We start from the raw sequence: 270,623 nt of genomic DNA on the forward strand, positions 1-270,623 counted from the left end.
CTTGTATACTCATAGCCCACCCCCCATCAATCCATGCCGGTTGATCAAGTTTGATAGTCCTATACCCCCCACCCTAACCTTCCCTTATATTGTAAAGTGATTTTGAGTCCTTGAAAAGCCCTATAAAAATATAATGTATTATTATTATTATTATACTGACAGGTATCAGATCTTGCTGTGTAAAATAATCTTCCTGAGAGGTGTCACTTGTGATGTCTTCTGTGTGGTCTACAGTGAATGTATTCCTGCCAGCCACAGGTGATAAGAATCAAAGGTTCCCATAGGGTCACTTAGGAAATGCATGCGTGTCATTTTTGACCCACTGGGGTAGTAATACAAAACTACAATTTCTTAAAATGTATAACATTTAAATAAAACATTTGAATGGCATGATATCTAAAACATGTTTTTTGGGGAATAGCTGGAATATGAAATGATAAAAAAATGTAATTACAAAGATGCTTCAAGAAAACCACCTCACTGGGTCCAAAAGGACCAACTTTGGATCAATAGAGTATGTATGTATCTATATATCTTGACCCCTGATGTGCGATAACACTGCCTGTAAATATAAAACAATTCAAGCTGTATTTTTCTTTCAATTTATTTACAATCTGTAAACAGTATCAGCTACTTGTATTATTCTATATGATCTCTTTTTGTTTTCTTTTTTGATATACTACTTATTTTTCAGTTTGTACTTATTGGGTTTTTTATTATAAATACCGTGTGCTTAATTTTTTATTTAATATGAAAGTCTAATCGTTTGACTTTATCTGGACTATACTTCTGCTGTACTGTAGCTGTTCATTTTCCCGTTAAGGGTCAAATAAAGGAATTCTTATTCTGATTTACTACAATTCCCTTTAACATTATCCACATTTACTATGCATGGGATGTCAATACCTTCCTACAGTAGCTAACCGGGTAGATTTTGGAATAACTGAGAATGTGTTGTTCTGAATAATTTGAATGCATGATATGGTCATCATACTCTCAAAAAATTAAGAGCAAGTGAAATACTGATTAAAATCTTAACATGCATATCTGCCCCGGCTTTTGTGGGTGAGTGACTTGTCAATATCTATAACACCTATAACATCTATAATATCTATAATATCTATAAATCTTCTTAGCACTTGGCCTTGCAGATTATAAGCACTGCAGGAAGAGAAAGTAGGTAGGGAACACTCGTGATTCTGTCCTCTTCAACTTTAATCAAAAGTACACTGACGTGCTGCAGCCCCCTCCCTCTCTTTCATAATAATGGGCCGCTAAAAATTCAGGAGGCAGGCTCCACATCAATCACTCGCCAGATTTGAGTCCAATGCAATAAATATGTAAATGAGGAGAAGCCAATGTCTCGTAGCTTTGAGATCAGCACAGGGAGGGGGGGGGGGAGGAAAAACTGTATTAATTGCCCATGGCCAGAGGAATCCTATTACTGTGGGCATTGATTATAAAATTGTATGTGTGAATGATTTTCATGCAGAAAGTGGACTACCAAGCCCTAGAGCAAAACAGTGAAGAAAGAGCCAAATTAGCGAATAGGACCACATTCTGCAAGGGACTCAAAGGAAACAGCAACCACAAAAAGGCCAAATCTACATTCAAATAAGACTTAGATTAGAAAATCAAATAGATTTCTACGTCCAATTACAACAAAGCATTATCCAGGTATAATATGTGTCCAATTTTTTTAATGCATTTACTTACATTCAAGACTATTTCTCAAGTTTTACATTTGACCAATCTCAGTTTTTAGGCTTTGAAGCGACCTATAGGAGCATGGGGCAGAGAATATCAATCTTTTATTATTCAATTGCAAAGTCCATTAGCGTGGTGCCCTAATGGACTCTCTCCTGGATGATAGTTGACATGTTTCCACACTACACCCTAAAGGGTGATGAAAAGGTCATAAAAAGTCTTATGGGGAACTTTAATGCTCACTTTCCCAAAACCAATTGAGCAAAATGACATTTAAAGCCTGACATCACACTGCAAACAAAAGCGATTGGTAACATTTTCTATGAAGACCACATTAATACTTTGAGGATTCATGAATTATAATGCATTTGCAATGCTTCATAACCTCACTCATTACCTTACATAATGATTTGTGATGCACTATATCAACAGTCCAAAAACAATAAAGATGTGACTTATTATAAGTGTTCTATGGATTCTCTTGTCTGGTTATAATCTAGATTACAGATGACTGAAGGGGTTTATATTATATTATTTAATAAATGCCTATGCACAACAATCAACTGCACTATGGACTCATACTATGTTATAATAGTCCATGCATTGCCTTTGAGTAGTTCAATGAAGTGGATAATAATGCATGTGTAGTAATGCATGCTTCCTCATATAGTTTTATTTTTCATGGTAAGTAAAGTTCAAGCCATTTTCATGCATTTAAAATAATCTCTGATGCATCATAAGTGAGTATATACGTATGTATAAAACGTCCACCATGGATACACATTTTAAATTGAGCTTTTGTCCCCCCATTGCTCAATTAAAAAACCAAGCAAGATTCTGAAATAATACAGTATGTCACATAGCTTTTATTGTGTACGTTTAAACTCCTTAAGCAGAATCATTTACCTTATAATTCTCTACATTTACGCATCTTTGGTAAATAATCCAACAACTAATCCGACTGCTAAGAACAATGTTGTGTGGTCTAACAATATAGAGATACCTCAAGGCAAATGTCAGTCTTTAGCAGTCAAAGTGTCCCTATAGCCAGAATATGTTAGTCTTTGGATGACTTCATCAACAATACAAATGTTTGATAAACATAAAATATGTACGTACTTTTGGATGCATAAAAATGAATCCCGCTGTAAAACAAAGCTATGCAAATCCCACTTCAGAGGACAGATAACCATTACTGTGCACGGTCTCCAAAACAGTCGCCATAACGACTGGCAGCTAGATTTAAATTGATTTGCTGGCCTCGTATTTGACATGCAAATCTCTCCCTTAATCGTGGCATTTTGTTCAGATAAATAGGGATTAGTTTGATTAACAGCACAGCATTATCTCCCAACATTTAAACACTGGGCTTCAGAGGTAGGCTTTAATTAACAGAAAATGAGACCATTTAAAACAGAAAATATTGTTTTTATTTTTGAGAATGACTATTTCTTAATGCAATTTAATTAGCATAGTTGTGTCCATCATGTCATTATTCAGCTAACATGATATATGTTATATCTCATCACCTTTAACTCTCATTCTTACTCTTCGCAATTCCCCTTGAACGTAATGATGTGGACAAATAAGTGCAGACTAAACGTGAGGTTGATAATAGAAGAAACTCGCGGGAATTTGGGGGTTTTAGCCCTTGCACACACTGGAGAAGGAAAAACCAAACAAGCACAACTGGGCCTCTTTAAAAATAATAAAATAAATCCTATTGGTTTTATGTTCAGGGAACCAACGCAAGGCTAACTTCTTGATTAGTCTCCATCAATGCAGTTTAAGTAATGTTTGCTAAATGCTACAATGCCCAAATGTTTCAGGAAGTGTTTTACCTTTGGACCTTGGGTTACCTTGAGCTTTTTTTGGAAGTCTTCAATAATAATAAATGGGCTATGGAGAAACCACAAACAAGTTTGGGAGTTTGGAAGAAAGATGGACTAGCTCATGGTTTTGGCCTTGATAACAAAGATATCATAAATTGCATGCCTTATGATTAAATGCAACCTCCCATGTGTTTTTCTATTTGTATTATGAAGGGGCTGTTAAGGCTCATAGAGTAGTGTGCATGGGCTTCAATGATAGTAGGTATCAGCTTGTCTGTCCAACATTACTCACAACCTTCAACAGAGTCTTGATTTTCTGACAAAGCGATGAGATGTCAAACCCAAACTGAACCCATAAACGCACCGCTATAGAAATGTAAGGGAGGAGTAATACATCCACATCCATGTGTTCCCGCAGTTTATGGTTTGTGACCCTCCTTGCCTCTCCCCCCCCCCCTCCCCCACTGCTCCACTGATCAGCCTCCTGCTTCACTGCTCGGCGGTTCAATATTCTGCGTTGGTCCTGTCCCCCTTTGTGCTGCTCTCACCTTTCCCTGACTCTAAAATATTCACCCTGTCATCGGCCTCTCCTTCAACGAATACGCTGCATTGTGACTTATCATTTACAATTCTCAAATAAAGTAAACTCACCCGAACACACTGAAAAAACTGAAATGAACGAAACGTATTATGTTAACAAATGTCACATAAAATATTAGTTTAGTTGAAAGCAATACAATTAAGTTGAACCTACTAAAACTGAATGTTATTACTTTCAACTCACCCAATACAAGTATGTGAAATCTGTTGACATAATACATTTAATTGAAGTCAATGTTTCAGCTTTTTCAGTGCAGTATATTAAATGCATTGTTAACTTCCCAATTAAACACCTAAATGCCTCTTATAATAGAACGTTTGTGTCTGCTTTTACCGTTTGAGGAACATTACCGTAACATTTGGATAACTCAAGAGAAAAACACATTCATTTTAAGATATGGCCGCCAGGTACATCAAACTGTGGTTGTGTGTTCTCTTCCTCTACACTACTCAGCAGACAGCAGCCACTTCATAATGTCGACAGCTCACTAACATTGGCAGAGTGATCCGAAAAAGAATGCTGACCCATTGCTCCTGGATTTGGAAGTCCATTGATTAGTGGATTGATCGTGTGGATTTACCAACACTGTAAGTGACTTCAGAGCAGTGCCATGATGAAGTATTTTTGTAGGCCGACCCAGAATAGCATCACAAGGGCTCTCTTGACAAAATGCTATGCAGTTGTTTCATTGGATTTCAGAGTATAGCAGAAACAGATCTGTTTGCTTCCGCTAAGCTAAAGTTAACTAATGATCCGCACGATGACATTTATTAGTCTCATTGAGTCACTTGTTAGCAACCAAGGTTTTTATGACACTTTAGACATGATGATTGGGGTGTTTACTGACGTATTTTTGTCGGAGGAAATAACGTGAACATTTCTGAAGCTTGTGTGAACCACAGAACTTATTTCAGAGCTCGAGCCACAAATACATTAAAGAAAACGCTGACTTGGCGACGAGGAAACTAAATGTGGTCAAATGCTGACTTGTTTATTATAGGACTGATTCCTGAACCACTTAAACAGTAGCTAGCTACTTGATTTTTTAAAATCCCATATCCTCTTGTGAAGATGTTTGCAAAATCAGAGTTTGTTATATCAGGGCTTCCCATTGAGCAATTCCTACTCTCTTCCTACAAAGAGAAATACTCAATGTTTTTAGCAAATGGAAACGTTTTTAGTCAATTGTTTCAAGCATATTTTTTTAATATGAGAAAAGACGTAGCTACTAAATTCAACAATTTCAAGTGGAGCGGTAATTAACACACTTTTTCATCATCAGTTAGATTAATCTAGATAAATAATTTAGTATAAAATATCTTATCACATTTTGGAAAATGTCCATCCCAGTTTGCTCAAACACTAAGCTAAGATGTCCAGCTTTGTCAATCCAAACCTACAAATATTCAGTTTAATATGATAAACTGAGTCTCCATATTTGAGTTGAATACAGCTTTTTATGCCATTGTCACTTTCAAAATAACTTAAACTGTTAATCGATTATCAAAATAACTGGTCAAACATGTTGCCTAAAGAGATCTCCTATGACGCTGAACGCAGTTAATGATGCATAAATAAGAGTTAGGTAATTATAAGTAAGCAAGTAATTGTATATATACTGTATGCACTGCCACTGATTTAATCCAATTCAATAGATGAATGATCATGAAAAGTTACAATACTGTCATCATTTTGGTCTGATTTAAAAAAGATCATGCCAAAAGAATAAGTGCACCTTCAAAAAATCTATTTCATTTTACATTTAAAGAATCAAGAACAAGTACCCCCCTCCCTAAATGATTAACAAATAAAAATGGTCAATATGTGTTTTATTATACAGTGAATGGTCGTAAACATCGGTCTCATGAACTTAATTGGCACAATCAAGTATGTCTCATAAAATAAACATTGCTGCTGCTGGCAGTGTATGAGACCATCAATGTGAATAATTTGACATTTTGATCCATTAAAACCTGTGTGAGTCGAGGCTGTTGGGCTAACTGAGCTGCAAATGACTGTTTTTACTGCAAACACGCTCAGATAATTAAAAGAGGACGCTGCGTCTCACAACTGAAGGTGCATGATGTTGCTGTGCATTAATGTATTAACATGTTCTGTATTTTTTTCAATGAGGACATAGTACAAACTAGCACAGTGAGCGACCACATAAATAGAACGGCTACAAAAGTTTGGTTTGTTTGCATTGAACTGTGTGTCCATCGGTTTTATACAATACTGATATTGAAAGTCCTGAATACTGGAGCTTTAAGTAAACAGTTGACTGTTACAGAAGTCGAAATATTCCATATATAACGTTGGACTAAAGTAAAATCATTTTCTGTTACATATAAAATGTTCAGATTTATAAAGATATCCTTTTGAAGGCAAATATGTGCTGGCGATGAAATAACTTAATACAAAGAAAAGGTAATGCATGATAAATAAACATGAAACAAACAATGTCTCCGTGATCCTGAGAGAGGTATTTGGTTGAATGTATTGAACATCACAATCATATTCTGCTATTAAAAGATACAATCTTGAAATACACAAGAACTCACGGATGGAGCTGTTTGTCAGTACGTATAAGAAATGCTGCAATGCACCTTCACATTAACATTTTAAGGACAACTGTGTCAAATATGTGGCAGAAAAGGTTTTGTAAACATAAGAAAAAACACTTTCTGCAGCATATAAATCTGTTTGTTTATTGCTTGATCAATGAGGCCCAGCACTGTGAATGAACCAATGAGTCAAATTCACATTAAAACAATCTATCGATTGGCTAAACAATACTGACATACAAATATAGAGATTTATAAATAGTTAAATAGAGCTCGCAAGCAAGTAAATAAATAAATACATAGATGAATAAATAACATTTAAACGAAAAAAAGTGTCGATTTGCCTTCAAAGAATCTGAGTTTCGTTTACCAGACAGTGCCTTCGCTCATTTCTGAGGAGGGCTGTGACAGCTGGTTGGTGTACCCGTTGTCACTGAGGGACACAGAGGTGTAGGGCGTGCTGGGGCCACACATCTCACTGGAGATGCTGTGCATGGAGCCCGGCATGTTGGGCTCCGGGCTGGGTGAGTCCGCGGGATGATGGGATACCGTGTCAGAGAAACAGTGCACCTCTCCAGGACAGTGGTGCCCTGGGTGGTGGTGGTCCATCCCTCCTAATGGGGTGCCGGAGGGGATGGAGGAGGGCACGAAGCCCAAGTCTGCTGGAGTTTGAGCATGAGACGGCGGGGGGCCTTGGTAGTACTCGTAATTCCCTCCTTGGCCGTAGTATTCCCCCGGATAATCTGAAAGTCATGTGAATATCGGGATTAGGGATGGAACACATCTGAATTTGAAGGATTTTTTTTAATACATTGTCGAGGACAAAACAAACCTAAGGATGCACATTTCATTATTAATAATGGCACTATTTCACTTCCTAATTTCTTTTATTTCTAAGTATATTGATGTTGCCCTGTTGGAGAAGACTAGGATTTAAGATGTTCATTGCCAGCAACTAGATGTAACTAGTTTGTATAGAATAGCGTAATAAAACCTTTGATTCTTGAATAATTCACATTAAGAAGATTATCAATCCTACATCCCCAAAACATGCATCAAAAAATTCCTGCATGGCCATAGTATTTACCGGGATGTGAATATCTGGATAAGTGCATGTAATATATCAATATTTAAAGGAGAAAATATAAAAACAATTGTAAAAAAATCATCAGAAACTATAGATGATAGAAAATGTAAACCTAAGGACATTTAATTATTTATTATTGCACTGTAGAAATTGTGAGAAATTAGAGATGTACGACTTTGACTTCACAGCATGTGTTTCATTTATTTACTGAAAACTCAACAAGAAATCAGTTGGAAACATTTACTCTGAACATGCTATGTTTCAAAAGTAACACACTGACAATATCCAACTGTTACTGTAGGGGAGAAGGTCAAACATCACAGAAATGGCAATAGGCTGATTGCTAGTATTAAACCACAATGAAGTGAAATGTGTCCTCTAGGGCACTATTTTACCTCCTTATTTACTATTGAAGGAGCCTAGGATTTAAGATGCTCAATGACTACAACATGTACAATTTAGCATATGACAATGAAGCTTTTGAATGTTAAATAATTCAAATTCTAAAAGAAATGTCATGCTGAAATCATGCAGCTTACCTCCATAATAAGAGAAGTGTCCAAGCTCCTCTGCTTCCAGCCTCTCTCCCAGCGCCCTCATCCTCCTCTGGCCGCGGAAGAACACGTGCCTCCGGCCGCCCAGGGAGCTCAGCTGCTTCATCCGCCTCTCCTTGGACCTCCGGTTTTGAAACCAAACCTTTTAGGACAAAACATTTGGTTAAACGAGCACTGTGTGGATGACTTACAGTAGAGAGAAGAACAGACTTATCACAAAAAAACAACAACACATAGCCCTATATTTCGGATATTTGCCTCGTAGGGCCGTGGATGAATGAGAGCAAGAATTCGTGCGTACAAATGTATTATTTCAAAGTTCAAATCGAAATGATAAAAAAGTCATTGTACATCTCAACAATATTACCTTGCACTTCTTGTCACAAAAATAGAAAATGCGGTTGAGGTTAATAACAGATATTAATATGATGGTCGGAAGTTGGAGAGGATAAATGCGAACAAATAAATGCTGGGGATGAGTACTTTTAACGCATTTCGATCAAATGCATTAACAGAGGCGTCAGTCCACGAGGAAATTTCATCAAGGGAGCTTCTTAAAAATGTCCATGGACATGAGTGCTAAGTGAGTCCTGCTTTTAACGGTTTTAGCGCGTGGGGAGTAAAGATTATGGATCAAATTGGTTTGGAAACCATATCTTAAAACAAAACAAAAAACCAGCAGAGCATCAAGGAATAATTCCCTAAGGGTGTCAACAAAAGCCTTTTTCGGTCCATAAATGCTATTAGGGAGTTTTTTGTATTATATTATAATCTACACCCCTGACTTTATTCTCAGCCGTGTTAGTCCTCAAGGCACAATGTATCCTTTTAATGCTGCAGTGCTGACTGACCGATAATAGTGTCCGATAATGGATGTAGATAGCTAATTTAATGCAGAAAATACACTTATTTATTTTCTCCCTTCTGTCTTTTACCTGGATGACTCTCATAGTAAGGTTGGTCTCGTGGGACAGCTGCTCCCGGATGTGTCTGGTGGGTTTCGGCGTGGCCGTGAAAGCCGCTTTCAGGATCTCCAGCTGCTTGGCTTTAATGGTGGTCCGAGGCCCGCGCCGCTTCCCGACAGCGCTCGTTTCGTCATTATCGTTGTTGTCTTTATCGGACACATGTCCCGTCTCAGAGTCCTTCCCGTCGTCCTGCGGGTCCTGGGAGTCCGGAGACAGGCTCGGGTCGCTGCACGTGGTGACTGCAAGGAGGAAAAGATAATGAGCTTTAGAAAAAAATGATCAGGAGAATTTAAATCATAGCAGCAAAACCCTCTAGAAAAGTATTCATTTAGTGGCAGAAATGTGTTTTTAATGTTAAGGAACCATGTCGCCAATAAATGACAAAATACACCAATTATATTTGTACTTAAAAATAGAGAAAGAAATAAAGAATTGGAAATATGCTGATAATCATAATAATAAAAACAACAATTTTAATAGTGACAAAAACCGTTTTTTTTAAATAATAATAATAATACAAATAATACAAATCACAATAATAATAAAAACCTTATAACAGGGACTATAATAATATGAAAAATATTGTTAATACTGCTACTACTCCTAATAATAATAGTAATAATAATAATAATACCTAATTTACCTTTTATTTATAACCAGATTCCGAAAATATATATACAATCATAAAACATAATGAATGCCTATTTTCGAATGGCTTGGTTAACATAATCACCTGAAAGGAGGATGGTGTCTTTTCCATTGTTGTTCTGATAGTCCTCCTTACAAACAAACTTGAATTCGTCCAGGATGTACAGCTCCTCCCCGGTGGACAGCTGTTTGTGGCACATCACACAGGTGAAACAGTTCAGGTGAAACACTTTGCTCTTGGCCCTGCGGACTAGATCACTGGGTAAAATCCCCTGGGCGCACCCGTCACACTTGGTCCCGAATGTCCTGTTGGAGATGGAGGGAGAGAGAGAGAGAGTCAGGGCCAGGGGGCAGGTTCAGATCAGATGCAGGAGATGAGAACTTTTCCTTTGACACGTTTTTTGTATATTGCTAACAACTAACAGCACATGAGTTATTACATAAATCATGAACTGCTGTTTTCTGTAGGCCTACTTATATATATACACTTTAGAAATGAATGACCAATATCTAATAATATAGACATTTGACATCTAAAGTAAAAGTGGATGAAAAGCAATTAAATATGTTTGTAATATAATCTAGTCATGACTACAAGTTCATTATTGCACGTGCAATAAGGGGTAGCTCCGTTAGCATTGCAATGCTGCAGAGGGGTATATTTCCCAACACATCTATAAACTTGTATTCAGATGTTTATATATTCATATTTTGATTGTATATAATGCTATATTTATTCTTGAGGAAAACATACAAAAACACCACCAATACATAAATGAATAAACTACAACACAATTTTCTCACAGTAAAAACAAAGACGGTCTATTTTCTGTCAGAATATGGTCCAGTATTTTGTAATACAGGCCCCTTCAACAATTTAAGAATTATTTTCATTCCCCTAGACTGTCAAATACATGTATTTATTTGTATGGGCTCATAGAAACTATATTTGACAACATTTAGTTTTCCTGTTTTTTCCAAACCCACACACCCATTGCTTACCTAAAGAAGTCGTTCTTACAATACAGTTTCCCTTCTCGTGAAAAACACTTCTCTGTCAAAGTGCATTTGCATTCGCAGCACTGGACACATTTGATGTGCCACGGTCTGTCCAAAACTTTGAGTAAGAACCTATCAAGAATAGGCTTTTCACAGCTGGAACACTGAACCATTGTCCGGAGTTATTCCAGCTCAGTGTGTGGGATATATACTCTCTTCTTTCTCCAACGTCCCCCGACTTGCTTAGGTTTGATGATCCCAGAAATCCAATGTATCCAAAATATATCGGAATAATAATTACATCACCATCCGCGAGATTAAATGCAGCTCTTCTGTTCCAACAATCCAAATGTAGCGAGCGGCTCCAAACGACAGGTTAAAGGTGGAAAAAACAGCATTTCAGAAACAAAATGATAGACTGGAGATCATCGCGGGCCCGTCACGAACATCCGAAGTGTGCGAATTTACGGGGAGAAAAGCAGCCTATACCCAGTGTGCGATATATCCTGAGTGGTGTCTAAAGTAGAGAGAAATAACAATTAAATGCTATCAGTGCGCTAAGCCTTGTCATTTGTGTCCCATTTCCCTGTGATGAGCTCTCAGTCGGAGAGAAAACCGTAATGAGCGCACCTCTTAAAGCTCAGCCTATTGCCTATTAAGAGAGCCGTGACGTCACCGGCAGGAGAAACCTATGAGCGGCGCTTTCAATTCACTCCACAACATGCACTCAGTATTATGTAAAAAATACATCAACATATGCAGTTGTAAAATGTTTAATATAGAAAGAAAAATATATAAGAAAATAAAGAAAATAAGTTGAAATAAAATAATTCCAAAATGCGGAAACTTTGAATGCAGATATATTTTTGAATGAAATAAAAATACATAAAAACAGTCAGATACGTGCCATATGTAAAACCGTGTAGAGAGCAAACATTTTAAATGCTATTTGTATATTATAATATGATACATTAGTTTGTGTTGAAAAGTTGAACACTGAGCATATAGGACTAATATTTGAAACCGTTGAAAGAAAAATATATAGAATAACAATATGTTCATGCGAATATGGTGGAAAACTCAGCAGGGGAATTATATTTTAAGCCTTTTAAAAAAAATAGAATATAATAAAACGTGTTTTCATTTGAAAAGGGTGTTTAAAGATTTTAATAACAACAACTTCAAATAAAGAAATTCACGTTTTGAGCAGAATTTAGTTAAACAATCATTACACATTAAAAAGGGGCCAAGTGAAGTTCATTCCAATATGTCGTATTGAAGATGACACTGAGGAGCAAAAGAAATAATATTAATTTAAAAAAGGACATCTTTACCCTCCATATTCTCAGAACCATTCTCTTTATTTTTTCCCAGTTTTCGCCTCTCAACAACAGCCAGCTGAGGGTCATCGATTATTTCATAGGAATACATTATTCCCTGGTTATGTGTGGGAGAATAAGACTGCATCAGAGGCACAGGAGGAATTATCAGCAGGCCTGTCCCGCAGTTTGGTGAGAGGACAGAGGAACAACCCGAACACAAGCCTTTCTCACGGATTAAAGCTGTGCCCCAGCACTAGTCTTCATCCCGTTTGAAAGGACACGGATCACTAATGGTTATAAGCTGTGGCATAGGCTGTCCCTTCCTGATGTTATCGCAGCGTGTTGGCGCGCTGGGGAGGGAGATAGCGCGCGTCCCCATGCAGGCTCCAGCTCTGTTAGTCCCTGATACCTCACCACAACCCGGCACCATCAAATTCAACGCGAAGAAAGAGTTTGTACAATCTTTCTTCAGGCTAATAAATACATTAGACCACCACCAACACCATATATTTTTTTTTTTTGGCATCATGACTCATGAGTGCAAAATCAGCAAAGTATTGCTCCTACACTCTTTTAGTAGCCTATATCTACAACATATTCCTAGAATAAAGGAAATGTGCAGTGTAAATACTTACACACTGACATTCCTCTGCCAGGTAATGTCTATGTGTTTGGTTCTGTTGGAACTGTGGATATAGCTCCAGGAATTTGTCACAGTAAATAAAAAAAATATTGAAGGAGGATGAAGTTTTTTTATTTTTATTCATTAAAACCTCCTGTCTATACAGTACAAACATTTGCCTGTCACTTATGTCAACATGAAACAATTATAATTTTCTTATATCCTAAAATAGTTTTTAATTCAGAACAATGCATTGTCAGTTGGAGAGAACATTGCAAAACTGAGCTTTATACATAACATTAATAATAATAAATGTATGTAAGCATAAGAGAAAAAACTGTGACAAATGATGTGCTCTTTTTTTCCATCGCTACTCACAATCAACAAACTTCCTTATTTTATTCACACCCACACTGTTGATTAAATAATCTCTTTATGTAAACCGTAAACAATGGAGGTGTGTTAATCCCTAGATTTCCAAACAACAATGTCTCAAGTAACAATGTATGTCCTGACATTTCCAATCTTAATATATCCTGACATGCAATTGTATTGGTAAACTTTCGGATAAATGGATAACAGGCACCAGTATTATACTTTACAAATTCGGATCAAATCTGAAACCTGATTGGTCTTTTCATTGTCACCCACTGTTACATAAGGCAGAGGGGAAAGTAATTATCTCCGCAGTATCCTAAGTGTGAGTCCTGTGGATAAGTGTCTCCTCCTGGATTTGTGTTTCCCCATCAGAGCTGTTGATTAGAAGCCTGTAGCCCAGTGAGCTGGCCCCCTGCACCCCCCAACACACCAGAGGTCTCTGTGCAGCTCTGGAATCTGGCAGGGTGCATGCTGTTTGTTTTGGAATGAAAAAAGCATGTCATTAGTGTTTGTTAATTGCAGCTAATTGGCCCTAACGAGATGAACAGGCCACCCACTGGGACCGTTCATACAAATAATTTGCAGAAAACAAAATTAATTACTAGATGCTAATTAAAGTCAATTAAAGCTGATTAGGTAGTGGTGGAATGGGGAAGTTAAAGATGGGCGGAAAATACCTGGCAACGCACAATGTGACATGACAAATACGTCTGGCAGCAGAGCTCCCCACTGTGAAACAGGATGGCCTTTTCCAATTCGGTCCCTTTGTGCTGATAGGCTTAATCTCACCTCGGGAAAGTGATAGCATAACAACTGCCTAATAGGATGAGGATTGCATTTGGCAAAAGTTCAATCAACAAGACTCATTGGCAGCCTCATTTACTTGCTCCTTCTATATCACTTTCAAATTAAAGATGCAATTGGCTCTCAGTTTAATAGACTTTAATGATCTTCTCTACTGTTTGGTATACGGCCGTTTGGGTTGTGATATTCGAAAAATGGAATATTATAAACTCAGTCTAATTGAGCATCTCAGGTGTGTGTTTAGAAATACATTTAATAAAAGGCTCTTACAAGATACATGCAAAAAAATCTCTTTCAGCATGTGATCTTTTTAAACTGTTCATCTTTTTTTTTTAAATGTAATATAGTTGTAGATTTTTATGTTAAAAAAACCAAGTTTTTGATTATTTCCTAAATTTAACTGGAGTACAAAAACAAAAACCAAGTTTTTGATTATTTCCTAAATTTAACTGGAGTACTTTTACTGTAAACGTACTTCACCTGTTTGGTAGAGGCTCATAATGTGAAAATGTGTAGTGACATGATGAGACATTGTTTTGCTGCTAGGGTCAAAAGAAACTCAGAAAGTCCAAAATAATAACAACTTCCATTCAGAAATATATGTATTGGTTTTCTAGGTTAATCCAATAATAACCCACCTTTAATGTACTGAGAAGTGTTTAGTGTAACCTGGTTAATACACCAGAAGCCCTTCAGTATCAGACTCATAACATGTTATAATCTTCATGATCTGGGCTGGTGTGTGTGTGTTATTGCACCAGTGTCTGTGTCTGGCGTTAAGCACAGTTTAATATCCATTTCTGGCCAAGGAACATACCATCTGCAGTCTTTCTGCTCTGAGTCAACTGACCTCCTGCCTTCATGGTGTTTTAGAGCTGAGAAGTGGAACAGCTTGGCGTGACATTTGCAGTGCTCTGCATTCAACACAGAGCTTTGAACAGCCTGCGCTTCACTGAATTGACATAATGCAGGTAACATATAGAAATGCAATGGGGGAATACAGAGGTACTGTCATACCAACCCAGTCTCACATAAAAAAGTGTAATAGCTACTTTGGTCCACCAAAAACGGTGACATGGATACGTTTTTTCCCCCTCTTCCTTCCCAATGGCCAGTGCCCACTCAAGTAATATTCAAATTTCCCGGCTTAAATACAAAAAAACATGGCAGACACTATTTCTGTGGAAAATGGGACATTTCAGTATAGTTTCGCCATTAAAGTGCTCCTTTTTTTATTACATTTTTAGCAAGACATTTACATTTTACTTTCAGAATCTCTGTTCACTGGTTGTGTAGGATCTAGACATTATTACAGTGTTGCCCCATAAATTGTGAGATGGCTACGTTTTTTCCCATATTCATTTCCAATGGCCAGTGTTTATGTCACATGATCGTCAACTTTCACGGCGTGAAAACAATTCATAGAGTATTGTTTTAAGACAGCAATGTTTAAAAAATGTTTCAAGAGGAAATATTGTGTGGAACTCCCTATCCAGTGCATGAGCCCATACATATGGTAGGTATCAGGAGTGCTAACAACACAACTGAGAAATTAGAGTAATTTTTTGTATTGGTGGCCTTATTAAAAAAACAAGCCATTCAGTGGCTTCTCTTCCTGTCACATCCGTGAATATCTGAGTATCTCTACACATGGCTTGATAACTACCTCTACAAAGGTGCACCAATTTCCTTCATTATATTTCTCACAAGCCAATCAGAGCAGACTGATCAGAGCAGACTGATTTTCCTGGAGGGGCTCTTATAGAGGCAGGCGCTAAAACAGGGTGTTTGAGAAAGAGATTGGATACAAGTATTCTTTTTACTTTAAACTATGTAACTATGTTCATGTAGAAACCCTAAATAAAACTAGGAACCTAAAATTAGCACCATATGTCCCTTTTAATAACTGGTTTCAAGCTGTTTGACAATCTCAACACATGGAGACAGTTTAAAGGTAACACATGTAGACTCTGCAATAAAGCTAGCCCTCCCACACAAAACCACACTATTAAAGCAGGAAAAGCCATCAATGCAGGGCTGACAGCCACACAGAGGGCTGGGTAATCCATATAGACCACCTTTACATTGACCTGCCAAACTATATCATTCACAAACACACATCTCCATCAGTCCAACATCAACACATGATGGTTTTTCACTGGTATCGCTATAACACTGGCTTATCAATAGTGCCACAGAGGGAAAGGGGATACTTTCCACTTAGTATATCCCATAACCCACCAGAGAGAGTAGTCTTTATTAAGTTAATGTGATATAATGATTATTTTATTATCGAATACTAAAACCTTCAAAAACATATTTTTTTATTTGATATAGGGACATACATTTAATAAAGTGCAAACAATGCATTGTATATACAGGTTTCAAAGGTATAGACATAATAGAAGACACCATAGAACAATATTAAAAACCTATTTGTATATTTCATTTATTTATCTGGCTTAAACCAAATATGGGAACGGGAAGCGGACTTGAATCTAAGTCAAAATCTAGATAAATCTAAGATCTAAATCTAAGGAAGCTGGTCAAATAAATAACAAAATGAATAAAAATACATTTTAACACAGCCTAGAAACTTAAACTTAACAGACACACAACCGTAACAAACATAAATTGAAATTCAGAACAATGATGCCTAAGAACAGCAGAAGGTAGGAAAATACTTGATAAAACTCATGTATGTCAGTGTACATAGATTTGGCCTTTTTAAGCCTTGGACTTGCCTTAGTATAACCATTTCCAAAATGAATTCTTAACTCTTTCCAAAGCTGTGCTAAAGCAGTAAGATGGTTACAGGGGGAAAACCCACCCCATATCAGTGGACAGAGAGCGATCTGCCTGAGGGGGCCGTTCAGTGAAAGGGCCCAAGGGACGGAGTGCCCGCGGCCCCCGGTGATGATGTTGATTGATGCAGGCACAATTCAGACACCCCAGACGTTGCAGCAAATTAAAAGGCTATTTTGTAAAGTTGTAAAGGAGCAGAATGGCAAAGAGGAGCGATGAGCTCCCCCCCCCCTCCACCTCCTCCTCTGCTCTGTCACACCATCAGCTTCTGTTTAGTTTCCTCGGTGTCATCGGTCCCTTAGGGAGGAGAGCTATTACAAGCCTTTCATGCTCACTCATACTGCACCGCTGATGCCGCTTGCGCACATATGGGAGTCTGTGTGTGTGTGTGTGTGTGTGTGTGTGTGTGTGTGTGTGTGTGTGTGTGTGTGTGTGTGTGTGTGGGTCTCTGTGTTTGTGCAGAGGTAGAGCAAATATGGATCCATGCACGAGAGAGAGAGACTGTGAGTCAGTAGATGAAAAGTCAACAAGCAAATATTGATGAAGCATCCATGGGGAACTTCTTTTTTTAAAGTTCTTAACTAGCATGAGTGATAGCAGCAGCGACCCCTCCCCCTCCTGTGCATTAGCTCCTTATCTGTACATGATTTACAAATCATTTATCCTCAATTTGAATTTAATTGACCTGGCTGACCTGAGGATGCACCCGTTGCTGGCGGTGTGGGGAGAGGAGATAGAGAGACAGGCGGTGTCAGGCTGGAAGGCAGAGCAGCCTTCGGGGAGGACGACTCGCATGCCAGAGGTCAAACCCGTGTCAAGTGGGGAGTGAGGCCAGCTGAGCTGCCCCGGCCCCTGCATTGTGCTCATCACTGCAGCTGCTGTCAGTTATCAGGAGTGTTTGCAGGAGGAGGCGCAGCGGGCCGGGGGTGGGGGCTGCGTTGATAGAAAGGAGCGTGCTTGTGTGTAACTTTGGGGGAAGTGAAGGGGCAGGGGATTGTTGGAGGTTTGGGGGGCATATGGTCCCAAAGTACCCAAGGAAAAGGGCTCTTTTGCACACAACACATGCCAGGTCTCCCACAAGCAGGTCACCTGCCTCACATCTTCTGGCTGCTCAGAGGAAACATTTGAAATGGTTCTCAATGTGGTCATTTTTTTATTTTACATTTTCATAAAAGTTCTATACAAACAGGAAAGTCAGCAACTGTGCATTTAAGATACTACTTTTTTTTAATAAATATTGCCGAAATAAAGAAAGTTTGACATTATGCTCAAGTCTCAAGCCAACTCAACTATTAAATCCCCTTTTTCTTATGACTCAAAATGAAAGTGTTCGATGAGCATGGATGTGGTCATGGATGAACACAGACAACAAATTGTGGGTGAGTTCAATATTTGGTTTGTACTGGGGAAGAACAGTGATATCGGCATATCATCAGCATCACCGAATTTCCTCCAAGGCTGGCTGATTAGATGACATGATTTGAATAATTGACAACGTAGGTGAAAAACCAAATGTATGCCTTTTGAAAAAATCCTACACTTTCACATGTGGACAGAAATTATATTGTTTTCAAAATTGTGAAAATTGTAAATTTGTCCTGATTTTCCTTATAGCATCACCCAATCCTGTTAAAGAGTTAAATCCGATCCAGGAAATGTGTACATTTTGGAAAGCATTGTAACATCTATCTGCCAGTTGACCATCAATAAACACTAATCATTTTGTAATATTTCAGTATCGTTGAGGAAATGATCAACATAAGGGTTATTGGTAAAAATATTGTGCATCCCTAGTTCATGATAATTATGATTCATATAATAATGACACTAATATAAACACACTAGCTGTATTAATAGAAAAGATGGAGATTGAAGATGATAAACTAAATTAGATCGTATCAGTACACACAATACATGTATTTGAAAAACTACAATATTGTAGCTCCCTCTGCTTGCTATGTGGTTACTATCATCTCCTATTGCTACTGTGATCTCAGTCAGGGGTGATGTATTTCAAGCTGGAGTGCAGCGTCTTGATTCTCAGCCCCAGGTGAGGCATAATCAGCCCTGCTGCAGTAGGGTCACGACTCCTTGCTGGAATGGTTTCACTGGCCTATAGCAGCTTATCACTCGCTCCCACTCTGCCCAGCCCCTCTTCTGAATACTGACAACGAGGAGGGGGAGCCCACTGTATGAATCGATCCAAGCTCACACAGATATGTCCCGCTAAGAGGTCACCGAGGCTGGGTAATATGTACACTGCCGAGTCCATAGGAAAATATTAGCCAAGCGGCTTAACAGAGAGGGAGAGAGGGGGACACTGCATGCATGAGAGGATGTATGTGTCAGACATCCCAGTCTGCCTCCCCTGGTGCATCTGTCAGTCTCTGATCTCTGAGTTGTATGCAAGCAGGGGAGTCATAGCTGCTGCCTTAGAATAAGGCTGCAGGAGTGCCGCAGACAGGCTGTGTCCTGATGCCGCCGCCCACCCTTGTCTTTTCAGCTGGGCCTTCTCATACTCAGCCTTTCATTCCAGCAGCTCTTTGGGACCCGGCTTTTCCCAATGCACTAAACAGATGGGCGTCTCACAAAGGGCTGTGCTTCTTGGCAAGCTGGTGTCCTACATGGCTGATTACACCTAAATACCAAAGCCAGAATTGATACAGTGGCTCGTGGTCAGTTGTGCAATGGGGTTACAGGGCAGACAGAGAAAAAAAAAAAAAAAAAGATAATGTTTGTATTGTTGTCATATATTCATTAATACTGCTACCTTAGAAAGATGAAGGGGATTTGGGGCTGCTGGAGGACTTACAACTTTACATCATTATTTATATTTAATCTTTTTCACTTTTTACCATTTTACAAAACATTAAAAGCTTTTTTGACCGATGTGTCACCTTTTTTTATCTTCAACTTGGCTTTGGTTTATCGTGCACAGCTGGAATTGGGTTGAAACAGTTGTGGTTTAGTGAGTCTTTTTTTGTAGCTTTACCTTTCTTTTCACCATTTGTCATCTCTGTGATTAAATGGAGTGACAGATTGACAGAAATGGGAAAAATATGGCAACCATTTCATGTGGATGAAGGATTAAAATCTAACTTCCGCTATCAGTACTGTTTCTTCAAATTCAGAGAGCAATTCAACGCTACTTTGTTCCACCATCATTAGTGGAAACAGATCCCTCCTGACCATGTGTGTAAGGTAATAAAACTGTGGTTTTATTGTTGGAGCCACTGAACAACAACAACAACCAGATCTCTTGTTATTGTTAGCAACATGGCTACTGCTAGCAGCCTTTTGACTTTCAAAAGCAACAACTGTTAGAATCCCAAATGATAGTAAGAGTAAAAACCATGTTAGTATTAATAATTAGTGAGAAGTTGTGTATCGTATTGATCTAGCTCAGTAGTTAGAGCTTTTTTAAAACTCTACCTCGTCTCCTTTGCATCCTCTGTAGACAAAGCCTTTTTGCTGTGTAGAATTTCCACAGATAGCGTTGCTTTTGTTCCACTACTCGAGGAGAGTTAATGTGAGCAATTGTTTTTAGTTGTATGCTGTTTGTTGAGTTGCCTTTTAGTAAAATCTTCTCTGGTATGCAATGATGCTGTTATTGTGAAATGGAGACGATGACCAAGACGCAGACAGAATTCCATTTTAAAACAAAACAGGTCTAAACTAAACAATTCATTCATTGGAGTGCATGGATTGTATGTAGAATCCATGCACTCAAAATTGTCTTTATACTTAAAGGGCCCATGTCATGCTTTTCTGGTTATTACTCGTCCCCTTGTGTGTTATGAAGGTTTTTATGCATGTAAACGGTTTGTCACAAACCCTCAAAGTACACCCTGTAGGGAGTAAAACTCTAACACAGTCTATGCTGCCCCAAAACGCCTCGTTGGAGATTTCTCATGTTCCATTGTTTACTTCCTGGGTTCTGTGACGTGTGAATACCCAGAGGCCACACCCTCTGCCAGCATCTCACGAAACAAAGCTTCACAAACCTTTCAGCGATTCATGCCAGATATGTACAGTGTGGGGCTGAAGAACGATGCTGTTCCTACTTTGTTTGGACCAGCGGGAGATTCGGGTACACAACCTGTAAGTATTCATTGTTGTTTTTGTATTTAATGATGTTTAAAACAAACAAGGTATCTACCACGACTGTTTAAATGGGTAAACGTTTTTCGGGCTGTTAAGTTGGGATCGTGGAGAAATGCTCTCCGCAGACCCATTCTCACAGCGTTATAAACCTTTTTCTTACTCAATATCAAGCCACACTTATTGTTTTTACTTCGGCTGTGAGTGTTTGTGTGTGCTCAGGATGAGTTTCGCTTGTTCTCGCTGTATCGCCGACCCGGAACCCTGTCCGCTCCTCGCAGCAACGAGCCTCGCAACTTCCCGAGTAATCAGAGTACACTGGGCTCACAGGGGCGGGGGGGCAGGAGCTCCAACAAGCCGTTTAGGACAGAGAGTGAATACACATACTTTACAGAGATGCTGTATGAGAAACCAATGTGAGTTTGGAACATTGCACAATATAAATCTATTTTAGTATACCTCAACAATGGAATTATGATCACTAGAAATGGCCATAACATGGGACCTTTAAAATGTATATAGTTATTTGCTCATTAAATACATATAGGCACACAAATATACACACAAGTGCTCTTTCCCCAGTGAGCTGCTAGCAGAGTTTATTTCTCAAATCCAGTGTTTCCCCTCTTGATATGATGCCCCTTCTAACTGACAGGAGTGTAGCCTGTGTGTGTGTGTGTGTGTGTGTGTGTGTGTGTGTGTGTGTGTGTGTGTGTGTGTGTGTGTGTGTGTGTGTGTGTGTGTGTGTGTGTGTGTGTGTGTGTGTGTGTGTGTGTGTGTGTGTGTGTGTGTGTGTGTGTGTTTGTACATCCCCATGTCCATTGTGTATGTGCACACAAGATAAAGAGGGACAGAGAGAATTGGGAGCGAGTACATGCCTGTAGCCAGACTATCCACATTTTTAATCAACATAAAAAACACAAACCAACAATCCGGGCTTCTTCTTCTTATCAGCAGCCGTGTCCTTTCCTTCCTCTCAGACTGCCCTCCCATCCCTGTCTGGCCTCCCAGATATGCTAATCACTTTGTAAGAATATCCTGTTGGATAATTACCATACATTACCCTGTGCTCATCTCCCGATTAATCCTTCATGTGCATAATCGCATTTGGGCTTCTTTTCCAGCCCAATGTTAAAGGTGAAACGTGGGTAAATACAATTTATACCGGTCGCACGTTATAGTATGGAATGTGTTAGCAGCCCTTACCTCCAGGATATTGTCTGCAGACTGAGATGGCTGAATGAAGAGGATTATCTCTTCAAACATTAACTGTCCAGACTGCTGGATCTTAGAGAGTTGTAATACCATCACCGGAGGCGGTTTTCAATGATGGATCCTGGCATTACCCTTTGTTACGTGATGGTTTTACATTCATTTGAATAGTTGTATTGGTGTCTTACAGTAAACCGGTGGCACGAAATACGTAATTATAGCATGAATTAAGCTTCTTTTTTGACTTCTATTTCAGCACTATCCATTTACAAATTCCCATAATTGAGTTGCCTTTAAAAAATTTTTAAATGAATGGATGTGGATCTAGCACACAACCAAGAACACGCAGCATAGTAATCCTCTGCTCTTTAAAAACATTTTAATGTTTTATTCTACATTTCCAAGAAGCTATAGTTTGCATGAAATAACCAATTCCAAATTAATACACAGACTGCCGTAGGGTACGAAATTCTGTGTTATTCCAATTTTCATGCATTCACAGAAATACATTTCTGAATAAACTTGTTGGGGTCATAACAAGTTTAAGACATGCTATTTTCCAAATCACTTATAGACATTAAAATGCGTTCACAAAAAATAAATGTGTCTGGTTGGCAGACTGATCAATGCATTCTCTTCACATGATGCTACACCTGGAACCCTCCATTTATTGATAGCCCCTCCCCTATTCTTATATCTCATTTGAATATATTGAGTGAGCCATCTGTAAGCCATTTATCTACATCAAAAAGCCGTTAGAATTGCCGTCTCCTCCCCCTGGCCCTGCCTCCAGCCCGGTCGGCACATACAAATCAACACATGCATGTTTGCTGGTGACTCTAGAACAGCTGAAAATGTATGTGTGTTGATTAAGAGGAAAAGGTGCTTGGTATTTTTATTGTTGTTACTATCAGGAAATGTACAGCCAAATCCGGGTCCACCTGGTAGTTTTAGTCAAATAGCTACTCCTGCTGATTTTAGTTCTAGATCGGGGTTAGGTTTAATTCATTTAAATGTGCGCAGTCTGTTACCTAAATTAGATTTTGTCCGTATTTGGGCGAGTTCAACTGATGCTGATGTCATTGTCTTATCAGAAACGTGGCTAGACAAATCGATCTTGGCCTCTGACATTTACATAAATGGTTACAATGTATATCGCACTGACCGTCCTAAAAAAGGTGGTGGCGTTGCCATTTATGTCAAAAATAAGTTTTGTGTAACAAAAATGGTTTCCAAATCTGTTAGTAAACAACTAGAATTTTTAGCTGTGAATGTCGAAGTAACAAAGGGTCAACAGGTCATGGTGGTGGGTTGCTACAGGGCCCCCTCGGCTGTCAAGGACTCCTTATCTTCATTGGCAAAACTGTTATCTCAACTTTCCTACAAGGAAATAGTGCTGCTTGGTGATTTTAATTGGGATTGGTTAACTTCTGTGTCAGAGGATTTTAAAAACCTGTGTACCTCTTTGAACATTACTCAGATTATAGACAGTCCTACTCGCCCAAATATTAAGTCCCCAAATAAATCCTCCTTAATTGATCTAATTTTAACAAATGTTCCATATAAATACTCATCTGTGGGAGTATTTGCTAATGATGTGAGTGACCACTGTGTTGTAGCCACAATTAGGGACACTAAGGTCCAAAAAGTTAAACCACGCATCATCACAAAGAGAGATAAAAAACACTTAGTGGAGCAGGGTTTTTTACATGATCTGTTTGATTTTGATTGGGGAAAAATCGATCTGTGTGCTGATGTAGAAACTGCATGGTCTTATTTTTATCTTGGTTTTATAAAAATTATAGATAAACATGCACCTCTGCGTAAATTTAGAGTGAAGGGACGAAACAATCCCTGGTTTTCTGCTGAAATGTCCAGTCTCCTTCATGAGAGAAACAATGCCTGGGCAAAGGCTAGGAAATCAGGCTCAGAGGTAGAATGGCTACGCTTTAGGCAGCTAAGGAATAGCTTTACTTCAAATGTCAAAAGTGCTAAGTCAAAGTACTATTTGTCAGTTACCACAGAAAACCTGAATAATCCTAGTAAATTTTGGAAAGCCATAAAATCGATTTCCACTGGTGATATCCCAAATGAGCTACCTCCGTACCTCACCACAGCATCTGGCATTATATCAGACAGGGCCACCATGCTAAATTGCTTTAATAAGCATTTTGTCTCTTGTGGCTCTCTGTTTGATTCTGTCACTGACTGTGCTTCTGCTTCTGTGAACGCTCCAGTCCTTGACTCTGAACAATGTGGTCTGGAAAACCCTTTCAGTTTTACTCCTTTAACTGTTGGTATTGTCCATGAAGCTTTATCCAAGTTAGATCCTAAGAAACCGGCTGGCCCGGACAACGTAGAACCTTTCTTTTTAAAGATAGCTGCAGATTTTATTGCTCCACCTCTTACTTCTCTTTTTAACCTCTCCCTCAGCACAAATACAATTCCTAAAGTATGGAAGTCTGCTTATGTCCTGCCTCTACTGAAAGGAGGGGAGGCAACTATTTTAAATAACTATAGGCCAATCTCTAAATTGTCAGTTTTGGCTAAGGTGCTCGAACGACTTGTGAGTGAACAAGTAAAGGAGTTTTTATGTATAAATGATATCCTGTCTAAACATCAGTCAGGCTTCAGGAAGAAACATAGCACCATCACTGCAACAATGAAAGTGGTAAATGATATTACTAGTATGCTAGATAATAAACAGAGTTGTGCAGCTCTGTTTATTGACCTTTCCAAAGCGTTTGACACCGTTGATCATCGTGTCTTAAAACAGAGGCTACTCAGTACTGGCATATCCAGCCATGCAGTGGGGTGGTTTGTGAACTACCTCTCTGAAAGGTCCCAATGTGTTCACTTTGATGGGCTGTCTTCTGAGTGGTTAAACATTGCTAATGGTGTTCCTCAAGGTTCTGTTTTAGGTCCACTTTTATTCTCCATATATATCAACAGTTTAGGTGAAAATGTGGATGAAGCTACTTTACATTTTTATGCGGACGATACCGTGATGTACTGTGCAGGTCCCTCCATTCAGGAGGCTGGTGTTAAATTACAGGCTGTTTTTAACATTATTCAGACTCAGCTCTCTGAACTAAAGCTTCTTTTAAATGTGGATAAAACCAAGATAATGCTCTTTTCAAAAGCTAAAAAGTCACCAGAGCCTGTTTTAGATATTGTATCAACGCAAGGAACAAAACTTGAAGTTGTTGCCTGTTACAAATACCTTGGTATCTTGCTTGATGACTGTCTCTCTTTTAAACTTCATGTCAATAACCTGCTTAAAAAACTGAGGGTTAGGCTAGGTTTCTTTTTCAGGAATAAGTCCTGTTTCTCGCTTGAGGCCAGGAAAAGGCTAGTCACTGTGACCTTTTTACCTGTGCTGGACTATGGTGATCTGCTGTATATGAATGCACCTGCCAACTACCTAAGCAAACTAGATGCTGCGTATCATAGTGCTCTGAGATTTGTCACTAACTGTAAAGCACTTACTCATCACTGTACATTGTATACCAAGGCAGGTTTACCATCACTCACTGTACGGAGGCTCAGTCACTGGTACACTTTTATCTATAAAGCTATGTTGGGCAAACTCCCGTATTATATCTGTTCATTGATAAAGCAGAAAGTTGCAAGCAGCTATTGTCTGCGATCACAGGATATAGTCTTGTTAGATGTGCCAAGAGTAAGGACTGTCTTAGGTAAGACAGCTTTTATGTGCGCAGCTCCACTTGCTTGGAACAGTCTACAGGCAAAATTGAAATTGAGCATTTTTATTTCTTTGAATGTATTTAAGGCATGTCTAAATGAAATGCTTTCTGACACTCTGGGTATTTGTAAATGTTGAATATGTAAATATGATATCCTCTGTTGTTTGTATGTTGTTTTTATGTTTCATGTGGAACTAAATGATGCAGGTCTCCCTTGTAAATGAGATCGATGATCTCAAGGGACTAATCTGTCTAAATAAAGGTTTGAAATGAAAATGAAATGCATGCATATGTTGCTGCAAGCAAGCACACACATGCTCACATGGACGAAATACAAATGATTAGTCTGACAAGCCTCAAAAGCGTTGATGTATCTCATTGTCATATTTTCACAACTAGGAATAATTTGCACTGCTTTATTTTCATCAGCGTACCTTCAAATATGTCAGGGTCAGCGTTAGCATTCTTCATGGACACATAGGAACTTGTTTTAATATGATCCTCCTGACAACTGATGCCTACGTCTCTGTCTGAAGACCTTTCCACAAAGACCCGCCGTGGTGGTTGCACACATGACCCCTTGCGAAGGAAACACAAAAGCACTATTACAAGAGTAATGACCAAATTTAACACTTTGCCTCAGCACACCTGGGTTCCAGACAAGGACCGTATATTTCCTGTGACAGTCCCACCATCTCTGCAGAGCGCAGCGAACCAGAACTGAACTGGCAGGGTCAATATCCCTGGAGAGAGAGGAGTACTCTGAAGAAATAGTGTGTTTGTGGGTTCTCATTTGTGGCTGCATAAAGGCCCAGAGGGCAGCGAGGAGGACATCGAAACAGAGCTCTCTGTTAATTGTTACAACTCTGGAATGAGGGACTGGACAGCAGTGAGGAAGTGTGTGGCTAGCATTGGCTTAAAATGGGAGTTCTTTCTGCAAAAAGAGTCAACAATGCCAGACACTTTCAGATGTTAGGCCTTTAATTTATAGTCACATATAAAAAATACAACTTTTATGTTTTAAGCTGTAACATTTCATTGTAAAGTAAATGTTTATTGGCACAATGTAATGGCTATTGAATAGACCAATGACCTAATGCTACTAAAGATTCGATTTACAGCACAAAATAAACAAGTTAACAATTGCACAACCAAAACAAGAAGATTATAGTCATTTTTGTCTGTTTACCTGGTAACTATTGGTAGCTATCGGTAGCTATCGGTAGCTATTGGTAGCTCTCCCCGGTAGAGAACCGCAGTGACGCGTCCTAAAACCCGCAAGTAAACTCCTTCCGGTTTCTTCGTCAAAAACCAATGCAATTTCTCCATAGGATTTTGGAAAATAGCTGGAAATAAGGTCTGTGGTTGACACACATTTAAGAGACGGATTACGTTTTGCTCAGCCGGATAATATCCACATGTCGACCCTACTTTTATAATTTTTTAATCTTAAATCTAGTCGCCAGAAGAAAAATTCTAACGTTATGCTTCAACATCACGCCGACTTAAGATCCATATTCAAAACTAAAGATTCTAAATTGTACAAGTTGAACTGTTTGTTTTAACAGTTTGCAAGAGCGCAGGTACTTGCTTTCAAGCAGAACAGGGAAAACAAACTTAGCGGGAGTGTTTACGTGTTCGGTGTAATGACGTAAAACGGCCTCGACAACTTCTGTAGTCCTATTCAGCCACATGTTAACAACCATCGTTTTTCAGACACGTAAACTCTCCAAAAATCACCAGTGGGGTCACTGCTGATGTATTTAATGTCGTAGAACAAAACGTGATCTGTCTCTTCAATCTGTGTCAAACAAAGACCTCATTTCCAGATATTTTCCAAAATCCTATGGAGAAATCCCATTGCTTTTTGTCGAAGGAACCGGCAGTGGTAAAAATGCTAACTTACTTCCGGGTTTTAGGACGCGTCACTGCGGTTCTCTATGGAGATACAATGTAAGTGAAGTACCATCCCAGTGCGGAATTGGTGGACACTGGTAAATCTGAAGTAACTGTCGAAAAGCGAAATGCAGTGTGTCCTGTGTAGAGTTGCTTACTATTTTCCAATATTTTGACTTCAAATGCTAATTTGCATCATGTGGACGTCATCGCACAATATTTGCATGAAGCTTAGTGGTTTTCACAGTTGCAGCGATGAAGACAGTACATATAATAGTCTATCTGAATATATTTGTGTTCCTTTTCCCCCAATGTTTTGAATAAGTCAATCTAAATGTGTTGCCAATATACAAAGAAAAATAAAGCAATCCAGTTGTGACAGCGGCGTCAACAATCCTACCAATTAACACCTTAGGGGAGTTGTCTAATGCAATTCAACATGCAAAAATGGCCAGAGTGGTAGAGTTAGATAATAAAACCTTTTTCTTAAAAAATATATCAGAGCAGGATAATCGTCTGCTGAGGTTAGGGAGCAGCAGTGGCTTTAATAGCCAACAAGGCCTCAGGCAGGGCCAGAAGTCTTCATTTAGACGCAATGCTAATAGGTTAATCTGTTTTCTCTCAGCACACCCTAGGGGTTTATTATGTCCACAAAATACTCTTTTCAACAAATTAGTTAATCGGTCACACAATAGGGAGGGACAAGGATGGACATATATATTTTGTGTTTACTATAATATAAAAAATATGGTGTACTTTAATAAACACCTTTGCTTATCAACTTGTTACTGTCCCTATTTGCTGTGAAACATTATTTTGTATGAATCTGCCCAGTTTTAAAAAACAAATATAAAAACAGAAATCCATTGAGATCACAGCATGCAAAAGCTTTTAAAAATATATATCAGCAAGATTTGTGAATCTAAACTGATTTGCATCACAATATAGTATTCATGTCACAATTGGTCACCCTCTGAGCTGCCAGTGCCAGAGTCAGCAAGGAGGTGGGTGGTAAGACTTGGGGGAGCGCACAGAGAAAAGTGCTAATGGATTGACACATTTGAGTGTCTGCCAAACCCAATGCCTCTTCACTGAGACATATGCTGAAAACAAATCACATCTCTAACATAGCTGGGGCACACTCACTGCTCTTTACTCAAACCTCCCACAGTTTTCTGGCTTTACCCCACCCACCAAACACCTTGCCGTGCCAATAAAACACCTATAGGAGATGGAAGGGGGCAGGACTGGGACGACCTGGAATAACACATTATAGGTTCCAGTTCCTTAGCCATACCACATACGCATTTTACACATCTCTCGAAATGTAAATTAGAAAAAGAAAGAAGAAGAAATACAGCATTTAAAAGAAAATTCATCACAACCACTATTGGTTCATTCAACCTTACTTTTATGTCAGATATATTCGTTTAAGATAAGAATTTTCCGAATACATTTTTATTTATGTTTACACGTAGGTTCCTGTGTGGATTAAAACAACAATTAATGTGCTTCAAAGAAATGTACAGGTAGGCGTAATTATTTCCCTTGGGCAGAGCCAAGCTAGCTCTTCTTTCCTGATTTCCAAGCTTTATGCTAAGCTAAGCTAAAACCCCAATTTCCTTTCCTTATGCTTAGCTAAGCTAACCAGCCGCTGTCCCATGTAATATATAAAGATATGTGAGTGGTATTCATTACCTTGTTGGTCTTGGCAAGAAGGCAAATAAATAGGCCTATTTTCCAAAATGATGAACTGTTGCTTTAAATTAAGGTTATTTTAACCAGTGGAACTTTAAATGATGACACATTATCTGGTTATTCACAAAACAACTCACAACCATGTGCATTGACCCAACATTAATAGTGTTAAAAGTGTCCTTAAAATGATGTGTCTTCATAATGTTATTAGTGTTTTTATTAACTAATAAAACCATATCTGTTTCCAAGTGGTTTTTAAATAGCTTCAAAAGAAGGGCAATTTTCTGAACCCACAAATGGACTCTTCAGTTTGTCTGTCAAACTCTATCACCAATTGTAGAGAAACACAATTTCCTTTGGAAAGCAACAATTAAATAAATAGTTGATCTTATTGCAAATCCTACTGATTTCCAATCCTTATTGATCATATGCTGTATCTGTCACTACTTCACTTGGTTACATTGCCATGCCAACTATTTGTCCAAACAGCCTCATCAATGCAGATGTTGCATTTGTCATGTCAATAAAGCTATTTGCAAGCAATTGATCAGTAGCGACATCCCGGATCCCACAAGGGGTTGAGTCCGAATTAAGGAGGGAATGACCAGTGGAAGGAGTGATTGACTGATTCGTCACCACTGACCCCAGATAATATCACAGGACCTGCATGAGCTCTTGTCAGTGCATTGCCTTGCTATCGCACACCTATTTGCTCCTCTCTCTGGAGATAGTGAGCGATAGAAGAAGCCATGACACTGTACTCTCCCATCAGGAGTTGTCAAAGATCAGCATCAAACCCCAGGGGAGAAAGTAGGGCCTCCTTAGAGAAACCGGTGTCTGAATATTTCAGAGTGGATTCTCTCTTTGGCCTTTCCCCCAAAAACATAGGACTTTGGACTATGCCCTTTTCTGATCCAGGCTGGCAATCACTGCATTCATGCTTACCTAGAATGCTTTTGGGTTATTCCCACCTTGGGATAGAAGGAAGACGTATCTGTCAGTTGAACAAAGCGTTGCTTCTTCTTTTTTTTTTTAAGAAGAGGGAAAATCAATGGTTATCTCCAGTTTGTGGAGACACAATCAATTCTGTGTGGGTCTTATCCTCTCAATGGAGATGAGGGAACAAGAACAGAATATGGTCATTTCAGGGTCACTGCAGACTTTGGGAGATGGCCTCTGGTCGAGGTGTTTGTGTTGGATCCTGAGTGTTGTGTGTTGAGTATTGATTTCTTTCATTCTCTGTTGTCTGCACGAACCTGGCCTCCTTCACACAGGGAGGAGGCAAATCACCCCTTCATGGCTGCTCAATTTTCTGTCTCTATAGGTACTGTGAGGAGACCACAGCACGCCTTATTGTACATTTTCTCTCCGCCAGTGCTTAATAATGTTCCAAAACACATGAAAAATTATAATTCTGTGGCTTTTTCATTTTGAAGAGGTCATAAATCTGAAAGGAATAATGCTTTTGCTGACCCCAATGCCCCCTCAACACTGAACACAATGTTCATGTTGTATGGCTTTGCACACCAACCCAAATCTTCTGGAACAACATAATCACTGTCGTCTCACACATCCAGGGTCACTGCAAAACATTTTACCCTTCCCCTGCCTTTAAAGGAGACCTTATATCCATTGGTTATCTTCACAAATAGCACACAACTATACTTATGACGTTGAAAAATGCTGACAAAATATTGCTCTAGTGGAAATACAGACACTAAACTTTAAAAAGAATCAATTTGTTGCCAGGATTTCTCTCACAAATCACTTAATTTAACAAAAAAAACTCCCGCTAAATCCAATCACCATCCTAATAACTCAGAATCTGCCTCATACATTGCACATTGGTGAAAGTGTTTGGATTCACATTTAAAGAGACTGTCTGTGATTTTATTCTAACCAATACTATGAACAAGCAAGCAAAGCCTGGTGCTTGGTGTTGGTGTGGTAGTTTGATTTAGATCTGTTTAACTGCAGTTTTGAAATTTCCGACAAACTGAGAAATCAAAATCAAAAATCTAACTGATGATTTAACCCTCCTGTTGTCTTCGGGTCCAATCTGACCGATGTACTACTTTCATCAATCATAACCTTTTTGTTTAACATTTGATTTAAGGCTTTATGATATCCTTCACAGTAGACATTTGAACATATCAAATTGCTGATCACCACTTTCATTGGATTTTGGATGATTTAGTCAACTTTGTAACACCCATGGTGTTCCCGGTCAAAAATGACCGCCATAAAGAAAAGGAATTAGTAACCATCCGGATCAGATCAAACACACACACAAACACCCCCCCCCCCCACACACACACACACACAAATAAAGATGTGTCCCCCCCCTTATGTGCCCATCCCCCCATGTGAATCAAACCTGGCACACACAAACACACACAGAACAATTTGATACATTTCCCGCTCTTATGTGCCCATCCCCCCACATGGATCAGACCTGGCACACGCAATACATGTTCAGTGACTGTTCTTTGTATATTTACTGCAGTTTATCATGTATACCAGTAGTCTGATACAATATTTACAGTTTGAAAGGGTGTTAAATTAAATTTGGTGATGATTAATGGTTTTTGTGTTAATGTAATAGCAGTTTAAACAGGACCGGTCAAATTTGACCGCAAACACCAAAGTAAGGGGGGGATCCCTCACCTGGATTAAGCCCAGGTGAGGGCAATGAGTTCATTAGGCAGTAAAACAGACAGGGATTGGCTGGGAGGAAACAATTTGAAAATGAGAGTAGCTGATTGGCTGGGAAGGACTAACGAGGCTGATTCAGAGCAGGTGTGTAGATGAGCCAAAGAGGGAAAGGCAGCAAAACAACAGAAGTGGAAAAAACTTAAAAAGCAAAGTCTACAACTCAGTAAAGTCTTAACAATACGTCTAAATCAAGCTGGATACAAAGCCAGCCACTGGCGAATAATGAAATACATTTGTTTCCAATTCAAAAGAACACTAAATCAACAGTATGAAAAATTATAATTTTGTTCCAATAAAATGTTATAATACAATCAACGTCAGTGAAGGATCAGTCAGTACATGAAGCATTTATACAAATGAGGCACGGTAAAAGATCATTCAAATGAAAGAAAATAACAAATGAAATGATTATAAGTATAAACCCCTCCTTACCAACACAAACAAATAATAATTCACCTGGGATGACTTGTTTGCTATAAGATTATCCTCCTGATTTCTAATAATCCCCTAAAATAATATTTAAATCTATTCCCACCCCGGGGATTAGGCTGCTTTATTCCACTGCATCTGTTGTGTACCTCCTGTGATTTGATACACCTTTGCTTGCCTGCAACCAAAAACTCTTCCCGTCATACATTTTCTTTCTTTTTGAACCCCAGATAATCCATGATTGGCATGGAATCATCCTTTGATGTGTTACATCATGTGAGCAAAGCCTCAAAGTCATTGTTTTTGGATAGATTAGTCTTATTCTTCATGTAAATCGCTTCTTTGTTGCAGTGCATCCACTAATACACTCCGTCTCTGTCTATTGATGTAGGCCGCGGTTCACATCTTTCTGGGCGATGCAAATACATTGACAGGCAATGCATCATATCACACAGGAGGGCTTTGCATCAGACAAGTTTGCTGTCTTGTGACCTTTGCTTCCACATCATCTCCTCCCTGAGACACACAACGACTACTTGTCCAGGATTAGATACAACCATTGTCTTCACCACAGTTGAAAAGTCATTTGAAGGGAAAATCTATTTTCTACGTGTGGCAGACGCACTGACCCCCTTTACACCTTGCATTTAAATGTGTCTCTTTTTAAGATGGTTGAACCTTATCACATTTACACTTGGTATACTAGTATGTGTCTTCTGTTTCTACATTCAGATCTGATTGAGAACCGATCGCAGTGTCCAGATCTAATAGCAGAACATCATGTCCTCCTCTCTTTTGCGTGAGAACCAGAGAAGAATGGTGTTTTATGAAGCTGCCTGTAATTTGCGCCGCCACAGAAGACAATCTGGGTGTGGGAACGCGGTCAAGAATGTAAGGAAAGGATAGATGACAGAAAAAAAACTAGTTAAACCTACTTATATCTGTTATCCTTTAATTACTGACTCCCTTTGACGTTTTCCAGAAAAGACAGACATATTTTAGCCTACAGTATATAGTCTGTCCACAATGCTTTTTGGAGATTTACACATGTTTGTTCATGTGGTAAACACCGTTTCATTGCAATCAGATCACCCAAAAAGCATTTAATGCAAGGTAAAAAGGGGTACCAAGTCAAGTTCTATGAGATCTTTCACACTCCGTCATAATTAAGTTCAGCACTTAAATCTTTGTTTCTTCAGCAAAGAACATAATGTTCTTGGCTTGGTTGCATCTATGTTGTTTACTTATTAAAACGTAAGGCTATTGAAGAGACCGAAGTGAGAAGAACGACTTTCGGAAAATGGTACCATTCAGGGATATTTTTTAAGTAAAATTGGCTTTGAAGGAAGTATGCGCTCCTTGAGTACCATTATAGATTTAAGTATAGGTTATGAGGTATACTTGTTAAGTGCGGTGGACAAGGTTTTTTTTACACGTATACATTGTTTACATCCATTTGTTCTATGAAGGTTTTTTTTGTGATTGGACTAACACTAAACACAAAGCTTGATTTTACGAGTGGTTAGCACAGACTTCAGAATAAATCAAACTGTAGAGGATGAACAGCCTTAATGGGCTGAGGGATGTTGTATGGAAAGATGGAACATGAGAACTGGGACCATCTGTCAGTACTTGTGATGAATGGAAAATGGACCTCTCTTTTCCATCCTCAGCGCTCCAGTATTCTCCACCACCTTGGATGACATTTCTCTTATCAGTCATGTTTTGCACATTTGTGGCAAATTAGTCCATCAGACATTGCTAGCACCTGTCCGTCAGACAAAGGGGGGAGCCTGATGTCTCACGGACAGGTGAGTGACAAGGACGGGCATGAGGGAGAAAACCAACCAGAGGCGGTGGTGCGAAAGAAATGAGGAGAGTAGAAAAGAGCGAAGGATGAGAAAAGCCAGCGACTGGTGAATTCCCTGGGGTGAAGCAGTATCAGTCAATCTGGGGGCTAATTCATGTCAGAGTGTGCCAGCTCCTTCAGAGGCCAGCAGAAGGTTGATAAAATTCAAGTGGAAATGAAGTTTGGCTGCACAAGTGGATAGATAAAAGACCGGTGACAATGATGAGGATGTTCTTTCTTTCAGTAGTATCTCTTTGCCCTTGGACTAATTCTTGCCTTCACTCCAATTTCTTTTATGTTTCAAAGAGCAATCCTAAACATTATTTTTCCATTTTAAATCGAAAAATAAGTATGTATCTGAAGAGAGTAACCAAACCAATTGTACATATAAAGAGTCAGTTTAAGGGTCTTAATACTGCTTATATGATAACAATTGTCTCAAGTCACATCACTTGAGTCTTCATCGCATGGTCTGAAGAATACAAGCATGACAATTAAAAGAAAATTGAGAATGTGGAGTTTACCAGACCTGTAGCTCGCTCCTGATCCTTGCTTGAGGCTTAAAGGTACAAACTGCTACTAGCTTAACACACCTGGATCTCTGACAAAACTCGGGCAGTTGAGTTGCATTGTGGGTAATGTGGTTGGCAGGTTTTAACCTATGGTTAAGGAAGAAAAAATGCATGGAATGAACAAATGTGTTATATCTGGTTCCGTTTCATCAATTCTCATAGTTTTTTTCACAGTTTTTCTCCCTTTTTTCAGAAAAGCAATGAATTATTTCAAAATTGCATTGTAAGAAATCATGTATACATCTTCCTAAAGAGGATAGGCCAGATTTCAGAAGACAACAGTATATGCTTATTACAAGTATATTAACTCTTACTTACTAAACATGTTTTATTTTTTCTTTATATTTTCACTCTCAGAATCCCCCAGTATTCCGAAATGAAACTGAAACATCTGAGAAATCCTAAAAGCTTTCCGGTGCCCCAACAAGGTCTTACATTCTTCTTTTTACAGATAATATAAAAAAATATCCCTATTTAGTCATTTGACATATTTATGTAATTTAGCATGTACTACAATGTATTCATGTCCTGTTCCAGTGATCAATGCATGGTTTCATAAAATGATATCTTTTAAATGTCTATTTTCTATAAAGATTTAATATAGGGAGAGAAAATAAAACATAGGCAGGGGCAGGTGAGAGAGACCAGATGGTGAGGTCGGAGCTCTGTGTCGAGTGCATAATGTGCCCTTGGGCCAGAGGAAGCGATGTCTAAATTAATATGATTTGTCCACCTTTGATATTTAAGAGGATTATACCTTATGTTCCAACACAGGGTTGTGAATAGCCTAGGATGAAAAGTGACACAGAGCGGAATAGAATTAGCGCTCCTGGAGGACTTCTTCATTCATTGTTAACTTCTTGCCTAATCCTTATTAGGATGTACAGGTCTGAGGGTGCTGGTCGGGGCTATGGGGACATGTGCCCCCATTGTGTGTCTGGTGGTTAATCATGCTGTCATGGCAGGGGGAGGGGACCGCAAATGGGAAAAGAGTGAGGGATCAAGAAAGTGCATAAAGGCCCCCTGCTTTTTATGGGTGTTACCCAGTCTGGCTGAGCTCTGATCCTCCTCTATGGCTTTAAGTACCAAGCACAGAGCACAGGCACTGACTCCCAGCATGTGCACATGAGGTATATCACACATACGAACCTGCAAATTGCATGTTGGTCTATTGTGGAAAAACAGCAAGTGCTTTTAGAACATAAGCACTATTGGATTTATAAAACACATGTTATTCATCAGTACCATCAAACATTGGATTTTGGGCCCTGTCTGAACAGATCGTGCTGCTGATAATCTTTAATATACACTTTCTCAGTCTTTATATCAGCGTCATTATATACATTTCTCACTTATTCCTATTTTGTTTTACAATTGTGCTTGCGTGTGTGAATGAGTTTGTATTTAGCTGTTTTCTCATTTGAACTCCAGGGATATCCCGGGAATAAGGCCTTACGTTTCCTTTTGACATGTAGCACACAACAAGAGATTGTCCTGGTCGGAAGTGTTCATTGTTACAGAATACTGCATTGGTTTAGGTGAGGGTTAGCGCCTCAATCGATTAGCATGATCACAAGATGACATACAACGCAACCTTGCCATTCCTTGTATTTGTCTTACAATTTCAACTATTGCCTCTCATGCCCAAACACACCTAGCTGTTTATTGATTGTTGATCAAAATCGAGCATTTAGGAATCATTGTTTGCTTCTTTTTTTCAATGTTTGTATCACAACAAGGGCTTGTATATTTGCAGTTATATTTTTCCCTTTTTGAATACCAACTTCTGCTGTTGAGTTGCTTCTTATGCAGGCGCAGAACCTACATTTTAGTTGGCCATTGTCTTTAGTTTTTGCGGTGAGTTCAAATGTGACGTACTGTATTACATTACATTACATTACATTACATTACATTTAGCTGACACTTTTATCCAAAGCGACTTAAATAAGTGCATTCAACCAGGAAGATAAAAACTTGAAGAAAACAGAATCATATAAGTACATCAGGTTTCATAGAGCCAAAACATTTCAAGTGCTACTCAACTGGCTTTAGATAAGCCAGCCCTTTATTAGTATTTAAGTGCTTTGTTAGAAATTATTTGTTAGTAATTCTATTGCTCGAAGTGGAGTCGAAAGAGATGTGTTTTCTGTCTGTGCCGGAAGATGTGTAGGCTTTCTGCTGTCCTGATTTCAATGGGGAGCTCATTCCACCATTTTGGAGCCAGGATAGCGGGATAGTCAGAGGAGACGTGGAACAGTCGGCTATGTTGTTACTAGTTATTTCATGTCTGTTTGTTGTGTCTGGGCGGACAAAAGTCCCCGAATCACTTTGTCTCCCCAGTAACACTTTTACGTTTGCGTGTTTATCTGACGAATGACAGAATTGTAATTGACAGGCACACTCGCTTGCTTCAAACTCTCTTCAAATGGCTTTTTTCACCTTTGGGCTCAATCAAAGCCAGACTATGTTCAAAGAAGCTGGCAGGGTCAAGTCCGTTTGATGTCAGGTCTGAAATTATTCAGGCATTTGCGTTCTCATTTACAACTAGTAATGTCTAGATCATTTCAGGGTGGCAGTGCTTGTTTTTGCATGTTTGCCTTCTTTCCTAAGAAAAGCCTCCTGCTCCCCTGCTGATTTCCATGACCTGTTTCCTGGGCCTCTCAGAAAGGATCATCACCATGGAAACACACTGTGGCAGTCCATTGCTTTTAACTGTCCAGACTACATCATAAATGTGTTAAGACACTGTTGCTATTGTTACATTGCTTTTCATAGAAGAATTGCTCTCTACCTAATGACAGCACAGCTCATATGAATCAGTGTGTTGTGAATTGTTGGGAGTGTTTTTGGGAGAATTACATGTACTGATTCATTTTGTGCCCTCTGCCCCAATCCTCTTTCGACCTATCAGTATCTCTGATGAGAGTAAGCTTTATTTCACTTACACAGATCATTAATCTTGGAGAAAACACAGATGTAAGGGGTGATTCTTTTCAGATTGTTCCGCTCCAGTCAATTAACCCTGAGTGGGATGCCCACACTTCGACTTACTGCTACTATAGCCCTTTTTCCCTTCAGAAACTGTCACATTCAATACGATGCACCTTGTTCCTTTATATATCACTTACAAATGTTTGTCTATATGAAAGAAATTGCTGTTCATTGATTGATTGATCAGTTCAGCATTCAATACCATTGTGCCCTCCAAGCTGGTCATCAAGCTCAGAGACCTCCGGCTCAACAGCGCCCTCTGTGACTGGATCCTGAACTTCCTGACGGGCAGACCCCAGGCAGTGCGGGTGGGAAACATCACATCCTCCACCCTGATCCTCAACACCGGAGCCCCTCAAGGCTGCGTGCTCAGCCCTCTCCTCTACTCCCTGTTCACTCACGACTGCGTGGCCACACACAGCTCCAACACCATCGTGAAGTTTGCTGACGACACGACCGTCATCGGCCAGATCACAGACGGTGACGAGACGGCGTACAGAGAGGAGGTTGGAAACCTGACATCTTGGTGCCAGGATAACAACCTCCATCTCAACGTCAGCAAAACAAAGGAGCTCATTGTGGATTACAGGAAGCAGCAGAGAGAGGGACACGCCCCCATCGCCATCAATGGGACTACGGTGGAGAGAGTCAGCAGCTTCAGGTTCCTCGGTGTCCACATCACTGAGGACCTGACATGGACTCTTCACACCACCGCCATCACCAAAAAAGCTCGACAGCGGCTCTTCTTCCTCCGCAGGCTGAGGAGGTTCAACATGGACTCCAGGATACTCTGCAACTTCTACAGGTGCACCATAGAGAACATCCTGACCTTCTACAGGTGACCATAGAGAGTATCCTGACCTTCTACAGGTGACCATAGAGAGCATCCTGACCTTCTACAGGTGACCATAGAGAGTATCCTGACCTTCTACAGGTGACCATAGAGAGCATCCTGACCTTCTACAGGTGCACCATAGAGAGTATCCTGACCTTCTACAGGTGACCATAGAGAGCATCCTGACCTTCTACAGGTGCACCATAGAGAGTATCCTGACCTTCTACAGGTGACCATAGAGAGTATCCTGACCTTCTACAGGTGACCATAGAGAGTATCCTGACCTTCTACAGGTGACCATAGAGAGTATCCTGACTGGCTGCATCACGGCCTGGTACGGCAGCTGCACCGCCCTCAATCGTAAGGCTTTACAAAGCATGGTGAAAGCTGCAGAGAACATCACCAGGACGGAGCTGCCATCCATGGAGGACCTTTACTCCCAGCGGCTCAGGAAGAAGTCCCTCCGGATTATAAAAGACCCCCATCACCCCAGCCACAAACTGTTCAGTCTGCTGCCGTCTGGCAGGCGTTACCGCAGCATACGGACTAAAACAACCAGATTCAGAGACAGTTTCATCCCACAGGCAATAAGACTGTTAAACACCTGAACTGTTGTAACAACATCCATAACATTCATCTGCTACTTAGTAATTATTTATCTATTTATCTAAAATATCATTCCAATAGCTTGCATATAGACTCTTATTGCACTATTTCACTTTTTTAAAACTATTTTTCTTTTTGTATTTTCTTTTTAATATTTACTTGCACTATATTTTTCTGTTCTTCTGTATTATTGTGTTGCACTGTTGGAGAAGCCTGTGACCAAAGATTTTCATCGAAATAACTACTCTGTAGCTATGTTCGTATGACAAATAAAGAACCTTGAACCTTGAACCTTTTTGGATTTTTGGATTGCTAAGTAGTGAGCAACTTATTTTGTTTCCGACTTAGGGTTAGGGTTTCCAACCTCTACATCTTCTGCTCCATTGAGTGGCGGATTACAACCATGGGTGCAACATGGCCTTAAGTGTCAACTTTCGACTAAGCTCCAAACTAGTTGATGGAAACGCACCTAATTAAAATTTCTGTGGAAGCTTGGGCTTTGTCATCTTTGACCGTGTCAAAGAACATTAACATTAGGCTGCAAAAAATAACCTTCAAGATCCATTGACAAGGCCAGAAGCTGCTGAGAATCTTCATTTTCTGGAGCATTTAAAATGAGCAGAATTAGCTTTTCAGTTCAATGTTCTCATTTAATTTTATATAGCCAAAAAGTCTGTAACAAAAATTCCCATTGGCTAGAGATAAGGGTTAATAACTCTGTTTTTTATTTGTTTATCACCTTCTTTTTTTATATTATTATATATTATTTTAAATGTATACTACTATATACTTCTATAAATATGAAAAATCCAACCCCTTTGAATATAAGAAATCTTTGTTTTGTTCTTATGTTTCCTTTTTTTAACATAAAAAATACTTTGGTTTTATACTGATTCACTTTCAGGTAAATGACAGTTTTGTACAACCCTATCAACATTATGCATATCCGAGTGTCTTTCATGGAGAGTATGTACTGTAAAATAGCATAATATGCAGTAACATCGATATCAGGACATTTTCAGCATCGAAATGAATCGAATAGGACTTGTACATTCACAACAATGCAGCAGCAACATATTTATATATCTCCCTGCCCTCCTGTGTTAATGTAAAACAGCATTGTCCAAAGCTAACCCTGTCATTGTGTATCATGTGTTGTCTTCTCAGATAAGAAAAACTGGGTAAGGTTATTTGTATTCATCACCCCCACTCTCCCAAACACCAACGTGCCTCCATCTAATGCCACAGTGCACTGCTCTGACCCCAGCATGCACACAGAGACACCGAGGCTACACTATCATGTAAATGAAGTCAGGCTCTTTTTAAAGTGCCTTTGGGAGATCACTGGTTTATCAGAAACATGCCTGCCAGAGCAGCTCAGTATTGTCCATTCACATCAGTGCACAGAGAGCGTGTTGGAGTCATAGTCACAGTCCAAAGGTCAACATCAATACTGATGCAAACGGAGCCCTGCACACAAGAAGGAACTGAATTCAGGCCGTTACCTATTGTGGCTGTTATGCTTAAAAAGGTCTTCTCCTATATAAGGATGAGAGGACATAGGTAACCTTTCAAATACTGCATGTTTATTATGTTCACTGAAAAAACTGAAGCATTGACTTTAATTAAATGTATTTTGTCAACACATTTCATATGACTGAATTAGGTCAGTTGAAAGCAATAATATTAAGTTAAACCTAATATTTTGTATTTAAACTTCACATTATTGCTTTCAACTAACACAGTTATGTGAATTATGTTGACCTAATACATTTAATTAAATGCAACGTCTCAATTGTTTCAGTGTACTCTTAGGTTCCCATTTGACATGTCTCTACCAAAATACCAAATTTTGAAATGCTAATAGTGTTGGGAAATACCTTACAGTTCATATACGTAGTATTGGAAGAAAAAACTAATTGATTTGGAAAACAAATCAACACTAGATTATTTATGGATTTGAATGCAGTTTAATATCTGTACTGCCCTAATATACCAAACAGTGCATGACATTGACAGCAACGCACCCTCTCGGTTATTCTTACGCCTGCAGAGCTCCCCATCAAAACGTAATTAAATTATGAAGTGATACACATCGGGCCCGTCACGCTTGTTTGTTTATCCATTATTAGAGGCAGAGAGCCTCCATCCTGTGAATAAGAAACAGGGCTGACTCAATGCTGCATTTGCCTCACAAGGGCAGACAAATTATTATTAGAATGCTGGTTTTATAAACTGGTGTGAATGGAAATGGCCCAATAATAAGAAGTTAAGTGAGTGTGTTTTTGTACAAAGCAGGTTGTGTTTCTGGTACCAGCCAGGAGGGACAAGTTGTGTGATATTTAAAGTCAATCTACAAAAATATCAACCCACTAAATGAAACAACAAGCACTTTCCTCAACTTATATCATTATATAAGCACTCAGCAAATATTGTTTTGTTAAAATACATGGTAATAACAAACTGACCCATGATGAACAAGAGGCAAACAACAATCCATTTTCTTGTTGATGGCTTTTGTTCACATGCTTGTCTACTGCCTTTGTCCAGAGCGAAGCACTCGCCCTACTTTCCGTTATCCCTCACAACATTTGAGACATGTTATGCTTTGAGGGTTCAATTTAACATTTGTCGTTGAGCGACAATTCAGCCATTTCCTTTCTCCCAACAACTGAAACAAGTTATAATGAGAGATGTTGTGGTTCCCATTTAATATACTGTATTTCACAAAAATAAATGGCATAATTGTGGTTGTTAGAGCAAATTATGACACTTGTGGGTAAACGTTCAGTAAACTCCCATTAGAGGTTAGGAGGCTTTCTGCGCGCTGTAAGAGAGCACAGAGAGCAGGTGGAGAGGCAACAGGCTCCATCCACCACAATCTGCCATAATAACCCCCCCCTCCACCCCCCCCCCCCCTCCCATCTCCCATTCTCCTGTATGATTGAAGGACAATTTCAGAACTAAGATGGTCCACTTAACTTTTAATCTCTTTGAGGTACATTGTTTGTGTTTAACCTTTTAATACAGAAATATACATGTTATTTTATTTACACTCATAAATAACCAAGCTCATATTTTGCTTCATACGATGACTTGTGAGTATTTACCATAAATGTTGCCACGCTGTTCACTTTGCTATGCATTTAGTATTTTCTGTTAGTAACTGAATTCTTCCTTCAATGGCCACTTGATAAAAATGTCTAAAGGTTCACCAAGCAGCAATTGAAGGACAAGTCAGACATGTTGGGAAATATGGTTGTTTACTTTCTATTGTAGGACTATTGAGAGGGTTAATACATATATTACTTTTGTAAAATATTTTAAATATAAAGCTACCCTCAGCAGCCAGCTAGATTTTCTTAAAAAAAACTGGAAACAGGTAATTTGTCTGTCCAAGGATAATCATTTTTAAGGTATCCTCACTTTTTACCATATTGTATCTGGCTTTTGCAACAGTTTTTGCAACAGTGCCTAAAACTCGTATTCTCACTAATAGCACAAGTGACACTACTGGTAGCACAAGTAGTCTTATTGTAAAAAGGCCAATGAGAAAATTATATTAATTCTCACTTGATTACTAACCCCAGTGAACGTTTTCCGAATGAGTGTATGCTAGTTTAAAGTCATTGTGATTAGCATGTTGTTAATTGTTTAACAAATAGTCCCTTTTAGAGTAATATGGATGATACAGGTACTGTATGATTTTAGGGCCTGATTAGTGAAAGGTTGCCAGCACAGTGTATCCAGTCTGGGTGTAGTCTGTTTTTTTAGTCTAGTCTAGTTTAGTTAGTCTTGTTTAGTTGTTTTAACGCCACCCTTCTGCTGGCTCCTGCTTCTTTGTACTAAGCTAAATGAACTGGATGCTATCGATTCCTATTTGGCATACACACCTGAGAAAAGAAGAATCCTCTCATCCAACACTAGGCAAGAGAGCGATTAAGCGTTTTTTCTAAAATGTTAATATTCCCTTTTCACCATCCAGTAAGGGATATGTTCTGTGTGGATCCTCGTGCTGTTCAGTTTCTCCTTAATTAAGAGTAAGGGCTCTTCATTTAAAGAGTCTTCTATTTTCGTGGTCACTCCTCTCAGATATGGTACAATTAGGACAATTACACAAGTAAAGTGGCACTCTGTCCTCAGTGAGAAAAAGTGTGGCATGTGACCCTCTGGCAGATTACCGTCTACACTTATACAGCCCTAATTAGACTGGAGTGTGTGGCTCGTTGAGGTTATGAACTCTCGCTGGACTTCTGATGCCCTGGTATTAGATGTGATAATGATCCACTTACGCCTGACACAGAAACCCCTCGTCTTTATCATCACACTAAATGAATGTGTGAATGTAAACATTGAGATACATATTCAAAGTGATGCTACTTCTGCTTTCACTGGTGAATTGATGATACTATAAAGAGTAGCAATTATTTATTATTTTGAGGAATAACACTACATTTCAGTGTTTGTTATATTGCATGTTTTTGATAAAATATTATTGTAGTGCTGTCTAAATGGTGCATTTACAACATTTAAAGTCCTGGTAAAGCAAACATAAATATGTGTTAATAACCACACAGGAAAATGTGTTATTAACCACACAGCCACATTTGGATAATTTAGAAATATTGGCTATTAGGCCTTCACAAAATTGGGTTTAGAAGTTGTAAACTGCAGAAAAATATCTTTAACACAAAAATGGTTAGAAAAGTTTGACTGTATAACTTTACAATTCAGTACAACATACAGTTCATAGTCATTGTCACCAAAACGTTTTTATATATATGTAATATGTGTAGAAACAAATCTCTGATTGTATTTAACTGAGACCTTAATGCATTCAATCATTCTGTTGTCACTGTATAGGCCTGTCTGGCATTTTAAGCCATGCCGCAGCTTTCCAGTTTTAGTATTCCAACATCATTGATCTCCAGCCTTGACTTCAAGTCTCTCTGTTCCAGTGTCTCGGAATGTAACATCTCTTTACCCAGCATGTTGTGACAGTGCTGTGTGTGTGTCTGTTTTCCCCACACACAACATCGCTCAGAAAATATTGCGATGAAGTGACTTGTTAAAAAAAAAACAATCTGCATTGTCAATGTTTCAAGACAAACATGCAGTATCTTCCTCGGATTACATTTTTTATTGACAAATGGAGGCTGCTGTTTGTCTGTTTGTAAAACTAAAAGCCAACGTTGACTTATTTCATCTTGCATACTTAACAAAGGTATACATATTTAATTAAAACCATCATATTTTGCCAAACTTAACCAAGTTTAAACTACTTATCAATTAACAAAGATAAAAAAGAAAATCATTTGTAATTGAGAATACACTTTTGTTTAATGGCAATGTCATTTTTAGCAGTCAGGGTTGCAGTGTGATAGGGTAAGTGGCCACTATCATTTTATCCTTATGCTGGACATGCATCATTTCATAATAAAGTATATTTGTTCTGTATTACACACTTTAATGTTTATCAGAGTATTAACAATTGCCTTAAAAGAAAATACCTCACAAAGCATCTATCAACCACATTTCATTTCTGATCATTTCAGTGAGATGAAAGCGCTGATTTCATTGCCCCACTCTACTCAGTGACTTGTATTCATTATCATTTAAATATTAGACAAAAGGCGGCTGACAAAACTCTGTGCTCATGCACTTAAGCAGTATGCTCCTCAGCAGCTTAGTGAGAGAGTGTGACAGCTGGCATTGAAACATGGGTTTAAAGGACTCCTGCTTAACATTAGCTCAGTCTGATAGCAGATGTAAGGTTACACTTTGAGTCATGCACTATTTACAGTAACTTACACATTAAAACGAAAATAAAATCTCTCTATTTAATCCTCCATTATGCCGTATGGTCTTAAAGGCGAAATACATTTGCCAATCAGATCAGACTGGGATTTTTCCGAGTGTTTCTTAAAGAGACAGGCACTAAAACAGAGCCTTTCAGACAGGTTACTAAAGGAATATTCAGACAAACAGTAGGGGGAAATCATGTTTCTTACCTTTAATCATGTAAACATCTCAAGTAGAAACCCAAAACACAAATATGAGCCGAGAAAATAGCAGAAGAATGTCACCTTTAATTACCTTTATTGGATGGTTTTAATTGAAGAGGACAATTGGTGACTACGCTTGTAATAAGTGCATATAATTGCAAGCTTGTTTATGAATATCACGCTGGTCTCCTTTACCTGTCACTACACTCCTCAAAGTAATTCACTCTCCTGTTATGACAATATTTATAGCAAGTGATCTCATAACTCTGCTAATTATAAAGCAAAGGAGCCTAATTAGCCTATCTTGGGAAAGCTGTGTGGAGATCTAGGCTGTGAAACCAAAGGCCAAAAAGGCACTTTGAGTGAAGGATCTTTGGTGCTCATGTTTTATCATTAGGAAAAATAGAGTCCATTATCAAACGCCGAGAACACCGCAATTAACCCTCCAATCATTTATTTAGGCTCTATCTGTATGGGCTTCATACAGTACTTAACCTCCATATATGTAGTTAAGCCTGGGCACCATTAACCAGGCTTGTCAGGAGTGTAATGTAGCTCATCGTCTAGGCTTCCACTTCTTCACAGTCCTCATATCACCATAAGTTAAATTAATAATCTTCGATTCAAATAGTTGTACCAGCGTGATCATGAACCAACAATCTGTCCAAGTCTCAATGAAACCATTCATCCGTTGTCCATAGCAGTTTATCCTGCGCGGTGTAGTGGGGGGCGGGGGGAGACATTCACCATGACCTTTTAGAAATAGTAGAGGTTTTATAACAATATTTCCCAACAGGATAAGCTTATGTCACATTATTGGCTTCATATAATTAAATGGTTCTATAATACACACTATGAGAGGCAAATACAGGTATAATATCACAAAGTATTTCATTTCCGTAATGTATGCATTTTAGCACCAATAATATTACATTAAGTGTGTGTGTACTGTGTGTAAGGTAAAAAAGAACCTTGGAAAGGAAATAACTTTTCCAGCCTGCATTAAAATAATACAGTCATTAAGGCATGGGGAATCAATAAGCTGAGTCAAGTAGTAGACATTGTTTCTCAAATGTACAGGGTTATAATCTTGTCATAATGCATATTCAAGGTTCCTTGTAGCAAATGTCAGCAACTAGGCAATTCAAACAACTTTTCATTTAATATTAAAGCAATTACACACATTTCTAAAGAAACTCATTATATAAGGATATTTGAATACAATAACAAATAAGAATAGTTGAATAGGATAACATTAAAACATAACACCCCTGTTAGGCATTATACATGAAATGTTTGGCATGTATGATAATAAAGATAAGACATCTTTATTGACAAAAAACAGCAAAGGAAATAGCAACACTTCGTTCACAGTACACTGCATATTTGTGAGATATTAATGTATTTATAATAAAACATTTTGGTTAAATAAATAAAAAAATCCCATTCTCTCAACGTAATTTTCCTTCAGCTCTCTCTCATATATCTTCAGCCGCAATTGAAACATAAAATGACTAATTATAGTATAATTTGAAAATGCATTTGCTGGTAAGTGATTAATCAAGACACTTGTAAAATGTAGTACCGTGGTGCCCCCTGGTTAACATATTAAAGAATATATTAAATTTTAATGTTTAATTATAAAAAGATCTCAAATTAAATATTGATGACTTTTAATGATTCAGGTAGTGATTTTATTCCTATTTGTAGTTTGTGTGCTGCTTTCATAGCATTCATTTGTGTTGATGATTACAGTTTTTTAATATCTGAGATACTATAATATTTTTTCCTGGTACGAACAGGGTTCTTAAATAATAATTATGTTTTCCAACTACACTACAAATGCATTATTCTTTGTTGTCTTATATAATCCTCGCCTCAAATTGGCCACAGTCCAGGTTTTCATACTAATGCTTGAAATGTAAAGCACTTGACAAATGAACTTGACCTTGAAACTAACAACGGAGATATTAATGTTTAAATACCTGATTAGCTAAGTCAGAGTTAAACTGATCGGTCCACATTTTTGTTCATCATCACCTTCTGTAAGGTACTGTCAACCTTGACCTTGTTAACGGTTTTGGTGAGAAGTTTACGGGGCCAACAGAGGCAACTGCCCAAACACTTAGGAGAAACGCGCTGCATTTTCAAAAACAATATAAATATGAAATCGCCAATGTGCCAAAACTATGCAAATTAAGAAAAATCTTCACCAACTTGACTAAAAGCGCTGCATAAACAAATCGCGGCGGATAAAAAAACACTGCAATGAGCTCAAAACACAAAGAAAACAGGGACACTAAAAAGTGATAGCTGAGACCAGAGCGCTTGTTGACCTCTGGGGATTATAAAGTTGGCCAAGTGTCACTGGGAATGAACCTAAAATCGAAGTTTTATTGGCTTATTTTAACATTGGGCTCGCTTAATTCCTTACAACATTATTGCAGATCTGCTCTAAGAAAGCCAGTCAGTTCAAATATACAGAAAAACACCTACACTCACAGTTATTGTAACAGTTGGCCACCTTTGAAATCCCTGAAAGTCATCAAGCTTTCCTGTCCTCGTTTGTAGTGTCCCCGTTGTGTTTTGAGCTTCTTGCAGCGTTTCTTAGAATTGCAGCATTTTGTTTATTCAGCACTTTTAGTAAATATGTTCTAAATGCTTTGCATGTGTTGTCAAAATGTTCCTTCATTTGCATGTCTTTTGGCACATTTGTATTTCTCATCATTTTTCATACTGTCGCACGTTCCTCCTAACGGAAGTGTTTTGGGCCGTTGTAATGCGTTTGCCCCTGTTGGCCACCGTAGAAGTTAGAAGAGAAATTAAAAGAACATTTCCTTTTCGCTTTTTTCGATATGCAGCCATTTCATTCGGGGCCTGGATTCTGGGGTGCACCTCCAGCGTCATATTAAGTGCAAACCTTCATATATGGTAGCTACCTGAAAAAATAAAATCCAGAGCACTTGCACAAGATAATTGCTTTTTTCTTTATCTCTCTTTTTTTGACGAGTCTCTCGGTGGCTCCAACAGCAGTTCAAAAGAAATGGCTGTGCACAAGCTCTGCAAACGGAGTCTTGTTTACCCCTCTTTGTATCTCATGCATCTAAATTAAGCTGTGTGAAAACAAACTTTACCTGGCATCCCGCAAATTTCAAATCAGTAATGTTTGATAATGATTATGCATCACTGTGCTGAGCAGAAATGTGGAAAGGAGGAGCGAGGGGGAGACTGAGATCAATATAAACAGCACATTCTTCCCCTCGGTGGCGGAAAGGGGATCTATTATGGAGAAATCATGATTTATGTCAACGGTAGGAGGGATGTCAGGTTGAGCAAGGGATGGAGGTACGAGCCAATAATGATAAATGCCCCCCATTCACGTGCCCACCCAGCCCCCCATTGCTCTTCTATGTGACCAGAGGTGAAGCTCTTCAGCCTTTCCTCCATTCCTCCTCTGGTTCTCTTTGGCATTTGCACACACCTTCATCGAGCTTCTCTTGTTATCCACGCCTTTTAGATATAGTCCCCTCTTCTTCTCTGTTTAGCCTGTCTGTTGTTGTCGGTTCCGTATGATCTGTCTATATGGAGACCAGTGCTTCTGCTCATGATGGATTCCAATGATCCAGCGCTTTAGGGAACAAGGAGCGAGGCAGTCACCTTTAAGCTGTGGCGGAGCAATCTGTCTCTGTCAGACATCCCCCATACATGCAACATGGGCCAGACAGTGAACAAGAGGAAGAGGAGGGAATGAAGAAGAGAAATGGCCCGGATAGTGTACAGGAGAAGAAAGAATATAGCAGTGGGGTAAGAAGTATTCAGATACATTACTTAGGTGAAATACCTCTACCTGCTGTAACAATGCTCTGTAACAAGCACAAATCCTCCAAATGTAATATACAAATTGAATCATTAAAATCTACTTCTGATGTGATGGAAATGCAATGTGTGTACTGGGAAACAAGTAAGCTGGAGGCTGGCAAACTAAAGGTTTATTTAAAGAGGACATATTATACTCATTTCCAGGTTCATATTTGTATGTAGTGTCTCTACTGTGACATGACTCCATGCTTTAATGTTCAAAAAGCTCTTTATTTTTCTCATACTGCCTGTGCTGCTGCACCTCTTTTCACCCTCTGTCTGAAACCAGAGCCCAGTCTGCTCTAATTGGTTAGCTGGCTGGCTCTGTTGTTATTGGTCAGCCGCTTAGAGATGTCCCGCCCCTTACCCTATCACCTACAACGTGTAGCCAATAGAAGCATGAGTGTTACATAGTGATGTCATTACGTTACTGAAGTATACAAAGAAGTCCAATGGATGCATTTCACGCAAGGGGGAGGGGGTGGGAGAGATACTCCTTTGGGCGTAAACTTTGTAATTTTAGTCTTTAGCAGACTATTAACATGCAAAAACTATCAACAACTATAACATACTACAGGGAAGGGACAACCCAACAAAGCACAATAAGGCTTGTTTAAAAGTAAGCAGTCAGTGTACTTTACTCCTCTCGGTGTTATACTATCATATACCATTATTTTACTCATGCGTAAATATGAAAGCATGATTCTACTCTTGTGGTCGGTTGAAGGAGAGAGTTCTTTTTTTACTATTTTATGTATAACACTGCCACTTTTCTGGAGATCATTTTCTCTTTTGATCCATTGTTGATCTATGATTGTTCAGTTTGTTAAAATAGAGAAAGATTGTAAAAGATTGTGCCAAAACTTCCCAGGTTACCGATTACTACTAATATTTAAAAAGAAAAGTGAATACCCTTTATATTTGTAAAGCCTTAACCAAAAAGGATAAATGTGAAAAATTACTAAAACTATCAAAATAGTTGCCAATTCATGATTTCTATCATTGTTTCAGTTGTATTTTATTTGTCATTTATAAGTAAATGTACTTAGTTACATTCCAATACTGCAAACTAGATGGAGAAGAATTACAATAGCAGTGATTTGATTAATATACTGCTTGGGTTAAAAACATATATTTATATTGGAGGTTATTATTTAATAACTAAATTAAATAACATGAACATTTTAATGTCACTTGTATTGTATTACTCACTACACAGCATCAGCTGTAATGTTATTAGTGGTCTGAATGTCGGTCTGCAATATAAATAGTTTGTAGAGATGCCATTACAAATTTGAGGGGTGGATAAGAAACATTTTGGATGGCGTAAATGAAGCTTGACATTTCTAAGTTTGTAATGATTTCATTTTAGTTTGATGAGTATTGAGTTGTGCATCAATATAATCTGACACAAATGACAGCTTCATTCATGAATCAAGCACACAGAATCAATAGGAATTAGCATTAACCTAAGCACAGTGTTATCATTTATTAACAAATATTATCAATAGTGTGTTACACTGGAATGCTTTTCTTTTGTATGAGGTATTTAATATGTATTGAAAATGATGCCAAAGAATCAGAATCAAACAGGTTTACACATACCAGGAATTTACTTTGATGTATAATGGATAATTCATAAATACAGTAAAATTTATTTATCTATAAAAAGGGATGAAATACAAATAAAACAATGTCTAAAAAAATTAAATAAAAAATGTTTACTAGAATATAAATACACAAAATAAGTAAATAAGAATACGATAAATTATACAAAAAAAGAAAAGATGTGCTGTATCTCAGTAAAATGTCTGTTCAGTATAATTGGTTATTTATTGTTGTGAAAATCCTTTTAAATTTGCAGCTGGTAATGGTGTGGCTTACTGTATGTAATGACATTTATACTATAGGTATCTTAAATGATTATAATTCCTCATAATCTATTAGTTGATTCGTCTATTATTTATTAATTATATCAACCTGCAAAGTAACTAAAGCAGACAGAAAAAAATACCATATTTGCCTCCGATATGTAGAGGAGTAGAATATTAAGCATGAAATGGAAATACGTACACAAATCATAAGTTCATCAAAATTGCACTTCAGTACAGTACTTGAGTAAATGTCCTTAGTTACTTTCCACCACTGTGTGCATATATGTACAAAATAATACATTGTACGAATGTTCTAAGTTATATTTCCGGCTAAAGTCCAAAGCAGGACAGGTCAGTGATCAGCAGGACTGAGTGTAAGTGTGTGTGAGTGATTGTCTTTCTGTGTTAGACATGTGATCGACCAGACTGACATAGACCCAGCTCCTTCGTACCAATGTCCAAATAAGCAGGTAAAGTCAATCAATGAACAAAAGCATTGTTGTATCTTAAAGCCACGCTTGTGCTTCAGCAAAATAACTTATCTAGCACACGGTCGGCGAGTATCTGTTGTGGGTGTGTGATGGGATATTTTTCACTGTGTGGTAATAGGAGTCCAAGAGGCACCTAGTGTGTAATTGACGGAGACAGATAGCAGTCAGATGTGATTAGTTCCGGCTAGGCAAGCAGTCCATCGGTGGCCTGGCTCACAGAAGAGAACAGACAAGCAGCAGTGGTAGCTGCTTAGAGACAGGGCAGACTGGTATTGCATTACGCATCTTCCATATTTTATAAAAGGACTTTATTTACTCATATTACAGTTTCGTAATCTCTAAATTATGCATAAAGGACAGCTATTGAAACTCCAGACGCAAAACCTCAGCATAAGTCTCCAAAACTCTAAACAAATGTTCTGCGTTGCTCCCAATTTACAACTCATCTGACACCTTTGCACAGTGTTCTCTTAAAAAAAAGTCACATACTTTTTCTTCTCACTTTTAGTTTGAACCGCAGCTTCCCTTATGAAGAATGCACTTTTGCATGCAGTATGCATACAATTGGGACATATGTATACCTTTTGCAAAGGATTCTGGGTCAGAAGGTCCAGAAAACCATACAGTCTTGCATGCAGCAAAATGCGACAGGACGCTGTAGGACATCCTGGTATTTTTGACATACTGCCTATGACATATTATGTATTAATACGTGTACGCTTAATCAAACCCAGACTACAACATTTCATTAGGCTATCATATATACAGTACACCGCATAGACTAGTATAAATATTCTATGTATATACTATAAAGTGCCTCAGATTGAGAATTTACACCTGCCAAAAAGTCATATACAGTAGGTAAATATATTCTAATCTCAATTAGACTTTTTGCCTGGTTAAATACAGTAATATATGCAGGTTTATCGGAAAAAAAGAAATGTGTATGGACTTTGGTAGCAGGTGTGTAGCTTGAGTTTATGCTTAAATGTATTGTGTATACCACAATGCATACAACGGTTTCTGCACCTAAGACCACATGCAGTAGGAGATCATTTTGACTCAACATCAGCTGTTTTTACACTTGACATTAGTTTGCACCTGCACATTTTCAGTATGGTAAATACCAGCTGTATGATTTGTATTGACTTTAGCAGTTTGACCTCCCACAACACCTTCTTGAATATGCAAATCATCTTTTTCCATATTTAGATAACCAAATTTGAGTTTTCACAACTATGAATTTACATATAAAAATGCTGCAGTTGATTGGCAAACAATGGCAATAAAATCTATTTAACATGCCGAGGTGCATGAGTAAATATGACAGCCCGACCGCCCGCTCCCTCTCCATATTTACTGTGAGGTGCACAGACAGAAACCTCCCTGCGCTTAAGCTTCCGGCAAACAGGATTGTCTGCTGCAGATTTACATGTAGGATGGATCAACTACGATTTTCAAATGCAATCTTAAAAAATCCATTGGTGAATTACCTTTAAAATAATAGGAAAACAAATCAAAGAATGTTTATTTTCTCAATTTTTCTCTTCAAACTAAATGTAAAATGTTCTCACTCTTTTCTGGGCTTTATGCTAAAAAACAGCAGTAGAAAATCAAGTAACACCACCAAATAGATAACTCAGCAGCCTACACTGAAAAAAATGAAATGTTGACTTTAATTAAATGTATTATGTCAAACTAATTTCACATAAGGTTAGTTGAAAGCCATAATATTAAGTTGAACCTATACATTTTACTTTTATTTAAACATAATACATTTAATTTGATTTCAGTTTTTTCGGCATACTGGTCCCTGCTTCCGAGGACTGGTTCAAATCTATCCGGAACCATTTCAGGTGTCCTTCATTTCCACGTCTATCCAATAAAGGCACTGGTGGGACAACATTGTTTTCTAAAAATAAAAATAAAAGGTTAAGCTGCTTCCCATTTTCAAAAATCCTTTATTAGTCAAACAGTGTCCAATTTGATGGATGCTTAACGCTATTCCATACCTTTTTAGCAATGCATATTACCTTGTTTTGATTTTAATGATAGCACACAAAAAAAACCTAAACGTTGACTTTATACATAATACAATGAATTAAAGTCAACGTTTCAGTTTTTTCAGAGCATAATATATCTAGCTAGTTTTAGGATAACGCTAAACAATTCATTTTTTTTAGAATACAGGTAAATAGAGGTAATATAGTGTGGAAAATGAGAGTTGTAAGTCTCATGTGCAGGTGTAGGCTGAACAATAGCAGATGCAGTGGTGCACAAACAGCTGACAGAATGTCTCTGCTGAGCGGGGAACATGATCTAAATACTAATCAAACATCATTTACAGCTGGCTTTATTTGACGCTCCTGAGACTGTCCCATTCCGCTCCTTCGCCATGGTAACCAGGGATTCATTTCAGAGGTGTCATGCTGCATTATCATCTCCCCGGCTCATCCACTCCCCTCCGCCCTCTGGCTCGCTCGCTTTTGTCCCCCCTCTGTTCAGACCCTTCAATCTGAAACCTGCCCAGCATCCTGGAAGGAAAACATCTCCTATCTTGCTCGAGCTCAGATAATACACCGGTGTGATCTCTCTGCCTTACACACTGGCACACACAAACACACACACACACACACACACACACACACACACACACACACACACACACACACACACACACACACACACACACACACACACACACACACACGCGCACACACACACACACACACACACACACACACACACACACACACACACACACACACACACACACACACACACACAGGCACACACACAACTGCAGACACTTGCAGGCTCACATGCATACAGAGTAGTAGTTAAAAAACACAATTGCGTGAGCAGCTGCACATATCCAACATATTTAAACATACTACACATTTATAATATAATAATAATTTGTATCCTATAAAGTTGATACAGTTATAGAAAATATCTATTAAATCGATGACATTTATATAACAGCGTTATTGGTAGACATGACGTGACATTGGGCATAGGGCATCGCTTCACGCTTTTTCATTTTTGGTTTCTGTTTTTACAGCTCTGGTCATCTCTTTGACCCACAAAGGCATGCATTGAACAAGGTAGAATTATGAGGGGATTATATTATTATATTATCGCTTTCAACTAACCTATTACAGTTATATGAAATTGGTTGACATAATACATTTAACTAAAGTCAAGTTTTCAGTGTTGAATGATAATAGCGTGATAACATTGTAATGGGTGCTTTGTCGCACATTCTCATCTCCTATACACCTAATGTTGTTCATGCCTCTCACATTTCTCCTCCAAGCTTCTGTTCTGGGGCAACAAAGACATTCCTACTGTGTCATTTTCCCAGTTCAACAACTTCCTGCTTTATTCATCTTCAGAATCATTTATCCACCCTTTAAATAGATTAATCATCAACTCGAAATGCTACCTTTTTAATCTTATAATCATCCTGGCTATTTGTATTTGCCAATAATCACTCCCACTTTCTTGTAAAAGAACCAGAAGTGTGTTCCCCTAGCTGCATCCGACCAGCCAAAACATCTCTGGCAGGCTGTTACTGGATGTGTTTTGCAGGAGGAGGTAGAGAGGACGATAGAAGCCATGTTATGCCAAATGGGATATAAATGTAAAAAAAAGACGTAGAAAATCTTTCCCTTGCACACCTATTTAGAAAAAGTACAGCCTCATCAAAAACCTTTCTTACGTGTATTTCATTTTTTAAAAAGGCTCAAAAACTCTGAACAAAACATCCAAACAAAGCTTATTAAAACCTCCGAGACGCAACACTGTGAAATTGCTACATATAATTTCAAACTGTTTAGTAGTAACATATCAACACCCCAAGAATCCTAACCGTACTATAGAATCTTTTTGGTATTCTAAATCTGTTTAGTGAACACATTCATATTTAAAAGAAAGAGTATAGATTTGAATGGTTTTGTTTCAATGTTGTAAATACCCAACTAGGCTTCAATAGGAGGCACTTTTCACACAAAAGGTACAACCACTGAGTTATTATGTAATGTCATACTTCATCTTCATATGACAACAAACCTTTTACAGTATATACACTGTATGTGCACATATATACAGACCAAAGCATCAGAAGGGGGAAGACATTTGATTGACATGACTTTCAATGTGGTGGTAGGTGGCAGACGGGCTGGTTTGAGTGTTGCTGAAAAGTCTGTGAAACGTGTGAATTCAATTAATATTTAAGATACATACACTAACACAGGATTGAGTCAGACATGCCTTATAATCTATGAGCGTTTTGAAAATGACAGTGGGGATATTTGGAAGTGCTAAGTACCGAAAGAAATCCCCAAAAAACTAAATAATTCTGATAAATAAATGTTTTAAGATTCATCAGACTCATGCTAAAGACAGTGTTTTTTATTTAAATAAAATCAATGCTTGCTTAGAGGAGTAAAATCAGTCATAATTGTCTTGTCCTATGACAAATATAATACATCTAGTTTACAATGTCATTCTCTCATTTGGACACAATCATTTTCCCTTTTCACAGTACTTCAGAATGTCCAGTAGTCTCTTCCCTTATGAGGAAATGTTTTTCCTCATAAGACCAGCTGTTCCAGGCATGGATCCAGAGGTTGGAGATGGAGATCATTCCAGCACTTCTTTGTTTGCATGAGTCTCAGTGATCTGAGGGCATTGGGGAAGCCCTGACCCCCTACAAATTCTGGAGAGGGAGATTTGGCATCTTGCCACATCAAGCAACACTAGGGGCGTGCGGAGGGGCTTACCCTTTGTTTTGTGCAAAATGGCTTCCTGAGGCTGCAGTTTGTAATAACAAAGACAGTGAGCCCTGTCTGTGCGATATGACACGGCTGCCTGCCTCATCAGACACCCCCTCCCCGGGGGCCGTAACGAATACAGTAGAGTAGCATACTGGAGAATTTTCTTACAAGAGCAATGAAGGGATAGAAAAGGAAGAAATACATTATTCCATATTGAGGGATTGAAGAGAGAAATCCTTTTTCAGTTGACTTTCACCCTTGGACACAATGTTAGACATAATTCCAATGTTGAAACTGGAATTACCCATTAAAGAATTATTCTTATGGTTTTATGTTGTATTTCTACGTACACATTAGCCCTCAGTCAATTTAACGCAATTGTCAAGCAAAGCTAATTGAAGTTTCTAATGTCTGTAATTCCTAAAACCGTCTGTGTTTATGATTATACCTATTAAAAATATGTAGTGCAGCAGGAAGAAGCTAATTGCATGGAAATTGTTGAATTAACTGTCATGAAAAAGCCACTCAGGTGTACCAATAAGAGAACAGAGGTGTAAAATATAAAGCACACATACTTCACTTCTTATAAGGGCACCAGACAAGCTATATATAGTAGCTATAAAAAAGAAAGAAATATGATGGCCCTTATTCTGTGGGTCTATGTGACAAAAGTTCAGGATTGTGAGGGTCGTAACCTCCATGGAGCAGCCATGCAACCATCGTCCCTCCTGCACCTTCCTTAAATGAGAGGCAGCTTGAAAGTGTCCAGGCTCCATTACTGAGTTAATATTTCTGCTGCTTTACTGTTTTAATGGCACATTAATCAGATTAATAGTAAGGAGGGGGAGCTTTCCTGTCACTCTCTCTAAGAACACAGAAGAGCAAAAAGAAGCCTCAGGGTGAACCATCAAAGCACTGATAAATCTGATTAAACCTCAAATGTAAGACCCAAACAGACAGAAAGGAAACGTTTATTTTTTCACAAAATAAGAAGGATAAAGAATGATGAAGATGTTGATGCTGGTGGAAGTGGAAGGAGCTATTGCTAATATTTACGACAAGCTAGTGTATCCTTCTTCTATAATTATTTTCATGCGTGTTTGTTCACCAAAAAGAAAAAGCATTAATTAAATGTATTATATCGTCAGATTTCATATAGCTGCATTAGGTTAGTTGAAAGCAATAATATTAGGTTTAAATAATAAATATTAGGTTTAACTTAATATTATTGCTTATAATAACCTGATACAGTTCTTTGAAATTTGTCGACATAATACATTCAATTTCAGTCAGCATTTGAGTTTGTTCAGTGTTTCAGGGAATATAATGCTCCTAAAACCTGATGAATGCAACACTAGCCCTGTTTAAATGGGTCATTACATTAAACTATGTCTCATAATACGCATCCCACAGCTCCGCGGTGAGCGTACTGTACGCCCTGGGGCCGCCGACACAGAGAGGGAGGTCTAATGGTCTGCAGTATTAGTGGCTTAATTGCCATATCCTGGTCTCCATTGGATTGCGAGCAGGGCGTTTTAGATTAATTGTGAACCATCCTCTCCTGTAACCCCCCCCCCCCCCCCCCCCTCATTCACACCAAGCTACCCGGCCCACCAGAAGTGCATGGTGGGAGTATTTAGTGTTGGAGATGGTCTTCATGATGCACTTGAGGAAGCTGACCCCCTTTGGACAAGGATGTTGGTAATATACTGCCACCTACTGTCACACTAAAAAAAACTAAACCCTGTATTATATAAACGAAGCAATGGATTCCCAATCCCAATGCTCCCCCTAGCCCTAACCCTAACCCTAAACCACACTGAAAAATCTGAAAAAGTTGACTTCAAATAAATAAATGTCAACAGATTCCACATAACTGTATTAGGTTATTTGAAAGCAATAATATTAATATTTTGTATTTGTGTTAAAATATAATATTAAAGGTGGGGTAGGTAATTTTGGAGAAACCAGCGCGAGTGCGCTAGAATTTAAAATACTCAGCCGGAAAAAATCTGCCACTTCCTTACAGAGCCCCTCCTCCAACACACATGAACGCGCACATGACCAATGAGGGCACGAGATAAGTTTGTGCACAGATGGAAGGCTGACAGGCAGGTAGGCCATCCAGTTATTTTAGCCGGGCCGGTTAAAATGTTTGGTCATGCTTTTTACAGTACTACGGCTTCCACAGATGACATTTTTTAATGGATTTTTTGTCAAAGCACTGAAGATATTCATTGCTATCGGGATGTTAAGAGCATTCCATGGAATATAACAAAAAGTGTATCTCGAGCCGGTTTCTCCAGCTTACCTACCCCACCTTTAACTTAATATTATTGGTTCCAACTAACTTAATACAGTGATGTGAAATCTGTTGACATAATACATTTAATTAAAGTCAACGGTTCAGTTTTTTCAGCATAGCGCTAATAAAAGTAATTTTTAACATTTGTCAGTATTTCACTTTTATTTACATCTTTAGGAATTTTACTTCCCAATGGTTCCTGTTATTAAAACTATTCACTTTACAATACATATTCACAACATCATAGGTTGTTTTCTTTAGGGCTGCATTTGCCTGTTAAGCCCGATTCCCCCGCGGGTGGGGGAAAAATTGCAACATCTGCAAGAAACCGCGTCTGAGGGCTTCTTAACATTTAAAAACCTATTAATGTTCATACCCACTTAACGGGAAGAAACTCAGCTTTCAGACAATATTAACAATTTTTAGCAAAACGAAACATAAGGGTAATAACAAAGGCTCTGAATTAGCCCTGAGCGAATAAATGCTAACACACTTAGCACAGAACTCACGTTAAAATACCCTTATTACTTATCGTATCTGCACAAACAAGATATCGAGTAGCAAGCTGAGATTGCACAGATTCGACAGGTATTAGTATCATTACTGACCGATCCGAACTCGCGACATGAGAAGCTAACAAAGACATCACACCACGTTGCATTAGGTAGCCAACACGGCAACACCTTTGTTGTTTTCTGATCAAAAGTTGTCTTCAATGGCATTAAAACTATAAAAACGCTGCTGAAGGTGAATCCGTAGGTTAATCCAATGTGTCTGTGTCTCTTTGAAATTATTTCTGATAATCCATCAGCAATAAACCTAGTTTTCAGTTTTCAGATTTCAGAGCGTAAGATTTTTCTTTAGGCAAACTGCGTGCGCATAGTTCTCATTTCTCAATGTTAACGTGTTTGTGTATTTGGAAATTTCCCTTTTATTCTATTGGCTCTAACGGTTCAAAAGAGATGTCAATCATCAAAATCAACCAATGGGTTCCAGAGAAACGGCATATACACCCAAATCCACCCAAATGACCCCATGTGTTTTTTTTGGTTGCTAAACCCTTCTAAAAAGGTGAAATGTCACTTGTTTTGCATCAATCATCAAAACAGGGTACTTATGTTATAGTTTGGATTCCTAAAGCTTTTAGTCTACCATCCCATCATTCAAGGATGGTTTTCACCAGCGCCATATAGATAGAAGAGTTACGACAACGGAAGTCCAAAAACGGTTATCGCCACGTGGTTCATGTAGACGAGGATCGTTCCCGGAAGTTCATGGCGGGCAATGTGAATGCATTGATAACAGGAGATAGAACTACGATTTTTGGTAATTATTAGTGAATAGAGGTTTCGATTTGCAATATTTATTCAACAAATCGATTAGATGTATTTACATCAATATGTTTTAAAAAATAAAATAGAATTTGCTAATATTAAGTAATAATATTAGGATTAGTGTGAACAAGTAGTTTACATGTTAGGCTAACAGCGCCTTTGTTAAAGAGCCTGTTGCTGTTTATTTATAGCTTTGAATTCTTTAAAACCAATATTATCTTCTTAAACTTGTATGGTAGTCAGGAGCATCACTTTCTAATGTTTATTGATATATTTAGAGGGAGGGGATCTAAAGGAATGCTTCAAAATTCAGATTAGATTAATTTCTACCATTTTCTTAAATTCATGGTAGTTTCAGTAATCCCATGGTAATTGAGGACACAAGTTATCTAAATGACTAATGTCATCTTTATGGCTTTCAGAAAAGACAGGAGACCGACAGGTGACTATCAAAGGACTAGCAGCAGCAGCAGCATGATGATGATGATGATGATGATGATGTTAAATGTGTTGTTTTAGGAACATCCATTGCAAATACATGGGATTCAATAAACATTGAATAGCATATCATGCAGTTTGTCTGTGCCTTTTCCTCCGTGTTGTCCTGGTTTGCTGTGCTGCCTCCTAGTCGCCACCATGGTTTGCTGTGCTGCCTGGGGATGCTCAAATTGCTCCGAGAAAGGAGTACGAATGTACGGCTTCCCCACTGACACAGAGTGGAGGAAAAAATGGCTGGCTCAAGTCAGCAGGAGCAATTTCACGACCAACAGCAAAAACATATGTGAGGTAATTATATACAAACACTGCATTTGCACTTTTTCACAAAACGAAAACCACACCATTGGGAAAGCTTAATGTTTTGTTTAATACAAAAAAACAGGGAAAGGCTTGAAAAACACTGAGAGTTGAGACTCAGGGTGCAGGGTGAGGGTCTCAGTGCAGGTATTCAGGCTCCATTGAATCCCCCTCTGGTTCTTGTGCTGAAAGAGGGAGTAACAGACAGGAGAAAGGGTTATACACACCTATATAGCACACCTATTGGATGGGAAATTGCCTTGGGGAGATAAGATGTGGTCTTTGTTCCCAACTGAAGTTATGGAACTTTATTATTTGTGAGTTTAACAAAGTATGACAAATGGCATTAGTAACAGATGTGATATGAATTTCTATAAAGCTGTCTCACATTCTTGGTCATATTTTATATACAGTATGTAATGAGTATAACATGTCCAGTAAGTATAAAGTGTTTCCTAATACCGTGTATTCAACCACTATGGAATATGTATGTGGGCAGACAAAACTGAGTTGTTCTGTGTGTGAAGTAACCTCAAGTCACTCCGCAGGCACATTTTGATGCAGACCAGTTTGTCAAGACAAAAAAGGGCAAGACTAGGCTGAGAGCAGAGGCTATACCCACCATCTTCGTGCATCGCCCTGTGGTCAAAAAGAGAAGGGCCCCTGCACCACGATTCACCCCGGGACCTGTATCTACAAAGCCCATAGCTCATGATCACAGCTATAGTGTGAAAGGTGACACAGGTATAATAAGTATGAATTCTTAGTAACAAAAGTAATATTTCTTATTTTTAAGTGGTATAATATTTTAAATGTTCGAAAATGTACAGTGCCATGTCTTCTACTTACATTAGTCTCAAAGATTGAGGGAAGAAGGGATGAGGAGACTGAGAGAAAGGAAAGTGAGGGTGAAGAAAGAGAGGACATGGCTAGTGAGGAGAGACAGGGAGGGTTGACACCACCCACTCAGCCAGCAGCCAGTCGGCATACGAGGGAACCAGCAGCCAGTCAGCATACGAGGGAACCAGCACCCAGTCAGCATACAAGGGAACCAGCAGCCAGTCAGCATACAAGGGAACCGGCAGCCGGTCAAACACATCTATTAAAAAAATTAAAGAGAAAATTAAAGAGCCAAGAAGGAATCACCAAAAAAGCAAAGGCTGCACTAAGAAAAATCAGGAAGGAAAATGCAGCTCTCAAGAAAACAATGAAAATTAGGAACAAGAAATATAAGAAAAACCTTTTCAAAAGACCAACTTAAGGCATTAGGCAGACTCACCACAAAGGGGATGAAATGGAGCAATGAGACAATTAAGAAGGCTTTAAAAATTTGCTTTGCGTGCAGACCAACGGGTTACAAAACTCCAGGAATTGCAGATTCCCCTTCCAGGAATAAGGACACTGCAAAGAAGGATGCAATGTGTTAAGTTTGGGCCTGGTGTGTAACAGCTAACATCACTGCCCCTCCACCCGTAACATCACTGCCCCTCCACCTGCCAACATCACTGCCCTCCACCTGCCAGCACCCAGCCAGAGGAGCGCAAACAACAAAAACAGGCAAGGTGTCCCGTCATGTACCTGGAAGTTTGGGCTGGCAAAATGGAGTAAGAGAGGGACTTGAAAAACCTTGGTGGCTCTCTACTCATGTTGTTACAGTTGTCTTGGTTACAGCTCTCAAGTCTTTTTTTGTTGCCATTTCCACATCTTTAGAAAATATGAAATAAAAAATTGAAGTGAAATCAACCTCTTCTCTGGAGAACAAACTTTGATTTCTCTGTCTTGTGAGTTTGCAGTCTTGCAGTTTTGCTCCTCCACCTGTAACATCACTGCCCCTCCACCTGCCATACAGTAGGTTACTAACAAGATTACTTATATAATACAGTGATAGAATACATGTTTAGTATGCTTACTTATATAAAACAGTAGTATTAAACTTACCTTGTGTTTTCACTCTCACTTAAGTCCCTCTCCCTTTGCCATCAATCCAAAATCAGCTGAGCTGCAACATTATACAGACAGGTAATAATCAACATAATCACAAGGACACAATATGGCTCTGCTAAAAACACTCACTCTTACACGCACCAAAGTTATATCTATCTAATATTTAACTCCCTCCACCCCCGCATACAATCCCGTTTAGAAGCCCCTCTTCTCTAATTCAACAACATTGGACGAAATGACATTAAGAGAACGGAATTTACAATTAAAAGGCTGTTCAACTTGTGTTGCTAACTTGATCCGGTATCCTAGCTTTATCTGTTATCTGTAAACGTTCCCTAAATCTACTAATTTAGGGATAATCCACTGACATCCTTTAATACACATGTTAATTTGAATCAGATGTACTGATAATATCCGCAATATAAATCTTTAAACTTCTTCTTACCTTTAAAAGTCTGTCACGAACGGTCTATTATGCTGCAACTCTACAGCTCTGCTAGCCTTGGCGCTAACTTCCGGGGAACGATTGAGAGGCTCCACGATCCGCCATTGCTGTAAAAAAGTGATCCATTGGAGTGAACGGAGATGACGTAACTCTCAGTCTATATGACGCTGGTTTTCACTATAAGTAATGGTTTATTTTTGGACGGACACTATAATTTACATTTTTTTACTATGTTCAATCTGAATTTAATTTAAAATAAAAAGATCTATATTGATTCTGACTTTTCTACATCCAACTCACAGGTTTATCATTACTTTGAGAACAAAGATGATTAATTTACCCCTTTTAGAAGGGAAAATATTGTCATTTGTTCTGGGAATGTCCTTTTCGGGGCCTGAAAAACAGGCTTGGGGCTTAACAGGTTAGAAGCTATTTGTTGTTCAATGTATTTGATATTTCGGATTGTATACATCATTATTACCTGGTCTTACCCATTTCAAAAGTAAAGTGATGTGATATCTGTTCTTTTATCGACACATTTTAAAGAAAAAGTTGTAATTTTTTATTCCTCATACTAGAACTGAATCAGATCCAGCCTTCATTAAATGGTTTGTAATTTGAATCTCAAACAACACGCATAAAAAGGGTGTAAACTACATCAGCTAAACCTTGGTGCAATCATTGTTTTATTTGTTATCATACCCCTTCTCAATTGCATTCTTCCTCTCTGTGATAGCAAACATTAAGTCAGTGTGTTGGTGATTAACATGTGAACAAAGAGAACAGGCTGACACATGAGCAGATCCTCACTTGTGGTCCCTTTTCCTCAACCTTCACTGACTGCACGGGGAAATTTACATTTTAATGGCTCAGGCTGCTTGGTGCCCCCTGCCTCAGAGTGAAAGCTCAGCTGAAAGCGCGGGTGACTGCTCCCAGGGACAGACCAGCTCCACACAAACACAAAAGCTGGAGTAACGAAAAGCTGGACTTGGTTGTAAACGATTTTGTAACAGATATAAAATAGCAGAATGCATTACTAACCCTCCCTAACCCTAGCCCAACCAGGAAGCCTGTCTTTACTAAAGAAAATGTTGGCAGGTTGGCATTGTGACCTGTACTACCATAAATAAGGTAGGATGTGGATTATCACTTCTCTACGTAACTATGACCTGCACTGTGTACCATTGTTAGAAATTGTAACTTTAGTCTTTAATAACATGGCAGCAATTCATAATTGTGCTCATGATCCTGCATCTAAAGCAAGATGTATAAAACATATAGATATAAACATGTGATCCTACAATTCAAATCCAGAGGGGTTTTCTTTTAAATCTATAGACATCTTCTTGTGTCCCGCTACTGTGGATCTATGTAAACTGTAAACTCTGTCAACTTGGTGCTGTTTCTTTGTCAAATTAAACAAATTATTTTGTATTCTTTCATATTTAAAGGAACATAAGGAGCTGCTGTTTCTCCTATGGAGCCCTGTTCTATTGTCTCACAGTGTCTGGAGTCTCAAGTTTGAAACGTTTAAAATAGACTAACTTCAGTACAGTCTAAATGTGTTTGCCCAAACCATTTATGTTCCTTTCTTTTTGGTCCATGTCTCATTTAACTTTCAATTCTTTGTTTTTGTGAATTGGGTGAAAAAGTCAAGGGTTACGGTTAAGGTCAGGCTTCTCAAAATCTTAAGAGTGAATATAAGTTCTGAAAAAATGTCAGGACTACAAAAATAAATAGAAAGTGAGTATTGTATACATTGTAAATTGAATGAGTAAGACAGTACAAGCATAACAAAGGCATGATAAATAGTCTGCACCTTATTCCTTACCCTGTCCTTCTTGTTATCATGCTGCCATCTAGGGGTAAATAGCTGTGTTGCAGTTTGTGTGTGGTGCCTCCTACCATATTAAAATGCAGTCTACAATAACATGGCATGTGCTCATGACCCTGCGTCTAAAGCCAGATGTATAGAAAATGGTATGTCAAACAAATATCTGGCAGATTATTAATCATTAATTCCACTTTTTACATTCAGGTTTATTAATGGCTGAGGTAAAGCTTGTTATAATCTGCCGAAAGTGCTAACCAATGAATAACACTCATAATTATCTCAATGAGTCCATGACAATACTTTAAACAACAATTTATTGTATTAATAATCAGAGTATTATAGATACTTGAAGGTAATCTGGTTCCTGGGTGTGGTTGCACCAGCTGTGATGCTGAAAGAAATACTTTTTAACGACATTAAAAACCCTGTTACATGGGGATCTATGTTGTGCACTGTACTTTATAGGTTGCAATGCAGGATTTAATCTGATGTTGCATGCATCAGTAAGCCCGTCATTACTTTCTGTTATCCCAACATTTGCCTTTATCTCCATAAATGCTGAGATGCAACCACATTTTGGAACACACACAAATGGACAAATTGCTACTTATCCTTTGAGGCAGACTTTACAGTTTGACATAAAACAAACTAATGCATAGCTGATGTGAGAATCCTCTGAGGCTGTCTGCAGTTGGAACAACACATCAGCTCGCATAGGGAAATATCCAGCATAATTTCCCCTTGTTTTCTAGAAGTGACACTGCATGATGGAAAGGACCGAGCATAACGTGGAGTGCTAAGAATGTCAGGCCTACAAAATAACAGTTAAACAAAAAATATCAATTTTCTTACAAACATTTTCACACGTGATTTTCAGGTTATAGTCAGTCGTGAGGCACTCGTATTGGACAGGCAGTTTATTTACAAATAGCAGACCCATACACACGAAGAAAAGAAAGTAATGATGTCAAATTTCCAAAGAATATGGATAATTGGATATTGGTTTCCAACAGATCTCAACAATCAACGCATCGTTTCCCCTCAGTCTCTAATTGTTACTGCATTAGGGCGTGAAAAAGTAATCAAAAAACATACAATCACCAACGGTCGTCACCTGTTTACTTTATAAAAATATCACCATGGTGGTTCACAGATTCACAGATTAGACCGTGGACAGAGAAACATATTTACAGTAGTACACACGAAAGGGGAAAAATGGAAATAAATGATTTTGGAACAAAAAGGTTGGCGGAAAAAATATGAGCAGTGTAGAGAGGGTCCCAAAAGGCAAAGCTTGAGCAATTCTTTCTTAAAGGTCTCTAAATTGACACCTTTATTCTTTTTCATTTGCCCTGTATAGACCAGACAAATTAACAAGTTAAAAAGGAGACAGAGTTATATAGTTGTACACATTGTGATTAACATATCAAAACAAACGTACATTCTCTATTTTCAATCATGTCATTCTTATTTGACATACATGCCATGTGACTGTGAGATTAGATAGAAACACAACTCTGAAGTGCTGGCAATTTTAAATTAAATAAATAATGTTTTTGAATTTTCTTACACATTTAATGAACTTAAATTATAAAACATACACAATAAATGAACTCGACAAAAACAGAAATTATGATATTTTTACAAGATATATTGCGCGACCTGTTACACATCAGGATATATCTGATCCTGTTTCGACTATACTTTTTGCCAATTATAGCTTATTTTTTCTAAATGTGTATGTCTGTTACGATTTTATTTGATCAGTTTAATAAACAAGATAATTACAAAACATATACCGTAAAGTAAAGTGATGCTTTATACTTTTAAGTAGCGTGCACCATTCAATATTGTCCGTGACCATGGTTCCCATTTATTCAATTTAATTCTATGTTAAATGTCTCATCTGTTTGGAAGTATCTCATGCGGACAAGTTTTACATGTTCTTTTTAGTGTTTTATTTATGTAACCTTTATATAGGGAGACAACGGCTCCTTTGACAAAGGTCTCAATTTGGACGGATCCCAGGTTAAATGTTATACATACAATATTTTAACAATTTCAAAATGTATTATATCTAGAAAGCCAATGTTTCTATGGATGGTAACCTTGCTCTTCAGAGCAAAGAATTTAAGACATTTGGATATTTTTTTTAAAGTTCATAGTGCACAATTTATCATTTTCATAATTAAGAAAAAAAAACTTTGAATGCGGTATATGGACTGAAACGGTTGTATCTCTATACATGTGAAGTAGATGCCTCAATCACACCTTGTTTCAAGATAACACAACAATATCTTTATTGAAATGTAGAATGACAGAGATGCAATGGGGGAAAAAAGTGGGGGAAATACAATTTAAAAAAAGTCAGATATATAATGTTAGAGTTTTCATTATTTTCCGAGTTATTAAACCCTTCAAATATTTTATCCATTAGTCTTGGAATACATTTTTTAAATTTTAATTAAAGGTCCCATGTTATGGCCATTTCTACTGATCTTCCATTGTCGAGGTATACTAAAATAGATTTATATTGCGCAATTTTCCAAACTCACATTTGTTTTTCATACAGCATCTCTGAATAGTATGTGTATTCACTCTCTGTCCTAAATGGCTTGTTGGAGCTCCTGAGTGATTGGTTGATTTTGTGTACAAATGCCATTTGAAGCTCTGCTGTAAAACCACATCACAATGTGTGGAAGGTTATTAAAGGTTTTACAAACAACATGATGTAAGTGTCGGATGACAGTGAGTGAGATGAGCTTCTAACATCAGAAGATCTCACCTCAAAGTTCTTCAGCAGTACGGCCAAAGTGAACAAACTGGGTTTAGTATCTAGAATGAGACTGCCAGGTCTGAAGGAGCGTGGGAAAAACACAAGAGGAAGCAATTGAGACCGCATATAAAAACAATAACAAAACGAAAGATAACTTAAATCCATATATTCACTTTTCCCATAATGTAGCACTTATAATAACCATCAAAAGGTAATACAATAATTCATTAAACATATGATAATAGTAACACATTTTAACGTTCTTGTTTTTAAAATAAAAAATCAAATAAAACATGTGTGCAGACTAACAAATGTACACACCTTTACAGCATGCAACATAAAACACTTTATATGACAGGGGTAGGATATGAAATGTGAATGATGCACTGCAACTTTACTATGTGGATGAAATATGGAAATCCAAGATGCAAAACAACAGAATGAGGTCACAAACGTTTTTACTGATGATGACAGGCTAGGTGGAGGGCGCCCTCTGCTGGTGAACCATGAGATGAGGACACGATGAGAGCCAGATGGGACAGGATCAGGACAGCACACTGGTATTCTGTGAATCCACGTCTTGCATGCTCATGACATCTGTACTTACTCCGCTCTCATACACAGGGTTGTCGAAAGCTGACTCTTCGGTCATGTTGTTGTACGGCGGCAGGGATGTCGGCATTCTGATGGTCTTCCCTTGGATCCTGAGTAAAGAGTAAAGAGTAGAGAAGCAGGAACATCCTGTAAAAGCCCGGAAGGATTGACAATGAAATAAATGTTGTTAAAAGTTGCGACTTACTTTGCAAAGTAGACATAAATCCCGAGAACAACCACCAGGATGATTGCAGTCGGGATAAAAACTGCAAGGGCAATATTGGTTCCATCCATGCTGTAATCCACATTTACAACTAGAAAGAGGGGGGGAAGACAATTATAGGTATTATTTCTGTGAAATATGCACAAAACAAACATAATTATACTGCAATTTTGTATACGTGACTCACCATCTAGCCTGCGTTCATTCACAAATTTGGTTGAGGCTGCAACAAACACACAAATGCAGTTTTTTCAGTATTTGCATCAAAATCACAGTGCATATGTTATATAACATGAAGAAATCCGTCCTTGCATTCACAAACAACCACAGAAGAAGCTTGTATAGTCATATTTTCCCCCAAATGAGACAGTTGTTAAATAATTGAACATTTGCTACCATGTGAGGTAGGACTGTCTGTTCTTTTACAAATGTAATTCACTATATTGATATATTGTGATATGTAAAGAAAATGTGAAAAAAGCCTAAGTGATGTTATCAGTACAATTAATCTTTAAGTTGTTTATTCTTTGTTTTGTATCTATTTTATGGGAAATTAATCACTCTGCAAATTGTATGTGTGGTGTTTGGGGGCGGAAGACAGGAACAGATGGACATAATTGAAGAGGTGTTGTTTTTTTTTTTATACATGTATTATTAACAAGATGTCTTTTTTTTTTTTAAATCGCAGTTATCTTCAATAAGTGAGTGCAGGGTTTACCTCTGCAGGCAGGGGGGGTGCTGTTCCACTGTGATGGGTGTCCGGGGATGCAGTAGATGGAGCCGTGGCCCTGCAGCTCGTAGCCCGAGTGGCAGGAGAAGCTCAGCGTCTCTCCTGCTTGGTAGAAGGCCTTCTCAGAGCTCTGCTCACTGGTGGAGGCGGCACCGGGGTTCCTGCATGGCTCGTACTTCTCAGCTGAGAGGACGAAAGATCATGTTGTAAGAACATTGTTATGCACCTTCTTCAACAGTACACTGACAAAATCAACCGAAACATAAACGTGCAAGATAGACCTTTAGTTTGAACTCTACGCATGTCAGAATACTTTTGTGCTTTTTCTTTTTTTGTCTTTAAAAATTGTATCAGTAATAAAAACCTGCCTATTATTACAGAAGTGCACAAGGATTTAAGGATCCTTGTTGAACTTTTAAAAGGTCTCATATTAAGAAAACCAGTATAATCCAATTAATTGTTGTTTGAAGTGTTCAAATTCTTTACTTAAAAAAATGATAATTCATGTTTAGGACTTTCTTTCCTAATCATTTTGTACCTCAAACAGTTGTTTTATTTTTTAGAGATGCAGTATATTGAAAGTTAATCATATGTTTTCAATGTAAAATCTTAATCTAAACAAAAAAGTAAATAGTAAAAATAAATTATTTCCCTTTGTTATATTTCACACAGGCTCCGCCCTCTACTGGACTCTATGGGTACTACTCTTAACCATTCTATGCGAGCATTCATATACTGAGTTGCATAAACGTAGCCGGCCAATCAGGGCGAGCCTACCTGAATGCGCGCGCAGGCACACAGTATATAAGGTGGCCACGCCTCCTGATCCTGTTATCCTTTGTCTCTTCAGCGAGCGAGCAACAACTGATGCAGAGAAAGTAAAGACGTTTGAAAGAAGAAGAAAGAAGTTATCATACCTTCACGGAGTCGCCACTTCTAGGGACCCGGGCCGGACCTTTGTGCCCTGGCTTAGCAGCGGGTGCTGATCCCCACCACCTCTGCTTCGAGTGTTTGGGGGACCAGAATATGGCTGAGGCGGTGCCATTCACGTTTGCCATTCCAGCGGGGTGGATGGCTCCGTTTGCCGGGGAGGAGGATGACGAGAACTTCTCGTTGTTGGGCACTTCCGGTCCGGCGTCCATGGAAGTCCACCGCCAGGTCTGTCCACCACCAAGTCTGTCCGCCAGGACTTCCCGCTGGTGATGGCCATGGCGGCGGAGCGTGGCAGCCCATCTGCTCCCATCAGGCACCAGAGTGACAGTGCGGCTGCAAACAAACACGGGTGTGTTGGGCGTCTCGCCCCCACCTCACCGGATCAGAGTGATTATTTGGCCTCAGCATCGGCCAAATTAATAGCTTGGTCTAGGTGTGGCCGCCGCTGCTGCTTGCTGTGTGATGTCCCTGGGGGATCACTCCGCATGGCACTTTCCAAAAAAACATCCCCCCCTCAGTGGAGGGCAACCTCCGGTACTTGGGGTCCCCAAAACATCTGCGGAGGGGAACTCCACTGGGGCGAGTGACCTCCTACATCACGGTGTTCACGCCCAGTTCGGGAGAGCGGAGGTGGACCTGCCCTGTGGTTTTCCATGGCTCGACAAGCGGTGCTTGGGGGTGGACGCGTTTGCACACAAGTCATGGCCAAGAAAGCTGCTCTACGCTTTTCCACCGCTGCGTCTCATTCTCCCCCTCCTGGAGAGGGTGAGACGGGAACATCTTTCAGTCATCCTATTGGCCCCAGGTCGGTGTTTGGCGCCATGGTATGCACAGGTGACGCAGATGATGGTGGGCCAACCTTTGGCGGTGCCTCAGGTCTTGGGAGCACCGTCTCAGGAGGCAGGTGCAATGGGGGCGTTACCCACTCTGGGCCAACCTCTCCAGGCTTGGCTCCTGAGAGGGACAGGCTGAGACAGGGGGGATTGTCTGACGAGGTTATTCAGACTATCCAAGTAGCAAGAGCGGAATCCACCACAGCCTGTTACAGGCCAAAGTGGTTGGGATTCCAGCGATGGTGTGAAGAAAGGAGTCTAGAGCCTATGTCTTGTAAGCTGGGCTCTATTCTGTCCTCCTTACAGTTACTGGTGGACAGGGGGCTTGCTTATTCCACAATTAAAGTATATAAGCAGCCATTTCGTCCTGCCATGAGGGATTTGGCGGCAGGTCAGCCTTCAGTCAGCCGCTTATGGCGCGGTTTTTGCAGGGGGTCAGGAGGCAGCACCCAGTAGTGCACGTTTCATCCCCGCAGTGGGACCTGCCGTTGGTGCTCGAGGCTCTGGTCACAGAACCATTTGAGCCTCTGGAGATCTCCTCCCTGAAGGCTCTGTCATTGAAAGCAGCTATGCTGCTTGCCTTGACTTCAGCCAAAAGAGTGTCCGAGCTGACCGCTCTGTCGGTGCACCCGAGTTGCCTTTTGATCCGGGGTGACCGTAGCGGGGCGACACTCAGACCGACCCCTCCTTTCTTCCCCAAAACCTAGGGAGTTCATTCAGGTCGAGGGTTATACAGTTGAACGGCTTTAGTCTTCCAGCCCATATTGGAGCAAGGGAGGCTAAATTACACCTCCTCTGCCTGGTGCATGCGCTGGCATGATATGTAGAGCGCACGGCTTCCATTAGGCGCACCGAACAGCTGTTTGTGTGCTTTGGGGGGGGTGTGGCCGGTAAAGCTCTGTCCAAGAAGCGTCTGAGAGGATGGCTCTGCGAGTGCATCTCACATGCCTATGGACAGGCGGGGAGGGCCTTCACGGGGTATGGCCGTGTCATCAGCCTTGTTCAACGGCGTGAGTGTGGAGGACATATGCATGACGGCGTCTTGGTCTACGCTAGGCCCCTTTATAAGGTCTTATCTCTTGGACATGTCTGACTCCTTCTCATCCTCTGTGCTTGCTGGGGCAGCACACGACTGGTGAGAGGGGGTGGGGCTGTGGGTCAGTAGGCATCTGACCCCCCCCCCCCGGGAAATAGCACGCTTATGTTTTCCCATGCGCCTTAGGGACCCGGGAAACGTAGTATGCTATACACCCCATACAGGATTGGAGGACGCTCCTCGCCTTCCTCACTATTTTCCATGCACACTCCACGAGGTAAGCGTGTCAGGGGCAGTGTGATGGGTCGATGTTGTTGAACGCAGGGTGTTTATCCATCAGGGCTCCCCCACTGTGCTCATGGAGTCCAGTAAAGGGCTTAGCCTGTGTGAAATATAATGGTGGGTTACATATTGTAACCCTGGTTATATAAGCAAAGGCGGAGCCCTCTACCTAGGGGCCCCGTCTTTCCTATGCCGCTCGCTGAAGAGGGTGAAGGATAACAGGATCAGGAGGTGTGGCCGCCTTATATACTGTGTGCCTGCGCGCGCATTCAGGTAGGCTCGCCCTGATTGGCCGACTACGTTTATGCAACTCAGTATGTGAATGCTCGCATAGCATGGTTAAGGGCAGTACCCATAGAGTCCAGTAGAGGGCTCCGCCTGTGCTTATATAACCAGGGTTACAACATGTAACCCACCGTTATCTAGTTTAAAGCAGCATTAAATGGAAATACTCAACTAAAGTACTTCAAAATTGCACTTGCAATACTTACATGTATGTACTAACTGCCTTTTCAATAGTAAATTGTTTAAATCATGTATTCATAGGGATGTAACGATATATCGAATATCGCGATAAATAAATGTCTCAATACCGTCGTGAGACTGACAACATTTTTTTTTAAAAAAACCTTTATTCAACCAGATGGTCCCATTGAGATCATCGATCTCTTTTTCAAGGGGGACCTGTCCAACATGGCAGCAAGTAGGTTACAACATGAACATAAAACAACAGATAACACAAAAGGACATCGTATTTACAGGGCTACAGTACATGTTTACCCATGGCCAAAGCATATCTCTCTGTCCCAGCAACATCAGTACCAAGCAAGAGAGTTTTTTCCACAGCAGGGGATATTGTAAACTCCCAAACATCCCAGCTTCTACCTGGAAATGTGGACATGCTCATATTCCTAAAAGATAACCTTGATGATGCTGAGTGAGTGAGTTAGTGAGTTAGAGTTGAGTTACTTGAAAAACTAAAGTGAAACTTGATTTATTCTATTGCAGGGTCTGATTGTTATATTGTTGACACTTTAAAATACTACTATCCTACTAAAATGCTGTACAAATCAGATTTATTATTTAATAAAGAAAAAAAAATTCACATTTATTTTCTTTATTTTTCAGTATCGCGATAAATATCGTACTGTGAGTTTTTGGTATCGTTACATCCCTATGTATTCAAAGCCTGACAGAATCTGCGTGTTGAGTTATCTTGTTTCCATGTGTGTTTTCTGACTCATGGCTTACGGGTGCACTTGGGCAGCCTCTCGTTCCACTTGGGTGTGGCTGAGTCTCGGTTGTAGCAGGTGAGCAGGCTGCTGCCGGACAGGATGTAGCCTTTATTACAGACGAACTGCACTGTTGATCCAACGATGAAACGGTTCCCTGCGATCACCTTATGACTGTGCTCCACATTCCCTGGGTCCTGACACGTCAAAACTGGTGCAGCACAAACACAAAAGAAATAGATTATTAGTTGGCAGTTGTAGTAAAATAGAAAACATTTGTACTTTATGCCCGCAAGATAATAAAGAACTGTTTATGATTTTTTAAGAGTAAACTGTTTCTTTTGCACTCTAATAACATTGTTATTCTCAAGACTGACAGTTAAAAAAATTAATAAAATGTAGGGATTGTTATTTTTATTTATATTCAACAAATGTTTCCCTGTCAAAACCCACATTACCCACAAGTATACTAAACCACAGACAGTTTGCTTGGAGATTTATAAGTAATGTTTGTAGCAGTGGTGTAAAGTAACTAAGTATTTACTCAAGTACTGTCTGTACTTAAGTACAATTTTGAGGTACTTGTACTTTACTTGAGTATTTCCATGTTATGCTTCTTTGTACTTTTACTCCACTACAAGTATTTAATACCTTTAGTTACTTTATTTGGATTAATGATGTGAAATGTAATCAACACTTAAATCAGACTTTAGTTACACCTGGAGTAAATTCACAAGCTACCCTGCAGTATACAAAGTCATTAAAACTAGCTGTAACCTTACCAGCTTTGTTAATGATCAATAATTATAAAACATATCATATATATTAATCTGAAATGGACCATCTGCAGAAAAAGTACTTTTACTGTTGGTACTTTAAGTAAATGTTGATGCTAATACTTTTGTGCTTTTACTTGATTAACATTTTGAATGCAGGAATTTGACTTGTAACAGAGTATTCCTACACTCTGGTACTTCTATTTTTACTCATGTACAATATCTAAGTACTTCTCCCACCTCTGGTTAGTAGCAGCTAATATAGCATCTAAACATTGGATACAATATGAAATGGGGAGTGGGCAAGCAGCAACCTTGGGTGTGAAAAACCTGAATTATTTCTAATGACCAGCAGGGGGTGCATCGCTGGTTGGAAAAGAAGTCTGATTGTATAGAGGTCTATGAGAAAATAATGCTACTTTTTACTTGATTTTTTACCTCAGTACACATGTTCCTATTAAGCTCCAAGAATATCTGCTTATAGCAAAAAGACTATAGGAAAGATTATAGGGGTTTAAAAATGGTTGCCAGGTGCCAACATTGGCCTAAACCAAAGAGACTAAAGTAAATAGTTAAAATCTGTCATGGCTACTGGTATGAAAGTGATACTCCGGACAATGTGTGCAGACCAGATTATCAGGATATTTTTACCTGAATTCATCAGGCTTATGATAACCAAACCAAAGGATTCTGGTTTTGTTTTACCCTCACTACTCTTCCAATGTGAGCAAATGTGAGCAAATAGAGAACAGTTTACCTTCCTGACATTTGGGCACATCTCCGCTCCACGTGAGGTCCCACTGGCACATGAGGATCTCCGAGCCTACCAGCTCAAACCCAGGGTAGCACTGGTAGGTGATGACGGTGCCGTGGATGAGGTCAGGGTGGGATGTGCTCTTCCAGCCGTTGGTGATCTCCGGCAGCTCGGAGCAGGTGTCGTTCCTCGCCACCTCTGTGGATGTTGTAGTAGATGTCAAAGGTGGGAAGTAGTGGAGTACAAAAACGTTGTTACTGTGCTTAAGTACATTTTTCTGGTACCAGTACTTTACGGTCTGCTGACTCTGTTGACTCCTTTAAAACTCATTTAAAGACATTCCTGTTTGGGCAGGCGCTTTTGTAACCGGTGTGCTTGGGTTTATTCTATTTTATACTATGTTTTCATTTTGTTTTCATTGTGTTTTATTGTGTTTTGATTGTGTTTTGGTGATTTTATGACTTCTTAACACGTGGCTTGTGTGGTCATTATCATTGTACAATTCCTACAGTATGATGATGTTTTATTGTTTTGTCAAGCACTTTGTGATTTTGTCTGTGAAAAGCGCTTTATAAATAAACTTACTTACTTTAATCCACTACTTATTTTTCTGACAACTTTTTAACACAAATACCTGTATTTTCTACTTCTTAAATTTTTCTAAACAGGTTTGTTACTTTAGTTTGAATCTGTGTTTGGTGGCATGATCATTATTATTTAGAGTCATTGCGTGTCTATTGATTTGAATACGATCCGTATATCCATCATTTCCTGGTCTTCTCTAAAGAAGAAGGACCAATGAAAACTTTGTCATGTTGCTGTTGTTCAGCATGGAAACATTCATTAGCTAACAATGACATTATTGTTCTATTCATATAAATGGAGGTCAGTTACTCTTTAAAACAGCTGCTAGTTATGGGTACTTTTTACTTAAATACATTTTGAAGCCCATACTTCTTTACTTTTACTTGAGAAAATAAGTTTAGTCAGTACTTCTACTTTTACCAGAGTATTTTTAAGCACGAGTATCTGTACTTCTACTTGAGTAAAGGATGTGGTTACTTTTGCCATCTCTGGTAGATGTGTTGGTAGAAAAGATGCAAGAAAGAGTGGGAAATAGCTGATTACAGAAATCTCTATGCAGACACAATGAGAAAAAAAACAATGGTACTGGGAACATTTCTTTATGTGTTCTTATTTCTTTAGTAAAAGGACAACTATTGAGGTTCCTTCGTGGAAATCCTAGCATTGATATACAAAAATGTCCTCTGCAGGGGAAGGGAATATAAATGCGAGACTGTCTGTGTGCACTATAAAGCAGCAGATGGGGAGGACAATGTAAATAGGGGCTTGTGATGTGTGCTTGGAGGAACACAGCATGTGGTTTGGCAGCAGTCAATCTGCGCCTCCCTAACTGCCGCATGCTGCGCTTAGAAAACAAGACATAGCAAAACCAGCTGATGTTGAAGTGTACCCTCGTATTTTTATTCTGTTTTTGTTGTTGTCTCATCCTGTGCACCTTGGATAAGCCAGAAGACATCGGCAAATCAAAAGAAAGACAGGAAAGAAAAAGGAACAAATCAAGAAAATGTTATAATTCGTTACCTGCTGGGTAAGGAGAATTTCACATTTCACGCTTATTAGTACCATTTTTGTGGGTTTCTAGTGTCTCTTCTAATGGGAATAGTACAGTTAATGTCTATCATCATTTAATTGTAAGTTTAACTGCTTTGTACTTCATTAAACTGGAACAAAGAATCTATTTATTTTTCTCAAAATAAATCCCAATTTGATCAAATATAGAGAAGAACTGTTCTTACCAAAGAAGTGGACCACAAAGCCGTTGTTGTAGCCATAGATGTTGGTGGCAGGGTCGGACTGAAATTGAATGGTGACATCCGCCATGGAGGTATAGAGCTTGAAGTGTGGCTTTGTACCACTGTATTGTCCCAGGATGTTGGCTGTCAGGTCGTCTCCATCATAGAAGGTCAGCAGGTCATTCTTACCAATATGGAGACTGCAACAGACATCAGAAACGGGTTAATAAACATTTCATGTTCACAATGCATTCCTAAGTCCTTAATTCACATTGTACAGTGATAGTTTGTTATAGTGATGTTTAGACTGTATTGATGTGTATCTGATTAAGGATTATATTTTTGCATTATAAGTGACCCAAATAAGAACTAATAAATTCCAATTCGATGTGATCTGTGCTGATTTGTGCCAATAATATGAATGAAGCTATTGAAAAAAAAGACTTCTAAAGATATTCATATAACGTAGAAAAAAACACATAAATCCAATTAAATTAAATGTATCTTACATGTCCAGCATAGTACTAAAATGCTGTATTAATTTGGAGCCACTTAGTCATATCACATTGAAGCTATTGAAAAAAAACAAGACTTTTGGGTAGAGCTTTAACAGTTAGGTGACTGATTACCATCTCAGTGTTGAAAGCAAAAGCTGACACAGCGTTGTCAGCAGGACTTGGGAAATATTAAATCAGTTTATATTGGATGAATCTGATGTGAAGTAAACACTAAATAATGAATGATGTATTGCTCTTCGCCCCACATAGGTCTCATGAATATGTGCCAAAGTGTAAATCTGCAATAATATTATATTTTAATAATGGCACAATGCTAGCACTAATTTTGAATTTATGAATCAACTCCCACCCGCACAAACTCTCAATTTATATTTGCTGTATGCGAATAAGTCACCAATCAAACTATTTTCAGTAAAGCAGTATTCTTTAAAAATGGTAACTAACCCCCAAGTTTATCTCTTTACAATTTGCACAATCTGGATTAACACAAATTCAAAGTGATTATGCCTGAAGATCACATTTCCCGCTCTTCTCTCAGCTAGTACTGATCGGAAGCTTATTTACAAATGCTGTCTCCATAACTCTTTGTCATTGATAAACTTTAAAGGACCTATCATGCTATTTTTAGGCAATAGCATAGGTCTCAGATATATATATAAAAAAAAATGTCTATGAAGTGTTTTGCTCAAAATACCAAACAGATCACCCATTCTAGCCATGCCTCATATCGCTCTATTTCACTTCCTGTTTCAAAAGTGCTGATTTTATTTATAAAGCTTTAAAAATAAAAAATGTGATAAAAAAGAGGGGCGGAGCTTATAAGGAAGATTCTACCGGCTGATACTGCGGTGATGAAACGCCATATCATGGATTATCAAGGATTCTTTCGGAAACAGTATGGAGCTCAAAGGCTTTCTCTCTTGCCGGTTATACCACAAGGTGAGTTCCTTTTTATTTCCTGCTTCTTCAAACAAATGCTCTCTCTAGTACAGCTTAGCTCTGAGTGTTAGCGATGCTACGGATCCCTGGAGGGTTCATAGAGAGAAAATAAAATAAAACAAGGCCACGTTTTATTAATTTGTGTGCACGAGATGTCATTCGTGGCCTCAATTTAAATAAAACAAGGCCACGCTTTATTAATTTGTGCGCACGATATACTTTCTCGTTCGCACTACATAATTTCTCGTTCGCACGAGATACTTTCTCGTTCGCACAAGAAAGTTACCGGTGCACCAAGTAGGGAGTGGAGCGCATAGAAATGGAGATTGAAGAGAGATCAGGCTTTGCCAAGAAAGCTTTCAAACAAACTAAAAACTTAAAATAAGAAACAAAGGAGTGAAAATCATTTGGTAAGAAACATGCCTGCAAAGATTATTTACATGTAATCAATAGGTCAGAAGGAGAACATGCCAGAACCTCATGTAGTGAAATATTTAAGAATCAATGTAAACATGTGCGAGCATATGAACTGTATGACTGAGACGTCTGCAACTTAATACAATAATGTGTTCTTATCACTGTATAATATCTCAAAAACAAATAGCACAAGCAACATGTTTTTTAAAGTACTAAATGCCTGTTTCTTTTGTCCTCTCAATTAATGTATTGCTTGGTATTGAACACACAAAGAAACCAAAACACTTTCTTTTGAAATCAAATGTTACTCTCCATACCTGTATTCTTTGTGATACTACCCTCTGATTTTTCTGTTTTGTGTGTGTCGGTTCTAAAAACACATGGACATGTATTTTTGGCCTAATGAGTAACCTGTCTAAGAACTCTATGTCTATGTTCATGTTGATTGTAGTGTAAGCGCACTGATCTGGAGCACCTGTCTGACACACTATATGTTTATGTCACTGAGAGGGGTAGGGTTTCTTATTTTTCCCTTAATTTTGTGCTGAATCACTGACAGGCGATAAAGGGCCTCCAGATTGAGGCTGCTTTCTTTTCTGGCAGATTGACTTTTAGAACCCATGAGACTAACCCAGAGAACATTGGAACCAATACAAAACTAGGAGCCTTTGACAGGGTCATTTGTTGTGTGATTGAAACAGTTTTATGACAATGGAAGGAAACAAAAGACTTGAGTCTGTTTACCTCTCCTCAATCTCTTATTCACAACCTCCCCCACAATATTTCAACATTACTGCTGAGTAAAAACCAGCATGCAAGTCAAATGCATCCACTTCATCTTTAATCACCCAGACTGGGAACAAATCCTACCTTTTAACGTTTACTGTCGAAACCTACCAACTATGTATATGATTGGACAAACAAGATATTTAAATATTTAAGACAAAAACATAACCAGACTGGCTGATCCACTGCCTGCCTGTTCAATGTGCTGGTACTGAAACAAAAAGTCAAAGCCAAAACTGAATTCCAGCTCCTGACAGACACATAGGAGATGCCAGCTGAATGAATGGCAGTGAAATGAGGTGCTGAGTGACAATACTCCCACTGGTTAGTTGGACGGCTATGGGCACAATTTACACCTCCAGGTTCTCCCAACAATCACCAACTGTGTTATACATGACAGGTATAATATGCCAGTTTCCATTTCCAAGTGGGCATGAAAACACTTTATGCTTATATGCAGAAATTGTCATAATAAAGCATGGGTAGTCCAGAAAGGAAGGCCACATTGTTTGCATTTTTAACTCTTATCATATTTTACACCTTCATTGTATTCAAGCTTTATCCTTGACCATCTGCTCATTTAAACAAGGCTTCTATCTATGTATTTGCCCTTATCTCCTCTAAAAGGCATCCCTGCATTTAGACTACCCTAGAAGTCAGGCAGTCTTAAACGGTTGTATTAACTGAATTCTCTGCATTTAACTTCCTTTGTTGCTACATACCGTACATGTTCTCCAGAAACTTTTCAAGTGGATCTTCATTCCTCACGTAATTTATTCTATTTTGATTCAAATTGGTATATCTTATCAATGACACAATCTGTATGTTTTAACTTGTTGGACTACTCTGTGGTCATGAGAGCTCAATAGCATTTCTACTTGTTTGTTTGTAGCCTTTATTTACAGTAACCAGGTGAAAATCCCATTGAGATCAACGATCTCTTTTTCAAGGAGACCTGCAGCACATTGGTTACACATAAAAACAAGAGAGAACAAAAAGGACATCAATACAACATAATTACAGGGGTATACATTAGCAACCTATTCACAATGACAGATATCTAATAACATTTAATCTATCCGAGCTTTAAAATGATGCAAGGGAACCAAAATGCTCAGTTTGAAAAAACATTTGCATAGTGTTCCAAGCTAGAGGAGCAGCACACATAAAAGCTTTAGTACCTAAAACAGTCCTAGCACTTGGCACATGTAATAAAAACACATCCTGGTATCTCAGGCAATAGCTTGCCACTCTCTGTGGGATCAAAGAGCATATATAAGTTGGTACTTTACCCAGCATGGCTTTATAGATAAACATGTACCAATGACTGAGCCTACTTAACAACAACCATTCACGAAAACACAACGTTTTTTTAGCATTTCGAAGCAAAGTACATTTTACAATAACTTCAAAAACTGATGACATTCTTTGAAGGGGTTAAAGTTCTCAGAGGAAAACACAGAGAACACCCAAAGTGGATGATACTGTTGAAGCGAACCGTCAATCTGTCAATCACGTCTTAAAGCATTCTCTGCCTGATCTTCAATTGTATTCTTACAGAACCATATTCATCAAAATGAACTTGATTACTTATACATCAAGTGAGAAGTAGGGGTGATTTTATTTTAGACTTTTATACAATTGGACTTATTTTTCCCTGTGTTGGATTTGAGAGAGAATGCAGGTTTAACACACATCTGCATTTGATTCACGTTTCAAACCCAGAGGTATTCGTTTGGAAAAAATGTACTATAATGCAGTTCATTCCTATCGGACATCAACAACAAGAACTTTGATCTGATGTTGGACAAGATACGAGGCCAACTCAGCAGCCATTTCTAAAGACATCTGATAATAGTCAGCGGTATTGGCATATCGCTTGCACACTTCACAATCTGTGACCTTTCCTCCTGTCTGGGTTCCTAAGCCTCCCCAATTGCTCTGACTTATCGACAGTGCTGCAGTCAACCTTGGTTTTAAATGTTCCCACTGACCCCATCCATCTGCTCCACTGACTGCTTGAAGTGCACTTGAAATGGTGACAACACAAAAGAATGCCAAAGTGCCTTCAGTCCAGACTGAGACAGCACTCTGAAACCCAAATGTCATCCCACCTGGCTTCCTAATGCTTTCCTCCTCCATACAGGAAAGCAGTCACTTCCTGTCCTCTGTTGCGAGCTGATAATCTACCAAATAAATATTTTCACCCCTTTCCATATGTGTTCCTTAGTTTATTTTCCATTTTGCAGTAGCATTAATGTTTATCACTCTGCTGTCGAGGTAATATAAAGTTTTACCACTTTAATACATACGTATAATTTATTGGTTTGTTCTTGAAGATAAATAAATGGAAGTGTAGCTGTGGTGATAGTCACTCTTCTTATAAAGGTTAAAAATAAAAGCGTTAACCCATCAGGCACTTTAAATCAGTATTGGCTTTTGGCACAACCTTAACCCTAACCCTCAAATTTGTTATACCCCCAGCTGAATTAATTTGAGTCTTGTTTACTGAGCCCTTGAACTACTTGAAACTAAAGTGATGACAACATGGTGTGAGAGAGTACGACTTGCTTTTAACATGGTCAATGCAGCTGGAAAGGATTCATTGGGTCCATTTCAAAACAATTTCAAGGCAATACTTTAGAGTTGTCCTATACTATTAAATGTCTCCTTCATCGACGGGAAGTTCCAAGGGTTTTGAAAGAGGACCTTTAAAGAATTCCCAAAAAGCTCCTCTGCATACCAATGGCACCGGCTCGATTCTGCAGATGAGGGGATGACAGATGTTTTTTTTACAAGCCTCTAGGCGTTTTTTCACCTTCACTGACCTGTCAAGCCAAGTCTGAAGAACCCGACAAATATCTAGTAACTCTAACAGAAAGTAAATTGCTTTTAATGTCACACTTTCAAAAGACAACTTTCTAAATCCATTCATATGGATTTGACATTTAATTTGTTCTGCTCTGTAAAAAAAAAAGGTTCTTTCTTAAAATGAAAAAGACCATTTATTTCCAAGGCACCTTATCCAGCACTAGTAGGGATTGCAATGGGGTGCAACGCTTAGAGTCTCAACAAGAGGGCACCATAAACCCGCTATGTCCAATTTAAAACGTCTCATGCTCAGTAAACTGACAACAACATTACCACGGTAAAACAGACTTTTCCCCACTGTGCTGAAATATGTTACACATTTCTAGATACAATACTCTGAATGCTAGAAATCCACATGTGAATGGTTAACCTTGTTGTATTCCACAGGTGGGGGATATCAGCTGTAACCTCTCGTCTCCCGCTCCGTGCTAATTAGCACAGAGCCAGCCCTCCTGTTTGGCCTAAATTAATTAATCAGTTCTCATTATGCACAGTGATCCACTGTAATTGCCAGCACAAGCACAGTGATGAATGATAATACAGAAAACATTCTCATTAATGTGTAAAAGTGTGTGCCCACACTTATAATGAGACAGCTCTCATCCACAAGAGCCTTTTGTCACATGTGTGCACACAAACACACAAACTATGTGTTGAACTAGCCTTTATGAATGCAGTTCTCAAGATGAGCAGACCAGACATGAGGGTAATGGGAGGGTCTGCGGGGACCACGCAAGCTGTGTGTTTATACTGCCACGAAGGCCATGCATGACCAACCTTGAGATAAACCAGAGCCGGCCACAGCGTCATTAAATTGCAGCCAGCGGCCTCATGCGGCCTCATGCGGCTCAAGATTAAAACAAATATTAGGCTAGTGCAATTTAAAAAGAGATCCCTGAGTGAAAATCAGTTTACCTCAAATCAAACTTGTTTACTTCTGTATGAGGGGGGGGAAAAAATCCTCTGATCCTTTTTACCCTGTAGGTGCACATGGTTGTTTGACTTTCAACCAATTTTAATCATTGAGTCTTAATCTCAGAGTAAAGAACAGGGAGGCAAGCAGGGTCACACACAAACCCCTGTGTGGTATTTTGTTGTTGTGTATTATTGGCATCCTTGGTATCCTCCTCCCTTCCACCAAACATTATTTGGAGTCTATTGAGGGTTTTTTATAAGACTTAATTTAGCCATATCTAGAAAGAAAAAAAAGTATGCAATATAATGTTCCTTGCCTTATATACACTGAACAAAAATATAAACGCAACACCTTTGTTTTTGCTCCCATTTTTCATGAGATGAACTCAAAGATCTAAAACATTTTCCACATACCAAAATAACCATTTCTCTCAAATATTGTTCACAAATCTGAAAAAATCTGTGATAGTGAGCACTTCTCCTTTGCCGAGATAATCCATCCCACCTCACAGGTGTGGCATATCAAGATGCTGATTAGACAGCATGATTATTGCACAGGTGTGCCTTAGGCTGGCCACAATAAAAGGCCACTCTGAAACGTGCATTTTTGCTTTATTGGGGGGGTCTGGGGGGGTCCGAAAACCAGTCAGTATCTGGTGTGAGGGTTAGCATTAGGGTTAGGGTTAGGGTTAGGCTAATGTTGTGAATCGAGTGGCCCATGGTGGTGGTGGGGTTATGGTATGGGCAGGCGTATGTTATGGACGACGAATACAGGCCACTCGATTCACAACATTACCCTAACCCTAACCCTAACCCTAACCCTCACACCAGATACTGACTGGTTTTCGGACCCCCCCAGACCCCCCCAATAAAGCAAAACTGCACGTTTCAGAGTGGCCTTTTATTGTGGCCAGCCTTAGGCACACCTGTGCAATAATCATGCTGTCTAATCAGCATCTTGATATACCACACCTGTGAGGTGGGATGGATTATCTCGGCAAAGGAGAAGTGCTCACTATCACAGATTTTTTCAGATTTGTGAACAATATTTGAGAGAAATGGTTATTTTGTGTATGTAGAAAATGTTTTAGATCTTTGAAAAATGGGAGCAAAAACAAAAGTGTTGCGTTTATATTTTTGTTCAGTGTATGTTGTCCAAATTCTACTATTTGAATTCTTTTTTTAAGGAAAATGCTACCACGCATATATAGTACAGGAGTTATCTCCCGCTGATACTGGTCATGCACAATAATTGTTGTGAACTGTTCGCACTTTACTCTGATCTCTGTCCGGATTGTGTGCCGTTCACCACCGGAACAGGAATTATTATCTTTTTCTTGTTTTTTAGTAGGCAATGGTTTGTATAATACTACAACAAGCTGATACAGTACTTTGCTCTTAACAACTTGTGAGCCCAGCACAAATTAGAATGTCCATCTGGTCCAATTATTAAAAATAATGTATAGCATAATTTGCTACATGCTCATGACCTAATTCATTTAAATGTATTTATTCATGTTTAAAAGAAAATTATTTGGGCTCCTGTCCACAAATAGATTTTCATTTTGTGTTCACTTAATTGGGAAACTTATATTAAGTGTTTTCCTTTCCTGAAGAGAAACTAGGAAATTCTAAAAAATAAAAATAATATATATTAGGTTTTCTTTTTCTACATGCTCTACCACTGTGGATTAAAATCGATATGCTCAGCATCGAAACCTGATGGCATGACTAAACCTTGCAAATCCATCAAATCATAATGAAAGCATAAATAAATAGAGGAATTAAGAAATTGTACACATAACCATTGTGTGCTTGCATTGATGACCACCATGGCCACTAGCTAACAATAGCCTCTGAGATTTATCAGTGACTCTATTTTCCTCTGACCTCAGGCAGTATTCCCGCTGGTTTAATTTGAACCTATCTGCTCTTGCTTGTGTGCAAGTGCTTCAGGCAACAACACGAATCAATTAAACTGTGCTATACGGTAGGCATGCTGGAGTAAATATTATGGAGAATTGCAAACGGATGAATCCACATAAGATAAAGGCACAGACATGCACAAACATGCACAAATAGTTTTGCTTTTAAAGAGACATTTACAATATAATGTGTTTACTTAAGAGCAATTACTCGGATGAGAAAGTATATCAAGGGACATTCATGTAAAGTAAGAGTGATGGATGGAGGAGAAACAGGTTTTCCTGTGCCTATATTTTGACATCTGTGCGCATACGTGTTGAATGTGTGTTGAATTGCAGTTGGGAGGGCTGTATAAGTGGCTCAGAGTAGTTTACTGCCAGAGCATATTTATTTCAAAGCCAACTCTGAGACACACACCAGGGAAGTGGGAGCAGGCAGGCTTACTGGCTAATCTGGTCAGAGAGCGGGCTGGAAGCTACACAGAATTCTTAATGTAGCGGAGGAAAAAAATGAAATCTAATTAGTGACTGCAGACACAGAAACACTTCCCCATTACGTGTTGTAATATGTGCCTCTGCGAGTGAAATTAAAGATGAGAAAAAAAGTGAGTTTGTGTCCAGAGTGTTTAACAACTCCTGGTCGATCCGGTGTCCTCTCTGACCTCCCTGTGTGATTTGTAGTCTTACACCTGAGTGCGGTTTCTTACACTTGGATGTCCAGCATGATCCTCTTGTCCTCTTCCACGTGGATGCCCCAGATGCAGTCCTGACCCTTGTCGTAGGCCTCGGGCCAATTAGGAGACAGCACCACGCCGGCAGAGTCCGTGATCTCCCCGCTGCACACAGCTGCAACACACAACCCCTCAGGTTCACACTGAGACACAACTGGAAAAAGGATTTCATCACACAGAAACCTTTGATTAAAATGTAACATGATTTGGAAAGCAAAGTAAATATCAAATTGTTAGGTTAGAAACTAGCACTTTCTATGAAGCTCATGCACTAAACATACTTGTTAAGACATTAAAATGTGTTTATAGCACTGTATAACTGTCCAAAATAAACACATACAAATATAAAAGGCTTTATGATTATAACTATTTTAAAACATTTTATAATGACGTATCATTTCAAAAATCTTAACACTTAATAATTGCTGGTCATTCACAAAAAAAGTTTAATCTCAGTGTAATATGAATTCATAATTGTTATACATTATAAACATTTCATTATGCATTCCATTTAAGAGTAAGTGGTGTTGCTTTTAATTTTAATTTCATGAGCTTGTATATGTTGGATATTTTATTCACTTTCTTTAACAAACTGTGACCATTTATAGTGACCTAATCACATTGTATTGCATTATTACAGTGAATATAATTCATGTTATGTTAAATATCTGTTTATAAGTGCTTATAACTATAAATATACAGCTAAGTAGATTATAATGCACTCCAAGTATGTATAAAATGCACTATAGGCATGGCTAGAATATTGCAGGTTTAAAGTATGTTAAATGAATGTGACTTTAAAGAATGGAACCATGCTTTACACGCTTAATAAAAGGCATCTGAAATCGAGGGTGCAGACTCCTTGACGTGAACCTTGTAAAACTGCATACTAGCAACAAAGTGCTTGATGACCATGACCCACAGGAGCAGACATTAAATGTACTCATATCTAGCTTTCCAGGAGAGCTTTTCAATTTCCCTGTGTTGCAGAAGGCAACAAAGGCCAAGAGTGAGGTCAGTGTGTGTGTGTGTGTGTGCGTGCGTGTGTGCGTGCGTGCGTGTGTGTGTGTGTGTGTGAGAGAGAAACAGGAGAAGGGAAAGTGCTCAGGGGTAGCTATTAAGTCTGGTGCGTACAGTATATGCAGTGTGGTATTTTTCATTCTAGGCCATCTATTGTATTCCTTTTTAATCTTAAGCACTTCTAGAGTCCGCCCTGGAAGCGCATATATCAACGTTAATCATTGTAGCAATTTTAAGGGGAAATTTTTCATGGATCAGAGAAAAGCAGCTTATACAGATACAGTTAACTTCCAGTGGTCTTTAATATTTCAAGAAAAAGTATTCCCTAGCTGCTGCATTGATCAAGCAGACAATGAAAGCTGGGGGTCTACAGGTCAGTCATATCTGCCTCTGAATTCCGTTCCATTGGAAGCACATTTTTTGAAAATATTTCTTTTATCGCACAATTACTCAAGCAGATGAAATCGGGTGACCCACCTCGACATGCTGGCTCCGTCTCATTCCACTGTGGGTTTTGTGCGTCCACACACTCGATCACTACCGAGCCTTGCTCCAGCGTGTAGCCGGGGTCGCACGAGAACTCCACCACTGCACCCAGACCGTAGGCGGAGTCGCTGCCGCTGAAGTTCCCGTACTTCACAAAGGGCTCATAGCACATGCCTTTCGCAAAAGCTGTGGACAAAAAAAATCAAATACCTGGTATCAAACATAACAAACAAGATTTTGATTTGTCAGGATTTGTTATATATTTCATTACTTTGTGGATTTTAACCGAATGTACATGCTTTGTATCAATGCTTTTGTGGAAGAAAACTAGGAAAATCAATGAAGATATAAAAAAAAAAAACATAAACAAAGAATGGGTTACTATTTGCAAACAGCAGGATAAACCTGCCTTCATATCTGACGGCTGCTCCAGTGGAGGTCAATGTCCCGTCTGTGGTGAACTCTATAAACAGGTAACGTCCGGTACTGAGCACACCCTCATTGGGCAAATACTCAACCTTGTAGGAGTCGTACACTGGGGGGGAGTCTATGTTGTTGCCATTCTTAATCAGCAGCCTGAGAAACACACACACACAGAGAAGGAAAACAGTTTAAAATGGATTTAACTGAGCCTTGAAAGGTAAAAGAATCACAAAAAAAGAGAAGTTACAAGCTCTCTGAGAGCTGCTCACTCTTCCAGTTGTGGCTGTAATAACTTTGTGATAACTTTCTCCCCCGCTCGGTAATGAAGTGAATGGCCATGTGTGACGATAGCCATGTGGATCAGTAGTTACTGGAGACAAATGTAATGCGATTGCTGTTTCCTTCCCCTCACCACCCCTGTGCAGTCCCTTCAATTCATCCGCTTGATAGAACACTGTTAAAGGATTATAATGATAGAAAGCCCTTTCAAATTCATCTGTTGTTCCCTAAAGATTTTGGTTATTTATAGCCATTGGTGTAACCGCAGCCCTACAGATATTGAGTTTAAAGCTCAGTGCCATCTATAAGCTGAGGACACAAACATTCAAACTGTACACACTGTGATTGATTCAATGTGTGTACACCACCTGTCATCATCCTCTGCCAGAGCCACCTTCTCAAAGTGGATGTGGAGCCGCTGGCCTTCAGGGGCCTCAAGGACCCAGTGGCACGTCAGGTTGTTGCTGTAGTTGCCAGGGAAACCGGGAGAGACGATACGACCATAGGTAGCGTTTTTAATCATCCCCCCACAGGATGCTGTATGAGAAGAAAGAGGGAGAAGACAAAGAGTTGGAGGGACAAGATGAGAAAAGTATTGACACCATCGATGGCGGGGGAGGGGGGTTTGGAGAAAAGTACTAGTCTGAGCTTTGATTGCATCAATATCCAGCGGACTGTAGCTGGACTACACTAGGCGGCTCACCTGGGTCTCAGAGTGTGTGCCTGTGTGTGATGTACTTGTAAAGAGAACAGCAGAACAGCAGCAGAAACACTATCAGTCCGGAGCAGCTGCAGGCAGGCAGAAGGAGAAAGGCTGGAACTGGCAGATGAGTCTTTACCAGCAGGAGAAGGATAGTCATGCAGCCCAGTTCTAATTACAGCAGCCAGGTCCAATGGCCTTGTTTTGCATCCATTTCCAAAGACTAGCTCTGTGGGCTGCTAATCACATGCAAACACACTAATTTGCCCTCACAGTGAAACTAATCAACGCAGTAGTAGACAATCAAGTGAAAGGCTTTGTTAATCAAAATCACCTGGATTCTGGAGGAAAGCTTACAATAAAGCTCAAATGTTTAAGTTTGGTCATTTATTGTCAAGAAGTTTATTTTAAAGCATTTGGACAAATGCAATTCCATGTACTTCTGTATAGCTTTGGTGCAATCTTTGAAACCATAAGTTAATTATGCTAAACTCAATACGCTACCCACACAACTTTACCAGCAAAACATTATACATCTCTTGCAAAAGCAAAGAAATATTACAAAATACTTTTTTTTATATGGGTGTTTGCCTCAACTCCCCCAAATTGACATGAAAGCACTGACAAATATGAATATACTGTAGTCAACTTCATTAAAACGTTATTAACGTGCCTACACTCAGTAATTCACAATTTCTACGCATGACGACACACTTTGTCCGTGTTTGGTTCTCTCGCCGCACAGTGAAGCATTCCCGCATTGACGTCACTTCCGGCTTCCCCCAAAACTTCAAAATGAGTCGAAGGAATTTCCCCGCGATGTTCGAAATTATTGATATTTATCAGAACGGTATCGCACCTTCTTTTTTAAACTAACGGTTCGAGATGACTAGTAGTCCAATATTTCATTGCACAACAGTTGTTGGGGTGCTGTCACAGGCTCTTTAACCACACATACGTGCACTAAAGCACTTGCTTTATTGTGTGCAGGGCATAACAATTTGAAATAGATTTGTTATACATGCAAAGCTGTGTGTTCTGAGTATAACTCACTCTCAAAACAAATAAGGAGTGTTATTATTCTTCTCAAAATGTTCTTAATCTCCTAAAGTAAATGATTGTGCAATCTTTGTTGGCACAGCCATTAGAGACTTCATCCACATCCTACAGGTAATGGTTTGGGTTTGTGGAAATGCGAATGGAAAAATAGTGCCGCAATGTGGAGACCAATGCTTCTAGTTTTCCTAGAAGTGTGTCATTTAATTGCAAACTGAGTGCAAAGCAAAAATACATTCATTCAATTTGGCAGGTGTAAATGGTTCACGGATAGTGCTCAAAGACTCTCTGAGCAGTCAGCGTTCAGAAAAAAAGGACCAACAGTTCTAGAAATGTAGCTCTGTATATGTATACCACACTGTCCCAAATGTGTGTCTAACCAGTTTGTCTTACCCACACATCGGGGCTCCTTTCCACTCCAGTAAGGCGTGGTTGCATTGCGGCAGGTGAGCATTTTGGGGCCTTGCAGCTTGTAGCCGGTGAAGCAGCTGAAGTAGGCTTCTCCTCCAGCGTGGAGGTGCGTCACAGAAACTTCTCCTCCGGCAGGCTCTTTGGGGAACGCACAGCTTAGCACAAAGGCTGCAGAAGAAAGAGTCATAAAAGTAGAGAAGAAGAGAAAAGGCAAATAAGAATTAATAAAATACAATGAGAAAATGTTTTCCTGTGATATATTTTGCATCTTGTGGCCCATAATGGACCTAAAAAGCCTCTAAAACAAACCAATTACATTTTGATAGGCAATTCATATACCAATAATGGAGGAGAGGGTACATTCGGTTGATTATTTTGCTAATTACATGTCAATATTATGTATTTATTAGACAGTTTTCATACATTTTGGGCGTAACATGCTGCAGATTGGACAGCCCATATAATGTTGGACTAACACGCTATCGCTAAAATACAATTGAATTATATCAAACTTTAATTATTTTTGATTACTTTTAGCTCTGCCAGAAAACTGAACTTCATGTATGTTTTGATGATGAAACACACATCAAGAGTCCCACCTAACATTTATGAAAATATTAAATATATTTTGCCGGCATCTTGGGGCATGAGGGAGATTTTCAATAAAAATGATAAAAACTAAGATTTGTAATATATATTCCTAGGATTCAATGTTTTATTCTCAACAAAAGTCAAATTCTGGCCTAAACAAACAGCCAACAATGTTAACAGACATAACCCCCTATCCTACATTGTGTTACCGCTGCTGTTGTGCTGCATTGTTTTCCGTGTTGTCTCTTCACCCATACAGTACACATTTAGATATATTTGTGAAAAAAAAAAAAGTTTTACCATTCCTATATGCCTGACCATCACACACACCCCTATAAACACACACACAATTAGGTTTATAACCATCCTTCAACTGTGTTTATTATCACCCCCAGCTCCTAATTAATTGCAGTTTACAGGTTCATGCAGTATGCCAATGTTCACAGACAACAATGCAGCACTACAGTAATCAACACCACCGTGAAGAGACACTGCAAACACTTTTGACAAATGGAAATGCTGCTGATCAGTGGAACATCATAGGCCTGTAATGTGATAGCTAGAAGAAAAATTGCCTCTGTTGTGGTTGTCAAAGAGTCGCGAATCCAGCAGGGTAAGATCGATGTTCCTGGACTTGTTTTGCATTGTGATCCTGTCCTGGTTTTTAAATAAATGGTGTAGGATGAGATGGAGTTCACTTAGATAATGGAGTAAGCTAACCAAGTCTGTAATGGAAGCTATTAAACAGCCTTCTCGTCCTGTCTTAACAGCCACACTGTTCTACCTCATTAGTATAGGCACTTTAATGACCAGACTAAAACTTTTAAACTCACGGAAACTGTGTGAACAACAAAACAAGCACCATAATTGGACCCACTAAAGCCTGTGTTACATCACAGTGTTATTGTGCCCTGGGAAAATTGCAAAAAGCTTTTAAAAGCTGCAACTTTAGTCTAACTTTGCAAGTTCCATGTTCCAACTGAACATAGTGTACGCAAGCCATCATTAGAGTATTTATAGGGAGGAAAAAAAACCCTAATAGGGCAAGCTGAAAAACCTGTATGCTCTAATATTGTACTTACAATCTTAAAAGCCATTATGATGATAATTGAGAATGGGCTATGTCAGGGGTGTCAAACTCAAGGCCCGTTAATATAATACATTATTTTATATATATTCAATATGTATATATGTATTATATAGTCTTAAAATTACAACCGGCCCTTTGAGTGCAACCATAATGCTGATGTGGCCCGTGATGAATTTGAGTTTGACTCCCCTGGGCTATGTAGTGTAAATACATGAATCTACCTATGCTATAATGATTAAGGTTATACGTTGTGAAGATGTGGACTACTGGAAATTAAAAGAATCCCTATTAGGTTTTATGGGGTTTACCCTTTCCTGTGGTGTGTTTTATACGCTTTTGTGCATGTAAATAGTCTACAAAGGCGAAAATCCCAAAGTTCCCTTCAGAGGAATTTTCTCTCTAACACTATATATTACTGCAAAATGCGCCTTTATAAGCATGAACGAAAGTCCTACAATTGCAACATCAGTATCCAAATTGTAAGCTGGTAACCCTAACCCTAACCCTTGTAAGCTGGTTTATCACTGGGTATTTGCTATGGTGCATAACACGAACATAGCAAAAGAAAAGATTCAAATTAAATAATGCATCTAAATATTAAATGATAGAAAAGAAAGTACAATTCAATTATGAAAAAATTCCATAGTGCTGTGCTTGTGAGAAGAATATCAACAACTAGACACTGACATAATCCATGTCAGTGGTGATCCATGGCCAATGAGGATGAAAAAAACATGTTTACCAAGGATTTAAAAAGTCACATCAAACATGATTTTTGGCTTGGTGGTTTAGAACATGGTTGACCAAATCTGAATTACCATGATAAAGTAAGCACCAACTGTTTTGATGGAGCTTCCATGGTAAAACGACTGAGCATCCAACAATTAGGGCTTGATCAGCAGCCACATGAAAAAAGATAAATCTGAAACGTGAATACACAAGTTATTGAGCCGTTTCCGCTCTACATCCTGAACTCCTCCCTTCGATGCAATGCACTTCCGTTTTGGCGGACTGGGTTTGTTTTGCTAGCTAGCTCCGTTGTGCCGACAAAGCACTGATATCGCAGAGACAAAGAGGATATAACAATTACAACATGAAGAAAAGTGGTTGCAATCACTCGAGAAAGCACCTGAACGAGTGGTTAGATAGAGAGTGCTACGACCACAAACCAGCACCCAGCACCCAGCCATGTTGTTCATTAAATACAGATAAACACAACAAATACTGCATGCATTGTATTTTTTAATATTATATATGAATATTTTCATAGTGATGTAATTGTGTGGGCTGCTTTTATATTTTAATTTGTAATACCTGTTAGGATTAAACATGTGATCTTTCTTGTTGAAGCCATTTCTTTAGTTTCCTCTCAACAATTAATTAATTCAGTGTTATTTATGTACAGTATGAGCTTAATATGAATGATGAACTGTGTTAAAAGAAATTGTAGCACTCTAAGGAACATATGAAATGCAATAATGCAATAACAGTGCAATAATGAAATTAAATTACATCAAACTTTATTTTCACTCAAACAGTACAGGCACATATGATATATTGCACAGCATAAAGAGATCATGTAAATTGTGCATTATGTAAACAACAGACAACTGTTGGCTCCTGTGGGCATGACCTAAATAAGGCAGTTTATTTTGGTTTTAAAATGCTGAGATATTTACTGCAGAACTGTAACCTTCCCTCAACAAAATCGTCAACAATTTTCGGGAGCATGTGGGCAAAGTAGAATGTGCGCAGCCTTATGATATGCCTTCAGACTGTCCATTGCTTTTCCATCTATTGCCATGGATTGAACGAAGTAGGAGCAAATTTTGCTGTACGTTATGCTGGGCCACGTCGTCATGTTATCCTCCCAGTTTTGCACTGAATTCGGGTGGGGGAGAGTAACGCCATCTCCAGTCAAAGAAGTAGAATCGTGTTCCCAAGCTAGCATCACTGTTAGCATCGAAATCGCTGTGTTTACACCAGTGCCCGTCTGACTGTTTACACCGGTTTACACCGACAGACGCTGTGCAAAAGACTTCCGGCGGAAATGAAGTGCATTTGTGTAGGGTTATGGCGCTACCCGTGGTTTGGCGCGTAAACTTGTCTATACTTTAATATATTTGGTTTCTGAGGTCTTTACATGCGCTGATGCAGAGCTATTGGAGGTTAAACAGCACCAAAAAAAGATGAAACACTTAGCAGCAGTTTGGATTTGGAGTACTTTCATTCCTTCTGGTCATTTAAAGATGAAAACAACCATTTAGTGATGTTTCTACCCTTACCTTGAAGCTAAATTGGATACTTTTAATGTTATTTTATCCATCTTTGAACCTTACCTAAAGGGAAAAAAGCCCTAAACACATAAAAGCTTGTAAAGCAGCCCATCCTCTAGTATTTTTTACACTCACTTTTTTTTTTCTCTTACAAGAGTCACTGGGTTCCACCATAATAAAAGAGGTCTTTCTTTTTGCGCTAAATCAGTGAGCCACAGGGACGAGGTACGCTGCCCCCGGGTCATCCATTCAATTCACAGTTTATCACTAGCTCCAATGAACCTAGTTATTGCCATTATCATAGCAGCATTTACATCCCTATTGAGCATGCAGCGGGAGAGCCAGAGGCAACAATTGTAGAGCCAATTCCTGAAGTATTAAATTACGTGCGGTCCCCGTTCCCGTAGATGTGGTGCTGGGCCATAAAGTCTGATTGTTTTGCCATTTCGAATAATAGATTCACCGTGCAGACAGCCAGGAAGATTAGCTGGTACTCTGGGGCCACAGGAAACATATGGGTCTTTGGTTATTGTTTCCTTTTAGAGGAGAGGATAAAGTCACATTGGAAATATGCAGGTAAACCTTCCGTTTTATAGCGTGACTGGTATGAACCATAGACATCATTCTCGAGATGAAGAAAGGTATTATGGGTCAAAATAAGGAGACAATGGTGACATTAAAGTCTGACACCATCTAACTGTCTCACATTCATCCCTTATAAGTTCTTTTAAAATAGGTATCCAAAGAAAGAAGAAGACATGGGCAAAAATAGGAGCAAGCTTTTGGGATTTAAATGGCACGGTTTGAAGTGAGAATTGTTCAAATGAGGTTTTATGTGTGGCTTGTCATAATCAATACATATTCATCAGGCATCAGAACATTGGGTAAATGATTTTTTTCAGTCTATTTTTGTCATTTCTCGATGCTTGTTCAAAAAGTTCAAGTCCCCAGTGTGTTTTCTTTCTTTCTCTCTGTGCAACGGCAATGGAATTTACCTATTTTTTAATATAACACATTTCTGTTTATATTGCTTATATCTGGAATTCAAATTGTTTTGTTGTTGTCACAAATATGGAGTTCTGAATGTGTATTTCGGATCCAATAATTATTTATTGTTTCTCTAACCCTCAGTCTAAAGTTGCTCAACTTCCGAAAATCATTTACATAGAAAGTAAACGCTCGCACACTCCACACAATAATGAGCCTTATTCTACTGTTTGCAGTTTTCATTTGCCAAATTGAGAACGCTGCTGCTCAACCAATAATGGACAACCATTGTTGACTAGGGCACAATAGATGAGGTGGAGAAGGCAGTTAAACTAAGTAATCCACCGCGTTTGGACAAACAAATAAAATGCAAGTCAATTTAGGGCTAATAGACTGCTGCACTGTTGTATTCCAAGCCTGAATCCCTCCAGGTAAAGAGCTGGAAAGAGATCAAACTTGGCAAGGCGAGGGCAGTTGATAATGAAATAGTGTGACAGAAAACAGAGCATGAATAATGAATGTAATGTCGATTTTTATTATGTTTAATGCCAGTGTGTTTGGAGAATATTATCCGCCATGTGTTACAACAACAATTTGGGAGTAAAATGGGTTTTCCAAAAGGAGAGAAAATCCTGTGCTATTTTGCAGTCATCTCCAGTCAGCTGTTTTGCTGGAGATGCAGTTATCAGGTGACTTATTTTCACTGTATCCAAGCCCCATGTTCTGGCTGTGCACCAAAGCATTACATTTAATAGAAAGATCAATAGTGTTGTCTCTGGGAAAGTGATTCAGTTGTAGAAAGCCAGAGCATAGTCCTGCCATGATATGGCCTATTGATATTCATGTGGTTGGGTTAAAAACTTGATTTTAATGGTCATTTACTCAATAAAGGCTATTAAAGAGAAATAACTTTGGACCAGAGGCTGCATCTCATTATTGCTACTGAGAAGTTGTGGCGAATCGGTGGACCGCTGCCATTGGCCGAGCTCCACCGGCCAACCCAGCTTATTAGTTCCAGTCAATCAATAACCCCTGTAAAGCATCACAGCCATTGGCAATGCCATCGATATATGATGTACTTGACAAAATCCTGCAGTGACAATGATATGATGGCAATTCAATGACTAAAGGAGTTGAATTCCATCATCATTTTAATTCCATTTAAAATGAAGGACCAATTGGGAGTATAATTTGCCTTGGGTTGTCCACATTTGCATGCAAGTACCGACAATGCTCATGAATAGAAATGAGTTATGTTTTTAATTAAATGACAGCATTTTTGTACTCCTCTGTGAAGAAAGTCTGAATATAGCTTTTATTGGTTTACCGATAATTAGTTTGATCATTTGGTCTGCTAGGGAATAATTCTCCTAGACTCCTAGATATCTAACCTTTTTGCCCTTTGAGGTGTATGACCAACCCTGAGGTCTGTTATCTCCTTTAAGGAAATGGGCTGCTTCAGCCATAATGTTGTTGTTCCCATTCTATGACCGGGCCACTCTAGGTCACAGATGGTTTATTGTTGTGGGTACACTGGGACACTTCCTTTTCAGTGTTTGTGGACTCCAAGGTGTGAAATCTTCGAGGCCATAAGTGTCAGACGCAAGTCACTCAGTGTTCCCAGCTGTTTAGGCTATCTTCTATATATGATGATTACTCTCTGTGAACCAGTTAAAAGATCTAGCAAGAGAGAGGCGCTCCAGAATTGATGTGGCAACTCTCCTGGGCAGTCAGAACCTCTGGCTGCTGTGACTTGTGATGTGAATCCTCCGGCCGATACTCGTAATAAACCATCAGTGTTTGACATCAAAGCTCCAACTCTCCTCGTGTCTCTCTGAGTCCTGACTCTCCATTGCTACAGAAGTTTCCCTTACAGGTGCCAATACTTTAAGATGAAGTAGTCTGTCAACATGCTTGCATCAATAATTGCAATAAATGATCCTTATAAAGAGGCATCATTTTAAAAAGTATATATACAGTGGGGCAAAAAAGTATTTAGTGAGCCACCAATTGTGCAAGTTCTCCCACTTAAAAAGATGAGAGAGGCCTGTATTTTTCATCCTAGGTATACCTCAACTATGAGAGACAAAATCAAAAAAAAAAATCTAAAAATCACATTGTCTGATTTTTAAAGAATTTATTTGCAAATGATGGTGGAAAATAAGTATTTGGTCACCTACAAACAAACAAGATTTCTGGCTCTCACAGACCTGTAACTTCTTCTTCAAGAGCCTCCTCTGTCCTCCACTTGTTAACTGTATTAATGGCACCTGTTTGAACTCGTTATCAGTATAAAAGACACCTGTCCACAACCTCAAACAGTCACACTCCAAACTCCACTATGGCCAAGACCAAAGAGCTATCAAAGGACACCAGAAACCAAATTGTAGACCTGCACCAGGCTGGGAAGACTGAATCTGCAATAGGTAAGCAGCTTGGTGTGAAGACATCAACTGTGGGAGCAATTATTAGAAAATGGAAGACATACAAGACCACTGATAATCTCCCTCGATCTGGGGCTCCACGCAAGATCTCACCCCGTGGGGTCAAAATGATCACAAGAACGGTGAGCAAAAATCCCAGAACCACATGGTGGGACCTAGTCAATGACCTGCAGAGAGCTGGGACCAAAGTAACAAAGGCTACCATCAGTAACACACTACGCCGCCAGGGACTCAAATCCTGCAGTGCAAGACGTGTCCCCCTGCTTAAGCCAGTACATGTCCAGGCCCGTCTGAAGTTTCCTAGAGAGCATTTAGATGATCCAGAAGAGGATTGGGAGAATGCAACCAACAATGCAAAAAAATCAATTTTGTTGCCAATCCTTGACACATCCAAGACTGCTAAAAAAAAAAAGAGCCAGTCAATCAGATGAAACCAAAATAGAACTTTTTGGTAAAAACTCAACTAGACGTGTTACGAGGAGAAAGAATGCTGAGTTGCATCCAAAGAACACCATACCTACTGTGAAACATGGGGGTGGAAACATCATGCTTTGGGGCTGTTTGTCTGCAAAGGGACCAGGACGACTGATCCGTGTAAAGGAAAGAATGAATGGGGCCATGTATCGTGAGATTTTGAGTGACAACCTCCTTCCATCAGCAAGGGCATTGAAGATGAAACGTGGCTGGGTCTTTCAGCATGAAAATGATCCCAAACACACCGCCTGGGCAACGAAGGAGTGGCTTCGTAAGAAGCATTTCAAGGTCCTGGAGTGGCCTAGCCGTCTCCAGATCTCAATCCCATAGAACATCTTTGGAGAGAGTTGAAAGTCCGTGTTGCCCAGCGACAGCCCCAAAACATCACTGCTCTAGAGGAGATCTGCATGCAGGAATGGGCCAAAAATACCAGCAACAGTGTGTCAAAACCTTGTGAAGACTTACAGAAAACATTTGACCTCTGTCATTGCCAACAAAGGGTATATAACAAAGTATTGAGATGAACTTTTGTTATTGACCAAATACTTATTTTCCACCATAATTTGCAAATAAATTCTTTAAAAATCAGACAATGACATTTTCTGGATTTGTTTTTAATCATTTTGTCTCTCATAGTTGAGGTATACCTACGAGGAAAATTACAGGCCTCTCTCATGTTTTTAAGTGGGAGAACTTGCACAATTGGTGGCTGACTAAATACTTTTTTGCCCCACTGTATATTGCCTCAACCCACTGTTAATTGTGTCACAAAATAAAACTGTGTCATATAGTGAAGATTAAGCCAGGCCTGAATGCCATTAACAATTGTTGACAATAATAAATGATCAACCCAGTGTGAATAACATCACTGTTTATTTTGTTGTTCTCTGGGGAAATGAAATAAAGATAAAAAAGTAAATACATAGAAGCACTTGTCTGCATATTTACCCCCAAGAAATACATGTGATACAATTATTCTCGTTGTGTGCTGATATATAATGAAAAGTTATTGCAAGTAATCGTCCAACTGATCTGAACAAAATAACAGTTGCAGAAACATGTTATTCAATTATAAAATGTTACCTTTATATTTTAAGGTAGTAATGTAACAAATCGGTAGCACGCAACAAGACAGGCCAATAATCTTCACGTTTGTTTGTTAGAAAAACATGATTTAATACAGCAAATATTCCTGCATGTCTTTGTTTGATATTCGCAAATATTATAAGGTTTGCAAGAGTTCATGTGTGTATTTTTTTACTTTTTGTGTCCTTTGGGTGTGTTTCCTATAAAAGCCATTTCAAACACAACAGTCACATTACACTATATTTACATAACACAGTTTTTATGTGAAACATAATTTATGTTGTATGCATGGTTTGTTGTTAGATTCATGCACCGTTGGTTGTTTTCTTGTTCAAATGCTGTAGCTGCAGAAGATATCTCTGTGGACATTGTTGTTGAATACAAAGAATGCTTCATGTAGATGAGAATCTGAAGAAAAGATAATGTAATAATGAATAAGGATGTACAAGGAAAGTGCTATGCTTCCCTCCTTTCCAACAGTCCTACTTGGGACTCCATGCATATAAACAGTAAAACACCCCTATAATCATGTTCCGAATGTTAGGCCCACTGTTGGTGTTATAGTGTGTAGAGGCATCCATCAATCTGCCATGGCAGGCCGAGCCAGCGCTGGAACAGATATTAATTACCCGGAGCTCAGATCCATCTCTGCACAGTTCTGTCCCCTTCTCCACGCTTGTCCAATCACATTTCTCACAGCCTATTATACAGACAAGGTGATACTCTGCTCACCAAGGGGAGAGGAGCACAAATTGAAATATCTTCTGCGTATCCAATATGTCTACTCTTCCAGAAAATCTGCTCATTGCATTTCTTCTCATTACTGTATTGAAATTGTTATCAACTTTGAAGGCGATTGATTGGTGGAACATCACACATTTGCCTGCAGGCCACCATTGCTGACAACACACGGTTATAGGATCAGAATTATTCAAATGAAAAAGTGCTGAGGAATATACAGTAGACACAATTATTTAAAGGTTGTATGTTAAGTTAAAGGGAAATATGGTATTTTTTTTATAAAATAATTAATTTTGAAATTCATTAAAAGTATTGAAAAGTGCATCAAATCAAATCAAGTTTTATTTATATAGCACATTTATAAACAATTTTTGGTCAAGCCAAAGTGCTGTACATATAATAAAAATAGCCTACAGTAGAGACACTTTACAGCTAATACAACAGCACAGATTGTTCAGAATAGGACTCCGGCAGCAAACTCCAAGTCGGAAAACGTCAACTTATTTCTCTTTAATATCCAGCAAGGGGTGACCAAAGGGAGTCTTGATATATGTAAATCTATGAAATAATGATCAGCATTACCTAATTAAACATGTTCCTATTGAGTTCATAGTCTCAATTGATAGTTTCAAGTCTTTTTTAATACAGAAGGACTTTTATTCTGTAAATTATGGTCACATTTAAAGTAATTTACATGAACAAATCAGTTTTTGACAGGTTGCGACCATGGTGATGTCTGGTTTGGGAGATATCGCTGTTTTTGTCTTAGAACTCTACCTCATTCATAGTGTGTTTCTGGTTAATTGAAGATAATAATACTGTTTTAGTTGCCTTTAAATGTATTGTTTATAATTTAGTCTTTAATCACTAAGTCCCACACTCTACAAAAGTGGGGATAGCCAAAAACACAAAACATGTGGCTTCAAAAGCACATAATATATATTTCAATAGTTCAACAATAGACAAGCTTTAATTTAAGTTAATCAGATATGGTGAACTTGATGTGAATTGTTTTGCGGCTCTGTTTGAATTCTGTGTTGTAATGTACTGACAGCTGATATTTCAGGAGCAAACATTTAGCATGTTAACCAAAACTTTGGCTCTTGTATCATTATCTCAAGTGATTATGAACCTGCACACATGCATTTACAATAGTCTAGTTGTGTGCCTTCTCTTGATTTTGAGCTTATTCTAGATATGATGTTTGCATCGGACATATGGAACCACTCAATAATTCATGTTCCTTAAGAAGTGTTGTGAGCAAATGCAGCATCATGGGTCTCATTTTCAAAATGAAGGGCATCGGCACTCTGTATAGTATCACAAAGTCTTCCTGGAGAGCCTTTTTGGCATTAGCTGCATACTACTATTAAAACATTATGTATTGTCTTATGCTTTTGGGCAATTAAGTACAGGTGTTTCTGTTGTGGCCAACGGGCCGGTCATAACAATATTAACACCCATATGTTTATTTTGGATGTTTCCTTTCCACTTTCCAACATAATCGCCCAAAACAACATTTTTGCTTGTTTTGCTACTCTTGACAATTCCAAAGAAAGGCACACGGTATTTTCATCAATAAACCTGGTAAACACTACATGTAATTCTGCTGAGTATGTCAAGAGAAGGAGAAACGCATTAGAACTGACAGCGTAATATATTTCCTCCATTTGTAACCATGTGTCCCCATCTATGCACCACCCTGTATGATCAGCACTGACCTCTCACTGTCATCATTTCAGCCTGACCACACAGCAATATTCACACGTCCAACAGCGAAAGGCTGATTTATCTCACGTCAGCGGCACTGTTTTGATGGTCGCTTTCATTTTCGAGCTGATGAAAGTGCCACAGTAATGTGGTGGAATGAATGTTTTGTCCACCAGCATCCACCATGAACTCAAATCGATGGGGCATGTAATTGCTGGCCACTTTATTTGATTGCTAAGATAAACAGACATTGTTGCGGACATGGGAGATCAGTGTCACACACGAAACAAAAGACAGAGGGGATGGATTTATGGGCCATAATATTCACCCAAAACATACGGTAACCATATCTGCTGTCGATTCTGGCGCACAATCTTCTCTTGCAGTCACTATTTGATCTCATTTGATTTCATCTCATTTATGTGTATCATCAGCACTCACAAAACATTTGAATGTGTTGATATCAATGGTAAAGCTATCTTCTCTTCTGTCATAGAGTTCAGACTAAGTGGCAATCTCCTGGTCGGAAAAATGAAGCAACTCCAATGGTTGCAAATAGATCAATTATATAGAAGTCTGTGACAGAATGACCCTTACTTCTCAGTCGATTTATTGCCTTTGTTTATATTTTCCTATTAAGTTTATGGTCTCAATCGCTAGTTTCAAGTCTTTGTCAATACAGCATGATTTCCTTTGAGTAAATAATGGTCCCATTAAGAGTAAAGTAGAAGATAAAGTAGGATATGCATTAGGGCGTTGGTGCTGTATGTGTTACTGTTATTTTTCAGTTTGGTCACATATTGCATGTATTTAAAAAGGACATCATTTCTGTAAACTGGGTTAAGCGCAGTTCAAGGCAATTGTTATCGGTCTAAAAGAATACAAGAAGAGCGTTTTTCACCTACATCAAAATGAAAATGGGTTCAGCCAGAGAAAAAGCCTATCCAAGATGGTACTGACTCACCTTGGTAATGGAGCAGGAGTAACATGGAGTTGCGCTGTTGGTCACCACGAAATCTGATGGAGATTTGGTTGCTCCAGCTGCGGAGAACGAGGCCTCTCATCAACACCGACTCATTGGCAAGGATGAAGGGTTCCCGGCCACCCGTGTCCTCCACTGTCACCTGCTCCCCCTCCAACACACTCACATTCAGCACCTGAAAAAAAAAAAGAGACATCGGATTACATTCTTGTCTTTATCGCTGTACCTTTGTGTCACATATGCTATCATGCAAGAAAACGGTTCATGGCTGACTTATTGCAAAGGGGTCTTTGAAGAGTCACGGTTTGCACAAAGGTAATAGGCTGTGCATTGTATTTCTAGCACTGTAAGAATGAGCACATTTATTTCCACCCAGTCTATGAAAAAAAACTAAAAGAACATTTCATACACTTTTAACTCCATCATTGAACCCAAAAATCCCATTGCACACAAACATGGTGACTAACTGTTGACTTACGAGGTCTCAGTTCACACCAGATGGGATCTTAATTTAGCACCCCCGCTTTTTATCCCATTTAAAGCCAGGTTTAGTCTAATGATGATGTTGCTCTGAAAAATGGGTCACCTGCTGTGTTACTTTGCTCAGTTGTCTACCGAAGCAGTAGCACAGGGATCTGTTTGGTTTAGTCATTTCTTTGTTAACCTGCTCCGGGATTGTAGACACGTTCTTGAGTAATTGTAGAATCTGTCTGGGTCATTCCACTCATGATTGATTCATCCCCTTTCGGTGTTCGCCTTGTGCCTGTAAGCCACTCTGACAGCAGTGCTTTATGTCTTCAACAGGTTTGAACAGCATCTGCAGCTAAATCTGGTGAAGGAACCTCGGGAGGATTTTACGTTGTTAAACTGTCTGGATAATGGAGCACTGACATATTTTGGAGCAGCATTTGATTCATTCCCCAACAGAACGATAAGAGGCATGTTAATCCAGCAGAAGGTCATGGTCATTATGCATTATAAATATAGAAAGAAACGTTCACCTTCACTTGAGTTGGCACAATAGTTTGTTCTGACTCGCTTCTTTCAAGATGCATGGAAATATATTACCTTGTGTTTGCATGGCACTCTTGAATAACGATATAGGCCCCAAGCATGTTTTTCAGGTTTCAGGCTCGAAAATGACATTCCCAGAACAAATGACCATATCTTCCCTTCTAAAAGGGTTAAATTAATAATCTTTTTTCTCAAAGCAATGATAAACCTGTGAGTTGGATGTAGAAGAGTCAGAATCAATATTGATTAGGGGTGTAACGGTTCACAAACATTTCGGTTCGGTACGTACCTCGGTTTTTTGGTCACGGTTCGGTTCGGTACGTTTTCGGTACAGCAGAATTTTTTTTTAACACAACAAAACATATATATAAATTGTTTTATTATTATTAAACTGTGAATAATGTATTCACTCAAATAAATACAAAATATAATATAATAAACATTAAGGTGCAGCATTTCGATGAACTGAAATAATCTGTATTTGAACTTTACTGTACTAGTACTCACAAAACATAAACTATTAGTTTTGGGGTTTTAATTATTATTAAACTGAATATTCACTCAAATAAATTCAAAATATAATAAAATAAACATTAAGGTGCAGCATTTCGATGAACTGAAATAATCTGTATTTGAACTGTACTGTACTAGTACCTAAGCAGCCAGTTTGACATGAGTTGCTTGTCATTGTATTTTCATGTTTTTTTAAAGAAAAATGAACTTGTCCACATTGCTTGCCGAAAGGGCAGATCTGCTGGCACTAACAATGTCTCCTGCTGTGGAGAACACCCTCTCGCCAGGGACAGAGGTAGCAGATACAGCCAGGTAGCGCTTTGCTAACATGGCAACATAAGGATATTTGGCGTTTGTAATAGCTTTGGCTCGGTCTGAACTTTTTGCGAATGGTGGAGGCTTAAATGCTATTGGGAGTTGGGTTTGCACTTCAGTCTTTTTTCTTTTGGTACCGGCAAGCCCGCCTTCCATCAGGCCCTGGGGCTGATAGGTTTTGTAGGCCCCCTATTTAAACAACAAATCAAAGTCATTTATAGCCTCGGCAGGCTCTGTGATCACACACACACACACACACACACACACACACACACACACACACACACACACACACACACACACACACACACACACACACACACACACACACACACACACACACACACACACACACACACACACACACACACACACACACACACACACACACACACACACACACACACACACACACACACACACACACACACAAATTGAGCACCGTGAACAGTAACATATGGTCTCAATGGCCAGGTATCAGTAGATGAGAATGATCATTATCTCCGGTGGATTAACACAAACCTAGTTATGTAAAACGATGCACAACACATTTAGACCTGCAGGCTACTGGGAATCAATGAATAGTGCAGCATTGCCTTACCTCTTTAGCAGTGCTTACGAAAAAGCCTTTATGATGTTCTTAAAATCCATCTCACGAAGAATGTCATGCTCAATTGACATCAGTGTTAGGTTTCCTTTTCCAAGCGCCACTCTCAAACTTTTTCTTCTCCGAAATTGTCTCCTAAACAACCTTCATCTGTCACTCAATCACTCGCAATTTGAATAAGTCACATATGAAACATATTCTCATTCTGATTGGCTGTTAAGTGGCACTGACTGTTACGAAGTCATATTTTTTGAGAAAAATCTCTGGAATCCATCGATCTGATTGATTAGCGGAGCAAATGATCAAAATAGTATGGAGGGAAGATATTTTCGTTTGGATTACTGGTCTGGGGGAAGCTCACGAGTGTGTGTGTGTGTGTGTGTGTGTGTGTGTGTGTGTGTGTGTGTGTGTGTGTGTGTGTGTGTGTGTGTGTGTGTGTGTGTGTGTGTGTGTGTGTGTGTGTGTGTGTGTGTGTGTGTGTGTGTGTGTGTGTGTACGTGTGTATTTTTGCGTTTGTGTGTATTGTGTTTGTTTCCCGGGGAAAACCCTCACGAGAAACACCGGCTGTTGTTATGCCTGCTGTGACGTCAAGTTACTCCGCTCTCCGCTTGTAATGATGCCGTTACAAGCTTCAAAGTTGTATTCATCATCTGAATTTGCCGAAACAAGTTTAATATTCTGAAAGCCAAGACTTTGTTTATTTGAAATCAGATGAAAACAAACTGTAACGGACCCTGCCGTGTTATCTATGATTATTACTGTATATGCCTTACATTCATAATTTCAGCGGAGGGAGGGGGAGCGGCGCTGTGGAACAGCAGAGTGGTGAGGGAGAGCTGTCTTCTCCCCTTTACAAGCTTCAAAAATGTATTTATCGTGGGATTTTGGAAATAAAAGTTTCATATTCTGAAAGCCAAGACTTTGTTTATTTAAAATAAAACACCCGAAATAAAAATAAAAAGATTTAAATCTTTTTTTTTTTTTGGCTCATGATAGGCCCCCGATCTCTGGAGGCCCCTGGGCTTCAGCCCAGGTCAGCCCGTGCATTAAGGCGGCCCTGGGTACCGGTGATATTCAAGTTCGGGTGATGCCTTTTCAGTGTGCAGGTTTGATGTATTGCCAGCCGCATAACCAATTTTAGTTGAACAATGCCGACAAACAGCTTTGGTTCGGTCCACATGTCTTTGTCCCTCATCCTTGTAAGGAACTGCGAAACCAAAATGTTCCCAAACCGGAGACTTCAATGATGCTGGAGGATTTTCGAGCTCAACTTTATCTGCGTTCGCCATTTCGACAGTTCCTCAAATTACTGACTACATTTGAACGCATCCCTCTGACCAGCTCTCATAGTATGCCTCACATCTAATGAAATGACTTGTTCGCTCTATGACGCGTTGAACCCAATGTGAGCAAATTACTCTGAATGCTGCGACGCAGCACCTGAGATTACTTCCAAAAAGCTGTTCACGTTCTCAATTTTTTACGTTTAACATTATATTCGTTCGGTACACTTCGGTACACACGTGTACCGAACCGAAGGGCCCGTACCGAATAATTCCGGTACGGGTACGTGTACCGTTACACCCCTGTGTCACTAGTTTACTAGTGACTCCTCTAAGGCTTAAGCCTGTTATTGTTGCACTAAAGTGTGCAAAAACACTACCCGCCCCCCAGAAACACACTTTGATAAAGACAAGCAGCGTCTGAGTTATGAAAGTAAAACAAATGCATACGTTTTCTTAAACTTGCATTCTTTCTCATGACCAGCAGGAGGCGACTACACAGGTTGCAGGAACAAATCTGAATGTATAGAAGTCTATAAGATAATGATACTGCTTTATGTAAGGTATTACCTCAGTAAATATATTTTTAAATACAATATTGAGCTTAAAAACTAGTTTAAAGTCCACCTTAATTGAGTATGATGATCATTTTGTAAACTATGGTGCCATTTGTAGTGAAAAATATCCTAAAGCAAGGAATGCTTAATTAAAATGGCTTCCTTGTGATTGATAGGTCAAATCCAAGATGTTATTCAGGTCTTGGTGCTGTTTTGTTTTTTGTCTGAGAACATTAATCATTTTAAATTGTGTTTTCAATTCATGAATGTTATTTGTTAACAGTTTTGAAGCCATGAGTTTAACTTTTTGGGCAATTATCGTCTTGATTTGAGGCTGTTGCAATCTTTGAATTTGTGCAACCAGAAATGACACGAGAGGCTGGAGCTAAGTACAATTGAATACTAAACAAGGCATTTTTAGGAGTCAAAAATTTCTTGAAAAGCCAAAACCAAGATGATGATTGCCAAAAAAGTTAAACTCATGGCTTCAAAACTGTAATCTTCAAACCAATGGGTGGGTGACATCACAATTACTACCTCCACCTCTGATAAACCGTTTATGGTTAAAGATGACTTAACCTCAAAACAAATGGAAATCAAATAACTTAATATTGAGATTGGCCAAATAACTTAATATCAACAAATAGCTTAATGTTTTGGGCCTTTGCTACTAAAAAGAGAGGAGGCAACAGCTGCCCAATCTGATGATTTGGAGTGGAGCCAGCTCCTGTCTTGAATTAGTGCACGATCAAAGCCAAATCAGCTATATCTCAAGCTCTCAGTAAAATACATAACGTGTTCTAAAAGCTAATGCTGTCACTGGTGGTGGGCTTAGTTTCTGAGGTATGCCATGAGGCAGAAAAAGTGTTGCCGGCCCTCCATAGGCTGCTGTCCCTGAGGTAATATGTGTGCAGGAGTTTTAGTGCAACAGCCTGGAAAAGCTGAGACAGTGGGCAGGGTGCACGACGGCAGCAGGAAAATGAATTTGGCCGGGTTGGCTGTCACTCAAAGTCAAAGGAGAGCTGGCAATGAGTGCAGAGGCTAATGGACACTCTGAGACTGAGTTTAGAGGTGACTTCATCCTGAATAATCTGTGAGCTCAGCCACTTTGATTGATTTGATTTTTATCACAAGCAGAATTGAACACAAGTCTAGGAGGTTTCAGCCAAAGTGAAAAAAGAGACAAACACTACATAAAAATAGACAAATATTTGCTTGTGTGTTTCAAATTCACCTGTGCATGTTTAAAATGCAAACGCTGTGCATCTTAGCTTAAATTGGTAATTTGTTGCAGTAACCTTTAACAACATAAAGGCATGCCACAGGATTTTAGAATCCCCCGTTTCTCTCTTTCTCAAGGGCATCGCCAATGACAAAGCCTTAGGCACAGTTCTCTTTTTCTTTTATTCCATTACTGCCTCTCTGTCTCTGAGTTATTATGGAGGGCTTGGGTGTTTTACAAATCAGGTTACTTCAGCGACTTGCGTATCTTATAACTTCATTTTCACCCCCACAGCACAGCACAGTAATTCTCCTTCAATGAAACATCCATTCTCATATATTCAAGGTATGAGATGATAGCGTTGACAATGTGGAATTGCAATATTGCTAACAATGGATGTAACTTGATTGTCTGAAAAATGTAGACATCCATGGAGGCACAAACTGATTGTGATTGATTGTTGCATTGCAGTCTTGCATAAAGAAGCGTAAATGTTGATATATATCTTATCAATTCATTATTATTTTTCACCCAAACAAATGTACACTTGCAAGGTTGAATATTTCGAAAGTGGGTTAGTTTAATTGGGAATTCAAATGAAGTAAAAAAAAAAATAGAGCCTATAATTTCCTTCATCTCTGAAATGTATTCTTAAATTATTATTCAAATGTGTGTTTCCTTTGTCTCCACCATTGTGTAAAGCTGGTTGGAGATGATGAATGGCTAGTCGATGAGAAACTCAAAAATGCATAATTTAAGCATATTTCCAAAAAGAAAAAAGCAGACTATATATCAAAATGACCTTCTTCCTTAAGCAGTCGGTGGAACTGATGGAAAGTATATTTTTCTTGCTCAATCCACTCTCCCTATACCCAATCCAAGTCAATCTTTTTGCCTGTTCTAATAATCAGATACTAGATATCTCAACATACATAAAATGAAAATAAATCTGATCTTGCCATTTCTACCAGCCATTGTATCCATTAATATTTAGCTTTTTTAAACTCCAAAAAATAATTGTTGTATCCTGTTTTTTTAAATAACCGTCTCCAACAGATATAAACATACATACTGTACTAGCCACGTATGCTCTCTGTTGTGCATTGAATCAAAAATGCACAGCTGAATTATTAAATCACTTTGCTCCACGCCACGTCCACACAGCAGCTTTGAAAAAATCTTGAAAATCTTGGAGGTCGGTGTGTCTGAAAGCTTGGGGATTCTTTGCGAGCAACGCGACCAACCAATCACATGAATCTCCCGCCCCGACATACAAAGCAATAGCAATGTTAAAACGAAGTAAACTGGATATAAACTCCCCAAACAGGCGAAAACCTACCAGTTTCACCCACTGTCTCTGCCACCTCCCTCCATGCCTGGTTTCTCCGGTTTGTATCCCGGTAAATAGAACTGGTCGTAAAGAACCGGGTGATTTGCTACCGTAATTTCTCGTTTGGAATATGAGGAAATGAACTGCGGTATGTCTCTCCCAGTTTACACGTGGTTTGATTGGCTAGCGCTTGTACTGTCAGATTTGCACAAACGGGATTTGATTGGCTGACGCTTCCAGCTCAGCTTCAAAAGTTGAACATTGCTCAACTTTTGAATCCTGAAAATCCTGAAAATCCTGGAAATCTTTGCTTTGCTTCCCCACAATGCAGTTCGGCGAAAAGCGAGGCAAAGTGACGTAACCCCCATTCAAAGTCAATGGGCAGAGAAGCGTTGTAAGCGTTGTAAGATGTTAAAGCTGCTGTGTGGACGTACCACTGTACATAACCAATTTATATGAATTCAAAAATATAATGTTATTTAAAATGTTCTCTTTGATGCTTTGGTCCTTTCTTTGTTCTTTTCCAGAAAGTAGAGATAGCGACAAAGGAAACTCTCTAGAGAATAAAGTATTTCATTCTTAATTTCAGTGAAAAAGTTCCTATATTTCATTTTACTTTGATTGTGATTGTCCTTCATGCTAAATTAACCAAAAGTTATCAGTAAACATCACATAGGTGTGTATGGCATTGTTTTCTTTCCAGGGCCGTATTCACCATATACATTGGGGGGGGGGGGGGGGGGGGACATCCCCCCCAATATTCAGATACACTCAAAATGTCCCCACCAATAAATAGCAAAAAAAAAAAAATTAATTAAAATAAAATTGCTATTCTATGAATTCTTTATTTTTGTTTAATTGTATACTTGAAAATCTATATTTTCTGTTATTGTGAACTTCACCAAAATGATATTTCTTTTCATATGTAAATTGGTTCCTTATTTTGTACCCGGGGGTGTATTTCGCTGTTGCACGTCTGAGTCCACCTTCAGTTAGCTTGATGCTCCAAGCAGGTCAGTCGTGTTTTAATTTGCCCTCCATCAGTTCTGGTATCTTTTCTAGTTAGCCCTAAAGTAATCTATATTATTTTATTTCGTAATGGTAATGTTAATGAACCCTCCGGTTTAGCTTCTTTCTGTAAGTAACTTGTAGTTCTGATGTTAAAACCGAACTTTTCAGGAATAGTAGCTAACTAGCTGTGGGCTAGCTGGTTTCAGTTGTTAGCCAGGGTTTGGCGGGCTAGTGTCAGCTATGTGGAAAATGACGATGTCGTTTTGGATGTAATCCAATAGATATTTATTCATGTGGATTATTTCTATTTTATTTTGTAATTTGTAGGGTGTGGAAAGATTTAAAACGTTGATGTGTGACACCTATGGAATACCAAAGGTGCCAGAATTAATTAATTAATAAATACTCTACAATTATTATGAAATAGTATTTCATAATTGTCAGAAGCATTTAAAAGATACTCACACGCAGGAGGTTTGCAGTGTGCATCATAGCTTGTGCTGGGTTTAGAACGCTCAGAATTGCTAATAAACATGTTTAATGATCTTATATCCAGCGCTGCTGACCCGTATTCATCGCATCAGCAACTGCAGATCGCAGAGGTCAAGCTGTAAGCATGAGCAAGAGGAAGGGTGGCAGTGACATTAGACAGTTTTTTGGGCAGCCTCAGAAAAGAAAAAAAGTAAGTTAAGAGCAGTGAGAAAGTGAGTATTGTTACCAGTCAGATAGCTTGTTTACTGATAATATTTCTTCCATGTTCACTCTGGTGTGTTCAGAGTAAAGAGAGAGAGGGAGAAAGAGAATGTGAGCATGGCGACCAGACAGGGAGAGTGTGCGCTGGTGACATGGAGGTAAGTCAGAAAGGAGCTATATTGATGGTTAAGACAGAATAATGACAACATAGCAGTCTAATGTTAATGTACAGACTCCTGTGTCCCCCCATGTATAATGTGTATCAACAGTCTTTCTAGTCAATAATTTACTTATATTTCTTCCATGTTCACTCTGGTGTGTTTAGAGTAAAGAGAGAGAGGGAGAGAGAGAATGTGAGCATGGCGACCAGACAGGGAGAGTGTGCGCTGGTGACATGGAGGTAAGCCAAAAGGAGCTATATTAATGGTTAAGACAGAATAATGTCAACATAGCAGTCTAAATGTTAAAGGGGACCTATCATGCAAAATGCACCTTTGTACGTCTTTTAAACATGAATATGTGTCCCCGGTGCGTCAGGGAACTCACCAAGAGTCAGAAAACACAACCCTCTCTATTTTTCTCCATGCCCAAATCTCTAAAAAAGGGGCTGCAACGGATCTGAAAAAAACGGATCCAGATTGAGCACCGTCCTGACGTCGCTACGGCTATTGGGCCAACTCCACCAATCAGGAGGAGACAGCCACTTGCTTTGCCTTTCTAAAGCGCTGGAGAAGCTGTAGAAGCTGTAGTACATTTAAAAGGCCAAAAATATGGTGCTGTTCTCATTGAATCCAAAATGTCAGGCTCAGTGTTGATTTGAGCGAAATGAGGAATGGCTAAAATGCATGATCTGTTTTTTTTGTTTTGTTTTTTAAAGTATAAATATGCCTTATATAGGTATGGTCCTACACTATATTATTCAAATATATCATGATAGGTCCACTTTAATGTACAGACTCCTGTGTCCCCCCATATGTATAATGTGTATCAACAGTCTTTCTAGTCAATAGTTTACTGATATTTCTTCCATGTTCACTCTGGTGTGTTCAGAGTAAAGAGAGAGACGGAGAGAGAGAATGTGAGCATGTCGACCAGACAGGGAGAGTGTGCGCTGGTGACATGGAGGTAAGTCAGAAAGGAGCTATATTGATGGTTAAGACAGAATAATGACAACATAGCAGTCTAATGTTAATGTTAATTTAAGATGAGATCTTCCTCATATGTATTTCAGATAATACCATCAAGCAGGGAGAGTGAGTTTGACAATGAGAGAGAGAGCAGCCAGGCAGGCGAAAATGAAGGTACAGTAAAGGAAGGGGAGGAGATTGGACTTTGCCCAAATCATCCAAATGTGAAAGTCATACCCAGTCAAACCCTATCAAATAGAATACTCTACTTTACGGAGAAGTGGTTTGAAGATCATACATGGCTCCATTACAGCCCCTCTGTAAAAGGGGTCCTCTGTTTCTATTGTGCTAAATACTTTGCAGCACAATAGTCTAAGCTTGCGTCAAAAGCAGATTCAGCGTTTGTGAAGACTGGTTATAACAATTGGAAGAAGGCACTGGAGAAATGTAGTGTGCATAAACACAGCCAGTGTCACAAATTAGCTGTGATGACTAGGATTCAGGAGCCAGAGCCTGCTAATGTGCAACTTTCATGTGTGCTTGAAAGACGGCAGCAACAAGCAAGAAGAAATCTGATGAAGATTGTTGAGGGTGTGAGGTACTTGGCGCGGCAAGGTCTGGCTTTTCGAGGCGATCAGAAGGAGAGTGGGAATTTAAGCCAGCTTCTAAAGTACAAGGTAACGGGTGATGCAGAACAATTGACTATATCTTCGCTTCTAAAAATGGTTAAATGAATAATATTTTTTCTCAAAGCAATGATAAACCTGTGAGTTGGATGTAGAAAAAGTCAGAATCAATATAGATGTTTTTAAAGTAAATTCAGTTTGAACTTAGTAAAAAAATGTAAATGATAGTGTCCGTGCAAAAAATAAACCATCAATTATTTTGAAAACCACCCTTGAATGATGGGATGGTAGACTAAAAGCTTTAGGAATCCAAACTATAACATATAATAAGTACCCTGTATCAAGATTGATGCAAAACAAGTATTTCCAAGGCACACCTTTATATGATCATTATAGTTATACAAAATAAGAGAATAACAGAATAACAGGTATGAAATCATTCCAACTCATACTACAGTTTAAAAAGGGAGTGATTTGTAAAATATGCATAAAGAAAAAGTAAATCTGTTCAGTTCTGTTTCACATGGGTGTTGTTGAGAAGTATCAATAGATTTAGTCCCTAATGTTGCTCTCAAAGTGCACCAGATTGATGCTTTTAACACCCACCGTCAAATTGTCCCACCCACATTGAGGATGCTTCTCAGTTTCGTGACTATTGTTGTGTTTTGCCCCCACGGGCAGGGGCATGGGGTTTAACAGGTTTTAAAGTATCCAATGTGGGCGACTGTGGCTGCGAGGGAGTGGGTTCGATCCCAGCCCATGCAGTCAACATGTCGATGTATCCTTGGGCAATATACTTAACCCTGAGTTGCTCCCGATGGCATGGCCAACGGTGTGTGAATGTGTATGAATGTTAGGTCCTAGAGTAAGGTACACTGCTCTGTATGGATGGGTGAATGACATGTAGTATGTAAAGCGCTTTGAGGGGTCTTAAAGACTGGATAAAGCTCTATATAAGTACAGTCCATTTAGTGATTTTTTATGTATTTTCCTTTAGAATGGCAGGAAATTAGTATTCAAATTTGTATTGAATTTTTGGTCCCCCCCAATGTTGACTCCATGAATACGGCCCTGGTTCTTTCTAATGCATGGTACGCACTTTGATATTGCAACAACAGATATGATCATATCCGGCTAGACAGGTAGTTGGTCTTTCACCTCTAGGTTTACATACACCAGGGATGCTCATGAAGGACAGGTGAGCAGATGGTGGACAGTGAGCACTCGGAGTGATAGATAGTTTGTCCCCACAGGGCCCTATCATCTGTCATCCACCCTGGGACCTGTCAGTGCAGCCAGCAACAGCTGTCCTGCCTCAATTATGAATCATTGGCCATGTCAGGAGAAATCACACTACCTTATCCTCACCAGTGCTGGAGCCAAATCCCCAGAGGGCCTCTTTCTTTCAGTCTATCACTCACACACACATACATACATACATACACACACACAGAAACGCGTGCATGTTCCTCTGGACTGTAATGAGAGCGGGCTTAATGTAACTCCGAGCTGGAACCTTGCCTCAGCAGACATATTTGTGAGACCGGGGATTTGGCTGACCAAGCACACTTCTGCAGCAACCACAACATTATCAGAGGATGCCATCTAAACACTGTGCTGTTCCATTTTCAAAAATTGTGTTGAGAGAGATTATGTATTTGTCTGGGTTTTCTTTTATCCAGGTTATTAAAATAAACTAAATGATACAATCGTTAAATGTCTTTAAGTGCTCTTTCAAATACCAATAATCTACCTTTAAGCATACATCTTTCCATTCAATATAATATTTCATGAGCACCATCAAACTGAGAGGACTAAAGGGGGGAGGGTCATCTCTCTCCTGTAGTCACTGTCGCTCCAATCAAACCACTATAATGAACAAACCAAACTGCAAGGCCAAGAATACAGCTGACAGGCCACCGCAGCTCTCTGAATACAAAAGGTGGGGAGAAATCTCAAAAATAAAGGTTTGAAAGGATATTAATATTTGCAGAAGTGAACCTTGATCTTGCTGTTTTTACCGGGATGTGTTTTAAAGCAGGGAGCTTCCAGGGTGCTGCAGTGTATGAGAGTGAACAGTGAGCAGAGGGGGAGTTTCATCTTATCGCATTCAAACAGAAAGCAAAGCATGGCTTTCATCTGTTACTATTGAATCAATTCTCATATATCTGACCATCCACATTACCAAGAGTAGAGGGAAAACTATAGTTTGACCATGTTTGGTCGATGTGTAAAATGTTGCCCGAATTTTAAAATGTATATCTGTGTGTTAACCCTCCGGTATCACTGTGGACGTTTTTGTCCATATGGGTCATTTTTCACTTTTCATTTTGCAATAACTTTGGTTGTGTTGGTGCAAATGGCCTGATTTTTTGTAACAAGGCTATTTTCTCGATCTATTTTGGAATTCCAATTTCAATTTTTCAAATCGGTCTTTAATTCACTGTGTAACAAATCGACTACGCAAATTAGTCATTCGAGACAAAAATGTCCACTGCAAAAACTAATCTAAAATGACAACAGATTAATAATTTTTTTAAATCCACCAAAATAAATGTTGTTGTTAATCTTTAACATATCCAAGACTGTGATAAAAAAAAAAAAAAAAGCCGTCCCCCCCAACATTCATTATATGGAAAACAACTGCCTTTTTTTGCATGTTTTTCATAGAAAACGCAAATTCATGTTTTCAAACTGGCAGTTCAAGGGTTAAAATCCTGAACATAATTTAACATTTGGTATTTTTGGTCAGGACTGAAGTTGATTGAAAGATTTAACCCCAAAAAGTTTTAAAAAATATTAATCTGTTGTCATTTTAGAGCAGTTTTTGGAAGTGGACATTTTTGTCCCGAATGACTAATATGTAACTTTTTTGTTCAATCTGATTTTGTGCAAAAACTAATAATGCAAAAAAATCTATTTTGCTGCTAATCTTTGACATATGCAAGACTGTGATAAAAAAAAAAAGCCGACCCCTCCAACATTTATTATATGGAAAATAACTGCCTTTTTGTGCATGTTTTTCATAGAAAACGCAAATTCATGTTTTCAAACTGGCAGTTCAAGGGTTAAAATCCTGAACATAATTTAACATTTGGTATTTTTGATCAGGACTGAAGTTGATTGAAACATTTAACCCCAAAAAGTTTGAAAAAATATGAATCTGTTGTCATTTTAGAGCAGTTTTTGGAAGTGGACATTTTTGTCCCGAATGACTAATATGTAACTTTTTTGTTCAATCTGATTTTGTGCAAAAACTAATAATGCAAAAAAATCCATTTGCTTCTAATCTTTGACATATCCAATACTGTTATAAAAAAAAAGAGCCAGTCACCAGATATGTATTTTTTGGAAAATAACTAATTTTCTCTGTTTTCATCATGAAAAAAAGCAGCGGTTTCATGTATTCAAAATGGCATTTAAAGGGTTAAAATCCTGAAAATGATTACATTTTTGTTATTTTCTATTAGGGCAGAAGTTGCTTTAAAGATTGAACCCAAAAAAGTTGTGAAAAAAACCTTTTAATATAATGTTTTTATCAAAGTCTTTTGCAGTGGACATTTTTGTCTCGAATGACTAATTTGCGTAGTCCAATCGAATGATACTGAAGGGTTAAGTGTATTACTTTTCTAAAAACTTACATCAGAACAGTGTATTGGACAAGTACTGTCTTTGATGTAAATTCCATTGAAATATACAAATGCAATTGTCTGAAGTATGGAGCTATTTCAGGGTCATAAGTTTTGATCATTCAAAAAAATACAATACAATACAAGTTCAAGTTTTCATCCTGAACTTTGAAAAATACAATGATGTATTCAAAATAAAATAAGTATTTTAAATCATTTTTCAGGTTGAATATTATTTTTGATTCAGTTCATCAATTCTTTTGAATAAAATATTTATTTTCAGATTTCAATTTTATACATATTTTGATATTTGAATCCTTATTTTTTTCAGTTGCAGATGTTTCGTTTTCAGATTCAAAACAATTATTTTTTCAGTTTCAAATCTTGTTCTTTCAGGTTTCACATTGCTTTTCACCTTCAGATCGTTTTTCACTTTCAGATCTTTTTTTTTCGCTTTCAAACTTTTGGCCCTGATGTTGCTTGGGGGGGGCGGGGCGGGGCTTACCAAAGAGTAGTTGGGCATCCTGAGTGACAGGCCTCCCTCTATCATGTTGCCTTCATGGAGTTTAGTAATAGGTAGCGCGGGATATATAACTCAATACTTTCTATACACAATACTCCCGTGATTGGTGGTAAACAAAACATACCAGCGTCAAAGTTCCCTAAAGTGAGCTGTTGAGCATCGTAGTTGGCAACAATCAAGTTATAAGAGCAATAAACTGTGCTAGAATGTGAAATTACCATAGTGTGGTGACCACCTATTTATACACTGGGTTCATAATTCAAACTGGGAACTACAGTGGCGGCTATTGTTCCCGCACGGACATGTTATGTGTTGCCTATATATGGTGTGTGCCCTCTTGGCTCTTTCTCTTTTCGACCCGGGCTGCGGCCCGACAACATGTCCTATTCTGCTCTCTATTAAAGTACCCTTTCACATCTCCATTGCACCGCCTCCGACTCCATGTCCTCGGCACTACACTGGTGACCCTGATACGTCTTGGGAAGTTTCCGGGACGGAGCCGAACACGGCAAAAGGAACTCAAGTTCCTTTCTCGAAATGCTGGGGTTTGATTGGAGACGTCCGTGGCTGCCACCGGCACGCGGACTGAGGCTCGATGCGTGCTCCGCAGAAGGCTGGGGACGTTGCTCGCCGTTCCCGCATCGGCTTTCTATACAACGGGAGGACGATGCACGACCTGCTGGGTCGACCAGCAACCCCATTGCTACCTCGTGGGTTTGTTCTTCGGGGCGTGCGGCTGCACATCCCGGCTGCTAACCACGTGGGGCTAACGACGGCTAGCAGCCACCCATGGCTGCCAGTTAGCGGCTAACCACGTGGGGCTAACGACGGCTAGCAGCTATCCATGGCTGCTAGCTGGCGGCTAACGGCTAGTGCTAACGGCTAGTGCTAACGGCTATTGCTAACGGCTAGTGCTAACGGCTATCAGCCCTTTTGAGTTTTCTGGTGCCGGAGAGGAGGTTCGACCAGCCGGTTGAACTCATGTAAAGGACACTCTCACCTTTTTCACCACATCGACGGCGGTTCCAGACACCACTCACGTTTTCATGGATGCCTGGGTGGTGCACTCCTGGACCCCGTCTCGCCTCAACAGTTCCGGACGTCGCCCATGCTCCATCGGCCCATGGGTGGCGCGCTCCGGGACCCTGTCTGGCCTCTCGTCTGTCCACGGCTCCTTCCTCCCGGGATACTGCTCCTGCCTCCTCGGGTTACCTCAAGGCTTGCTGAGGACTTCGTGCCCGCCGCCGCGGCACTTCTGCCTGCGGCCGGGTTGCTCTGCTGCTTCCCGGGGGCGCCTCAGCGCCTGCTGAGGACTTCATGCCCGCCGCCGCGGCACGTCTGCCTGCAGCCGGGTTGCTCTCCTGCTTCCCGGGGACGCCTTAGCGCCTGCTGAGGACTTCATGCCCGCCGCCGCGGCAAGTCTGCCTGCGGCCGGGTTGCTCTCCTGCTTCCCGGGGACGCCTCAGCGCCTGCTGAGGACTTCATGCCCGCCGCCGCGGCACGTCTGCCTGCGGCACGTCTGCCTGCGGCACGTCTGCCTGCGGCCGGGTTGCGCTTTTTCCTGTTGGGTTCTCCGCGACACCTACTGGGGCCCCCTTACGACGGCCCGCCCCCGGTGGGGGTTCCCTCGCCCTTGTTAGGGCCCCTACCCTCTCCTCTCCATGGCCCGGTCCTCACCTGCGACCCCACCCTCCTCGGCCCTTGTGGTGCTTCCTAGACGGACGTGGGGATATATTTTTTTGCCATGTTTGAATTCTGGGGAGGCTTGTGTGGTGACCACCTATTTATACACTGGGTTCATAATTCAAACTGGGAACTACAGTGGCGGCTATTGTTCCCGCACGGACATGTTATGTGTTGCCCATATATGGTGTGTGCCCTCTTGGCTCTTTCTCTTGTCGACCCGGGCTGCGACCCGACAACATGTCCTATTCTGCTCTCTATTAAAGTACCCTTTCACATCTCCATTGCACCGCCTCCGACTCCATGTCCTCGGCACTACAATAGACTGTATATATAAAGGAAATTACGTATCCGCAATCAAGCGTTGTCCTTCCCCACTTCCACGTAGCTCCATGAACGCAGCATAGTATTGGCTTGGTTTTTGCTATCAGAATCAGAATACCTTTATTAGTCCCACAGGGGATACATTTACATTGTAAATCTACTAGGGGCTGTGCTGGTTGTATAGTCTGACCGCTGCAGGAAGGAAGAACCTGCGGTATCTCTCCGTGAGACAGCGGGGGATGTGCGTCAGGTCCATCAGAACAACCTGCTGGCTCGTTGCGGATACGTAATTTCACATTCTAGCACAGTTTATTGCGCTTATACCTTGATTGTTGCCAACTACGATGCTCAACAGCTAGCTTAACGGAACTTTGAAGCTGGTATCAGTTGTGTAACATCCATGAAGGCAACATGACAGAGGGAGGCCTGTCACTCAGGATGCCAAACTATAAATATTATAATATTCCTATATATAGTATTGGTAATAAGTGGTCTTCGTAATCTTTGTTCCTGAAGTGATGTAGTAGCAAATCATTTTATAATCTATGTTTGAATCGAATATTACAAGACTGTTTTAATTTAAAGGGGCCATATTACACTTTTTCTTGTTTTCCCTTTCCTTTCCTCGGATTTTCCTAGGTTTTTGTGGTCCCCCCCCCTGCCTGAAACGCCTCCATTGTAGTCCATTGTTTACTTCCGCTACATAGTGACATCACTATGACACTGTGCTTCTATTGGCCAATCAGAGCAGATCGGGGTCTCATTTACGACAGAGGGTGAAAAGAGGTGCTGCAACACAGGCAGTATAAGAAAAATAAAACACTTTTTGAACAATAAAGCATATAAACATGTCACAGTAGAGACACATAATACAATTGTGAACATTTACATGAGAGGGCCCCTTTATTAATTTCAACAATATGATCAAGCTCTAGTCTAGATGTTACTCATCTAAAGTGTTTTTCAGCTGCCAACGTACTGTGTATTTGTAGTAGTTTTAGAAAAGTAGAAGCCACAGAGTGTAAACAGCGTAAACACAATCAGTCCATATTGATTTGAAAGAGGAACAGCCAATGGGGAAACAGCAACACCCTCAGGGACTTTTTTTTTTCCGGGTTTGGTCTTAACTAAATGAGCTCAAGGCAAAAATATCTGTACCATGCAGTTAGGGTCTTGCTTTCAACTTAAAAATAAATAAGAAATAGAGAGGGCAAGGAAAACATTTCTCCTGGTGCTTTGAGGTAAACGATCTGTCAAACTAATTAGCCTTTTTAAACATGGCATGTAATCTTTATTCACTCACTTATTCATGTTTTCCATAAGCACACAGAATGAGTTAACTGTCCGCAGAGACTGGCTCTCGCTGATAATTTGCTGTTGGAAACATCTGGTGGTGCTCTGCCATAGACATTTACACTGACTCACAGGAGTCATTGCTGATGCAGAAATGAGCAGTATGTAATCAAAATGATTCCACTATACATGGAAATGAAATGCCCCTGCTGCTGGGGGCAATAAATCAACACCCATTGGACTCTGCTGCAGTGTCATCTTTACTATGGCTTATGCAGAGGAGTACACTGCTTGTGTACCCACTTTAATTCACCGCCGTATCTAAGGCTCACATTTGAATAATCTTGGTACACCTCACACGGTTGGTGTTTCTGTGTATCTCCTGATAAATTCATACAAAAAGAGAATCCATCCAATGTTCATTATATGGAAAATGTAATCTTAATTGAACATTCACCTCTATATAAAACAGCCAAGGCCATTTCTTGTTTGCCCTGCTGTCAAAACAATGGACCCTTATCAATCAGCGAAGGCAGAATGTTAATGAGAATGTGCCGGAGCTGGTGGCTAAATACAATACTCGCTTCAACTCACTGGCCCTCCAGGAGCTACGTTCTCTTAGATTTCGAATTCCAAACCAAAAAATATGAGAAATCATTCCCCAACACACTTTATAAACCATCCACAACTGCTCTACATGTTGTCAATGCGTAATCCCACCGGATCATTCATTGAAAGCTAATTTATATTTCGCATAGGTAACACCCTCTTAACACTAAGGGCACAAAAACAATAGCACATGACCAATAATTGTAGAAATACCACTAATGTAATCAGTAAGAAGATCGTCAGCAGTAGTAATGTTGGGTTACTGTTAAGTAAGCAGAGTGTCAGTAATGGTGTTCCCGGTAAATCAAAACGCAAATAAGAGCAGTATGTAAGCTGAACGCAATATCATCCAATGTTTTTTTATATACCTTATATTCAACAGTTGAGCAATAGCTTTTATTTAGTCCACAATTCAAATTATCTTTATAATGACTCTAAAACATACCATACAAATTCATAACTGAAAAATCATGCATATTTTAAAATCCTTGAATCTAAGTCTTGTGTTCCCTTGCATTGGATAAGCAATTTGTAGTGTGAAAACTACATTTTTCTAAGTACAGACAACATTTTAAAAATGTAGGATACAAACAACATTAAAAGGCAATTTCTTCTTATATGGCTTGTCACATTTGTCACATTTGTATATAACATTTATGCTCCTGAGACCCTCAAGACTCCAAAGTGACCATCTTCTCAAAGAACATTGTGCTACCCTCCAGTAAAGCAGCCTTAACACCCTCAGCATTTGAAACAGTCTCTTGCTCTCTGATCAATCAGCCTCTGAGGCGCCTCCTGGGCCTTGACATCCCCGTTTATTTGCTGCAGTGTGCATAGATTTAAATACATGCATTGCTAATTACTCTTCATTCTTCATGTTACTCCTCTGGCATGCATCTTAACTCTCTGAGCCTCATCATGACACTGAGAGAGTCGGAGAGTTTTCTGGCAGACAGAGTTTTTTCTCTTCGTGACAGCTAGCTGGGTGGAGGAGCAATTAGTGTCACCTGAAAGCATTCCTCCCAGGATGACTAGGCCCCATGAAAACTCATCTCCGAAAAGCCCTGACACCCTAAAAAGCTCATCAAGATCAAACTGGCCTTCTTTACGTCCTGCCTGACTCCCCCAAGGCACAACGTGATGAAGGCTTCCCTCTGCCTCATCTCATATTGGTTAAAGGCAGAAAGCTCGTCTTGGCCTCCATTACTCAGTCAGGCTCAGTTTCTCCGCGACACATCTGCCACGTGGTGCCTTGTTTGTGCTGCTAGGAAACTACAAAACATGCACCACCTTGTTAGAAACCCACTTTTTGCATATCAGAGGAGACGGATGGAGGATTATAGGATCCATTGTATTACCAGGGGTGAAATATTGGCAATGAAAGTGTTGGTCAGAAATGTCATAAGACCTTTGATGAGAACTCTAGCAGTCAGTGAACACCAACAAAAGCAATGTAATTCCTTCCCCAATCAGTTACACTCAGCATGGGTCAATGCCATGTGTATTTGGCTTCTTTTGTAAGAAATACTGGAATTAAAATGAGCGGGCAAGGATCAATACAGCAATTCACCCAGCAAAGAAAGGAGGCTGAGTGTCAAGTATTTCTGCTGCTTATTAACATGACTATTGATTGGAGTCAGAGGAGCGTGGTCATGGAGGCAGCATCAAATACCGATCGTTAACCTTCAAGTCGGGGCAGGCCATTAACAATTGGCATGCTCTGTAACATCTCACTCCTTAAAGGGGCCTTCCACTGGCCAGCCACCTCGACTTTACTTTATCCCCGGCTTAGAATAAAACTCATTAGCACATGCAGCCTCGACCTCATTAGAGTTTTTGGTTGTTAAGTTTTCTTTAGTTTTGTTTGTTTGAAACAATATTCACTCATTTGAGGATGAATAACTTGGAGGCCATTAATTCCCCGAATGAGATTCAAGGCGTTAGTTTGTTTCTATATTCAATTAAAGCTTATAAACATCAAAGCAAAATATGGGTTTCTTTTCACTTGATCCTCACTTACATCAATAAGAAAAATAATTTAGCTACAAAAGTGTAAAGTAAATGTGTCTGACCCTTCACCCTTCAGCATCTGTACGATATAATCCAAACTTCATACTAACTCAATTTTAAATTCCACTCCGGCACATTTTGTTCTGAGGAAAAATAATATTTGCAGTATGCATGGTGCCGATCACAGGCTAGGTGGACAAATCCACTGTTGACAAATTAGATGCTAACTACAGCGTCCTTAGTTGAAAGTAGCCTTGTTTAATGTTTGGAAAAAATCAACATGCACAGCTTATAATGAATGTGATGACGAGCAACCAATCACAGCCGGAATATATCTTTCCTGTCTTCCGTAAAATCAGTCTTCGGATTGCTTTAGTGCAGGGCCAAATGTACCATCACAGGGCTAAAGATCTGTGCAATTTTTCCACATGATCAAATTATCATCTGGAGATGAGTATCAGTGTCCGACGCATGCACATACACTCACATAGACCAATTAACAACCGTCTTTGGGCAATCGGAAAAGTGCTGTATGAATATCATGTATTATAATATAATAAAGGTTAATCTTCATCTTAAAAACACGGAGCTGAGCAGGACAGAGGGGACACACATCTCCACAGTTACATCACTTTCAAAACTAGCCACAACTGTGCGTGTGTACATCCAGGAATGCATACATCATAGGTGCGCTCCGGTACTTATACAAATGGCACTACACCCCTGTGTAAACTTAACTGTGTCAAATCTGTGGCCATTTACAAAGTGCAATATAAGTCCACTTAATGCAGGATGGAGGGAAGGAGAGAGGTCAAACTAACACATGGCTTTCAACTAGGAGACGGTTCTGTCTTGTAAGAAAACTAAATTCAACAAATTAGACCTTTCTTTTGTGGCATGACTTATGTATTCAACTAATGGAAGTTACTTATCTGTTTGTTTCTTCAGAACACGAAAGGTTATTTGAACAGACAGCATGGACTAAACAAGCAGAAACACTATTTCCTGTTAATGTGGAAGTTTACATTATGGATGTAATAAGAAGAAACGGTGTATTTTCAAATATACTTCCGTATTTACAGGAAAGACACAAGGTATTTTATCATACATTTTGAACAATCTATACCTTTAATACGGAAGTTTATATACAAATAGTTTGCATCTAATCAATTGAAAATGTACCTTTCCTGTGAATACTAAAGTATGTTTTGAAAAGATGCTATGCATATAACAAGAGGGATCAAATTAACAGGCCACCGTTACAAAAACTGGCACCAAAGGGCTACCTCATCGTCATGTTTCAAAGTGTGTAGGGCAATGGACAAAGCCGTCAGTATTTGATCAGTTGTGATGTGTTTGTCCTTTTCATTTGTTCACAGGTTCTCCACAAGAACTGAATCTGACTGAGACAAATAGGAAAACTGATAAATGAGAGCCAGAAGGAAATAGAAAAATGAGGATGCAAGATAGAAATAGAAAAAATGAGGGTGCACGAGTTGGGAGAGGAATGGAGAAGAGTGAAAAAAGACATATACAATATTGACCTCACAAATCTCTCCCTCCATGTTTTTGAATGATGCTGCTTTGAAGCTCTCAGAAAATGGAACTCTCCCCCAATCAGCCTTTTGTGGCGGTGGGAGAAATTGGACATGTCTGCGCTCACAACCCTTGAAATGTATCAACCACTCTCAGTCCTCCCCACACAATACATTCTATTTTAGCATCGATGCGGGGATGTGGCCACCATGAAACAGAGGTGGAACTACCTGTGCTGAGCCTCACATGGAAACTACTTGAGACCCAGGCTGGTAGATCAGTGAGCGGAGGAGACGGTGAAATCCGAATGGGACAGATGGCCTGGAGAGAGCTGATAGCTAGCTAATCCAGCAGTTTTATTTGATTAAATAAAAAAAAGATTGTAAGTACTTTAATGCCCCGGCCCAGTTCTGTAAAACCTCCATCTGTCCTCTACTAAAACCTTATTGCAGAAGTGACAGTCGAGAGGAGGAGGAGAGAGATTTAGAGGAAATAAATAAGACGTGTTTAAGATTTCGCCAAGTCCCTGGTAAGAAATTTGTATTTAAAGATCTTGTCAAACCTGCTAAAAACTACACCAAACATGCATTAATAATAATTCCTCACACGCAAACTAACTTAAGAGAGGGTGTGCTTGCTCCTCTATATATTTCTTAATTTTAACCTGCCTAAACCATATTTAAATGTCATCCCAGCTAGCGGGGAACATTCTCACAACTTTGGCTAACGTTACCCACAGGTTCTAATAATGTTTTAAAGAAACGTTTTAATCTGATGTTCAAATAACCTTTATAGGATGTTTATTATTTCAAATAATGTTCCTATAAGGTTTAAAGTTAACTAAGAGATAACGTTTTAACTGCAACATTCAGAGGATGTTTTGAGGATTTTATTAAGGCCTGAGATGACAGAAAGTTTTTTATAAAACGTTCCTTTAATGTGATATGATAACAAAAGAAGAACATTTTCAAAGCAACATTCAGAAAATGTTTTCAGGATGTTATTGAGGCCTGAGATGACAGAACGTTTTTTATAAAATGTTCCTTTAATGTGAAATGTTAACAAAGGTGGAACGTTTTGCCTGCAACATTCTAAGGATGTTATTGGACGTTGTTGATTTAACACAGTACAGATGTTCTTTTATAAAACATTCCCTCAATGTTACATGATAACAAAAGAGGAACTTTTTCAAAGCAACATTTGGATAAAGTTTTCAGGAGGTTATTCTTTTTTTATAAAACGTTCCTGTGATGGCAAATATTAACACGGTCATGGTCAACGTCCAGCAAACAATGTGGGCTTCGTAAATAATTGGACAGCCTTCTGGGGAAAACCTGGTCTGATTAAGAGAGACGGCATTCATCCTACTTTGGAAGGTGCAAATCTCATTTCGGCAAACATTTCAGGGCTTTGTGGACTTAATCCAGGGGTGGGGAACCTTTTTCCTCTCAAGGGCCATTTCAATTTTTACAACATCCTCCGAGGGCCGTACAAATTATTGACCTCTGCTTAAAAATACTAAAATCACAGCCATCATCATTTCACCTTTCTTTCATGCTGTGCAAAGAAGAAGCAACCTCTTAATCCAGATATTTTACCATGACACGGTTGTGGCATGACCACCAAAACAGAAAGATATGGACAAAAGATGTGTGCAAATGTATTTAGTTTCCTATCCATGTGAACAGGATTTAAGTGTGGGGGGGGGGGGACCTAACCTCCTCTAGGGGGATCGGGGGGCATGCTCCCCCGGGGAGATTTGTTTTTAAAATGTTGAAGTTAAAAACATCAATCTGGTGCACTTTGAGAGCAACATGAAGAGATCTATGGATACATCTCTCAACACCCATATGAAACAGAACTGTAAGCAGATTTCTTTTTCTTTACGGATATTTTACAAATCACTCTCCTTTCAAACTGTATTCTTGTTTATTAATAACAACTTTTTTTTTTACTGTCATATAGTATGTTATACCTGTTTACTTTATTCTCTTATTTTTGTATAACTATAATGATCGTATAAAGATGTGCCTTTACCTCACTGGTTGTAGAAAAAGCTTGTTATATTCGTTAGCATAGCTAGCTAACCAGATGCTAATAACAACAAAGTTATTGACTGTATGATCAGTATGACAGATGAACAGATCGCCACTGGGCTTACAACTAAAGACACAGCCACGCAAAAACTGCTGCATGTGCTTATGGGTACTGCAATTTGTGAAAGTTCCGGAGCGACGTTCTGGTGCTCTCCGGCAGAACTGCACCCCTGTAAGACGAGATATATACCACGTGATGACCAGGTGATGACACGTTAGGCTCGTGTTGTGTTCAAGGACCCTGACCTTGGCCAGGAAAAACAGGCACTCGCTTGTTTAATTTTTTGGGGGTCTAGATTTCTTTAATTGTTTTCTTTTTTGCGTGTGTTTATAAATTACCTCGAGGGCCGCACCAATTGGTCTCGCGGGCCGTATACGGCCCCCCGGGGGCCGGAGGTTCCCCACCCCTGAGACAAACTGGAGTTGAGACCAGGAGGCGGAGTCGCAGTCTTACACGCTTCTCTGCGCTCTCTCCTAGGCAGTCATCCATAAGAATCCCGAACCCAATAAAATACCCAATATTAACGGTGTGTGTGTCTGCCCAAGGACAATTAAGGTAAAACCTAATAGAGGTGTCATACATAATAACCTAATAAAAGTAAATGTAACAACTATTACAGTGCATCAAAACAGGAAGATTAAATGTGGTCTCTTAAACATAAAATCTCTAGCATCTAAAGCAATATTGGTAAATGATTTAATATCAGATTATAATATTGATATATGCTGTCTCACTGAAACTTGGTTGAGACATGAAGAATATGTCAGCATAAATGAGGCCACTCCACCCAGCCATATCAATACTCATACTGCCCGAGGCACGGGCCGAGGAGGTGGAGTTGCAGCAATCTTTGACTCAAGTTTACTTATCAATACTAAACAAAAATTAAATTATACCTCCTTTGAAAGCCTCGTTTTTAGTCTTACGCATCCGACCTGGAAAACTTTGCAGCCAATCTTATTTGTTACAGTGTACCGTGCACCAGGTCCTTATTCAGAATTCTTATCAGAATTCTCTTGAGTTTTTATCAGCTTTGGTACTACTAGATACTAGATTTGAGGGCTCTGAACAAATACCTAAAAAGATACAAATTCAGAATGCTCACTCACACATCTCTGCTGCGTCTCGTGTGACTGGTTTACATCAGTCGACCTGAAAGATGCGTATTTCCACATCCCAGTATATTACCCACACAGGAAATATCTGAGGTTCGCATTTCAGGGTGTCTGTTACGAATACAGAGTACTTCCCTTCGGTCTGTCTCTCAGTCCAAGAGTGTTTGTACGATGTACGGAAGCCGCAATAGCCCCGTTAAGACAACAGGGTATTCGCCGGGTAACCTACCTAGACGACTGGCTGCTTCTCGCACAGTCGGAACAGGAGGCTATTACGCAGACAAATGTCCTCGTAAAGCAGCTGCTCAATCTAGGTTTCATAATAAACACAGAAGATAGCATGTTGTGCCCGGCACAGACTGTACTCTTCCTGGGTTTACACCTGAACTCGGTGCCCTTTACCGCCTGTCAGCGGAAAGAGTGAAAGCTTTCAGAGCTTGTCTCGCTCATTTCCAGCTGCGCAAACATGTTCTTTTCAGATCATGCCTGCGGTTACTGGGGCTCATGGCCTCAGCCATCCTGGTCGTATGACTGGGACGCTTACACATGAGGGAGTTTCAGCGCTGGGTAGCCGCTCTAAAACTAAACCCCGCGCGTCATGGCGCGCGGAGAGTGATGGTTACTGTGAAATGCGTAATGGCACTGCGCCACTGGCTGCACCCGACTTTTCTAGTACGGGGCGTGCCTATGGGTGCTGTTCTTTCACGGAAGGTGGTCACCACCGACGCATGTCTGACAGGCTGGGGAGGTATTTACGAAGGTCGTCCGGTGAGGGGTCTCTGGAGCAGAGACCTCCAGCGGGCGCACATAAATTACCTGGAGCTTTTAGCGGTGTTCCTCACCCTAAAACGCTTTCTGCCTTTTCACAGAGGACACCATGTCCTCGTGAGGACGGACAATACGACCACAATATCGTATATAAACCGACAAGGGGGTTTGCACTCTCCAGTTACACATGCTGGCATGCAAACTGATCTTGTGGAGCTGCGGCCGTCTCCTCTCTCTGAGAGCGACGCACGTACCGGCTGTAATGAACCTCGGGGCAGACCTGCTGTCCAGAGGTGTACCACTATATGCAGACTGGACTCTACATCCAATGGTTGTGAGTCAGCTGTGGGTGCGTTACGGCCGAGCCGCGGTAAATCTGTTCGCATCAAAAGAAAATGCTCACTGTCAGCTTTTCTTTTCAATGCGCGATCAAAACGCACCATTAGGCGTGGATGCGCTCGCGCACATTTGGCCTCCGGTCCTCCTGTACGCGTTTCCACCCCTGGCGCTGATTCCCCCAACTCTGGCCAGAGTGAGGGAACAGCGCCACACAATGATCCTGATAGCTCCGCACTGGCCTGCAATGTACTGGCTGGCGGAGATCTATCAGCTGCTGTGCGGTCAGCCGTGGCAGCTCCCCCTACGCAGAGACATACTGTCTCAGGCGGGGGGGACGATCTTTCACCCACACCCGGAGCGCATGGCCCTATGGGCCGGGCCCGTGAGTGGTACAATCTGGATACAGTGGGTCTCCCGCAGAAGGTGATAAACACTATTCAGAGTGCAAGAGCTTCCTCCACCAGGTCTCTTTATGAATGTAAGTGGAGGGTGTTTGAGGAATGGGGCCTTCAAAAAGGGCACACCTCTTTTCAATGCCCTGTGGGAGTGATTTTATCATTTCTACAGGACCTAATTGAAAAACACAGAGCTTTCTCCACGATCAAAGTCTACCTGGCTGCTATTGCTGCATGACATGTGGGCTTTGAGGGTAAGACGGCTAGCCAACATCCTTTGGTCTGCCGTTTTATGAAGGGAGCTCGCAGGCTCCTTCCTGTTTCCAGGTCACTGGTGCCCTTATGGGACTTGACAGTGGTTTTAGATGGGCTCACTCGAACCCCATTTGAACCCCTGGAAGAAGCTGACATGAAGCACCTGTCACTCAAGACAGTGCTGTTACTGGCCCTGGCATCCGCCAAGCGAGTCACTGACATTCATACGCTATCTGTACATCCTTCATGCACTCAGTTCGCCCCAGGGCAAACGAGAGTGTTGCTGAAGCCCAACCCTGCCTTTATACCTAAGGTGGTTGGTTCATGTACCCCAATTGACATTGAGGCATTTCTTCTGCCGCTGTGTCCCTCCGGGGAACAGCAGCCGAATTTGCTATGTCCAGTCCGTGCTTTACGCACTTATATGGACAGATCAAAAGAGTTTCGTCATAATGACCAACTCTTTGTGTCCTGGGCTAACCCTCAGAAGCGCAAGCCTGTTACTAAGCAACGGCTCTCTCACTGGATTGTGGAGGCAATTGCTTTGGCTTACGCAAGTCAGGGTCTGCAGGCACCTTCGGGTTTGCGTGCTCATTCGACTCGTGGTCTGGCTACATCCTGGGCTTTGTTCAAGGCTGTCTCCATCCAAGACATTTGTGCAGCAGCGAGCTGGTCCTCGCCGCTCACTTTTGTCCGCTTTTACAGGCTTGACGTCTCTGCTCCCAGTGTGGCCCGAGCAGTGCTGGGCACCCTGTTGAGTCAGAGCTCTACCTGTTAAGTTCTGGTTGGTTTGGTGATTTTCGAGATAAGCGCGTCTGGCAATACGGGAGCTACAATATCCCATAGTGAGACATCGAACGGAGTGTTATGAATGAGAACTATAGGTTACTTACGTAACCCCAGTTCTCAGAGTAGCATGAAGTGAGATGTCTCACCAGATGGCCCTCATTGCTATGGTAAAGCGAGAAGAGGTGCTTATTTTGAATGACGCATGCGACGTAGCGCAAGCTACTTATAGGGGGTGGATTCCTTGACGCTGACGTCAAGATCACCTGCCAATCAGGATTGGCGTAATGAGATTGATGCTTCTGTTTGCTCCGCGGATGAGGCTGTTTGCTCCGCGGATGAGGCGCATCCCATAGTGAGACATCTCACTTCATGTTACTCTGAGAACTGGGGTTACGTAAGTAACCTATAGTTTTATTTTGTTTCCCAGAATGTTCTTCTGAATGGTAGGATAACGTTCTTCAAAAACATTCTTGAAATGTTTGGTGATAACCTTCTTAAGATGTTTTTGATAATCTTCGTAAGATGTTTTTGATTGAACATTGTGAGAACATTATGCCCTACTGTTCTTAAAACGTTTTCAGCGGGACGTTTTATTTTAGTTCCCAGAATGTTCTTCTGAAAGGTAGGATAACGTTCTCTAAAAACATTATTTACATTTTTGGTGATACATTTCTTAAGATGTATGAGCGCATTGAGACAATGAATAGGACGTATAAAAACGAATTTGCATGCAAATATTCACTCACATGCACTTATAATCACACTAAGGTATGTAGGCCCACAGTATTCATAATATCGTATGTGTAAAATATCAGAAAATAATCACACTTTTTTTCTGACTATAAAGGTTGTGTCTCGTATGTAGGTTCTAACTGCTAGATAAGCTGTCTGGCCGTGTGTGGTTTGTGAGGGCTGCGTATAAACAGTGTCCGCTGTTTATGCATATTGGATAAAAATCGTTATTGCACACTTTAGATTTGAGACCGACAGACATATAGAAGAACGGACCGACTGTCACTGCCCGTCCCTGAAACCCCTGTTAGTGTTTTTATGTGTTTATTTCTACTGTGTGTCTCTCTCTCTGCCTGCTGGTCTGCTCTACACGGCTGGGAGCAATCTCCAATCAACCACACCTGCAACCTGCTCATCAGCCACACTATGAAAGCCTGCAGCCTGCACTCATTCCCTGCCGGATTGTTGCCATGAACGGTTTGTTGCGTGCCGCTTTAGCTTTTTGCCAGCATATTCTTTGACAACTTTGTCTGCTTTTGCCTCACACTCATTTGTATGTCTCTCCCAGGAGGAATCCAAGGCCTTCCACACCCCCAAGACCAGGCAGGCCTCTCTACCCACCCTGGAACAACTGTTTCCCACTGCTGCCATAACCAACCTCCACTCCCAGCTCCCCTTTTCTAATAAACCAATGTTACTTTCACCAGCTGATTCCGAGTCTGATTCTGGGTCCCCTCCACTACATGTGACACAGACAGTGACTTGTGCTGGCTGCTGGTCGCATTTGAAAATAAAGACTTCTGATAAATTGGAATGATAAAGCACGTTATTCTACTCTAAAATAATAACATTCTGGCAATAATAACATTCTGGCAACATAAAAAAATCTAACTTGCAACTGAAAACGTTTTAAGAATAGTAGAGCATAATGTTCGAACAATGTTATCAAAAACATCTTAAGAAGGTTATCACCAAACATTTTAAGAATGTTTTTAGAGAAACGTTATCCTACCTTTCAGAAGAACATTCTGGTAACCAAAAGAAAACTTCCCGCTGAAAACATTCCTAGAACAGTGAATGGTAACATTCTCATAATGTTTTTAGAACCAAACATTTCTGGCTGGGATAACTGAGTAAAGTAAGCCTTCCTTCATAATACAGGCTTTAAAGTTTAAAGTGATTCAACTTAATATAACATAACAATAAAAAAAAGAAAAGCTAAATGACTAATGTTTAATCTTAAGGTAATACTATTGAAGACAATAATAATCACATTTAAATCTTTTATATCACTTACTGAGTGAATTAACTCAATCATGATTGTTGTTTAACATATTTGTAACCCCTTTTTTAATACATATTCAGCATGTACTATTAGTTTATGGGCCTAAGGTCGGCGCCACATTAGCCTTCTTATATTTGTGCAATTATTTTGCAAATAAATTGTAATGCAGACAGGATCAGCAGATGGGGCAATGCATTATCTGCCGTTAGTTGTGTCAGAGGGGTTGAACAGTCAGGCCGAGGGCAGTAAACTATCCTGATACGTGTTTTATCCTCCCTCCCCTGCAAACTGCCAGGCTGCTGAAAGGACTATTGACTTACCGCAGGAAAGGTCTGATCTTGCTTATTATCCCACACCAATCTATCTGATGTGTTTAACGCTTGTGGAAATCAGAAGGAGTGCTCTGTGTCTGACATAAACGGGTAGTCCAAATCAACATAAATATTTATTATGCGGTGACCTCATCCATCCTTCAGTGTTTTTCTTTCCCCTAATTTCCCGTTCCTTGCCCTTGCAAACTACTGGTCTGTCTGCTATGATGATGAATACCTTCCATAAAAGAGGCCGGCTGCCAAAACAAGAACATTCACTTCAGTCATAATGTCCCTCTTACGGCTCCTCTAGAGTGTGGAGCATGCGCATGTTCCCTGTGTTAAAGCCGGCACATTAAATGGTGTCAAAACCTAGCTGATCAAAGTGCTGATTTGTGGTAATAGAATTTTTGTGGTAATTGATGATCCAACCCAGGAATTGTCAAGGGAGGGTCTTTAATCCCTCAGAAGATTGTTATGTGACGGTGAAAAAAACCCTCAAAAAGGTGGAAGTAATCAGTTTAGTTGCTATTGACTTAATTTCGTCTGTCCTTTCTTATTGGATATTAGAATTTAAGGATTAGTATTTTCAATTAGGCGACATGCGTGAAACATGATTAAAAGCAGGGCTGTGAAAAGCTATAATTGAAATATGTTGCATATTTTCAGTTTTTTTAAATAAATAGCTAAATTGCTACAACAAGTTATAATTTATAGAACACATTTTCATCTATGTATCACTTAAAAAATACATTTAAAAGAAAAAAATACAAATCTGTTTGATGTATTACCTTCATCATCTAGAGAGCCTTATCTATTATCCATGGGAATTTCTTACTTCTACTTTAATCAACTGAATCACAAATCAATAAAAAAAGATATTACTTACAAATGTATATTTTGAAATAATACCAAATTGAACTACGACAAATTCCACTTATATGTTACTTGTTTTACCTTTAACGTGTCACCTTTCGAAGGTTTTCTGCTATTTATGTTAAGAAATTATTACATTGAATACTTTTCATTTAACAAGCTGTTGCAAGCATTATTTATACAGAAACTGTATAAGTTGTACAAGTCACTTGTAAAAAACTAAACAATTGAAAGAAAACCTCTGTTCATTGGTACAGTAATCGAGTCAAAAATAGTAGATACTTAAAACTTTAGGATTGTAAATTCTACCTTGTCTGTGTATTTCAGCATGTGTGTATGCTCACATGTCTTAGATAAGGGGAATCAATTGAGACAACATCTAAATGTGGGTTTATTTCCCCCTGAAAATGAATAAGGAGGTGGTAAATTGTTTGAAATGTGAGGTATATACTGTACTGCTTGCATAATACTTTCAGTGCACACTGCTCCTATGCAAGTCTACTTCTTCACCTTGTTTATTTCACCATAACCTTTGGGATTTGGATAGCCTCCAGGCAGAGGAGCTTCACACAACCCTGATGAGAGGGTATGACACACACTTGACTTAAAATTCTATCTTTGCATCTTCGTTCTCCAGAAACAGACACCATGGCTCCTCATTCTCTTCAGCCGTGCCAAGTGCTTGTCTGTATTGTTTTCCATCAGATCACTATCAGTCTAGCTGTAGGAGGGAGTGAGACTGTGGCCCCATCTGTTCACATGGTGGTGCTGAAACACATGGCATCCTCCTCTTAGTCTATCACGGGTGTTAGATGAGTGAGGATAACATTTCTATAAATTCCCTGCTAGCCTTGTTTTTTTATTGAGTCTCCAAATGAACAGGGAAAAGCATGTGAAAGTTAAAATGTAAAATGTGTGTGTGTGTGTGTGTGTGTGTGTGTGTGTGTGTGTGTGTGTGTGTGTGTGTGTGTGTGTGTGTGTGTGTGTGTGTGTGTGTGTGTGTGTGTGTGTGTGTGTGTGTGTGTGTGTGTGTGTGTGTGTGTGTGTGTGTGTGTGTGTGTGTGTGTGTGTGTGTGTGTGTGTGTGTGTGTGTGTGTGTGTGTGTGTGTGTGTGTGTGTGTGTGTGTAACACTCATGTTCTTCACTTACATTACCCAGAGGAAGCTTTCGGAGGAAAAACACACTCTCAAACATATACTCTGTCAAGACTTATCTTAGCCCTCCAGAGGCAGCAAGACAAAGCCCACACATTTTAAAGTCTCCTGGTAAATTAGGTGTTTGAGAAATTGCAAAAGCCCAGACAGACACACAGACACACACACACACACACACACACACACACACACACACACACACACACACACACACACACACACACACACACACACACACACACACACACACACACACACACACACACACACACACACACTCACTCACTCACTCACTCACTCACTCACTCACTCACTCACTCACTCACTCACTCACTCACTCACTGACAGTTAATTTTTATAACCTTTTGTGAGGAGACTTAGCGAGCAAACATTTCAACTTGAGATGGACCCCATCTCTTTTGCCCCCATCCGCCCACTCACAGCAATTTGTTGCCTGTCTATCTTCAGCAACCCACACAAGACCAGTGAATATTGTAAGAGCTAAACCAAAATATGTCACAGCTCCACAGTGGCTACATGGACAAAAAATGTGCAACATTATTTTACTTTCAGGCATTTGTCAACCAACTCTGCAGTTCTGTGCTATAAAGCTATATGGAGCTTTACAGCATATTTCAGATCATTTGGTTTTATGGCCTGCAGTTTAGTGTTGGGTTCAGTCTCATGGGTCTCATCATTTTCAAGGGAAAACCTCTGATAAACACATTGTACACTACCTGCCCAGCATGAACAGATTTGTGAACATATAAGAGCGGAAAGCCATAGTATATGGTATGTTTTCGATGTGGGTCATAAGGAGTATCACAACTTCTACATTTTACTCTTTGGTGTACTGTGACTTTTTATTTTGCAGCTACACATTTCACAATCTCCTGGCTCTGTTTTATCCCCTCAAGTTCTTTGGGCGATTCATTAAAAAAATTGTTAAAGCCGTTAAAAAAACCTAACTGAAAGGAAAGTAACTATTGGTCTAACATGGGTCAGGTTGCCACAAACACAAGGCTACATAATAATAATAACAAATTATATTTTTATAGCGCTTTTCTCTGACTCAAAGACGCTTTACAGTGTGAGGGACGGTAGACAAACAAGGACAGGCAAAAACAAACAAAAACAAAAAACAAAAAACAATGTATGCTAATGTTGCTTGTTGGTTTAAAATACAACTCTTAACTTGTCATGTCAACTTAGAAAGTCTACTTATGTCAATAAAGTATTCACAGTGCCCAAAAACATCTATTACTGTGGGGTTTAAGTGTGCAGTTTGAACCGAACCACTTCATCAGAGGTTGTATATGTTATTTTTATGAGAAATCTTAATCGCTACCACTCACCTGAACCTCAATGCCGTATCCCAGGTAGACCGTCACTAGGTAGTTACACTCCACTCCAGAGTCAAGTTGCTGCAGGATTTCGATGTTACCCTCGGGGTCAGTGAAATTCAGGCTGCATGGCTCTGTGGGAGACAGAATAAGACAAGTGATTCTATTTTTCCCGGACCACTGCTCCATCTGACAGCCCACCTGTGTCACCATGGCCCCCGTAACCCTTTAACTATTTCTGCAGATTTCCTCTCAGACACTGCTCATCTGCGCCGTCAGCCCTCTGCGGCCAAGGGAGAGGACAGGCAGGACACATCAGGGAAAGTCTGATTGTTTCTGACACTTGAGCGACTCCGTTATCCCTGGTGGAGAGATGAATAGTAGTGTGCAGCATGCCAAATGAACGGCAGCCATGTTGTCGACCTGATGCTTAATTTTCCTGTCCTCTGGGAAGGATGTGTTAAATCTACTCGCAACTTGAATTTCTATCAAGGCAAAAGCTATATTTGGCAGCTGCTGATATTCATTTCACAAGTCTATGAATGGCCAGTAACACTTTGTATGAACGCTACATTTATATTGGATTATGAGGGCATGAATAGTGACCTAAACTCTCATGAACACATGCTTTCTGATGCATATGAAACATACATGTGACCTATAATGTAATACAACTTCTGAATGCTCTTGACTATTGAAATTGTCTGAATGATGAAGCTTATGCATCATGTGTGTTTTCTACGTGTATAATAATACATGCCTCAAGATAATGTTTCATCCTTGGTGGATACAAATGATTATGAAAGTGTAATGCATTTAGAAGAACCTAAGCTTCATCATAATTGATTCATCTGTTTGTTGCATTTTACATCAAATGTATTTATGACCAGTGGCGTTTTTTATATGTACAAAAGTGGTGGGGCACAAAACACGTAGATGTTTATAAGCTTCTGCAGTGACGTGCAGTGAGGTTCATGGCTGGTGGGGCACTGGCACTGACCTTTCAGGTTTGCAAATATTCTATTTTGACCTAAATCAAAATATTCTATTATTTTCAAAAGCTTTTTTAGTCTGATGCTTCGATTAATTTTAAACGACAGTTCAACAAAAGGATACCCAAAAAATGTAATTTTATCATTTACATATTGGATTGTTCTCTCTTAGGAAGATCCAATTTTCAATAACATTTTGGTCTTACCTTGACTTGAAGATGAAGTCCATTTGCCTATCCTTCTGGACAAAAATCTCTATTACTTTTTTGTAAAAGTCCTCCTTATCTTCCTCTAGTTTCAAAAGTCGAATCATAAATCTAAACGATAGATTTATGATCGATAGATTTATGATTAGAACATTATAAAAGTAGGGTAGACATGTGGATATTATCCGGCTGAACAAAACGTGAATTTATCGAACAGGTTTGTTTTCCACAGACCTTATTTCGAGCTATTTTCTAATCTCATTGCTTTTTTGACGAGGGAACCCCTGCACAACTCTCTCGTCTCCTCTTCACACACTACACTTTTCGCGGCACATGTACTTACAGCCAATCAGCTCTGAATGATGTGAGATGACGTTGATGCCAGCACTATGCCCCTATGGTGATTATTTTTTTGCCACACACATTGAGAAGAAAAAGACTGAGCATGCGCAGTGTAGTATTTTACAGTACGCATTTACAGTATATTATTTCAAATAATTAACTTTATTTGACACATACAGTAATAAAGAATGGTACTGCATGGACTATTTAAGCATAATATTATAGTATACAGTTGATTGTTGAGAATGAGTAGTCATAATGTATTATAAATCAGTCAGTCTATAGTTAATAATTAAGAGCATTTATAATACATATATAAATTATAAATACATTATTATTCATAAATAAAGGGGGGGATCTATATAAGGTTTATGACTATGCATCAAAAAGCGTTGGTGTGTGCTCATTAGTGTAGTCATGAAAAACAAGATACATTATAATCCATGATAAAAGTCCTCATAAGGCACTATAGACGTGGTCTTCAAAGACAATGTTACCGTATGTTCTGCTCCTAAAATCTTTGAATGCAAGAGAAAAAAAAAACTACCTGCTGTCTGCATGGTTGTGATGGTTGTGATGATGGTGGTGGCGGAACCTTCCTCTCGTGTGGTTAGATTGGGCGGTGGAAGATCAGGTCTCAGTTTGTCTTTCAGTGCTGTCAACCTAGCCTCGCCTTTCTCCATCCTCATCGAAGAGGGTGCCATGGTGGCCTCTACGGGAGAACTTTGAGGCCCCTGCCTGGAAGAGGAAGCCGCTGGGTTGTCTGTGACTGAACCTCTATTAATTGCTGTCACATGAGTTGTGAGGGAGTCTGTCGTTCGCTCCACCTTGTCGGCCCAGGTTGTCTTTGAGGACTTCTTTTGAGGCAGAGACATGGGCCATGGCCTTGGCGTTGTGGGAGAAAAAGTGGTCAGTGGGGAGGTGGCAGCCACAGTGGAAGTAGTGGCAATGTCTGAGAAGGCCGGGGCATCCTCGTGCGGCACCACCTGAGTGACGGGGTCTGAATCTGAGCCTGGCAGGGTGGAATATGCAGCCACAGAGCCATCACTACTAAAAAAGTGCTGGTCCCCCTGGAAGTCCCTGGTAAGGAGCTGCCCAGGAAGCAGCAGGCCCTCCAGGGACGGCTGGTGGTTGGGTACGTTCATGGGTGAGGGGGTGGTGACAGAGTGGACTTCGCTTTCTGTGTCCTGCGTTGGAGAGTCCCTGTCTGGGTCCAATGTCCTCTTACTGATGCCGTAGATTTCCATTGGAGCTAGAGAGTCGAAGAAAAGAGAAAATTGATATGTGTTAAGCCAGTGGTTTTCAAAGTGTGAGGTGCGCCTCCCTGGGGGGCCCCAGAGAGCTTTAGGGGAGGCGCAGCGTGAAAAAAAGATTAGTAAACTGTCACTTGCACACTTTTGGCTGTCTGTGGAGACCGAGTTCCCCCAACTCACCAAAAAGGCTGTAAAAGTGCTCATTCCCTTCACCTCCAACTACCTGTGTGAGTGCGGGTTTTCCGCATAGACTTTGATAAAAAGCAAGTATCGGTCAAGGTTGCAGCCAGAGGATGAACTGCGTTTTTTCCTGTCTACATTGCATCCCCGCCAGAGTCCTGCACGGGTCTGATTTTCAAGACCCGCTCCCACCATGTACCCACGACGTGCAATATCGAACCCGCCCCGCCACCCGCACATATTGCCAATTAGTTCTGCAAACAGACCCCACCCGTCGGCACAAGATCAGCAAACCGACCCGAACCCGCATATCCTATGAGCAGTAAAAACATGCAATTATTAACACTCACAGTTGCGTATTTGGGTCGAAAAGTGTGGGATGTTGGTTATTTTCTCCATCTAGGATGACACCAAAAGCCTTCCAGACGTTGGATTTCGCTCTTGAGGAAGAGTTCTTTACAATGGAACGGAAACAGACGTAGGAAAGATCCTCAGCTCGCTGATTGGATGTTGTAGCCGCAATGCACGTTTTTAAAGATATTACTGATTTTCTTTGAATATAAGAATGTAAATACTGAGTTTAGAGAATAGTCAAGGGATTTGGGTGATGGGAGACACATCTATGGAAGCACAATTTCAATAGTTTACCATTAAATGACGGATATACTTTTCTGTCTGTGATGTTTTACAAATCAGATATTAATATGTAGAAGTAAAACATGAGACATAGTATAGCAATATCCTGTCAAATTAAAAACATGAATAAAACTAAATATCTTCAGATGTTATAAATACATACGTGTCCTATACTAATAATACAAAGTTATTACTAGTATGCTGTGTGTACCTTGTGTGCACCGCCTAGTGGTTAAAGCACGTTATTGAATTTTTTTTGTTGAATAATGTTATTTTTGTTGAATAATGTTATTTGATGAAAAAAACCTTAAGAGCACATACTTTCATAGGGGGAAAGTAGAAGGTCAATGATAGAAATATAGAATATAAAAAATCAAGAAGATACTGTAAGTGATATATACAATAAAACAGTTTAGTGCTGGATGTACAAAGATATTAATATGTGGATGTGCAAAACAGACAAACAAATTAACCTTTAACACATTCAAGAATACTTTAGATTAAGGTCTTCTTTAAAATAAGAAAAAAGCTTTGGGGTATCTATCTACAGATAAATATTAAGCCTGACAAAGTACTTAACGTCTAATATATTGCTTTGCTACTATGTGGAAGCACTTATTTTAACTGTTATTATACACATTAATTATACTCTTATGTATGTAGATAGTATAAGAAATGTGCAGAATATGACAGTTTAATGCTGGAGGTATACACACATATTGATAGATGTCTTGTAATGCACAGTTGAGGAACCTGTGACCCAAGTTTTTCATTCATTGCATAACTACACTGTAGTTGTGTATATGATATGTCAATAAACCTTTGAAAATCTTGAAATCTTGAAAGGGATGTACAAAATCTAGAGGTACTTACGTAACCCCAGTAACATGTAGTGAGATGTCTAACTATGGGATGCGCCTCATCGCGGAGCAAACAGAAGCATCAATCTCATTACGCCAATCCTGATTGGCTGGTGATCTTGACGTCAGCGTCAGGGAATCCACCCCCTATAAGTGGCGTGCGCTACGTCGCATGCGTCATTCAAAATAAGCACCTCTTCTCGCTTCACCATAGCAAGGAGGGCCGTCTGGTGAGAAATCTCACTACATGTTACTCTGAGAACTGGGGTTACGTAAGTAACCTATAGTTCTCATTCATAACACTCCGTTCGATGTCTCACTATGGGATATTGTAGCTCTCATATTGCCAGACGAGCTTATCTCGAAATTCAGCAAACCAACCAGAACTTAACAGGTAGAGCTCTGACTCAACAAGGTGCCCAGCACTGCTCGGGCCACACTAGGAGCAGAGACGTCTAGCCTGTAAAAGCGGACAAAAGTGAGCGGCGAGGACCAGCTCGCTGCTGCACAAATGTCTTGGATGGAAACACCCTTGAACAAAGCCCAGGGTGTAGCCAGACCACGAGTCGAATGAGCACGCAGACCCGAAGGTGCCTGCAAACCCTGACTCGTATAGGCCAAAGCAATTGCCTCCACAATCCAGTGGGAGAGCCGTTGCTTAGTAACGGGCTTGCCCTTCTGAGGGTTAGCCCAGGACACAAAGAGTTAGTCATCATGACGAAACTCTTTTGATCTGTCCATATAAGTGCGTAAAGCACGAACTGGACACAGCAAATTCGGCTGCTGTTCCCCGGAGGGACACAGCGGCGGAGGAAATGCATCAATGTCAATTGGGGTACATGAACCAACCACCTTAGGTATAAAGGCAGGGTTGGGCTTCAGCAACACTCTCGTTTGCCCTGGGGCGAACTGAGTGCATGAAGGATGTACAAATAGCGCATGAATGTCACTAACTCGCTTGGTGGATGCCAGGGCCAGTAACAGCACTGTCTTGAGTGACAGGTGCTTCATGTCAGCTTCTTCCAGGGGTTCAAATGGGGTTAGAGTGAGCCCATCTAAAACCACTGTCAAGTCCCATAAGGGCACTAGTAACCTGGAAACAGGGAGGAGCCTGCGAGCTCTCTTCATAAAACGCCAGAGCAAAGGATGTTGGCTGGCCGTCTTACCCTCAAAGCCCACATGGCATGCAGCGATACTAGCCAGGTAGACTTTGATCGTGGAGAAAGCTCTGTGTTTTTCAATTAGGTCCTGTAGAAATGATAAAATCACTCCGACAGGGCATTGAAAAGAGGTGTTCCCTTTTTGAAGGCACCATTCCTCAAACACCCTCCACTTACAGTCATAGAGAGACCTGGTGGAGGAAGCTCTCGCACTCTGAATAGTGTTTATCACCTTCCGCGGGAGACCCACTGTATTCAGATTGTACCACTCACGGGCCCGGCCCATAGGGCCATGCGCTCCGGGTGTGGGTGAAAGATCATCCCCCCCGCCTGAGACAGTATGTCTCTGCGTAGGGGGAAATGCCACGACTGACCGCACAGCAGCTGATAGATCTCCGCCAGCCAGTACATTGCAGGCCAGTGTGGAGCTATCAGGATCATTGTGTGGCACTGTTCCCTCACTCTGGCCAGAGTTGGGGGTATCAGAGCCAGGGGTGGAAACGCGTACAGGAGGACTGGAGGCCAAACGTGCGCGAGCGCGTCCACGCCTAATGGTGCGTTTTGATCGCGCATTGAAAAGAAAAGCTGAGAGTGAGCATCTTATTTTGATGCAAACAGATCTACCGCGGCTTGGCCGTAACGCACCCACAGCTGGCTCACAACCATTGGATGTAGAGTGCAGTCTGCATATAGTGGTACACCTCTGGACAGCAGGTCTGCCCCGAGGTTCATTACACCTGGTACGTGCGTCGCTCTCAGAGAGAGGAGACGGCCGCAGCTCCACAAGATCAGTTTGCGTGCCAGCATGTGTAACTGGAGAGAGCGCAAACCCCCTTGTCGGTTTATATACGACATTGTGGTCGTATTGTCCATCCTCACGAGGACATCGTGTCCTCTGAGAAAAGGCAGAAAGCGTTTTAGGGTCAGGAACACAGCTAAAAGCTCCAGGTAATTTATGTGCGCCCGCTGGAGATCCCTGCTCCAGAGACCCTTCACCGGACAACCTTCGTAAATACCTCCCCAGCCTGTCAGACATGCGTCGGTGGTGACCACCTTCCGTGAAAGGACAGCACCCATAGGCACGCCCCGTACTAGAAAAGTCGGGTGCAGCCAGTGGCGCAGTGTCATTACGCATTCCACAGTAACCTTCACTCTCCGCGCGGGGCTTAGTTTTAGAGCGGCTACCCAGCGCTGAAACTCCCTCATGTGTAAGCGTCCCAGTCGTACGACCAGGATGGCTGACGCCATGAGCCCCAGTAACCGCAGGCATGATCTGAAGAGAACATGTTTGCGCAGCTGGAAATGAGCCAGACAAGCTCTGAAAGCTTTCACTCTTTCCACTGACAGGCGGGCTGTAAAGGGCACCGAGTTCAGGTGTAAACCCAGGAAGAGTACAGTCTGTGCTGGGCACAACATGCTCTTCTCTGTGTTTATTATGAAACCCAGGTTGAACAGGTGCTTTATGAGGACATTTGTCTGCGTAAAAGCCTCCTGTTCCGACTGTGTGAGAAGCAGCCAGTCGTCTAGGTAGGTTGCCAGGCGAATACCCTATTGTCTTAACGGGGCTATCGCAGCTTCCGTACATCGTACAAACACTCTTGGACTGAGAGACAGCCTGAAGGGAAGTACTCTGTATTCGTAACAGATCCCCTGAAATGCGAACCTCAGATATTTCCTGTGTGGATAATATACTGGGATGTGGAAATACGCATCTTTCAGGTCGACTGATGTAAACCAGTCGTTTTGTCGCACGAGACGCAGCAGAGATGTGTGAGTGAGCATTCTGAATTTGTATCTTTTTAGATATTTTTTCAGAGCCCTCAAATCTAGTATTGGTCGAATTCCGTTCCCTCCCCGTTTGGGAACGAGGAAAAAAATGGAATAAAAGCCGCTCTGACTCTGCTCGGCGGGTATTATAGATATAGCCTTATTTTCTAGAAGTGAGAGAATCTCTCTCTCTAGAATATGGGCTGACTCTCCATGGGCTTGTGAATACAGAATGCCCGAGGAGCGAAGGGGGGTGACAGCGAATTGGAGTCTGTAGCCCCGTGTTACTGTCTTGAAAACCCAAGCAGATGTTGTGAGCATCTTCCACTGTTTGCTCCTTAGAGCCAGCGGAGATGTCACGTCTCTTACCCTCTGAGTCTCTGTTTGTTGTGTTATGGGGCCCTCTAGTGTCTAAACACGGTGGTACCCCATTTCGACAATCCCCACCGACACTGCGCATGCGCGTGACGTTGGTGGCTTTACAACCCCAGTCGCCACTGTGACCTCTGCTTTTCGGTATTTTGAACCGAGCAGGGTTCGAGGTAGCTTGGGCGAAGGACTGCCACTGTGGAGGCAGCGGCTGGACCCTTCGAGGGAGACAGAGGTGGAGGGCCTCGTCCTCCTTCTTTTTCGACTCGCATCTCTTCTGCATGGAGACGAGAGCGGAGCCGAAAATCCCCTCGGGAACGATGGGCATGTCCAGCACATCCTCCTTTTCCCGGTCTGGGAGGTTGATGAGGTTGATCCATCTAGCTCTTTCCTGCACCAACTTGATTTCCATTGCCTTGCCCGTGGCCTGGACGGCGCAACGTTGAACGCGGAGACAGATGTCCGTGATCGCGGCTATCTCGTCCAGAACGGCCAGTCCAGGCTTGCTTGAAAGATCCTTGCAGAGCTCCGCTTGGTATGCGGTTAGCAGCGAGGAAACGTTCAAAGCCCTGGCAGACAACGCTGCGGCTCTTTAGGACCGTTCAGTCATGGTCGACTGGAATCGGTCCGCCTTCGTCGGCAGCGTGGGGTTCCTGCTTGGTGTCGGAGCCAGCCTCGGTAGGCTGCCACCAGCGGTTCCATAGGCGGTATGCGGAGCAGGCCGAGCCTCTCCATACCGTCACAGTCTAGGGAGGAGGCACCCTGGATTGGGGCCGTGTTGCTGAAGGGCCGGTCTCTCCACAAGACCGACACCTCATCCAACATCTCCGGGAAGACCGGAAGGAGTTGCCTCTTTGTCCTCGTTGCTTGGGGGAAATGTCTCCCCTCGTAACGGGACCTGGAGGTCTCCTTGGCCATTTCGGGCCATGGGATGTCTAGCCTGGATGCGGCACGCTGACACACGGCCTGCAGGTTCATGCTCAGACAGAGCGAAGCTGGTGTGCTATCGCCCGGGAGAGCAGCCAATGCTCCCGGTTTTGCAGCCTGAGCCGATGACACGAAGATATCATCTTCTTGCTCATCCGAGTCGGACAGGAGGAACTCAGAGGCATCCTCTTCGTCCTCCATATATTCCAACTCCAGGACATCCTCCGCGGGCGAAACCATGGTGAGGTCCAGCCAGGAGCCCCAGCTTGGTATAGCGTGTGGCTCCGCTCTCGCGTCTCTTGCCGCCACCGGGTCCCAGCGTGACACGGCGCGGGACTCCGGTTCTGCAGCTGCCACTTCTGATGAGCTCCAGACCGACACAGTGCGGGGCTCAATCTCTGCGGCGGACGCCCCCGTGTCTTGATTGCCAGCCGGCAAATCAGTGGACATGAGGGGGTCCTGTCCCGACAAGCTAGCTTGGCGTGCTAACCGTCGGCGGAGGCTCTTGATGGTGAAGCGGGCACAATGCCCGCACGAGCCGGGGTTGTCAATAGCCTCCTGGGCGTTTTCCAGCCCGAGGCAGGACAAGCAGACCTGGTGTGAGTCTGTGCCTGATATTTTCAACCCGCAGCCGCAGAGCCGAGCCTCCGAGTCCCTGACTCCTCTGGTGTGAGGGAGAGAGGCGTCCATCTTGTTCGCCGTGGTGACGGCGTGGAGAGGACCCGCTCGTAACAGGTATGTTGCCGAGAATTTTTTTTTCAACCTGTCGTTAATCCGGAGAAAAGCGACGGTGTAGATTTTGTTTTATTCTCAAAGAATATTAACTGGTGTGTTAATATCTTTATCTTCTTCTCCTCTGGTGTGAGAGAGAAAAAGAAAAAACGTCCACGCTACCGTGGTGTCGGTAGTGAGGGAAGCTAGCAACAGGTGTGTTGCTAGCTTGAAAAAATCTAATCTTACCTTTATTTCTGAAGAAAAAACGGCGAGGTCGATTTGCAATACTAACTGGTGTGTTAACCAAAAGTTAGCTTTGGGTTCAGTCTGTGGACAGTTAAGCTAGCCCGGCTACGATCTATCGAGATGTGCTCTGAAGCGAGAAGAGGTGTTTGAATGACGCATGCGACGTAGCGCAAGCTACTTATAGGGGGTGGATACCCTGACGCTGACGTCAAGATCACCAGCCAATCAGGATTGGCATAATGAGATTGATGCTTCTGTTTGCTCCGCGATAGTGAGACATCGAACGGAGTGTTATGAATGAGAACAATTATATACAGTTTTGAATTAACTATTAGTAGAGAATAACGATTAATGAATATACTTTATAGAGATCTGCAGATAAATGTTTAGTCTTCTCAATCACCAACTATCAAATATCTCTCCTGATTTTTGGCACTTGACAATCACCTTTCCCTGAATTTTACTCAGGTGTAACTAAAGTCTGCTTTAAGGGTTGTTTATATTTCACATCATTAATCAGAATCTGCAAAGTAACTACAATAAATGTAGTGGAGTAAAAATACCAGGTTAACCTCTGCATTGTAGTGGAGTAGAATTACAAAGTAACAATGAGCTGTCATGTGGGTATATATTAATGCTGCCCTTTATGGATACAAGCGATTTTCACCCATTTAGTAAGTACATGTTTTAAATTTGTACACACCAATTTGTTTCCTATCGCCTAAACCTCCAGGGCTGTACAAAGTTTAATACTGTCAACTTCTAATTTTGGGAAAAACGAAAACGTCTTTTAAAACTACAATTCTAAGTAGAGACGTGCCATAGAGCAGTGGTTCTCAACTGGTGGGTTATGGCTAGAAAGGATCCGTATTGTGTAAATATGACGTCACGTTCTCGTTGTAACTCTCGTTGGAGCGGCTCGGAAACACACCTACAGCAGTAACATGATGCAACATACACATTAATGCAGCAGTAATATTAATAGAGAAACATCAGACATAATAGTAAAACACTGCAAGGGAACATTTTTATTGCACCAGGAACTATCTTGGGACTTTTACTGCGACAACGTTGACTTGCCTGTGAATAAAAAATAAACCATAGTGTTGGTGATCTACAGTGTTGTCATTCTTCTTTGAACAGCAAGACCGCTAACACCCTATTTCAACAATCACACTCCCTGTCATTGACATAATTAATAGATGGTTTAGCTTCTCACCATCATTTGCTGTGGCCCACTGATGTTAACGATCGTAACTGAAAGGCTGCCTGCCAAACGTAAACATTCAGCCACGTGACTTGCAAACTATCGCGAGAGTTTTACACTAGACGGATCCTTTCTAGCCATAACCCAACTGGTGGGTCGCAACCATACTTGCCAACCTTTAGCCCTCATAAATCGGGAGCATTTCAAAAGGCAAAATTGGGGGGGGGGGGGGCATATGTGTGGGCTGGACCTGTATTTTACAGGAAAGGAGTGAGCAGAGGGTGGAGTAGTTGTCGATTCCTGTTCAGTTTTCTGTGACTATCTGCCTCACCCTCTCAGACTTTGAGTTGCGCGCGCTACTAAAGAGCCGTGTTACCATGGAAACCAAACAATGGTGTCGCTGTATTAAAGTCCGAGTGGAAACAGTCGTGTGTAAATGTGATTTTGGCAGAAATCGGGAGAAATGCGGGAGAAATATGACCCCGGGAGGAAACCGGGAGAGGGCAATGAAATCGGGAGGGTTGACAAGTATGATCGCAACCATAGACTGTATATATAAATGGACGTAGGGTCCGTGACGTCACCCATAGGATTCTGCAGAGTTGCCGAGAAGCCCTTAGTAGGCGGAGTCGGCCACTAACGGCTCGATACTGACGTCAGAGTTCAACTCCCGCCTACTCCAGCCTGCTCCAAATAAGGGCAAAGAGGCGGAGCCGAGGCGGGACCTGCTGCCACCGAGCTGAAAGTTCCAGAGCTAGCTGAAGCTACCAAGCTAAGCTAACATGCTCCCCATCTGTCTGCACACTGCCGTGGCATTTTACGTTTCTAAGGTAAGCGGACATGAAACTATTCAGCAAAACTATAAATAATAATCTAAGTTATTGAGTTTTTAGCATAATACTTCAGAATCTTAAAATCCCTTAACGTTTATATGCAATTGTGCTAAATTCAACACTGGAATCAAGCAAATATGTTTGCATGACATTAGTTATTTATATTTTGATATCACTCAATTATACGTTTAATACATTTAAGTCAAGCTAAGGTACATGTGATGGTAGCTAGTTTGTGCTCTTACCTGTGAGGCCTCCTCCAAACAGCATAATAACCAGACTGTATCATTAAAACTAAGTATCAGTTCTAGATCCTTGAATTTAGACAAACAATTCAAAAGACAACATGTATTTAAAGACCAATATTTATTTGAATGTGCCTCTTAACCTGATACATTAGTTATACAGTAATAGTATTGACAATCTAAAAAAATTGAGCAACTCAACAGTCAACTTTATGTTTCTTATTGTCTAAAGCATTTGTTATTTTCATTTTCCCCCTCTCATATTCATTGTGGACGGATTGAGACAGCGTGGTGTCCAGAAAGCTGCAGAGACTTCAGGGAGAAACCTCCGTGTGATGGACGTCCTGTCTGTTGGTTTGGAGAGGACTGATGGAGGAGCCAATGCTGGGCAAAGCTGATACCAAATGCACAGGCCTAGTCTGTCACTTTATTTGACTAAATGTTTTTACTTATACATTTAATAGGTTTACACCTTCTGTCCATATGTGCTTTTTATTTCAAACATGTTTGATTAACTTTTGGTTCACATTTCAATAAATTGTATTTGTATTTGCACTCCTTTTGTCCATTATTCTTACTGAAAATGTTAGATTACACATTCACATCTGACTGAAGATTGGCCCCATTTATTTGTGACGTTGCAAACTCTGCGGTACAAGGCACAAGTGATGTGAAGCTCATAAGGCGAGGCAAATATAAATAATCAGCGGATGGAGTGTAGATGTGGAAATAGGTGCATTCGATCAGCTGACTGTTTTTACAATAAAAGTAGTTTCTTAGTGTACTGGTCTTAAAATCTCATAGCATCAGCTTTTAATGTTCCTCTTGGATGTTCTTCTTGACCCTCAGAGAAGGAGAAAATGTGTCTTTCAGGCATGTCCTTTCCTAACAAAAATTACAGGAAACATAAAACATATTATTGCAGAACAAGTGTGTTATTTATGAAAGCGGTGTGTTTGTGTGTTTAGGGGCTGTAGATATAATTATTTTGTAATTGTAATGTTTTTTTTTTATTTCAACAGTGAGCTACAAAGACAATCAGATTATGAATGAAAAGTATGAAGTTCATCAACATTGAAATATATGTTATTATCAAAATAATATTTAACTGTTATCAAAACGTAGTGCAACTGTAGAAGCTTGCTCTGTTGTCTCAGTGAAAGAATAACTTTTACCACGTTTTTTACAGACAATATTGTGAGATAAATAGTAGCAGTTCTCACTATGTGTTAAATATCTTTGCCTTCAATACATTAAATTAGAAAGCTGACAAAATCGTAATATTTGTTCAAATCTAAATGTAACTTTTTGCACAGAAAAAACCCTCAACTTCACTGGTGTGTAGGTGATCTAGTATTGTTTAATGGAATTTATATCAGTGTATTAAAGTCAATACTTCATTTATTTAAACCAATATCTTTCTTGATTCTTTGTACATTATGAAAAAAATAGTATTTGTACCTGTGCTGAAGTTCACTGCTGTGAGGAGTCCAGTTCTGTCTATCTCTGGTCCAGCCTGTCTGCATCACCTGGACACCTTAAACAAACGGATATATATGTAAAGTACCATGTGTACAAACAGTATTGATTCTCTTCTGTTGAAGATGTTGGATTGTGTATTGTCCGAGTCAGGGTCCTTTTTATTCTACTGTAACTTTGGAAGTTGTGTTACCAATGCTTACTGTTTATTTGATACCCATTTGGTAATGCAATTCATAAAAAAAACAAGATTTGGGTTTGTTCTTCAGATGACTGTGATGTTAACGTGTAAGCTCAATAATGAACTCCAGCTCAACCAACCATATTGTAATATCTAAGTAATCATCTTGAAATATGACATTAATAATTTTAATATAGACACATCTTATTGTGAGGTTGATTTCACATACACTACTTCGACATTAGCTTGTCTACATACTTGAGCATAGCCAATTCAAATTAACCTTAGCGATGCATACAGTTCCTACCTAAATAATAATCATCTCTCTAAGTTACAAGGATGACCTTATTTTATCAACCTCAAACAGAAGCCGTTTGTTGTAAAGTATTATCCCAATTGTCTATTTCATTTTAACCTTTATAAATATAGTCTATGATTTTAACTTGGAGGCTACTATTAGCATTGTTAGCACCGATGTAGCTGCCACTCGCTTACACGCTAACCCAAGCCGTAATATTAATTACGTAGCTGATTAAAATCATTAACACATAAATAAGTACTCGAATTTCACTTACCGCAACACCGCATTCATGCACCGTCTGTTTCAACCGCAGAGCAAGTCACAATAGTCCGATATATAAGCATGAAGAACAAACAAACACGACCGGGGGCAAGTTGTGTTCCCTGGATGAGCTGAACAGGCAGAGTGCCTGTAGCTTCACGGAGCAGCTAGCAGAGACAAAAGAAGCTAACAGCAGCAGTCACTTCACAGAGCCGTCACTCAATGTGACCACGCCCTAATTTATGCAAAAACGTTAAGACCTAATATAAATAAAAGGGTCGTGTTAGAAAACAATTCACTCACAGATCCATAATCATGAAGGTGGAATCTAACTATATTCATAATAATATTTATTGCATCCATGGGTAGAAACATGTTTTTTTCTGCTGTAAAGTTGGGCCTTTTAACATGGGGGTCTATGGAAATTGCTCCTTTCTGCAGTCAGTCCCTATCGGCCAATATATGAACTGCAGTGTGTGCCACTTCCGTATTGGCGTCCCGGGTCTTCCACAGAGTTTGCCGCTTGGTCGCAACCCACGTTTCGAGTGGGTCACAGATGTGAGTGAAGAAAAAACAAATCTTTTTTTTTTTTTTAAAGTCAAACTTTTATTTGGAATGCCCGATTTCCTAACGCTGTGCATGCAGCAGGCGTTGGGCTGGAAGTACCGGAGACCATAAACGGTTTTGAAAACTTCTGTCACGTAGTGATCATCTTCTCAATAAAACATCTTTGCTGATGTTTTTTCGAGTCTTCTGGCCAATCAGAATCAAGATTGTTGCCGGAAGTCCCCACGGAGAATAACTACGGAAGAACTATTCTTTATAAATCCATGGTGTCACTACCCGATCTGCAGCTCTGCCCGATCTGCAGTGCGCATGTGCGAGATGGTCCGCCATATTGGACAACTCCGGACGGCAACCCAAGTAGGACACTTGACACAGTGGCTTTTGGCAAAGCTCAAAAAGAAAACTCGAGAGAGATGAGTTATTGTTATTACAACGTGACTTCACTATTATTTAACAACTCTTTTTATTGGGTTATTTTATTTGGGGTTAAGTACATTGTCAGAATAAGTGAGAAATGAATGTAACTTCTGTTAGACAGCCATATGCCATACATTTTTGCATACATTCACAGTAAATATTTATTCAGTATGATGCATGTCTAACAGAAGTTAAATCAATTTCTCACTTATTCTGACAATGTACTTAACCCCAAATAAAAGAACCCAATAAAAAGAGTTGTTAAATAATAGTGAAGTCACGTTGTAATAACAATGAGTCATCTCTCTCTCTCTCTCTTTATTTTTCAGCTTTGCCAGAAGCCACTGTGTCAAGTGCCCTTCTTGGGTTGCCGTCCGGAATTGTCCAATGTGGCGGACCACCTCGCACATGCGCACTGCAGATCAGGCAGAGCTGCAGATCGGGTAGTGACAAAGCCTCCAGGAAGTGCGCCGGACTCAGATGAAAATATTAGTGGTGGCCAAACGGCGTTACTACACTTCCGTTTGGTTGCCAGGCCCGGAAACACTTTTTCCCATTGACTTACATGGGGAAAGATTGGTCTGTAAATCGTTGGATAGATTTTTTTTAACTAAATAAACTACCCAGTATGAACACTTGTATAGCCCTTATTAAAAACATTTGTTCCTTAAGTTGTAAAAATTTGCTAATAACGTTATTCTAAGAGTTATTTCCCTCTGCATTATGAACGTGCATCTAACCCACGGGACCGCGCCGCCCGGCACGTTCATGTTACGTGTTCAGCATGGTCCCGACCAATCAGACCACACTGTGCTCATAGGGAGGGTGGGGGCTGGAGCTATTGGAGCAGCTACAACGAGCCGTTAAAGGCAGAAAGTGAAATTCAGTGAATACACGTAGTTTACAGAGATGCTGTATGAGAAACCAATGTGAGTTGCGTTTATCTTTACCCATGGATGCACAATAAGAACGGACCCATATCGTCTTACTGCCATCCCAAGGAGCTGTAATAATGGATATATAGCACATGTCTGCTGTAATTCATTATTTTACTACATGGGCTGTATGATTAAATCTTGTACCGTAAATGTTGTATTAAATAAAGTTAATATTACTGACGTTATTAACGTCCCTGTAGCTTCATATTGCACTAAGAAGCTTATTGCACTGTATATATATATATATATATATATATATATATATATATATATATATATATATATATATATATATATATATATATACAGTGCAATAATTATTTCATGCTAAATGAAGCTCTGTTGCTTGGATATCACAAGATCCTGTTACAGCGTAATATAAGTACATAACGATTGATGTGCACATTAGCATAATTACTAGCTAGCCGCTAGCTGCTAACTGCCGCCTCGTTAATATCAAATCCATCATAATAACAAATCATTACCATGCTGTCATGAACGCGCGGTTCTGTTACGTGTACGCAAATTGACGTGCTTGATGTGAACGAGCATTTTAGTTAAAGTTGCGCATGCGCTATCAGCGCACATACGGGTACTTCTTAGGCATGACGGGTAATCTGTGACGTTTCGCTCTCTCAAAAGTTGGGCCATTTTATCATCATGCGCCAATGAGCAACTTTCATAGGAATGAATGAGGCCCCGCCTCCCATGCTGTATCCAGTTCTTATTATACATCCATGGCGCCAATGAGCAACTCTCATAGGAATTAATGAGGCCCCGCCTTCCACGCTGTATCCAGTTCTTATTATACATCCATGGTACAACTTCAGATAAAAATTAACACGTAATGAAATATGATCCCCAGTTTGACGATTGACAGGTCACAGAAGAATAGGAGCTATCTACCCTACCCACAATTTAAAGTCATTCACACAAACTATCTCCTCTTTGCTCTTCTCTCTGTGAGGAGCAGCAAGTTCAGCTGTCAGGGATATATGCACTGTACTTCACTTTAATATAATTAAAACCATTTTTTGTTGAATAGATTTGAGTGGTACGAAATTTCGGGTCGCGATCCATTGACAAAGGGAAAAGCTGGTCCCGAGGCCTGACCAGTTGAGAACCACTGCCATACGGCCCGTCTACACTACAGGCATCAAAAAATGCTTTCAACGCTTCGCCCATTCACTTGAATGGGGTGACGTCGAAGATTTTTAATCTTCGCCGAACTGCATTGTGGGGAGCATGGCATGGCTTTGCAAGCATCACGAGCATCTATCGGCATCAAAAGTTGAAAAATGTTCAACTTTTGAGGCTCGATGCTTGGCATCAGCCAATCAAATCCCGTTTATGCAAATCCCGCCATCGCAAGCGCAGCCAATCAAACCGCGTGCAAGCTGGGAGAGCCAGACCACAGTTAATTTCCTCATATTCCAAACGAGATATTACGGTAGCAAATCACCCGGTTCTTTAGGACCAGAACTATTTACCGGGATACAAACCGGAGGAACCAGGCATGGAGGGAGGTGGCAGAGACAGTGGGTGAAACTGGTAGGTTTTTTGCCTGTTTGGAGAGTTTATATCCAGTTTACTTAGTTTTAACATTGCTATTGCTTTGTATGTCGGGGGCGGGAGATTCATGTGATTGGTTGTTGGTCGCGTTGCTCGCAAAAAATCGCCAAGCTGCAGACACGCCCAGCTTCAAGATTTTTTCGTTCCATTTCAGAGAGCTTGACGCTCGGCGTAACCTTGGCTCACTGCCACTCCAACATCCAATCTCAGAGCTTGAAGATTAATCACGGGGTTTGTCGCAAAGCGGACAGGTGTCGTCACAACAATAGCTGGGGATTGTGGGTAGTGTAGTCTCTTTGGCGCTCCACATTTCAGAGAAAACAAGTTTTTTCTCAGAATTTAAGGAGAAAAACACAAAAGCATTTAAACCTATCAATGTGGTTTAATTAACAAAGATAATCTGGTGTTTTTGAGTTGATGAGTAGTGGCGATATCACTGTCAAATCAATCGACATTAAGGAGAATACTTACTTCCGAGTGTACAATTCTCCGTTGTCCAATGGGAATGGACACTCACATTGCCTTTAAGAGCTGCCGACATAAATGGATGAGGTGCTTCCAGGAGCGTCAAATACCGCCGCCGATGGGAATACATTACGTCCGTTTATGAAGCTAAAGGAGCCTCGGCGCGTCCCAACTGCATGCCACGGGACCCTGACCAAGCGTCGCTCCTGGACGCTTAGGGAGTGAGAGTGTGTTGACAATGCTGTGTTCTCCGCTAGAGAGCTTCACCTCAGCCATTTCGAATGTGGCGCGCTCAGCAGCAGATTGATGCGGTGCAGAGGTTATGATTATGCGCGGTCCCGCGGGGGAGAGGTCTGAGGAATCTTCAAACATCAAATGTAATTATTATTATTTAAATATATTTATTATGCAACACCTGCGACCCGACATGCATCTTCTTTGTTTTATCCAGAACCGAACCCGGGTTTTTTTGTTGTTGAAAAAATAGCACCTTCGGATCACTTTTTTTGCGGGCCACCCGTCGGGTACCCGACCTGATGCAGGACTCTGATCCCCGCATCATCCGCATGTGCGCATCAAAGACGCAGACTCATTGTTCCCACTAAAATAGGGGTGACTGAGTGTAATAAGGAGGCAAAGTTGACGTTCAGTGTGTTGCCGGGAGCTTATAAGGATTTATCCACGATGTTGAACATTTAAAAAAAATAAAATAAAATGTTTAAAACATAAAAATTAAAAAGGTTTTTAAAAGTTATTGTTTAATGTTTTAAGGAGGTGACGCTACTCAGCCAAGTCAGTCAGTAATTTCAAATGGCGTGCTCAAAAAAGAGAAAGGTAGACAGCGAAAACAGAGCATTTAATGACAATTTCTCTGACTGGACCTCTTTGAAATGCAATTGCATACCCCTGCATTATAGCAACAACAACAATAATAATAATAATAATAATAATAATAATAATAATAATAATAGCAATAATAATTGGGAGGGGGGCGCGGCTGTTCTTATGTTCTCTGAGGGGAGGCTCACCTTCCCACACTTTGAAAACCCCTGTGTTAAGCCATATTATTGCAGTTCAGTAGGCTTTAAAGGGAACACACAGTACACAAAGTGGTTCGTCTTTTTGACGGTTTCATTATAGAATAATCAAGACGGCCTGGCTATCAAAAAATCCTAATGAGGTTAGAGTCTGTCCTCTTTTTCTTAATTCCTAAATACGTTTTTTTTTTTTTCATTTAAACCAGTTCATTATCCAGTGTGTGTCTGCGTGCAGCTTTAGGGGGAGGGGGGCACTGGCATAGTAAGTATAATCCCTTATACTATGCATTATAAAAGCTTAAATAATATATATAGTCCAGTGGTTTGACATATGTAGGTCAAGTAACAGACAGTGTGATTGTTTTACATAGTGTATGTTCAGTCCTCAGATATTCTCTTTCAACGCCACACTCCATTTCATTGAAATACCATAAAGAACATTCCTTTAAGATTGTAAGATGACAGTGGTGAGTAGCAGCTTGCAGAAAGCCAGTTTGTTATCAAAGACATATTCCACAATCACACCCGCAGGCAATGGAATCTGAGCGAATAAACACTATGTAGAAATAGTCTGGTTACTTGTAAGATAATTTTTTTTTAAAACACATCTTTTACTAAGGCATTCTACAGTAGACTAGTATTCTCTCTTTTTCTCTGACCTCACCGCACTCAAACAGTGCGGGCATTGTGAGAAAGGCACTTAACCAGGGAAAGGAAAGACTACCTCCCTTAAAACAGTACACTTGATACATTATTGTTATATAGTCACAAAAGACATTCTGACAAAAGTTTCTACGTGGAAGATTTTTGTTGGCATTACACTGGTAAATGTTATGTAAAAAAGATTATCCGCAGGGACTTTAGTCATTTGGAAAGTTACCGTTTATTACATTTTTTGTCAGTCATAATCAAAATTCCAAAGTATAACCACCAGTGGGAATAAATCACATCAAAATTGGTTGTTTATAAAAGAAACAAGGAAACAAAGGTGTGCATGGTCATTATCAGGAAAGAAAGAATAACTCTGGATTTCGAGATTTTTTGAATTATTTAGAACAAATGGGCTAAATTAGGGCTATTTAAGTGATCATAGTTGGAGTTGTATTTACATATAAAAACACAATCTGCATATTAACAGATGTCTCGATTAGAGAAAGTATTTCTTAAAAAGAAAGTGACTAACCAAATTTAGAGGGAGATTACAACCCAATATAATTCTCATTATCCACTCACATTTATGCCAGTTTAAACATCAGCTTATCTTTTAGGCAGATGCTATTTGCACCCGGGTGTCTATAGTCAACAATGCTATTTTCACCCGGGTACAAATAGACACTTTGTATCTTTTAACAGCTCAAGAAGAAAATGAATGGCCAATAACTTCATACAGTCTAGGTCTTTTTTGTAACAAACATGATTACTCAGCAAGTCTAAAGTGCCATATTTACCCCATTATCCATTACAGTCTCCTCACTTACAGTTGAAAAAATGAATGGATGTTTAATTCCCAACACTGCAAAACCTCGAGACAGCGTAAACATTAGCAAAGATGAATGTCTGTACGTTCTTAGTGGCTTTTACGGGACAGCTACCATGAAATGATCAAATGTTTTCCGGCTGGATGATAGTTATACATACTCAGATGACAACAAAGACTTTTCCCCTCATTTATAAGCCTATAGAGGGAATAGTTTTCTTCAGTTTTTCAATATAGTGCTGAATGGCTGTTTTAGTGTGTTGGCCGGATTTGTTTCTAGTTTGTTATGATAAAGGTAAGATATAAATAAAACAAAAAACATCCATTGCAATTTCAATGTTTTCTTGACGGTGGCATAAGCTCACTAAAAAGGATCTTCATCTGACTGTTAACGTTTTTATTTTGGCATCAATGTAATCTCCATCTTTCTCTTTTTCCATCTAATGTCATCTAAACATAGAACGGTATGTCTTTTTCTTTTGTGTGACGTAAAAAAGGCAGCTGAGATAAGTGTGAAAAACACAGAGGGGGTTAATATAATCCTCTTATTTGTACATGAAACAATGCCGGCTGCTTTGACACCTGACTGTAATTAGCTTGAATCCATCTGTGTTAATGAGGCACAAAAGATGCGAGCACACGTTTCCTGCTTATAGATGAAAGGATGTTGACACTGGCTGCAAAAGAGTGAGATATCTTCAGAAGGAGGGTTTCTATTAGCTGCATGAGGATGAAGGCTGGAAGTCAAAACAGATGAATGATTCAATCAGAGATGGTCTTTTAACCCATATCGTTAAATATGGGTGAAACCACATAATACCATGTTCTTTTTATGGTGAGTGTCACAGTCATTTTAGACTTGATCGGTATTTTTTGATTAAATTATAAGCTGGCATTGTCTACAATTGACTGGCTCATTTTGTGTGTATTGATTACATGCGGCAGTTGTTTTTCTTGCATGTGAAACAGATCTGATTGCCAGGAGACAAACGTTCACCCTGAAAGTGTGTCCTTGTTGTTATCGATTGAATAAAGGTTTAGGAAACATATATTTAAGATTTAATTGAGGAATAGTGTCTGAATTAATGTGCTAAATTAACTGCGCCACAGAAGGAGCTCTGCTTAGCTTGTAAATATTCCAAAGTAGTTGTAAGCCGCCATAGCATTTTGCTGACGCAGAGTAGTTTGAACACCATCCAGCACACTAATAAAAGTTTGATCAGGCTATTCAAGAGGAAGTGTAAACAATTGTATTACAAAGCCTCTTCCCGGCTGACAGAATTGACACATGGTTTTACAATATCCAGCCAGACGCGACAACATCACATTTATCTTTCCTGGCGACAGAAGCAATTCAAAGACCTTTTGATGTTCTAAGATTGAGGAGGAACATTTCCTTGTAGCCTTATTCTGTCACAACAAGATCTCTGAAAGCTGCACTATAAAGGCAAGCTAAGCATATTTGACATGTCATACAACCAGCGAGAATAAAGGGAGGTCTTCATGATTGATTGAAGTTTATAAGGCTGGCACCCCCTCCTCATTATTGCAAAGTATAGGGGAAGTTCAAACATACTATGGTAAAGCTGGGGAATTGCTGCAGCGCTGGTAATTGGAGCTTCTTTTTCTTATCTGTGGTAGTCTCTGTCTATTTCTCTATCTGTGTTGGTCAGCTGTTGACCATCCAGTTCCTGCCCTTCAGTCAGAATATTGAGTGGAAGTGGAGAGAGTGAGAATGGAGAAGTGGGTTAAACCAGAGTTTCTCATACACAGATCAATACGGGATCAATGTGTTCCAGGTTGGAGACCTCACTGCGGCTATTAAAGACGAGTGAGTGCTGCTACGAACTCTTCTAATTTCTCAACCTTAATTGGGTGTTCGCATTCATTAGTTGCAATTTCTAAAGGAAATGTGTCATATTTATAGACATATGGTAGTCACTAATTACTTATCCTTTCTGTAAATGATGTAAAATATCTATTGAAGTGCTGGAAATTCTGGCATGTTAAAGATTACATTTCATTTTGTAGTAACATAAGCATGGCATCTTTAAAATGCAATGAAGTTGGAAGAATGGGTAGTAATCGTTGAACAAATACAATTATTTTCAAATGTCAATTTGCTAAGAAAGTAGGGTCATTTTAGCAAATAAAAAAGTACATTTTGAAAACACAGCATCTTGAGGAATAAATGAATCTATTAAATATTATTTGTAAAGCTCCTTCTTGTAGAGGTTAGGACTATTCTGTGTGCTTTGCAGATGAATGACAAGGACATTGCAACAAGTATGAATGTAAACAGCTTTCCATATCAAATTATAAAACGATTATAAAAAGATAGCAAACACAATTGCAATTGTTTTAACAGGCAGGCAATAAACAGTCATTAACAATTGAGAAATACAATCAGTAAAATACCTAATGAATATATTCACCAACAATAATCTGCAGCAATACTGGCCTGAAAAACTGCTGTTGCGTCATCATGTTTTTGCAAAATAAATAAAAAACAAATGTCAGCCCGTGTTAAGTGTTTGACAGCCTATAACTTATGTACATTTCAACTTGCGACAAACAGGCAGATCACTGAAGTAGCAAGAAACAACAAAGCAGTTTTATAACAGCTATTTTCATGCTGTTATTTGTTTAGCAAAACGCTGGAATTATGTTCATCTGATTTGCTACTCTGCATTGCTGTCAAATGGACACAAATGACAGCCTTTTCCAGAGTCTGATTCTCTATATAAAAACACAGGCAGGTTTCTGAACTTTTTCCAGCCATAGTCTGAAAATCTAAACTTACTGCCAGCCAATTTAAATGAATTGTGCTTGAAGGACTCCAATCAGGTACATTAGACATACTGTATGCTAGTGTAACCAGGCTACTACAATTGATCTGGATGGGCTCTGTCAGGTCCACAGAATGGGTGTCATGCTGTCAGATGTATCTATTCACACATCAAGTCACAGGCAACTGCCCATTTCTTTTTCTTTTTTTGCTGTAGCATTTACAGCATTCACAGGTGAATTATAACTTAGCTCAACTTAATTTATTGCACTAGATTCAACAGCTAAAACAAGATGCCATGCCAAGAGGTTTTGCGTTAAGTGCATTACATCACTTAATGTAGGTTGTTAATTACTGAGAGCTACGTCATAAATTAAAGGTGGTAATTAGCGTGACAGAATGAGATTACAGTGATCTTATTCTGAGCAGTGTCACAAAGACAAAAAAATACTTTCTATAGTCTTTGGGGAAATGTACTTAATGAAATGTTTCTTCCAAATGCACATTTATTAAAGCAGATGTAGGGCATGTGAGTGTCTCAGAGATGCTCACCTGCTCCAAAGGAACCAAACATGTCCTTATGCCTCGTCAAATAAATCATTACAACAAGCAAAGTGGTTCATGGAAGACATATCTGCAGTCCTATGTCTAATCTCTACTGTTTAGAATATGATAAACAGTGTCCAGCCATCCTGTGCATGTGTATGTGCAGGATCTGACGCATGATTCTTCCTTAGATTCCATGGCAAGCTCTCAGCCTACACGGACAAAGATGACAGAGTGAGCAATCATAAGGGGATCCTTCTCAAGACAGCAACACACAGCCTCTCTCTTGCGTTGCATATCAATGGAGTCATCAGTGAACACTCAGTGCATGGAGAGAGCACTAATAAGATGGGACAGGCCACACTTGGGGCAGGATGCTGATTGACATCAATCTCCTCATATCCAGGGGCTTTATTTCCTTATTATTAGCGAGAGCCACTAGACAAGCAAATCAATAAGACGCTTCCTCTGGGCTCGGATACGAAGCCTTCAGATCACTCTACAGGACTCCTTTGAGGGTCCTTAGAGGAGCTTTTATTTATTTATTTTCTGTTGCAACCACTGGCTCTTTATCTTGGATGGTTGGTAACTACGCATACATTTCCACAACCATTGGCAGCCACAGTTTTTATTTATAGAAAGCTGAAATTTGGCACGGATTAAATATGTTTTTTGAGGAGATGTGTTTGTGAAAGCATAAACACTTGGTTGAATGCATGAACAAAGTTTCAGCTATTGTAGCATTTGAACTGGCTTTTGTTTAATTTTATAATATATTACAGACTAGACCTTTCACATGATACAATTTTCACTACATTATTATTGTGGAAAACAATTCTGTCACAACATCTATATATATATATCTAAATAATGCTTTTGGTCACAATGTGTATTTAACAATTGTTTTGTGCCTTTTGTCTCGTTTTTGGCAAATTAATTGCACCTAAAACATGATATTAAAGAGGTAGAGGAATAATTGTGTGTTACTTAATAATAATTTGTCCTGGTAATTTAACAACACCTATGTAACACACAAGTGAGCTACGCCAACCCACGTCATGAATTGTTTCTGAAGTAAAACATTTCATCTTAGTGGCTTTCGCTGTGTTTCCTGCAGCATGTGCAGACTTGTTTGCATGAAGCCATAAGGAAAGACTATAGGAAATAATGAGGTGAAACTGATAAATGATTCCATTAGTTAGCTTAATGAATTGATGATTTAATTTGGTTTGTGGGTGGGACAAGCGCATGGATGGGGAAATGAATAATGATAAAATAAATAAATAGCAGGAAGAAAATAAATACAATAAAATTAAGAGAGCACTGGCTGAGAGAGAGAAAAAAAAGCTTTTTAACAAATCACACGGGTTAAAACCAGAACGGTGCATTCATGACGATGCCGAGATTTCGAATTTCTGAGCGTTACATTTTCCTTTTACTGTCTGGTGTTTGAGTCGTGAGGATACCAGCATATTGAAATGAGACACAATCTCACCCTCCATCTGCCCTTTGACTTCATCGAGCGGAACCATAACTTTTCCTTTTCATTTATTACGGCCTGTCTGTGTTCCGGTTCATTGAGCATTGTCCTCCAGACAGGCTTTAAACAAACTGTGTCTTAATGGTGCAAGGAAGCTCGTAAGACCTGACCTTTAAGCTGGAGCAGAACAAAAACATCTACCCAGCCCCTTCATTTGCATGAAATCTACTGTAAAGCACTCAAGCTGCAGGGGGTAAATGGGCCAACCTTAAACAAATCTGAACTCCATGGTGAAGGGTTGAATGCAGTATAATTGGCAATCATTCCTTTTAAAATCTATCATTTTGTTAGCTGAATCAATTTGCATTTCCTGTGCCACAGTATTCTGCCTTGGTCTTTGCATTTTCTGCTTTTCACTCTTTAGGGGTTTTTGTTTTTGCTACCAGAGAACTAAGGAATTAATGTGTGCAATGTGCATGTCTTGTTGTAGGAATGCCTGGTATTAAAATCACATCATATTCTGTAATCAAGGTAGAGTCTGTCTTACATAGAAGCCAAATCCTTGTTTTATTTCAATTTACCAATGTGCTGCATCCTAGAAAATAGCGGCAGAAATGTCTGTTTTCACACTTCATTTCCTCCCATTAGAGTCATTTATCTTTTCATTTCTTCTCATTTACTCCATGGTGGAGTCAATTAAGAATAGAGCTGTGGGTGAAATAAGACATTCATCTTTCAAATCTGTAGTGGATTACTATACTGTGAGCAAGATGTGTTTTAACAGTAGTTGTGAGGAAGTAGAAATTCTAGATAACTAACCTTTTTTGAGAGTACCTGTATTACTTGGTATTATCAGATCCCAGGGATGTCGTCATTACATATAACACATCGTATTATCAGCAAGTGTATCATATATAAAGGTTATTTATTTATTCGTAAGCCCAAAATGGCCAAAGTTCAAACACTTTATATCCAATTTTTATCACATTATAAACAGCTAATTTAATTTATTTCCTCAAGATCATTAAAAACACTACTTTGGTCCTATTCATGTCATTTTATCCAGAAAACCGATGTTGCAAATATATATTTCTCTCGATCTTGAACTAACAACATGTTTTTGAGATAATGACATACACAACTTGAGACATTTGAGATCAAATCAACGTTTCATAAAATAAACTAAATAGGCTTCAATCCATGTCTCATGTTAACTGAGAAAATAATGTTTTTCATGATAATGACATGAATAATTTGCAATCTCGAGAATGCAAATTAATGAACTGTTATCATGGAAAAAAACACGGAAAATTAAATCATGGCCGGTATTGCTATGTTATTTTTTGGTAAATTACATAAACAACTTGTATATGGGTTTTTCTTATTGTGATGTCTGGTCTTAATGAAGCAATTTCCTTTCTGCCAATACATATACACACATCATCTCCCGTGGGAGACAGTGAACCTAACAACAGTTTCTAGAGAACAACATGTTATGTTCACATTTGTCTATACAGTTATGCTGATATTGAGGAGTATTCTCTGAGGGTGAAGTTTGTACATGTGTCTCTCCGCCCGACAACAAAGACATAAGTGGTAAATTTAAAAGCAACTTGATTGATGTCACACTTTCCGTTCCCCTTTGAATCATTCCCTAGCCCCATAACAATAACATCAGCTCAAGGAAAATACTACTAAAGGACCACACAGGCGATTTACAACCTTATCTGTGTACTTGGCATAGACTGACATGCCTATGTGCGTCATTACACTTGTCAATACTCTATGTCTTGGGGAGGCTCCTGTTATAACACCGAATCAGTCACAGACCATACGCAGAACAAAGAACAACTCATTTCAAACTCAAGAACCCCCTCATGTTCTTTCTCAGACAGAATCTCTAGAAGAAACGGAAACTAGGAAAATTGATATGCCAGCAAGATGCATGGAGGACTGTTGTCCTTTTTTCATGTTTGGAAGACAAATAGTGCGGTGTGCTTTTTGTGTTGATAAAGCTGACTTGAAAGGAAATACTGTTAATGGTTTGTGCAAGCATGGCAGTACTTGGCCACAGAGATGAGGTTAAAGTGGGTTAGGTGGGCTTTGTTTGGCACCCTGCTATTTTCACTGCTGTTTTAGTTTGCTTTTGTTGCAGCAGAATAGAAAAAGGAGAAAGAAGAAAAGCTCATTGAATAAGAATACAAAGAGGCCCTTGTTATTTACCTCCGCCATGAATGGTTATGTTTCGGCTCGGTTTGTTTGTGTTTGTCTGTCAGCAAGGTTTGAGGAAAAACTACTGGCCTTATTTTCGTGAAACCTGGTGGAACGTTTGCAATTCAAAACCTTGGAATATTTTGGAATGGCAGATACAGAAACTGAATTCACTTTTTTGCATTCATGGGCCATGAAGAATTAGCTGACAGAGTCATTCCAGAATTGGAGGAAATGTTCTGTCGCACCAATGGAATTTCAAATAATTCATGCCTAAAATGCTCAAACATGCACTCGTTGTGCTAAATGTACTTGACCTTTGACAAAAGTAGCATTACATTCTGAAGCTTGCATTCATTTCTGAGGTTGAAGCTAAGATTAGCATTGATTTGCAACCCTGTTTAGAATAAGATGGTTGAACTGCAGTTACAGGGAGGCATTTCCTGCAGTTCAAATTATTATCTTTAGTAAAATGAAAAGCTAATGTGTTTCAAATGTATTACTGTATTTTTCCAGAATATGAATTGCCTTTTTTTATAGCCTACAGATAGCCTTAGCATGTTAATTCTTAACAATTAACTCAAAATCAACACAACTAGTTTGATCAAGAGGCAAATAGATATTTTATGAATTGATTTCTACAGAGTTCTAGCGCACCATTGAGCGCTGTTGAGAAGAAACAAATAAAACATCTAATAAAAAGTGTACCTTGGATTCCTGATCTGGCCAAATCCATTATGTTTTTGGTTTACTACCTGTTTTTCTCAAATAAATAACAGAAAATTATCAAATAAAGGGTTGATTTTTTCTAAATTTTCCTTCAATGGTGAAATGACCCAAAAACTTGGAACTTTGTAGCATCCACGTTGGTTCCACATTACGACTTAAAGCACAAGAACACAACTTCACAACTCCAGAAATGAGGCCATGTGAATGCAGTATTGACCTTGGCCACTCTAGTTTTTTAAAGATTTAAAATAATGACTTCAAGGTAGATCAAATGTATCAAGTAATAAGGGAGCTCACTTTACCTTAGGCCAAATATCCAAATAGCTTCCAATTCCCGAAAAAACATCCCAACTAAAATCTATTTTCTCAGTCTTACACCGTGGGAGTGTTCTCCTGCAGAGTCACCTTCCTTTGAAACGGGCCTCCTGGCATTCACAGCGAGACTGTGTCTATTAAAGTCCAGACTCTGTACCGTTTACTTTGTACTTTCTCACCTAACCCGTCATTCCATTTGCTTCCTCCTTTATTGTATGACATACAGTACAGTAGCAGTCCTTTGATTTGTTGCGGCCTGGTGCATTCACACACACAGCTGGATAGCACACTGATACACAGGCACATGTATCAAGCCCTGTTTTAACACTGTAGTTCCCTTGTAAATCAAACCCATACTAACATTTAGCATCTAAATGTTGTTTAACAGCATATTATTTTGTCAGGGGAAAAAAAGTGGACAAAGCAAACATTAAAATGGTCATGCTGTGTCTGTTTCAGGATTATGGTGGGCTTCTTTTTTGTAAAAATCATGCTGAACATTTGATGTAATCACATTGTGATTTTGCATCTGGACAGTGCTGCTAATTTACTGCAAAGAAGAGCTTGTAGTATAGGATGTTAGATATTGTATTTCATCAATGATTTCTGATGTGGACCATCAGACAGAAGCAAAAATCAATAGTTTGCAGGAAATGTCCTTTTGAATTCCATCTACAAAAGGTTTTTCCTTCACTTTTTCACGCTCTAAAACGTCGATGTTAATGTCTATGGATGGGAAGGAAAAGGTGATTATTGTAATAGCGCTGTACAGCAGAGTAGAAGCGATTGTATTCAAGTGTAAGCTTTGACCTTTAAGTATTTACAGAATTGGTTCAAAGGGGGTGGTGGAGAACGCTCTCAGACAAAAATCACTTTGGCACTTACATCTCCCAGAATCTGAAGTATTTTATGTACACTCCGACTCAAAAAGAAGAATCTCCAGTAAGGACAGACCAACACACTGCATGTAAAGGCCCCCCCTCCTGCCTGAAAAGCCTACATTGACTCCTCGGTTTACTTTAGTAACATGATGGCCTCACTATGTGACACATTGTGATATGCTGAGGAGCAGGACGTTTTTCCACACATCTCTAAGCGGTTGACCAATCAGTACAGCGTTGGCCAACTAGCCAATCAGAACAGACTTTGCTCTAGTTTCAGACGGAGGGTGAAAAAAGGTGCTGCAGCACAGGCAGCATGAGAAAAATAAAGAGCTTTTTGAACATTAAAGCATTGAAACATGTCAGTAGAGGAACAAAGTACAAATATGAACTGAGTAATGACCAAAATATAACCCTTTAACTTCCCAGTTATGACACATCATCTTAATATTAAATTAGCTAAATGTTAATTTGCATACATATGCAGAAGACAGATAAATAGAACATTGGATAAAGCCAGGTTTCAAATTGTTGATTAATTGAGTTTACATATCAAATTGAAAGGTTTCTATTTTCAAAACTCAGAAAATGCTTTCGACATGTTTTCACCACCTTTTTATGAATAGTAATGTTCCAAAAATCCCACAGTGAATGATACTGTATTGAATAGATGAGAGTAACAAATGCGTCACTTCCGGGCAAAAATAACGGCTCCGCCCACTTTTGGGGGAAAACAATGCTGTCAGTTGAACGGCGGTCAATACAAATTCTGAAGTTTTTGCCAATCCGATCAGAAATGTAAGAAAACAGGAGATTTTTGGATCTTCAAAGAGCCCGATTCCAATGGCCAGACAGGCAAACAATTGCATTAAGCCATTAGAAATCGACGATCGGGCTCGATATATGCTTAAATATAGCAGGAGGCTATTTATTTTCATAGATGAGAGTAACATCTACGTCACTTTACGGCCCCGCCCACTTTTGGGGGAAACAAAGGCTGTCATTTGAATGGCGATCGAGCGTGAAGGGCCTAAAGCCAAATAGATCTTCCGTTACTGTCCTTTCTTCTTAGAGGAAGTACAGAAACACGTAACTCTGGATTTGTTTTAATGTTTGAGGTGCAATAAACGACACAGCAGCTTTTTGGCGTGATAAAACTATTATGTTCCGCCTCACTCATGAGAGTAACAGCTGGATAAATTACAGCCTCGCCTACTGATTTTAATTTAACCATATATCAAGACCGATTGTCGATTACCAATGATCGAATGTAATTGTTTGCCTGACTGGCATTCGTAATCGAGCTCTTTGAAGATCCAAAAATCCACGGTTTTCAAAAAAATTTGATCGGATGGGCATTGACGTAGGTGTTACTCTCATCTCATAGATAGATAGATAATATAAGCTGGCTCTAAGTATGAAAAATCTAAAGCTTTGTCTAATGTTTGGTTGATAAAGGACACATTTATAGACCAGATGGACACATTTTATTGAAATAATTACCCAAATGGTTTTTTTTTCGGTTTTTTTTCACTAGCCTGAATGACATCATATTATGGAAGCACAATAGCCTGTCAAAACTCTCAAAATGTACTAATGCAAGATATGGTGGGGAGCTTTATTCAAAGAGAAATGTTTGTAATTTTGCAGATGAGAGTAACATCTACGTCACTTCCGGGCAAAAATTACGGCCCCGCCCACTTTTTGGGGAAAACAACGCTGTCATTTGAATGGCGGTCAATACAAATTCTGAAGTTTTTGCCCATCCGATAAATATTTTTTGAAAACCGTGAATTTTTGGATCTTCAGAGAGCTCGATTACGATGGCCAGTGAGGCAAACAATTACATTCGATCATTGGTAATCGACAATCGGTCTTGATATATGGTTAAATTAAAATCAGTAGGCGAGGCTGTAATATCTCCAGCTGTTACTCTCATGACTGAGGCGGAACACAATAGTTTTATCATGCCAAAAAGCTGCTGTGTCATTTATTGCACCACAAACATTAAAACAAATCCAGAGTTACGTGTTTCTCTGCTTCCTTTAAGAAGAAAGGGGATTAACGGAAGATCTCTGTGGCTTCAGGCTCGATCGCCGTTCAAATGACAGCCGTTGTTTCCCCCAAAAGTGGGCGGGGCCGTAAAGTGACGTAGATGTTACTCTCATCTATGAAAATAAATAGCCTCCTGCTATATTTAACCATATATCGAGCCCGATCGTCTATTTCTAATGGCTTAATGCAATTGTTTGCCTGTCTGGCCATTGGAATCGGGCTCTTTGAAGATCCAAAAATCTCCGGTTTTCTTACATTTCTGATCGGATTGGCAAAAACTTCAGAATTTGTATTGACCGCCGTTCAACTGACAGCATTGTTTTCCCCCAAAAGTGTGCGGAGCCGTTATTTTTGCCCGGAAGTGACGCAATTGTTACTCTCATCTAGATTACAGCACATTTGTCATATTCCAAATGCATAAAATCTGAAGGCGTTTTTCTAAAAACATCCTGAAAAGAAAGGAACAGAATATAAAACACACACCATAATAAGCTAAATCCTGGGGGGACGGACGAGAGAGAGCGAGAGAAATATGTCTTGGATCAGAAGCAATTTAATATGCTGGCTGCATGTAATGTTGAAATTAGTTTTATTCGTTTTGGCAGGGGGATGCCAGAGAGCAAAGCCAGGTGAGGGCCTGTGAGTACACAAGTCTGAAAACATAAACGCTGTAAACCAAAACACAAGCTGCCTATTGGGAGGTGAGGGAAAACAATATTAACACTGACAGTGATGGATGAAGCTCTTTCCTGTAGAGGTCTGATAGATACAGGGCCCTTTCGAGCTGAGAGGCACCATGTTCTAGTAAAAGGTGCTTTCCATGTGAGTTTCGCATACAAAGGTAAACCTGCATTTGTAAGGAAGAAGTGCACAATATACATTTGCATAAAGATAGACAGGCTTTTTTTTCATTTATATTTGCCAGCTAGACTGTAACCGCACAGCACCGCTTGCATTGCATATAAACAGCTAATATGTTTGTATTCTATGTTGCCTTAATCAGCCTTATTGCTTTAGTCACAAGCAATCAGTTTGCACATTACATTACATGTCACTTGTTAGACACTTTTATCCAAAGTGACGTACATACATTCAATACTGTGGACAATCCCCACAGGAGCAATTTGGGGTGAAGTGTCTTGCCCAGGGACACAACGACATGCTGACTGCAGTGGGACTCAAACTTGCTACCCCCTGATTTGAAGTCCAGCACACTATCCATTGAGCCACAGCCTCCTCTATCTGGAATATGAGTTGCTGTTTCCCAATATCTATCTCTTCCTGATATTACATTTTAATTGTAATAAATACTTACAAAAACAAACATGCTTGTGTTATTTTTTCCTTTAAGTTATCATTTTGGAATATCAGTAGAACTCAAAATAAAATAAAGCAGCATGTCCATGTAGCTAGAAACAGCAATGCTTGATGACAGCCAGAAAACAAAATTGGTACCATTGGTCTTCCTAAAGTCAATAAGGTAGTGCCATTCAACTTCATTATTTAAACATTATTTTAAACATCCTATTTTAAACATCCTGCAGGGGGCGACTCCATGAGTTGCAAAACGTAGTCCAATTGCATAGAAGTCTATGAGAAAACGACCCGAGTTTTCACTGTATTTATTTCTCCAGTAAAAAAAATCTCTCAACTTTATGTTCTTTATTTCTTAATTCTAGTCATATTTGATAAATCATGATGTTAATAAAAAAAAAATCATGGTCCCAATCAGAGTCAAATAGATGATGAAGCAAGGAATGCTTTAGGGCCTGGCTAACCTGTGATTGACAAGTCGCTACCACATGTGGTCGAATGTGGATGTTTTTTTTCAATACAAAACTCTGGCCCTTTTTTAATTGTAACATATCTGTCTAAAAAATAAAGCAGATAAGAGACAGATGTATAGGTCATATGGATCTATGATGACTTATATGTTCTGTTTTATTATGCACACTTTTTTTTTCTTTTTTTTCCTCCGAATAGTTCTTCCAGTCGGTGCTTAAATAAGTGCAAATCGAAGGCTCTTGCAGCTTAATGCTTTAATAAACTTGAACTGAGAACAGTGCAGTCGCGCATGATTGAGAGACTGCAAATAGTCTGCCTTGATCTTATTTAAACTTCTCACAGAAAAGAAGGGCCCTCTGCCTGATGGTGTGGGAGCAGGTTATTATGAGGGGCTTTAAATTACCACAGCAGGTAATTGGAGAACATCAGTAGAACCAATAAAGTGGAAGCACTGGCAGATGGTAAAAACAAAAGCCAGATGATGAACAAGTCTCTTGGCAGGTAGCTGTTATTCTTTGAAAAAGCAACTTTACATTAGCATTGCTGAGTTCTAAAATCCCCCAAAACCCCTAACTATACACAAAAGTTGCAAATATGTTTTTCATTGGTGCCTGTGTAATGAAAAGAATCATCACAGTTTGTAAACTTTTTATTTATTTATTTATTTCTGTGCTTTATAGCTTCACCAAAATTGGATTTCAAGCCTGGCTACTCTAAGAGGATCTACAAACACATGTGGTGCAAGAACAAATCTGTGTGGAAGAGCAAAAAAGATATAAGAGTGAAAATTAAAGTGGTTTAGCCTGAATGCATTTAAGGGCCTGGAAAATAAACGTTAGTGCCCAGTCATTCATCCTTCTCACATACTGTTAATATTCCATTTTAATGGTTTGCCTGTTTCAAGTCAGCGGAAATCTTGAGGCATTCATCAGTAGGTGCTCCACTTTTACTCGGTGTCATGCAGCTAATCTGTTGTGTGGGTAGCATTACATTGTCTGATCATTCATCCACTTCTATTAATTAGAGATCCTTGCAAGCGATGACTAAACAATTTCAAACAATACTGTACTAAGAGACAACACCAAGGCAATTATTGAATTGTGTTAATCCTTCATCCATTAATTATCTGTAAAAAAACAGTAAACCTATGTATATAACGCTTTACTTTTGTATTTATACATTTAAAATCGTACGTTTCACTCGGAACATTTTAACATAAGATAAACTATTAAAGGACTAAATAAACAAAAAAATTCAGTTGGACCTCTGCTCAATACTGATTGGTGCTCACAGGTACGTGACATCATCTTTTTGCATCTGAGCAAACAAAGCACCAAGACAAAAAAACACCTACAGAAATCTCAGAAAATACATTTTAGGGGCCTTTAAGACCTATCTAATTGGTTTCAACTGTGGTTACTAGTGGCAATGGCAAGGGCGTTTAAGGTTGGACAAAACATGTATTTACCACTATGAGCGCAGAACAGATCTTTGGTGCTGATTTATCAAAAACAACAACATTAGGCTCAGAGTAAACATTGCGTAAAATAGTTTTAAAGGTCACTAATGAAACATGCACCAGCTTTGTTTACACATATCCACATCATTTCAATGGAATGGCTATCTAGACCCTCCAGAAAAACGCGGGCAAGAATCCTTGATTATGCGGGCTAAAATCCTTGATTATGCGGGCTAAAGTCCTTGATTATGCGGGCTAAAATCCTTGATTATGCGATTAAACATGCGGGGTTTTTATGTGATTTTATGCGGTGAAATTGCGGGAAGTTGCGAAATATAAGGAAAGTTGCGAAAAATAATAGATTTTTTTTTAAATATTGGGCTGTCTTATTTATTCTCTCTCACACACAACCTGCCACTAACGTTAAATCCCTTTCCTATTCAATTAAACACATTCAATGTTTATTTATTGTCAAAGCAATTGGGCTATTTTAATCACACCCTCTCTCTCTCTCTCTCTCTCTCTCTCACACACACACACACACACACACACACACACACACACACACACACACACACACACACACACACACACACACACTTCTCCGCCTCATTCTGTTTTCATTTACTCGTTCGTTACCTGACCAGGTTCAATCTTGTAGGCTACTCACTTCGTTTCTTCGAAAGGGATTTGGAGGTTGATGCCTCGGTGAACGTGAGTTGTTTGGCTTTCTTGTCCGCAGCAGCAGAAAGCATTTTTGAATATTTGAATGAATCAAAGTGGGTCGTCCCCGTCGATTTTCTCTTATGCTCCAAGACACAGTTGCACGGGGTGCAGAATAGTTTCCCCCCACTTTCGTGAAAGACATCGGGGTAGGCCTACTGCTTTGCCCGGTCTTTAGCAGAAATGTTCGTCAGTAAATGAGATGGATCAGATTTTTTCATCTTGGTGTTTTCTCTCTCGTGTGAGTTCCACACCTTCACTCTACGGTGTTGTTTACCTTCTGTGATGCGCGAGCTGATGACGTCGCGTCATCATCATCACTACTTCACGTCAAGACAAGTTAACTTTTTTTTCCCTCAACTTTGTGTGGAAAAATGCGGGGATTATGCTGCCTTTTGATAAATATGCAGCCTTTTAAAAATCTGCGCCATTTTGCTGATTATTCGGTAAATTCTGCGATCGCAGAATCGCGTTTTTCTGGAGGGTCTATATAACTTTAAAATATCTGCAAATCATGTGTAGTATAAAGTCCCATTTACATGGGAACGCAAACGAAACGCAAACGGACCGAATTCGATGTCAAAAAAGTCTTCCGTCCACACGGATACGGCTCAATAAACGTGTCCCTTCACACGAGGCCGCTCGACCAGCTGGAGACGCTGTAGTAGCCTACATATGCCGGGCCTGTAAGTGGCGCTGTAGTTCCACCATAAAATACACCAAAAGACCCCCAAGCATGGTTGCCATGGTTGCCTGGTTGCCCTTCTGTTTATTCTCCGCGGTGGATTTAGCAACATGAAGTTCATGTAGTTTTCTATGTCCACTTGTTGCTGATGGTTGTGGTAGAGGAGCTGTAGATTTTGCACTAACATCTGTAGCTTGGTCAGTAGCAGTAGCAGTAGCTACTGACCGTGCTACAGCAGTGAGCAGCAGAGGTGGGGAGAGGCGGGGCTAAGGCTTCATCGTTATCAGGAAAATGATCGTACAGGACGTACACACGGAGCCGTTTGGCCCCTCAGAGCGTTCCGCCCGCAGATCTATCCACCTTGGGACCCGTTATCGTTTTAGGGGTCCGTTTCCGCGGTTCCATTACGGCCTCGTGTGAACGAACGGGCTATACAAAAGAGAAAAGTAGCGGATACAAGAGGTTTCGTTCCCGTGTAAACAGCACCTAAATCCCTAACATAATCAGCACTTCATCGAGCTCCAAGGAAAATAAGTGTTTTCCTAACCAAATATGGCATCGACCTATTTTTCATATTTAACTCTTTACCATAGCCTAAGACTGTAGCTTGCTTTAGTTTATACCCAATTTCACAAAATCTAGGAACATTTATTTCAGATTCACTTGACAAAGAAAATGAATAAAGCCCTTAATACTTGTATCGCTCTGTCTAATTGCTCATGCAGTCTATCAAGTACTACTAATATGTAGATAGATTTATGCAGAAGGTGCAATCCCTCTTTTTTACAAAATAGCAATGACTATTTCCACTCTGAAACTTGTCTTTTGATGCAAATCTGCTGCATCTTATTTCCATGTGAGGCACTATTATTGACCAGATGCAATCTGGAGTGATCTGAAAGAAAGCTAGGAGGAGAATTAATTGATAGGTGAGCAGTGACACATACTGAGCTGAGAGTCGGGGAATGCTTCTCTAATTTCTCCTCTTTCATGTCTCCTTTGTATGCTCCCTTTCAACCCTGTTGAGTATCGTAGCGTGGCTCCGCAAGGTCTTTATAGACAGCAGGTGGTCACAACACCCACGCCAGCACTAACCCGTGTGCTGTCGCAGACATACATCAAAGCTGATACTCACATCTAGAGGTGTTTGTTTATCCCCTAGCAGAAAGATAGGCATTGAACAGACCTTGATTTTAAGCTTGCTGGAAACATTAGTTCTCTGCAGCTATAAACACACAAGTCCTACTTTCAACCCCGGCACTGTGATCATCTGTGCTGTGTTTTTGTTCTGCTGCAAAATCAAACGGCACTGTAGTGCATAGCAAGAGGGTATGATTTGCCAAAGAAATCCATGTAATCTCTTTTTGTCAGCTAGCCTTTTGTGGATTTCATATGCTCCATCAGTTCACACTTGTTTTGGTTCTGGCAATTGGTCCAAAAAAGAACATTTAAACAAGAAACAACCAAAACATGGATAACAAGTAAAGTTATCCGAAATCATACGCCAAAATATAAAATATTTGTTTATCATTTATTATTTTCTTAATTACAAGGCAGTTATATGAACGTGCTAGAGAATGCAGGACTAAGAGGACTAACATTCAGTAAAGGTTCAATACCCATTGCAGGGTTGCAGGGGGTAATGTGTGGGTAAATTATCTAAGCAGCTATAATGCAATTTGTCAGCATTTTATCATATGTCTTTGTTAAAATGTTCTTACTTTGGCGATGTTTCTGATAAATGGCTACATTAAGATCAGAGTTGAAAATCCTTCATATATTGACACAATGTGATTTTGTTTTCTTTCACTAGTTAGCAAACACTTTTCTTCTTACTATTTTCAGCATTTTTGCTATCAAACATAAAAGTACAATTAAAACAAGTTATCTTCTTACAAATGTTTGATAATTTCATAAGCATTTTAAGAACTGGGGCTGCCTGGCAAAACAGAGATATATAGTAGTTTATCATCAGCATAACAGTGATCTTTGACATAATGGAGATAATAAGATATTATAATGTTTAATGTTTGACCTCTTTTTCTATTGTTTGCTGGTGACTATAGTCAGAGTTGATCAACAGTAATTATTTGTATTTTAAGCAGAGTTTAAGCTCTGAAATATGTGACTGATGCATCCCATGGAAGCTCACAGCCATATGACAAGAATATGCAATGCATTTTCAGCCTTTCTGTTCCCATTAAAAGTTCAACAGAAAAGTTCAGACAGTAGCAAGTCATAAACAAATCTTGAAATTACTTCATGGCCACATTTAACAATGAAAAAGCTTATCAGCACTGATCTGTATCCTCTGGCAGGCTACACAAACATGACCCAAAAACTTCTCTCTTATCTGTTTTCAAAGTGATGTGGACTGACAGAAGTATCAACCATGAAGCAGGGTGAATAATTCAGTGTATTTTTTTAAAGGACACAAAGAGTAGGGGAGTGACAACTTGTCAGCGGGAGATAAACTGGGCGGATGAATGACAGACGGAGAAAATAAAAGCGTGCCAGCGGTGAACCACTGCTATCTACTTTCCTAAAGCGTCCTTTTATTTGTGTTTATCAGTTCAACTTTCCTATTTTTTTCTCTTTTTATTTTGAGTCTCAAAAGGAACACACAGATCTTTTTCCAGTAGATTTTTTCCACTTCCTGTATGTCACATAGGAGCTAAAGCTGAGTTCAAAAGGGGGCATAGGGAGAGAGGTGAAGAGCTATTTAATGGTAACTAGCATTGGCTGCTTATGCCTTTGGCCACTATGTGACTCACTTTAGCTCCCCTCAAAGAGCACTCTGACCAAGTGTGTCCAACACGGCAGCCATGCTGAAGAGGGCTGAAGGGGAGTCACACGGACAAGACAGGAGGAAAAGGGTGCAGAGCGGAACTAAGGGAGCGGCCAGGAGGCAGGTTCTGCTCTGATTTGACAGTTTATGGTCAGTGCATTTATCACAAATGTCATCTTTAATCACTGCTGAGTTGTACCACATAGCCCACATTATGAAATTGTATAGGAAAGGTCTGAATATAGGCACCAGTGAAATGTACGTATTTTACACTATTTTGTTATCAAAAGCAATGTATCAGCCAGCCGGAAAACCAGTGACTTTCAATATACTAGTTACATGAGTACTATAATATAAACATATTTATTTAGTGTTCTTAGTGTAGTAAGAAAAGTTCTGTGCAATCCATGTAACAGAAAACCTTATTTTCAAAACCCTATTATACAAGTATATGTTATGTGGTGATTTGTTCGGGATCAAGCCACATGTATAAGGATGTTTTAAAGAGGACATATTATGCTCATTTTCAAGTTCATATTTGTATTTCGTGCTTCTCCTGTGACATAATTACAGGTTTTAATGTTAACAAGCAATGCTTTATTTTACTCTTTTCAACGTCTGTCTGAAACCAGAGCCCAGTCTGCTCTGATTGGTTAGCTGGCCGGCTCTGGTCTGATGGGTCAACTGGTTAGAGATGTGTAGGAAATGTCCATAACCTTAGCATATCAGATGCAATGTGTTGGAAAGCTAGCCAATCCCAGAACAAGTAAATAGTGACGTCATTATGTAACTGAAGTAAACAAAGTAGTCCAATTGTGGCTTTAAGTAGTGGGAGAGAAACTCCCTCTGATGTGAACTTACAAACTTGCAGACCATAAGACACAACAGGAAAGGGACAACTCATAAACACCAAATCAATTATTTAAGTATCATTTATATATATTTTAATATATATATTTTATTTTTTTCAATGTTCAAATAAGGCCTCATATCTGAATCTGCGTTGCTGTGTCCCTGGCTTAATAAAAGCACAAATGTGTGACGCATAAGAGTTTTTTTCTGCCGTCACTACACTGATGGTTTTCTATCAATGACTTAAACTTCAGAAGCAGCTTAACTTTTCTCTAACGGCCTGCATATTCCCTTACTGTGCGCTCTAAGCCATATATTATGTTCTCTTGCACTTTATATGTCGTAGCTGCTATATTGTTCTGCCAGGTGGTAAATGCTTGTTTAAGCTGCTCATGCTCTTTCTGCATATCATGTATTCATTTTTGCTATGCATAAAAATTTCATGTTCTTAAATGTTGTATGTGAGGGACTAGGGATGGAAATGAGCTAAAATCTAAAATCCGGCATATTTACATTTTGAAGCATTCATTTTTTTTAAATGTTCATCAATTTGCATTGTCCCTCTTCAAATAAACGATTAAATGAAAAATAAATGAAAACTTTACTCCCTGACCTTAGGATTTGAAAGGGCAAAGAAAATCACTTTTTCCATATTGGATTTAGATGTTTTTTTGTTAATCCATAAACAGATTAAGTTGGATATTTCTGTTATGAGACATTCTATGTTCACAATATGCTGCCTTTCTTAGAGATTGCACTTAAAGCCCAGTGGGAAACAATACAGTACATGTTTTATAAAGATCTAAATGATCCCTGGCATGAAATGAAGCACATTAGTACACATGGTGCCAATTACGTGTGGCAGTTACGACATTGCTCTTAAAATGACAATAACATTGTACTTTGCAATTCTTTTTCCGAGCCAATATATAGATATTGGGAAAATCATTTTCATACTCTTATGAACTGGATCACCGGCTGTATGCTTGCGATATGGTCATTTAGAGGCCTTAAAATGTATAATACCAAAATCTGGCACAAAATACAATGTATTTTCTAGTATCAGTCCTACATGTATGTTTGCCATTGAGTAGGGGAGCAAACGCTTACTGCAAGTATATCTGGTGAATGTGTACATTTGCTGATAAATCTGAGCAGTCGTCACAGTGGTGCAAGGTTAAGCGGTCTGTAGCAGCACCGTGGAAAATACAACCCCGGTTTAATCCCTTAAATCCTGGCAGATCTACCAGCACAGGGGAAAAACATTCCAGCCAGCATTACTGGAAACAGATACTATGTGATACACATTGTCCCATTGTTAAATGTTTGATTAGCTCGGCCTCCTGTGAAAAGAGCTTTTCCATTCGGTCACCTGATATTTTTCCCTTCTTTGGCAGGGATAAATTAAATAGACACATAATTGCAACTATCATTTAAACAGAAAATATCGTAAAATATACCTCACTATGTGCACCAACTAATGATTTGTGAAATAAGGCAACCCAGTAAGTTTTTTGTGGGCTGCCTGAATTAGAAAAGATGGGATTTAACAAGACATTCAGATGTTCCCTTCCTATGTCACATACAGGCTCATTAGAATATGCTGCAGACTATCTGAGTATCTCCATCCATGGCTTGAGAACTATAATTGCATTTTTTTTCTCACAAGCCAATCAGAGCAGACTGGACATTCTCAAGAGGGGTTCTTAAAGAGACTGGCGCAACAACAAAGCGTTTCAGACAAAAGAGAGTATGCATGTATTTTCAGACAGAACAAAAGAGAAAAGAGTGTTTTTCTACTTTGAAATAGAAACAACAAATACAACCTTGAACCTGTATAAGAGCTTTATTTGTGCACGTTTTCAGATTGCCCCTATATTTAATATTTTGGAGATAAGAATACATTTCCAGTGTATACTTTCACTAAATTCAAAGGATTTTGATGTGGTTGCAAAATTGCATTGCATGTTTTTGAAAAAAGAAAATGCAGCCAGTTTTCAATAAGGCCAGAGGGCATAGTGGCACCAGCAAGCTGTGACTTAAATACTGAAATTAGAGAGTCACTATTTAGAGCTTGTTACAGCATCACTTGTCGTATCTACAAAGTCGGCCAGCTGCCTCACATTGTTCCAGCTACCTCTGTCCCGGAGGCAGGTGAATAAGCAAGCAGTCCAACACATCAGTGTGTCAGTGCTGCGAGCCGTGCCAACCACAAGGTTAAAAGACGGCAACCTTTATGTGCGGCTGTTCACAAAGAGGTTATGATAATCCTGATCTTAACTCAACATGAAAGGGTTGTTATTTTCATTTTGAAGCAACATATCACCATAGTTGCATTGCTTCTCCTGAGGAAAATACTAATTCAGAGATTAGTGAACCTTGCCAACCTTATTTTAGTATTCTGGACTCAAAACACAAACACACATTACTCTCCCCCTCAGGCAATGTTTGGAGGTAGATGTTTTTGAAAACATGTGCGTGCAAATGTGCCACATTGACTTCAAGCATAATGAATCCACAGCAAAGTTAACTAAACCTAAAGTCCACTGGGTTCCCATTCATTAATCAATCCTGTGTCGAGTTGAATAATAAAATAACAATTTATTTATTTGCACCAATACACTAAAGATATTTTCTCTTGTAAAAATATTTCTCATTAAGAGTTGTTTTTTCCCCCGATTGGGATTAATTAAACCTACTGTGGAACTGTTCTCGGGGCATCTTCTTGACCATTTTAAGATTTTTTGTGGCAATTTTCCAAACCAGAGAAACAGCCACTGCACTGCACAGTCGATGCTCTCTGCCATTCTGTATCTATCAAGCTTAGCGTCAATGGTGCTGATGGCCGACTCCCTAAATCGAGGTCTGTGGATGAGGGACGTGTCGGAAAGTGCCAGACTGGCAATCAACTACTTGTGAGAAAGTTCACCCAGGGAGCACAAGCTAGAATTGGGATATTTAACATACTATAAAAACAACACTTGCCTAACACTTACAAATGTAAGATTGACATGCTCTCCTCCTTAAACAAATATGTATTATGAGATGATGTATACTGTGTAGCTAGGCTGTCTCTTTTATACTCTTTAGTATGCAGGTTTGGTATACAGCAGTAGCCATGACCTGCAGACCTGGCCTGTAAAAGTGTTCCTCTTATCAGCTGTGAATTTATGTCAGCATGTGTAGCGCAACAGCTACATTTGCAGATAAAACCATCTATCTATCGGTGCCCGATGGCTGAGGACAGAGAGTTTAGGTCATGTTGCTGTTGTCGTAAAGAGATAACTGATGGAGCGATGACCCTACGACGTCATAGGGATTGGCAGAGTTTTATGGGCTAGAAAAGGTCACTGGAGCCATAAACAACATCAGCTGCCCAGTGAGCGGGGCAAGGTTGTTGATTAAAACTCCAGAGTTTCTCTCGTAACTTCCCATGGATACCTGAAAAAGAAACTCATCGACCAATCGAGCCATTTTATAACTCAGACACACACGGTGGTTGAATAAAGTGATAAAGCAATTAAAAATGTGAAAGTAGCGAAAATACAGCAAGAAAAAAAAGACAGGAAGGAAAGCACTATTTCATACCGTCTGAAATACAGTCGGTTGAACAGCTTGTGAACAGGGTAGATTAGCGTCATCAAAGATCTTTCAAAGTGCAGACTGCTGAGCTTCACTGAGTTGGCAGCATTGCCATCTGACAGATTTAGATAAGGAACTGATTGCTTTACAGTACTTCTATGTCTGTTATTCCTGTGAATGTTGTCATGTTGAGGACATGGGGGAAACCAATGTGGGTCACATCTTCATTTTAGATATCAATGTGTGACTAATTGAAATAAAAATGTCTGTCCGAAAAGATTTGATTCCCCGTTCAGTTATGGAGGGCAACATTGTGTGGATTTATCTTGGCAAACATAGAGGTAAGAAACAACAGATGGAATACTTTTATCCATGTCACCCATGAACACAATTGTTTGCAGGTAACACCATGTTGTACTTTACCGTGAGTCTGTAAAGATAGACATTACAGTGACAATAAAAGTCAAGGTCTTTGTTACAAGCGGAGTAGTGTTGAACGTCGAGCTAAGTGTCTTTATCACATGAGGACACATTTTCCCCTGAGATGACCTTAATGATGATGGATTGATAGAGAACATCCATAGATCACAATAGCCTTTTGCCCCAGTGTGGTGATGTCCAAATAGAAGGAGTAACGAGTTTGGTTGTGAAAATGATAAATGTTAAAGCTGTTAGTGAGACATTGAGAACAGACATTTGCATTGACTTTGCATAATGCTGATGCTGCACAGAGATGCACAATGCATTTCGTTCCATTTGTGATTGAGTGCAATTGTCAGGCTATGAGCTGGAGTGTCATAAAATACATGTTTATTGAGCAAGGCATCCAGTCTCAGACAGGCGTAGATTGGGGGATCAGTTATGCTGTAGACAGCAACAGCAGATGGTTATGTGACTCATTCAAAAGAGAGCGATTCACAACAAATCTGAAAAATATTGACTTTATAAATAGATAAACCCATATCTTGCCACAATCAGAACTTTTAAATGTGTTAAAATGTGTATAAAAACCTAATCATGGTTTGAAATAAAGAGTCAGTAGTGTCTGGGCTGAGAATGTATATAAATCCATAACACAATAATAGTATACTGTCACATTTTGTTGCTTTATTCTGGTCTATTGATGATCTCTGAGATATGCCACCGAAATATGGCTGTCATTGGCAATCTGTAGTTTTGTTTTCTCAAAAAGGCTCTTTGTTCTTCATGCTTATCATCCACTTAAGTGCGGAGGAGTGCTGTTATCAGGCCTGTGTATTGTAATTGATTAAAACTATTGAGAGGGACAAAAGGACAAAGGGAGTTAGTAAGACAGACAGTGAGCGATGTTTGGAGGAGATGATGGCAAGAGAAGCCCTGGCCATCCAGCAGAATTTTAATTACTGCAGGCAGCAGCACTTCTCACAGACTAATCTCCTCCACAGTAGGATTTATAGGCATTACTGATTCTGACAAAGTGATCGCTCAGGGAGAGATAAAACATTACAAAATAAAGCATGAAAATTGATATGAATAACACTTCATCCTCAAGGCAAGGTTGTTTTAATATTTGTCTCACTGAACTCAATTGCCTGTTAACAAATCGCTATGGATTCTCACATGAATTCGTAAAAACAAGGCTTTTGTTTGTTTGTTTGTGTTGTAGAGGCTTAATGAATATATTTGATTACATTGAGAAAAATTGCACTACACTGACATTTAATAATCAAGCTCTTTTGTTCCAAACAAACTTGACTTTCAGTGTGACTTTCCTCTGCAGCAAGGTTAATGCCAAGCTGACGTGAGTGTGAAGTAGTAATGATGAATTCTACACAAGCTGTGATTTCTTACGCCTGTGGTTAGGACATCCACCTCACCCCCTCCTCTCCATCCCTCTTTCCCCTTCCTGACATTTCTATTATTAAGAAACAGCAACTCTGGGGTAGCATGCTACTCTTGCCGCACTATATCCCCTCCAACTTAATCCTCCTGGCATTCACTAGCCGGCTCTCCTTCCTCACACACGCCAAACTATTTAATATTTAATCCACTTTAGATGGGATTACCACGCTACGGGTTAGTTGAACATTTTGGCAAGGGGACGGCCTTATTAATGGTTATGATGCATGGCGATGTTTATCTTATTTCCCTTTGGCTATGAAATGGAAAGTCAGTTGATTGTGCTTGTTGAGGGTGAACAGGGATTGATGAGGGGTCTAAATCTGCAGAGAGAGTTCCTAATGAACAAATAAATCAAGTATCTCTCTAAAATTGAGCCACTGTCTCATCACCTGGATGGTAAAGTCACACCACATCAGACTTGCTAAAGAAGATGATCAAGGGCACTAATTGAATTGCAGTAAACACACATGCAGTGCCGAATGCCTCACCACCCACACAACCGGAGCTATCACCTCAGTGGGAAGAGAGTTTAATTTCACAGCCTCAAGACAATTTCACAGCCCGCCATCTCCATATGTTAATCTACAGAAATGTAATTTCTGTTATTAGTGACAGTCCTTCGACCACATGCTCAACCACGCACCATTCCAAGACTCAGATATACCCAGAATGAACACATAAATGCACGACATTTAAGTGTGAGAAATTCATAATGGATTTATTCAGCTGGTGTATTTTTTAAATGAAACGCTTATAACTTTTGACAGTCAGTTTCAAAATGGTTCTCTGCATAGCAAAAGTATACTGTGACTGCTTTGAGCAAATATGTGGGATTGTGTAACATACTGCAGAACTCATCAAGCAGAGCACATCATTCCTAGTATTTGTCTTTTCAGAAGAACTTATCCATTGAAGCAAAACTCTTAGGTACTTTCCATATATATGCATTGTTGAGATGTTTCCTTTCATTTAAGTCGTTTGTCTGCAGGGAGTCTTGCTGCCAATCTCGCAGATATGGAGTATTGGGATCATTACTGCAAAAACTCCCAAAAGGATACCATCTTGTGTGATCAAAATAAAAGCAGGGGCCCCTCTGGAGGCATGTCTGTCTAAGAATAGAAACAAAAACATCAGCAGAATAAATCTTGTGAAATTAACACGGTGATAGGAAACCATTATAACTGGTTTCAAAGCACTACACAGTCAAACATCCTAATATGTCTACCCCTGTGGTACCTGCAGGAAACCTGAACATTGCCAGCAGAATATATTAGGGCAAAGTCATGTTTTGCACAAACAAACCCTCGGGTTATTTTCTCTAAAATCTATTGAATTGCTTTCATGTTACTCCAGGTCATTGTATTGTGCCACTTTGCATTCTGCCTCTCAGGAATGTAGGAGTTTGCAATATTCCCAGCTTAAATTTCCACTCCCAGACATCACAGCGTTTTATTGCACACTAACCCTAACGCCAAATTTACCAAAAAAACAATGACAAACTGGTGTGTACACACTTTTGAACGCTCGGCACTGCGGCCTCCACCATTATAGGCTTAGTGTTCATTTGTAATGTTTTCCCTTATAACTTTATTACAGAGAAGATGACTTTCATTGCAGCCTACTGATCACATTGATGACATATTGCATCATCAATTTGCTTGATGAACAGGTTTTTATTTGAAATTGAGTTTTGATAAATATGGGCAAATATCCAGTATTTTTAACTGTCTTGGTGTTGTTTAAGGTTTCTCATATACAATATGCACTTCTAGAGTTGTGTGATGTAAGACAACAGCTTCTTCATAAAAGTTGTTGTAGATGGATTTGCCCAAAATATACAAGTGGGACCTATGACTTTGGATGGTGTTCCATTTGAATTATTCTATGAGGAGGTTGCTACTGTAGATTTTATAATTCTGAGTTGTCTGGAACAACGCATACGTACTTCAAACTGCAGTGCAGTGATATATTCACTGTGGTGTAATTAAAAGCAGAAAAAAAGCACTAATACAGTACATAGCTCAAGCTACTGAAGAATGATCTAGATATAAAAATAACACTGACTTAATATGATTTTTTTTCACAGGGAAGATACTTTAACTCTTCCGATGTACTAACCAAAGTTGTACAAGTTTGTCCATGTTCATGCAATAACTGTAGGCACAAGAGATTTTTTTCACTTCACCTGACACGACCTCGAAGTTATGAAGTGGGAGGTAAGAATCTTTGCAGAATAAGCTGATGCTATTTACCTATGTGCTTTAAGGCTTCAAGATACCAGGTTTGGCATATTCTCCCTATCCCACAACTTACAATTTAAGGTTTTTGAGTTGGTTGCAGTAATGTGTAACAGGGAAGGCGAGATGATTAGGTATTTGCTAGGCTTCATAGGGTACACTGGTCACTGGTCACACTTTTTGAATGTGGTTTAGAAAAAAGTTTCATGTGGAATTGGAAACCCGTAGGAGAGGGATTTAGATGTCGCCAACCGGCCAATGGGATTATTGTGAACTGCGTGAGAGCTCAGCACACCAGCATGAAATATGAGATTTGTAATGTAGAGATGTGGACTCAAAACAAGACATTTGTGAATGCCCACTGGCCTCCTTTCCTGAGCTCACATATGATAAGCGGCAACTGTCATGTCTTGAGCCGCCGAGTTGGTGCGTGACACGGCCTCATCTGGCCAAGGTAACGGGCCATGACATTTTCACCCCCCTCTCGCCAAGAGGATCCTTCTTCTATCTTCTCTCTCCAAAGCCCCCGTGGCCTGTGAGCACCGTCAGCATGCGGCAGTCAGCTGAGCCTGATTGAATTAACTGACACAAAATGGATTCTACTTACTCAACCTGCCGGCCGGATCCTGAACGCATCACCAAAAGGCTTTGAAACCAGGCAATGCGGGCGTGTGTCTCATACAAGCTTTCACTAGGATATAAGGATGCAGTGGCTCAGACAGCCATTAGGATAAACACATTCTCAGTGCGACACCGAACTCAACTGGGGAGAGTGTAAAATATAACAACCCTCAACCGTGGCATGAGTTCTCAGAGAAGGTTTCTTGTTTCTATTTGGCATTAAAGGCAGGTTGTTTGAAGTAAATGTACGCGTTTCCTAGCAATGGGGCGGTTGAAGCCTGTCGGGTTAGGAAAGCAGGCTTATGAGTGGAGGTTGATTGGAAAGCCTGAGCTGTGGAAATTAATTAAAAGCTCTTTCCTGTGGTTGCAGCAGGCAAGCCCTCAAGCATTAGTGAACCTCATTTCATGAATTGCATATAACCCCCCCATTTCCTTACAACTTTTACCCCAAGGGTGTAAATGAATGTGAGCTTTAAGTCAACACACCTGGTAAAATAAAATGAAAACTTCCTCTGGAATCTACAGCAACATCCACCATCAGCGTAATAAATATGATGCTGGGGTGCCTGGAGGAGAAGTACACTGTGATCAAAATACTCAAGAGCACTAATGGATGTTTAGACCAGTGTTGTTGATCAATTCGGTGCACTCAAGGCCAGGGAGCGAAAAACACATTCATTTTCAGGGTTGCTTAAAGCCAGATTTTCCACTTACACGTTCGTTATATGATTCATATGCTATGCATATACCATTTATATTTGATAAAAGAAAGAGATTGTCAGGCCTCTGCAAGAGAGGTTTCTTTTGTTGGATTATACATGTGAAAATCTACTGTATGGAGAGACCCTATCGCACTCCCTGTTTGAGGATCACTGACCTAGAAGTGGTAGCTGTATGTTACCAGACACACCAATCACTTTTTCTTCACTTAATTAAGTGTTGCAGCCTCCACAATGAGACATACAGTCGAGAAACCAACATTTGGAACAACCGTGGAAGATGGGTGTGGGTTTAGCCTCAGGGATTGACTCATTGATTCTCTACAGCCCTTAGGCTGGCTTTGAGAGCCACGAGCCAGGTTTCTAGGGCTCTCATTACCGACGCGTACATGTAAAGCTGTTCACTGCTGCCTGAAGCTGTCTGTGCAAGAACCCTAAATTGAGCGCTGCAGTGAGGATGATGGATAGCCTTGTCGGGGATACAGATGGTTCCTGCAGGAGGTCCGACTCCCCTTTGGGACAAATCAGCTGGGCTGATAGGACCACATGTTGACAGCCTGAACCTCTTTGCAGTGTAACATAAGTCACCACAGAGCCATCTATAACTTCCTGGAGACCATGTACATCTCTAACATGCTGCTGTAGTACCACAAAATCAATAAAGCAGTGGAGTGTAACACTAACAGCTCGACATGTGTCAGCCAATCCTAGCATAGTCATGTGATGTGAGATCCCTGGTGAAAACTATCATCCCAACCAAACTTTCTCTACTGTGCCATACTAATACATAACTATAAAGTGAGTTTAAGTAAAAGTATTATAAAGCATGTCAGCAATATGAAATAAAATGAAAGATAATCTATTATTTGACATGTTAGCATTTGAACTCAAATGGGCATCAGTCACTTTCTGTGACGTCCAGGTCCATAATGCATTATCCTACTGATAATACAGTGCACTCTGCCTATAGCACTGTATACTATAATGTGTGTGTTATGATGTAACAATAACTACCAAAGTGGTAATACATTATATCTTTTTTAAGTAATACATATATAATATATAACACATTACAAGCAGGTAATAATGTAAGTCTCTATCGGTGGTCAATGTTTGCTTTAAGTGAAGTGAAATAAAGCAGTATTTAATATATAATTAATTATAAAATGCCAGTCAGTGAAAAGATACAACTTTGAAATGCTTTATATTGTGTTTTGATTATTTTTTTAAAGGTTTATATATATGTGCTTTTTTAATATATTTAAACAGTGTTATAAATTATAGTATATTCACAATGTATTATATGGGTGTCATACTGTAAGTGTATCCAACAAAGCATATAAGCAACACTGGGAATAACAATAATTGTAAAACAACTTATTGTTGATAATACGTTTTCATATTGTATGTCATAGAATAATCAAAACCATACATTATTTGGTCATGATAGGCTAACAATCTCGCACTGCTTCCTTAGAATGAATGTATGTCCGACTTCAGGAGAACTACTGAATGTGCCGCATGCTCACAGTGCAGGGTAGAAAAAAAAAAAAATACAACTAAGCAAGTGCTGTAGGAATATCTGTCCTGTATGTCACTTTGATGAAGAGAGCAGCAGGGTGCTGCATAATGGAGTGCACTAGGAGTGTGAGTGAGGGCTCAAAGGTCACATGTCTTTGTGTCCTGCCCTTTGAATATAGGCCTTGGCCTCCTGCTCCCACTGGCCCTGGCCCTCTTGTCGGTACACAGGTATAGCTAATCAGAGACGGTGGCATTGGGTCTATGCAGCCAGCCCTGAATAAACCATGCCGCAAAATAAATGTAATCAAGAGGGGGCATCTGCGGCTGTCTCGGGCTGCCGGTACCTGCACTCCAGCTATTCTCCACATGTGTCCTCTTACTAATGACAAGCCTAAAAGGAGGCAGAGGGCAACCTCTTTTCATAATCAAAGTGTTTTTTATTCATGACATGTCTATTAATTAGTTTGGAATAGTCTGCACCATGTGCTCAGGAGAATTTAAATTGGCTGAAGAGGATTTGCCCTTTCCCTGTTGAGCCAATGATTTCCTGGCAAGTGTTTGTAACCAGGGAGGGACAAAGAGGGGGAGAGGAAGAGACAAGGAGATAGAAAGGGGGGTTGTTTGTGTGTGTGTGTGTGTGTGTGTGTGTGTGTGTGTGTGTGTGTGTGTGTGTGTGTGTGTGTGTGTGTGTGTGTGTGTGTGTGTGTGTGTGTGTGTGTGTGTGTGTGTGTGTGTGTGTGTGTGTGTGTGTGTGTGTGTGTGTGTGTGTGTGTGTGTGTGTGTGTGTGCGTGCGTGCGTGCGTGCGTGCGTGCGTGTGTGTGTGTGTGTGTGTGTGTGTGTGTGTGTGTGTGTGTGTGTGTGTGTGTGTGTGTGTGTGTGTGTGTGTGTGTGTGTGTGTGTGTGTGTGTGTCTTTCTCCGTGAGTGACTCATAGAGCCTATAAATCACTAGGGGCATCTAAACTCAAACTGGCTGTAGTGTTTGTTCTGTTTCAATGTATTTAAGCTAGGTGTGTTTATTTGTGAGAAGACACACAAACACAGTTGGATCCATAAGGCAATGTAACAACGATATACAATGCATACAACGCATTATAAACATACTTAAAATGCGTTATAATGTTCATCTAGTGCTGGGGTTACGAGCACAAGCAGCTTTCGTTATGCTTAACACAATAGCTATAACACATCGGATATATTTGTATAATTAATAAGTTAAAATATCTTAAATCTTCTTAATGTACATTAACTCACTGACATTTTAAATTAACTAATACATATCTTAGCACTTAAAGTGACTTATAACCAGCTGTGCACTGTATTTTATCTGTTTATACTTCAGGAATTTCTTACGTAAAAAATATTAAGATGTATTATGAATTAAGATACACAATGATCCTCAGAGAAATAAATGACCATTAATTATGAAGAAATACAGTGTAATAAGCAGATTTTAACGTATTTAAAGTACCGGTATGTTGAAAATGCATTATATAAATGGGAGAAAGACTAACTTTACTGAGATATCAATTACATAAATAAATAATTCATTACCTTCAATAAATAATACATTATGTATTGTTTATACATATGACAATTGGGTTACATATCACCAATGAAAAAAAAAGTCTGTGAAAGGTGAGAGTATGCTTAGGTGGATTAAGGAGAGGAAAACAAATGTAATTTTCTACATAAATGGTTTTATATAATAATACAATAAAAATAGAATGGATCGTTAAATGAGGAACAACACCTTCAATTTTGAGAGAAAACTACTAGCGTGACTTAGAAAGTGAACTTTCTTCTCCTATGGCTCATTCTCTATCCTCACAGCGTAAAAGAAAACAAGTTATTAACATCTGTTTTTGTCTCCTGTCATTAAAGCCATAGCCTACTTCAATTTCTTTTGAACTTCTAAGAAAATAGACCCGAACACAATAGCTTTGGTTATCTTCTTCCATTCAAACCGCAAATCAATAACACTGCATCATTTAAAAAAACATAACAATGGAACCTCATAAGCGACCTGTCTCTGGTACGGTTAACAAACAGGCGTGCAGTATTGACACTTGTCAAGACATAATCAGAAGTGATGTTTTAGTCATGGTGAAGAGTGTAACAGGCAAATTGTTCGCTAATTCTCATTTCACACTCTCGATGTGAAATCATCCAGGCACACAGAGCACCGGTTCCTATGCATGCACAATGGTCTGGCTCACCGCGTAACACCAAATTATCTTTCCCCTGACTTAATTATTCATTAGGCAAACATAATTAATTTAAGAAGCTTCTCTCACAGGAAGTGTTTCAAATAAAGGCCAGAAGGACAGCTTTTTCTGCTTAAGCATTAACTGAACACAGAGCGCAGCCAAGAACCTGCAAGGGTCTGAATGCTTTATGGAATATAGTCTCAACCTGTGCCAACTGGGTTTTTGTCATTGCGGAAAAGTTGAATAAAAATGCACTGCAATGTTTTCGTGCTTCCACTGATACAGCTAAATACATTCAAGTTCACCCTCTTAAACTGTCTGTGTTTTAATCCACAATAACATTAGCTAAAAACAAACTCCACTGCTAGACACACTTTTGATAACACTATGTTTTCCTAGTCCTTCCAATCCACACATCATTTGGCTGGCCCTATTTTGTCTCACAAACAGATTGGACCGTGGTGCTTTTGTGTTCGAAGCTCAGGCAGAAAGATTTTTTTCTGCGTCTCTTCTCAGCCGATCCATCTCCCCTCCTACACATTCACCAAACCCTAATTACACACACTGAGTACACAGGCACACACGCACAAACTTTGCCCTCCTTTATCTTCCCTTATTTCGCTCAATCTCCCCCCGACTCTAACGAAAGCATCTCGAGGAGAAGGCACAGGCTCTGATCTATCTTCTACGTGATTCCGGGCTTTCAGATCAAGGGGGGGGGGGGGTTGTCTTCAAGCTCACAAAATCCTCAGAAGGCCCGAGACAAAGAGCAAACCCACTGAAGTGCCTTTCAAGATCCATTTGCGTAGTGGCAGAGCTGTCGTGTTCCTGCATTGACCCTTTTCTGTTGTACCCCGTTGTGCCACTCCATTCCCAACAATCATTAAAGTTTTCTTTTTGAGGTGTATTATTATTTTTATTATTATTATTCCACTTTGTTTTTCAGCTTTGATGAACTGTCTCAATTTAAGGACTGAGGTTCCCATTTTTTAATTCTCTGCTTTCGCTGTATTTCAAGTAAAATGTATTTGTGGGATTACTTACTGCGTGCAAACAATCCTCACCCATATTACCATAGAAACAACCAGATGTTGTTCCCAGAAGATCTATTAAACACTTCTATTCTGAGGATCCATTCACAAGTCAATGAAAAGGGTGAATATGACACCTCCGAGATTCTTCTGTAAGTGTGTGTCTTGATCAATAATTGTCCCGGACTGTTTTTGGTCTAAAACAATTTCTAAAGAAAGAAGTCTTTTGATAGCTGTTATCGTCAATCTTCCATGTCTGCTTTAGTTTTAGTTTTAATTAACAGCTGAAAATGTTAATCAAATACTAAGGTCCTTTATCAATAATAGGCTAGACGACTGCATGCATGTTTAGCTTCTAGAGAAAGTTAATCAATATAGGATTTACAGCTCGCTTACATATTGTGTTTGAATAAGAAAGAGAAAAACACAAGTCGTCTGTTGATATACGTACTTCGCCATAAAATAGAATGAAATAGGCTGTTTATTACAGTGGACGACCAGTGAAGACGCGTAACATCGGCCCAAAACTCTTACATGAGGAGAAACGCGCTGCACTTTCAATAATGATGCAAATATAAAAACACAAATGTGACTAAACACATGCAAATTAAGAAAACATTCACCAACTTAAAGAAACATGTGAAGCGTTAATTTAAAACGCTGCTTAAACGAAATGCTGCAAATAAAAAGTGATGCGCTGGGACTGGAGTGCTTGTTGACATCAGGGGATTATAACTAACTCCATTCACATTTTCTTTTTTCATTTGCAAATGTTGTTTAACTGCAGCACGTATCTCTTTATGGAAGGGTTTCATTGAGTTGAAGTCAATGAGAACAAAATCTATTCCTGTAATAAGGTCATGATACTTCAGTTTCAAATACAAATGCAACAATAATATTCTATGACTTATTATGCAGATAATATATTATTTATCCTTTTAATATTTGCTATGGTAATTGTTAGAGTTTTTATATTCTAATAATTTTGACTTGTGGCCATGTTATCTCTGTAGATAGCCCCTAGGGGCACATTACTGGGACTAAAAGCCTTCAGAATCAGAACACCTTTATTTGTCCCACAGAGGGGACATTTACATTGTTACAGCAAAAGGGAAGATAGAGGAAAACAAAGAAAACATTATTAGAAAGGGCATGTACATAATATAGAGGAAACTACTCAGCGGTGAGTAGGAACTGCTGTAACAAGGCTGCCACTCGAGCGACGCAGGGATCAGTTTGATCTTCGAATGCCTCCTCTTATTTATTTTTATAATCAGTTTGGACAGGCTGGATTGTGCTGTGAAATTATATGTGAGTTTGCAAATCCCATTGGATTAAAGTGCAAGTCCAGTAGTGTGAAACTTTTCTCTTATCTCTACTTTCATTTACCGTTAAGTGCAGTAAATATGAAGAGCCTGTAGTTAAGTTTGTCCGGAGTTGAAAATGAAGGACAGAGCATGCTTGTTAATTGCAAAGGGATGGGGAGAAAGAGAGTGCACATACAGGCAATGAAACGGAAGGCTGCAGAATAAAGTGACTCTGAAACCACAGCAGACATTTAATCCAATTTTCTTGGAGCTGTGTAGAAATCACATCGTGGTTTGTCCCCTATAAAAGCCATAGGAATAGCTATATGCCATCCAAATGGGCTATCCCAAAACACCAAAGGCAGAATTGAGCTAGTATCTAACAAGAGAAAAACAGATTCACAAAAAGTATATTGCAGCCAGAGGAAAGAAGAAGAAATCTACTTGCCAGAGTTAAAAAAAGACGGTTGACTTTAGCCAGATTACAATCTAAATGAAGGCCAAGCTCAAATGTTAACCGCATTTTTGCAATATGACAACATATTATGTATGTTGTAATACAACATTGTCGTTTTCTGTATTGTTGTGAGGAAAGTTATATCACATATTTGTGGAGTAATGACGTTACAATTATATCTGCCTCTTTGGACATTGAAGTAATTTGATTTATGTACATCATCATTGTTGGCTTAATCTGTGTCCACTGTACTGGAAAAACTTCTTTGCAATATTTCACTATTTCTTTAGAATTAATGATCTTCAAAAACATACCTTAGCAATAGTAAAGTCATCTCTTGCAGTTTTGAATCCCACCATTTTGGTATTTTAGAATCAAACCAATCCCAATATCTTGTCTAAAACTAATATCCTGGCAGAACAGATATCTCTGTTATAATAAAATATCTCAGACACAGACCTTCAAATCCGATAACGCTCCCTGGAAGTCAAACCATGCTTCATCTTGTTTTTTGTATTCTCTCCACGCTGCTGAAACATTAAACACACCATAGGCTGACTCTCACTACTTAAACTATGTTACTGCCTCCTCCCTCCTGTCTCCGCATTATACCTTTCATCACTACCTCTGCATGTGCATCCACATGCAGAGCCGGGTTCCTGGAGCGGGGCCAGGGAGCGTCCCTACAGCCTCTCAGCAGAAACAGCTTTGTCAAACTCAGTTAGCCGCCTCCGAGGAGGAAACACCTCTTTTCACAGTAATACTCCAACTATTCACATCATGCCCCTGCCTGTGCCTGCGCCACCTCATCAATCCACACAGCATCAAAGGTAAACAGCCTCTCGCCTTCCAAACAGAGGCCCGTGCTGCTTTGTTGACACAGTGTATGTGCAAAGCGCCTGCACAGTGTGAGCAACTCACAGGACAGTCTGAGCTTCATTTACAGAAGGTAATTGCACTGGAGCCAAGTGGTGCACTACTGTGATGAGATTTTTCTCCACAGCCTTCCTAGAAGAATTAGTTTACTCGCCAGATGAGACTATTTGGAAAAGGACGTATGATAAGTAAACACAAGTTAGTCACCTTCAACCAGGAAAGGTCACCGACATAGACATCCTGTTTAATCTATCCATGAAATGACATGACATTTGTCCGCTCAGGATCTTTTGAGATGCTCCAAAAGAACACTGATGAATATTAATATTCTCAGGCTTTTGAGCCCTGCTGGATCCCGTTTGCTCTTGTGGTTTTGTTAAGGCACTCTAGATAAAAGCATCGACCAAGTGGTGTATCTAATGTTTTCCCTAATACAAATAGAAAGGGAGAAGATTCCCCGCTACTTTGCTTTCATTTTCTACCCCTATCTCTGTAACTCTGCTCTCACTTTCGCACCCGCCATGTCAAATTGTTTATAACCTGCTCCCTTTGTTGAGCCGAGGCACAATCCTTGCCGTGAAAACACAGGATATACCCTCACAGCTGTGATCATATTGGAGATGTTCAACTCCCCTCGATGGGAAATCTGCAACTTTAATCCTATACAAGATCCCTCAGTTGTGCTATAAATTCAGTGAGGAAGAAATCTGAAACGCATTTTGAAAAACCACCTGACGCCAAGAAAATCTGCATCACACAGCGGGCTGAGATAATGAGAGACAGTCAGGGTGTTCTGAGGATTGTAACCGAGTCATTGTTTCAACAGCTGTCCTCACGCGTTGCAAATTCATTCATTTTGTCCTCGTGAAAAAAAACAGGATGTAGCAGATCATTTCAGTCACAGCGCACTAAGAGAAATAGAGAAGAACTGAATAAGTGGGGGAGTGGTTTATAGCAGAACGGCCACTTGCGTAAAGAAAATTGACCCTAGGTGATGTTGCAAGCAAAGAATGTTCTGCTTTTCCAAAAGCTGCTTCCTGATAAACATCTGGGTTTTTCGTTCGTGCCGTATACGTTCCTCTAAAAGCAACCGGAGATGTGTTGTAAGGGAAAGAAGAGAACACTGGAGGCCAGCTTAGAGCTCATCTCTTATAAAGGATAAGTATTGAGCGTTTTCTCTGGTTCTATTCAGGCCTCCTCTTGAAACTAGTAATGAAACAAATATGCACTCTATTAAGGGCAGACACATGGAATCTATTGTTCTATAAGGCCAGAGAGAGAATAATCAGTTCTTTGAAACAGGCGGGTTTCAAGGCAGCAAGGCATGGCGCAGTGCCTCCCAGCGACTTGGATCTGAGTTCCTCTTTGTAGATTCTGCCCTAGAGCATGCTGGGATAGAAGGAGATTATGATCTTATTGTTGTAGAATTAGCCTGTTACAGCCCATGATGTTCTTGCCCTGCTGCAGTAAAAAGACTGACCTGTGTTGGACCCAAAAATGATGGCCTGTCCACTCCAGCTGAACCATAGGTTAGTTCAGTGGTTCCCAACCTGGGGGGCGCCAAAGATCGCAGGGCCTCAGATGATTTGAGGCCAAATATCATATTTAGACTTTTTTTTTTTTTTTACATAATTGGAAGGAAATACATGATTGTCGCTAAAGGCCTTGTCTCTACATTACAATAAAATATAAAAAATAAAATTGATTGATTAATTTTAATAAAAATTCAAGTTAGTAGCTAATAAAGGCATAAAAAGACAGAAATGTGTCATTTTTTCTTTAATAGAAATGTTTGCCCATAAAGTGTCCAAACCAGGCTTTTCTGGATAAGCGCATTTTTAAAACATAGTCATTGTCCATGCCGGTTTCAGTTGGATTATTTGTCACAGTTGCTCCGATCAGATCGGTCTCCTCCATTTTGTAGATTATTTATGACTTTTGAATCCACATAAACACATCGGCAACATCCGGTTTACTTTGAGCATGTGTTTTAAAGAGTTAATCCCTTTGTGAATCGTTTCCACTTCTGCGCCGTCCTTTAATTTCTTCATACAGCGGGAATCCAAATGAATTAATCCTGAGTCCAATAACCAAGTCACTCCAATAGTGCTCCTTAATTACACTTTCATCCTCCTTTAACAAAATACTTCACATTCATCTAGTTTGTGACAGTAGTTGTAGCATTGTTGAGACTTTTAAACTTGAATTACCCCCTGCCCTTGTGTGTGTGGGGGGGTGGGGGGTGGCGCAACTTCCAACAGAAGTCATTTGGGGGGGCTATTGGGAAAAAAGGTTGGGAACCCCTGGGTTAGTTGATTGTTGTCATAATAGGAAATGATGGTTTCAGATGAAGTGTTTATCATCATCAGTTTACCTCACGTATGTGAATCAGTGATGTATCCACCCGTTAGACCTCCATCACCTTTAGTACATTGATGCATGTTAAGATTTATTATCAGCGAACAGAATAATTGATGGTTTAGTGGCACACATTTCCATCAAAGGTTAAACAGATAGCGTTGGGACATCTGTGCTTGTATTCATTTTCCTCTTCTTCTGATTATATCTCTATATATATGTGTACTTATATTAGGAATACAAAAGTCAGTTCACGGTTATAATTCAGGGATTCATTTACCATTTTGGTGGGCATTTAAAATCTATGTAGCAGTTAAACTACTTGGTGGTTGAAATGTACGACCTCCTATTGGAAAAAAGAGAATGGAACGCCACTCAGTTGGGGTTAGGGTTACTTGTAAACTTGAGGCCTATGCAGAAACAGTTGTCTGACTTCTGACACACAACTATTGAACTGCATGTTGTTTATGGGAACCATTAACACAGGTAAAATACATTATTTTTGTTGTATTTAATTAACTCCAGGCTAGCTGTTAAACAAGTGGCAGGCCATCATTGTTTGATACTTGTAGTCATTTCCCTTTTCCTGATTTAAAGATCTCCTATCATTTTTCGGCATATATTATGGGTATCAGATATATAAAAAAATATATCTACTGTATGATATGTTTTGCTCAAAATACCAAACAGATAATGCATTGTTGACATCCCTCATATCCCTCTATTTCAGCTCTGTTAGAGAATGGCTGATTCTCTGCTGACCCCGCCCCCTTTTGAGCACACAGGGACACTTGTCCCTTTCACTATGGGCTCAGAACAGTCTCATAATACACACATGCACACAGAAGGATTCACACTTGTATTTCATGATCCGCAAAAAGATTCACACTTGTATTTCCGGATCCACACTTGTGTTTTCCAATGCACACACAAATGTGTTCCGTTTCATATACATGTAAATAAAATCCAAACACAGAAAAAACCTTTACATGTGTATTTTTGATCCACACATATTTGTTTTCCTTCCTGTGCACGGATCGGTGTGCATTCGTGTGTGGGTTTTTTGAGACTCCCCTGAGGGTCAGCCGATTCGTACTTGTAATTTCTCTCATCTATAGCCAATCAGATGTCTCCTCAATTCTAAGCCAATCACATGAGCGCGCCCCCACGAGGGTAGATTTCTTGCGTTCATGACGTAGCGCTTCATGTACGCATTTTCACGCAGTCCGGAGCTGACAGGTCCATGGAGCCTGCCTGCAGGCTAATCTCAGGACACCTCCACTCTCGAACATTGCCACTTTCCGAACAGGAAATGCACGTAAATACAAGCCTTTATATTATTAAGGTACAGCGTCACTTTCTGAACCATTAATGAATGCTTGTGTGCACACAAAAACGGCAGGCAAAACCGTTTTAAATGTGTGTTTCCTGTATGGCGAATACAGCTGCTTTATTTATGTCCGTATGAAGTTGTTGTGAGTGTGGAGGGAGCAGCTACAGGTTAGCTTAGCCTAATCGATCAGTGCACTACGAAGCCAGTGCTAGACAGTGAACTGTCAACGGGGGGAGCCCCGCCGGTCATTATCGGCCGATATTCACTCTAATTAGTTTGATCGATGCTCCCTATAAAGGCCGACCAGGAGAGCTGGATCTGATCGATATGGACATAAATGCGAGTGAAGTATAACCGGACGCGAGAGAGAGATCAGCTGCTGAGTCTGACGGAGACACGCAGCTCTGCATGATCACCTGATGCTCCGCCCTCTGTTTAGCGAGCTGACCGGACTGCGCAAAATGCGTATATGAAGTGTCATGAACGCAAGAAATCTACCCCTCGTGGGGGCGCGCTCATGTGATTGGCTTAGACTGGAGGAGACATCTGATTGGCTATAGATGAGAGAAATTACAAGTACGAATCGGCTGACCGTCAGGGGAGTCTCAAAAAACCCACACACGAATGCACAGCGATCCGTGCACAGGAAGCGGTTTGTGTTTGCAGGTTCAGAGGTTTTAAACGGAAAACAAATATGTGTGGATAAAAAATACATATGTAAAACTTTTTTCTGTATTTGGATTTTATTTACATGTATATGAAACGGAACACATTTGTGTGTGCATTGAAAAACACAAGTGTGGATCCGGAAATACAAGTTTGAATCCTTCTGTGTGCATGTGTGTATTATGAGACTGTTCTGAGCCCATATTTCACACCAACGCGGTTCCCGTTGTAGCTCCGTGCTAGAGCTTTTCTGATTCGGAACCGGTTTTTCCTTTCAGCCCCCGTTTTGTTCCCACCCCTCAGAGCGTCACCGTTTACGTCGCTGATTTTCTCCCCAACGGCGTCGGGTCAATGATCGTGTTGCTTTTAATCATACGAAGCCAGATTAAATTAAATAACTACTTCTCTACCCTTGTACTTTTCTCATCCAGGCCTGAGGAACTTCCCCATGCTCAGTGCGCCTTGTTGACAGGAGGGCTACGCACATGCAATGTCTAACAGGTCTTCTTTTTGAAGCCAGTCAAACCATTGGAGTCACTGTCCATTATTTGGAGAGAATGTTAAAAGGCGGTTCCACATTGGCTTCACTTTCTTTCCCGAGGGTGTGACCTATCTGATACCTATTGAAATATTTCAGATGTATGGCTGTTTATTATTTCCTAAAGTGGAAATCTAAAGAGCGGTGGAATGAAAAAAAGACTTACATTATGTCCCTGTCAAAGGTTTGGCTTAACAATCTTTTCAGGAAAATACTAAACATCCCACCCCCATCTTTTTGACCCACTATGAAGAAATGTCAGAATTGCATAGACCAGCTCTTTACACTAAAAGCTTTAGTCCGGCAATCAATGACGTGGTCTAGCAGAGCTCCAGCTGTTCCCTGCTAAGTAATCCATTCTTAAGGGCGAATATTCTTTTTAAAGGCTGCTCACGGCTTTGACAGATGAGAACGGCCACAATGAGCCGGCTCTCCATCACCCGGAGAGAAGCCCAAGTAGGGGACTGCCTCATAACTGACAGACAATTGCCCGGCCACCCGGCAGGTGCCTGGACTGACAATGTTCGATATTTTGAAGATGGCGGTCGATGTTGGAACCTCTACATGATACACAAGGTCCCCTGGGACATCATTTCAATACATCTCTCTACAGAGCACGAAGCTCAGGGTTACCTCGCGTCTCTACTGTCTGGTCTCTAAGTCCTCAGCTGTAAGAAATGATGGGAAATGGATGTGAAACTTTGATTTGAGATGATACCTCCACTCCACTGGTAATCAGCTTGCCATAGAAAGCATTTGTGCTTAAAACCAGAACATATGTTGAGTGAAAAACGGAGAAGCGGCAGCTATAAACGCAACGTGTTTTTCCCTAGCATGCTTTAAACTTTCGTCGCTTATGTTTGTCTTTGACTATTTCCACTTACTCATGGAGCTACTATCCCCTCCCTCCATCCATCCACAACAGTGTTATCTTTCCCCACTACTTATAATATGTTTACTCATCCTGATGAATTCAATTACATCTTTTCAGAGGAAATTACTGCGGGGGTGGCTCAGCCTGCCAGAGGTCAGCACTAACTGTGAATACTAAAACTACTCCCCCAAACACATTACACAGCCTATTACCTGCTGCTTTTCACCCGGCACTCTCAGACCCTACATAAGCCTTCCCACGGCCACAGATGAAATGCTTTCTAGATGGGATGTGGCGTGGAGAAGAGGGGAAGAGAGCAGGAGCTGTCCCTAGGCCTAATCGTTCCAGAGAGCCATCCCCTCTGCAGCCGCAAAACACGCCAGTCCTGATTAGAGAGGTGTGTACACGGCCAGGCGGAGCGTGAAAGGTGCCGAAAAGAGGCTCGGCCTAGGGGGAGGGAAACCGTGCCGACTTTTTTTCCAGAAGAAGACTGTGGGATCGATAAGGCGCCAAGCCAAAGACAAAGCAGGTAGAAGAAAGGCAACAACGCACCGCCTTGACAAAGTGTGACACGTAGCTTCAGTCAGGGCCGGTCCATTTTGGTGCCCTAGTTGAGATTATGATGTGGTGCCCCCCCCCCCCATCCAAGCGATACACAATATAATATATAAAGAATAAATGAAAAATATCTACAAAAGACCAATACACTATAACAACTGAAACGTATTGACATATTGGTTATATACATAAAGAAGGTTTCAAATGTATTCAGTATTGTATGAACATGTTTTAATTGGGGGGTGGACGTCACATCCTCTAGGGCGTTCCGGGTTATGCTCCCCCCTGGAAAGATTTTTTTTAACATTTTAAAGTAAAATGCTTTAATCTGGTGCACTTTGAGCAGAATTACTAGAGACCAGATCCAGGGGGTGCAACTCTAAAACACCCATATGAAAAAGATCGGTTTACATTTCAATAATCAAATAAGTACATGAACATAACCAATAACCTAACATACCCAATAACAAATAAATGTAATGCATTTTATTTTTGTTGTTCATTTATATCTTATTTTACCTAGTTAACATTTATTTATTCATGCATTTTATTTTATATCTCCAGTTTTAAACGATATTTTTGGTTTACTGTCCTATAGCAGTGTTTTTCAAATTGGGGGCCCCGACCTCCCGGGGGGCCGCCAGGGGGGTCACGCAAAATTTGAGGGAAAGGGGAATTGTTTTCTTTTTTTAAACCTACATTTTTTTTTTTAAATGTTATTAATAACTGCATATCTATCAATCTATGTGTCCTTTGACGCCAATCTTTTTAAATATTTGTTATTTATTAATATTTTTGTTTTTTGTTTTTAAATCACACGACCGCCCTTCAAGCCAATCAGAATCGAGCTGCCGCTATCTGCTCAGCTTTTGGTCCAAGTGAGAGCTAGTGAAATTTTCGTTTGGGAACCCCTGCTAGAGTATACTTTGGAATTATTTCAAACCTGTTTTTATTTATCCTAATAATTATAAAGGAGTGCCTTGGAAATATTTGTTTTCATAAATTGTGACCAAACCGTTTGAGATCCACTGAGACAACTTAGACTAAAGTGAACTATCAAACACTCAAGAGTCATTTACCTCACTGAGCTGTTATCAGCCTCAATCCAACAACAATCCGTGGTACCAATGCGTGCCCTCTCTCTCTCTCTCTTGCTCGCTCGGAGGCTCGCTCGCACTTTGGCTGTGAGCTGCGGGCGCCTGATAAGCCAACATCCCCCACTTTCATCACTTACAGCGCCCACCGTACAGGGCAAATGAAAAATGTAACCGGGGTGAAAAAGGGTGTTACATTTACTTAATTATGAATCTTATTGCATCAAGGCTGAAAATTAGGATGAGCCAAACAGTCGAAAATGTTTTTTTCCCTCCCAGAACTATCAGCGCAGCGCCCCCCCCCCCAATATCTGGCGCCCTAGGCAACCGCCTATGTCACCTATGCCAAAGACCGGCCCTGGCTTCAGTGAGGGTTTTGCTAGAGGGGTGTTTGGAATACATTAAAAGGTTAAAACCTGCAAAATAAATCACAGGCTGTTGGAGAACAGCACTCACATAATTATCCAAACACAATAACCGATTTCATGTCCATCCAAAACTGTCAAAGTGAATAAACAAAATTCTATTTTTGTTTTGCTCCTCTCTTGTGTATTACTGTTCTACTCTAGACTGGGACCAAATCCTTCAGGACTTCCTTCTTCTGTGAGTGCAACCTGCATTTTAAACATTGTAATCAAAGCTATCATGCTCGTTTATTTGTGGAACGCCAAAAATCGTCATCGAAGTCGATAATTGATTAATTGTGCAGCCCTACGATATGGTACAAAACTCTGTTATTGAGTCTTTGAACTCTGAATATGAAGATCTTTTCTAAATCCTGCTGCTTTTGCAAATAAATAATAGTATGCATAAATATACATAATGCTAAAAAGGGCATTGTGGAGGTGAAAAATGAAAAAGCCTATTTACATGTTCTCTATGCTGGAGGAAATAATAAGTTTCACTAATTAGTTTTACACCAGAACAAGGGCAGTAATATATTCAACTGCTTTGAGGGCAAATGAATGCCAACCAAATGCCGACTCATGTCTGATTCTAAAATGCAAAATGTGTCATTAAACAGCGAGGAGGAAGAAGAACCTGACCAAGAAGCTGGTAAAAAAGAAATATATATTTCTTTATTCATACAACGTAGCTGGTTGCCCTAATTTTTAAAGCTGATGCTGCATTTGTACCACAGTGAGGAGAAAATTAAACCATGTGTCCACTTTATGTTCTGCACATTTGAATTTGAATACTGAGCTGTAGATACAGCTGAAGCACAGCCTGAATAGTAAGAACACCAGGCTCTATTAGAATAGGGTAAAACCAGCTGATGGAGAACCGCTTCAAGAAAAACAGCAACACAATTCAAAAAGATCCTTGCAAAAATAACTCATTTTCCTTTGACAAATAAAGCTCTGAACTATTGAAAAAAGACAATATATGAGACATGACTCAAATTAGGATGCATAGAACATTTCCCCACAGAGCGAGAGAGGCATTTGCACATGAAGAGTTGAAAATGAGTTGCATTCAGCCAAGCTGTGAGCTCCACCTAGGAGGCAGTGAAAGAGAGCGAGGCAGGCACAGAGAGGGCTGAGGCAGGCAGGCGCCAAGCCTTGAAGAGGGGCATTTTGGCATAATGACTCTCATTTACCATTGACAGGCCTTGGGAAAGTTAAACTAATTATGACAGCACACAGATGCTCAATAGCCCTTGATGAAGTTAATCACTGGCAATCCAACAAACAGGTGTTGAATGATTTCAGTAACCACCCCTGGAACTATAGGATGTTCAGATCTTTCTAGCGCTTCACAAAACGCAACAATCCAGCCCAGATGATGATGTCTTGGTTCCATGGTCCTGGCACAATTTCATGTGCAATATTTCCAATGCTGGGAAACAGAAAACGTACTAGTGTTTTAAGCAAGACAAACAGGAAGATTGGTAACTCTTTTTATATGACACTTCTGTCTATGATTCTTTATAAACATACCTATGTGTTGCTTAGCACTCGTATGGCCATATTGCTTCACAACAACACTTATAACACATTATAAAGCATTTTATAATGACTTATAAGGCCAAGTATTATATAACTCGCTTTATTTTAACAAGGATCATTGTATTTTATAATTCCCAGGGTTGTAACATATTATAATCTATTTATAATGCATTATAATCACTGTTTTAATGCATTGGTCATTAGGAACAACCTGAAATCTATGTTGTATAAGCATATGTAATACATAAAAAAAGGGTTATAAGTCATTATAAATGGTTGGCTTTCAGTCAAATGTAAGCAGTTTACGCTTTATGATCATACAAATTCAATCGTTAATATCAGCATGTGACCAGAAATAATGAAGAAATGTGATACATATGATGATAACTCACTACACACACTCAAGTATTATTATACTGCATTATAGTCACCAAAATAAAGTGTTAAGAGTAAGTACTATTTAGTTAAATGAGCACACACAAAATACTTTTTCGAAAATAGTATCACTGTGGCAGCAGGTGTAATAACACACAGCTTTACTATTAGATTGAATATGCACCTCTTCTAATAATAACCTTATGTCAATACCACAGCAGCATCATAGAGTTTCAGAAACAAATGGTAAAATAGTTGTTTCTCTACAATCCAACTGGCAATATGTCACAATAATGAACAACATTTGTCGGATGTTGTAAATCTAAGTGTTACAGGATTCACAATACAACTTCCCGAACCCAACAGCGGCGTGTCAAGGAGCGCCCTGTCACCACGAGGAGATCACAACTCTTTTTAATGAGCTTTAGGACACATAAAGCATTCCTTTCTCCTGCTCCCCTATCACTACAGATCATTGCTAACAGGCGGAGATAATGTGTTAGCGTAAAGATAATAAGCTCCGCTGAATGTCATTCAATTGTGCAAAACTTCCCAGTGCCGCACCGAGGCCAACAAAAACTCTCCACACTGAACGGATGCGTGATTAACTTTTAATTATCTGTCAGGATTTTATCATACGTATTCATTTGAATGCAAAATTCAATTATTATTGAGTTACTTAGAGAACTAGAGAATGCAATTCCTGAAGAAATTGCTAGTGGGAATGCTTTATGCTGAAATATAATGTGTAAGAAGAAAGTGAATAATCAGGAATATTTGGATGACTGAATGGTTTCCATATGAATGAATATTAAGTTAAAAAGTAGCATGAAACTCCAAATGTATAAATAATGTTAAAGATGTAAGGCTTTGAATGTAGAATGTTATTCGTAGGAAAAGTTGAAAATGCAAAAATAACTGGTGAAATAGTAACATTTGGCAAATTTTATTTTCAAAAACCAGAACAAATCAATTACTACAAATTATATTCGGTAGAAACACGAGTGAAAATCTGTCAAACAATACATGAAAAAAACTATATAAAACTGTTTGAATCAATTACTAACAAATATATTCTGTAAAACCACAAAGTGAAAAGGTGAACAAAAATAAAGTAATTTTTGTGAAAGAACAAGTGATAAAAACAACTATATACAGAAACTATTGTTCATTTGATGCTTTAAAGTTCAACTGTTTAGGGAGAGATTAAGTTAGCTAGCAGCCTAGCAGCCTAGCAGCGTTAGCGCAATGCTAACGGGCTAAGACTGGATACGCTGCTAAGAAGCTGTTTCCTTCAATGTGTAAATTAATATCAGTTATCACGCCAGTAACCAGTCTATGAACAAACTCAAACGGTGTGTTACACTTTGAAAAATAGTTAATTTGACACTTTAAAGTTCAACTGTTTAGGGAGAGATTAACTTAGCTAGCAGCCTAGCAGCGTTAGCGCAATGCTAACGGGCTAACGCAACGCTGCTAGCTGTTAGCCCGTTAGCGCAATGCTAACGGGCTAAGACTGGATACGCTAAGAAGCTGTTTCCTTTAATGTGTAAATTAATATCGGTTCTCAAGCCAATAAACAGTCTATGAACAAACTCAAACGGTGTGTTATACTTTTAAAAAGAGTTCATTTGACACTTTAAACTTCAGGTGTTTATGGATACATGAACTTACCTAGCAGTAATCAGAGCAGAATAAATCTCCCGAGCTTGGTGTGACGCATCTGCTAATATTGATGAGTTCAAGGACACTCAGAAATGCTAAAGTTACGTTAAAGGTTTCCATTGTTCTGGATGAGAGATAAACCTCTTACATGTGAAAAGTTTTGTGGAAGAACCGTAACAGATATCTGTGAAATTTCAAAACATGAAGCATGTCAAAGAAGTTGAGTATCTGAAGTGTAATTTTTGTGTACTTTCGGGTTAATAATGTGGCCTTTTTGGCAGTTTAACTAAAGGTGTGCGGCTGCTGCTGTGGGGAAATATCTGCCTGAAATTACAATGGGCTTTAATGGAGACATGTTGAACGTTTTTGTCACTTCATGCCCTCAAAAGGCACTTTGTTTAATTATTTTTTTGCTTAATTATTTGTCATTTTTCAAGCTACGGGATGTATTCCTACGTTTGTCATGAAAAATTATGTCTCAGGAATGTAGGGTTTGGGAATTATGGCAGTTTTAAAAAAAAATATATGAAGGCAAATTTCAAACTGTCCTCCACTCTAACTCTGACATCACGCACTCTGCCTTAACGAGCTGCGCAATGTTAAAGTTCAAATGTTAAAAATGTGATGAATTATGGGGTGTATCTCTGGAATTATGAAAGTTATGAATGAGAAAAGTAATAGCCATCGATTCCCGACCGAGCTGAACGTTTTGATGTTTGAAAGGAGTTTCTGCGATGTTCAATGCTGGAGAAGAAGCGCGGCAAAATAAGTCGGCAGAATAATAAACTTTTTGTGCGTAGAAGAACAGTTAATTTAGTGGGAATGCTGTTAACACCATTCCCACTAAATTAATTGGAAACAAGCCATTATATTAAGACAATGCTTTTGTGTAGGAACTGGAAAGATGTATGTTGCTTTACCAGTTTTGACATAATATTTCATTTGACCCAGTGCTCTAAAGTAAAAGCAGTTACAGTATGATAACATTATTTGAGTGTACATTTGATTGATACATTTTCTGAGAAGTTCAAGCTGTTGCCTTCAGGTTGTCTGTCCAAGTAAATGCTCCTAATGAGTTCTGTCACTATGTCGCTCAGGGAATCACATTGAGTTAATTAAAGGCCTGTAGCATTATCGCGCTAAGTGTGACTTGTTGCAATTTGGTAATCATATCCCCGAAACACTTGCTGGTTGCTGTGCATTGGCAGCTCCGTTCATCACAATTCACACCAAAACATCAGGATGACTTCATTTCAATTCTCATGGAGAGAGCACTCTTTTTAATTTAATTAGATTTACTATTAAAGGATGCATGTATTTGTTTGACTTTTTACATATTGATGTAATTGGAATGCCCAAGCCTTTTTTTGTTATGTTAGAAAATCATTCAAAGTCTGCACAGCTACTGTGTCACTTTTCCATTTTCACATTACATGCGTAAAGGCTGGAGCACAGGCAAAGAAAAGACGCCTCATTAAAAACAAGGGACAGGTTTAGGAGCTTGAGTGTGTTGAGTTGTGTGTGGATGCCAATGGTCTGCAAACGCTAAAATCCCCCCGCCTGAAATGCCTCTTTTGAAGTCGTAGGTTTACCTCCACGACATAGTGACATCACTATGTAACACTCATATAACACGTCCTTTAATTGGATAGCACTCCAACACATTGGACATGATAGGCTAAGGAGTGGGACATCTCTAAGTGGTTGACTAATCACAACAGAGCTGGCCAGCTAACCAATCAGAGCAGACTGGGCTCTGGTTTCACACGGAGGGTGAAAAGAGTTACTGCAAACACAGGCAGGGTGAGAAAAATGCAGAGCTTTCTGAACATTAAAGCATGGAGACATGTCCCAGTAGAAGCTCAGAATAGAAATCCTAACCTGAAAATCAGCATAATAGGGCCTCTGTAAAGGTGCACACGGATAACTGAGAGGTTAAGATCAGAATTATAATTATTCTCCTTCTCATTAATGGGAAAACAAATTAAAGGCATAGAGGGCTTGACCAATGGATTGGAAAAGCGACATCATCCATCATGAACTTTATGCCTACAGTCCTGTGATTCCATTTTCTAATCAGGGGGTAATTACTTATTGCACGCTCTTGTCATTTGAATGTTTTGCTGTCTCTTTGATGCTCATCATATGAAAGAAATAGCTGATTGTAAAATCAGGCAGGCTTTTCTAATAAAGATCTGTAAAAAGTATTTAAACATTTGTTTTGCATATTTTCCTGACATTGACAAGGAATGAAAAGTTAGTATCGCCTATACATACTTAAAATACAACAATAAGCAATTAACACACGTTTTCGGGCTGGATGTTACGTGATATACAGCGAAGATACTGAACAGGATATTGTTTTAAAATATCATAACAATTCCTGAATAGTTAATTAAAGGTGCATTTCACATACTATATATAATCAAAATAATAGAAATTAAACTATGTCACAAATGATGCATTGATGTACTGGACGTGCAAATACAGAGTATAAGAAGCAATGCACCTTGGATAGAATCTGAAAAATATGAGTTGTGTTATTTTAATGACCCTAACAAAAAATATGATGCAGATTTTTGACTGAAAATGTCACTGTCTTTAGAAATTACTTTTATTTTGCAGACTACAGATGGAGAAATAAGGTCACAGTTCCAAGAGTTTTGCAATATGTCCCTAGTTCCTGTGCTCGACAATGAAACGGATGGGTGTTTGTATTCCCTGTTCGCTAACAGACTGGGAAGTGAGTCCACAACAACAGGCTGTGCCACAAATGAGGGATTAAGACCTCCTCTCAAGAAAACCCCAAAGGGTTTCTGTGCGTGTCTAGTCAACAGAATGAAAACTTCTGACAGTGGCAAAACATCAAAACCACGAGAATCAAAAATTGAAATGGCCAGCCTTGGAGAATTTGCTAAGACGGGAACATTTGCTGGCTAAGCAACGGCACAGAATTGACTAATGGAAGCAGTCAAATTGTGTTTTTGCTCTAAAAATAGTGCGCTGTGCTTTTTTCTTCTCCCTGGGGTTTTGAGAGGTGCAGGTGTGTTCTGGGGATGTGTGCAATTGTGACTCTGAAAACACTCAAAAATGCACACACCATATAAGCTCTGCTGCACAGTCTGTGTTCACTTAGAGCACTTAATCAAACAGTTTAGCAATATATAACGTCTTCGGGGGGGCTCTAAGACAAAAAACTGGATTTGCAATTTGTTCTTGATAAGTTGAGAATGTATATTATAAGGGATGCACCGACTTCAGCCCAGATGCTTTGTTGACAGTGTAAAAGATTATTTCAGGCACTGGTCCAGAATTGGTTTTGGACTGACTGAGATGTGATGACTGAAACAACAGCCCAAGCTATTTGAATTCATTCTCACAATCATTGCATTTTTTAGTATGCACTTGTCCTTCTATAAATGTGTTCATTTTAACAGAAAAACAGCTAACTTTGAATGAAAAGTTTTATCAAAAGACAATGTAGGAAATAATTCAGTTGACTTTATTTAATACAAATAGTATAGGTCTATTTGACAATAATACGTGATTCATGGACTAACTGAGGATGTTAAGTGTATTCTGTCCTTCATAGAAAAAGCTTCAGATAATATAAATGATTACTACCTGTTCAAAATGTAATACTGATCAGATAATAAAGTGCAGATAAATATTATTTTAGTCTTTAGACGCTACACTGGCTGCACATCGCTTGATATTGTGTGATGGCCAATAGATAATGGTTGGTATTTGAAAATGTATATAATTCCTATTTTTTAAATGTTAATAAAGTGTTATTATACAAGGAACATGCAGAAATATACAATAATCCCAAAAAGGAAAGATTTAGTTATTAGCTAATGTCAAAACACTTAAAACCTTTGTTTATACGAAATGAATATTGAGGAGGTCATAATGTGATGCCAAATGGCCTATATACTGACATGTCTAAATTGACTGCATTTTATGTATTTCAAATTATAATGCAAAACTTCTGATTGGCTTTTAATTCAATGAGAGGCAGAGAATATAATAACCTACCCCACAGACATGCACTTTAAGTACAAACGCTGCCCTGACCCTCTTCATATCTTTGTGTTTTATCTGCAGAATAGGCTTTCTGTTCTATAAAAGCATGTATAACTACATGATCTAGTGTCATACATTGAACTAGAGATGTCTATTTTCACAGGTAGTTTTAAAGCATTTCATTAAAATAATAAAGCAAAATGCTCTATGAAAGCCAAAGTATGGTGAAGTGTTTTGATGAAAAATGTATGAACATTGGAAAAGACAGAGCTTTGTGCTAACAAAAGTGATGTCAAGTTCAGCGTTATGGAATCATTGAAATCATCCATTTTTACTTTCTACACCTTAACCTTTACTCCCATCCAGTAAGCAAAAACTACAGGTTCATTGAATATAACAAAAATGTAAAATATATTTTTATTTGATCTTCCATGAGAAGCAGGTAATTATCGGCTGTTTTAAATCCATCTTGTGTATCCTTATTTCATTTGTTTTCATCCTTTGTATTTCCATTCTGCACACTGCACAGAATGTATTTGCATGTTTAGAGGCAGTCTATGTCCAACTGCCTTAAAAAGCAATATATAGATCCTCACTGAAAGGGAGGGGGGGTATAGTAAAACTGTGCAGACAAGCGGAAACACAGGTAGACCAACACAATGCATAGTTTGAATGATAAAGAGAAGCGGGTGCACAATAGAGGAATAATTAGGACAAGGCTGCTGAGCATGAATCCGTAGCCCGCTTCCCACAAGCACTCAACCGTGTCAAACAGCTTGGTCAATAATCTTCAGCAATTCCTGAGGATTAGAGTCTTATTACTGAGCACCGGCTGTCACACGGACCTCCGTGCCCAAAACAAGTCAAGTCTTCCTGACTGTTTACTCCAGCGTGGGTGTTTCATATAAATACAGTTGAATATGGTTCAGAGTGTTTCATTTGTCTCATAAAGTTTTATTTTGGTTATTTAATGTAATGCTATATCTGGATCCAAGTGTATGTGCAGTTAAAGCAATCTCCTGGGGTTATGTTAGTGGTGATTAACAGTAAACCCTTATGTAACCAACTCATATTAAAGCTACTTGAAGGTCTTTTAAATATATATTTAAGATATGTTGTAGTGAAAGTGGCAGTCTGTTTAATGTGATGTAGCAGAACATTATTTAAATAGGTTGTATCTACAGTATTATGTTCGGAATTAAGATAAAGATGATTAATGTTAGGGATTTGAGCATATACATTTTTATTTCTGTACTAATATTGAAACACCAATAATGTCCCGGGACAATTTGACCCAAACATTACCAAAGGATCCAACATGTTTACATAATTGAAGGGTCAGAAACACAATAAAATGATTAAATATTTATAGTATATCCAACTTGTGTCTGTGGCAATATTCCAGGGTTTAAGAAATGGTATATTGTATATATTGTATAAACACACAAAGAGGTAACCAGGGCCAGGCAAACAATTCAGAAAACTTGAAGCTCATGTATCAACAACAAGATCCAGACTGCAAAACTCTTGGCACAATCCAATTGTTTTTACTCCAATGGAAATTGTAAAATAACAATGCCTGATTGGAGGATTGCCTCTTAAGAAGTAGCCGTTTGGAATGTGGGCAGATAATTAATGGGAGTATCTGCAACTTTTTACCCAGCAATGTTGCTAGTATTTTCGTTAGCTTGATTACGATTTTAGCTCAAAGATCAAGTAGTTCATTCTGTGCTGTACCATGCACACTTGTAGATCTGACATACTGTAGCGAAGTGAACCCGGTGCCGTTGCCCTGCACTCAGCTTCGCCTCGTATAGTTTGACAGGAGGAACAATCCCCACAAAGTACGGCTACACACAAGTTCTTACCTTGTCCATGTATTTTCACCACGGCAGCAGAAGCGAGAACCAAAACCCAGAAGAGGGTCTTCAATTGACAGCCTTGTCTCGCGCACATGTCTACTAAAGTCGGGGTCGCTGTTCCTCTTCGCTACAGAACACGTCCTTGTGTTGGGAAAAAATACTTCCAGGGCTCTAAAAAAAACAATCGAGAAATGCGCAAAACACAAAGAGAGCCGCGCGGGTCGCACTTCTTCTACACACTAACCGGAGTGGAGACAGAGGAGAATAATCAAGTGAAATGCGGTGGATCTTTTTAATTTGGACGCTCAGTGAGCGGATTCCAGAGAGTGTGAGAAGGCACATGGAGAGTAGAGGCTTCAGCACCGCGGACAGCTCCTAGCGTCCGCTCAAGGAACAGCCTCCAGTCCGAATCCTGAGCTCTGTGGATTTCCTTTGATTCCCTCCACATTGTTTGGGTTGTTTTCTAAAAACAGTCATCTTTTAAATATTTTTAACACATTTAATATTTTTATACCAAGCATATGTAATCCAATTTTTCCATCAACATAGCTGTCACAACAACTGACTCTTAACTCCTCCCTTTAAGAACCTCAATAGACTTCCACAGAAAACCCTCTTTAACTGTGCAATTATTCTTTCATAATATTTTGAATAATATTTATTTTTGTAATAAAATGTATTATTCAGTTTTTTTATATTATTGTGTTATCTGTTATTTATCATCATTTGTATTGCATATTTTACTTTACCTTCTTGTGTTCTATATACATAAGATTATTCTATTTTATTTAGATGTTATCATTTTATAGCATAGTTGTCTTTAACTTATCGTTATAAATACTTTTTGATATAGTTTATTGTAAAATTATTCTGGTTGAACATGAATATGGCACACTCAGCGTTCGAGAATACTTATTTTAAATCCTTAAAAGAAATAAGACTTTAATTGAAGACTCTGTTTGAAAAAATTGCAGTTCAAATGTCCTCTAGCTCCTTCATCATTAACTTGCACTGCTTTTCATTTCTTATCCTACATTTAGCATTCACCATGTGTTTAGCCCTCATGAGTCAGGACTACGGTGGCCCTGCCTGAAGTGCAAGTCAAAACAGCATTTCAGGAAACACCACAGCATTTCACTAACACCACAGCATTTCACTAAACACTACAGCATTTCACAAAACGCCACAGCATTTCAAGCGTCATTCATGTTTCTGAAATGCAGTGGTGTTTTCTGAAATGCTGTGGTGTTTTGTGAAATACTGTTTTGACTTGCACTTCAGGCCACCGTACAGGACGGTTAGACCCATTCCCAGTTAGGCTCAGACCCTGCTGTGCATGACGAACCCTGAGGTGAGACGGTCCTCAGGTGCTGGAAATAATCATACCACGCTCTGAGTCTCTTGGGTCACTTTCTTTTTTTACCCTTTCCTGGGTTCAGTTTATGTCTCAGGGCTGTATCTATTTGCCAGTGATGTGTCTGCCCAGTGCTTGCAGGAGAATGGTACTTTAATGAATAAAGTGGGCAGCCTAAATTGGATTCTGCGGGTAAAGAATATCGAGAAAATACAGTATTTGGTCTCTGTAGCAGCCAGAGCTAAAGCTGTGACAAGGACATAACATATAATGAAAGAAATCCAAGAGAAAAGACCTAGTTAGTATCATGTGCTGGCAGAGAGTCACTGAACTGAAGCATGAGGAGGACACCTGACTCATCCCAGCTGCATGCTGAGTGGATGACCTTTGACCTCCCTTTAGAGTCCGAGCAAGTGAAAGATCAATACAGTATTACATCATTGTTCTTCTCGTTAATCAGAGTAAGGTAAGTCATTATAAATTCTCTTAGACAGCAAAATAGTTGGTACGAACCATGATGTTGTGTGTTTCTTTGCTTTTTGAATATATATTGACAATAGAGTTAAAAAACCAAATTAGAATAAAGTCAAAATATTGACAATAAAGTTCAAATGTATAGGGGAAAGTGTACTTATTGGATAAAGTGAAAGCATAACTATATTCCTCACCCAAAATTAAATAAAATGTCTCCAATATGTATACATATATAAAACAGTATTCAGTCTTAATATGTCAAAAGCAATTATTATTATTAAATGGTATGATAAGTATGTTGAAATATGCTCTGCCCAAAGTATTTATAGATAGGATCTACCATCATTACATCATATTTAGTTATCTAGGTCAAACTAGCCTGTTATATGAAAACATGTTGAATACAGCCAGTAAAATAATTGCTACTGTATGTGCCTGAATTCTGTACACTTCTACATACTGTAAGTGATGCAGGAACATTAATGGGTGAGTTTCAGAAATGGTTCACAGGAAGTAACAAGCAACAAAACATGTGATATTTCAGGATGGTTTTGTGTCACCCGCACAAAAGAAGAAACATCAGGTTGACGTGCATTCACAGGCAGGCTGTTGTGCGAGGAAAGAGCAAAACAGAATCAAAATAAAAGCAATTAGAAGGCGAGAATAGAGATGTGGGCTAGCTGTGGGGAATAAAAGCGCTATAAGAGACCCACAGTCAGTCAACACTAAAACATTGTGTGTAAGCAGATGCTATTTCAAAACAAGACCACTCGGGCTAAAAATAAAAGGTGGTTGTATGTACACCTGTTCTCTGAGGTCTACACATGCATTATCGCACTGTAAGCCATAAGTGTGATGTGTTATTGTCAGGAAGGATGAATCTTCCCACCTCTCTGTCACACCTCTGGCACTTAGACTCAACTGCTTCTTTGATATTTCATTCATTGTTGTCGTTGTTGCACAAGGAGTACTTTCCCAGTCTCCTTAATACTTCTGCTTTTTTATTTTTCATGTTGACTTTGCTTCCGGGTTCTATTTGACTTTGTCTCACTTTGTCTTCCTCTATCACTGCACCAACATCTCCTCTCCCCTTTCCTTCTAAATGTATCTCCTCGTCGTCGTCGTCGTCGTCCCCCCCCCCCCCCCACATCCCCAAGCGGGGGACACTCTGTGCATCTCTCCCTTCTGGTCTGACTCAGAAAAGGGCTCTAATAGTGTAACTTTCCCTTTGGTGAAGCTCGGCGGAGCTATAAAGCAGCTCTGAGGTCTAGCTGGCAGCCAGATGGTTTCAGCAGAGCTCTCATTCTGCTAATGGGAAGGGGGGCAGAGCAGTTAATGAAATGACCAATGTACAAAGGTAATGAGGCACACATCGACTGCAAGCCTTAACATGCATTAAAGTAATCTGAGATGGCAGGATTATGTAAAAAAAAAACATCTTACGATGACTGTTCATTAGATGGCTAAGGACTGACTGATTATTCCGCGGCCTGTTCGGCTAACAAACACACTCCCACTGACTCAGAGCTGTCTGTGATATTCAGATTGAATGGCTTGGCTAAGTGCTTCATCAAAGCAAGGATTGTGTGCCAAATGCTATCAATGAGTCTCTGCCCACGTAACATTACAACCTACAAATTACAGCACACATTACACTCAGTGACGGCAACACTATCACAGTCACAGGACTCACAAATGCATGCGGAGCTAATCATCATGCATTACATTCACAGTGCGGAACTGTGACCCCTTTCAGCAAACAATCGCAATTAGAGTAGTAGCCCAAAATCTGTTCACTGTTATTTACTGCTATTTGTCTTGCGTTAGGCCATGTCGATCAGTCTGCAGCTGCTACAGGGGAGGAGATGTTTGATATTTAGGGCTTGAAACTAGGGATGATACAAGAGTATGTTGGGGACAATAACAAAAACATGAATCAGTAAATGTTCTTGCCTGATGCTGCAGCTTAAGGATTCCATCAGACAGAAAGTGTCAGACAGAGCATGTTTTTAGTATCCTTGGGTTGCTTTATGTTATTTATTGTGTTTAATGAAGGGGGGGACATCAGCTTTTTTTTCCCTCCCAATGTGTCTGGGTTTCTGCAGTTGCATGAAATAAATCAGCTCAGAGCGAAAAAATACCTAACTTCATGACCAATTTTCTTCCATTGCTCAATAAGATGATTTGAGAGGCGGGATATCTGTATGGTTTTACCAACAATACTGTAGCTAGCATGATCTGAACAGAAATTGGGAAATTTTAAGATTTTTGGAAAATTATTTTCATTACTTTAAACTTTAGTATTAACTATGAAAAACCATGAACTAGCGTTAGCACTCATTTGGTTGTTGCCTAGCAACAATTAGTTTTCGAGAAACAGCTAACTCTGTCTGAACTGGGAAAAAAGGCAGCAGGTGTTCCCCCCCACTTTCAACCAGCAACACATCTTCTTTCTGTGCCTTGTCCTTCTCTGACTTTTCCCTCCTAAAGTTTGTGTGTATTTCTTCTTTTTTAAGAATGATGTTTCACTAAAGTGCAACCAGCAGTCCTGATGATTTAACTACAGTCATCATTCAGAAAAGGATGATCATAGAAAAACAGAACAGCAAGAGTTATTGTTCATTTTGTCTGCACAACACTGTTGAGAAATATCTCTATTGATTTCCTCCTCTATTGAGTTTCTTTTTGACTGCTGCAACAAAACAAACAACATTCAAAGACATAATGAAGAAATTATTCTCAAAAGTAAAATAATAGTTTATTTAATATATTTTTCATATACACATAGGACCATAATGTATTTTTGATAGTTTTAAGCGTTTTTGAAAGTGTTGATATGATTTTAACAAATGTTTTGAAGTTGTGTCAATGTCTCTTATCTAGTTATTTTCATTTAACCACAAGCACAAGGCTTCTTTCACAGAGTGGTGCCAAACTGTATTGCCCATGAAATAGATAAGACAAAGCTGAAAGAAATATGCATGGTGTGTATATAATGTTATCAATTGCCTTACTAATTTGGTTTTTGACACGTGTTATCTGTAATCTGACACTCTTTTTTCCAAATCTGTAAAACTTGAAAGGCAGGCTAACACAACACCATAACAATGTTGGCTTATTCTGTTCACTCTTACGCTTCTCACCTCTACTGGAACTGACATTTCAAGGTTAAAACACTTTTCTTCACGCCTTTTACATATTTAATAGGCAACATTGGCAAAGTCACGATATTGCCCGATGAGGCCAGTAACCAAATGACTTATGCTCAGAAGCCAAAGATGATGTGTTTGTCACCCTTTAATGGATTATAAAAAAAATTATAATGCATTACAGACATGGACGTCATAAAAAGCGTTGCAATTTTTTCACATTTGAATATACCTGTTTCAAGTGTTTCTATATCGGCATTAGGATCAAGACAATCAATGAATAGTTATTCATAAATGAAATGTGTTCTATAAAATATAAAGATTTCAGAACACAAACAGCCAAGAATACATTGTTCGCTTATTTCTGTGATCAGTTTATACAAGTGACATGTATGTACTATTGCCCTAACTCCTGTTTGCTGCCTGAAACGTTGACTTAGTCTGCAACACTTGAAATGCTCCTCAATTGGCAAACATCTATAAGAGGAGAATATCAGCAGCAGATCTCATGAGTTGTCATGTTTCCAGTTGTGTGTCTAACAGCCACTGTGAAGAGCTACAGATATATTGCATTTGTGTTTCCTGTAATGTATTGTTTATTCTTGTGCGTGCTATCGACTCAATGTCCTGGAACAATGACCCAATTTCCCTATAAATATTTTTTTCTAAACTTGCCCATGCCTGTGTGGCATAAATAGATCCGTGCAGTTTGTTGCATCGTACTGTCTCCCCCCCCCCCCCCCCCCCCATCCTTTTGTTGTGCACTTCCTCCTGGTGGAGCCCAGTTAATTGCACACGCCTCATTATCATGTATTGGAATAGAGCTCTGAGGCAGTCTTCAGCGCAGTAGACAATTTTTCAAAGCTCTCCGTTCACGTCCATTTCCTGCAGGAGAAAAATAAAAAGGGAGGGGGGGGGGGGGTGATTACAAGCACCACCTGACCTTCGGCCTACAATTAGGAATTTATCCAAATGCTTGGTGGATTTGTAACTGCTGTGTGCACGAGACAGGAAAACATTACTCGTTGCTGCCCAATGTCTTCCCTCTGTGACAAACACAGAGCACTTCTATGGTTGTAATGCTCAGTCCCAACAGTGGGAATAAAGTAGATGTGACCCCATAGACTGAGCAGCAGCTGCTAACCCCCTGATCATCGTTTCTTCTTCTTCTATCCGACAGCGGAGTCTGCCCAGTCATGCGGGGCCCTGCCAATACATTCAGCAGACGATGGTAATGAGCCCGAAAAAGGATTCCCTAAACTCAGCGCTGTCGCTTTGATGACTGCGAAATTAACACTGTTCTCGAAATTCTAGACACCTGCTGTAATAACATTCAAGAAAGAAGTCTGCTGTAGAACAGGTACAGGGAAATTAACGTAACCCTTCTTGTCAAATGTAATTAAAACTATAGTGGCCTCAATAAGGCGCCATGAATGTTTTAAGAGGATGCAATTATTGCTGCAGTTAGAAACTCTGTTTTACCCATGTGCCTTTGCAGAGGCGTAGGATAAGATGGAGCTTTCTGTCCGTGAGTGTAATAGACTATTCGTGGAGAAGGGTTTGTATACTACCAAGCATCTTTTTACACAGCAACACACACTGCCACCATGCAAGATGTCATGACAGGAACACACACAAATTAACATTTTTCACACTTTCCTTTCATGCATTTTGTGCCGCGACGTTCCACATCTCTGTTCACGATTCCTCCTCTTCCGCTCTGTGTGCACCCCTCCCTCTCCTTGACCTTCTCTTTTCATTAGTCAGAGTGTGTCTCATGCCCCTGAGCATGCTGATAGTGCAATGCTCCAAGGCTGCATTTATCAAGATGATAAAGCACTCTCAGACAACAGCCAAGTATCTCAAGGCTAGTGGCGGTACCTGACAAGTGACAACAAGTCACACAAACAGATCCTCCTCCACGCGCTGTCTCCCCCCTCCCCCCTCCGTATACCCTGCCTTGTTGGTCACAGGTTGTTGCCTTATGTCACACGAGCCCCTAATGAGATGTTAAGTGCGGATGAAGGCGGGTGACTGCACAAGACAACAGATCTGCCCCCCTCCCACGTCTGCACACACACTGGCTCTTCGTCACACAGCACACTGATATTCTCTGAGCTGCAGTTCAGCGACATCCTATAACACAGTGGTGGAAAGTAACTAAGTAGATTTATAAAATACTGTACTTAAGTACAATTTTGATTAATTAAAACTAGCTGTACCTTTACCAGTTTTGATAACACTATAATGATCAATCATTATAATACATATCATATATATTATTCTGAAATGGGTATGGCTACATAACGAGTAGCCTACTTTTACTTTTGGTGCTCTTAGTATATTTTGATGCCAATACTTTTTCTACTTTTACTTGAGTAACATTTGGATTACAGGATGTGTTACTTGTAACAGAGCATTTCTACACTCTTCTTACTTTTACTCAAGTACAAAGTATGAGTACTTCCTCCATATCTGCTGTTACACCACGCAGGCCTGTAAAGTCACTGGAATTGAAAGGCGTGCTACTTTAATCTCTGCTCAATTCAATGGCTGTGTTCCCCTCTCAGCCAATGTATAGTGTTGGTCCACAACGCAAACGTATTAGTTTAACAAATCTGCATCTAAAATTGTGGCATAGATACGTTATTTTCCCCTGTGCAATTCCAGTCTCACATCTCACATCACATCGTCATAAACAAATACCGGAAACAGACCGAAAACATTTTTTTAAAATAAAATAATACTTTATTCCGAGTGTGCTTGCTTTTCTCTTTGAAAGTCATCACATAACGGCATTGTAATACACGGTTCGGTTGCATTAAATATTACATATCTGCCGTAGTTCTCTATTTATAGAGCCCTGATGAGAAGACTTCTAGACAAACATGAGGAACTGCCGCCAACTCTGAAAACGTGACGTGGATCATAAATATATCAGCAATTAAACAACATGTTACATTTCTTTTCACACAATATGTCTCCTTGCAGTATCAACACTAATTCGGCTGACTTTTATATTTGATCCAATTGGTAGATAGGCTGTATTTACACCATAAAGGTGCACAGCTGATATAAAGGGACACCTAGTGGTTAAAGCATGTTATTGAATTGAATTATTTGTATTATTAGATATTAATAGGATCCCTATAAAGTATATTCATTACTCGTCGTTATTCTCTACTAATAGTTAATTAAAGACTGTATATAATGACTATTTTGCACCTCCCTTTCAAGATTTCAAGATTTTCTAAGGTTTATTGACATATCATGTTCACAAACGGTGTAGTTATGCAATGAATGAAAAACTTGGTTCCTCAATAGTGCATTACAAGACATCTATCAATATTTGTGCATACCTCCAGCAATGTTAACTATGTTGAAGCACTTATTTTAACTGATATTATACATATGTATTATACTCTTATAAGATGTATGTAGATATTTCATCTCCGACCTTGTCAGGTATTGAACAAGCAATAAATAAAGAACACAGAATTATTCAATATAAAACACAGAATTTGTGTGATTATATTAAATGATTTACAAATAAACACCACTGCATATTTACAACTGTTACACATGCTGATGTAACGCAAATGTTTCCAACTTGGGATCAATAAAGTATATCTTATTTTAAGATGATCGATGGCTACTGCCATTTGCAAAATGTGCCTCTGAACCTTGACAAGTGCATGTTTCAGGCTTATCAATGAACAACAGGAGGGGTCACAGACATAAGAGCAGCTGTTAAATAAAGCTCTTCTGATCTTAGCTGTCATGTAGGTATATATTAATGCTGCCCATTATGGGCACAAGCAATTTTCACCCATTTATTAATGATATGTTTTAAATTTGAGTGTGAGTTTGACGGATCAGCTTTTTACTCTCGCAAGGATCCTGGAGGGGGCCTGGGAGTACGCTTATCCAGTCTACATGTGTTTTGTAGACTTGGAGAAGGCGTATGACCGGGTTCCCAGGGAGTCACTGTGGGAGGTGCTGCGGGAGTATGGGGTGAGGGGGTCTCTACTCAGGGCCATCCAATCTCTGTACTCCCAAAGCGAGAGCTGTGTCCGGGTCCTCGGCAGTAAGTCGGACCCATTTCAGGTGAGGGTTGGCCTCCGCCAGGGCTGCGCTTTGTCACCAATCCTGTTTGTAATATACATGGATCGGATTTCGAGGCGTAGTCGTGGGGGAGGGGGTCTGCAGTTCGGAGGACTAAGGATTGCACCACTGCTTTTTGCAGATGATGTGGTTCTCATGGCTTCATCGGTCTGCGACCTTCAGCACTCACTGGATCGGTTCGCAACCGAGTGTGAAGCGGCTGGGATGAGGATCAGCACCTCCAAATCTAAGGCCATGGTTCTCAGCAGGAAACCGATGGACCGATGGGAATGAGTCCTTACCCCAAGTGAAGGAGTTCAAGTATCTCGGGGTCTTGTTCTCGAGTGAGGGAACAATGGAGCGTGAGATGGGTCGGAGAATCGGAGCAGCGGGAGCGGTACTGCAGTCGCTTTACCGCACCGTTGTGACGAAAAGTGAGCTGAGCCAGAAGGCAAAGCTCTCGGTCTACCACGCCATTTTCGTTCCTACCCTCACCTATGGTCATGAAGGATGGGTCATGACCGAAAGAACGAGATCGCGGGTACAAGCGGCCGAGATGGGTTTTCTCCGCAGGGTGGCTGGTGTCTCCCTTAGGGATAGGGTGAGAAGTTCGGTAATCCGGGAGGGACTCGGAGTTGAACCGCTCCTCCTTCGCGTCGAAAGGAGCCAGTTGAGGTGGTTCGGGCACCTAGTTAGGATGCCACCTGGGCGCCTCCCTAGGGAGGTGTTCCAGGCACGTCTAGCTGGGAAGAGACCAAGGGGTAGACCTAGGACCAGATGGAGGGATTATATCTCTTCGCTGGCCTGGGAGCGCCTTGGGATCCCCCAGTCAGAGCTGGTTGATGTGGCCAGGGAAAAGAAAGTTTGGGGCTCTCTGCTGGAACTGCTACCTCCGCGACCCGACCACGGATAAGCGGGAGAAGATGGATGGATGGAATTTGAGTGTTTCCTATCCCCTAAACCTCCAGGGATGTACACAGTTTCATACTGGCAACTTCTTATCATGGGAAATACGAAAACTTCTTTTAAAACTACAACTCCCAGTGGAGACGTGCCATAGATAGAGAACATGTTGCGAAACACAATAGCCAGCATGTGTAGTTCTGGGGACGACAATTTTAGATGCAGATTTTGTTAAACTAATACGTTTGCGCTTTGGACCAACACTATACATTGACGGGGAAGGGGGTAGCAATAAAGATAACACCATTAAACAGTTACACAACATAACATAAATAATATCGATAGCAGCGTCCCTAGCAACCACCTTGGTAACAATGAAAACGTTGTATGGACACAATTTCCTGAAGTAATCTTCGTAATAACTAACAAACTAAAGATCATGTACATCCACTGCACACATAATCTGAAAAAACTACTCATATTTCTCTCATCAAATGACATCAAAACGCATTTTAATGGCCAAACTAACTTTAGAATAGGCATTTTCCACCGAGAATAAAACGAAGTTCGGCCATGGTTTTTTTTCTGCACGGAGAAATTTGAAGATCACGTGACATAGACGCCAGCCATTGGAAATGAATGGGGGAAAAAAACGTAGGGATCTTAGAATTTCAGAGGCGTTTTTGTAGAAATACTACGTCCCAAGTTGTGGACCAACGTAGTTATTACACGTTTTTTTATGAGACTGGGTTGATCAGCCTTGGGAAAGCTTGGCTCAGCTCTCACACTGACAGGGAAGTTCTGTTATTCTCTTCAAAACGTATTAGCGATTGCTCTAATGGGAGGCAGTGGGACACTTTGACAATGCTTTTTGATGGTTTCTTTTTTCCTTTCTTCTATTCTATTCTAGTCACCATTAAATTACTTTCAGGCGTCATTTTTCTATGAAAACACAATTAGAACAGAGAAGTACATTGTTCACAGAGTCTTTTAATGAAAAGGCTCAAAAGGCAATTTTTGTTCCTTATGTGCTTCTAGCTCTGCCTTTCTCTAACAACACACACACACACACACACACACACACACACACACACACACACACACACACACACACACACACACACACACACACACACACACACACACACACACACACACACACACACACACACACACACACACACACACACACACACACACACACACACACACACACACACACACACACACACACACACACACACACACACACATGTACACACACACATGTACACACACATTTAACTGACAGTTTGACTTCAGCTTATCAATGCGAAGAGGAAATAATAGTATATATTTATTTAGTCAATCAACATTGTTGTTGACAAGTATGCAAGAAATCCCTTCTTGTGCAAAATTAATATTGATGTTTTTTTTCAATTTGAGCTGCAACAATTTCTCATAAATTATTTTGATAATCAATTAATTGTTTACAAAAATAATGCATTCATAAAATGTTTTTCAACCTCTAAAATGATAGCATTTATTTTAATTTTTTCCTCTCATATTAACCTGAATATATGTATGTTTTGGACTGACAAACAACACGTTTAAAGGCGTCATTTTAGATATTGGGAAACCTTTTTTCATTATTTTCTGACATTTAGACTAAAAGATTAATCAATTAATCGGGTAAAAATAATCTTCAAAGTAAGGAAACATAAAGATATTCTTAGGTTGCAGCCCTAGTTTCTATTTTAAAAATTGTAATCAAGTAAACAAAGGCATTTCTACCAAAAAGGAACACATACGAACCCCAGAAGAACAATCCTGAATGCTATAATAACAGCCATCTGCAGTAAGTGCTGTGAAAGGGAAGTGCGAGGAGTTTCAGGAGTCCTCTGCATGTCTTGCTGTAGAAGCAGAGGAGGGCATACTGCTGAAGGGGGGGAAGGGGGGGGGGGGGGGGGGGGGGGGAAGATGACTGCACCGACGTAATAGAGGACCTCTTTGAAGTGTTTCTGAAGGACCAAATGTCAAGGAGGAGGACAGATGGTCATGCTGTTACATTTTCCATCCTCTCCTCAAGCTGCTAGGACAACAAACCATTTGAAAATGTTTTGCAGTGTGAGTTACGGCTGTGTATCAAACATCATTTAGGATTCTTTTTTTATTAAAAGGGGCCTGTTTTGCTTTTGGGGGTTTTCCCTTTCCTGTAGTGCGTTATATCGAGAGAGCATTTCTCCGTGATCCTAACTCGTCTATTACCAACGTTCAGGGAGCTCTATGCAAGTCAATGGGGACTCCCTGTCCAAGGGATCCTGGTGTGTGAGGTGCTCGCGGATTGGTCCATTTGGGCCAATCCGGTCATTTGTTGTTGATTTGTGTATTCACACGTCACAGAAACCAGGAAGAAAAGAATGGAAAATGAGAAATCTCCAACGAGGCGTTCTGGGGCAGCATAGACAGGTCTTTTCTGTGATATAGTTTTACTCCCTACAGGGTGTACTTTGAGGGTTTTTGACTCTGCAGACCGTTTACATGCATAAAAACCCTTTATGGGCCCTTTAAATACAAAATGTAAAATTATTTTTGTATTGAAATTATTATGGTATCATATTTCTAGGACTCTGAAAAAGGGTTTTATTTCTGTAGCGTTGTCACATTTCATACTTTGACTTCCATACATCTGGATTAGTCCCATACATATATACGTGAGCGCCTTTCAAATAAGGAATGATATTAAATTCCCCCATAAATGCCAAATATTAAATATAAATAACCATAAACCTATGATTGGAACTGTATATTCAGTGTTTCCTATTTTAACACATCACCCCCCCCCCCCCCCCTCCTTTATCCACACACTCTCTGCTCCCCGTCTGTCATAGCCTTTTTTCTCATAAGGTTGTTCAGTATTCCAGATCGTATCTCTCTGTAGATGCTTAACTCTCACCTTTGTCAGTACTGCTGCATGTGAACTATCTGCGGAATCAAAGACTACAAAACCTCTCAAGAGCCCCACAGCTATATCTCAAGGTTGGTGACCATTGCAGTGTTTTCTTTATATTTTCAGCTTTTTTTACACCAGTATATTTTCCCTGTTTTATCACTGTTGACACTGCAAACTTCACAATATGAACTCTCTGATAAGTAGCCTTTGTGACACCTCAGTAGAAAATATCTCATTCTGCATGGTCGGGTTGTGAACCTGCCATTGCCGGCTGCATTTCTTTTCTTTATGCTTCCTTTAATGTTCTTTCACTGTGTGGGGACTTGGATTCTTAATGGTCTCCTTATGTTAGGCTCTATAGCAGTCAACTTGAGCAGAGCTTTCATTTGTGGTTGTTGCTTCGGGTTGGCTTCCATTGGGGTCCTTCCTTTCCTATTTTCATGACAGTAACATTCACAACACCAGTGAGTAAACATTAATAAAATAAAGCCTTTCTTACAATTGCAGGATCAGATTAAAACCTGAGATAAGAAAAGTAATGCAACAAAGTTTGGCATAATGCAATATCCAGATACTCTGTATTGAGCCTTTGTGTGTCACATGTCAACACCTGAATGTAGATGTCTTATGCAACACACAAGGATGAAAATGTCACATTTGATTTGATGTATCTTGTGCACAAACTTTGCTTGCTCTTCAGCCTAAAAGACAGGACATAATGATTGTGATTGTCTGTTTTCCTCCAGAATAAAATACTGTCTCATTGATGACAAACAGTCAATTAGCACCATTTTGACACCAGGCATGACCTTTGCAGTGATTGGTTTATTTTAGGTTCTGTGTTGTTGATTTCCTCAGAGGTTTGTGTCTCCTTGCTAGATTTATGACACTTAGTGAATGATTAGTGTCTGTTTTCCTATAGGCACATGAGTCTAAGTGTGAAACCACTCTTTCGATGTTGTTTCCTTACGTAAGGTAATTAACAACGAGCGATAAATCCTTTTTTAATCCTTTTTCAACTGTGCCGTTAATAACACTTGAGTTTTTCATTGTCATATCTACAATGTAGCTACCGTACATAAGACAATAAAGCCATTGAATCTTTGAACATCCACTAGCTAGCTAGTTAGCTTAGCTTTGTTCCAAGCACGTTACCTTCAGCGGGAAACCAAAATTCACGTTGCTTATGCGACTTTCTTTTATGTTTTCATAGTCCCACACTTACACAGTTGTGTGACCTTTTGAGACTTATCTTCTAGCAAATGTGTGTTCATCCCTGCCATGTGCTAGCAATTTCCAGTGAGTCTGGAGTCCCGATCCCCTGTAGCGCTGCTATGTCCAACATGATCCCTTTCCTTTTGCTCCAGAGAAAGATATTTTTATCCTGGGAATCTCCCACTCTGCCACAACTTTACATGTCTTATTTACAACGTGTGCAACAATGTGCTTCACTACCAGTAAGATATAAGGAAATACACCCTCAATGTGTGTCTTTATGATCAGTTGATTTGCTTCGTTTTTTATTTATTTATGTTTTATAGTTTTTTCCTTTTTAATATACATTTCATATTTAATATTTTATTTTCCATATATATTATTATTATTTTTATTTTATTTATGTTGGAACAGGCATGCAGGTTATTTTTTTATTTGGTTATTATTGCACTTGTAATTTGGGCTGACATTCTTAACATTTCTTAATGTTGTTCACTACTGGTGGTGGTCCCTTCATTGCCTTGTGCACACATCACTGAAGTATTGAAGCTAAACTATCAAACATCATATATTTATAATTCAAGGCACAATACAAACCGGATCAGAAATGATATATTTCCTCACTGTTACATTTTTATTTTCATAGAGGGACTTCTGTTTTCTATTTTGTGTGCCCTTGAGCAAACCTTCATAATCAGTCCCTCCAGAAATGCAGTAAAAAAAAACATGCTTTTTATATGAAACTCCCAGATGGGATTATTAATGAATCTCAGTGTCGCTAAAAGACAGCATGGTTCTATAAATCTTCCTCTAAAAATATAACGCTTTCAAAGGGAAAACCTGCTGCTCCTCTAGTGTGAGTTGTGTGAGTTGTGCCTGTATCTACTGCAGCTGGTGGTGCCTGCTGAGGTCGTGACCCCTGAAGGTTGACTTTGCCCTCTCTGAATGGCCTCAGCTGTGGAGGGATGATCAGTGCAGTTTGGCCAGAAAATGCTGCTTACGAAAAACTGCTCTGCTCCGGCTTAGCCTCATTTCTGCTGGAAGGGCAGAAGCTTATGTAGACCTGACCTTAGTGGACTTTAGCAAGATTCATCATGAAGAATCTATGAAGATTTGATGTAACCTGCTCTCAAACAAGGAATAAAAGAAAATAATTTGTAGCAACAGGATTTATGCCTTTAATTAAAGAGCAATAAAGCACCCAACTATACTGTTTTAGTGCAGCGTGGGTCATGCTTGCTGGATTATTTCTTATTCTTCGTCAAATGCTTTGTCATGTTATATGTTGCTGCTAAGGCTGTTATTGATTAAATCTCTACAAAGCTCTTCGCAACACTAATCCACCATCAGCCTAACAAACAAATCACAGAAACGTAGTCATGTGGCAACCTCCGAATAATCCAATTCCCACGCATTTGTATGCACATAAACATATTTGCTAGTACAAAATAAATAGTTAGTCAGCATATATCTATAATAAGTGCATACTAGCCTGAGGCTGCTGAATATATTCCTTATCGACAACTACAGAAATACTGTATAAGACGAACTTGTTTATCTGTTTGCCATGCAACTTAACAAAATAGGTATGCGTGCTAAGGACATTGAAATCCTATGCGTGAACAGCGAACTCTGCCACTTACAATGTCAATGATGTACTATATATAAGTATATACCTTGCGTGGGTACTGCAGACAAACATATATTGTGTGGAAATAGTGCTAATATGGCAATCCAACAGTAGAGAGTCCTGGATGCAAACCTTTCATTTCCATGATTTAATATGGCCAGTGAAGATGAAAGATTTAAAAACAACAATGTTGTGTTAGGTATGCGAATGACGAGAGGTTCAGAGGTAATACATTTGTACTTTATCATGAAGAGTTAAGAATTTCTACATTAAATGAAAAGTCTGTTTAAAGTACAGAAATGTTTTTGATGCACTGACTGCATAATTTAATGTTTATGTCATTTTCTTTCTTATGAATTAGCTTCTTTTGTTTGTAAATCTTGGATACAGAAAGTAGTGTTATTGAAATGTCTGTTGCTCTCAGATTTTTGTTCTAAATAATGGTGTGGTGAGTCTTTTGGTACGGTGGTAAAGTGTGTTTTGAGCCTTTTACAGTGTTTTTTTGGTAAATGTATTTTTGTCAGGTTGCTGAATGTTTTCTAAATGCTGGGCATGTGTTGTCAATTTGGTGAAGAAGTTTGCATGTGTTTTGTCACATTTGTGTTTATATGTGCATGGTTTCTGAAGCTGCAGTGCATTACTCTTAATGGAAATGTTTTTGGCCATCGGCCAACGTATGTTAGGGGCGGCTTATCATTTATGCATAACACAATAATAATCCAAATCGATCAAATGTGAGTTTTTGAGAGACTGAAAGTGTGCTGCATTAAAGATGCATCAAATACAATGAGGTTCTGACAGATTTCCACCTAAAGTTAAAACTGTGATGAGAAATTAAAATGCTGATAGAATAGAAACATGTGTTCTGAATCCTGCTTTATGAAAACCAATGCAGAGAAATCATTGAAGGGTGAAAGAGTGGCTTTTTGAGTCTGACGCTCAACACCGGGTGGCTGTGCACGGTGCAGACAGAAGCTGAGAGGTGAGCGGGATGAGGGGGAATAAAGTGACCTGGGGGGTTAGAGGAGAAGGTGGGGGGGGGGTGATAATAAGGAATCCATGTGACTGACTCAGAGTGATGGGCTTACCTGGCCATGAATATTTCAGACGGCAGTGAGGTGTGTTATTACAGCTCAGAGGGAGCACTCACAACATGGGGCAGGACATGTGCCATCCCCAGATAGCACTAAGCGCACACACACAAACAAAGCGTTTTTTCCAGCAGAATTCACAAAAAACACCTTTCAAATTGCTCATTCACGCTGAATACGAGAATAGCAAAAATGTTTTCATCAACAAACTAACAACAGCATCTTCCACTGACATGCTCCCTGGAATCGATCATCAGCGAATCAATAAGCAAGGAGAGGTTTACACGTTATCCGAGGACTAGCTGGGAGTAAAATAAATCCATGTGCAGCATTTTACTTGCGTTGGTACAGTCCCATATGCCAAGAAGACGATTAAATAAATATTCTGTTTACATGGACAGAGTGCCCAAGGGGTCTGCAAACTAGTACAGCAAAGCAGCTTTACTCAGCCAGCTAACAATTCAGAGCCTCTGGCCATTCTCGTATACTCCCTCCATTATTTCAGCAGCTCCTCTCAGGCCACCATCCCTTCTGCGAAACAGTGATGAGACTGTCGTGGGGAGCTATGGTGAGGAGGCATATGCTTGTTCTGAGTACCCTGAAAACAGCTGAGAAATGTACTTTGAATGTGTCTAGGATAGTGGGAGTATTATTGTATATGTGTAGGCCTCATATCAAATGCCCACAGCTTAAATACCAAACAGCATAGATGTGGATGGAGCTTATGGAAAGCATTCAATTCTGGCCGAGGTTTTCTTATCTGAAGTCGGTATCATGAGTATATGAGTTATTTATTATTAGTTATTTAGCTTTAATTTAAAGCATGAAACAAAAATATATAATTAAAATGAAAACATGATAATGATAAATTATTCAACATGCAGTAACCTCAAAGTTACATTTCTGTCCAGGTGAAATTGATCAGCGGCTTTTTTTTTTGTATTTCTCATGCATATTACTAATTGGCATAGATTATATGAATATAGAGCAGTTAAACAGATAGCTTCACAATTAGCTGAATCACTTTTTCAAAATACAGGATTATTGGTCTACTGGGCACAGGCCCAAAAGGCACAAGGTTTCACATGCCTCCTTTGCCCTTACCCACAAAATGACACTCAGAGAGACACTTGTGAACCAGGAGGGGACCACAAAGTCACTTGAAAAGACTCTAAACACAATAAGACTCCAAGAAAGCAAAACAGAGACCCACAGAAACTACAATAAAAGGGGCAAACAATGATAACAAAAGAATATAATAATTAGAATGAGACACAAATATGAACACAAAGAGTCACAAAATGACTTCAAAGAGACACAAATCCACTAAAAGAGGCTAAACAACTATAAAGTGTTTGATTCACGCTTTCCAAATCACTGTAACAAATGGCATGACTGTACTTTGTATATCAGTGATTCACAATAACACATTACAGTACATGGCAATATAAAATACAATTCACTGTACTTCAAATTTGGATATATTTTTCAACAATATGGTGCTCTTTACAATATTGTCTGTATCGCAAATAGACCATTAAGCCACAGCTTAGGTGTGGTGTCATTACATGTGTAAATATTTAAAAGGCCTGAGAATAAACTGTAAGCTATTAATGCCAATTATAGAGTAACATGTGTGGTAGATAAGAAAATGAACGCTGCAAGGAGACTATTAACTTATTTGAACACGTATGTATAGGAATGATTCTTTCCCAATAATTGTTATCCACATGATCAACCGATGGATAACCATGTTATCCATCGGTTGATCATGTTGATGGTTTCCAACATTCTAGGATAACAAATTCATAAACAATTCCTCCTGATGGGGACTTCCAACACCTTCCAACGTGGACAAAGCCCCAAGCAGAGAACAGCCAGTCTTATGCATTATACATCATCCTTTGGTTATTCATCATGAAGGACGCGCATTAACCTGTGCGCTACCCAGAGAGCACCATTAATATTCAGCATATATCCGTTTGAACAGATCCAAAAATAAACGGTGCGACTTGAACATGCGGTAATTAAGACGAGTTTTCCTGCAGCCGCAGATATTCTCACTAAAGGAGGACATTCAGTCTGCTATAAATGCACTGCATTTGCATGTGTCACCGTTACCTGTCACCTATCACCTTCCATTGTGATGAGTTCTACTGGGATTTGATTGTTATATTGATGTAGTTGGTGTGGACAATGTATATATTTACCTAGAAATAGGTCAATATGACTATATACTGTATATTATGAGACAAGCTGAGAAAATCAGTTAAAAGTATCTCAATCATATCAGTGCCAAAACATTTTTTAAAACATTTTTAAATATTAAAATATATTTTTTGTTTTCCTTGTATAAATAGTCAAGAAAATATTTGTTAGCACCCAGAATTATCTATCATAATGTTTTTGAGTGATTATGACTAAAGATTAGTACATTTATTAAGCATGTATGTTGTATTTCAGGCAGCTTTACACATTGTTAAAGTGTACAAATAATAATGTTTATTTTCATATACAGTAAATAGCTTGGTAAGTGCTGATAAAGAATGCCAAACATGTGGGGTAAAAACATTTTGAAAAAAAAAAACGAATGTGTATCGAAATGTGTATCAAACATAGCAAATATGTGTTTATGTTAATTAAAAACACAACTTTAAATAATTCACACTTTACAGCCTGATTTGTGGAACCATGACCCTCTGTTGGAGCAGTGTCGGGTCATTTGCTGTTTGATGGCTTTGGATGTTATTTGTTTTGGGATTAAAGTAGACAGTGTGCAGTCAGTCCACATTTCATCATGTAGTGCATTTACGCAGTCAGCCGTGTCTCACTCGGACAAGAAGCGATACTAGTGCAGATGTTAAATCAGCAGATCATTCCAAACCGATACTGCTCTAGCAGCTATTTGTGTTCTAGAAATATGTATGGCCCTGGAAAGTCAAAACTCAATATTATACCCAGCCAGTTTAATTATTCACTGCATTTCAGGAGGAGCAACATGATAGTGAGGTTCCTGCCAGTGCAACAGAATTGGAGAAAAGTTAATGAAGCTCACCTTTGTGGTGGGAACACAATTCCCCGGTTTATTCAGTGAGTAAATAATGCTGGCAGACGCGGAACTCGTGGTTTGAGACTGGGGAGAGATCCTCAGAGGAAGCTGCGTGCTAGCTTGAATAGCACCTGTAAAATAGCCAAGCAGGTGTACAATCAACCAGTGTGGAGTGCTCTCCTAGAGCACATTTTTACACCTGCCAGAATGTAATTTTGGCGGAGCAGCAGGATGCCTTCCACTTTAAACACAAATCACAGTGGCTTTGTGTGTGTGTGTGTGTGTGTGTGTGTGTGTGTGTGTGTGTGTGTGTGTGTGTGTGTGTGTGTGTGTGTGTGTGTGTGTGTGTGTGTGTGTGTGTGTGTGTGTGTGTGTGTGTGTGTGTGTGTGTGTGTGTGTGTGTATCCTTTCATTCCCTTTTCTCCTATCAACAAAGCTAACATCCTACATATGCCAGTTTAGCTTGAAGCCGCACAGTTTTTACATTCAAAACAATAATGTTTCATCCAAACAAAGTTTGATAGAATATCATGTTATTGTAATTCGACTTAGACTCAGTCAAGTTTATTTGTGTGAATGGAGAACTTTGAACACTGGGAATTGAAGACAGACAGAATCCCCACAGATAGCAAATATTCATGTTGTTTAACTGTTGGTGGACAGTACTGTCCATCAGCATACAAATGATCCACATCACCAAAACTCCACGTTAAAGGAGGAGACACAGGATGAGCAAAGTTTTGAAGATGCATCATAATGTCCAAACCATTCTAATGCAGAATATAAAACAGATGTTGAAATATTTCACAGGAGAAGTGAAAATTGTGAGCACCTGGTTGCACACAGACAAATATCAGGGGATTAAGTACAATGGGGAGTTTATCCTCTTGGCACCATGAACGTCTGTACAAAGAGTCATGGGAATATCCAGATATTGTAGTTGTTGAAATGTTTCAATAACATAAAAAAATGCCAACCTGCTGGATAAAGAAGTCAGGGTTCACCTATAGGTTAAAAAAAAAAACCTATAGGATGTATCCTCTGGGAACAATGAATATCTGCACTTTTTCCAGGGATTACAGACCAAATGTGACCTGCTCTATCGAAATCACTCGGATGTTGGATTTTGGGGTTTTGGTTGATTTTAAACACATCTTAAACTGCCATATTCAGACACTCTGATCGGTGCCGCTCCCCCTTCCTTTCTTCTCCTTCCTTCCTCCCTGAAATAATTAATGACTGGCTGATAGTAACACAGCAGGGTCCTAACCCTCATCCTAACCACCCAACCCATGTCTGAGTAAAAAAAAAACAATCTTCCTTCTGATGCTACTAGCTTAAAATGATTGAGCCAAATCATTGCGATAGATTGATCTCAATGAACACTGAACTGCTGACTACTGAACATTATGAGACAAACAGCCTGCTAAGAAGGTTTGTTATAGGCCAATAATGATTTTGGTCCCAAGCATGGTCCTAAGGTGGGAAAACAGGTCCTATTCTTATATTAAGCCTTGAGCCCCCTCTTTATATGTCGTTGGTTAAAAAATTGTCTACAAACTTTAAATGCCTTTTTCTAACCCTTGATAACAGTCATTTCTTTTATGTGACTTACTTTCCTGAATAAAAACATTAAATATATCATTGGCAAGCTACAAATCTCCTCTTCCCAACAGTGATACTGGGTCGATGTGAATGATTTTGATTGAGCATGTCACAAATGGCTCCTTTCCAGTCATCAGGGAAGGAGCCGAAAAGATGGCAATGGCCAGAAAACAAGATGGTGGCGGCCAAAATGCTAAACTAGAGGCTCCAAAACAGTATTCCAAAAGTGATTGTGTGATGTCACATTGACTACGTTCACTTCTTATAGTAGATAACACCAGCCAAATTAGGCTGGTGGCGTCATCCACTTCTTACTCCCTGTAATTGCTCGGAACCCTCCTGTCTTTGAACCCCATGGGGAACACATATTGTAAGGATGACACACCCAGATACACAAGACAATTCCAGCATTTCTGACGCTGCCAGGAATCGTGGCAACTACGGTAATGACCTGTAAGTAATGATGTCAATGTTTATGTGCAGGCTTACATTTTTAGGTTCAGTGATTTGTTTGAGGCTTTAGTTGCCCTAAAGGAAATGAAAATGTCAAACCTTGCATGAAACTTACGTCAACTAGAAATAGGAATAAGTCATCCTATAATAAAAGAGATTTCATCCATTATTTACAGTAATAATAGAATGAAAAAGAAAACATTTAATCAGGCAAACAACACAGTTGCCGCTGTCATGTCAGCCGTGTTGATGCCGGTTGCTACACAGCATAAAGAAACCATGGAAGTGGAATTGTGGAAACAGCAAATGTCAGATAGCAAAGCTTCCTATTGAGCTTTGTCTTGACAACAGTAGTCTGAGGCTCACACTAGCAGTAATGATTCAGAGTATTGGTTAATGGTGAATAGACCAACAGTAACATCTTTAGATTTTTACAAAGGGATAATGTCTTCCTCTATGTCATCGTTGGTGTTATTCAGTGAGCACCACCTCAGCATTCAGAGCATCAAGTGTTGACAAACTGGGTCCTTTCCTTCACTGTTGCCAAGGGAGATGCAGTGGACATGCACAAATACCCTGGATGATCTGTGAGCAGGACTTTATCCTCCAGCAATGCCAACAGCTCTTTCTCGTGGCTAATGCCACTGAAATGCACTGGAGCAGGGGAGCAAAAGAAGAAGCAACTTCTCCATCATTAAATCAGAGGAAGACAACCTCAGCTTTAAAATCTTCTATTGTGGGTTTTTTCATTTGTGCGCTGTGGTTTTTTTGTAATACAATTCAGATGAAATTATCATTATAATTCCAAATCTGTCTTTCAGGAGTTTTTCTTTTGCTTCTGGCAAGCTATTTCGTTCATCTCTTTTTTTACTCTGAGTGAAAGAGTAGAGTTTCAAAAGGGTCAAAAGACCAAAGTCAAAGATAAAATTGCAATTGCACCCTTACAAGCTTTTTGATAAGTTTGTGAGATGTTTATTTTCTCAGTTTTTGTCACTGCCTTATAAGATCTAGAAAGGTTGAAGGAAATGGTCAAATTCGAAAACAAAAAACGCTTGGAGCATTTGAGGTGAACTGTTTATTTTGAGCTGGAAAATCATAAAAAAAATAAAACATTGCAGTCGCAAAGTTGAAGATCCCTAGGGGGAGAGTTGAATGACCTGCCAAATCTAATTTCTCAGTGTGTGTATTTACCAGACATGAAAATGTATTGTGTCAGCGCCTGGCACTTCTCTCTGTTATGGAAGTTCAGTGACCCACTGCAGCGCATTGCAACGTAAGAAATGACTTGCTGGTGTAGTGAGGAAATACACATTTGAGTCGAGTATAACTCAGGCTTGCTGATTAGAGGTCTGGAGACAATAAAAGGTCAAAGCAAATGTCTCCATCTGTTTTCACACAGACATGAACATTCTTATTACTCAGAGTGCAGAGAAAATATATTCTCCTAAAACCCTGACAAATACTGTTCAATAATACCATGGATTTAAAAAACAAAAACAAAACTTTTGTTTTGTTAACATTCAGACTCAGATATGATGATGATCGAATCAGTGCATGATCCCTTCCAGCACCAATGCTTAATGTGCTGTTTCGTATGTGTAGACTACAAAGTCAGCAGCATACATTTGCATTCATATATGTGATAAATAATAGGGGACCTAAAACTGATCCCTGTGGAACACCCATTGTGCACAACAATGGACAGTGCATCACAAACTAACACATTGCATTCTAATTGACAGTTCCATGCTATTCTTCACTTACTTTGATTACCAGCATTTATATAAACAGTTTTATACTTCAAGCTGAATGTAAGACATGGATCTTGAAAATGTATCAATATAAAATTGAAAAGAGAGATGATAGAGAAAATCATAGCATAAACTAAGAAATATCAACATGAAACTCCCACAGTTGATAAGTGACATTTAGAATACATTTTTTTATGAGGCCAGCTTTAAAATGTTAGTTGTATTTTGTTGACATAAGTATGCTGTAAGGGTCAACATTTTTTACAAAGGGAATTTGGGATACTTATTTGCATTACTAAAGGAATCAGAAAATAATAACTGTTTATAGCCATACACCCCTCTTTACAAAGCTTCAGAATACAGTTAGGGATGAAACTGAAATAATTGCATGGGTTTGACAAAACAGCCTGTAAAAATTTGTATTGTAAAATGTTTGCAACATGCTTAAGTTGGAGAGGGTAAAGTATTTGAACTAATATGGTTATCACTATGAAACTTTCCCAGTTGATTACTTACATTGAGAACAAATATAGTTTTACTTTTTCAAGTGTTCTGAAATTCTATGTTTACATATGCAAACAAGGATAATATAAGATTGATCTACAGATGAAAACACTGACTTCTTTGTTACTAAACAAATATAAACAGAGTAAATCCCAACTCTACCGAGGAGTACCTAAGTGCAAAGGCTGCTGGAACAAAGCTAGGAGAATCTGATTTCCGTCCCACAGACGATGAGGCCCATCACTCAGTGTCACCACGTACCACCATAGATCATATTTACACCCTGACAGCAGATCGGGGCTGCGGGGGCTCCATGGGATGCACAGGAAGCGGAGGTCACTTGACAAAACACAACCAATGTGGGCCTTTGGGAATAAAGCAGCAGCCATACATCATGCCCGAGGCAATCCGTCACCCGGGCCACTCGATTTGAGGCAGCCACTTTCAGATTTACCGCAGCCACCGGCCCTAAAGGGACAAGTTGGTGACAGAGCCACTCTATACCTCTCCCAAGCTGGACACTATGTACACAGGTCGCAAGTGTCAGGAGATAAACTTGATTTTGGTTCCCATTTTGTCATTTAACTTACACTAACAAAAAAGTAACTTAATGCTTACTAGCAGATATAAAAGGTGTTATTATTTTTGGCGAGAGAAATCCATTTCTAAATGGAGTCTGCAGCAATAAGCCATTGGTGCAGACGGCCAGCATAGCAAATCATCTGTTTAAGGTGCATTTGGGAAGGATCTGGCATTGGTTACTGAGGTGTATTGTTCTACAGTAACTGGGGTATTTCGGAATATTGGGTCCATAATCCATGTGTGGAGCTTTTAGAGGTTCCTGGAAAGGTTTAAGCTAAAGTAAATTCTGCCAAAACTGAAGGGCTAGTGTATCCATCCATCCATCCATCTTCTCCCGCTTATCCGTGGTCGGGTCGCGGAGGTAGCAGTTCCAGCAGAGAGCCCCAAACTTTATTTTCCCTGGCCACATCAACCAGCTCTGACTGGGGGATCCCAAGGCGCTCCCAGGCCAGAGAAGAGATATAATCCCTCCATCTGGTTCTAGGTCTACCCCTTGGTCTCTTCCCAGCTGGACGTGCCTGGAACACCTCCCTAGGGAGGCGCCCAGGTGGCATCCTAACTAGGTGCCCGAACCACCTCAACTGGCTCCTTTCGACGCGAAGGAGGAGCGGTTCAACTCCGAGTCCCTCCCGGATGACCAAACTTCTTACCCTATCCCTAAGGGAGACACCAGCCACCCTGCGGAGAAAACCAATCTCGGCCGCTTGTACCCGCGATCTCGTTCTTTCGGTCATGACCCATCCTTCATGACCATAGGTGAGGGTAGGAACGAAATGGCGCGGTAGACAGAGAGCTTTGCCTTCTGGCTCAGCTCCCTTTTCGTCACAACGGTGCGGTAAAGAGACTGCAGTACCGCTCCCGCTGCTCCGATTCTCCGACCCATCACACGCTCCATTGTTCCCTCACTCGAGAACAAGACCCCGAGATACTTGAACTCCTTCACTTGGGGTAAGGACTCATTCCCTACTTGGAGTGGACAGTCCATCGGTTTCCTGCTGAGAACCATGGCCTCAGATTTGGAGGTGCTGATCCTCATCCCAGCCGCTTCACACTCGGTTGCGAACCGATCCAGTGAGTGCTGAAGGTCGCAGACCGATGAAGCCATCAGAACCACATCATCTGCAAAAAGCAATGGTGCAATCCTTAGTCCACCGAACTGCAGACCCCCTCCCCCACGACTACGCCTCGAAATCCGATCCATGTATATTACAAACAGGATTGGTGACAAAGCGCAGCCCTGGCGGAGGCCAACCCTCACCTGAAATGGGTCCGACTTACTGCCGAGGACCCGGACACAGCTCTCGCTATGGGAGTACAGAGATTGGATGGCCCTGAGTAGAGACCCCCTCACCCCATACTCCCGCAGCACCTCCCACAGTGACTCCCTGGGAACCCGGTCATACGCCTTCTCCAAGTCTACAAAACACATGTAGACTGGATAAGCATACTCCCAGGCCCCCTCCAGGATCCTTGCGAGAGTAAAAAGCTGATCAGTCATTCCACGACCAGGACGGAATCCGCATTGTTCCTCCTCAATCTGAGGTTCGACAATCGGCCTGACCCTCCTTTCGAGTACCTTAGAGTAAACTTTCCCGGGGAGGCTGAGTAGTGTGATGCCTCTGTAATTGGCACACACCCTCTGATCCCCCTTTTTAAAAAGGGGGACCACCACCCCGGTCTGCCACTCCTTCGGTACTGTTTCCGACTTCCACGCAACGTTGATGAGACGTGTCAACCATGACAGTCCCTCAACACCCAGAGCCTTCAGCATTTCTGGGCGGATCTCATCCACCCCCGGGGCTTTGCCACTGTGAAGTTGTGGTTCACAAGACCTCATGAAAGATGACACACGAAGTGAGGATACCCGGCCCGGAGGAAGCCCGGGGTCCCCTTCTGGAGCCAGGCCCAGAAGGAGTTCTCCGTCCCGCGGGCCCACCACCTAAGGACAACAGCGATGGGGTCGGGTGCGCTGCCAGAAGGGTGGCAGTGAAGGCAGAGGGTCTCGATGGACCAGACCCGGGCCACAGAAGCTGGCTTTGGGGACGTGGAACGTCACCTCTCTGGGGGGGAAGGAGTCGGAGCTTGTGCGGGAGGTGGGGCGTTACCAGTTGGATCTGGTTGGGCTCACCTCTACGCACAGCGTCGGCTCTGGAACCTTACTTCTGGAAAGGGGTTGGACTCTATTCTTCTCCGGAGTTGCTCAAGGTGTGAGGCGCCGGGCGGGTGTGGGGATACTCACAAGTCCCCGGTTGGGTGCTTCGTTGTTGGAGTCTACCCCAGTGGACGAGAGGGTTGCCTCCCTACGCCTGCGGGTTATGGGGGGGAAAACTCTGACTGTTGTGTGTGCTTATGCACCCAACAGCAGTTCAGAGTATACGGCCTTCTTGGAGACCCTGGAAAGAGTCCTGTATGGGGCTCCTGAAGGGGACTCTTTAATCTTGCTGGGAGACTTCAACGCACATGTGGGCAATGATGGAGACACTTGGAGGGGAGTGATTGGGAGGAACGGCCCCCCTGATCTGAACCGGAGTGGTGGTTTGTTACTGGACTTCTGTGCTAGTCATGGATTGGCCATAACAAACCCCATGTTCGAACATAACGATGCTCATAAATGTACGTGGTACCAGATCACCCTAGGCAGAAGGTCCATGATCGATTTTGTTATCGTATCATCGGACCTGAGGCCGTATGTTTTGGACACTCGGGTAAAGAGAGGGGCGGAGTTGTCAACTGATCACCATCTGGTGGTGAGTTGGGTCGAGTGGCGGGGGAAGCCTCTGGATAGACCTGGTAAGCCCAAACGTGTAGTTTGGGTGAACTGGGAACGTCTGGAGGAGGCCCAAGTTCAGGAGGCCTTCAACTCACACCTCCGGCGGAGCTTTTCGGGCATTCCTGTGGAGGTTGGGGACATTGAACCAGAGTGGTCGGTGTTCAAAGCCTCTATTGCCGAAGCCGCGGCGGGGAACTGTGGTCTCAAGGTCCTAGGTGCCTCAAGGGGCGGTAACCCTCGAACCTCCTGGTGGACACCGGTGGTCAGGGAAGCCGTCCGACTGAAGAAGGAGGCCTTCAGGGATTTGTTATCCCGGGGGACTCCCGAGGCAGTTGCAAGGTACCGACAGGCCCGAAGGGCAGCAGCCTCAGCCGTGGCCGAGGCAAAGCAGCGGGTGTGGGAGAAGTTCGGAGAAGACATGGAAAAAGACTTTCGGGCGGCACCAAAGTTGTTCTGGAAAACTGTCCGACACCTCAGGAGGGGGAAGCAGGGAACCATCCAAGCTGTGTACAGTAAGGATGGGACGTTGTTGACCTCAACTGATGGAGTGTTAGGGTGTTGGAAGGAGCACTTTGAGGAACTCCTGAACCCAACAACTCCGCCCTCTATGTTAGAGGCAGAGCTGGAGTATGACGGGGGATCGACACCAATCTCCCGGGGGGAGGTCACTGAGGTCGTCAAACAACTTCAGAGTGGGCTAGTGTATTTTAAACATAATTAAATCATTGTTCAGTTGCTACTTTAGTACTGATTTGTAGCTTATATTTTGTTGCATGTCATATTGTCAGTCTTTCTCCTTCCAGCACATTAAGAATTTGGCCAAAACCAGACACTGTGAATATGTTATGTTTGCGCATGTTTAACAGCAGCCATTTTATTGTCTTGTGTTATAAAACAAGGGTGCAGATTTCCTGTAAATCCAATAGATGTCACACAATGTCAAAAAAGTGTCCCCGGCATAATGTCATTCGTCAAATCTAATTTGCCTAAAATGTGTCTTCTTCTATAAGAGGCCATTATGAACAACCTCAAACACAATGTGATATCCAGCTCTCTCAGCACACAATTAAGGATACATATAGACTAAGTAGGCCAACATCATTGGACACATTATAAGTTGTATAAGTTAGCTGGCATTTGCAGATTTAAAACTTCTATCTAAATAAAATAAAATATATATATCTATTTGGACCCATAGCAGGAAATGAAATAAGCACCTATCACCTTCCAAATACAGGGTTAATGTGTAGCATATGTTTTATCCCTTAAGTATAAAATTACATTCGGGCACCAGACAGAAGAATACTTTATATATTTATCTTTAAAAAAATCTCCAAATGATGCTGAACCAAATATGTCAATATAAATAACAAAACATCAATAAATTACTTGAATCACAGGAATCATCTATCCAAACCATCAGGAGTGACTATGAATGAGTTTGCAGTGTCCTTTTACACTCTGGAAACTGTCCAATGAGTGCTGTTCAGTTGAATATGGGGGTGTATGAATGTAGAGTTCAGTCCGACCAGTTCAGAGTGTAGTCTGTGGGGCAGGTTTGAGTGTAGTTTTTGAGGGGGGGGATATGAATTGTGCAAGGAGGCAGATAAAAACTTAGCTGAAGGTCCAAGCAGGCCGGGGAAGATCACAGAGAATGCAGGTTGCGGTGTTGAGGGTGAATTGGTTTACCCCACCAGCTCGTGGGTTCAGTGACCGTCAAAAGACGGCCTGGTTGTTCAGAAAAAGTCCCAACTGGGTTCGGTAGCTGACTTCCATTCCTGTTCTCTGGCTGCAGTTGAGTGAGATCTCCTTCCTCCTCCATAGCACACAGGTGTGATTAAGGCCTAATTCCAAACCGCCTCCTACACCCTACAATACTCCTCCGTTTTCAGGTTCTGGTGGAGGGTCTACCGCATTAAGTGCTGTTCCAAACCAACGAGTGTTGAGGGGGAGTGTGTCATGAAGCCCTCCAACAGTGAGCCTGCATCGCACCTGAATTCACCTGCTAAAAACATGCTTTTTAAAAACAGTTCTGTGCAAACATTTACTGATAAACCGCACAACAAGATAACAACTATATGGTTACCCTCGTATTTATTTTTACTTAGAATCATATATCCGTGTTTAGTCAAGAAAAATCTGTAAATGTGTGCATTGTATTATAACGTTTTGTATATTTACAGGGGAAAAAAACAAAACAAAGTGTATAAACATTACATTTTCAAACACAAATGCACGGTTTGGAATTGGGCCTTATGTCTTGATGACCTTCCTCCAGCTCTCAGGTGTGGCTTGGTTAGCCAGTCCCCTTTAATCAGGGAAGGAATATTTCTTTAGTTTGGTTTTTATTTCCCCCCCGTTCTGCTACAAATGTTGTCCAGAAAGGATATGGTGACCATATTTTCTTCATGATTTGAAATGGTTTTGATGATAAACGACATGGCATGCGCTTTAGTGTGTGTTTTGAAGTGTGTGTTTCTCCCTCCCCTTTACAGATTGTCTCCCTTCAGGTGCTGCCTCTCTCAGGTGTTCCTAATCCCTCATCAGAGCCTGGATAAAAGGCTTGGAACATTTGAGCCGTTTTCTTTTTGTGACAAGGGTGCTGGTATGTGTCTTTGTTAGACGTTTGAAAGGGCTGGGATGTGCCACATTATAACTTCATATATTGATTACCGGTGCCCCTTTTTCTCTTCTGAAAGTTTTCTTTAGTTTATTCTTGAATTGGCTGCTGAGCCTGTGTATTTAGAGGTAACAAACAATATTCTTTAAACAATTCTGTTTTCTCTCATTCTTCCCCCGGCTTATTTGTGTTACTTCTATAGTAAGTAAGTCCATAGAAATTAGAAACGTGGAACACAGGAACTTCTCTCCAGCATCACAATACGAAATTCAAAAACATATATATATATATATATATATTTTTTTTTTAAACTTTTTTTAAGCGTTCTCAAAATATTTCAGTCGCAAAACAAATTTCTTCGGGAATAATTCAATGGAGACCCCTGTGGGTCCCTCGATGCCCTTTGCCCCTTCCAAAATATCCTATGTTTTTATATAAGGTCTACTTGATGCATTTTAGATTACCTAAAGAGAGATTATGTATGAATGTATTTTTGTGTCATATCACTTCTGTGTAAATAAAGGAAGCTGTGGACATTTTAATTGCATGAAAATATTATTATGTTTTAGTGATGCAGGGCTACCATATGGAAACAGACACACCTTTCCAAACGTATTTATAAGCACACTTACAGACTGAAAATTAAAGAAGCCCTTCAGCTGTGTTTCTCAACATGTATGAATCTGTTATTTTCTTGGAAAATGTTACAAGACATTTCCTTTTAGTTAAAGAAACAGCAGAAAGTGTGCTTCATTCAAGTATAAGACTAGCAGACTAAAGCATCATACCTGCCGCAGACATCAATAAAAGGTTTGCAATTATTTGTGTCTGATGCTGGAGATAATAGTCACGTGACACAAGTTGTTTGGAAATCAGCCTTTTTTCTTCCATACACAGGTAAAAGCTTACCTCTCATTCCTATTCTGTGATGTTTGGCCCTGAAAACCGGCAGACAGCAAGAGACAACTGCTCTAAATTAAATGTCTGTGTATATTTGGCTCAGTAGTAGCCTAAGGTGTGAAATAAATGCATGTGCCCTTGTACTAAGTGTGCTGCGGGTGGACAGGCGTTGTAGATTATGTTTTGCCACTGGCATGGAAAGGCTCCAGCACATGCAGTATGTAGCTTGAGCAGCATTCTGGAGAAGAAAGAGAGCAGCGAAAACACATAGAAGCCCTTCGGACTGCACGCCCTTCAACGAGCACCGCAAAGGATTAATGTGAGGAAATATGATTCATAAATGTATCCATGATGCAGCCCTGTTTTACGCTGGCAAAGGTCTCAGGCAAAAAAAGTCCTTCCATGCTGATACAACCTTTCTTAACAGCATCACCTCAAGTACTGACACTGAATAATTTAGTGCCTATTAGTCTTCCATTTGCCTGGACATAAAGTCTCCTGGCAACATTAAAATCAAGACGTCAGGAAGGTGCTTTGTCACAGAAGCACTTCAGACAGCAGGTAGGGCTGTGTATTACACACAGAGGGAAGACACGCACATTATGTGTTTCCGTTTACAATGGACAAATTTTCTATGAATAACTACAATGACGTGGATTTCGTATTTACACTGTTCCTTTAGAACTTGATTTAAAGGAACAGTACATCCCCAAATTATGAAATATATGTTTTTCCTCTCTGCTTTTGAGGCATGAGTGTTGAAAAGTTTCACCATAGAGATGTCTGCCGAGTCAACTTGGGGTTTTCAATGCGACAAAACATTATTTTTTTAGTCAACACAGCAATGTCTCTTTCCCGTTGTCGTTATAAGGGTTTCTCAGATAAGCCACAGAACTTGTTGTGGGCAGTTTCATCATCTTCTGTACAGGTAAAAGCTTCCCCCCCATTCTAATTCTGTATTGTTAGGCCTGAAAAACAGCAGACAGCCAGAGACAACTAGCTCTAAATAATATGTCTGTGTATATTTAGCTCAGTAGGAAGGAGTGAAATAAGTGCATGTGCCCTTGTACTGTATGAGGTGTGCTGCAGGTTGGCAGGCGTTGTAGATTAATTGTGCCACTGGCATGGCAAGGCTCCAAACACATAGAGTACTGTACATAGCTTGAGCAGCGTTCTTGAGAAGATCATAATTTTCCTTTCTACTGTGTATATATTTTAAATAATTTTAAAGAAGACTTATGTTATTTATATATTTGTCTTGTTTGTCAAATGCATATTGATTTAAAAACAATGTAAAATGTGTACTTTTTAAATATATTGTGATTTATTTTTATTTTTATTCAAGCATTAAAGGCACCATATTATAATATATTTGAACCAAATGTTATAGGGCCATATGTTAAACTAATAAAGTATGCGCAGTCACTGTTCTTCTCTCTTCCATTTATTCAGAGACATGGACCAGCGTGGCAGTGCTGCATAATCAACAAAACATATAGCACTCCGCGCTTGCTCATGACGTCACAATGGGACATACTGTACCATTAAACATGGAGTAAGGGTGCACAATGGGACGTACATTTAAACATGGAGTAAGGGTGCACAATGGGACGTACCATTAAACATGGAGTAAGGGTGCTATTACAAAGTAATACTTAAGGACCCTGTGAAGTATGCACCTGTGCATGATCTGTTATGCTAATACGTATAGTAATGAGCAAAATTGTCCATTGGAACCCATATCAAAGGATGTTGGAATAGCAACCAATTTGACGAGTTTTGAATTTGCCGGGGAAATCTGCAGTCGACCTTCGCCTTCGTGGGCGTGGCTTGCGATCTACTGCGTGACGTCACGAGATGGACGCCGCCGTACTGTTTACATTCACCACCGTTCGTTTTTTCTCTTTTTCAAAGTCGAATTTCTCAACGTTTTTGAGCTAGTATTTTCCTGGAAAGTGTGTCGGAGTCGACTGGAAGTGATTGCCAATCGAGAAAACCTGACAATGGAGGCGACAGTGAAGAAAGAGGGATGAAAAACACAGGGGAAACGATGCATTGCCGCTGGCTGTAGTAATGTCAAGTCTGCCGAAGTGGCGATGTTTCTGTTCCCAAAAGATGAAGGTGAGCCTGGCTGGTGTCATTGTTTCGTAGATTCTTTGATTGATCATGATAAATAAAGGCCACTGGTCGATTCGAGAGAGAGAGAGAAAGAGAGACTGAGAGAGTTCGGAGCTAACGGAGATTAGCTGTTTCAACAATAAGGAGAGGGAGAGTGCTCTCCTGTGGGACTGAGAGAGATAACGTCAGCTCAGGGAGGTAAACTGTAGCCTAAGTTATCTCAGTGGGTTTGGTCATCTATGTAAACAAATATTTCCATCTATGTAATATTAGTTGTATAAAATAGGTTAAGAAATCCTTCCAATGTTTTTTGATTATTGAAATATATGTTTCATATGAGTGTTGAGAGCTGTATCCATAAATCTCTTAATGTTGCCCTCAAAGTGCACCAAATTGATCACTTTCCTCATCTATCCTGTCCGAAAAGCTGTCCAAATAAATCCTTTCTCTCACACTAGTATCACTTTCCAAAGTCTCCGCCATGTTTACAATCGCAACTGGGTACATCTTGTGACGTCACAGCCACTATCGTCTGCAACTTCCGTTAGGCTCAGACGGCAACATTAATAATTCATTAATTCATTAATTATGAATTATTAAAAATTATTTTAGCCATGAACAGGCACAATGATATGTAAGGAATGAAACTGCCATTTCATTTTGGTGCAAAAAAATGCACTTCACTGGGTCTTTAACACTACCACTCAACCTAACTCTATTGGTTACATGAAAACAAAACAACAATATAATAAGGCTTCTCTTTTGCCTTAACAATATGAATACACTCGTGCACTTTTAAGTGCCAAACATGTCATGAGCAAACCTCTTCAGTTGTAGATTTGTAGCTGGCTTGGTCATGACATCAGCAATCATTAACTCAGTAGGGCAGTACTCCAAAGTTAACTTTCCATTATTTACAGTTTCCCTAATGAAATGGTACTTAATATCAATGTGTTTGCTCCTTTGCCTGTTTACTGGATTTTTGGCAAGGGTTTGTGCATACTGGTATGTGTCTATACCTTTTAGTAGCTGATCTAAATAGATACATTCTTGTATAGCTGATGCTAAAGACATGTATACTGCCTCACAGGTGGATAATGCCACTGTTGGTTGTTTCTTTGTTTTCCATGAGATCAGAGAGCTTCCATTACTTAGACTGACACAATATCCTGATGTGCTATGCCTGTCTGTTGCATCTGATGCCCAGTCAGCATCACAGTACACTTTTAGACCTAGTGCCTCGCTGCCATTCCTCTTAAAGCATAACTCCTGTTCTGTTAGATATCTGAACACATATTTTACTGTGTTCCAATGCTCCTCTGTTGGTTCAGCCAAGTACTGAGATAGTTTACTGACCACAAAACCTATATCTGGTCTAGTACATGTGGACAAGTAAATTAAACTTCCCACTGCCTCTCTGTATTTAGTTGGGTCTGTCAATTTTTCAAAATCATCTGTTTGTTCAAGTTTTGGCTCACATGGGGTCCCCCTGGCCTTGCAATCCTGCATTCCAAACCTCTCTCTCTCTCTCTCTCTCTCTCTCTCTCTCTCTCTCTCTCTCTCTCTCTCTCTCTCTCTCTCTCTCTCTCTATATATATATATATATATATATATATATATATATATATATATATATATATCTATTATATTATATTATATTTCTTTTGAGACATTTTAACTTCACCTTCTGTTTGATAAAAATCAATTCCCAGGAAACATTTCAACTTTCCCAGGTCCTTCATTTTAAACCTGTCAGAAAGCATAATCTTTACACCTTCCAGTACATGTGTGTTGCTTGCTGCTATGATCAGATCGTCAACCCATACAATCATGATTACCTTTTCATCATGTTTTCTCTCACAATGATCAGCTGGATTCTGGATTCTGTAATATAGCATTCCAGTTTCTACCTGATTGCTTAAGGCCATAGAGAGACTTTTGCAACTTAAAAACTAGGTTTTCCCCGGTTATTCACTTTTTTTCATAGCCTTCTGGTTGCTCCATATAGATTTCACAATCAATGGGTGCATGCAAATAGGCTGTCTTAATGTCCATCTGGTGTAAAATGAGTCCCTCTTGTGCTGCTTTCTGCATGAGTACTCTTACACTTGTCATATCAGCTGTGGGAGAAAATGTCTCTTTGTAGTCTGTTCCTGGTTTTTGACTGTAGCCTTTTGCTACAAATCTTGCCTTGTATTTATCTGATCCATCAATGTCACTTTTGAGTGCATAGACCCATCTTCCCCCCACTGCCTTTTTACCTGGTGGCAACTGGGTGAGGTGGAAGGTCTCGTTCTCCTCCAGAGATCGCATCTCCTCGTCCATGGCATTCTTCCACTGCCTTGACTTTTCTGACACTATGGAATCATTGTCATAGCCCATGGTCCCCCCCTTCTATTCACAATATACATCCTTCCGATTGGTGATATCATCCGCAGCCATGGTCTCTGTTTCCACTCCTATGCCAACGACACCCAACTGTACATCAGCAGAAAACCTTCTGCCCATCTCCCCCCTCAGTCACTAATCAACTGCCTACACGAAATTAAAACCTGGATGACCACCAACCTACTCAAACTAAACAGTGATAAAACTGAGCTCATGGTTGTGGCCCCCAAGGCACTGCTCGAGAAGGTTTGAGATCTGCTCCTCAACATCGACGGTTCCATCATCTCCACATCCCCTCAGAGCCGCAACCTTGGTGTTGTCTTGGATTCAACCCTCTCATTTAAAAACCACATCAAATCCGTTTCAAAATCAGCCTTCTTCCACCTCAGAAATATTTCAAGACTCCGGCCATCACTGTCTGGCTCTGTTGCTGAGAAGCTGATACATTGTTTCATTACCTCATGCCTGGACTATTGTAACGGACTCCTGTCCGGAGTTCCCAGCAAAACCCTGAACAGGCTCCAGTACATACAGAACTCAGCTGCCAGGGTTCTCACACGCACCAAGCCCTGGCAGGACATCACCCCCACTCTATTTAACCTCCACTGGCTCCCGGTTAAGTCCTGCATCACCTACAAACTCCTCCTCCTCACATACAAGTCCCTCCATGCCCTCTCCCCTCAGTACCTCACAGATCTCCTCCACCCATACATCCCGTCCCGCAACCTTCGATCCTCAGACTCCGGCCTGCTCTCCATTCCCCATTCACGCCTCCGCACCTTCGGGGACCGTGCCTTCAGTGTCCCTGCCCCCACCCTCTGGAACTCCCTCCCTGCAGAAATCCGCAACGCCCCTTCTCTCAACATCTTCAAATCAACCCTTAAAACTCATCTGTTCAACATCGCCTTCCAACAATAACTCACTCCCCCCCCCACTTACACTTCCATTTCTGCCCCCTGTTTTATGTTTATGTTTTTTTATGTTTTATGTCTTGTCCTTGTAAGTTTCTTTGTAAAGCGACCTTGAGGTTATGAAAGGCGCTATATAAATTCAAGTTGTTATTATTATTATTATTATTGTAGGTTTGAGGGATATCACAGACTGCTCTTTAGCAAAAGTCCATGCATGTTTGTGCTTTGTCCTCTGCATCCTCAGTCTCAAAATCCTGTAGATGAGTTGGTCTCCTTTTGTTTCTCTGTGGATACCTTTTGGTTACAGTCTCTGTGGCTTTACTCGGCTGTGTACATTCAGTCTCTTCAAGTAAAGTCTCAGGCACACACATCTGAATACCATGACTTGATACATTTTCTACATTTATATCATTGCCTATGGCCCAGGAGTGTGCATCCTCATGACCACATTCTATGTTACATTACATTACATTACATTACATTGAGCTGACGCTTTTATCCAAAGCGACTTACAATAAGTGCATTCGACCAGGAAGATACAAACTTGAAGAAAACAGAATCATATAAGTACATCAGGTTTCATAGAGCCAAACATTTCAAGTGCTACTCAACTGGCTTTAGATAAGCCAGCCCTTTATTAGTATATAAGTGCTTTGTTAGTAATTCAATCGCTCGAAGTGGAGTCTAAAGAGATGAGTTTTCAGTCTGCGCCGGAAGATGTGTAAGCTTTCTGCTGTCCTGATTTCAATGGGGAGCTCATTCCACCATTTTGGAGCCAGGATAGCAAACCCACAAGTTTTTGCTATGTGTGATTCAGATGTTTGCGTTTCCTTTTCTTTTGCGCTTTTGGTTGTGAATTTCACCTACCTGTGCTTTTACACCCTCTTTGTTTCTGGGTAATACACCAGATAAGCTGGGCTGTTTTTATTATATCCAATGAAAACCCCTTTCTCACATCTAGAGTCTAGCTTCCCTTTACATTTTTCAACATTTTCTGTAACAGTTGGCAAGTAATACAAATGTCCACTCTCGTGGATGTCAAACCTGCTACTGTCCTAGGTAACCATGTGGCTTTCTCCTTTCTTGAAGGTGATTGTCGCACCTCCATTTGCAGCTCTTGCCACAGAGAAGATGTCATGTGGGTATGAAGGTATGTACAGTGCATCCCGTAGCTGTGCTCTGTGCTGTCGTCCAGTGTCGTCTTGCCGATGCACGATTGCTGTTCCTCTGCATTGTGCTATTCCGCTGCATTTTGGTCCCATCAGCTAACTCCACTGAATGTGTTCCTGAAAGGAATGAGTCATCAAAGCTGTCAAACTTTTCAATGTCGTTCACGATGTGGGATGTTGCTCCAGCGTCCACCATGATGCCTCTCATCTCTACGCTGTCTGGAGATCTCCCGCTCTTCGTGTGCTTTGCATTGAAGAATTGGTCTTGTTTGCTGTTTTCCTCCTCTTTCACTTTTCTGACACCATCTTGTCCCTCTTTTTTCTTGCACAGGGATTCTTCGTGTGTGTTATTTTTGCAGTAACCACACCACACTTTTCTGTAACATGTTCTTGCATTATGCCCTCTTATTCCACATTTGTAGCATATAACGTTAGCATCTTCTTCTTTTCTATTGTTAGCAGACATCCTGCCGGGGCCTCTGCCTTGTCTAACATTAGTTTTCATCACGTTATCTGTGGTTTCTTTTATCTTAAATGTTTCTGCTTCTTCGTATACACGCAGTCTCCTTTTAAAGTCTATGAATGTAACGTTATCTTCATTCTGCGTTACATGAACAGCCAGTGGCTTAAAGGTGTCTGGTAGTCCTCCTATTATCATGGCGATTATGAGTCCGTCGCTCATGGTCTCACCTTTTTCCCTCAAAGCCGTGATAAGGTTCTCCGCCCGTATAAGGTAGTCGGTAACACTTTCGCTGTTTGTCATGTGTAGCTTGGTCAACGACGTGTAGAGGTTTATTATCCGTGGTTTATTTTTTCCAGAATAATGTTCTTTCAATGTTCTTAGAGCCTTCCTGCCATCATCAGCGGCATCGTGTCTTATCAGTGATAGGCTTTTATCATCTATCAGTCTTATTAGCTCAGTATAGCAATCAGCATTCTTTTTCCTGTCTTCTGCTAGCTGTTCAGGACTATTTCCAGTGGGTTCATGGAGAATAGTTTCTTTTAATTTCAGGATATGTAGGCAGCCTAAGAATCTTGTCATACTAAGGTCATACTTATCGTCGGTTCCATAGAACAAAAGCTGTGGCGCAAAAACTCCCGTTGCTCTGCTTGCCATCTTGTTAGCACAGCGATTAGCTTGCTAAACTAGCTTGTTAGCATTGGGTTCTCACGTAATAGAGAGGCGAAGTCACGGCCATCTACTTCCGGTCCATGGGACCCCGGAAGCGAAAAATTATACATTGAATTCAATGGAGAGAGAAAACGTATCTTTTGATCCCGTTTGAATTGTGCCACGAACTACACATATGATGTTTGTCAATCTTAAACAATCATTTCCATGTCAAAAAAGTCACATTTTGTCGTAAAACTGTTGAAATATAAGACTATGAAAAATACGCGACTACAAAGACTACAAATCCCAAATCCCATTCTGGGTCGCGCATGTGATGTCACAGGTGATAATGCTCCAAGTGGTTGCGACTCGTAATTAAAGCGAAGAAGAAGATTTCATAACTGATTTATTCCCTCCAATAAATATAAGAGATTGCTCCAATACATTCACTTTTATAAGATGCCTGTGTGCTTTGTACCATGTTGTAATCACAAAAGTGATCATAACACTTGCTCGTTCTATCGCTTCCCCTCTTATGAAAGGACCAGGAGTCGCTGGATCAGACATATCAGGTAATATCATAGGTAATATACATTTTGTGCATGGAACATAGTCAAGTTAGCTACCTAGCTAGTAGCGACGAGTAGCGAGCACGTTAGTTAGCATTACATTACTTAGCCTTGTCATTTTTAGTAGCCTTACCATTAAGTTATTATTTTCTTACATGAAGTACACCAAAATGTTAAACAGTAAGAGTAGTCATCATGGTAAGTATTTCGTGAAACATTTGAAGAGTGGCCTACTGCGCCCTCCACCGGGTGCTAAGGAAGCAGTTCAGGGAGAGTCGAAGGAAGGCAGGCAGGCAGGGAGCTTTGCATGACATTCTTCTGGACATGTGTCATTGTGATGACAGTGAGGGTGAGTCAATCTGTTGGTTGGAAAGACAGTAGTTGAGTGATTACTGAGAGAAAATTATTAAAATAGATAATTATTCAGTGTTGTTACTTTAAAGTGTTGTTACTGACCTTTTTCTATTTTATTTTCTTTACCTCACCTGTAACTGCTGAGACCCTGAGGAACATGCACACTGGACTGACCTGCTCTGGCAACCTGATTTCCACTGTACGTAATAGTATTTGGTTATGGTATATTATTTATATACATCAAAGGCACAATGCACCCCCCAGAGAGACACATGTATTGAGTGTGATATTTTGCATAGGTCATGTGAAATCATCTTTACATACTAGAAAACTGTAGGAGCGGCAACTTGTTTTGAAATTGAATTTTTAATATCCGATAATAAAGTTGATCTGTTTTCTTTATTCTTCTCTCTTCCCAGCTCCATCCATCACCGTTCTCTGTTCCTGCAGGTCCTGCTTGCTAATCAATGCTCATATGTTTTTACACAATTACAAATAAAGTCAATGTACTGTATGACATTAAGTTTTGCTTCATTCTGAGTCAATAATAAATTCATTCTGCCTTCAACTGCAAAATGATTGTGGACTGCACCGACATCCATGTAGCAGCCCCCCAGTAAGATGAACTAAGCAAAGCTGACACTCAACATACAGCTGTGCTCTTAAGTTGACATGAAGAATTTGTGAAATATTGGTAATTATTTGGAAAAAATGACTGACGATGCAGAAAACTTATTATTTTTATTTAGGAACAGTGGTCAGGTGAAGCATTTATCACTACATATGTGTCACACTTAAAAGGCCAAACACACTGGCCAAACACACCTCGTTTACAACTCCCCAGTTGACAGCCATGACTCCGTCTAAATTGTACCCCCCAAGCACCCTCTTCATGAGGGACGCGCATGGAGTGGATGAAAGTCCCGACCTCAGCACAGCACCAAAATTGCTGGCTGTCAACCTGCCCTGCCTGTGTAACTGCCACTGAGGATCTGTCCGCTGTCCTACGGTGGCTGTCTGGATGGCAGCTTGCTGGTCTCTGCTCAGTCGCATTGAGGCAAGAATTGCCTCAAGCCCCCGACCCCCACGCTCCTTCACCAGCTCCGGCACGTTGAAAATGGCCTGATGTTGAGGCTGCAGCTCTGGCTCAGGTGACAAAACCCATGCCATGCCACGCTGCGCCCCTCAGTGCAGACCTGAACAAGTCTACTTCCTCAGTGGCGATGTCTCTGGCCAGTGGGTTGTATGTCTCCTCTTGCTGTTGGTAGAGTTGAGACACCGGCTGGACTACTTTTGAAGTGCCGGGCTTCCTCCACTGGCACTCAACTTCTGTGGAGCTGATCTGCCACATGGCAAATATTGCCAATGCTGCAGCGTGGCTGCATTTGTACATCCCCCGTGCACAACCACAGACAGCGCTCTGCATCACGCCATCCTCTCCCATGTAGATCTGTACAAATAAAGTAAGTACCATGTTTGTTAACATGCTATAATAGATTGAATGAGCAATACAAGGATGGTCCAGATCTGGGGGTGGGAGGGTTTATTTTTCCATAGTTTTGTCCTCTTGTCTGATTGTTGTTGTTTGTTTTTTCTGAATTTTTTGTAATTTGTGTTGTATTGGTTGTGATTGTACATTGTATTTTTTTAAATGTGTATTACATTTTTGAAAAACATTTGATCAACAAAAAAGGATTTGGTCAGGATCTAGACTCAGTGTGTAGTTTATGAATTAATCAATGCTCTCTACATTAGGAAAACATACCAGTGTACCAGAGGGAGTCACACACAGCTGTGCCTAGATAACCAAACAAATTGACAAGATAACCAAAATCCTTGAATCTACACACAGCAAATAAACTCAAATGACACAACGAGATGTAAAAAGGAGATCACACATATAGTCGATATAAAACTGGCCGCTTCAATCTGAAGAGCAACTAAAACAAAACACGGGAGTGTACCTTGTTCTTGTGAACACTAATGTTATCCACAGCATACACACCCGTATACAGTACACCCGTTCTAGGTTCTGATTGGCTCTCTAGGTTGGCATTCTAGCTTCTGACTGGCTGTCCAGGTTGTCGATCACAGCCGTGGTTCATATTATGCTAGTCGACTCGTAACATCGCTAAACTTTTTTTCTTGACGGTTTTCTCAGTCAACTAATGCTATTGATAACAGTAACATAAATTAACACAGCCCTGCACACTGCAGTCATTATATGCCGGGTCTGTGGTTCATCATCTTCTTTTTCATTCTCCTCCTTATTGACTGACATTAACCTTAAACATTGCACTCATATTACTCACCGAAACCTTGTAAAGCCGGTCCCGCATGCTGGCTCTTACAGAACCGACTAACTCCCCTTTCGTGTATGTACAGCTCTCAACGTGCCCAGACTTGTAGTGATTTTCACATCGTTTTATACTTTTATTCTCATTCTGAAAGAATGAGGTGAAATGTGCCAACGTGACGGTCATCTTTGTGTTGGTGACGCGTATTGTGCGGGACCAGAGACATGTAGTTCACTGAGCGGCTTAACACAAAAAAATGTGTTACTTCACAGTTTTACGACACATTTTAATTTTTTTGACTTGCAAAATGTTCTTTTAAATTGACAAACATCATATGTGTCATTCGTGGCACAATTCAATTGGGATCAAAAGATACGTTTTCTCTCTCCATTGAATTCAATGTATAATTTTCCGCTTCCGGGGTCCCATGGAGGCTCCCGGAAGGGGAGGGACTTCGCCTCTCAATACGTCACGTGTAATATCTCCCGCCACTTCTTTACTTATTGGTCCACATAGTTTGTAGAAGTAGAGCAGGCTTGCACGTCACAATGGGACATACCATTAAACATGGAGTAAGGGTGCACAATGGGATGTACCATTAAACATGGAGTAGGGATGCTATTACAAACTAATACTTAACACCATATCTATACAGAACATGTCTATTAAGTGTTTTGCTCAAAATACCAAACAGATCACCCATTGTAGCATGCCTCATCATGCCCGGCGCCGTGGGAGGGCCAGGCCCTCCCATTTGACATTCCTGCCCTCCCCCCAATAAACACGTTTTTTTAATTATTTATAACATTTAAAAATATATATTTATTTTGTATTGTTTTTATTATAAATAAACTGTGAACTTTTATGCCACGATGTATGTATGTGATGTCAGATAGTAACTAAAAAACAAAATTGCAGGCTACGTCAAATAAATGCATGTGTCTGTTGTGATTTGTGATTCGTCCATATTTAGACCAATCACAGCGTCACACTCAAATCCTATTCTGGATTTGTTTATTGTTTATTGTGCATTCTGTAGAATCCCATTTCTGTTTGAATTACAAAATGGACATCAGAAATTAGCTTCAAAGGTCTAAGGATTTATTCAAACGAAATAGCGATGAAAGAACTGCAGCCGATGTTGCTGCTGGCGACCCTGCACCTGCCGTTGCAGCAGCACGCATTAATGTCACAAGCTTGACCTCGGCAAACCCCAGGGCTGAGAGAGCGAGCCCAAGCCTTGACTCATCAAGGCGATCGCCACCAACGCTGTCCTCCGAGGCACAGCTCCTTGTGCCCCTACCATCACCACCTGCGTTGCCACACCCTGTACCACACCCGCCAGCATCCTCCTCCTCCTCCGTGCCGGTGCCTCCACTACGGACGCTACGTTGCAGCACATCAACAGGTACTATTGGGCCAGCAACCGCTCAAAGACCAACAGCCCCAGATGATCTTGGGGTTAATAAACCCAACCAGGTGAAACTGGATCGTTATCCAGGGAGATTGTTTTCAGGAAAGAAGCGCACTTTTGCCACTGCATGGTACAACAACAGATCATGTCTTGAATATTCGTTAAAAGCAGACGCAGCCTTTTGTTTCCCCTGTAGACAGTTTAAAGTAAATACGTCTTCATCTGATGCGGCTTTTACTGTCAAAGGTTTGTGTGACTAGAAACACGTATTACAGACTGATAAAGGACTGCTAAGACATGCCACATCAAAAGAACACATTTCATCTGAGAGTTTGTGGAGAGAGAGACAGATATATACGCAAGGAAACAAATAAGGACATTAGTACTTTGGTGCCGTTATTACGTGTCAGCTGTCGTTGATATTATAGCTTTTTTAGCTGTCAACCAACTCCCTCTCAGAGGTGACCACGATTCACTCCACAGCATGTCCGAGTCAGGCAGTGGGCTCTTCCTATCGCTGTTTGACAGCACAAAGATGCAGAATTGGCCAAAATAATGTTCCAAGTTAGCTCGTCTGAGCGAGAGGATGCACCTTGTTAGAAATTAAAATCAATGTTTTGATGGTATAATGTAGCTTAAACATACCGTCAGTTCAAACGCTCTTTTATACTGAAAAACCAGAAATTCTTGTGCACAAGCAGTTAAGCTTTTATTCTGAAAATCCTTCATCTACGGTTAGCATGTAGCATGTGGCTAATATACGATTTCCTAAAGAGGTGAACTGAGGAGCGAAATGACTTGGTGTGGTGAAAACCGAAACCTACTGATTTAACACTACAACGATAGATGTCGAGATACTACCATGTTGAATATTAAATGAAAGTACAGTTTATTTGAATACATTATTGTTTACAGACGAGAGTAGCATGTGACAACATCCGGAATGACCGGCAACCAAACGAGCCGAGAAGTATTGTTTAGAGTATTGATTACAGCGTTTAGAATGTGTTAAATGAAAAGTGATGAAAGAGAATATGAGGAGAAACGGCGTGTTAAGCATATATTGAATGTGAAAAGAACCTATCCTCTGTTTAAATGCAATAACGGACATTGGAGACGAGGTGAGCCGGCTGGCGGGGAGGAGCCAGCAGAGGATATATATAGCAGCGCCGGAGGAGAGATCCGCTGTCTTCTTCTTGCTCAGGAGAACCAGATCACAGCTGTTTTCTGCCGGAACAATATTCTGTCTGTAACACTACCGCGCCTTTTTTAATTAAAGTATCCCATTTGAATCTTTTCAGAGACTCCATTTAGTCTCATTTTAAAGCTTCTCTCCTGGACGCGAGAATAAAGAACATATTTAACAATTGGCGAGCTAGCCCAGGATCTCGCAAAACCGGGAGAGACTACAGCAGGCTGCTTGCTGGACCCGCTGGCATCCGTTCAGCACACAGAGAGCTCAAATCAACTAGGTATGGAGAAACCTGTTATATCGAATTCTTCAATAGTTAATGTAGGACAATGTTAGTTCTGTGTGTTTGACGGCGGCCAGCGGATCCTGAAAATAGCTGTGCAATTTAAGTTAAAACAAGCCTAAATTGATAAATATTGGTAGCATTACCACGTGGCGTTGCTTTGTTACAGGCAGGGTGAGTTCAATTTCTTTTTTTCTATTTAACCCTGCATGCTATTCGTTTGTCTGTTAGTACATGTCGGCTAGAGGCCAATCACTATATGTGTCTTTTGTGGCGTTTTACGTTTTACGTGAATGGTTTTAGGCCATTAAGCAGTCGGGACTGCTTGAGGCAAAGACACAGCCAAAGTTTGAAGCTAAGGTTATTGGAGTGAGTGTTTTGTGTAACAACAGCGTGAGGCTGTTTTAAAAAAGTCCTATTTCAAGGAAAAGGCCTGAGTAGTTTGAAGCTCTCAGTGGTTACACCATTCTGTTTTTCAAGACATTGCGTTGTGGATTACGGCAGGAAGTGCGACATTCGTGCGTTAGATAGACGATATTCTTCTAATTGTGTTTGCTTAGCGTCCTATTTGTCCCATAAATAGCGTGTTTAAACAGAAGAGATGACCATACTGGCTCTTAAAGTCAAAACATTTACGTACATGGGTAGAGGGCTATGACGTAAGGGTATGAGGCCCATTTATCATTGTAAACTAAATGGAAATGTTATTTTAAACTACAGTGTTGTGTGTTGAATTTACTAGACAAAATATCACCTCACCAATTTCAACTCCAGGTGTTTTCTCAAATCCCTTTGTTCTTCAGGTCAAAGGTTGGAAAACCAGTTGCCATTTTGTCTTGACCTCATGTTCACGGTGAGCCACACGGCAGTCACCATTTCATGAAATGCTAATTGAAGTACTCTGTTTGCTTTAACACACTGAGGCTAGGCATTCCATCTTCTAAAGAACATCATACTTCTTGTTAGAGTTAGAACTATTGGAAGTACTTCTGCTGGTAAATGTGTATTGGCGGTTTTGTGAATATTCTTCTTTGCAAATGTGTTTTGGCGGTTATGTGCTGTGTTGTTTAACCATAGTGTAAATTCCTATTTTAAAGATATTTTTGAGGAAACTAAGTTTCTCCTTTGTTAAAAACGAGTCAGTTTTGAAACAGCTATTCCCTAGTGGATTAAGCTGGAATTTAAAATAGCGCACTCTGGTGGTAGTACAGAATTATTACCCAAATAGCGGAAACACCATAACATTGTGAATATTCTTCTTTGCAAATGTGTTTTGGCGGTTATGTGTTGTGTTGTTTAACCATAGTGTAAATTCCTATTTTAAAGATATTTTTGAGGAAACTAAGTTTCTCCTTTGTTAAAAACGAGTCAGTTTTGAAACAGCTATTCCCTAGTGGATTAAGCTGGAATTTAAAATAGCGCACTCTGGTGGTAGTACAGAATTATTACCCAAATAGCGGAAACACCATAACATTGTGATTTTGAACCAAATTCATATTTCAAAGTCAAAACCATACACGGTACAACTTTATTTTAACATTTCATATTTTAATTTTGCATATTTTTTATATATTAATTAACTTTATTAATATTTTACCTTAAACTTAAAAAAAAAAAAAAAAAAATCTATAAAAATAATAAAACTTTGAGCAAAAAAAAAAGAAAAAGAAAATTAAAGTTCGGACGAACAGCAACGAAGGTGCTTGTCAGAAGATTAGTGCTTCATTTTTGACCTTTAAAGGTGACCTATCATGCAAAATGCACTTTTGTACGTCTTTTATACAGTACATGAATATGTGATGCTCACCAAGTGTCAGAAAACACAACCCTCTCTATTTTCCTCCATACCCAAATCTCTTAAAGAGGGGCTGCAACGGATCTGATACAGACCGAGCTTCGGCATACCCCTTGTGGGTACACGGAGAAGTTATATTTATTTAATGCAACGTTATGAGTTTTACATGTCCTGTACAGAATAGGGTAATCATTGCAATATTAATTGAGCATTTTATGCTCAAAGGAGGGAGTGTCATGATTATACAGATATGTTGATTTCAGTGACGTTGTAGTTAATAAATAATAACATGTAGTCAACAAGAGGTATGCCGAAGCTCGGGCCTTCTCCAAGGAGGGAGTGGTCCAGTTTTAGATATTAGACAAATAGAAGTGGATGAATATGTCAGAACTCTGAGTAATATTATGCAACTTTTGTCTACACAGCAGGCTAGGAAAACTACAGAGATACCAGACGAGACACCAGAAGAGACTCCTGTTCGGCCAGGTGATTGGGTGAGGGTGAAAGTTCACAAAAGACAGTGGGCTGATCCCCGGTGGACGGAAGCGTGAAAGGTTGTAACAAACTTCACACGCGCTCCGGTTTAAAGGTAAAGAAAAAGGAGCAAATTGACACCACCTCACACATTGTCACCCTTCACTGGCAACTTCCAGAACATTATTGGGAGTTAGGACTGATTTGGCAGAGCTGGAACAAAACAATAAATAGAAATAAGATAAAGATAGAAACAGCTCAAAAGACAAATTGTCTATAGATTTTTATAGATTGTACATTAATGTGAATACCTATTTTTTGTTTTACATCTGTAAAAAGAGTCCAATTTGTTATGTTATTTTTGTACTCATTATTTAAATTCTGTAACGGACACAACCAGGTTTAAAATAGAGATGATGACAAGAACAAAGCCAAACCAATTGTGGGGTCCCCTAGGGATAAGAGTCAGAATAGCATTGTTGATTGTGCTCATTACACTTGGCACCTTTCTGGTTGGAAGGGGAGTACAATATTATGTAAGACATGGATCCATTAGTTCACTCATAGAATGCCCACATCACTAACAAGACTCCAGCTGTGTTTCAGAGACTTTCACTTATCCCCAGAGCCAAAAGATCAGCTGAGCAACAAGAGGAGGAGTTAGAAATACTCGGTCCCAAACAAGAGGCGGTTATAATCAAGATGATTCACCCCCTTATATGCAGTTCTTGTATCAAATGATGAGATGGGTTTAAGTGATTGGGATATGTAAGTGATGGGGATTTACAGATTAGGGGAATCTCTAAATACACTGGATCCATGTTTTAGTCTGTACCAGAAACACCCCCTGTTAAGCTATGAACAACCGATCGGTGACCTGAGCACAATTATTGAAAATGATTACAGTTGACACAGGCTACTAACCCACAAGTACAGCTTTGTACGTACAAACTCTATGAACAAGATTCCCCAGCAGATAGTGGCGACATTGCAGATATGTCCAGTCACCAAAGTTACTACGGTTCTAAATAACAGTGAGATTTAAAGTGATGGAGAAAATATGGAGACGTTCTTTTATAGTGTGTGAAATATGTGGTGCTTGAAACATGTAGGTATTTAAATTTATAGAAGAAAATGGTTTCCTGAAAGAGTTAATTGGAATAAACATGTTACAGTGGGTGAAGGCAATGTTTAGGGATATGGTAAAATTATTAGTAGACATGAATTGTGTTTAGATGGCATTTAACAACTAAGATGGATAGTAAGATTAGGAAAATAGAGTGGAAAAGGTTGGATTTATTTTACCTCAGTGTGTTAGAATTTAACTATACGTAATGCCTCCCGAGATCTCTCTCTCTCTCTCTCCGCCTGTCAGAACGCTACGACCCCATCGTCCAAGCAGACAAAAGACCTCACCACGGAAGACTCCTCCTCCTCCATAGAACAGACAGAGAACCAGAGCTGAACCAACAACTCCAACGCTGCATCCAGAACTATCTCCACCTGAGGCACCAAGAACCAAAACCAGGTGACATAAAAAGGCACACTCTCATCGGTCCCCCACAGGACATGAAGTTCCAAGCTGAGCCACAAGATTTGGGCACAAGAGCAGAGTGTGGGACATGAGAGCGGAATACACCCTCCATGCAACAAAGTAGAGACTGTAAAGGAGGAGATGAAAAGCAAAGCAGATGGGACACTGAAGAGAGTTACAGCGGAAGGATCCAAGAGCAGATGGACTGAGGAGAAGGTGGACGGAGGAGAGGAAAGAACGGAGGAGTTGGCATGGTCCGGCAGAATGTGAGGGGGTCGTGGCTTGACAACCAGAGGGGGAGAGAAGGAAAACGGGAGTGAGTGAGTTTACACATAAACACACTTATTCACCAACGAGAAATACGTAAAGAAAAAGATTTATCAGCCATGAATTAATCAATTGGTGAATTTATAAAGAAAAAAGAGGAAACTATTAAATAACCCTAAAAACACACTGAGGGTAGAACATATTATTCAATCTTTTCATCATATGAACAAATTATTCTTTAAGAGTTTTTTTATTCATGTGTGAATTTGGGGAAGATTGAACTTGTTACAGTATAGACCTACAGTTTAAAGGAATGGTTTTAGTAACCACTCTATAAAAGCAGACAAATCTTTATTTGTATGGAAAATGTTAAAGGTAGAGCTAGTACCAAGCCAAAGATGGTGTTCCAATCTAGAGTATTGATTTCTCCATTGTAGCATGGTTATTACCTCAGGAGGGAAGATTAAGGTGGAAATAACATTTGTTTTTCGTCCAAGATGTAGAGTTTTAAAATGACACTGGGCAAAGAGCGAAAGCAAAGTTTAATTAAAAAAAAAAACTAATGTAGTTGGGAGTAATACATGCGGGGCCTTGGATCACTCATTGTGATGGTACATATTTGTTACAACAAACATCGTTTAGGGAGAAGGGGTCGCTCAACCCACCCTGCAGATGTTTTAAATCTTACTTGCAGCTTCAGAGGGAGCGCACGGCACCAGAGTATGAGTTTTAAAAGACAAGCGCCACCAGCTCCTAAAGGTCATCCATTCACCAGATGACCTGACTTTTAGAGATGTTATTTAAAGGAAAAACATATCTGCCATAGGTGTAAATTCCTGAATTAAACTACAAACCATTAATGAAATGACTTCTGTTTTTAAAATCCTTGTTAAAGGAGGGAGTAATTATCACATGCTCGGGCACCCAAGGTTCCACACACTGTAAAAGGGGTTAGCATAGTTATTTAAGTAGACCATAATTGAAAATAAATTAGTATAATGAGTTATTGATATTCCACCGGTTTTCACACCATTTCAGGGACTTTATCACTGCATTAGAACAGACCACCCAAAGGTACTGAGTAGGAACTTTTAAGTGATGAAACTCTACAACTGTTGTAACTGACCAAAATCTTCTCCCAGAAATGACTGTCTAGAATGCCGTACCCCAGAGTAGAACGCACAACGGCCCCTTCTAGAGAACATATTACTTTCATACCTTAAATGGTATGAAAGGAGGGAGGGTAAATTTCTCAGGAGGAGACAGTTACAAATGCTAGCAGAACAAGACGACCCACCCCGTATACAGATGTGGATGACAATGATGAGTTAGTTTAAATGATATGGATGTTCGGAGATGAGATTGATCAATGAATGTCCAGCCGATGTGATTCTTTAAATGATGAAATCATGTGAAGAAGTGAGCAAAATTAAAATGGAGTGAATCCATTTCAATTTACTTCATACTATTCCAAGATAGTATATTTTTATTATTCCAATTAATTTTACACTATTCTAAGATAGTCCATTTTATTTGACTTTATTATTTTATACTATTCTAATATGGTAGATTTCATGTTGTATAAATCATTGCTATTCTAAAATGGTTTGTTTCTTTTCACTTTGTAAAAACAAGTGCCTTAACACTGAGCGTGGTATGAGAACGGTTTCTGTGAAAGGAGGGAGGAAGAAATGTTCTGATACCAAGCCATTGCTGCTATTTTGAAGAATGATATTGAATGTAAACACTAGAAGTTATGCACAAGGGAAAACTTTTATGTTTGAACACAGACAAGAATTTATTTTGTATTTTTGTAAAGCCGGCTGTGAAACCATTCCATTTGATTGTATGTTTGTTAATATGAGATATGTAATATGCAAAGTTCAGATGAAGAACTCATTGATTTCAGTATTATACACACCTTTTAGGTGTGTAAGGAGGGACTGTTAGAAATTAAAATCAATGTTTTGATGGTATAATGTAGCTTAAACATACCGTCAGTTCAAACGCTCTTTTATACTGAAAAACCAGAAATTCTTGTGCACAAGCAGTTAAGCTTTTATTCTGAAAATCCTTCATCTACGGTTAGCATGTAGCATGTGGCTAATATACGATTTCCTAAAGAGGTGAACTGAGGAGCGAAATGACTTGGTGTGGTGAAAACCGAAACCTACTGATTTAACACTACAACGATAGATGTCGAGATACTACCATGTTGAATATTAAATGAAAGTACAGTTTATTTGAATACATTATTGTTTACAGACGAGAGTAGCATGTGACAACATCCGGAATGACCGGCAACCAAACGAGCCGAGAAGTATTGTTTAGAGCAGGGGTACTCAAATACAAATCTTAAAGGTCCACAAAGAAAATGTTCAATAAGACAAAGGTCCGTTTAATACGGTCATTCAAACTTTTAAACAATTGTAACAAGATTCTTAACACGAGATTGCAAAAACAGTCTCGAAGTGAATCAAACCATCCCAGGAATCAAAGTCGAAATAAGTCCAGAACTATTGTACATTGTGTCAAACACTGTTGCTTAATGAGAGAAGTGGCACCTTTGGTCTGTTGCCAAGACTTTGAACTTTGGCACAAAAGGCGTGATGGCCAGGCGGACACACTGATGCAAGTGTTCATTGGTGAGTCGGCTGCGGTACTTGTTCTTCACCATGTTCATTGTTGAGAATGCAGACTCACACCTGTAGGTTGAGCCAAACATTGTGAGAATGTGAAGTGCCATCTTATGCAGGAGAGGGAAATTAGCTGCAGTGACCATCTTTGTCCAGAAGGTGGGAGTGTCACAGTCAGCCTCTTTCAGTGCAAGGTTTTCCTGGAGGTCAATCAACTCACTTTGCAGAGAAGCAGCACTGGCCCATGGGAAGATTTGTTGTGCTTCTGCAGAGAACTCTCTGACATTTCTGACCAGAAATGGGTTTTCAATGTACAGTAGGACTTGTTTTCCTAATCTGAAGTCATCAAAGCGAGTCTTGAAGTTTTCAATCAGCTTCTCCAGGAATCCAACATGATTCTGAGGACGATTGTCTCCTTTGGTCTGTTCCAAAAGTTTGGGGAAGTGGAGCAGTCCCTCCTGTAGGAAAAAATAAATAAGAAAAATATAAGGAGCACTGCTTAAAAGGGTATGATAAAGTATCAAAAAGGTGTTCATTGGAATCCAGGAAATGTGTGTGGTAGAAAATATTAAAAAGGCTTACCTGTAGGTCACTTTTGAAAACCTCCAGTTTCCTCTGGAAAGCACGCACTGCTGACATCAGCTCACACACTGTGTTGTTCTTGCCCTGTAGCTTGAGATTTAGGTCATTGAGATGAGATGTTATATCAGCCAAAAATGCAACAGCTTCCATCTTCTCTTCATTTTGCATGAATTCCATGAACTGTTTTGCTTTTGCACTCTTTTGCTCTGACAGAAACACTTGCAGCTCTTTCCTAATGGACCAAAAACGCTCCAGGACCTTGCCTTTGCTCAGCCACCTGATGTTGTTGTGCAGGAGCAAATCATCAAAAGTTGCATTGACCTCTGTCAGGAATGTTCGCAGCAAGCGATGCTGCAGTGAAGATGATGCTCTCAAAAAGTTTATGAGTCTCATCACTGTTGCCATGATTTCAGAGTACACTTCTCCAAGACTTGCACAAAGGACAGACTGGTGGATTATGCAGTGGTATGAGATCAGGTCAGGGTGGTGATCTTTCAGGCGCTGAACCAGTCCTCTCTCTCTCCCCATCATGGCTGGAGCTCCATCAGTAGCAATTGACACCACTTTCTTTAGATCTATCCCTCTTTCATTCAGCATTCCCATTACTGCTTTATAAATGTCTTCCCCCCTTGTGTGTCCACTGAGGTTCGTCAGGCCCAACACATCTTCAACAAACTCCCCCTTTGCCTCATCATAAAATCTCACAAACACCAGCAACTGAGCATTGTCAGTGGTGTCAGTGGACTCATCCACAGCTAAGGAAATGCGCTGTGCATTTTTGATTCCATCACAAAGCTGATTAATCAAATCACCAGCCAGTATTTCCGTTCTTCTGGTTGCTGTGGAATCTGAGAGGGGGATTTGCTTAATTTTAGCTGTTATTTCCTCTTTTTGTTTGCCTTCAAACATGGTCTCCATCACTTCAGTCATGCATTCTTTAATTATTTCTGCATCAGAGAATGGCTTCTTGTGTTTAGCCAACACCCATGCCACTCTGAGTGAGGACTCAGTTGCCTTTTCTCCTTGTGACATAGATGTTACAAGGATCCTGCTTGCAGCTTGATATGAGGATTTCATCCCATTTATTTTTGTGGTTCTTACCGCTGAATTTTGAGGGAAGGTCGCCTCAAAATAATTATGTTTCGTTTCATAGTGCCGTTTCAAATTGCCACTCTTCACAAGAGCTACCGTTTCTTGGCATATTAGGCACATTGGTTTGGTGCTCGCTGGAGGGAGGATGAACGCATATTTTGCAGTCCACTCATCTTTGAATTGCCGGTTTTCACTGTCGACTTTTCTTTTATTGGTCATCTTTGAACATGCCATTTTTCTAGCTTTACTAGCTACACTAGGCTACAGCTGAAACCACTAGCTAAATGCAACTAGATGCGCTGTCAACTCTCGCTCTGACTTTATTTATTTTTTAAGCTCCCGCGCTGACTCAGACAGGTTGAAAGAGACGACACACGCATTTTCATTCCGCGAAGACCCGCCCTCCTGTGCCTCTGATTCGCAGACTGTTGGTGGGGGAAAAAAACGCTGACGGGCTGCTGAATGTGATTGGACCAAAGCGTTGACAGACACACACACACAGTGGAACAGTGTGTGTGTGTGTGTGTGTCGCCAGAGCGCTGTTTGCAGACATAGCGGATAATTTTGACTCGTTGCGTTGTGGCAGACGGATAAGGCAGGCGTTGTGGCAGGCGTTGTGTCTCGCAGATAATACAGATAATACAGATTATACAGATAATACATATGAAAAGTATAATTTGCTCAGAGTCCAGAGACAGTGGTGGTTCGGTCCGGATCCGGACCGGAGTCCGGACTTTGAGGATGCCTGGTTTAGAGTATTGATTACAGCGTTTAGAATGTGTTAAATGAAAAGTGATGAAAGAGAATATGAGGAGAAACGGCGTGTTAAGCATATATTGAATGTGAAAAGAACCTATCCTCTGTTTAAATGCAATAACGGACATTGGAGACGAGGTGAGCCGGCTGGCGGGGAGGAGCCAGCAGAGGATATATATAGCAGCGCCGGAGGAGAGATCCGCTGTCTTCTTCTTGCTCAGGAGAACCAGATCACAGCTGTTTTCTGCCGGAACAATATTCTGTCTGTAACACTACCGCGCCTTTTTTAATTAAAGTATCCCATTTGAATCTTTTCAGAGACTCCATTTAGTCTCATTTTAAAGCTTCTCTCCTGGACGCGAGAATAAAGAACATATTTAACAACCTGCAGTGCATAGGAAAATAAACCATGCCCAAGGCGGGCTAAACAGTTCATCGTCTCCGTCTATTTCTCTCCGAGTGCAACGATGAGGAAGCTGCCATCCTTAACCAGTGTGCCTTGCTCGTGATTTACCAGTGTTTGTGCTGCCACGCACACAATGTTTCAAAAGTGGTTTCTATGTTGCCCTTTATTTGTGTATGTATTTGCGATAAGTGTGCGTCTTTACCAAAGACTGTATATATAAATGGACGTAGGGTCCGTGACGTCACCCATAGGATTCTGCAGAGTTGCCGAGAAGCCCTTAGTAGGCGGAGTTGGCCACTAACGGCTCGACAGTGACGTCAGAGTTAAACTCCCGCCTTCTCCAGCCTGCTCCAAATAAGGGCAAAGAGGCGGAGCCGAGACGGGACCTGCTGCCACCGAGCTGAAAGTTCCAGAGCTAGCTGAAGCTACCAAGCTAAGCTAACATGCTCCCCATCTGCACACTGCCGTGGCATTTTACGTTTCTAAGGTAAGCGGACATTAAACTATTCAGCAAAACTATAAATATAACTATAAAGTTATTGAGTTTTTAGCATAATACTTCAGAATCTTAAAATCCCTTAACGTTTGTATGCAATTGTGCTAAATTCAACACTGGAATCAAGCAAATATTAATATGTTTGCATGACATTAGTTATTTATATTTTGATATCACTTAATGATACCTTTAATACATTTAAGTCACGCTAAGGTACATGTGATGGTAGCTAGTTAGTGCTCTTACCTCTTCCTCCAAACAGCATAATAACCAGACTGTATCATTAAAACTAAGTACCAGTTCTAGATCCTTGACTTTAGACAAACAATTCAAAAGACAACATGTATTTAAAGACCAATCTTTATTTGAATGTGCTTCTTAACCTGATATATTAGTTATACAGTAATAGTATTGACAATCTAAAAAAATTGAGCAACTCAACAGTCAACTTTATGTTTCTTATTGTCTAAAGCATTTGTTATTTTCATTTTCCCCCTCTCATTCATTGTGGACGGATTGAGACAGCGTGGTGTCCAGAAAGCTGCAGAGACTTCAGGGAGAAATCTCCGTGTGATGGACGTCCTGTCTGTCGGTTTGGAGAGGATTGAGGGTCTTTCCTCAGTGAGGAGGATCAGGCCTGATGGAGGAGCCCATGCTGGGCAAAGCTGATACCAACTGCACAGGCCTAGTCTGTCACTTTATTTGACTAAATGTGTTTACTTTAATAGTTTTACACCTTCTGTCCATATGTGCTTTTTATTTAAAACATGTTTGATTAAGTTTTGGTTCACATTTCAAAAAATTGTGTTTGTATTTGCACTCCTTTTGTCCATTATTCTTACTGAAAATGTTAGATTACATCTGACTGAAGATTGGCCCCATTTATTTGTGACGTTGCAAACTCTGCGGTACAAGGCACAAGTGATGTGAAGCTCATAAAGCGAGTCAAATAGAAATAATCAGCTGACTGAGTGTAGATGTGGAAATAGGTGCATTCGATCAGCTGACTGTTTTTACAATAAAAGTAGTTTCTTAGTGTACTGGTCTTAAAATCTCATAGCATCAGCTTTTAATGTTCCTCTTGGATGTTCTTCTTGACCCTCAGAGAAGGAGAAAATGTTGTGTCTTTCAGGCATGTCCTTTCCTAACAAAAATGACAGGAAACATAAAACATATTATTGCAGAACAAGTATGTTATTTATGGAAGCGGTGTGTTTGTGTGTTTAGTAGGGATGTGCATCTCCATCACTGAGGCCGATGCGATGCGCATCTCGATACGTTGCCACGATACGATACATTAACGATACATTTGAAACACCAGGCGATGCGATACGATACGATTCACCCCTGTTGCGATACAGTTCGATACGATTTGATTCAACATTATGCGATTCGGGGCGATACGATGCGATTCAACACGATGCAAAAATAATGATACTTCAAAATGGTACGACAGAGGATTTTTGTTTTATTCCTTATATGCAGCAAATCATACATTAACAAAAAAGTGCTTTACATATTTGGTACTGCACATCCCATCAAGACGTTTATTTTTTTACCTTTAAAAGCTCTCCAGAGTACAATAACACCTCACAGTTAAACAATGTAAGGATGCATTGCTCATGATTAACAATGTGCAAATAACAGCTACCATAGAGCAATGCCCATACAGCTGCCAGCCTGATGTGCTTAACACTCAGAGAGGCTACACAGTGAGCAGAAAGCAGTGGTTTCTATCTGAACAATAAAGAAAACAAATAACCTTTCACAAACAGGTATTTCATAACTGCTTACAGTAAGGAAGACATTGAAATTATTATTGGCCGTCACAGGCTGCTGTAAGCTAAACACCTCTCTCTGACAGAACACCTCACTGAGTGATTTAACTCATATGTCTCACTTTCAGGTTTCTCTTTTCAGCCGCAGACCCCACGTCGCCTCTTTATGTGCGTCGCTAAGTTCCTCGTACTACTTGTGTACTTTAAAGCGGCTCGGCATCGTTAGCAATTTGCGAGTGATTTTTCAAGTTGACCGTCTGTAGTAATAGTGCCGCGCACATATACCATCAGGACGTTACTAATGGGGTGCGGCTGCGGAGTGATACTGTGTGTATGCAAGTCCGCATCTAGGACGGATCTATGTATCATGGCTGTAGACCTGTTAAGTAATAAAGATACCTCATACAAAGGTCTACGGATACCTTATTACTCTCCATGACCTGCGGTCAACTATATAGCATAAATGACTATTACACCGTCTTTCTTGAACAATCCGAAGTGTTGCCAAACGTTTGATTTGTAGGTATTTTTCGGTGCGCCGTGTTTCTCTTTCTCCTCAACCTCCGTGTGTGTCGATAACTGAGACTCTCGGCCTCCGTAGTGGCGAAGCAAATATCAAAGATCGTCTCTGCTGAGCGTTGAAAAGATGAGGGGATTTCAGTGTTTCCCCTAGGTTTACTGCCTTGGCAGGGTGCTGCTCGAAAACAAATGTCGGGGCGCCCACATTTTTGTTATCCTCTGGAGCAGAGAGGAGCTGTGAATTATTGTTATCGATATCGTACAGTAACAAATGTATTTGGACATTAAAAAGTAATACAGTACAGTGTTACACTATACTGTATTACTTTAATTTAAACTGTATTCCCTTCTTATCATGTTGTCTACACTTCTTCCTTTCATTGATACATTTAAATCACCTGACTACAGCATATAACATACCTGCTGCAACCCTGTGCTGCTGCTGCTTCTCTCTGCCTCATCCTCTATTGCTGGAGGCAGCTCCACCTCATCTGATCTCTGATATGAAAGCAATCGTGTTATGATCATATTGAGCTATTGGTGTTAGTGTAACATTAAACAAGCAGTCTACTTGTCATACATTGCTGACGATACATTTTAAGTGGCAATTTGTTGAGTCACTGCCGCTAAATGCCGGTAGCATCAAGCTAGCAAGTCCTGCATTAGCCTCACATCAACAGGTGTAGACAGAACATCCAATTATCCTGAGTTAATTTACTGAATAAACCAACTCACATCTCAATACTGTAGTTCAAAACCGGGTTACCTGCTCCATCTGTGAGCTATTTTTAGAATGCGCACGCTTCGTTCGTTGTCGCGTTCGCGCGCGTCCACCTGGGCAGGCTGTGTGTGTCCTTCTCCCGTGACGATAACGGCTTGCGGTTAAAAAAGAATAATAAACGAATTTGAAACTTGGGGGGGACACAAACGGGCAGACAGCAGAGCTCGTGCCAATAAAGCAGATTTGTTTGACTTTTTTACACTTTGTTGTTCTCTTCCTTTCCTCCGCTCTTGTCTCTGATTGTGAGCGCGAGTGTGTGCATTCGTGTGTGTGTGTGTGTGTGTGTGTGTGTGTGTGTGTGTGTGTGTGTGTGTGTGTGTGTGTGTGTGTGTGTGTGTGTGTGTGTGAGCCCCGCCCTTCAGAAACAGAGCGGAGGGAGAATGTGAATACGCAAAGCAGTGTACACTGAAACATGAACACATTGGATAAATAACATGGCGTTTAGTTTATTTAATAAAAGAGCACATGTTCAATGGGAAAAGTGACCGTAGATAGATGACTTCAGTAGAAATTTGGTGCTATATATATATATTTTTTTTAAATAAAAAACAAAATAAAAACACCTTGAATTTCAGGCAGGGCGCGGGGCTCCGTTGGCAGGGCGCAGCGCCCCGCCAAGACAATGGTAGGGGAAACACTGGGATTTTATATGAATGAATCGTTTTTTTACCGATGCAAAGACGCTAGGCAATCGATGCATCGCGAGTTCAACCCGGTTCAACCCAAACTGTAGCCGATGTGCACTCTTTCAACCGGTGCACTCGCATCTTGAACGTTTATGCCGGTGCACCGATGCGAATCGGTGAATCTTAACATCTCTAGTGTTTAGGGGCTGTAGATATAATTATTTTGTAATTGTAATGTTTTTTGTTTTTTTTCAACAGTGAGCTACAAAAACAATCAGATTATGAATGAAAAGTATGAAGTTCATCAACATTGAAATATAGGTTATTATCAAAAATAATATTTAACTGTTATCAAAACGTAGTGCAACTGTAGAAGCTTGCTCTGTTGTCTCACTGAAAGAATAACTTTAACACGTTTTTTACAGACAATATTGAGAGATAAATAATAGCAGTTCTCACTATGTGTTAAATATCTTTGCCTTTAATACATTAAATTAGAAAGCTGACAAAATCATATTGCTTGTTAACATCTAAATGTAACTTTTTGCACAGAAAAAACCCTCAACTTCACTGGTGTGTAGGTGATCTAGTATTGTTTAATGGAATGTATATCAGTGTATTAAAGTTAATACTTTCTTGATTTTTTGTACAGTATGAAAAAAATAGTATTTGTACCTGTGCTGAAGTTCACTGCTGTGAGGAGTCCAGTTCTGTCTCTCACTCTCTGGTCCAGCCTGTCTGCATCACCTGGACACCTTAAACAAACAGATATATATGTAAAGTACCATGTGTACAAACAATATAACTGATTCTCTTCTGTTGAACATGTTGGATTGTGTATTGTCCGAGTCAGGGTCCTTTTTATTTTACTGTAACTTTGGAAGTTGTGTTACCAATGCTTGCTGTTTATTTGATACCCATTTGGTTATGCAATTAAAAAAACAAACAAGATTTGGGTTTGTTGTTCAGATGACTGATGTTAACGTGTAAACTCAATAATGAACTCCAGCTCAACCAACCATATTGTAATATCTAAGTAATCATCTTGAAATATGACATTAATAATTTTAATATACACACATCTTGTTGTGAGGTTGATTTCACATACACTACTTCGACATTAGCTTGTCTACATACTTGAGCATAGCCAATTTAAATTAACCTTAGCATGCATACAGTTCCTACCTCAATAATAATCATCTCTTTAAGTTATAAGGGTGAACTTATTTTATCAACCTCAAACAGAAGCCGTTTGTTCAACAGTATTATCCCACTTAACGCTTAACACTTGTCTATTTCATTTTAACCTTTATAAATATAGTCTATGATTTTAACTTGGAGGTTACTATTAGCATCGTTAGCACCGACGTAGCTACCACTGGCTTACACGCTAATCCAAGCCGTAACATTAATTACGTAGTTGATTAAAATCATTAACACATAAATAAGTACTCAAATTTCACTTACCGCAAAACCGCATTCATGCACCGTCTGTTTCAACTGCAGAGCGAGTCACAATAGTCCGATATATAAGCATGAAGAACAAACAAACACGGCCGGGGGCAAGTTGTGTTCCCTGGATGAGCTGAACAGGCAGAGTGCCTGTAGCTTCACGGAGCAGCTAGCAGAGAGACAAGAAGCTAACAGCAGCAGTCACTTCACAGAGCCGTCACTCAATGTGACCACGCCCTAATTTATGCAAAAACTTTAAGACCTAATATAAATAAAAGGGTCGTGTTAGAAAACAATTCACTCACAGATCCATAATCATGAAGGTGGAATCTAACTATATTCATAATAATATTTATTGCATCCATGGGTAGAAACATGTTTTTTTCTGCTGTAAAATTGGGCATTTTAACATGGGGGTCTATGGAAATTGCTCCTTTCTGCAGTCAGTCCCTATCAGCCAATATATGAACTGCAGTGTGTGCCACTTCCGTAT

At 39.9% G+C, this 270,623-nt stretch overlaps 4 protein-coding genes and 3 long non-coding RNA genes across 17 annotated transcripts; 2 read left to right on the forward strand and 5 right to left on the reverse strand.

Moving 5' to 3' along the window:
• Nucleotides 1-4,839: 4,839 nt before the first annotated feature.
• LOC307020726 (LIM/homeobox protein Lhx1-like) lies at nt 4,840-11,538 on the reverse strand. Its single transcript, XM_079652258.1, has 5 exons — nt 10,961-11,538; nt 10,044-10,264; nt 9,281-9,549; nt 8,331-8,487; nt 4,840-7,447 (listed from the first exon to the last, which is right to left on the reverse strand). The coding sequence occupies exons 1-5, from the start codon at nt 11,128-11,130 to the stop codon at nt 7,071-7,073; spliced, it is 1,194 nt and encodes a 397-aa protein (XP_079508384.1). The 5' UTR covers nt 11,131-11,538; the 3' UTR covers nt 4,840-7,070.
• A 50,026-nt stretch (nt 11,539-61,564) lies between these two features.
• Nucleotides 61,565-64,261, reverse strand: LOC307020251. Its single transcript, XR_013802820.1, has 4 exons — nt 63,332-64,261; nt 62,687-62,941; nt 61,792-62,343; nt 61,565-61,663 (listed from the first exon to the last, which is right to left on the reverse strand). It is a non-coding gene; the product is annotated as an uncharacterized lncRNA (long non-coding RNA).
• A 665-nt stretch (nt 64,262-64,926) lies between these two features.
• On the reverse strand, nt 64,927-210,400 carry LOC307019675 (seizure protein 6 homolog). 2 transcript variants are annotated; one of them, XM_079650712.1, is made up of 18 exons: nt 210,048-210,400; nt 138,461-139,165; nt 136,386-136,507; nt 102,992-103,184; nt 90,611-90,796; nt 88,830-88,998; nt 88,169-88,335; nt 87,751-87,945; nt 86,230-86,368; nt 77,155-77,351; nt 75,338-75,532; nt 73,824-74,015; nt 69,477-69,671; nt 68,946-68,981; nt 68,741-68,849; nt 68,549-68,645; nt 67,951-68,020; nt 64,927-66,517 (listed from the first exon to the last, which is right to left on the reverse strand). In XM_079650712.1, exons 1-17 carry the CDS (start codon nt 210,133-210,135, stop codon nt 67,994-67,996), a joined length of 3,012 nt encoding a protein of 1,003 aa, XP_079506838.1. In that variant the 5' UTR covers nt 210,136-210,400; the 3' UTR covers nt 64,927-66,517; nt 67,951-67,993. The 2 variants fall into 2 exon arrangements, with proteins under 2 accessions (XP_079506838.1, XP_079506837.1); XM_079650711.1 differs by lacking the exons at nt 64,927-66,517; nt 67,951-68,020 and having other exon boundaries at nt 68,074-68,645.
• On the forward strand, nt 111,415-132,107 carry LOC307019673 (uncharacterized protein). Of its 10 annotated transcripts, none has more exons than XM_079650707.1 (8): nt 111,415-111,543; nt 111,638-111,712; nt 111,880-111,954; nt 112,605-112,679; nt 112,759-112,855; nt 113,229-113,358; nt 131,824-131,881; nt 131,973-132,107. In XM_079650707.1, exons 1-6 carry the CDS (start codon nt 111,478-111,480, stop codon nt 113,255-113,257), a joined length of 417 nt encoding a protein of 138 aa, XP_079506833.1. In that variant the 5' UTR covers nt 111,415-111,477; the 3' UTR covers nt 113,258-113,358; nt 131,824-131,881; nt 131,973-132,107. The 10 variants fall into 10 exon arrangements, with proteins under 10 accessions (XP_079506833.1, XP_079506835.1, XP_079506834.1 ...); XM_079650709.1 differs by having other exon boundaries at nt 112,786-112,855; XM_079650708.1 differs by lacking the exon at nt 113,229-113,358.
• A 39,413-nt stretch (nt 210,401-249,813) lies between the features above and the next one.
• Nucleotides 249,814-265,636, forward strand: LOC307019680. The gene is made up of 3 exons (XR_013802721.1): nt 249,814-249,949; nt 250,170-264,965; nt 265,500-265,636. It is a non-coding gene; the product is annotated as an uncharacterized lncRNA (long non-coding RNA).
• Nucleotides 253,924-270,607, reverse strand: LOC307019679. The gene is made up of 3 exons (XR_013802720.1): nt 269,354-270,607; nt 264,458-266,118; nt 253,924-254,053 (listed from the first exon to the last, which is right to left on the reverse strand). It is a non-coding gene; the product is annotated as an uncharacterized lncRNA (long non-coding RNA).
• Nucleotides 261,384-263,550, reverse strand: LOC307019676 (SCAN domain-containing protein 3-like; the record flags this gene model as incomplete). Its single annotated transcript, XM_079650713.1, has 2 exons — nt 261,384-262,100; nt 262,225-263,550. The coding sequence occupies 2 exons, from the start codon at nt 263,548-263,550 to the stop codon at nt 261,552-261,554; spliced, it is 1,875 nt and encodes a 624-aa protein (XP_079506839.1). The 3' UTR covers nt 261,384-261,551.
• Nucleotides 270,608-270,623: the final 16 nt, after the last annotated feature.

Source organism: Notothenia rossii (assembly GCF_949606895.1).
Source record: "Notothenia rossii genome assembly, chromosome: 9".
NCBI classification, from domain to species: Eukaryota; Metazoa; Chordata; class Actinopteri; order Perciformes; family Nototheniidae; genus Notothenia; species Notothenia rossii.

What these genes read in the sequence shown, in the direction of transcription:
- LOC307019673 (XM_079650700.1), top strand. Translation starts at nt 128,673, where the DNA reads ATGAGGGAGTTTCAGCGCTGGGTAGCCGCTCTAAAACTAAACCCCGCG.
- LOC307019675 (XM_079650711.1), bottom strand. Translation starts at nt 210,135, where the DNA reads ATGTGCGCGAGACAAGGCTGTCAATTGAAGACCCTCTTCTGGGTTTTG. An exon ending in CTTTGTGGTCCACTTCTTTG is followed by an intron (nt 75,533 to 77,154) that starts GTAAGAACAGTT and finishes CAACATCCACAG; the next exon opens with AGGTGGCGAGGAACGACACC. An exon ending in CACCCCCCCTGCCTGCAGAG is followed by an intron (nt 68,982 to 69,476) that starts GTAAACCCTGCA and finishes TGTTTGTTGCAG; the next exon opens with CCTCAACCAAATTTGTGAAT.
- LOC307020726 (XM_079652258.1), bottom strand. Translation starts at nt 11,130, where the DNA reads ATGGTTCAGTGTTCCAGCTGTGAAAAGCCTATTCTTGATAGGTTCTTA. An exon ending in TGTAAGAACGACTTCTTTAG is followed by an intron (nt 10,265 to 10,960) that starts GTAAGCAATGGG and finishes CATCTCCAACAG; the next exon opens with GACATTCGGGACCAAGTGTG. An exon ending in AGACACCATCCTCCTTTCAG is followed by an intron (nt 9,550 to 10,043) that starts GTGATTATGTTA and finishes TCCTCCTTGCAG; the next exon opens with TCACCACGTGCAGCGACCCG.